Source organism: Schistocerca americana, chromosome 4, assembly GCF_021461395.2.
Source record: "Schistocerca americana isolate TAMUIC-IGC-003095 chromosome 4, iqSchAmer2.1, whole genome shotgun sequence".
In the NCBI taxonomy this organism is placed as follows: Eukaryota; Metazoa; Arthropoda; class Insecta; order Orthoptera; family Acrididae; genus Schistocerca; species Schistocerca americana.
The window spans coordinates 733,193,271-733,481,628 of NC_060122.1; the positions used below are offsets into that span (position 1 = coordinate 733,193,271).

General features: G+C 40.3%; 1 protein-coding gene across 1 annotated transcript; it reads left to right on the top strand.

Moving 5' to 3' along the window:
* The first annotated feature begins 21,233 nt into the window (after positions 1–21,233).
* On the top strand, positions 21,234–212,258 carry LOC124613752 (centrosomal protein of 78 kDa-like). The gene is made up of 7 exons (XM_047142467.1): positions 21,234–21,485; positions 46,720–46,966; positions 64,587–64,774; positions 134,039–134,215; positions 134,516–134,569; positions 187,369–187,543; positions 212,032–212,258. The coding sequence occupies exons 1-7, from the start codon at positions 21,234–21,236 to the stop codon at positions 212,256–212,258; spliced, it is 1,320 nt and encodes a 439-aa protein (XP_046998423.1).
* The last annotated feature ends 76,100 nt before the right edge of the window (positions 212,259–288,358 follow it).

The following is a 288,358-nucleotide window of genomic DNA, read 5'->3' on the forward strand; positions in this document are numbered from 1 at the left end:
ATCTCCATCCTTAAAAACATGTTCCGCTACTGCCGATTTGTCGATATGTCCCGAGCGACAGTTTCTTTTGTGCTCCGTCAACCGTGTATTGATGCTTCTTTTTGTAGTTCCTATGTAAACCCTGCCGCAACTACACGGAATTTTATATACCCCTGGGGTGGCTAGGGGGTGACGAGCATCTTTTGTTGATCTTAGGCATTCACTAATTTTCTTAGTAGGTCTAAAAATGGTCTCTACCTGAAACTTGGCTAGTACTTTTCCAATGCGATCTGTGATATTATGGATAAACGGAAGAAATACTTTTCCAGCTGATGGTTGTTGCTGTTTCCTATTTTTAGGCATTTTTCTATTTGGGTGAAGTGCTCGATTAATCTCGTTTTTCGTATAACCATTTTTTGCAAAGGCCATTCGTAAATGATTTAGTTCTTCTTGTAAGTAGCCTGGTTCACAAATATTATTGGCCCTATCCACTAGTGTTTTTATGACCCCCCTCTTTTGCCTAGGGTGGTGGTTTGAGTTCTTATGGAGGTAGCGATCGATATGTGTACCTTTCCTGTAGACCTTATGGCCTAAGGTCCCATCCGCCCGTTTGATAACTGATACATCCAAGAAGTTAAGTTGTCCATTCTTCTCCTTCTCCATAGTAAATTTAATCTTTGGGTTGATGCTATTTAAGTGTACCAGAAAATCATTCAAGTCTTCTTCCTCATGATTCCATATTACAAAGGTATCATCCACATACCGATACCACTTCGAGGGGCTTTTTTTGGCCGACTGCAATGCTTGATGTTCAAAATATTCCATGAATAAATTCGCAATTGCGGGACTTAGGGGGCTTCCCATGGCTACCTCATCGATCTGTTCATAAAATTCACCATTGTACTGAAAATAGGTTGAGGATAGACAGTGTTGGAACAAACACCGTTTGACTTTGACATTTTGCCTTGTGATATCTCAACATCGTGACTATTTTTACTTTTTTTTTTTTTTGCTGCTACATTTTGATATTCCGTGTACATTTTTGCATCTGAACACTGTCTATGTTTTTTGACATATTACGTTTTCTGTCATGCTACGCTGTACGCTCAATTATATCACTAGAAACCAGATTTTATTTAATGGGTATATGATTTAAATGCAAGACATTAATTATTGTTCATTATTTTCAGAAAGAAATAACGTGTAAAAGAAATACATTAAACAGAAATGAGAATTTCACCTTCGGAATGACCGAAAGAAGATGCAATACCTCATCACGAAAAGTAAATGGATCAGAATTAACAAGCATTAACAAGAATGTACTATACACATCGTATGATAGCAGTCTTAACTAATTTTTTCTTTCAGAATACGAGGCGATTGATGCAGACTGTCAGACAGAACTACACATCTTAGTTTTAGTGATGAAATATGCTAGAAATAAGGAATTCTATACTATGAATAGTTGTATAATGAATAATGAAGTGACTTTTTTGTAGATGATAATGAATGGTGATGAATAATGAGGCAGAGTATGCTAATATGGATAATGAAGTTTTTCTTTATAGGTGATGATAATAATGGAGCTATGATGATATGGATAATGAAGTTTTCTTTGCAGGTGATGATAGTAATGATAATGAAGTTTTTCTTTGCAGATGAAAATAATGATGAAGTTTTTATATTTACTGTTAGTTAAGAAATGCTATGTAGTTATTTAGGTATTTGTTGCAGTTCGTTTTGACAGTATGTCTTATTTCACATGGTATGATGACTGAAGGTTTTGGAAAGGACAGCTAGAGAACATATATATATATATATATATATATATATATATATATATATATATATATATATATATATATATTGTACATTTCATTATCTGTTAATTCGAAGTTCACTACTTTTCAGCATAACATGCATTTTTTCTTTCAGCTCAATAATCCACTTTGTATTTTTTCCAGGAGAAGCTTTTTATGATACTTACTAAACCTGTTACTTATTAAACCTGTTCTAGTACTTGCATTTTTTTTACCCAGTTGCGTCTATCATTTATAAATGTGATCACATATACTGCCTTTGTTTCATAACCTTGCTACAGCTGACTCATGACGAATGACGTTATTAATCCTTGTTTCCATCAATAAGTCAAAAGGAAAAATATTTTCATGCCCCAGCAATTAATTATCGATCCCAACACAATGCATTGCTAGCAAAAAAAAAATTATTACCAGTCCCAACTATTACCAGCATACAACCAAATAATACTACCAGTTTAAGATATATTTCTAGTTCTAAACATAATACAAATTACTCTGTTGTATTGAATCCATTATGTCTATGTATTAGTCGACTACAGACCTTGAGTAATAGTTAAAGTGTGTTACATTTTAAATATGTCCTATGTCACTTGAATGATGAGTTATGAGTAATACTGAATGATGACTTACGCATTAATGCTATTCCAATAATTAACTCTTGTTTTGAATGATGACTTCTGAATAATACTGAATAATGTTTTGTAAAACTATATGAATACTTTGTATCTGGCCAATGAGTGCCAATAATTACTGCAATCAGATGACTTATGAATAATGTTTTGTAATATTCAATACTTGCTACATGTTTAGTAACTGACCAATTAGTGCCAATAATAATTTTTAAATATGTCATATGTCACTTGAATGATGAAAAATGTTTTGTAATATTCAATACTTGCTGACCAACGAATGCCACTGTTTCTTATACTTTAAATTTATATTATGTCACTTTCGTGCTATATATATGAATTAGCTCCTGTTTTGAATGATGACTTGTGATGATTTGTATCTGGCCAATGAGTGCCAATGTTCTCTGTAAACAGATAACTTATGAACATTATTCTGTAATACTTCATACATGGTACAGAAATGTTCAGTAACTGGGCGATGAGTGCCACAAATTACTTAAAAATCAGTTAATAGACTAGTGTAATTATCAATGACGCCTGGCATAAGATTTAATGTCCTTCACCTTCTGACCTAATTACCAGAAATTACTGCAATATCCGTTTGTCCTGTCTATGCTCATGCTCATGTACCACTATATTTGGTTTTTGCACTAATTCTATGTTGGTGTACCTTACAAGAACTGGTGTTGACACGACATGCTGTCCACCACCCTGAGCGATGGAGATATTATTATGGTCCCACTGTTTGGTGTACCTAATGTACTACCAAAATGATAACATGGAATATTAATACGACATTTCAGTGTCTTGGCTACACTGATTAATACTTCAGGGAAAAGAACTTCAGATGGTCTCACTTGGTGTTGTGCTTCTGTAGAAAGATATGGACTTTCAGTGCAGCTATGTGCAACCTAATGTGCTACAACCATGACGCAATCCTTCCCATTCCTTTCCTAGTTCTTGTAAAATGGTAAACACTTATACAGTGCGTTTAAATTCTTGTAAAATGAGAAAGACATATACAGTGCGTGTGCACTTCATTTCATTTGGTAACAAGATCATTTGTCCTAAATATGGTAAAGACTTTTACAGTGCATGTGCACTTTATTTCACTCCATGATATATTATGTAAAAATGCTAAAGACTTATAAAGTGCATGTGCACTTTATTTCACTCCATGATATGTTATGTAAAATTGCTAAAGACTTATACAGTGCGTGTGCACTTTATTTCACTCCTTGATATGTTTATTTGTTGTAAAAATGCTAAAGAGTTTTACAGTGCGTGTGCACTTTATGTCATTTGTTAATACGATTTGTATTTATTGCTTATACATATTGTGATTTGCTGATATGTTCTGTACTACAGTGCGTGTGCACTTTTTGTCATTTGTTAATATGTTTTCTACTCATTGCGTATACATTTTGTCATTGCTTGATATGTTCCATACTATAGTGTGTGTGCACTTTTGCCATTTGTTAATATGTTTTGTACTCATTGTGTACACATTTCGTCTTTGCTTGATATGTTCTGTACTCAGTGCATGTGCACTATATTTTATTTCATGTTCTGCACTTATATATATGTATATATTCTGTGATTGTAAACTTTGTTAATTAGGAAAAATTTGTTGCTCATGGCAAGTCCAATTGACTCACCATCGCTGCCAAATTTTTGCCCCCCCAGTGGAGGGTTATGTAAGAGGTGAGGTATGCACTGCCTGCAATAGGCAAGACTTAGGAGAGTCTCTGACCAGAGAGCAGTACGTCGTTAGTTGTTGCTTGTCGCTAGTCTGCACTTGTCTGCGCGTGTCGACAGTAGTCTTGAGTTGTCTGCGTGAGTCGGCCGTAGTCGGGGCGTGTCGGCAGTCTGCTCGGGACTCTGGTCAGGACTCTGGAGGATGAGTATTGTTGTAGAAGGTAAAGAAGCAGCTTTGCACATATCTAGTAATGTATATTAATTGTCATTTAATTTCTTTAAAAAAATGCCCCAATAATAATTTTTATAATATAAAGTAATTTTTTTAAAAAAAGCATTCATTTCAATTTAAAGATTTTATCCAATGAATAATTAATTTCTTTCACGAATCACAAAGCATGGGCCAGCATTGCACGGAGCTGTGCCGAAAATTTTTATTTAGGAGCAGATAAATTTGCAGTTTTTATTGAGGTAAGAATTTTTGTTTTGTATTCAGAATACAGGGCCGAGGCGCAGCGTGGCTGTCGTCATAAAATTTACTAGGTTACTGATTTTTTTTTTATTATTTTGGTGTTTAGGAATTTTTCTGTTTCGAACTTAACATTAAATGAGAAAAGAATTTTGTGGGAACATTAAATGTGAATGCATTTCTGCACACAGATTGTAAATGGGAGCCAATTTTGTTCAGAGGTTACAATAGTAAAAATTCATTTAATTATTATTTTTGTGGGGAGTTTACGCTTGGCTCATATTTTTAAATACTAAATAATTTTGTTGGGAGGTTACACATGGTTCAATTACTAAAATAAATTTCTGTGGGGAGGTTACAAACTCTTTAAATAAATGTCATGAGATTAAATTTGTCAATGGACCAATGTGCAGTACAAAGTGCATATCTAAATCAGCTGTCCTGGCATTTATTAAGGCCTGTACAGTTTCCCTTCCGTTCTTGTCCAAATTGTCCACATTTCCTGACACAGGTCCTCCTTGCTGTCTCTTCTTTATCATACCTCAGAAAATAATTAGAAATTAAGCGTATGCCCCTATCCCCTTCCCTGGTCTGCAATTGGGGCCTATCGCGACCTGTTTTGATTTTCCAGATTAGACAGAGCAAGTGTGGAGGGCGGGATTATCTCTTCATTCTCGCTAACCTCCGCTATATGTACAGTGTGTTCTTGACTCCCCCAAACAGTGTCTTGCGATGTCCATGAATTAAATTCTCTTTGATCTTGACCACCACCCGGTATGTAATTGTTCCACTAGTTGTAGCTAACATGAGGAGGACTGCCTCGCAGTCTACAACCGGTCGACCCTTGCCAATCATTATACTGGCTACTACCATCTGATGTGGTTATATTTTGAATCGGTTGTCCAAAACCCCTCTGTTTGGTATACTCTGGTCCATTGTAATTAGGGTTGCAATTTGCTTTAAAACCTCGTTTGTGTCCTTGATTACCCCCGTTTACCATAGTTACCTTTTGTGTGATTACTATTATGTGGGTGGTAGAGGTGCTCTCTGTGTTGATTGCTTCCGCCATTACTACTTTATGGATCACTATTTCGTAGAGGTTCATTTTGCACATTATTGTTCTGGGGTTCAGACTGCACCTCTTCATAAATCAGGTCAATCAAGTCTAGAATGTATAAAAAGTATTCTACATCTTTCTTGGGTATTGTGATCAATTTTTCGATGCTATGTACTGATAAGCAACTTTTGGTAGTTTTAGTACATCCATGTGACAGACTGGATTTGCCCAATGCCTTGTTTTGTTCTGGTATTTTTCAAAAGACTTCTGTAGTCCTCCATGTTTACTATTGAATGGACCTGGGTTAAATACCCTTCGCCGTAGCTTCTCTCGGACTTTTATGGACCAGAATTTGTCAAAGAATGTATGCTCAAACTATTTGTAAGTATGGCACCACTCGACCATATCGGTTGCCTATAGTAAAGCATCGCTTTGGGTGTACTCACAACGAACCTAATCTTCGGTGCCACACTCCATTGCATGATAACACATTACAGAAAGCTATGAGGATTACCACGGAGTTCGTTCTTTTACCCTATGTAGTAAAAATCGGAAACTGTTTAGGGCAGAGTAATAATTCGTCAGCTAGAAGAGTAGACAGCCAGGAGGTACCATCTGATACTGCCACTGTGTTGTTTGGCTGCATACGTGTATACTTTGTGTATGCCAGTGCAAATGGTATAGCCCATGCAGGATACGGTGGCTGGTATGCAGTGACCAGTTTTTATCCAGAGCGCTGGTTGAGTTCATTCGTTTGCTCGGAAGGGGAGGCAGACAAATGTGTTCCACCATTCGGCCAGTCAGCAATGTCAGAATCAGGGCGCATGCCCTGCAATCTTTCTCAAATGATTTTACGGAAAATATTACATTAAAAAATCGTTTTTGCTTTACTTGTAACTTTATATGTCAGGATCATGATGAAGTACCCATCATTTCGTTACAGGTCATAGTTATTACGATATTTACGTGGAACCATTGACCTCGCCATTGGTGGGGAGGCTTGCGTGCCTCAGCGATACAGACAGCGGTACCGTAGGTGCAACCACAACGGAGGGGTATCTGTTGAGAGGCCAGACAAACGTGTGCTTCCTGAAGAGGGCCAGCAGCCTTTTACTGTGCAAGGGCAACAGTCTGGATGATTGACTCATCTCGCCTTGTAATGTAAACCAAAACGACGTTGCTGGGCTGGTACTGTGAACGGCTGCAAGCAAGGGAAACTACAGCCATAATATTTCCTAAGGGTATGCAGTTTTACTGTATGGTTAAATGATGATGGCGTCCTGTTGGATAAAATATTCTGGAGGTACAATAGTCCCCCATTTGGATCTCCGGGTGGGGACTACCCAGGAGGACGTCGTTATCAGGAGAAACAAAACTGGCGTTCTACGAATCGGAGCATGGAATGTCAGATCCCATAATCAGGTAGATGGGTTAGAAAATTTAAAAAGGGAAATGGATTCGTTAAAGTTAGATATGGTGTGAATTAGTGAAGTTCGGTGGCAGGAAGAACAAGACTTCTGGTTAGATGAATACAGGGTTATAAATACAAAATCAAATAGAACTAATGCAGTAGTAGTTTTAATATGAATAAACAAGTAGGAGAACAGGTAAGCTACTACAAATAGCACTGTTAACGCACTATTGTAGCCAAGATAGACATGAAGCTCACGCCTACCACAGTAGTCAAGTTTATATGCCAACTAGCTCCGCAGATGGTGAAGAAATTGAAGAAATGTATGATGAGATAAAAGAAATTATTCAGATGGTGAAGGAAGACGAAAATTTAGTCATGGGAGACTGGAATTCGATAATAGAAAAGGAAAGAGAAGGAAAAGTAATAGGCGAATATGGAATTGGGGTAAGTAATGAAAGAGGAAGCCGCCTGGTAGAATTTTGCACAAAGTATAATTTAATCATAGCTAACACTTGGTTTAAGAATCATGAAAGAAGGTCGTATTCGTGGAAGAGGCTTGGATCACTGGAAAGTTTCATACAGATTATATAATGGTAAGACAGAGATTTAGGAACCGTGTTTTCTATTTTAATACATTTCCAGTGGCAGATGTAGACTGACCACAACCTGTTGGTTATAAACTGAAGAAACTGCAAAAATGTGGGAATTTAAGGAGATAGGACCTGGATAAACTGAAAGAACCAGAGGTTGTAGAGGGTTTCAGAGAGAGCATTAGCAAACAATTGTTAAGAATGGGGGGAAAGAAGTACAGTAGAAGAAGAATGGGTAGCTTTGAGAAATGAAATAGTTAAGGCAGTAGAGGATCAAGTAGGCAAAAAGACGACAGCTAGTAGAAATCCTTGGGTAACAGAAGAGATATTGAATTTAATTGATGAAAGGAGAAAATTTAAAAACGCTTAGGTGAAGCAGGCGAAAAGGAATACAAACATCTGAGAAACGAGATGGACAGGAAGTGCAAAATGGCTAAGCAGGGATGGCTAGAGGAAAAATGTAATAATATAGAGGCATATATCAGTAGGGGTAAGATAGATACTGCCTACAGGAAAATTAAAGAGACGTTTGGACAAAAGAGAACGTCTCGTATGAATATCAAGAGCTCAGATGGAAAACCAGTTCTAAGCAAAGAAGGGAAAGCAGGAGGTGGAGGGAGTATATAGAGGGTCTATACACGGGCAGTGTATGTGAGGACAATATTATGGAAATGGAAAAGGATGTAGATGAAGATGAAATTGGAGATATGATACTGTGTGAAGAATTTGACAAATCAATTAAAAACGTAGGTCGAAACAAGGCCCCGGGAGTAGACAACATTCCATTAGAACTACTGATAGCCTTACGGGAGCCAGCCCTGACAAACCTCTACCATCTGGTGAGCAAGATGTATGGGACAGGCAAAATAGCATCAGACTTCAAGAAGATTATAATAATTCCAATCCCAAAGAAAGCAGGTGTTGACAGGTGTGAAAATTACCGAATTATCAGTTTAATAAGTCACGGCTGCATAATACTAACACGAATTCTTTACAGAAGAATGGAAGAACTGGTAAAAGCCGACCTCGGGGAAGATCAGTTTGGATTCCATTGAAATGTGGGAACACGGGAGGCAATACTGGCCCTATGACTTATCTTAGAAGATAGATTAAGGCAAACGTTTCTTGCAGTTGTAGACTTAGAGAAAGTTTTTGACAATGTTGACTGGAACACTCTCTTTCAAATTCTGAAGATGGCAGGGAGCGAAAGGCTATTTACAATTTGTACAGAAACCAGATGGCAGTTATAAGAGTCGAGGGGCATGAAGGGGATGCAGTGGTTGTGAAGGGAATGAGACAGTATTGTAGCCTATCCCTGATGTTATTCAATCTGTATATTGAGCAAGCAATAAAAGAAACAAAAGAAAAGTTTGGAGTATGGATTAAATTGCATAGAGAAGCAATAAAAACTTTGAGGTTTGCCGATGACATTATAATTATGTCAGAGATAGCAAAGGACCTGGAACAGCAGTTGATCGGAATGGACAGTGTCTTTAAAGTTGGATATAAGATGCACATCAACAAAAGCAAAATCTAGATAATGGAATGTAGTCGAATTAAATCAGGTGATGTTGAGCGAATCAGATTATGAAACGAGACACTTAAAGTAGTGGATAAGATTTGCTATTTGCGGAGCAAAATTTCAAGATGCTACTCCAAGCGGGAGTAAAACGAAAGTGCGCGATGGAAAATACTGAATGCAAAAATGAAGATTTGGCCCTGTCTGACTACTCCTTGAAGCAGATATTAGGATCTCTTACTGGTGATATTTCCTCCTTCTTGCTTTTTAACATATATATTACAAAATAAACATAAATGAATGATTAAGGGAACTAGTATCTACAAAATGATAAATGCTGTTTCTGCTTATATATTTATTGTAGATTAAAACCCCTTTACATATTACAAATGTTTATATATCAATGTCCAATGGACATAAAGAGACACAAATGAATTTCCTAACTAATATTAGTGATCAACTGCCCAAATCTATCCCTTTTTGTGGCTACGCGATCTTATATAAATAATGCGAAATGACTGACATTATCTACGTACCAAACACTAGACGACACTATTTTACAAAGAAGATCTACAGTGGTGTTCGACCTCAGTGGAAATACAAGTTACGTGATCAGAGGTGTTTAGCTTTATACTCCTAAGAAGCCGAAGCAATTAGCAATATCACTATATGTACTATGTCTGGTGCGTCGGAGTGATGGTTCTCGTACACGTCTCCAACTACGGAAGAACTCCAGCCAAAAAATATAAAAAACAACTCAGCCAAACTCTAGGACGGCAGAAGACGGTCCTCTGACTAGTATAATCAAATACTGCCTTCTCCTCTCTGTGTTCTGCAGATGAGAAACGTGAACTCCCAGCCACAAGGACGGAGTTAAGACAACGTCTCAATGTGAGTATAGGCAGAAGAAGTGCTCTCAATCACTGAACGCTGCGTACTCAACGACAACTCCCTACCAGGAGGCGAAGTCCACAATCGTATAAGTTCGCAACAGTACAGCGCCTAAACGTCCTAACTATATAATCTCCTGAGAGCAAAAACAGCAAGTCTGTCTGCAGCAACAAAGCTATCACTGAGCGACTGTCAGAAACGGGTGGTCAAAACGGTAGACTTCATTCTCTCTACTGATGGCTTCCCAGCAAAGCTCGGCACCCCTCCCTCGTAACTGCAGAAGGCGAATCATATTCCCGAAACCACGGAATATTCTCCCTCTCTAGAGATACTTCCGAACGCCGACCAACCGTATTTTAGTCTTTTGTCGTCCAGCGCGGAAAGTATGCGAGGAAATCCTATCCCCATAAATTAGGAATTCATACAGTGGTATGGTTCTCAGAGTAAAAATCTTCGAAAATAAGCCAGACTGCGTGGTTTCCGAGGTAAAGCTTCCTCATTCCTCTGTGCTGCGTCCAAGATCTTCAGAGTTTCTGAAGTATTATCTGGTTATCCTTCTGGCCTAGCTACAACACTGGCTGGCCGCCATTGTATTGTGCTTCAGCGCTCAGGTGCCCCGACCATCCGTCTTGGCTACTTACTGTGTCAAGCAGGACCAACACACCTGTGCAGGATTTTCCACCTGTGGGCTTTCAAATAATAAATGATGTAATGGTGTGTGGCCCTCAACCATGGACCCTCAGTCTCAAAGTTGAAATATTAAATGGTTTGGCTGGTTTCGTTGTCTAGGGGCTGGGATACGTAATTGCTGCATTACAAGCCAAATACTGCTGAGTCTAAAGTATACAATATTAATATACACATGAATCGAATCGTTGAAGGTTCCTGTCACTTGGAAATTGCGAATTTTGATTGTTGTATAGAAATTTATAAATAGAAGATTGCAATTAAGTAAATTCTGCAGGTACTATTTTAACGACTTCAATGATGGGTACGATAGCAGAAGTACCTTTAAGATTGCCCTTTATTACTGTAAAACACTTATTGGTGTCTATGGTCCAGCAATTAAATAAAATATAAGTTGAGTGACAGGATAACTACAGATTCCTACTTCAAGTAGTTAGTTACGAACAACAACATAGCTCGCGATATATTCACTTCTAAACACGTACTACGTCTTCACTGCGGAAGCCATGGAAATCTCACAAGTGCACAAGTCGGCACTACGAAATATTTCTATCTTTCGCGACCATGCGCAACCTGCTCCACTTTCCAAGACTTTCCACAACTGTGCGTCCATCGCGCCGTACTGTCCAGGACTCTGTGTTCTCTACGACTGTCCCTCAAGCTGCCCTGTCCAGGAGTGCCCTGTGTCCTCTCGTGAAATGATGGTCCTCTCTCAACCTCGATACATCTCTCCACGTGTCCTTTTTGGAACGATCACTGTGATTGGCTAGAGCGCTCCTGCCCTGTCTCCAAGCCAACGCTCACTCACAAACATAACGAAACACATTAGAAATACTGGATTTACATTTAAATAACTTGAAATTAAATAAATATTCCTACGGCTGGACCATAAACACGCTCTAACACACATTATTAAATACATAAACAAATGAAATAAACGTATATCAAAGGAATAGCAAGCAAAAGTAGGCCAGCAGCCTAATGTCTCTGCGATTTCTAACACACAGTAAAATTTGACCAATTTCTTCATGAATAGTATATATCGGATATAAACAAAGACATAGACGAAAAAATATATTTATAAGCATGCTGCTACCGTTTTTTCGTGTAACTGTGGAGTACTTATGGTCTGACGCAAGTGATAGCAATCGGCCACTTTGACCACCAATAACTCATGTACTATTCAAGTTACATGCCTGTAATTTATACCAATTTAGGTTTACACTAATAGCTTTCTGAAGACACATCGATCGACAAAATCGGATGAACCGTTTAGATTTTAGAAATTCGTTGTTGGGTGTTACTTGTATAATTTATCGTCAGATACTAAACTTTAAACTAATAAAGATATTGAAAATCTGATTACACCATCAGAATCGTCATGCAAATAATAGTAATGAACATGTATCTTTCTGAGGTATCATGATTCATCTGGCTACTATTAATTTCTATTCGAACTGTGAAATGTCTGCCATTAATGTTTCACAAAGTCTGCCATCTTTGGCACTCCTGGGATGTCTCCTTCATCGACACAGCGTCACCAAGGAATTCCCAGCCATGTGGTCGGCCTGCGAGCGTATTCTGTATCTTTCCGTCATTGTGCCGATCGTTTCGGTACTAAAGAGCACCGAATGGTCTAGAACTCGAATTAGAGCCCCTGCATTATTCAGTATGCATTTTGGAAGCGATACCGTTCGGGTCTAGAGAAACCAAGTGCTGTTGTCGGTTCGCGTCGCGCAAGCCAATCCAAAGCAAGCGGCCGCAGATCCGCGCATGCACACTGCAGCGCGCACAGCGCCACGAACACAAAGCGGCTAGCAGACGGTACAGGCGCGCTATTCTTCCAAGTACCGTAAAGTGCTTTTACGTTGCCGTAGCGCATGACGCCGCATTCCATCGAGCTCACGTGCCCACTTTTTTTGTGGCGGCGTTCGTAGCGACAAGCAATTCGCTGTAGAAACGGCTTACGAAGTCACCGCCACACTTTTAATAGCGGGCCGACCGGTCCGCTGGAACAGTGAACAGAAAGATGAAAACCCAAACACTCTGATTAAATAAAAGTCGGTACTTATCTTTATTAACGAAGATACAGAAACACAGTAGTGAACTCCGTGTCTACAGAAATCTGTCTAGTTCGAGTCGGAGCGGCTAGGTCAGCGTCGGCTGACGACAAACAACAACTCTGCTGCGATGAACACACAACTGACTAGCAAGTACACAATTCGGTGGCGAGTATACAACTGAGCGGCGAATACAGAACTGTCCTAGCGCTCGCGACTCCAGCGCTTAAGAAGCCAGAAGCCAGCGGTGGCGCGCGCAGACTTGCGGCGATTTCCTGTATCGCTGGCGCTGCTTATGCGGACGGCGTCCGGACTTTGATGCTGCCAACCTTTTGGCAGCGGGCTCGGTTGGCATTACTGGCTAGGATATAACAACTTTCATCGTTTTTGCCTCCTCCTTAACAGTATCAGGCACAGTATATCCATTTCCATGATTATCAGCTGAAATGCGTTGAAATTTTTACAGTTTCCCTGACCACATGTTTCCATATATGCACAATAACGATAGCGTATTTGACTGTAATCTACACATTGTCGTAAATGCCGCATTATGTCATCTTATTATCATTCACACTGACATCGTGTTTTGGATTTTAAGTGTCGGAAAATGAGTTAGGAATTGTGTGTACTACCATATTGTACAAACACATCTATAAAAACACTCGAAAAATTGAATCTGAGAGTTTCAAAGAATAAGAAGATACACAGAATGTGGTTATAGCTCGCTACTAGAGATCCAAATGATTAAGTAGCCCACTTCCCTATATGATACGTCACTGATTTGGGTCTTAAAAACAAAATTGAAAAAACGCAATTTCTAGAGCTCCTGCAGTTCGTCGAAGTTTATAACATGCATCTCATGAATGAAAATGTTTCGTATACCATGCTACTGTCTAACAATATTACGGTGGAGATCTTTCACCTCTGTCTACTGTTGCTGAGGATTCGATCGCAGATAAATACTTGTGACAAGCAAGATTATGAAGATGACTGATGCCAGTTACATTCCCAGTAATTTAAGTTATGCTCTTAAATTCCTGTCTAACCGCATACTCGGAAATCTCTACGTATTCGGAAAAAATGGTGAATTATTTCTGACAAGAAAAAATATAAAGGTCACTGTCGGCTGTTTCACTCACAGCAATTTCATATTTCGTATTTTAAACACACAGAAATCACGAAATCATTACTGAGGAAGTGCGCTCTTACATGTAAGTAATAACGAATATTGCAGAAAAATCTTAACTTACACGAATAACAATGTCTCAGGACGTGTTGCATATACGAAGAGGAAATTTTTTTTTTCATCCATCCCTGTGCGAACCCATGTCCTTTCATATCGCATTCCCGCATGCTAACCACTTATTTTTTATTCCACAAAAATAGTAACAAAAAAGTGACTAACTTACAATGAAATGACATAAATAAGGTGACAGATAATTGCAGTCATAAATTACAGCATTAGAGAATGAGGAATGATATGCAGTCTTTAGCAGTAGCACACATTTGGTACCTCAACTGTCACCTTCAACTGGTGGCAGTTCATCAAGCACATTTTCTTCTTCTTCAGCCTGAGGTTCCTTATCATCATTTCCCAGACCCAAATTAATCAGTCAGTAAATCCTTGATGTGTGTTCCTTCCAGGGTAGGTTACGTGGACAGAAGAGCAGTCCCGAACAGTGACATCGCAATGTCCTTCACTGCCTTGTTATTTATGTCAGTTCCAGCCTTCTAAATGCATCCTTAGGAAGTTCAAGATCTTCCTTTATAACAGACACCAGATGTTTGCCGTCATATTCTTGTATTCTGCTGTACTGCTGATTTATTTTTCATGTGTGACTTGCAGGTGAGGTTAGGGTCGGGAACGTAACACAACCCATCCCCTCTCCACGAGGAATCCAGTTCCTAACCTGTATCCATTCTGTTGAAGACAATTCGGAGCGTGTTACAATATTTCTTATTGTGATTCTGACACTTAAGTGTTTTATCGAATTCATTTTCCATATACATCTTATATTGAATATGTTCATTGCTCCCAATATTATTAAAAATGTAACTTGTATATTTGCCCATTAACCAAATCACTGCATTATTTTTTGCCTGAGGGTAGTAACTTTCTTCTGGTCTGAAGAAAATGTTTGTCGGTACATTGTTTGCTGAAGTTCTTGTTACTTGAGCAATTTTCTCCCTGGTCCACCTCCAGTTGATAATCCGATCTTCACATGTGCAACGATGAGGCACACTATCAACGAGGTTGCATTTTCTGCAGAGGTTAGTGTCACTTAAACCGATGGCAAAGAGACGCTCATTTGTGCTGATGATGTTATTGACTACCTTGTACCACGCTGTTCCCACGTCAGACGAAAGAGCATCACTACTGATGTTTTTCCAGACCACATTCCATGCTATTCCAGTATATTTAGTTTCTATGTTATTTTTCCTTCATGTTTCCATCTTTCAGCTAAAATCGCCTTCGCTGTAACGTTTTTGGAGTTTAATAACTGAGATAGCTTAGTTCAAGATAATACGCTCTAAAATGTTTTAGTTTAAAACTTATTTTTTGTATATTTATCGGTGGCTCTACACTTTCTGGCCTGACAATGTATAGTTTTGCTGTAATGCACCCTGGATCGTTACGCATTACGTTCCATGTTAGTTTGACATACAATGCCATCGCTTTAGACTTGATGTCGGTTAGTCCCATTCCTCCATTGCTTGGATCCAAAACTGCTGACTTCACCGGCTCTCGAAACAATTCCCCTTTCCACAAAATACAGGCTAAGGTGGACATGATCGTCTTCGCCACCATTGATGGAATGGGGAGAACCTATGCTATGTAGTAGGCCTTGGATAAAATACACGTGTTGATAAACAGTATTCTCTGGAACTGGTCTATGCTACGTTGACAGTTTTCAATCAAAGCTCCCTTGATTTTTCTTGCCACCTCCCGCCAATTTATTGCTATCATTTTTAAAACGGAAGTTGTCAGTGCTATTCCAAGAGCTTTGTGTTCATTAACATGGTTCGCCCTCTCAATGCGCAAGTTAGCAAGCCGCTTTATATTTAGAAATTTTCTTTTTGTGTTCATTTACCCATGCACCTGATGCGGATCAGTATTTTGCAAGTACCATCTCTAGTTGTGTCACATCTGCTTGGTCTCTGATGATTACGCCTACATTGTCCGGTCTTTCTTCCTTGAATGGTAATGCCTGTCAGCCTGTGCTGTAGCTGTCTCAGGAAAGGTTCCAGCGATCGAACAGGAGCATGGATAAGGGGCATCCTTGGGTAACACCCCTTTTTATTTCTTTTTTATTTTTATTTTTTTTTATCACTTGACTGTCCGCAGCTCGTGGTCGTGCGGTAGCGTTGTCGCTTCCCACGCCCGGGTTCCCAGGTTCGATTCCCGGCGGGGTCAGGGATTTTCTCTGCCTCGTGATGACTGGGTGTTGTGTGCTGTTTAAGTAGTAGGTTTAAGTAGTTCTAAGTTCTAGGGGACTGATGACCATAGATGTTAAGTCCCATAGTGCTCAGAGCCATTTTTTTGTCACTTGACAGTTAACGGAGATTTGTGCAGTAACACCCATTGCCATGTTCTTGATGATCTCGATGGTTTTTGGCAGGAAGTCAATTCGGCGCATTGTCGCTATCAGGTATTTGTGATTAATTTGATCAAATGCCTTATGGACGTCTATGAAACGCACTCCATATTTTATGTTACTTGCCTGCGTTAGCGCAAAGACATCGCGATACAAAGCCGCAGTTTGTAAAATCGTCCTTCTAAAAGCACAAGTCTGCTGCTGGCTTATGATGTCAGCGGTGCACGGTGTAAAGCGCTTGTTAATTAGTCGAGCTATAGTTTTATAATCCGAATTTAAAAGCTATATCTGCCGTATGTTGTTTATTTTTTTGTAACGTCTGTTCTTCAGGATCAACACGATTTTGCATTGTTTGAACTCTGCAGACACCGGCTTTCCCTGTAAGATTTCATTGACAATTTCGGTGAACTTTTCTCCTATTAGGGGACCAAAATCGTTCGTCGAATTCAATGGGCAGTCCGTCAGGTCCTGTAGATTTCCTAGCGGGGGAGCTGCACACGATTTCTAACACATCTTCCTTGGTGATGTCCGAAGGAATGTTCTCATCATCATCTCGCGATATTCGTGGAAGGGATGTACCAAAGAGCCCATCGTATTCTTCTTCGTTTGTTTCCCCTGACGCATACATACGTTCAAAGCACGCTGAGATCTCTTTGATTATTTCCTTCTGGGTGGTGATTATGGTAATCATCGATTTGAAGTTCATTCATGAAACTTGTTCTTCTATTCTTGGCGTGTCTGACAAGGTGGTACAATGCAGCAGTCTCATCTTCAGTGACAGACTTTGCTTTGGATTTTATTTTAAGTCTCTCCAGTTCCTTACGTTTCAGACTTATTAATTTTGCTTTAATTTGCTTGATGTCTTTTAATCTTGTAGGAATTACATCTGTCTGATCGTAGAGGTCTCTTAGCACACTGTAGTAGAATTCTACAGTCTGTTTCCTTTCTCTGGCCATATCTATACTAAAAGATACTAAAACTTTCCTTAGCTTCTTCGGTTTCACTCGTTGGGTCCACCATTCTATCACACTTGGAAAGTTGTTCAGTGAACGGAGACACATTTCCCAAGCTCTGGTTAGGGCATCTTAAGTCTTCTTCTGATAATAACGACATATTTAGATTTCACTGGGTTCTTACTCTTCGGGTAGGTTCTGGTGTTAATTTTACGCAGGTCAACAACGCATTGTGATCGGAAAAACTAACGGGAACAGTTTCTGTTTTCAGTACTTAATCTGCTAAATTTTCCGATACATAAATTCTGTCAATCCTACTACCGGAATTCTCAACAATATGAGTGGCTCAAATGGTTCAAATGGCTCTGAGCACTATGGGACTTAACATCTATGGTCATCAGTCCCCTAGAACTTAGAACTAGTTAAACCTAACTAACCTAAGGACATCACACAACACCCAGCCATCACGAGGCAGAGAAAATCCCTGACCCCGCCGGGAATCGAACCCGGGAACCCGGGCGTGGCAAGCGAGAACGCTACCGCACGACCACGAGATGCGGGCAATATGACTGAAGTTCACTATTGTTAGGTATTTTATTTCCCACTCATCTTTTAATTTTAAATCAACAACAAGACGTCTCAAGTCAGTTGAGTAATTGAAGTTGGGGATTTGATTCTTCCGACTCAATACACGATTAAAATCTCCCCCGATTATAAGTTGGAGGGGTTTTTTACTCAGTAAATAAATTTACTCTTTCGTTAAAAAAATGTGGCTCTTGCAGCTCTATTAATGCTGCCAGAAGGCACATATAAATTGACAATAGGAACTCCTGCTACATTTATTCCAATACCTCGTCCCGATTCTAATTTATCAACGTTACGTACGGGGATGCCCTCTATAACTAAAATGGCCGTGCCAACTCTCGTTTCAGTGGAAATATTGCAAAAATCAAGGTAATTGGAAAAATTTAATTGTGGGAATACCATTTCCTGCAGGAGAGCAATGTCCGTCGCTGACTCATACAGAAACTGTTTCAGAGCAGATATTTTAACATCCGACTGTATCCTATTAATGTTTAACGTAGTAATCGTATATGACTGTAACGTAGGGGAGTGACCTTTTTACCGCTAGTCTATCATTTCATGCCATTCCGTGCCGGATACTTCCTGAGAATCTGACGGGAGACCACCGTCCCGGTTTGCATTTGAACCTTTCTTTTTACTTTTCTTGCGGTTTGCATTGACACCGGCCTTCACCGAATGTCTGCTCCGCCCACCCCCTGAGTAGTTTTCCACCGAGGGCGGTGTCGGTGAATCTGAGGGGCAGTCGTATGCCTCCATCTCGTCTGCCAAAGGCGGCGCGCGGCCGCAAACATTCTTCCAATGCACGGTCACTTCTATTATCACTTTCGTTTGCTGTTTGTTATTGCTGTAAAACTCCGATTCTTCGACTTGGGATTTCGGCTGCTGTGACGTCGCCTATTATTGACAGTCACTGGCTACCTCGTCATGTTTGTTTTCAGTTTCATCCGCGAGTGAATCTGTCTGCATTGATTGACGTACCGGTACTGCAGCGCGGGGTTGTGGCGTCACCAAGACCAGCGCATTGCCATCTACTGACGAATCCAGCGCTACAGAACGGGACTGTGATGTCACTTCGACCTGCTCAGATGATGGTGGCGTACTCAATTTGTCTACTGATATACTTGACTCAGAGTTTGAATCTATGCTGACAATATTGTCTGAAACAGTAGTTTCCAGTACTGTTTTCTGAATGTCACCTACAGCTTTCAGCGACAGGTTGATATCTTCTCCATCTATGCTACTGCCGTTGTTAGTGGCTATACTACTTTTTCCAGCCGGATTGTCTACAGTGTCTTTCCTGAGTAAAGGTGGAAACGCTTCAAGAGTATTTTGTGGCCTGTCGTCCACATTTCCTGTAATGCTGGAAACTTCACCACTCGTCACCTGATTTTCGGTCACAAGATCAGCCAGTGTGTTAACCTTTTATGCTGTTGTAAATTATTCTGCAATACAAACGCCTTTTTTGGACAGTTTTGCCGGATATACCCACCTTCGTTACATATTACAAGTCAAAGTCTGTCCGTTGTAAATAACGTGTGCTTTGTAGCCAAAAACCAAAATATTAGATGGAATGTTTTGTTTGACATGCATATCGGCAGAACGAACACCACTAAAGCATTGCAATCTATGTTGACTTGACCATAGTTCAGTACGAATTTGTTTGATGTCTCCATATTTAGATAATACGTCTTTTAAGTAGCAGTTTTCTAACTCAGGGGGCAAATTAAATACTCTGACATGTTTGTAATCAACATCAGCATTTGAAATGGTAATGGTGGCTCAAATGGCTCTGAGCACTATTGGACTTAACTTCTATGGTCATCAGTCCCCTAGAACTTAGAACTACTTAAACCTAACTAACCTAAGGACAGCACACAACACCCAGTCATCACGAGGCAGAGAAAATCCCTAACCCCGCCGGGAGGTAATGGTACTCACCGAATTATCGCGATGGCGGAATTCAGCTTTTCCTTCAAATTTCTGCAAAATCCGTTCCAGCACAAACGGCGAAAGCACCTTCACAAAAAAGCAGTAGTGCTCCAAGTCATAATAAGCAGTGTGCGTCTGATCCGAAGAAATGCCAATAACGTCAACGATCCAGTCATGAATTTCCAGTGAACTTGGCTGAATATTACAGGTTGCTTTGTCAAATCCAAATCTTAGGGTAAGCTTTCTAGGAAAAATGGTTACCATGTCAGCAGTTAACAGCTCGCGAAAACAAGGTGTGGCAGTGATATTTTTCATGCCTGGTGCAAAGTGATATCAAAAGTGGGCGAGAGTTTTTTTTTCTGGTCATTTGTTGCTTTTTATTTTTTCCGTAAGACTATAGAGTCTCCTAGCTTTTGTTACTTCTCTGTTGTTTTTTTTTAGTTTCTTCTCATTGTGAGTTTTTGCGAATAAATATTTTTTCGTTAACACATTATATCGGACGGCTATGCAATTATTTGTTGTAGGCCAGTCGCCTACATAATTGGTGACCTCCGATTAGGGAACTTTAAACCTTTCGTTAGCTACGTCGAACATTAACTGCAAAAGCAATGAACGACGACGGCAAAAGATACGGTTCGATAACGGAAGAAATTCATAGGCTTCAGAATGAGATTGAAACTTTACAGTTGCATTTTTCGAAAGACATGAACTTCAAGCATATACCGGACCAAAGGAATGACGTTGGTTCAACAACCATGGCACACACCAGCAAGGCAACATCATCGGAAACTGGGACTACTGCAGCACAACCACAGCAAGTAACAGCAATGGAACTACCCGCTGGTTTCAACGCTTCACCAACTCAACGGTTGCAATTACGAGCGCCCCCATTCATGCCTTCTCAGCCACACACATGGTTCACGGTAATAGAAAATGTATTTCTACAACAAAGAATAGTCATTGATCACGAGAAGTTCACCTTGGTGATAAGTAATATGGACCATCAGACCTCGGCTTTGATATCTGACATTATAGTGAACCCGCCTACAGAAGGAGCATACTGTAGACTGAAAGAAGAATTAATTTCTCGGTGTGTGAAGTCAGTCAACATCAGAGTCAAACAAGTACTGTACCAAGAGAAAGGGGAGATAGGACCCCGTCAGAATACTGGCGTCATTTACGCAGCCTGGTAGATAGTTCGACAGTCTCGGATAGACTGTTACTCCACGTATGGCAACAGCAGCTACCAACGCAAGTAAGAACTACACTAGCTATATACGACGAAAGATCAGTTGACAAGCTGCTGCTCGCTGCAGACAGAATCTACGAGATGCACGAGCCTTCTGCAACAGTCGCAATGACGTCGACAGATGCCACGTACGATAACTACCATTACCAGCAAGACCAAACTGACGATATAACAGTAAACTGTGCCGCGGTCGCAACCCGACAAACAACAAAAAGTTCAAACGAAATTAGAGATTTAAAAACTGCAATAGGGGATTTGCGAACGCAGCTACGCACGCTGCAGCGACCAGAAGTTATCTTTAAGCTCAAGAGAGACCGGGCTGGGCGTGAAACACGAAGTCAACAAGAGGACGAGCGTAAGGTGTGTTGGTGCCATAAACGTTTTGGGAGAGATGCTACAAGATGTACATCACCGTGCGCCTACTCAGACAACCAAGGTTCAAATGGCTCTGAGCACTATGGGACTTAACATCTATGGTCATCAGTCCCCTAGAACTTAGAACTACTTAAACCTAACTAACCTAAGGACATCACACAGCACCCAGTCATCACGAGGCAGAGAAAATCCCTGACCCCGCCGGGAATCGAACCCGGGAACCCGGGCGCGGGAAGCGAGAACGCTACCCCACGATCACGAGCTGCGGACAGACAACCAAGGTATGTACAGAAACAGTGTTTTCATGTCAGCGACAGCAATCGTCAATACATATGCCTCCTGCTTCGAAAAGGTTGTATGTATCAGACGTACTTACGGGTACAAGGTTTTTGATGGATACCGGGTCAGACATTAGTTCGCTTCCTGTCAGCCTTGCGCCACACAACGAAAAAGGCATACAGCCACGTTTGAAGGCAGTGAATAACTCGGTAATCTTAAAGTGTGCAAGATTGATGTGGGTTTTTCCAAACAGTTTACCTGGTCTTTTGTGATAGCTGGTATATCAGAACCTATTTTGGGCGCTGATTTTCTGGCGCATTCCGAATTGGCGGTCGACTTACAAGGAAAACGTTTGTTAAATCTGACAGACAACAGTGCAATATCAAGCACTAAAGGGCATACAACTTGTGAGAAGCTACAGGCGACTGGCAACTCTGTAGCCGAAGAGCTACACGACGAAGAGAAGAATCGGAGATGTTCTGACAGACAGACAAAAGAAGTTAAACATAGTACGGTTCACTATATTCGTACCACGCCAGGACAACCAGTTTCACGACGAGCACGTAGAATAGCACCAGAGAGATTGACATAAAAAAGGCGATATTCGAGGAAATCTTACAGTCGGGAATCATTCGCCGGTCAGACAGTCCGTGGTCTTCACCCCTGCACTCAGTACGTAAGAAAGATGGATCATGGAGACCGTGTGGGGATTACCGAGCTTTAAACTCAAGAACCATTCCAGATAGATACCCAGTACCTAATATACAGGACTTCACATGAGCTTTGGCCGGCGCGAACATTTTTAGCGTCCTCGATTGCAAGAAAGCATGCAATCAGATACTGGTGGCTCCAAGAGATGTTCAGAAGACAGCAGTGATTACACCATTTGGATTATTCGAGTTTTTATTTATGCCTTTTGGCCTTAAGAACGCAGCACAGACTTGGCAGCGTTTTATCGACGAAGTTTTGCTTTGCTTATCTTGATGACATCTTGGTTTTCTCTCCGGATAGTCAAACACATGAACAGCATCTGTGTCAACTTAGCAAGCGGCTATCTGACTACGGAGTCGTTTTAAACGAAAATAAGTGAGCCATGCACAAGAACCAAGTCACTTTCCTCGGCCATACTGTGTCATCAGAAGGTATATTGCCTCTGCAAGAGAAGATCGCGGCGATACAGGGCCTTCCGAAACCGACAAACAACCAAGAGTTACGACGATACATGGGAGTAATAAATTTTTATAGACGTCATCTGCCAGCAACGGCTACGGTGCAAGCACCACTCACTGATGCACTGAAGGGACGCGACGCCAAAGGTCGACGAATAATTAAGTGGACACAAGTAATGGACAAAGCATTTAATGATCTACAAGCAAGCCTCAGCAAAGCAGTGTTGCTCGCTCACCCAGTTCACTACGCACAGCTAGCTATTGTTGTAGACGGGAGCCAGTCAGCAATAGGGGCGGCGCTGCACCAGCGTGTAGAAAGGCAATGGCAACCACTACGGTTTTTCTCTAAAAAGTTACAGACTGCACAACAGAAGTGGAGCGCGTATGACAGAGAATTGTTCGCGATCTACGAAGCAATTCGATACTTCCGCCCACAAATAGAGGCTAGACCATTGACTGTGTTTACAGACCACAAACCCATAACATCGGCTTTTAAAAACACCAGTGATAAGTGCTCACCAAGACAGTTCCTTTATATTAAGTTCATAAGTCAGTTCACGACAGATATACGCCATTTAAGAGGCGCAGAAAATTTAGTGTCTGACTATTTTTCACGTATTTGCGGGATTTCAGAAATTATAGACTATGATAAACTTGCAGGGGAACAGACCAAGGATGCAGAGCTACGACAGCCGTTAAACGACCCGACTACAGGTCTGAAGTTCGAGCAAATTCTGGTGCCTAGCTCCAAGCGGAAGCTGTGGTGCGACTTTTCTCAAGGCAGACCAAGACCATTCATTTCAGAAATATTGCGCAAGAAGGCATTCGACAGTATCCACACACTATCGCACCCAGGAGCCAACGCTACAATCAAGCTGCTGACGGACCGCTATGTGTGGCCTTCTATGAAAAGAGACGCGCGCCTTGGGGTATGTTCCTGCATTCCTTGTCAACAGAGTAAAGTAGGACGACATGTGCGTGCTGATATTGGAGATTTTCAAGGTACCTCTGCTAGATTCGCACACGTTCACGTGGACCTGGTTGGACATCTCCCATAGTCAGAGGGTTACAGATATTTGTTTACGGCCATAGATAGGTGCACAAGATGGGCAGAAGCAACTCCAATAGTCGATATTTCAGCCGAAACTACTGCGAAGACGTTTCTGTGTACGTGGGTTGCCCGTTTTGGATGCCCCCCCTTCATGTCACAACTGACCAGGGACGTCAGTTCGAATCTACGTTGTTCCTCGAGCTATCCAATATGTGCGGTTTCCAACGCCACCACACGACTACCTATCACCCTGCCAGTAATGGTATGGTCGAACGATGGTACAGAACACTCAAAGCAGCATTGATGTGTCATCAAGAGAGATGGACGGAAGCATTACCATTAGTGTTGTTAGGCCTGCGGACAGCTCACCCGATATTGGTGCATTAGTTGCCGAGATGGTTTACGGCGAGCCGCTACGGATTCCTGCAGATTATTTAGTACCAACCTCACTACCTGGATCAGAGGGCCTCACACACTGGGTGCAGCAGCTAAAACGTCACTGCACAAATATACGTTGACCGCCACCTTCTCGCCATGGCAACCGTAAGGTGTTTGTACACAAAGACTTATACGATTGCTCTCACGTAATGTTGCGAACAGACTCAGTAAAATCGCCTTTACAACCACCATACACGGGCCCATTTCAGGTGCTGAGAAGAAATAAGCGTACAATGGTGTTCCGACGAAGGTATCGATTGAACATGCCAAGCCAGCATGGGTTTTACCCTCTCCGACCTCTGATACCACGCCTGTGCATCAACACATGATGGACGCAGAGCATACCGAAACACCGCTCAGTACATTGTCTGAGACAGGTGAATCACCGTCACAAACAACAACGTCACCGCCCCCGAGACACCCGACGCACACCAGAGCTGGACGTCGAATAAAATTCAAGTATCAAGATATCCCTGGGGCTCCGCACTTTAAGGGGGGCTGTGTGGCAGTGATATTTTTCATGTCTGGTGCAAAGTGATATCAAAAGGGCGCGAGAATTTTTTTTCTGGTCATGTGTTGTTTTTTATCTTTTCCGTAAGACTATAGAGTCTCCTAGCTTTTGTCACTTCTGTGTTGTTTTTTTTAGTTTCTTCTCATTGTGAGTTTTTGCGGATAAATATTTTTTTCGTTAACATATTATACCGGACGGCTATGCAATTATTTGTTGTAGGCAAGTCGCCTACAAAGGAAACTAAAATGCTGCATCACCACAATCACAATTTTACCCAACACTGTTACCCAGAGACTGTACCGGTATATGAAGTCGTAAAATCCAAACAGAAGCGCCACAGCGCGTCCGCTCAGGACGGCCGCAAAAGCCACTATTCTGGTCCCAGTCAAACGAAACTTTTGTTTAATTACTTGTCGAAATGCTATGAACGATAATGGACACCGCTCAAAGTACAACTGTCTGTAATACAACTATATTTTCAAAATTATTTCGCAATGCGAACCAAACTGCGATCTCTGTTTACGTTGCTAAGCAGAGATACTCAAGCCAAATAACAGAAACATAGGGCTCAATTCTCGTACTATTAGAGTAGAGGAACGTAGGCTGACTTCGTTGCCAAACGGTGTTGCGTAAGTCATAAATGCGTGATAGTTTGGAAGGTTTCCAATATGAGGCTTCACATAAATGCTTTCCATTGTTTCTTGAAAGTTGTAGACACGTTTCGATAATTACTAACTAAACCATTTGTGGGAAAAGTACACAAAGTCACTAGTAACGTCAGTTCACACTCATGTACTATTCGTAAGCAGAGCCGATGTCTTAATATTTAATGATCTTCAAACTCTTATTTGCATAAAAATAACACGTATTTTGAGAGAATATTGACCGACGTTTTTTGGATGTATTCATTCACAGTAACAACATAATCTAACTATGTTTCTAACAAAGGAAAATAGTCTATTATGATGTCACTTTCCAAGTGTATGCGTCCTCTGGTGATTCTTTAGTAACACAAGCACTACATCCAAAGCTAAAACCGCTAAATACGTTTAAAATAACAAATTATAGGTGTATACAAACCATAGCTCACCGATCGTCTGGGCCACACCGAAATCCAAAACCTCTCGGTACAATTGTCGTAAAATCGGTGGGTGGATCGTTCGGTAACAGGTCTCAGAAGCTTACTGAATAGGTTATTTGGATAAAGGACCGAAAATGATGTCACTACCGAGACTAACCTACTACACTGATCGGTATGAACGATACAGTATAAGGCCCCTGGGACCCGGCTAACGTTTAGCACCACGCGGCCGCCGACGAGCCGCGGCGCGCCGAGAGGCTCCAACACGGTCACGCCAACTCCGAACTTCTTTTTCAGGGCGCCACAACTCGCCCGCTACCTCACACACCTCCACTTATTAACATTCTGGCTTGCCAGAATGTTCAGAAGTAGCACCCTTCAGTTCATACAAGTACATTTAAAACAAATTACAAAGAACAGAATTGAACGATTAAAATGCGAGGCCAATAGTGTTTACAATTTTTTTTGTAGTGGTATGGGAACAGCATGAATTTCGAAATATCTTAAACTAACACAAATTATGAACAAAACAGCATATTAAATAAATGCCTGCATTTCAATTATGGATAAACAAGCATGAATTTCGAAATAAACTTAAACTAACAGAAATTATGAACGATACAGCATATTAAGCAAATGCCTGCATTTCAGTTGTGCATAAATAATTTTTTGGACAAGAAATAAAATTTTTAAATGCACTTTTACTTATGTGCGATTTTGTAAGCACTTCTTGTGCCATTCACTCAGCGCTAAGGCTCCTTCATGCACTAATTTTTTCCGTCGCACTACACATGCTCACACGGATTTTTGGCATGAAGTACTGATCAACTCACATCAGTCTTTTGACCAAGTGCCCCGCAAAAATCGAGTCTGCCTCTGAATACCGAGCTCCTCCGTTTATCGTGACAAATCTGTCTACAATGAAACCCAAAAGTAGAAACCCCTCAACAAACCATTTCCCAAAACCTACCAGGACCCTCGGTAAAGAGTCCCTCTAGTGGAAAACGATAGTTTAGGAGCAAAGTCACAAGGAAAACGACTGAATCACGGTAAGTTCATATCCCCATAAGTTCTATTTAATTGATTTTAATCAATCCTTCCTACCTCCACGCACAAAAAATTGCGTGCACATACAATTACAATTTTAATACGCTTCAAATTGACCACTAAATTTTTTGCCCCACTCTTACATAAAGCATAAATCAATACATATTTTACTTAAATCCACAAGGTCACTGACCTCCACTCACCCTCAGTGCCCAAACGTCCCCCTTTTGCACACGTACAGTGGCACAATAAACTAACAAATTAGTAACGAATCCCCAAATAAAAATAAAATCATCCCTCCAAAACTAATACCACTAATTACAAATTAGAACAGCTTTTCATTTCTCCCCTTTCTCTGTATACAGCCTCAACTCGGTCACGTTTCTTAAACCCAAAGGTTTTCCTGAGACAGGGTATATTAAATGGTATGCATTTGGGTGAGGTCACTCTGCCACAACAAATGGTTCATAGTATAACACAAATAATTTCTTAATCTCCCCCTCCGCTTCGCTGGAATGCTCTTTGGTGTGTACAAGCACTTTGTCCCTCACTCTGTACTTCATCGGTTTGTATCGCCTTTTCCTTTCAGCGGCTAACTTCCTCATGCGGGCCGTTACTGCCTTCTCTCTTTCAGCAGCCAATTCACCTTTTTTCGGCGGGAATTTTACCGTTTCTGTGAGTAGGAACTTTGGTTTCACCCCGGTCATGACTTCCAAAGGTGAGTACCCCGCAGCCTTGCTTTTTATGCTGTTGAGTACATCCTCAAACGCTCTCACATACTCCACCCACTTGGAATGACGATTGCTGGCATACTTCCTACATAAACGTCCTACTTCCCACATATACCGTTCACACGGGTTGCTCACTGGATGGTAGACGGATATAGAGATATGTTGCACACCCTGATCGTTCATGAATGTGTTCCAATTGTTCGAAGTATACTGTGATCTATTGTCAGGCAACAGCCTTACTGGTTATACAATATTCTTGAAGAAATCCTTCTCCAGTTTGGCGATCAGAGTTTTAGTATTCGCCGACCGTGATGGCCGAGCGGTTCTAGGCGCTACAGTCTGGAACCGCGCGACCCCTACGGTCGCAGGTTCGAATCCTGCCTCGGGCATGGATGTGTGTGATGTCCTTAGGTCAGTTAGGTTTAAGTAGTTCTAAGTTCTAGGGGACTGATGACCTTAGAAGTTAAGTCCCATAGTGCTCAGAGCCATTTGAACCATCTTTTTAGTATTCACTTTCCGTATTGGAAACAGTTTAATGAACTTAGAGGACACGTCCACCACAGCAAAGATGTACTTCATGTCGCCAAGTCCTGTCGGTAGTGGGCCAAAATTGTCCGCAGCCACTAACGTGACCACTTTAGTAGCTATAATGCTTTGCATTTCTCCCTGTTGTGTGGTCATGCAGTATTTGACCTGTTGGCAACGGTCGCACACCACCAGTTGCGAGCAGACCTGTATCGCCAGTTTATTTACGTAGGCGTATTCATTGATGATTTCGGTGCAATTTTCGGCCACGTAATGTCCGTGACTTAAATGAACATAGTCTATTAAAACCCCAGATGAGAAACCTCCAACTGCAGACATTCAAATAGCAAAAATGAAATGTGGTGTTGTGGCCCTCAACTACGTACCCTCAGATTCAAAGTTGAAATATTAAAAGATTTGAGTGGGTTTCGTTGTCTAGGGTCTGGATACTTAGTAGTATCGCGCAAAGTTCGTTCTGAGCCACTCTGCATTGTTGCCAGATGTATCTAAGATGGTGGCGGGGACTTCATCCAAGATTGCGGCGTGTAGATTTGACAATAGCGCATGACGTCATTAAAGATGGCGGATTTTGGTGGGAAGTTTGAATTTTGGAAGGAAGTTTGAATTTTGGCGGGAAGAAGGTCAATTGGGCTACCTCCACTAACCTAACCTCCCCTCCCCCAGAAAATGGCGGGAAGTTCAAATTGCAACAGGACAATGCAACACACCTAACAAAATGGTGGGAGAAAAGGACACTTGGTCTACCTCCACTAATCTAAGTCATCCAACCACCACCTCTTCCTAGGAACTGGCGTCAAGTTTGAATTTTGGTGGTAAAGAAAGGTCAATTGGGCTATCTCTAATAACATAAGAAAATGCTGGGAAAGAAAGGGCATTTGGACTAACCTAAGCCACCCGACCGCCACCTCTTCCTAGGGATTGGTGGGAAAAGGTCTCAGTTTGCACTGGGCTGCTGGAGACAGGAAGGAGTGTACTTTATTTATTTTTGAACAATTTATTTAGGGATGGAGTATATTTATCACAGTGATACAGAACCCACGCTCTGACATGTCACACAGCATACACACCTGCAAACTACTCCTAAATAACTCATGTATAATGCTCTACAAACACATTTGCTAATTATAAGCTGTCAAAATAACGCATTGCACAGCCTACAGACTTGCAAACCACTCGTAAATAATGCAATACATTTACGTCCAGAGAGCCAAACAACTCGTAAATTGTCAAAATAATAATAAATCTAAAAGACTCTGCAAACATGCTTGCTAATTGTCAACTGTCGAAATCATGCACCAGTCTTTATTTAAATAATCAGAGACAGCACCACCATCCAGTGTTTTCGCCACGAGGTCCGCACTCCAACTGACCTTGTACACAGTTCTGCCCCCAGAGGGCGCTCTCGTATGTTCCAAGCACAAAAGAATGTATTGTGAATGAATCAAGCATTATGATTGGCTCTTATCGAATCTACCCTCCAAATTACTGATGCAACCAGTGTGGAAGCATGGCTCTTGTCGAATTTACGCTCCCAATGACTGATGGGACCGGTGTGGAAGCACCATCTGCCATTTCTTTCTTTCTGCAGACGAGACTTTCAGCAGGAAAAAAACAATTTTACACAATTTAATGTCCAGTGTTTATCTGACCTCAGGATTTGGCAGATCCTGTTGGCAGAGGAAAGCAGAAGGTACACGTCTTTCCTTTTTGAAGGGTGAAGGTACTGGTTTAGGGTAGTACCATTCGGACTTACAATTTCTATGGCAGTTTTTGTAAGAGCATTGAGTAATGTCCTGGGGGAGGGTCTAATGAGTAAACTCGTGATATACATAGATGGTATATTGATCGCTACAGAAACGTGGAATGAGCATTGTCGAGTTTTGGAGGAGGTACGCATGCCTCTGAGACGAGGTGGAATGACTTTAAAGCTCGCAAAATGTGTGTTTGTTTGGGCAAAAATTCAATTCCTGTGGAATATCCTTACTTCGGAAGGAATTTTACCTAGTTCCGAAAAATTAAAGGCCATTGGTGGCTGTAACAGACCCAAAAGTAGGAAACAACTGAAGTCACACTTGGGCTTGTGCGGTTTGTACAGAAAATTCTTGGGGCAGGGAGGAATGAATATTCCGAATTTATGCAAATTGTTGAAGAAAAATGCAGCTTGGAGGTTGACCGAGGAATGTGAAACGGAATTCCAGGGTATACAAGATAAATTGTGCAATAGTAAGATGTTGTACTACCCAGATATGAATCTCCCTTTCTGTTTAGCATCGTAGAGTTCGGACAAAGGAATAGGTTGTGAGGTATTTCAGGAAAAGGTAGTTGATGGAAAAATTGAACACCATAGTGTGGCATTCTCCAGCTGCATGCTAAATAAGCACGAACGGGGATACAGCATTCCGGAGAAGGAGATGCTTGTGATCGTGCACGGATTTAAGAAATTCCACATACATTTAGAGGGCAGAAAAGTGACAGTGTTGTTGGACCACAAGGCGCTGAGTTATCTGCAGGACTGCAGGATGCTGAATGATCGCTTAATGCGTTGGGCAATGTTCATGCGGCAATTCGAATGCGAAATCCGCTACATCAAGGGTACAGAAAATTGTGTTGCCGATTTTCTGTCCAGATTACCAGTGGGGGCGGAAGATGATAGAAACGAATTTAAGCTACTGTATATGAAGGGGGTAACGGGGTAGAAAGAAATTAATGCGGTGTGCAAAGATATGCGGCGAGCACAAAACGACGATCGTGAGCTGAAAAACATTAGAGAAAATTAGGGAAAATTTAAGTGTACATCAAAAGGATAGGCAAATGGGAAATGGAGATGATCTATTTATCGCAGTAGACAAGAAATGCAAATCCATCAATATAGAAACTGAAGCTGCATGTGAGATTGTTTGGGCAAGACTCAGTATGGGGATGAAATGATAATTAGATCCTTCTATCGCCCACCAGACTATAGCGTACCCAATACCAATATGTAATAGCAATATTTTTGCAAGTGAAGTGAGACATACAAAAACTACGAAAAAAAAGATCGTGTGATTATTAAATGCGAGCAATTACGAAAATAAATAGTTTAAAAGACAAAGAGAATAATGATCTATCTAAAAAATAAACGTTATCGTTATACTGATAAGTGTTCATCTGTGGTCTTCAACCTGTACATGTAAAAGTTCTCTCTCTCTCTCACGCGCGTGCGTGCTCTACTTGTCTCCTCGTGAGATATTACGTACAGTGCTTATTCAGGTCTGTAACGTAATGTAATGTGATTTATTGGGCTGGTGTCAAATAGATACTAAATGAGTTGGATTTTATTTATAGAAGTGTTAACCTATGTCAAACAATCCCAGTTTACAGAATTACAGCATTGTCTGCAGCGGAGAAAAAAAAAACAGCATTGCTGGAACCCTGCAATCCGCCGCCATTACGTGGTTTATTCAAAATTTACATTATTGTTCCACACGCGCGTTACCACCAGCGCAGACTATTTAATAATTTTTCTTCTAGCAAAGCTGGAGACTGTATCAGGCAGTTTAATGACGAATTTGCCAGTCATTTTAAGATATTGTGTGGAATTAGGCCCTGGCTTGTACTACAACTAGAGGAGAACGCCTCTCATTACAAAGAGTGAACACTATATTTGACCTAGTATGGCGAAAAGCAAAGTGACAGCTAAAAGCTTATTTAATTTTCACGTCGACCGAGAACATCCCAGACGTGTTCGGTGGGGCTTAGGTCTGGAGAACAGGCAGGCCACTCCATTCGCCTGATATCTTCTGTTTCAAGGTACTCCTCCACTATGGCGAGTGTTATCATCCATCAGGAGGAAGGTGGGACCCCGCCCCTGAGAAGGCGGACATACTGGTGCAAATGACGTCCCGATTCACCTGACCTGTTACAGTTCCTCTGTCAACGACATGCAGGGGTGTACGTGCACCAATCATAATCCCAACCCACAACATCAAACCACGACCTCCATACATGTCTCTTTCAAGGACATTAAGGGGTTGGTATCTAGTTACTGCTTCACGCCAGATGAAAACCCGGCGAGAATCACTGTTCAGACAATACCTGGACTCATCCGTGAACATAATCTACGACCACTGTTCCAATGACCATATACTGTGTTCTTGACACCAGGCTTTACGGGCTCTCCTGAGAGTAGGGGTCAGTGGAATGCACCTTGCAGGTATCCAGGTGAATAAAACATGTCTGTTCAGTCGTCTGTAGACTGTGTGTCTGGAGACAACTGTTCCAGTGGCTGCGGTAAGGTCCCGAGCGAGGCTACCTGCAATACTCCGTGGCCATCTGCGGGCACTGATGGTGAGATATCGGTCTTCTTGTGGTGTTGTACACTGTGGATGTCCCATACTGTAGCGCCTGGCCGGCCGTAGTCCGAGCGGTTCTAGGCGCTACAGTCTGGAACCGCGCGACCGCTACGGTCGCAGGTTCGAATCCTGCCTCGGGCATGGATGTGTGTGATGTCCTTAGGTTAGTTAGATTTAAGTAGTTCTAAGTTCTAGGGGACTGATGACATGAGAAGTTCAGTCCCATAGTGCTCAGAGCCATTTGAACCATTTGTAGCGCCTGGACACGTTTCCTGTCTGCTGGAATCGTTGCCATAATCGTGTGATCACACTTCGTGGCACATGGAGGGCCCGTGCGCCGGACGGAGTGGGCGAGCGGTTCTAGGCGCTACAGTCTGGAACCGCGCGACTGCTACGGTCTCAGGTTCGAATCCTGCCTCGGACATGGATGTGTGTGATGTTCTTAGGTTAATTAGGTTTAAGTAGTTCTAAGTCTAGGAGACTGATGACCTCAGATGTTACGTCCCATAGTGCTCAGAGCCATTTGAACCATATTTTGAGGGCCCGTGCTACAACCTGCTGTGTTTGACCAGCCTCCAGTCGCCCTAGTATTTTACCCCTCATGACGTCATCAATATGTGTTCTTTGAGCCATTTTCAACACACAGTCACCATTAGCACGTCTGAAATCGTCTGCACACTTACTCGCTTCACTGTACTCTGACATGCACCAACACACGTCTGCGTATGTGGACTGCTGCCAGCACCACCGTGTGATGACTGCAGGTCAAATACACTGCATGGCCATACCCTGAGGTGATTTAAACCAGCAAACCGCCCACCAGACCGTTGTTTCACCATGTATCAGCATTACCCTTAATTTATGAGCATGAGTGTATATACGAAAGAAGCTACATAAATATTGAATCAGACCTTGATAAGATTTCAAAGTGGTGCTAAGATTGGCAATTTGTTTTAAATGTTCAGAAATGAGTCACTGTTGGAATCGGCCAATTCATATAAATACCTAGGCGCAACACTTTGGAGGGATATGAAATGGAATAATCACATAGGTTCAGTCATGGGTAAAGTGAGTGGGACCCATATGAAGTAGGACTAATGGGGCATATGGAACTTATACAGAGAAGGGCAGCACAAATAATCATAGGTTTGTTTGATCTGTGGGAGAGTGTCACTGACATACTGAAGGAACTGGACTGGAAGACTGTTGACGATAGATATAATCTATCTGGAGAAAGCCTATTAACAAAGTTTCAAGAACCAGTTTTAAACGATGACTAGGAATATACTACAATCCTCCACGTATCACACTAATAGGGATCGTGAGACTAAGATTAGAATAACTACTGCATGCACAGAGACATTCAAACACTCATTCTTTCTGCGCTCCATTCGTGCATAGGATAGGAAGGAATCCTATAAACCCATAAAAAGGGACGTAACCTCTGCCTTGCGCCTCCAGTGGTTTGCATAGTATAGATGTAGATGCAGATTAATTATCACAAGCCACGTTTCGTGAGTGATTCTTCCAAACTGTAATATCGGACAGAAGGTATGAATAACGACAATTCTGAATGACGAACCGATTGCAAGGTACACGTACTGCGACGTAAGTACCAGACAGCACAACGGTATAATAATTTTGTCGCAGCTGCTGAACTGACGAAAAGAAGGCGAAGGCTGAAGTATTGTTCCTGGAGAGAAAGGGAAAAATCTAACGACAATACAACTGACAAAGATACTCTACATCTGAACAGTGGCCTTTCTTTACTGAGATGTTCTTCCTGGTGGACACCTTCAATACAGACTACCCTCCAAGCAGCATTAACGATAAAACGCAAAGCTCTGCTTCTGATGACGAAGATAAGGAACAATGAGGTTGACTCGAATGAAATCTATCGTAGTGAAGAGCAGTTTATCAATAACGGAGATCATTTAGATTTTAGATGGTACAGATGATATTCAGAGACAATGTTCACGATCTGAAATCCAGGCAATGCCTGCATCACAAGAGCAGAGTTTCAGGTGCCCATGTAGAAGTAAGATTCAGAAGATAAATTACGATAAGAAACAACTTGAAACTGAAAATAAGAAACTGTCCTTTTTACACAAGACAGAGAGAGAGAGAGATCGGCCTCTCAGAGTGAACGTTGTTATAATTAATTTTTGTTATCCTGCTACATATGCTGTGTCCAGTGAGTCTATAAAAAGTAAATCGGAAAAATACATGACAACCTCACTCACCAAAAAGCCGACTGGTCGGACGACATCGTGAGCAAAGGACGCGGTGTTCTACATCTACATCTACATCTATACTCCGCGAGCCACCTTACGGTGTGTGGCGGAGGGTACTCATTGTACCACTATCTGATCCCCCCTTCCCTGTTCCATTCACGAATTGTGCGTGGGAAGAACGACTGCTTGTAAGTCTCCGTATTTGCTCTAATTTCTCGGATCTTTTCGTTGTGATCATTACGCGAGATATATGTGGGCGGTAGTAATATGTTGCCCATCTCTTCCCGGAATGTGCTCTCTCGTAATTTCGATAATAAACCTCTCCGTATTGCGTAACGCCTTTCTTGAAGTGTCCGCCACTGGAGCTTGTTCAGCATCTCCGTAACGCTCTCGCGCTGACTAAATGTCCCCATGACGAATCGCGCTGCTTTTCGCTGGATCATGTCTATCTCTTCTATTAATCCAACCTGGTAAGGGTCCCATACTGATGAGCAATACTCAAGAATCGGACGAACAAGCGTTTTGTAAGCTACTTCTTTCGTCGATGAGTCACATTTTCTTAGAATTCTCCCTATGAATCTCAACCTGGCGCCTGCTTTTCCCACTATTTGTTTTATGTGATCATTCCACTTCAGATCGCTCCGGATAGTAACTCCTAAGTATTTTACGGTCGTTACCGCTTCCAATGATTTACCACCTATGGCATAATCGTACGCGATAACGTGAGACACGGCAACGTACGACTGTCTTTTGCATATTTACGCATACATTGGACACCTAGTCTTCATGGTAATTATAGAAACCGCGCAGGATATTGCGGTCGAGGCACAGTGATCAGTTTTCGTCCAAAGCTCTGGATGAATTCACTCGTTTGTTCGAAAGGAGTGGCCGACATTGTCCGCATTCGGCTGGTCGGCTACGCGCTGCGATAATAGACTCGAGGCGCATACCCTGCAGTCTTCCTCAAACGATTTTACAAAAACTATTCGGTACAAAAATTCACTGTTGGGTTACTTATAGCTTTATTGTCAGTTTCATGATAAATGTGCCCATCAATTCGTTAATAGTCATAGTTATTGTGATATTTGTTTTTAAACCGACTCTGCCAAAAATTCAAAAAAGTTTGCAATGAAAAACAGGGATCGCTATGATTTTGGGCTTGATGCATACTACATAATATGTCGCTGCGTGTAAAATTTAGCTGAAATGTGAAATCTTTCTTTAGACTTGGGTGGAGGTTTCTGTCACCAGTCTGGAGAAAATTTATCTAATGTAGCATACTCATTTACGATCGCGCATGCCAGCAATAAAGCCAGAAACTAAAAGTAAACAGGCCTTTGAAGGCCCAACGGGACCGACCGGCCGCCGTTTCATCCTCAACCCACAGGCGTCACTGGAGGTGGATACGGAGAGGCATGTGGTCGCACACCGCTCTCCCAATAAAGCCAGAATGAAATATTCATAAATCTCTCGTATCTTGTAAACAGTTTGAAATATCGAAATGAGATTTTGGCAAATGATGGCGCGCAAAGAGGAGAATCTTGCCATATGGTTATTACATTAAAACTTCATTATCTACCATGTAATTCCACTAACTACACACTTTTTCTATGAAAGAATATAATTTTTAAGGGTCATTAATAGCTGGTTAAACGAGAAATGCTGTGGGTTTTGGAACAGCGTAAGTGAAGCCATTACACGTTTATTTTTGTACCGAGCGTGTGCGTTTTCATAAGTTATTGGCCCTACTTTCTCCTCAGTTCCTCACTTAATAAACTGAATAAACTGTGGTTTCAGAATTCTCTCGTAATTGCGTCCGCATAACATGTTAATGTGGTGAAACTGTGTAAACTCAGCTGCGTTTTGGCGAAAGAAGCAAATTTTAATATGGTAACAGGAGAAATGTAGGTTTGACTCAAAATTCGCCGTTCATGACGCATCCCTGAAAGCTACGAATGGTAATAAGCCAGACGAAAATAAATCACCGCTTTTTGCATTTTCAGCACAATTCTTTCTAGATACTACGCAAAGCAGAGGTGACAGTAGATCTTTCTGAATGGTCACCAAGCAAATGTGAGCATAGAGGGGCTTCACTTAATTTGCACAAAAAAACGTGAGCTTACGTTTGAGTTTAAAACGGCACTTGCCCTCCAGCACTCGGAATTTCCCCTACAGCGCCTGCCCGAAAGCCCACCACAGCCACTCCCCTCACGCATGCCTTACAGATTGCACGTACATCGGCCATGTTATTCTGCGTCACTGTAGTAGTGGTAGTGGTTGTTAGTAATGCTAGATATACGTTCATTAAAAGGGAATTTTCTAGTACATGCCCCCTAGCCTCCCCAAAATTTAAGCATAATGATCCGCCACTGGAGTGTAGTCAGTGCAGTGTTGTTGATCAGGTCTGGAAAAATTTCACTTGTTTTGCTTCGAATAAAACGTAGCCTATACACTTCTTACAGTTCCCATGTCCTATATAATATACTGTAGCTGCTTACTACTGCGATCGCTGCATTAATGCTGCAATCGAAAGCTGCAGAAGTTTGTCGCTTTCACAAAGCAATATTCTGCATTTCACAAAAACAAAATCATCTACCGTGTCTATCAGGAGAACAATTAACATAGGACGTTATTCATAGCATGTCTTTATAGTTCGTACATAATAAATTGGGTAATTGTATGAAACAGCACTTAAGAAAATACAGAATGACTAAAACATATAATTCACAGTACCAAAATCTATCGTGAAACATGTTAATTTTTTACAGATTCAACTGCTGTTTGTCAGCGGGGTGCTAAACTGTACCGGTATCTTGTGCCGTCGAAAGTCGGATGTGTCAGCGAGTAAAAATTTTGTTCCGTTGCTTCCAGGAATGAGATAACTGCAACAAATATGAGACGTAAATCTTCATATTAATTGCAGCCTTTAGGGAAATAGAACTTCTTGGTGGTTTTTGTACGAAATAGCAGTATAAAAATCAAAGTGCTATTTCTAGTTGTCTTCTCTTTGAAACTCTACATAGTTATCCATATCCGGTAGAATTCAGCCACAGGGGAATAACAGAAATTAGTACATGGCGCGTTTAAGCCCATTTTAATTTGTGGGGGTGGGATATTTTAACTGTATTAGGATCATTTATTTAGTACCTCGTTGTACGAAGAAAACAATAAATGTTTCATGCCGTCCATATTTTTGGTGGCGAGAAAGGGCCAGTCGTCAATTGATCCATTCACTAACTTCCCAACAACAGTGCAATTGAGTGTTATTTCCAGGTAAGTGTGCACACAATTGGTATAAAGTACAAGATTCTAATGCAATTTCTTAGCACAGGCCCCTCTCTTCCATACAAACCTTCGATGAGTTAAGCTTTGTACTTAAAGCTTTGTACTTACATATGCACTGTCTTGAAGAACTGCAGGGTATATCTCCTTTTCCATTATGAGAAGAAGCTGCACGTGTCAGTTTTTAAATTCCTTAAGCATTTTCCACTGCATACTAAAAAAGGAGAGGACTGAACTCTACGTAAATATTCTGCGAACTGTTCCATTACAGTACTAACAGTGTCATGTGTTGTCACTCTATGGGTACTTATTCAACGAGTCGCTCCCTGAGAAAGAGGGGAAAAAATGAAATTCATTCTTAGCTGTATTATAATATGATGGACATAAAAAAGGGGAAGTTTCTTACGACCGAGAGTCGTGCCACACCAATGTCATCAGACATTGACGTGTTAAAATCGAATGCTTGGCGCTAAATGGTCAAGAATTTGACGTACGCACCACTCGATTACTGCTTAACTCCTTTTCTTGTGATTTGCTAACATTCCACTCATCAAAACTCATTCGCGTTGTAAAGGGCCAACGGCTTCTCTTTTTATATTTGACGCCATACACGTACTACGTTCGAAGATTATTCGAAAGTACCGATATTGTTGAAAGGGAAGTCGATTTGCTAGTGCTATTTTATGATTTTCCTATCGACACACAGGTTTTAGGTTACGTGATATCAGTTACCAAAAGTTTCTCCTGATCTCTGCATTTTCACTCCCACGAATTTATACCGCAATGAAAATATAGTTACTTGAGTACTGTGAGAATAAACTGGACCATGGCTTCTAACAACTGAAAACTAGGTCTGAACACAGATTCTGAGACTTGTGTCCTCGCCGTTGTGAATTGTCAAAGGACTTGCAGCTGTTGGCAAGTAAATGCAAAGAAAGAAAGAAAGAGGTTCCGTAGCGATGATACAAGAAAGAGAGTACGATTGACGCAATAAAATCTAACAAGAGTGAAGCAAAAATAAATAAATAAATAAAAATAAAGTAGTAATAATAATTTTTAATTTAGCTAACTATGATTCCAAAACCTATGTGAAGACACATCTGAAGTTGCTGTCTATTGATTCATCTTATTTAGATGCGTGTAGTTGGGTAGTGTAGGCTATAGTTTGAGTCTCGCTCTTTATGACGACCATTTGTTGTTGTTGTTGTCTTCAGTCCTGAGACTGGTTTGATGCAGCTCTCCATGCTACTCTATCCTGTGCAAGCTTCTTCATCTCCCAGTACTTACTGCAACCTACGTCCTTCCGAATCTGCTTGGTGTATTCATCTCTTGGTCTCCTTCTACGATTTTTACCCTCCATGCTGCCCTCCAATGCTAAATTTGTGATACCTTGATGCCTCAGAACATGTCCTACCAATCGGTCCCTTCTTCTTGTCAAGTTGTGCCACAAACTCCTCTTCTCCCCAATTCTATTCAATACGTCCTCATTAGTTATGTGATCTACCCATCTAATCTTCAGCATTCTTCTGTAGCACCACATTCCGAAAGCTTCTATTCTCTTTTTGTCCAAACTATTTATTGTCCATGTTTCACTTTAAAAAGCAAAGTGCAACAGCTAGAAGTTGAGTTACAATCCTTAGACAGTCCAGTTATCTGCATCACAGAGCACTGGTGCAAAGTCAATGAAATTCAATACATAAATTTGCCCTCATATGTACTAGCTTGTTCTTATTGCAGAAACTCAATGAAAGGTGGAGGATCATGTATTTTTGTTAAGAGTGGTATTTCATTTAAAGTCAGGAATGATATTATCCTACTAAGTGTAGACAAGCATTTTGAAGTGTCAGCAGTAGAGATACCAGCTGTAGATATGCCCAAAAAACTAATTGTACTATGTGTATACCGTTCTCCCAGTGGTGATTTAGAAACATTCTTTTCAAAACTTATGCAAAGCCTAGAACAAGTGTCATCCCTGAAAAGTAATATACTCTTGTGTGGTGACTTAAACATTAACACAGCTAAGGCAGATGAAACCAGTAACACTTTTCTGAATATTCTGAATAGTTTTGGCATGTCCTCTTTAGTTAATTGTGCAACAAGAATAACCAAACACTCAACATCTACCATTGACCATGTAGCTACAGATATAGGTGGGGAAAACTGTGTCATAACTGTCAAAAATCTTGGACTGTCAGATCATTTATGCCAAATCATAAAAGTAAAAGCTTCTGTAGAAAAACCAGTAAACCTCCACATGTTTAAAAGAGTCTACTCAGACGCAGCAATACAAAAATTTTGCTTACAATTAAGACATGAAAGATGGGAAGAAGTATATTCAGAAAATAATGTGAATCAGAAATTCTCCAAATTCATGTCGGAGTTTAAGATAATATTCGAAGAAGCCTTCCCCAAAGCACTAAGTTCTACTGGAACATCCACCAAAAATAAGTGGATTACCACAGGAATTAGAAAATCTGCCCAAACTTTTAAATACCTAAACTCTATAAAAAACGACAACAGTGATCCAGATTTTCTTCATTACTACAGAAACTACAAAAAAATCTATAGGAAGGTGCTCAATGTTGCAAAAAAAAAAAAAAGGCCAATGATAGACTAATAAATCTAGCTAAAAATAAAAGTAAAGCTACATGGACTATAGTGAAACAAGAGACAGGAACAGCAACACAAAGGCAAATAAACACCCAAATCAGGAACAAAAAAACCTAACAAGTACCCCAAAAGAACTAGCAAACTTTGTTAATTCTTACTTTAGTAGTATAGCTACAAAGTTACAGGAAAATTTTTCAAAATCTCATAATCCACGAACACGGGAATATACATCAAATTCAATGGTATTGCTACCCACTACTGAGGAAGAAGTATGTAATGTGGTAAGGAAATTAAAGAGCAAAAATTCAGCAGGTTTAGATGAAATTCCAATGTCTGTGCTGAAAAAATGCATAAATAGTATCAAAGCCCCCCTAACCAATATCATAAATGAATCTTTCAAAGCCGGTTGTTTCCCTGATTATCTGAAACATGCAAAAATTTTACCTCTACACAAAAAAGATGATGTAGAAAACATTGAGAACTACAGGCCAATTGCCCTACTGTCATCATTTTCCAAAATAATAGAGTCCATAATGAAGAACAGACTTATGAGCTATCTAAACAAATACAACCTTCTTTCAAATGACCAATTTGGTTTCAGACCAGGCAGAGATACAGAAATGGCAATAGCACATTTCACTAAAGTGGTTCTAGAAGCACTGGATGAAGGCAACTATGTATCTGGCATATTCCTTGACCTGTCAAAGGCCTTTGATACAGTTGACCACCAGAATCTATTACTTAAGTTAGAAGCACTAGGAGTAAGAGGGGTAATCAACAAATGGTTCCATTCATACCTTAAAAATAGAGTACAGTGGGTAGAGATCTCGCATGTCTCCAGTAGATCAAAGTTCATAGAAAAACACCTGTCAGATCCACAGCATATTAATATTGGGGTCCCTCAGGGAAGTGTGCTGGGTCCGGTGTTGTTCTTGATTTATATAAATGACTTTCCACAATATATCCGACATGGAGAGAAGATATTGTTTGCCGATGACAGCAATATTATAATCACCAGTGAGACATCAGCACAAATGTTGGAAAATTGTAATGAATCACTGAAAGATGTCTACAAATGGTCTACAGAGAATAAAGTGACCTTAAATATTAAGAAAACAAATAGCATACGCTTTAGAATAAACAGAAAAAACAGTCCCCTAAAGTTAAAGCTACATAACACCTCTGTAGACGAAGTGCCCACCACAAAATTCCTAGGGTTGCATATTGACAGCCAGCTTAGGTGGAGTGAACATGTTAAAAAACTCACAAAAAAGATATCTACAACGTGTTACGCACTTAGAGTTCTCTCCTCAGTATGCAGCGATGAATGTCTAAGAACTGTATATTTTAGCTATGTACATTCAGTCATAAGCTATGGGATAATTTTCTGGGGAAATAATGTACTCAACTTACAAACAGTTTTTAAAGTGCAGAAGAGAGCAGTGAGAATTATAACTAAAAGCAGTAAGTGGGCTCACTGCAGAGAACTATTCAAAATACTTGGTATTCTAACTGTTCCCTGTTTATTTATGTTCCACACTATAGTATATATAAAGAAAAATATAGTGAATTATAGTACAAACAGCATTTTACACAGCTATAGCACAAGAACAAGCCACTGCCTTCATCTAGATAGGAGAAACAAGCATAAGACCCAAAAAAGTTTCTTGTATCAGGGTGTAAAATTGTATAACAAGCTGCCACAGGAAATCAAAGAAATTAACAGCATGTACTGTTTCAGAAAAACTCTTAAACTGTATTTTCAGGAACACTGTTTTTACACAGTAAGTGAATATTTAAATGTTTGAATGTAATTTAAGTGACATAAAGACATTGTATTGTATATTCTGTAAATGTATAACAAGCTGCACAGGACATCAAAGAAATTAACAACATGTACTGTTACAGAAAACCCTTAAACTATATTTTCAGGAACACTGTTTCTAAACAATAAGTGAATATTTAATTGTTTGAATGTAATTTAAGTGATAAATGTCATTGTATTTGTATACTCTGTAAATACATATAAAAGTGTCAATGTATCTGCAAAAATCACTGTATCCAAACTGACAACATCCATACATTGCAAAATGTCTACGGATGGCTAATCAAATAAATAAATAAATAAACTTCCATACATGGCTACACTCCATACAAATACTTTCAGAAACGACTTCCTGACACTTAAATCTATACTCGATGTTAACAAATTCCTCTTCTTCAGAAACGCTTTCCTTGCCATTGTCAGTCTACATTTTATATCTTCTCTACTTTGACTATCGTCAGTTATTTTGTTCCCCACATAGCAAAACTCCTTTACTACTTTAAGTGTCTCATTTCCTAATCTAATTCCCTCAGCATCACCCGACTTAATTCGACTACATTCCATTATCCTCGTTTTGCTTTTGTTGATGTTCATCTTATATCCTCCTTTCAAGACACTGTCCATTCCGTTCAACTGCTCTTCCAAATCCTTTGCTGTGTCTGTCAGAATTACAATGTCATCGGCGAACCTCAACGTTTTTATTTCTTCTCCATGGATTTTAATACCTACTCCGAATTTTTCTTTTGTTTCCTTCACTGCTTGCTCAACATACAGATTGAATAACATCGGGGACAGGCTACAACCCTGTCTCTCTCCCTTCCCAACCACTGCTTCCCTTTCATGCCCCTCGACTCTTATAACTGCCATCTGATTTCTGTACAAATTGTAAATAGCCTCTTGCTCCCCGTATTTTACCCCTGCCGCCTTTAGAATTTGAAAGAGAGTATTCCAGTTAACGTAGTCAAAAGCTTTATCGAAGTCTACAAATGCTAGAAACGTAGGTTTGCCTTTTCTTAATCTTTCTTCTAAGATAAGTCGTAAGGTTAGTATTGCCTCACGTGTTCCAACATTTCTACGGAATCCAAACTGATCTTCCCCGAGGTCTGCTTCTACCAGTTTTTCCATTCGTCTGTAAAGAATTCGCGTTAGTATTTTGCAGCTGTGACTTATTAAACTGATATTTCGGTAATTTTCACATCTGTCAACACCTGCTTTCATTGGGATTGGAATTATTATATTCTTCTTGAAGTCTGTGGGTATTTCGCCTGTCTCATACATCTTGCTCACCAGATGGTAGAGTTTTGTCATGACTGGCTCTTCAAGGCCATCAGTAGTTCTAATGGAATGTTGTCTACTCCCGGGGCCTTGTTTCAACTCAGGTCTTTCAGTGCTCTGTCAAAATCTTCACGCAGTATATTATCTCCCATTTCATCTTCATCTACATCCTCTTCCATTTCCATAATATTGTCCTCAAGTACATCGCCCTTGTATAAACCTTCTATATACTCCTTCCACCTTTCTGCCTTCACTTCTTTGCTTAGAACTGGGTTTCCATCTGAGCTCTTGATATTCATACAAGTGGCTCGCTTTTCTCCAAAGGTCTCTTTAATTTTCCCTTAGGCAGTATCTATCTTACCCCTAGTGAGATAAGCCTCTGCATCCTTACATTTGTCCTCTAGCCATGCCTTCTTAGCCATTTTGCACTTCCTGTCGATCTCATTTTTGAGACTTTTGTATTCCTTTTTGCTTGCTTCATTTACTGCGTTTTTATATTTTCTCCTTTCATCAGTTAAATTCAATATTTCTTCTGTTACTCAAGGATTTCTACTAGCCCTCATCTTTTTACCTACTTGATCCTCTGCTGCCTTCACTACTTCATCCCTCAGAGCTACCCATTCTTCTTCTACTGTATTTCTTTCCCCCATTCCTGTCAATTGTTCCCTTATGCTTTTCCTGAAATTCTGTACAACCCCTGGTTTAGTCAGTTTATCCAGTCCTATCTCCTTAAATTCCCACCTTTTTGCAGTTTCTTCAGTTTTAATGTACAGTTCATAACCAATAGATTGTGGTCAGAGTCCACATCTGCCCCTGGAAATGTCTTACAATTTAAAACCTGGTTCCTAAATCTCTGTCTTACCATTATATAATCTATCTGATGCCTTCTAGTATCTCCAGGATTCCTCCATGTATACAACCTTCTTTTATAATTCTTGAACCAAGTGTTAGCTATGATTAAGTTATGCTCTGTGCAAAATTCTACCAGGCGGCTTCCTCTTTCATTTCTCTCCCCCAATCCATATTCGCCCACTATGTTTCCTTCTCTCCCTTTTCCTACTCTCGAATTCCAGTCACCCATGACTATTAAATTTTCATCTCCCTTCACTACCTGAATAATTTCTTTTATCTCATCATACATTTCATCAATTTCTTCATCATCTGCAGAGCTATTTGGCATATAAACTTGTACTACTGTAGTAGGCATGGGCTTTGTGTCTATCTTGGCCACAATAATGCATTCACTATGCTGTTTGTAGTAGCTTACCCGCACCCCTATTTTTTTATTCATTATTAAACCTACTCCTGCATTACCCCTATTTGATTTTGTATTTATAACCCTGTATTCACCTGAACAAAAGTCTTGTTCCTCCAGCCACCGAACTTCACTAATTCCCACTATATCTAACTTCAACCTATCCATGTCCCTTTTTAAATTTTCTAACCTACCTGCCTGATTAAGCGATCTGACATTCCACGCTCCGATCCGTAGAACGCCAGTTTTCTTTCTCCGGATAACGGCGTCCCCTTGAGTAGTCCCCGCCTGGAGATCCGAATGGGGGACTATTTTACCTCCAGAATATTTTACCCAAGAGGACGCTACCATCATTTAACCATACAGTAAAGCTGCATGCCCTCGGGAAAAATTACTGCTGTAGTTTCCCCTTCCTTTCAGCCGTTCGCAGTACCAGCACAGCAAGGCCGTTTTGGTTAGTGTTACAAGGCCAGATCAGTCAGTCCATCCAGACTGTTGCCCTTGCAACTACTGAAAAGGGTGCTGCCCCTCTTCAGGAACCACATGTTTGTCTGGCCTCTCAACAGAAACCCCTCCGTTGTGGTTGCACATACGGTACGGCCATCTGTATCGCTGAGGCACGCAAGCCTCCCCACCAACGGCAAGGTCCATGGTTCATGGGGGTAGGACCATTAGTTACAACAAAATACCTCTTAGGACAGGGCAAAATATTTCCTCTAGAACAGTAGTCGATGGTCGGACGGAAATTTTAATTTGAATAATAAATATATTTTTGGATCATTAATGAGATGATTCTCAAGGATGTGGAATATGTAAAAACAAAACTACGGTTCGTTTACATTTTCAATGATGGAGCAACAACAAAGACAGTTAGTACCGTAGTTGTTAAAAGATGCTCCTTGTAACAGACCAGTATATTAAACTGTAGTGATTTTGATATTTCATCTGTGTAGTGGTCAGTTGAGTATAAAAAGTGGAAACCTTCAATAATTGCATATGGTGTCTGTTTGGCATTCGTTCTAAATTGTGTAATAATATGCACAGATCCCCCAGCTGTATATGCCCAGATCTGAGAGCAGCCATTTGCCATTCCTTGACTCTGTGCGCTACGATACCATACTGATGTATCTGTAAACAGTTTCATTTTTTCTCAGAATTTGTCTTCCTCTTGCCATTTTAAAAAATCGTTATATTTTCTGAAACCAGCATTTTTACCATATTTTGTTTATGTGTACCAGTATGTCCACTGTTATACGGATTTATTTTGGAAGTATTTTACTTTAACATTTCTTTGTACCCAACCACACTGATATCTTTCCACTTAGATCATCAATGAAATGCATGAAATCAGTTCTTCAGTGTATTTCACTGAAAAAATACAATGAGCATAGAAATAAATAGCCTACTGTATTGCATGTACCCACTTCAGTAATGTTAGCTTACTGGTTTCAACATTTCCTACCCAGACTTCCGTCTTCAAGTTACATGTTTTAAAAATAAATTAATCATAGTTCTTCAACAATCATATTTTTTGTTTTTTTCTTTTCTATGCAGAAAATGGTTGGCCCTGCCCCAGATAAAAAAATTTCTACTTCAAACTTCTTCTCTGTTTATGATGAGCTCTGTAGAAAGAGAAAGATGATGCCACTTCGTAATGTTAAGGAACATGCCTGGAGAAAGAGCATTGATTTTTATACTGATCGAATAAAGTGTGATGAATGGATTCCTATTATAGAGGCAATTGCCACTGACCGGTCATTGCATTATGTTGCTATAAGAAGTCGTTATGAGAAAAAGGGAGGTATGTATCTGTTGGATTAAATATTCACTTTAATTTTACATGACTTAAAAAGCTTTATCTTTCAGAAATTTAGTGTTCACAATTGTGGTTTCCTCATACCACATTTTCAATTGCTGCAGTTATTTAATAATGGAATAAAATATATGGAGTTGTGTTAACTTATACAACCCTTGTATTTATTTTTCCTGAATCCTACCCTTTCACTTCATTTCTTTTTTAATGTTTTCTTCCTTTTTTCATTTTGTCTGGTTGAAAATTATATCACAAGTTCTTTCTAAAATTTCCACAGACACAATAAAGATGTAATTCTTCACTGATTGACCGATATGATAACCTCTGGGATGAAATGTTTTGTGAATGATACTTCGTCCTTCTGTTGATCACATCATAGTTATCTAGAGTGTAGGCATTAGTTGCCACAATCTCAGTTATGCAACTAATCAAGTGAGGTACACTGCTGACTAGAAGTCTCACACTGGTATGAAGATTGTATCAATTTCTGATTAGTGCAAACATTCAGGAGATACATGGATGTGACTGATACATTGTCCCTCACTTGGTTGCAACTCACACAGCATGTTCTGTATCTGAATGCTTGTACTTAGAGGCAACTTATATCGCTGATTGTCATTATTATTTAATCGAGTCATAACAGTATCCATCTTACACTAGTGATATTGAAAGTTTCAAAAATAATTGGTGCACTAAAAAATAAAATATAGAGGGACTGGATGGCATATCAGAAAAAAATGGTAAAACACTATGCTAGATATCTTTCAAAGCCTCTGACATTCCTGATAAATTTTTGTAACAAAGGAAGGAGCACTCCCAAAATGTTTAAAAATGAATGAGGTAATGCCACTATTTGAAGGGGGAGGGAGGGGGGAGGGGCTCAAGGAAACTAAATACCTGTAAGAATCACAACTGTTCTGTCTAATATAGTAGAAGCAGTGGTTAAAGATAGAATTATAAACTTCATAGAGAAATAAAACATCATGAATGGAACAGACAGATTTAGAAAAGGAAGATCCATTAAGACTACGATATCATTGAGGCCCTGGGTCATCAAATGGAAGTATCTAGCGTGTACTTAAACCTTAAAGGCTGTTTATTATGTGTGTCTTACAATTCTTGTAGAAAAACTGGATTGCTATGGCTAAAGAGGAAAAGCTGCACATATCACAAAAACATTTCTTGAAAACGGACACTAGTGTGATGAAAAAAAGTCTACTATGACGTTCTGCAGGCAAAATGTGGAGTAGCTCAGGGTTCAGCTCTAGAACCTCTGTTCTTTTTCTTTTTTATAAGTTATATACTGACTGCAGTAAATGGAAATATGATTATGTACACTGATGATACAACTTTACTAATTTGTAGTGACTCAATAAAATATGTGGAAAGGAGAGGTAGTGATTACATGCACATGGCAGAGTGGTATTTTAGAGAAAATAATTTATTTATCAGCAGGAAGAAAACAGCGTGTGCAAAATTTGAAATGAACAGCCCAGATGACTTTATTCTGAGCATTGGGGATGTAGACTTACAAGAAGTGAACTGTAGTAGGTTTCTGGAAATAAAGATGGACAAATTTCTGACATGGTAAAACCACAGTGATAAGATCAGTTCAAACGCAAGTGCAAATATGTTCTTAATTTTTAAAAAAAAAAAAAAAAAAAAAAAAAAAAAAAAAAAAAAAAAAAAAAACGAAAATTACTATATGGCAGACATAGAAACCTTGCTGAAGTATACTATGGACTTATCTTCCCACACATTTTGTACTGTGTACCAATATGGGGAGGAGCAGCAGATTACACATTCAGAGAATTTTAAAACTTCAAAAGGAAGCTCAGATGCATAGCAAAACTTAACGCGAATCCTGCACAAACAAATTCAAAGAATATAAAATATTAATTGTGCCAAGTTTGTATATATGTGAGACAATACTTCTTTTGCTAGTAAGTTGCGAAATATCTTTTAACAGAGATGTTCATGACCACAACAAAAGAATTGGAGAAAATTACCAAATGTAGAGCAAAAGATTGAAAATGACAGATAGGCACTCTACGGATGCAGGAAGCTTATTTTATAACAGTGTCCCTTAGCATAAAGGAAAACAGGAAGGAACATATCATGTGGATGTCGGTATAAGGTGAAGCAGTACTTGTAAGCAAATCCATAGAACAGATGTAAATGTAAAGTTATAAATTGCGTAAAACCATTGCTTTTTCATGTGGAAGCAAATTTACTGAACAAAGGGAAAGTAAAACAAAGTGTAGTGCTGAAAATGCAGAAGAGAAGATATAGACTTAGTGTATTTGGTGCATATCGATTTAAATTAGTTTTCCGTGTGTATATATGTCTGAATATATTCTGTAGTATGGGTAAACCTACATGTTATTAAAAAAAAGTAGTTTTTGCAGTTTCAGGACTTTGTACAGGTTATTCTTCAGAATATGTCAGTTTACAAATTAAAAACTTGTGCCAACCACCAGCATTGAACATGTGTTCATCGACTTTGAGAAGGGCTACCTTTAATTCAGACCTGCAATCTTTGACTTAGTCTGGTATGAACGTCCATTGTATGTGCTCACTTGTAATGGTGTATGTCATTTATAGTAAAAAGTGTTATGTTCAGTTGTGTGTTGGTGATCTCTTCTGCCCAGAGATTCCATGTGGGAATAGGATTTGCCACACTGATAACCCCAGATGCCTTCCATTCAATCATGTTTTTATGATAAGCATTTATGGCTATGTGCCTAAACTTAAACAATGGACTGGCAACAGTTTTGTAACCCAAAGCCTACCATGGACACACAGAGAGTGTTTTTTGATAGTGATATTCCTTCTGTTCATCCTATACTGATCCTGCACTTGTGTATGCCTACCAGCTCGTCCATCTGTGAATGTAAACTCTAACCTCTCTGGCTCACAGACACCTTGGTGGGAACCACAAGCAGGACAATGTGTCCACTTCCACAGTGTGCCACAAAACCCGATTTCATCCCACACCAAATCAAGCAAGAGATGCCTTCAGCTTTCCTATGATCCTGCACTCATGTGTACCTAGCAGCTTGCATTCATCTGTGAATGTGAACTCTAACCTCTCTGGGTCACAGGAACCTTGGCAGGAACCACATGCAGGATAATGTGTCTGCTTCCACAGTGTGCCCAATACCCCAATATCATCCCATGCCAAATCAGGCAAGAGATGTCTTCAGCTTTCGCAGTGCTGCAGCAGCAGATATATGTACTGACCATGGATGCATCAACTGCATGCTCATCTGTGACAACCGTGTCTTGTACCATGTGCGGACAGAGCATCACTACCACAACCCCCACCCAGACTTCAGATGAGGTGCCACTTCCTGGGTCCATGCCACCTTCGCGGTCGAAAAACTGCTGCTCACCTCTTCGTGCGCTACTGCAGCAGGTGATTGTTGGATGTCTCCTGAAACTACCTTGCCTGCAGAACTCCAAAACATGGTTCCCCTTGGTCAATAACTTGTTGGATACTCACAAATTCTGAGTGACGATGTGTGATTCATGTGCCTGGTTAGCCACTTACATGAAGAACCAGACATCATCAGTGACCTGCTGCTAGATCCACCATGTCAATATGCTACACCATGGTCCTGTATTATTGAACGTCTATATGCCCTCTTGCCAAAGCTATTCACTACACCATTAATGACTTACATCTGCAGGAGCAGACCCTGTCTCAATTGTGGCACCATCTGTGCTCCCAAGCCACATCTGAAAAACTGCTAGACATTTGTGCTTTGAGTCCTTGGCTTGTTAAATTGCTGTCCAATCTTCAACTACGTCCCCTGTCTCACAAGTCTGCTGTTTCAGAAGAGAAACTCCATCTTGCAGACAGTATTAGCCAGCATCAAAAGCTTGTTCCCTCCGGCAGCTCACCCATGGATTCAGAGGTTGTAGTCCTCCTACCTCAGTCCAGATGCTTCTTTACCCTGCAATGGCTATGCGTGCGGCACACACTCTCAGCAGCTATGTCCAGTGCCAGCTGACGGTCAACTTCTGGCACCATATGTGCCTCCTGTGCCTGCTTCCCACTCTTCTCCTTAGGCTGAATGAGTACAAAGTGCATCAAACAGCTCGGGTGATACACAGCAGAGCCACATCTGCATACCCATTATGTTGGTACCATGTGACTTTCAGTGATACTGCATGGTCTTGTCATCCACTATGTGCATACCCAAACTCTGGTTGCGAGTCCATTTAGGGGCCACGACTCACGGCGTGTTGCCCGTCTGCTTAGTCATCCAATACAGTGAATGACCCTGCCTGCACTCTCCACTTTGTCATCGACACCAGGGCTGATACCAGCATCATTCCACCATCATGCACTCCTGCAAGTCTTCTTCCTGCATTGCTGTTCCTCCATGCAGCCACCAACTCCAACATACTTGTCCATGGCTCAGCAGATATTCGCCTGCAATGCATCCTGGATCTGGTATTCTGTTGGACCTTGCAGATCACTAATGGCGACTGCCCCATTCTCAGGATCAACTTCCTCAAACATTTCAGCCTCTTGCCGGACCTCCAATCAGCTACTCTGCTTCTCCATGCACCTCTTGCATTCCAGGTACCTTTGTCATCTTGCCCTTTACACCACCTCTCAGAACTTTGCACTTGTCTGTGCTACCTCGAAGTACTCATGTTTGACAGCAGATCTTTTCAGTTTGCTGACCCAGCTTTCGACTTACCGCCCACAGTTTTCTGACCTCCATGCCAACAACAACAACAACAACAACAACAACCTCATTCTGGGAACAACAACAACACCAACAACCTGCATCATCTGATTTCCAATGCGTCAGCCAACTTTGCGCATGCTATCCACATGGTCACCGACCTCACCACATTACAGCCACACACGTCACTAAGGCTCCTGCCCTGCCTGTGCCTCCACCTTAACCACAGTCTCAACAAGTCAGTGGCAATCAAACTTACAGCATTTTGTGTATCTTACCTTTGTCGACGAGTGTTGTTACGTTTGTACACATTCCATTATAGGTAATGTTACTAATGGTACCCGCCATAGGCTAGTTAGTACTGAGGCCCCTTTCCTCTCCCTGTCCAGTATAAGGCTCGCCCCCTCTGCGCCACCAAACTGCGCACACTAAGGCTGCAACACAGGACCTGTTTGATTCTGGGATTGTGTAATAGTCGTCTCTTATACATCTTATGCCTAAAAAAGATGGTTCTTTCTGCTTGTGTGGGGCCTACCGCAAACTCAATGCTTGGATGATCCTTGACAATTATCTGATTTCACACATCTAGGATTTTGCCCAACATCTGCAAAGTGCACAGATTTTCAGTGTTATTGACTGCTGAAAGGGTTATCATCAACCCCCTATGCACAATATATCTGGAACCACTATTATTACATCGTTTGGATTATTTGAATACGGCTACATGCCTTAAGGTCTTAAAAATGGCACACAGATGTAGCAACGATTTATTGACTCAGTCTTGTTCCCTTTCCCTTTCTACTATGCTCACCCTGAAGATATTCTCATCCACCTCTTCTGCTGAAGAACATGATTTCGATTTATCTCGAGTTCTCAAAACATTCGTCAACAATGGCTTTAAGATAAACCATGATAAATGTCAGTTATGTGCTACCAGTGTCACTTTCCTGGGCCATACCATCTCCACTGATGATATTCACCCTGAGTCCAATCACATCACATTCCTCTAGATTTGCAGTTACCCAAAATATTTCATGACCTCCATCATTTGCTAGGAATGGTCAGTTTTTTTCCAATGGCACATCCCTCACGCTGTGTCCCTCAAGCCCCTCTGACATGTGCCTTGGCAGGAAAATACACTTCCAGTGTCGGTAAAGCACTATGGTCTGATGAGACGCAGCGCACTTAAAAGAGCACTGGCCAATACTGCCACACTCATACACTCCATTAGTGACATGCACATTTCTATTAATACAGATGTGAGCGAGTCTTCGATTAGTGCCATCCTGCAACAGCACATGAATGACTCGACACACCCTCTTCATTTCTTTCCCAAAAACTTACCACCTCACAACATAAGTGGTGAGCCCTTGATAGGGAACTTTTGGCAATATACGAGGCGGTCCACCCCTTCTGCAAGAACATAGAAGGCTGGTATGTAACTATACATACAGATCACAAACCACTCACTGATACCATCCATAATTCTGCTAATGATTTGATTGCTGCCCCACTGCTTTCATCACATATACCTCATTTGCCAGTAAACCACTGATTTTTGTTATACAAAAGGAACTGAGAATGTTGTCGCTGACTACATGTCTCGTGTACACACTATCTCTTCAACACTATATCTTCACTGTTGGACTTGGACTAACTTGCATGGGTCCAATAGGATGACCCCAGTATAGATCATTTACTATGAGATAATGATATCTCATTGGTTATTGAGCTACGATGTCCATCTGGCTCTTCAAACATGGTACTATGTGACACTTCCACAGGTAGTCTCCACCCCCTCATCCCCATCCCCCTACACCAGAAAGTCTTCTCGGTGATCCACGACATTGCGCATCCAGGTATTAAGGCTGTTGCATGCATTGTTACCAAATGTTTAGTTTAGATAGGCATTAAGTCAAAGTGTCTCATCTGGACATGCACATGCCTCCTATTCCAACGCAGTAAAGTCGGACGCCATTCCCACCCTTCTCTGGGTCAGTTAAATATCCATAAAGGGCAGTTTTGACACAGTATCTCAACCTCATTGGTCCTCTCCCTCCTCAGTGGGTTGCTGATACTTTCTGTCCATTATTGACTGTGTCACCAGGTGGGCCAAAGCTGTTTCAAGCCTGCTCATTATTGGAGATATTGTTGCTCAGGCATTTGTCACCTTTTGGATTCCTTACTTCAGTTTCCCCTCTTCTATTACTACTTATCAGGGATGACAGTTTGGATCTATCCTTTTCACCAGGCTGTGCAACTTGTGCAGTGCCAATAAATTCACACTACTGTCAAAGAAAATGTTTGCACATGAGTTTTCAGTAGCATCACATGCTCTCTCTTTCCATATGAGAGCAGTCATTGTTGCAAAATATGTCAGCAAAAGCAATCACTTCACTAGCAGCTGGGAGCCTGGGCCCTGCAGTCTAATGGGCTGGTTGAGTTCTGGCAACCGATCCTTCAGGCAGCGCTCATGTCATTCTATTTCCTGGTCCTATGCTCTCTTCTGGATCCTGCTTGGAATGGCATTTAGGGTGGACTTATGGACATCCCTGGCTCACATACGTTATAGCGAACCCTTGAGCTTGCCTGCTGAATTTGTCGAAGACTCTGAGCCTCCACTCTGTTCTGAGCTCTCAACTTTGGTCGAGCGTGACCGCATTCACTCACATTGCTCACATCTGCACCCCATCTCTGTGTGCCCACACTGCCTCGTGTCTTTATTCATAAAACTTTAGAGCACTGTGACTATGTAATACTCCTTGATGACACCATGCAGTCAGCTCTCCAACTGCCTTATTCGGGACCTCACAAAGTGCCCTGTTGCTCCACCTGAAACTTTGACATCCTCGTTCATGATAAGCTGCAAACCATTTCCATCAACATATTCAAGCCAGTTTGGATGCTTCATGATGATCTTCCCACTACCAATACCTGACTGATGAGTTTGCTCCTGTTCCCTCCTTGCTGTCTACCTCTCACATTTGATCCATGTGATTCATGTGTTCTGAGTGCTTTGGGTACTGCATTTGACAGTTTTTCCCCCAACACGGTCTCCACAAGCACTTTTCTTTAGCTTTCCACATTTCCCACTCTCTCCTACATTCCACACTTCTATGTTGACATCTGTTCTCTGTTGGTCGATGACATCTTCTTGCAGTTATGTGACAGTACTCTCTTTGTGCTTCACTCACCTCCTTGTACGCGCGATGACTCCACGCATCATGTCACACTCCTGCACACTTTCAACATTCCTCCTAATGCGGAAGAAAATAATATCATCGCCTTGATCGATGACCTCAACAGCCTTACCATCTGCATGTCTTTTGCCGCTCACGCAGCTGCCACAGTGTGGAACCAATCGATTCCCATCTCCTGCACTGGTCCCCCACTCCGCTCTCTGACATATCATGAAAACTACACTCAGGCTGGTGAAACATGTCACTTGATACCTCATGTGTAGTTGGCCACAATACGATTACGAGGTTGCAATAGCTGCCACTGCACACACCCACAGCTCCGAAGTGTTTTGTAAATGTAAGCTACAGTCAACATATATTTAAACTGTAGCATGATAATGTGTACATAAGTACAACAAAGTATTTTTTTCTAACAGTGGACGCAACAACATTGGAGAAAAAGCATTTTGATAGTACATGAAGCCAGGAAATAAACGACACGTGAAGTTAATGGCAATGTCTATGAGAGGTCATTCCAAATTGTTACTGTAAATATGTGCATATAAAATGTCATATAATAATGTAAACCTAAACATAGCAAAGAACATGCTGTCCACATTCTTAGAACAAAATAAAGCAAAAGATGCATAGCCTACTTGGTTGCAGAGAGAAAGAATTAATTCTGTATGCATTTTCACTCACCAACTTACAATGTCAGTGGCGCAATTCCAATCAGTTCTCTTTCACTATCACCAGAATCAGCACCAAAATTGTCATCAGCTGTTCTCCAGGCTGTCCAATACATCCGTCGCCATCAGCGTATACAGTATATTATATGCTCAGATTCGCTCAGCTCTCTCCTCAGTCTCGTAGCTCTTTACCCTGTCTACCCTCTGGTCCACCGGATTCAGGACTGCCTCCACTTGGGGGGTGTCTCTGTGGCATTCCTCTGGATCCCAGGACATGTTGTTATCCGTGGGAACGAGGTGGCCGATATAGCGGCCAAGGCTGCTGTCTCTCTTCCTCAGCCTGCTGTTCGCAGATGTACAGAGTGTTTTACGTCGTCGTGTTGCTCGTCGTTTATGGCACACACATTGGTCTACACTTCCCAATAATAAATTGCGGGACATGAAAGCTCTTCCCTGTGCTTGGGCCTCTTTCTCTTGAACTCATCGTCGGGAGAAGGTAATTTTAACTAGACTCTGGATAGGCCACTGTCTTTTTAGCCATCGACATCTTTTAAGTGGTGATCCTCCCCCTCTTTGTCCCCACTGCTCTCAACTGTGGACAGCGAGACACCTTTTACTTCAGTGCCCCTATTTTCCGCTACGCACCTGTTTACAGCTGTCGCCGGATATATCTTCCATTTTAGCAGATGACACATGCTCAGCCGATCGCGTCCTCGGGTTTATCAGTGTCAGTGAGATGACATCGGTCATTTGAAGCTCTTTTTGGGGAAAACAACCCCCCCCCCCCCTTCTATAGTGGTTTTCTAATCTTTCCTTCTTTTTGAGTTTCGCTCCCATTGCTGCTGATTTCCAAATTGTTTCCTCTTTTTTTTTTTTTTTTTTTTTTTTTTTTTTTTTTTTTTTAAAAAGCCCCAGAGTGGGCGCTAATGACTGTAGCAGTTTTTTGCCCTAAAACCATTAAAAAAGTCAAGAGAAATTATTAATTGTTTGTTCTCATTTATAATTCTGTCTTTAGTGTGTGCTTCTTTTATGAATGTACCAAATGGTCTACTTTCTTCCTCAATGAGGTGGCGTCTACAGTAGCAAGACCTTCATGTAGCAGCCTTTCCACTTCTGTTATTGTAAAATCCTTGTTGATATTTCAAATATAGGCCTTGATATCACTCCAAACCAATTCATATGGGTTAAAATTGCAGTGATAAGGTGGTAGTCTAATTACCGTACGATCTTGTTCCCTTGGCATCACAGCTTATTTTGTTTTACAAAAGAATATAACAGGAGCTTTGTTGTGCTCATGTTCGCAGCAATGTCTCTCGTTTGCAACCACTGCATAGTTTCTTTGTGGTCACTGATTGTTGGAGTTTTGTCTAAAATCACAGAACGGTAAGATGCATTATCTGTTACAGACACTGTCGGAACACTAAACTGGAGCAACAAATCTTTAAACCATTGCAGAAACTGTGGGTGATCCATATTTTCATGATAGGCACAGGTTTTTCTCGGTTAAAAAACTACAAGTCCTTCATGCACAAAACATTTTGAAGAACCTGCATGAGCCACACTTAATTGGGATGCTTTTCCTGTTGGCTGATGACCACTGCTATTCAGATTATTGTCTGTCCAACATATATTAACTGATTCTCCAATGTTGACCCAGGTTTCGTCTAACCCTATAATTGGACATATATCCTTTCCTACAATTTTATGTAAAAAAACACCACGAGCTGCAACGACATGAGCTTTTTCAACTAACAGTTTTCGTCCATGTAACTTTTTATAGCAGACACCTATATTTTTTACCATTATTTTTAAGTGATTTTTTCTCCACAGGGCTTCTCTTGCACCTTTACCTTTTCGAAAGCCGAACCTGGTCATCCTCTTAACAGATCCTCAGTTTCCTTTTCCATCTTCCGCATATTACTCATGTCAGGAACTTGGATGCATGAGCTGCTAAGCTGATTATGTGATAGTTCTCGCATTTGTCTGATTTTGCTATCTTTGGGGTGGGTGGATTATATTTTTCCAGAAGTCTGATGGTATGTCTCCAGTCTTACAGATTCTACACACCAACTTGAATGATCATTTGGCTGCCATTTACTCCATTGATTTTAGAATTTCCAAAGGAATGTTGTCTATGACTTTCACCTTATTTGATTTCCAGAGTTTATCAACTCTGGATCTCCTATGTCTTCCATATTGACTCTTATTCCTTCAGGATAGTCTTTTCACTTATCCACTTTCTCCTTTGCAGTTAAGTGTGGAATTCCTCTTGAACTCAAAATGTTGATGCAATGTACTCTTCATTTCACTGAAGGTTGTTTTCAACATTGTACTGAATCAGTCCTCCAACAATCATTTCTTTTTCTGTTTCTTTGCATTTTTCCTGCAGCCATTTTTGCCATGGCTTTCCTGCTCTTCTTATTTATTTAATTCCTAAGTGACTTTACATTCCTGTATTCCTGGCTTTTCCTGAACATTTTTGTACTTCCATTATTCATGAATCATTTGAAGCATTTCTTCTGCTACCCAAGGTTTCTTCACAGCTACCTTTCTTGTACCTATATCTGACTGTCCAGCTTCTGAGAGGGACCCTGTTAGAGATGTCAAGTGAACTGTGTATCACAACAGTCATGTCATGTCATAGCAGTCATTGTAGTCTCTGATTGCTTGAGCTATTACTTTGTTTCATACTGTTACATAATTGTATAAAGTGAAAGACAGAGAGAGACTGTGCTTGTTGAGTATGAATGCAGGCAGAATGGGCTGCAATCTGCAAACAGCTAAAGCACTGTTTGCAACGATGCTCAGGCTTCAGGCTGCTACCTTGGGCTGTTCCAATGTTGGGGCACCTTGGGTAAAGGCTGTGCATCTGTAGGTTCATCTGCAATCCCTGATGCCATTGTAGCTCTCAGTGCACATAACATGACTAATTTGTCCTCAAGTAAGGATATATTGTGAACAGTTATAGGCACTGAACCTCTGTGCAGTAGGCGTGCTAGTTACTGGGTGGAGACCAAAATGAAATTTTCACTTTGCAGCAAAGTGTGCACTGATATAAATCTTCTGGCAGGTTAAAACTGTGTTCTGTACCAAGACTCAAACTTGGGACATTTGCCTTTTGTGGACAAGTGCACTACCGACAGAGCTACTGGAGCACAACTCACGATCCATCGTCATAGCTAAATTTCCACCAGTGCCTCATATCCTGAGGAGAAAGGATCATTGCCATAAAAGTATGTCCACACAATGCTGCTTTTGTTGTGCACAATTGCAGGCAAACAGGAATAAAAGAGCCTGCACAAAAATTTGCGGAAAGAGCATGTGTACGAAGGGGGTTCTTGTGTCTGCATGGTGCCTCACAGTGCAAGCAATCTTCTGTGGATCCCCTTCCTTGCTTGGGTGTTTGTCCTGCTTTTCTTCTGATGAAAACATGACAGAAAAAAAACACAAAGAGGATAGCTAAAGGAGTATCTAAATAACAAAGATAGAGAGAAGAAATAGAAAAGAAGAAGGCTGAAGAATGCCAGAGTAAAATTACACTTATGAATTTGAGGAAAAATAAAAGTCGTTTTGTCTTCTGTGAGTTAAGTAAACTAGGCTGTCATCTGTTATGTACACTATTGTAAATTGGAAAAAGAACACCAAGAATTCAAAGGGAAATTTTACTGTCACACTCGTGAGGACTTATGCAGAAAACAATCACTCCAACAGAACCACATGTATCTGAATAGTTGACAGAGCATGTGAAATGTCAGTGCTAGTACCCAGTATAATCTCCTTTTGCAGCAATGCAGACTTCAATTGCCCAATGGAGACAATCTTAGAGGCAATGACTGTAGTCTTGTGGAATGGCCTGCCATGCAATTTCCACCTGGTGCCTCAGCTGAGCCGATCTGCTGTTGGTCTTGCAGACCATGCAAGATCAGTTCCAAACATGCTGAATGGTGGACAGATCTGGGGATCATGATGGCCAGAGTAGTTGGCATACACCTTGGAGAGCACATTGGATGGCACTGGATGTGTATGGTCATGCAATGTCTTGTTAGAAAAGCACATCGCCTTGTTGATGCACAAATGGTATCACGCCAGGTTGAGTGATGTTTTATGTGTACGTTTCCTGTACGATCACCAGAGAAGAACAGCAATTGTAAGTAATGGCTCCCAACACCATGATGCCAGGTGTTGGCCCTGTGTGCCTCTGTCATAAACACTCCAGATGTTAATGTTCACCTGCATGACACCGCATACGTATATAACTACCATTAACACTGAGGCAGAAGCGACTCACCCTTCACTCACCCTTCACAACCTTTCCAGCAAACCTCAACCTCCTCTCATTGCACACAAACCCAGTCTCTCCCATCTACTCAATCTCCCACTTCCAGCTCCACTCCCTCCAAAACCTCAAAATTCCGATCAACACAATCTGGAACCACAACACCCTAATTCAGTAGTTAACCTTTCCTCCAAACCTCTCTCCCAATCCGAAACCTCTGTCCTATCCAAAGGCCTCACCTTCAGCCCCACTCCCAGATTCAACCAAACAGCCCTCGTCAAAGATTTACTGTCCTACACTCATACTCTCTGCTGGAAATATCACTTTGCCACGAAGAAAAATGATCCTAATCCTACTCCTAATGATCCAACTCCCCAAGACACCATCCAAATTGAACCCTGCCTGGAACAGTTCCATCCTCCGTCACAGCGGGACCCACCTCCTCTTCCTCAAAATCACCCTCTCCAAACTTTCCAGGAATTTCTGACTTCCAGCCTTGCATCTCAATCCTTCTTAAAAAACCTTAATCCTACACCCAACATCACCACTGCTGAAGCCCAGGCTATCCATGATCTGAAAGCTGACCGATCCATCGTCATTCTTCCGGCGGACAAGGGCTCCACGACCGTGGTACTTGATCGTCGGGAGTACGTGGCTGAGGGACTGCGTCAGCTTTCAGACAACACCACATACAAAGTTTGCCAAGGTAACCCCATTCCCGATGTCCAGGCGGAGCTTCAAGGAATCCTCAGAACCTTAGGCCCCCTGCAAAACCTTTCACCTGACTCCATCAACCTCCTGACCCCACCGACACCCCGCACCCCTACCTTCTACCTTCTTCCTAAAATCCACAAACCCAATCATCCCGGCCGCCCCATTGTAGCTGGTTACCAAGCCCCCACAGAACGTATCTCTGCCTACGTAGATCAACACCTTCAACCCATTACATGTAGTCTCCCATCCTTCATCAAAGACACCAACCACTTCCTTGAACGCCTGGAATCCTTACCCAATCTGTTACCCCCGGAAACCATCCTTGTAACCATTGATGCCACTTCCTTATACACAAATATTCCGCACGTCCAGGGCCTCGCTGCGATGGAGCATTTCCTTTCACGCCGATCACCTGCCACCCTACCTATAACCTTTTTCCTCATTACCTTAGCAAGCTTCATCCTGACCCACAACTTCTTCACTTTTGAAGGCCAGACATACCAACAATTAAAGGGAACAGCCATGGGTACCAGGATGGACCTCTCGTACGCCAACCTATTCATGGGTCGCTTAGACTAAGCCTTCTTGGTTACCCAGGTCTGCCAACCCAAAGTTTGGTACAGATTTATTGATGACATCTTCATGATCTGGACTCACAGTGAAGAAGAACTCCAGAATTTCCTCTCCAACCTCAACTCCTTTGGTTCCATCAGATTCACCTGGTCCTACTCCAAATCCCATGCCACTTTCCTTGATGTTGACCTCCACCTGTCCAATGGCCAGCTTCACACGACTGTCCACATCAAACCCACCAACAAGCAACAGTACCTCCATTACGACAGCTGCCACCCATTCCACATCAAACGGTCCCTTCCCTACAGCCTAGATCTTCATGGCAAACGAATCTGCTCCAGTCCGGAATCCCTGAAGCATTACACCAACAACCTGACAACAGCTTTCGCATCCCACAACTACCCTCCCGACCTGGTACAGAAGCAAATAACCAGAGCCACTTCCTCATCCTCTCAAACCCAAAACCTCCCACAGAAGAACCACAAAAGTGCCCCACTTGTGACAGGATACTTTCCGGGACTGGATCAGATTCTGAATGTGGCTCTCCAGCAGGGATACGACTTCCTCAAATCCTGCCCTGAAATGAGATCCATCCTTCATGAAATCCTCCCCACTCCACCAAGAGTGTCTTTCCGCCGTCCACCTAACCTTCGTAACCTCTTAGTTCATCCCTATGAAATCCCCAAACCACCTTCCCTACCCTCTGGCTCCTACCCTTGTAACCGCCCCCGGTGTAAAACCTGTCCCATGCACCCTCCCACCACCACCTACTCCAGTCCTGTAACCCAGATGGTGTACACGATCAAAGGCAGAGCCACATGTGAAAGCACCCACGTGATCTACCAAGTGACCTGCCTACACTGTGACGCATTCTACGTGGGAATGACCAGCAACAAACTGTCCATTCGCATGAATGGACACAGGCAGACAGTGTTTGTTGGTAATGAGGATCACCCTGTGGCTAAACATGCCTTGGTGCACGGCCAGCACATCTTTGCACAGTGTTACACCGTCCGGGTTATCTGGATACTTCCCACTAACACCAACCTATCCGAACTCTGGAGATGGGAACTTGCTCTTCGATATATCCTCTCTTCCCGTTATCCACCAGGCCTCAATTTCTGCTAATTTCAAGTTGCCGCAACTCATACCTCACCTGTCATTCAACAACATCTTTGCCCCTGCACTTCTGCCTCGACTGACATCTCTGCCCAAACTCTTTGTCTTTAAATATGTCTGCTTGTGTCTGTATATGTGTGGATGGACGTGTGTGTGTGTGTGTGTGTGTGCGAGTGTATACCCATCCTTTTTTCCCCCTAAGGTAGGTCTTTCCGCTCCCGGGATTGGAGTGACTCCTTACCCTCTCCCTTGGGACCCACATCCTTTCGTCTTTCCCTCTCCTTCCCTCTTTCCTGGTGGGGCGGCGGTTTGTTGCGAGAGCTTGAATTTTGTGTGTGTGTTTGTGTTTGTTTGTGTGTGTGTCGGCCTGCCAGCGCTTTAATTTGGTGGGTCGCATCATCTTTGTTTTTAGATATATTTTTCCTACGTGGAATGTTTCCCTCTGTTATAGCCATATCATATATATATATATATAGTTATGATGGAGGGAAACATTCCATGTAGGAGGGATATATCTGGGAGCAGGGATGGGGGGTGCTGGCGGGTCGACAGACGCACGGGCGGGCACAGGCATGCGCACAAGGTTCAGGCTTTCGCGGCGGACTGTTGCCTCGCTGGGCGCCGGGGGGGGGAAGGACGAAGGGATGTGGGTTTTTGGGGGAGAGGGTAAGGAGTCATTCCGGTCCCGGGAGCGGGGGGACTTGCCTTGGGGGGAGGGAAGGACGGGTATACACTCGCGCACACGTCCATCCGCACATGTGCAGACACAAGCAGACATCAGACCGATGTCTGCTTGTGCCTGTGTATGTGTGGATGGATGTGTGTGTGTGTGCGAGTGTATAAAAAGTCTTTAAATCTGTCTGCTTGTGTCTGTATATGTGTGGATGGATATGTGTGTGTGTGTGCGAGTGTATACCCGTCCTTTTTTCCCCCTAAGGTAAGTCTTTCCGCTCCCGGGATTGGAATGCCTCCTTACCCTCTCCCTTAAAACCCACATCCTTTTGTCTTTCCCTCTCCTTCCCTCTTTCCTGATGAGGCAACAGTTTGTTGCGAAAGCTTGAATTTTGTGTGTATGTTTGTGTTTGTTTGTGTGTCTGTCGACCTGCCAGCACTTTCATTTGGTAAGTCACATCATCTTTGTTTTTAGATATATTTTTCCTACGTGGAATGTTTCCCTCTATATATATATATATATATATATATATATATATATATATATATGAATTAATAGAGGGAAACATTCCCTCTATTAATTCATATCATTAATTTGAACCCAACAATTACGTTTGTTATTGTCACTGTTGCATTTCGAAATCTTTTCTGTCGTCTTATTTTCTCTTTTTGTTTTTGCCAGTAGTTTCACTTTGTATTCACCTTCTCCTTTTTGCCCAAACTCTTTATCTTTAAATATGTCTGCTTGTGTCTGTATATGTGTGGATGGATATGTGTGTGTGTGTGTGTGTGTGTGTGTGTGTGCGCGAGCGTATACCCGTCCTTTTTTTACCCCTAAGGTAAGTCTTTCCGCTCCCGGGATTGGATTGACTCCTTACCCTCTCCCTTAAAACCCACATCCTTTCGTCTTTCCCTCTCCTTCCCTCTTTCCTGATGAGGCAACAGTTTGTTGCGAAAGCTTGAATTTTGTGTGTATGTTTGTGTTTGTTTGGGTGTCTATCGACGTGCCAGCGCTTTCGTTTGGTAAGTCACATCATCTTTGTTTTTTATATATATATATATATATATATATATATATATATATATATATATATATATATATATATATATGAATTGTGCGGACTATATTCTTCCATCTAAACTACAGCACTTCACTGTCCACCACCCCCACCATACTATCCCTCCCCCTCCCCATCCCCGCCTCCTCCTTACCCCACCCAGTCGCCACTCCCATCATGCAATGGTGCTGATGCTCGCAGTGTGGTTTCAGTTGTCTGAGACTGCAAATGTGTGTGCAAGTTGTGTTTGCGTGAGTGTGTGTACATGTATGTATGTGTGTGTATTGCTGACAAAAGCCTTAATAGCCGAAAGCTATAATTGTGCGAATCTTTTAGTTGTGCCTACCGCGACTGAGCATCTCCACTATATGGTGAGTAGCACCTTTCCTTCTATAATGTTGTTACATGGCATCCTGGATTTTACATTGTTTGATGGAGCCATATATTTTTTGCTTGCAAAGATCAAATCATGGCTAACATTTCATCCATGGTGGAACAGTCATGTCAATTTCATTGTCCTGACTTGTTGGGCCCACCACATCGGAATAATAACAATAGGAAAAATTCTAAACTTAAAGATTATTCAAGGCATCAAGATACAGTTGTTGCTTTTCTGTTTCAACAGATATAGAAGAGTTTAATACACGAGAGAGAGCCAGTAAAGCAACTGGGAGGCCAGCTATACAAACAAAGTTTGTGATGGATCTTCTTCTCAGAGCTCTTCATAACTGTATTTCCAGATCTACACATCTGACATGTCTAGTACTGGAAGGTCTTGCTCTGACAGAAGAATACTTATCTTTGTTGTGTGCTGTAAGTATTATCTAAGAGATGTTTGATGATATTTAAACAGTAATGCTCATGATCACTGTATAAATGAAAATGAGTATGGGAGACTCTGCAAATAAGGAATGTTTGATTCATTTAATTCCATAATCAAGAATGTCATAAGAAAATACCCTCATGAACATTTGAACTGGAGATAGATGCTGTGTTGGAGAGGGACAGCACTCTTTTCAGCATGGTGAATGGTTCAGTGTGGTTTAGTTTTGAAAGGAATGGAACTGGAAAAAATGTATTATCCTTGAAACATTTAAAGCAGACAATATGATGAAAGCAGATAATTTAACAGAATGATAAATGAAAGCAGTATTTTTTCATGTGTTAAGTCAAGTGACATATTTTTGTCCCTATTAAGACCAATTGAACATTTACTGCCTCATTGTAATTGCATCACATTTCATTGATAAGCCTATTTTGTTCCTGTTTACAGTTTATATGTTGGCTTTACCTTCTATCAAGTTCAATGTCTCACTAATGCATGACCAGAGAAAGCGACCACTCACTTTCTCTGAATGAAAAGCGAGTTTACCTTTTAATCATTAAAATCATAGAAAGCTTATTTATCATTGACTCACTTTTCTCAGAAACATTGTCAGTTTGTGTCATTGTGAAACCACAAGTTATCAATCATGTATAACTACCTTGAAATTTGCTCCACACTCTGTTGAATGTTGTATCACTTTCCTTGGTGGTACTAGTGTCCATGGAGAGTGAGTAAACTTACAGATGGTGCACCATTCAAGTGGGTGCAACAACAACAACACAAAATCCCCATGTTCAGTGTATTTTTACTCTACAATTTCTTGTCTGACCTACAAAAGAACTATATCTCTGAATTTTTCTCATACAGATCTTCTATTCTGAAGCAACAAATGCCACCATTCAGAAAAAAATGCCTCTATCACTGTAATTAATGATGTCGCAGAAGCAGATTGATATTTGCTTTATGAGCCCTTGGTCACTACCTGTCAACATAAAAAGAGATTATAAATATTTTTAGTGTGCAGAATGTTATTAGATGTGGAATAGTGAGGCACCTCACCCTGCAGATTGTGATCATATTGCCCAGAATATATTCATCACAAATGCTGAATGCTACAGCGGCAATTCTAACAGCTGGTTAACTTTATTCTTTAATTAATCCACATTCCTGGAGGTTTTCCATCATAATGGGATTAACTGGGTATCTTGAAAGATGAATCAACTGATTCCATTTGTGGCAACTGCATTGTCCCGATGAAAATGAGTATTTTCTGTTTCGCAATCCAAGTCCCCTTTATGTATTTTTCATTCAGTTGATTGAAAAGTATTCAAAAGTTTTTGTTTTTCCCTTTCCAGGGAAATTAATATTGGGAGGAGGAATCCTATTGAAAGATGAAATTGACTTTGCATTTTTGATGCTGGTACACTGGGACTGATTAATAGAACATATCCTCAAGATTCAAGGAATTCTCAGTGTGGTAATGGAGGGTAATGTGGAAGGTCAAAATTGTAGTTGAAGACCAAGGCTTGAATATAATAAGAAGGTTTAAATAGATGTCCGTTGCAGTAGTATTCAGAGATGCAGTGGCCTGCACAGGGTAGACTAGCGTGGAAAGCTGCATCAAACCAGTCTTCAGTCTTGTAACCTGACGTGGGTTGTGACATACATAGTTTAGAAGCTCACTCTCAGATCAGAGGTGATGTGGGATGTTTAGGTCATCCTTTTCTTGGTACACGAGTGGCTTTGTACAAGAGTGAAACAGTGATGGGGTCAAGCTGAGATTTTGCAGTTACAGACAGTACAGATAGACTTGGATATCAGGCTAAAGGAGGAAGATATGGTAAATGATAGTGAAATGAGAATCTGGGTTGGCTACTGGTCTGCTTTTTATTGCTTCTTCATGTGTCAGGTATGAAGGGTGCAGAGACTGTTTTATACTAGATTCTCCAACCAGTTACCAGAATAAATGCCCACCCTGGCCTATAACTTTGTTAAGATTTCCATATGCACAGTATAATATGGTACTACATATGACAAACCATGAAAGTGGTGGGTTCTATTGCTTTAATGGAACTCTTAGGTTCAAGTGTTCACCGCAGTGTAAATGACATACAGACATAGGTTCTTGTAGACAAATATGTAGCCCAGGGGATATAATGGACTAACAGCAAGCTTTGCATGTCCTTAGTGCACAGAGTTAATTGAGTCTGACTGCTCACTTACATATTATCTGCTGTAGGCTTGTTCATCCAAAGCTGCTGTCATTAGCTGGAACACTTGAATTTAGCTGAACTCTGCCAAACTCTCTTGATGTTTGAGAGCCTCTACATATGACGTTTTAGGCATTATGCTTGTACAAGATATGTGACTGCATCCCTTTTTACTGCCAATTAGCAATCAGTAAGCATGAAATCAGCAGTTTCCCAATGCTTGTCAACCTAAGTTATCAGGCTTACAGGTAATATTCACCTTTAGATGATTTTTCTCTTTTTTGTGGCAGCCCTTCATGTTTCAGTCATTACACCTTCCTTACTGGGGAAAGATTCACCCTCAAATCTTAGACATTAATTTTACACTTCTTTCTTACATGAGTTACATTCTATATACATAAATACACAGATTTCTCTTTTCTTTTTCCATATAAGTGTACATATGTAGATTAGATTTTTCCCTTGATAATACATCCCCATAACACAAGTGTGATCAGTAACTAATCCCATCTTCCACATTCTTCATCTGTGCTCTTGTGTATCTGGTGATGTAGCACTCTGGTTGGGAATAACTTCACTTGGGGGGGGGGGGATGCAAGTGAGATTTTACCATGAGCTGGTCCCCAGTTAACACACACATGGTCCTAACACTTCTCTTCTGGCCACTTTCAGCACTGAATGCTGCATCTGAGAAGTTTAAGCATAACTCCTGTAGTTATGAGGGTGTTGGTGATCACTAACATATAAAAGAAAATCTATGTTTTCCAGTTGGATCACTGTTTATGCTACCTTTTATGTAACCCTAACCTATTTTCTAAATCATGCATCCACCACCCTATACCTTTCAGGTCCAGCAAGTGATGTATGAGGGTGAGTCAAATGAAAACCTTAAATTTTTCTTAAATGTTATTTATTGTGCAGAAGTGGTACAAAGCTGTATCGCTTTTCAAGATAATCTCCCCCACACTCAATGCAAGTCCTCCAGCGCTTACAAAATGCATAAATTCCTTTAGAAAAAAATTCTTTTGGTAGCCCGTGCAACGACTCATGCACCGCGTGGCGTACCTCTTCATCAGAACGGAACTTCTTTCCTCCCATTGCATCTTTGAGTGCTTCAAACATAAGGAAGTCACTTGGGGCAAGGTCAGGTGAGTATGATGGATGAGGAAGGCACTCAAAATGCAGGTCTGTGATTGTTGCAGCTGTTGTAAGGGCAGTGTGGGGCCTTGCATTGTCATGTTGCAGAAGGACACCTGCTGACACCGATCCATGTCGCTTTGATTTGATTGCAGGCTGCAGATGATTTTTAGGAGATCTGTGTATGATGCACTGGTGACAGTGGTCCCTCTAGGCATGTAATGCTCCAAAATGACGCCTTTTTCGTCTCAGAAGAGAGTCAGCATTACCTTCCTTGCTGATGGTTCTGTTCGAAACTTCTTTGGTTTTGGTGATGTGGAATGGTGCCATTCCTTGCTTGCTCTCTTCATTTCCGGTTGGTGGAAGTGAACCCAGGTTTCGTCCCAGTAACGATTGTCGCAAGGAAGCCATCACCTTCTCATTCAAAGCGTCGAAGAAGTTCTTCACAAGCATCAACACGTCGTTCTCTCATTTCAGGAGTCAGCTGCCATGGCACCCATATTGCAGACACTTTGGGAAACTGGAGCACATCATGCACAAAGTGGTGTGCTGACCCATGACTAATCTGTAAACATGCTGCAATGTCATTCAGTGTCACTCGGCGGCCTCCCTTCACTATGGCTTCAACTGCTGTGATGTTCTGTGGAGTCACAACTCGTTGTGCCTGACCTGGACGAGGAGCGTCTTCCACTGAAGTCACACCATTTGTGAACTTCCTACTCCATTCGTAGACTTGCTGCTGTGACAAACAAGCATCACAGTACTGAACCTTCATTCGTCGATGAATTTCAATAGGTTTCACCTCTTCACTACACAAAAACCGAATAACAGAATGCTGTTCTTCCCTGGTGCAAGTCGCAAGTGGGGCAGCCATCTTTATACTGATACTGTGACGGTATGTTTGCATCTGCACTATGTTGCCACCTACAGGCCATTCTGCACGCTGTTTGTAGCACGCTTACCAGCTTACAGGATAATGGCGTGAAATTTCGATTTGTTATTACAAATTTAAGGTTTTCGTTTGACTCACCCTCGTATGTCTGCAGGTGTGGGGAAGCCTATTTCTCTATCTTCATCACTATCTGCCTTTATTTTATTTCAAATGGGACCTCTTTCATGGATAAGTTAACATTGGATAGTATGTCCAGAAGGTTCGCTCAGTTTGTATTGTCTGCTGGGTGAGTAGTAGTCTGCTCACCATATACTGTACATTTTCCCAAGAATGTTAGTTTACCATTTCCTTTCACTATTATATCTATTGATTCATGACCATCATGTAACACCGTTAATCTTCCGCTTTGTGGGCCATGTAGGTCCATTCATTTGGTTCTGGGGTTATCCAAATGCTATTTGTGATTGATACTATTTTCTTGATATAGTTACTTCGAAACTCTTGCATGGTTGTTTCAACAGACCTATCTTACAGAGGTTGTGCTCTTATTGTTTTTAATTGCAGATGTGGGCTTGTGCATCTTTTGGGCTTGTGCTAATGCTTTGCAATATACAGTATGTGATCAGAAGCATTCGGACATATGGCTGAAAATGACTTACAAGTTCATTGCGCTCTCCACCGGTAATGCTGGAATTCGATACGATGTTGGCCCACCCTTAGCCCTGATGACAGCTTCCACTCTCGCAGGCATACATTCAATCAGGTGCTGGAAGGTTTTCTTGGGGAATGGCAGCCCATTCTTCACAGAGTGCTGCACTAAGGAGAGGTATCGATGTCGGTTGGTGAGGCCTGGAACGAAGTCAGCGTTCCAAAACATCCCAAAGATGTTCTGTAGGATTCGGGTTGTGAGGGTACTTGTGTGTAGTATCTGTAAGTGGTTGTTCTCTGTAGGGCAACAATGCCCACTGGCCCAGAGAGTCGCAAGCAGAGGCAGTTGTTGAGAGGCTGTGGAAGGTATAGGCTGCGTGAGCCAAAGGCGGTTGCGTAGCGAAGGATTTATCTCTATGTTTAATAGTAGTAGCACACAGTTTGAATAATAGTGTGTTTACGTTTGTGCAGTGTGATAAAGGAAATAAATTAAATTTTATCAGTTTTTAATGCGTCTCCATCAGTTAGTACCATACCATTGCATTTAACAATGAACGAAGTCTTGATATACACGGTCAACTACAACGAGAGGATTGTAACATAATAGTCATTAATTAATCCATATAGTCTCCAAGGAGAGGGGAGCTTATAAGGTCAGGACTATGTGCAGGCCGGTCCGTTACAGGGATGTTATTGTCGTGTAACCACTACACTACAGTCCGTGCATTATGAACATATGCTCGATCATGTTGAAAGATGAAACCACCATCCCCGAATTGCTCTACAACAGTGGGAAGCAAGAAGGTGCTTAAAACACCAATTTAGGCCTGTTCTGTGATAGTGCCATGCAGAACAACGAGGGATGCACATCCCCTCCATGAAAAACACTACCACACCATAACACCACTGCCTCCGAATTTTGGTGTTGGCACTTCACATGCCAGCACATAACGATCACCGGGCATTCACCATACCCACACCCCACCATTGGATCGCCACATTGTGTACCATGATTCATCACTCCACAAAACATTTTTCCACTGTTCAATTGACCAATGTTTATGCTCCTAACACCAAGCGTGGCATCGTTTGGCATTTAGTGGCGTGTTGTGTGGCTTATGAACAGCCACTAGACCAGGAAATCCAAGTTTTCCCACCTCATGCCTAACTGTCATAGTACTTGCAGTGGATCCTGATGCAGTTTGGAATTCCTATGTGATGGTCTGGATAGATGTCTGCCTATTACACATTACGACCCTCTTCAACTGTCGGCAGTCTCTCTCTGTCAGTCAACACATGAGGTCGGCCTTTATGCTTTCGTAGTGTATGTGTCCCTTCACATTTCCATTTAACTATCACATCAGAGACAGTGGACCTAGGGATGTAAGGAGTGTAGAAATCTCACGTACAGACATATGATACAAGTGACACCCAATCACTAGGCCACGTTCGAAGTCCGTGAGTCCCGTGGAGCACCCCATTCTGTTCTCTCACGATGTTTAATGTCTACTGAGGTTGCTGATATGGAGTACCTGGCAGTAGGTGGCAGCACAATGCACCTAATATGAAAATCATATGTTTTTGGGGGTGTCCGTATACTTTTGATCATATAGTGTAGCTGATGCAGGTATATGGCAGTTGTTGTTTAGCATCGCCTATTAAAAGATAGTCCATTTCTGGAGCCAAATATACCTACTAATCCTCCTTTCTCCTTACAGATAGTGGCAGTATCCTGTATCAAATTGAAAGTTTGCTTCTATGCTAGGGGTACTTTCAATACATGTGGTAACCTTGTGTCTGTTAGGAACATATAGGTTTCTGTTATTTGGAGGAACCTATAGCCATTCTCTTCTTCAAGGTTAATGGAAACTTCTCGTTGCCGATGTCATCCCTCATTAACTGGAGGTATTCTATCACTTGTGTGTGGTTGATGATAAGGAATGCTAATATCTCTTTCTGTACATTCACAATGGCTGCCGGTAGCCATTTGTATTCTCCTCTGAATTTTTTGGAATATTACTATCAGTTGCATCATCTGCTCATTAAATTCTGTCTCTAAGGTTAGCCACTGCAATCTCTGGTCTGTTTCATTCTGAAATTTAGAAGCTTGTTTCTTAATTTTGTTCATATTGGTCTGCAGGATATCAGAGAACCTTTGCCGACTTCCTTTTGTATTCTTGAAGTTGGTTGTTGCGGGTTTCACTATCACCATTTCCTCCTGGCTTAAGTGCAATAGTTGCTTCTGTTCCTTTTCCACTTGCTTTTTTCTTGTCTCAAAGTACTCGGTGTCCTGTTTGTTTAACGTACCGAATAAAAGCATACTGGCTGATCCTACGATGTGCAAAAAGTCCTTACTGAAGCCATTGTTCACGACATGCCAGCTGCGTAATCAATGCCTGTGATTCTCTTCTGTTGTCTTTCAGCCCTTCCACCATTTCCCCTGTGGTGTGTTGTATTATAGTATCTATGCCAATGAGCTATGGCAGCTTGTACCTTGCGTATCGTCTCGTCAGCATTTTCTTTTAACTTCCATAAACTGATGTATGTCACAATTTCCCACACGATGCTAGTGATCTTGATTTTTCCCTTCTGCATTGTAATATACCTCTCTGGTGGTGTTGAACTCCTGCATCCAGTAGGCAACTGGCTTATACTGAATTGAAGTCACTGTTGTTCACCCACTCATCAAAAGCCACCCAGCAGCATCATCTTATGGCCATCAGTAATGTTAGAGAGGTTTCCCTTACACTCTGGATGTCTAATCTTTCAACTTAATACTTCTCACTAATGTATTCCATCTCTGTCCTTTCTTCCTGTTTACTGGTGCTGCCAGGGTTAACAGGAGGATAGTAACTGGTGGTCAGCATGTCTCCGAAGACCCATCACAGTGTCTCCATTAACTCTACCTTTTGACTTTCCTCTTTAATCAGTTTTAAGGTAGAATTGAGCCTATCCTTTCTCATTTATGTTTCAGAACACATCAGTGAACTTGATCACAATCTCACTGTTGTGACAGTGCCACGAGATTTAAAAGTGCCGCTACGTCAGTACGCGAACACGGCGATAGAGGCGTTCGGCTGAGCGCGGGAGCGCCACCTAGCTATGAACGGCACCGGCCGCATGTCACGGCACAGCAGTTGAGTGACAGATACGGAGTTGGTAGCATGAAACTCACTATTGTTTCTACGTTTGTATATCCATGCAAATTATCAGTGAATTAAAGGTTATAACACTTCTTGGCGACGAGGTCGGATATTTTTTTTCCTGCATTGGGGAATTGTGCATTCGTGTCTGGGCAGACATGGAACAGCTTCTGCAAGTGCTCATTGAACAACAAACACAGCTGACGGCTGCTATTCAGGCGTTGTCGACGTCGCTTACTCATCGTCTGTCTTCCTCTTCTCCGCCTCCGTTCCCTCCTTACGGCGAGGCCGCTGAAGACTGGGAGGATTATGAGAAACGTTTGCGGCAACACTTCTTGGCTTTCGACATTGTCGACGCTCCTATGTGTAAGTCGTTATTTCTATCTTGGATTTCCCCACGGATCTATCAGTTGCTATCTCAGTTAGCCCCTCTGCGGGAACCTGCCTCTCTGTCCTTCCAAGAAATGTGTGACTTATTGTCTAACTATTACTGAAAAAACACCCACGTCGTTGCCGCCTGCGTGGCGTTCTACCGGTGTCGTAAACAGCCCCATCAATCTTACCGGGCTTGGGCAGCGGAACTACATGGTCTGAGTAGGAAATGTCAGTTTGTCACGGACACTCATCATGAGTCTTATGCTGATTCAATGGTTAGGGATGCTATTCTACGGCTTGCTCCTGATAAAGAAGTTCGGCAACGTGCCTTACAACTGCCAAACCCGTCGTTGTCGGAAGTTCTAAGCATCGCTCAATCTTTTGAAGTGTCTCACGCTGCTGGTGCGCAAATAGACATGTGGTGTGATGTAGGCGCTATACAGACCACTTTCGACACGGACAATTTGCCTGTTTCCCAGGGGACCGACGATGTGGCGGCGGTTCACTCACGTCAACAACGTCGCGTTGGGCCGCCACGCTCGCAGCGAAAACAGCAGCCACAGAAGCAGGTTCGTTCCGCACTTCCTTCTTGTCCACGTTGTTTTGTACAGCATGACAGGGCCGCGTGTCCAGAACGTTGGGCCACGTGTAATTCATGTAGGAAAAAAGGCCACATTGCTTCTGTGTGTCAATCCCCTAAAGTTCCTGTCGACGAGGATGAGGCATCGAACATGGATGTTAACTGTGTGCTTTCTCAAACAAATAAGTTGTTTGTTACTGTTCGTGTTCTGGATAAAGACATTCGCATGCAAGTGGACACTGGCTCTGCAGTAACTCTCTTTAATTCTCGCTCGTATTTGGAGTTGGGCTCCCCTCCCTTGTCTCTAGTTACGCAAAATCTGAGAACTTATAATAAACAGAAAATTCCTATAGTTGGCCAGTTTGATGCTTCCATGGCCTACAAGTCTGTTGTTCGGCCCCTCACATTTTATGTGGTGGATCATGCGGGCAATGAAAATCTGTTCGGTTATGATGCTTTCCAGTTGTTTGGGTTCTCCATTGATGATGATTTGCACCTCATATCTGAGGATATTCCGTATCAACAGCTGGATGGATTGTGTTCTGAATTCTCGTCCGTGTTCTCTGCTGGTCTGGGTCGTGCCAAGGATTTTGAAGCCCACATTACTCTTAAACCTACAGCTCGCCCTAAGTTTTTCCGGGCACGCCCTATTCCGATGGCGTTGCGTGCACGTGTCAAGGCTGAGATAGACAGGTTAACAGCTTCAGGGATTCTCCTTCCTGTTACCTCCAGCGAATGGGCATCGCCAATCGTGGTGGTTTCTAAACCAAACGGGAGTCTGCGATTGTGTGGCGATTTTAAAGCCACTGTCAACGCTCAGAGCCTCATTGACACTTATCCTCTTCCCCGTCCTGAGGAGTTATTTACCAAGCTCGCTGGGGGCCAGTTCTTTTCCAAACTTGACTTATCGGAGGCGTACCATCAGTTGCCGTTGGATGCGTCTTCCAAGGAGTTTCTCGTCATCAGCACTCCTTGTGGGTTGTATCAGTACCAGCGGTTACCATTTGGTGTCGCTAGCGCGCCGGCCATTTTCCAGCGGTTTTTGGAACAGCTCACGGCTTCCGTTCCTGGCTGCATCAACTACCTGGATGACATTGTTGTCACGGGGGGCTCCACTGAGGAGCACCTTCGCAATCTGCCTTTATTATTTCGGGTTCTGCATTCGGCTGGGTTGAAGTGCAATCTGGACAAGTCACAGTTCTTCCAACCCTCCATTGTGTATCTTGGTTTCCACTTGTCCCGTGAGGGTATACGTCCTCTACGTCAGCACGTTGCGGCCATTACCGCTCTACCCCGGCCGTCTACGGTCAATGAACTTCAAGCGTTTCTAGGCAAGATTGCTTATTATCACAAATTCATTCCATCCGCGGCGGCGGTGGCTCATCCTCTGCATCAGCTGTTACGCAAAAACGTTCCTTTCTGTTGGTCCGACGAGTGTGAGCAGGCTTTTGTCCGCCTGAAGGCTCATTTGCAATCGGCGCCTTGTCTTGTCACATTCCGTCCGAGTCAGCACTTGGTTCTGGCGACTGACGCGTCACAGTATGGCCTAGGGGCTATTCTCACCCATCGGTATGAGGATGGGTTGGAACGACCCATCGCCTATGCTTCCAAGACCCTCAATGATGCCCAACGGCGTTACTCTCAAATCGAAAAGGAGGCGCTCGCTATCATTTATGCTCTAAAAAAGTTCAGCGTTTTTTTGTATGGTTCTAAGTTTCACCTCATCACCGACCACAAGCCGCTGGTCTCTCTGTTCAGCCCCTCGGCGCCGCTTCCGGATAAGGCAGCTCACCGCCTGCAACGTTGGGCCTTATACTTGTCTCGTTTTCACTATGAGATTCACTATTGCCCCATGGCCCAGCACGCCAACACTGACGCGTTGTCGCGTTTGCCGATGGGCCCCGACCCGGTTTTCGATCGAGATGAACTACTCTGTTTCCACATTGATGAGGAAGAACGTCGTGCGGTCGAGGGTTTTCCGCTTACAGGTTCGCAGGTCGCGTTGGCTACTGCGCGGGACCCGGTCCTGCGTCAGGTGATCGGTTTTGTTCAACGGGGTTGGTCGGACAGGACCAAGGGCCGGGCCGGGCATCGGATCCCCTTCGCAACTACCGTGCCTTGTGCCTTCGTCTGTCTGTTTGTGAGGGTGTTGTTCTTCTGGCCACGGATGGCGCATCTCCATGGGTCGTGGTGCCAGCTTCTCTTCGCAAAGATGTTCTCAAACTATTGCATGAAGGCCATTGGGGGATTTCTTGGACTAAGTCCCTGGCCCGCAGGCATGTTTATTGGCCCAGTATCGATTCGGACATCACCCACATGGTCGCTGCGTGTAGTCAGTGTGCTCAACAACTGGTTGCACCCCGTACAATGCCCTCTCTGTGGCCTGATCCGGCGCAGCCATGGGAACGTGTGCACGCTGACTTTACCGGCCCCTTCGTCCGCACTTATTGGCTACTGTTGATTGACGCCTTCTCGAAGTTCCCGTTTGTTGTTAGATGTCCGTCACCCACCTCTGCGGCGACGACGCTAGCTTTGTCCAAAATCTTTGCGCTAGAAGGTCTTCCATCCACGATTGTCACGGACAACAGCCCTCAGTTCTCTTTGCAGGCCTTCCGTGATTTTTGTACTGGACACGGGATTCATCATGTTACAGCACCGCCCTTCCATCCCCAATTGAATGGGGAGGTCGAGTGCCTTGTCCACATTTTCAAAAGCCAGATGAAAAAATTCCTTACTGATTTTTCTACCGATGACGCTCTGTTGCATTTTCTGAGTTCTTATCGCTTCACACCTCTGGGTGATCGCAGCCCTGCTGAACTCTTGCATGGCCGCCAACCGCGCACTCTACTGCACCTGCTTCACCCTGTCAGGCCTAGTACTGTGTCCCCTAGTGCGGGAAAATACTCGGTGGGCGCCGACGTGTGGGCATGAGGGTATGGATCTCGCCCTAAATGGATTCCAGGGGTGGTCAAGGGTCTTCGCGGCCGCCGGCTTTGTGAAATATGTACAGACGACGGCATGGTTGTTCGCCATTACGACCAGATGCGCCCACGAGTGGTGGCCATGCTGGTGCCACCGCCCCTTCTTTCGCCTCCACCAGCCCGAGAAGCCAGTCCTGCCGCTGCTGCCGATCTCCCGTGCGTGTTGCTGCAGCCAACGTCGCTGCCGCTTCCGAGTATGCCGGAACTGGCCCCAGTCGCGACGCCGCCTTCTCCGGGACCCATCTCGCTGGAGCACATCCCCAGGTCCACAACACCTATGGATGCTGCTCCGGAGTTTTCACCCATCATCTCGTCCAGGAGGCACGTTCCACGCACAAGCTTCCGTCCTGGACATTTTCGACCATACTCTCGTGTTTCTCCGCAGGATCTTCCCGGGGTCTCCCAAGAGGCCATGGATGTCTCTGCACTGTCCATGTCTCCAAGGAAGTGAGTGTCTTTTATTTTTTCAAGGGGGGAAAAGTGTTGTGACAGTGCCACGAGATTTAAAAGTGCCGCTACGTCAGTACGCGAACACGGCGATAGAGGTGCTCCGCAGCTCGACTGAGCGCGGGAGTGCCACCTAGCTATGAACGGCGCTGGCCGCATGTCACGGCACAGAAGTTGAGTGACAGATACGGAGTTGGTAGCATGAAACTCACTATTGTTTCTACATTTGTATATCCACGCAAATTATTAGTGAATTAAAGGTTATAACACTCACCTGTCTAAAGTTAAAAGAATTGCTATAATCTGTTCATGTGTACTGTCATGAATTTCTTATTCGTTAATTGGAGTATTACATAAGAGCTTTGAGTCCTTACAACACAAGAAGGTCCTCTCCACAGGCTTGTTAACTTCTTTCACCATCCTCATGTCAACATTTGTCATATAATAATATCTTTTCTCCTGCCTTAAATTTCTTGGGGTTTTGAGTGCAATCACAGTACTCCTTTCTCTCCTCTTTGCATTCATATTTAAAACTTCTTGCTACCTGATGCATCTGGCACATTCCTTCCTTTAGGTCCATTATGTAATCATCATAACTGCATTGTACTTTGGCCAGAGCCTATGATAAGATGTTTAGTATGTTGCATATACTCCTGAAAAGTTATTTTGTAGTGAACCCAGTTGATGGGTGCACTATAGTGTTATATACAAAAGGGGAAAAAGGCATCCATTCACCACAGTTTTCCTGCTTTGTTCCCATATAATGGCACAGGTATTATGTTAGTATACAATGCATCGTTTTGAATGTTCATTTGTTTCCAGATGGTATGCACAACACTGAATATTCTAGATCTTCAGCAAATAACAAATCCTCTATAATATGTCACTTAGGAAGTTTATTCCTTGTTCACTCAGTAATACTAATGGTATATCATAAGTGCAAATTATACTCTGCACTAAGGCTGAAGCTACTGTGTCAGCATCCTGTTGTGCTATTGCCTCTGCTACAGTGAATTTCATGAAGGCATCCTGAAATGTAATGCTGTATCTATTCCCACACTCTATTATCTGAAGTGGTGCACCTATGTTGATATCACAGTGAGTGAATACCTGGTTAGTTATTTCAGTCAGCAGTAAGGACACCTTCATTTATTCTGTGTAATCTTGTTCTTCTCACAAAAATCGCAATTCTGAATGTAGTCTTCTACATCTTGCTTCATACCTCTCCATGATCTATACATTTTAATATGGTAATATGTATGACTGATTTAGTGGTGTCCACCTATTGGCGAATGGTAAAATTGCTTCAGAATTGCTTGCCTTTCCTCTTCAATAAGCACTGGTTGTCTTGTTCTGTCTTGTTGATGTCCACCACATTCCCAGGCCGCCCCCGGTAGCTGAGTGGTCAGCATGACGGACTGTCAATCCTAAGGGCCTGGGTTCGATTCCCGGCTGGGTCGGAGATTTTCTCTCCTCAGGGACTGGGTGTTGTGTTGTCCTAATCATCACCATTTCATCCCCATCGATGTGCAAGTCGCCGAAGTGGCGTCAAATCGAAAGACTTGCACCTGGCGAGCGGTTTACCCGACAGGAGGCCCTCGTCACATGCCATTATTATACCACATTCCCAGTGAATGCAGCTGGGTCGTCTGGTGTCCATGACAATCCATCTGCTACTGTGTTTTGCAATCTCTTTTTATATGTTATTTCGAATTTGTATTCTGCCAGTTTAATCTGGATTTCATTACTCTTGATGACAGATCACTTATATGCACCAAGCATTTTAAAGGTTTGCAATCAGTACATACGATGAATTTTTTTCCATACACATAAAGTTGGTAGTGCTGTCGCTCGATCATCGTATACCATCTCTCAGCATGGTTCAGCATTCTGGACACAGTGGCAAGTGGAAAATCATGTCCTAATTCTCCTTGACTCAAGAGGGTGCCAATCAATTGCTTGCTAGTGTCTATTGTAATTATGAATTGCTTTGCAAAATCAGGACACTGTAAGATCAAGGGGCTAACTATTTTCTCTTTCAGTTCCTGGAAGGCTGCTTTCTGCTGAGTTGACCACTTGCAGTTTTCTCCTTTCTTCAGTAATTCAAGTAATGGTTTTGCTGTATAATGATAAAGGACACTACCCATAGAAAGCTCTTCAATTACTTTGTGGTTCTGGGTTTGGATATATTGTATCATGCTTACCTTATGTGGTTTCAACTCTTCTGTTGTAATTACATGCCCCAAGTAAGTTACGTCTTCCATAGGAACTCATACTTGTCAACCTCCAGTTTTAAATTGTGGAATCAGAACCCCTCAAACACTTCTCCAAGTCTGGCATTATGCTCTTCTAATGTAACTCTGAAGATGACCACTTTATCTAAATATACAAACATCTTTTGTCCCTGAAGTCCAATTAGTACCATGTTCATCAGTCTCTGAAAAGTGTCCCCACTATGTATTATTCCCATCAGCAATCTTTTGTATTCGTAATGCCCTTCTGAAGTGGAGAAGGTTATCTTTTATCATCCTCATCCAACAGTATCTGGTGGTAATCCTTTGCACAGTCTAAGCTATATAAAATCTGATCAGTATGAGAAGAGAAAATACAGCACTAATGGAGATGTTATTTAATCTCTGGTAGAGTCCATAACTGTTCTCCACTTTCACTTTTCTGAGCCTTCCTTCCTCTTCGAAATCATCAATAATGGAAAATTTCACCCACTTGTGCTCAGCATGATGATATCCTCCCTTCATCACTGTACCTTGCACCTCTGGTTTCAACTTAATCTCATGCTTCACCGCCCCAGTAGACATTCATCTATCTTGAGGATGGTGAAATACTTCGTGATACACAATACATAATTCAATAATTGAAGTCTTTTCTCTTTGTTTAAGTGATTCACTTGTACCATTTCCTTTAATAATACACGACCATGTCTTTTGGTCCACTGAAACTGTACTATGTATATGGCATTCCTCACTTTCCCATGTCAGGTACTGCTTCTGTTTTCAGTTTGGAACATTCCAATACGCAGAATGAGATTTTCACTCTGCAGCAGAGTGTGTGCTGATATGAAAACTTCCTGGCAGATTAAAACTGTGTGCTGGCACAGAGTTCGAGTCTCGGTCCGGCACACAGTTTTAATCTGCCAGGAAGTTTTCATTCCAATATGACCTTTTGTGGTGTTCAAAATGTGTCTCTCTTGACAATCACCAAGGCTGCTTCTCCACTATTCCTTCTGTCAGATATGTGTCCTACACATTAATCCTTAAAGTCTTGTCTTCTTGTGGGCCTGTTCATGTACCATCTCACAGGATGTCTTTCCTGTCTTCTCTGGTTCTGCCTTGGTGCCAGTAATGGCCATGTGTTGGTTACAGGGAGGCCAGTTGAGGCTCTGCAACCAACCTGTCTGTGCACTGGACCAACTGATAGAGTTATGGTCTGGGGTGTGATTTATTTTTTTATTTTGTGACAACAGGAGCACACTCTTGGTTACCCATGCATCCTGACTGCAAATTTGTACATCAGTCTGGTGATTCAACCTGTTGTGCTGCCATTCATGAACAGCATCCCAGGGGTTTTTCCAATGGGATGACACCCACCCACACACCACTGTTGTAACCCAACATGCTCTACAGAGTGTTGCCTTGTTGCTTTGGCCTGCTTGATTACCAGGCCTGCCTCCAATCGAGGACATATGGCACATCATTGGACAATAACTCCAGCATCATCCACAAACAGCATTAAACATCCCTTTAGTGACTGACCAAGTGCAACATGCACGGAACTCCATCCTACAAACTGCCATCTGGCACCTGTGCAACATAATGCATACACATTTGCATGCTTATATCGCATTTGCAGTGACTTATCTCACACTTACATTAACCTGTGATCTTGCATTGTAAATCACTTAAATATGTTACCTAGACAAATGTATCAAACATATTCCTCAAGTTTCTTTACATTAATCATTTTTTTGGTATTGCAATTTTTTTTATCAGTGTATTTTCAAAATCATTTCTGCCCTTGCAGTTTACAGAGTGCAAGTTTGTGGAATGAGTTGACTGCATACTGATGCCTTTCTTTTGTTTCCCAGTTTCTAAGTCTTTTTATTCACTAACTTAGCATCAGCATTACACTTTCAGGCCAAGTGTTCTATTTCCTTACAAACACAATGTATCATGAGTCTGGCCTGATCATATGGCCCTGGCTGTCCTTGAAGATCTCATTGACAACTTATTTTCAGCCGCTTGCTCCCTATTTCCCTGTGATGACCTGTGCATAGTGTTTCCTCTGTGCTTCTTGGTTGTAGTGCAGGGTAATGTTCCATTTTTTTTCTCTACTCTGCTACAATTTGGCTGCATGGCAGCTATTTTCATGACGTGTTTCTACATATTTCAATTCCTTACAAGATGTCTCCCTCTCTTACAGCTAAAATAGCAATCTCTCGGGTGAGTTGATTCACTGAACTTTTCTTTGCAAGAGACTTCTTCTTTCCACTGGTTGTACTAATGTTAAATCATCTCCTCTTGCTGCCACTACTGTTTTAATCCTCTCATGTCTGATTCCCTGTATGAACACTGCTTGTGTCAGCTTCCCAATTGGAGCATGGCTACCAGGAACATCTGATGACCTCACCAGTCCATGGACAGCTTCTTGACATTGGTGTTGCAGTGTGCCAAGGCAGCTCATCCATTTGGCCATAATTTGAGGCATTTTCTGCCTACTGGATAATAATAAACACATATGGTAATGCAAAGCCCTTTTTGACTCATAGTTCTTCAATAAAAGGCCTTTGACATCTGCCCCAGTTGCTGTCATATCGCATATGAGTAGTTTACTTTGAGCTGCACCCACAATTCTAGTTTTAACAAATTTTAATAGCACACTATGACTATGGCTTGGCGTTAGTTCAAATGCTTGTTCATCTCTCCATCAAAAGCTCTTGCGATTAACGTAAATGTCAGGCAAATGCTGAACAGGGGCCTCACTACCTTCCAGATTCAAATTAGATGTTTTGTTGTCCTATCTTGCAGCTGCAGACCTTGTTTCCATACTATGTTGTGATTTACTCACTGCATTTCTCGGTGAGATGGCGATACTGTGTTGATGTCTTGCGCAGGCATAAGGTTGGAATTCAGCACATGTACAGATGTGTCGCACATTTTTTCTCGCCTATGTGGGTCCGGAAGCTTATCATCTTCTGCAATAGTTGCATCCCGATGCAGAACCTCGTGCTCTCTCCTATGAGGCGTTGACTTCTAGCCTATTGGATTATTTTGACTCTCAGATCCACGTGGTGGTGGCACGTCACAAGCTTCCCACACAGTCATACAAAGAAATGGATTGCTACGCTGCAAGGTCTCTCCTGTGACTGTCATTTTTTCTGTGGCAACCCCCATTGCAAGCAGTCTTATGGTTCGGTACTCATTCGTGATATGATTCTTGTCCATGCTCCAGTTGATACCTTATGGACTGATCTTCTGAAGCTGAAAGATCCCTCTTTATACACCTGTTTATCCAAGATCCCTCTTTAGACACCTGTTTCTCCATTATTCATGCTCATGAGCAGTCCTTTCGCTCTACTTCCACGCTGCAGTCCCCAGTGCAGGTCTTCGCTGCCTGCCCCCATGACACCGGTTCACACAACTGCAGTTGCCGCAGCAGTGCCGGAGCCCCCTCCTGAGGCTGCGCCCGCCCTCCAGGACCAGGGCACTGGTCCCCACCTGCACCAATGGTGGCCATAGCAGCAGCAGCGACAGCGGTTGCCCTCCTGTGGTCAATGCTTTGTCATACATCAGAGGCAAGATTGCCACTTCCAGTGGGTGGCTTGTTCAGCCTGCAGAAAGCAGCGTCACAAACGGTGGTCTGTCAGTCGTCATCGTTGATGGCCATGGACCACATTGTTTTGGACGCCTCCAACTCTGTGGGGGAAGAGCCGGACCCACTGCCGCCAATTTCCATTGTGAAGTCAGTTTTTCCACACATGATAGCTGTGATCACTCTGACTGTGCGGTTGGATGGCACTCCTCTCCCGTTTCAAGTGGATACAGGATCCTCCACCACCATCATCGATGGGGATTCCCACTGTCAGTTGGGTTAATGGCCACTTCGTCCATTCCATACTATTCTGAAGAGCTACAGCAATGACATCATTCGACTACAGTGGTGGTTCTTGGCTCAGGTACAGTACCTCACTCACAATGTCACGGCCCGGGTTTTGGTAATTGCCACCCCCCAAGCCCACCAACTTATTGGGAATGGATTTTTTTCCCTTACTGGGCCTCGAGATACATGACTCAGGCCTGGCCATGCAGTTGTCGGCAGACAATCGCTTGCAGCAGCTTCTGGATGACATCCTAGATGTGTTCTCTGCCACAACTCTGGGGGTCTCTGGGTTCGAAGCCTGTATCAAACTCCTCCCCTCAGCAGTCCTGAAGTGCCAGTAGGCTTGCTCAGTACCGTTCGCCCTCCGTAACAAACTACAGCAGGAGCTTCATCACCTAGAGGCTGAGGACATCCTGACCCCCCGCCCACCACAGTCGTTGGGCTACACCCATCATTGTCCTTGAGAAGCCGAATGGATCTCTTGATGTTTGTGGGGATTTTAAGGCTAATGTCAGTTCTCAGTCTGTTATTGACTCCTATCCCATACCCAAGTTTGATGACATCCTGTCCAGGTTGGCTAGCGGCAAGGTGTTTGCCAAAATTGAGCTGCAGGATGCCTACCTCCAGTTGCCTTTGGATGAGTCATTGAAAATGATCTTGGTCATCAATACCCCTTTTGTGCTCTTCTGTTACAACCGCCTCCCGCTCGGGGTCATCAGTGCTCCAGCCATCTTCCAGTGCTATTTGGAAACACTGAGAAGAGACATTCCGGGGTTGGCTAACTACCTTGATGACATCTTAGCCGCTGGCGTCTCCACCCTGGACTTGGCCTGGAACCTCTGGCGCCTCTTCCTTGTTCTTCGGGTGCTGGCTTACATTGCAACAGGGAGAAACGTCTTTTTTTTGTTCCTCAGGTTACCTACCTTGGCCATGTTTCGAGCACTAATGGCATTCGACTGACACCCCAGTATGTCAAGGCTATTCAGCAGCTGCCACCCCTGAAGAACATCTTCCAGCTCATGTCAGTCCTGGGTCAACTCAGTTACTACCGCCATTTTATACGACATGCTGCAGCCCTGGCGGAACCCTTTCACTGCCTCCTCTGTAAGAGTGTTACATTGGACGGGTCACCAGCTTGTCATAGGGTGTTCCACCATCTGAAGTCATCTCTCCTGACACTGTCTTGTCTTGTTCCTTATGACCCCACCAAGCCTCTCACCTTGGCTGCCAATGCGTGAGACTATGGTGTGGGGGCCGTCTTGTCTCATGTCATCGACAGAGTCAAGTGCCCAGTGGTCTTCATCTCCAAAATGGTATCCCTGGCTCAGCGTGACTACAGCCAAATTGAGGAGGAGGCCTTGGCCATCATCTTTGGGTTTAAGAAATTCCCTGATTTCATCTACGGCCATCACTTCACCTTATACACCATCACAAGCCTCTGGTCTCATTGTTCAGTGCTACATCCACTAGCCCCTTGAGGACTGCTCGCCGCCTCCAGTGCTGGGCATTGTTCCTCGTGGAATATTCCTATGACATCTGTTTTTGGGCCACAGCTCTCTGTGCGAATGCAGATCTTCTCTCTCATATCCTGGTGGGCGCCAACCCTGAGTTCGATGCTGACCTGGTTGCCTGTTTCCACCTGGATGACGCTGCCGCTGAGGCAGTAGCTGATTTGCCACTGGATGCCAAGCTAATTGCACATCACAGGGCAGACAACCCGACCCTCCAGGCACTGATGCACCACGTTCAGCATGGGTGGCCGTCAGACCATCAGCTGCTGCAGCCAGAGGTCTGGGACTACTGGCAGTGCTGCCAGGACCTGTCTGTCAGAGATGGGACCCTTCTCATCTTGGGTGATGATGATCATTGGTGGGTTGTGCTTCCACCTTCCCTCCACCACCAGGCCTTGGAGCTCCTGCACATTGGTCATTAGGGGATTGTTCTGATGAAACGGCTTGCCCACCAGCATGTCTACTGGAGGGGTTGGACGCCACCATCACCCGCATGGTGGCCTCATGTCCCTCTAGTCAACGGCACCAGTTGGCGCCCCCTCAACACTTGTTCCTGTGGCCTCCTGCTCCTTCTCCTTGGGCCAGTTTGCACTTGGAGTTTGCGGGCCTGTTCCTCGGCTCCTCCTGGCTTATCCTTGTGGACACAGGCAGTGGGTTTCCTTATGTCTCCCACAGGTCCTCCACGACATCCACCCATACCATCCAAACTCTTTGCTGCATCTTTGCCATTGAGGGCCTTCTGCAGACATTGGTGACCAACAACGTCCCTCAATCTACATCTGCTGAATTTACCTCCTTCTGCACCATCCTGGGCATCCAGTTGATTCATACCGCTCCCTTTCGTCCTTAATCTAATGGATTAGCCGAACGGTCTGTCTGTACATTCAAAGTCCAGATGTCAAAATTGCACCCCCAACACTCCCTGGACGACACCCGTACCATCTTTCTTTCCTCCTACTGGTCCACTGTTCAGGATGGATCATCCCCATTTGAAAACTTCATGGCTGCCCTCATCGGTACCCTTGTCTCTCCTGTTTCCGTCTTCTCCCCGCCCAGCTCCTCCGCATTCGGCACAGCCCCATTTTTCTCTGCAGGATCTGGTCTGGGCAATGTTTTCACCTGGAATCATCCCCAGTGGTTCCCCGTCAGAATCTCGTTGCACATTGGCTGTGCTATGGCGACAGTCACCCCCGTCGACAGCATGGTGTACTGGAAGCACACCAACCAGCTTCGCCCCTGTTGTGGTCTGCACTTGGCTCCTCTGCCGTCTTTATGGCTGTCGGCCTTCGGGGATGGTGGTGCTCCTCTCCCCACCCGACCGCCGCCTCCACCATTGTTGCCGGTCACACCCCAGGTAGACCCTCCGGCAGAGGTCCCTATTCCCATGGAGGTGGATCCTGCACATGCGATCACCTCTGGTCTCCTGTCGCCTATGGACCCGGGCCTGATGTTGAGATGAGCCTACCACTCACCCCAGGGGGGCAGGGAGCAGGGAGGGGGGGGAGGGGGTAGGAGCAGGTGACTGCTGTGGCCGCCCACTTCATACATTGTAGCACCTACTGCATCGGTATCTCACTTCACGTCCAACCAACACAGGATGCCTGCATCATAGGCTGTATATTTACCAGGAAAGCCTACGTCATGTGTTGTCAAGACAAATATTTACTGGCGACCACAACACGACACCAGGTCTCCACCAACGGCCACCAGGGACCACTACCTGTTCGTGGAGTCTGCAGAACAGCTTCACCAGAGGTCGCAGCTAGCCCAGGAACTGCTTTGATACACTAGGCATATGATCACAAATGGTTCCGGCAGATACATCTGCCAAACGGCTTTATAGGGCAGTGCACTGCCAGCAAAGTCAGTTTGATGCACCGCTTTGAAGTATACAGAGCTGCCACCCTGGCAGCCATGGCCAGACACCTCTTCTAGCTGGCCAATCCCTTGCAGATGGACTTGGTGTAGTTGACAAACATCTTGACGTTGTAGAATTGTTTTATTGTGATCTCCCCTCATGAAGGGGCAGGTATTTTCTATTATTATTTGTTTTTTGATACTGGTGATGGTCCACAGTTGGGATCAAGTCTGTTGTTGTTTTGGGGATTATAATACTGTTTTGTTTTGGTGAGTTCAGTAAATTGTTTTTGTACCTGTGTTTTCTGCATTTCTCTTTTGCTAACACAGATACTCCATTAACCTTTCAAGATTCAGTAATTACAGTCTGTTGCAGCTTATGCACACATAAAATGCTTTCTCGAAAGCAAAGCTCCTGTCCTCACCTCATTATTTGATCTTGCAAGTGTCTCATACACAAAAGAGTAAATTGAATTTTTTCTTGTAGTACTATTTATTCATTGCATTACCAAAGATATTTGAAAACACTGGTAACAGGGAATTTGTCATGCATTTGTTTATATAAACTTTTTATTTCTTTTTATTAAGTAATTTTAGTAACAAGTATTGTAATCTGTCTCAAAACACCGGAAAACTCGTTACGGGAATGATTTTAGTAGGGAACTATGATATGGGGCATTGATATGGAACTTCCTGGCAGATGAAAACTGTGTGCTGGGCTGAGATTCGAACTCAAGTTTGAGTCTCAGTCTTCATCAGCACACACTCTGCTGCAGAGTGAAAATTTCATTCTGGATGCTGCACGATCTTTGAAAAGTCTACTTGACACTTCAGCATACGTAGTTGAGTATTTACTCTTCAGTGATTCAGTAATTGACTCAGTTTCCTCATAATTTATTTTCTGTAGCTGCATGTGACATAATTTGCTTAGAATATCAGCTTATAAAAGTGCCACATGCTTGTGGTCTTTTACAGTTTCTCAGTGAAACTGATGATTTCCAGGTTTGTGGGTTTCCAACCATGTTGATATTGTCTTTTTCTGTGCTGGGTTTTTCAACAACTTCCTTACTTGTATTCATTATGTGCTATTTGCAGCAGTGAGCAACAAAACCTGCTCTCAACACCTGACAAAAACAGCTAGGAAAGTATGTACAATATCATCTAAAGAAAATGACAATGTTAATTCAGCTGAAAAATCCATATATTTGGAAATCTTGTACACATTTGCTTGGTCAATAAAACTGACTTAATTTGCCAACTATTGACAGGAAATGGTTATTAAATATTTTGCACAACTCTGTAAGTCACTAATAGGATCATTCTTCCACACAAGAGATGTGGTACGTTCATCATCCACATTGTGCACTGATACTTCTGTAACAACTGACCACATTGTATGATTTTTGTTCTGAGAGATTTCAATTCTCATGGTGTACACTGTTTTAGCCTAACTGATGACATTCATCAGGCCTTTGCAGTATTGTCTGTAGAGAAATTCTGTAACTGGGCTGTAACTGCCCTCATTACAGTACTGGTCCCATTTCCTCCAGCATGATGTTCTGATGGCTTTAGTAATCCCAACTGATTGCTTATTGATACTGTGCTTCTACCTGAAATTTCTTGATGGACAACAAGTGTCAAAGAAAAAATGAAGCTTTGTAGAAATATGTTGTATTTGTCATTCATCTGGTTTGTATTGTGTGGTGACATAAACATGTGGGTTTTTCTCCCAAGAGTAAAGTGCTTTATATGAATTGAGAAGATAAATTGACACTCCTGTAAAGAGGACAAGTTGAATTGCAGAAAGGCACAATGAAAAGATGCTTACACATTAGCTTTCAGCCAAAGCCTTCATCAGGAAATGAAAAACACATATACTCATTCAAACAAGCAAGCACACCCTCACACACACTTGACCACCATCTCTCAGATCGGACTTGTATGCTTTGGCCGAAAGCTATTGTATAAGTGTCTTTATGTTGCACCTGTCTGCAACTCACTGTATTGTCTTTACAGTGAGTAACAATGTATCTTTTTCTTGTATTGTTGAAATTCCAACCAGGAGTTTCAGTTGTTTGATTTTACATGAATTGAGTTCATTTGTTTGTGTAAATATTGACAGATATTTTTAGCAGCGGCTTCATGCATTACTCTCCACCCATACTCTATCAATTCTGCCTTGTTAGTTGCGGTTCAATGAGATATTTTCACTGTCTGATCACTTTAGTGTGTGTGCTGATATACCATTGCCTGAAACATTGGATTTCTGTCCAAGTCCTCATTATCGTGAAACTGTTCTACTAAGAGCACTATGTCATCTGGCAATTTGCTTATGATGATCCACCTTGTACTTTGTGGAATCGTGTCAGGGTTACTTTTTCTAAGTGACCATATTAGTGATGTAGCTGAATTTCTTTGCATCTTGGCTACACCTCATGAAAATTTTGTTTTCTCAGCTGTGATGCCAAGGCAATCTTGTTGTTTGTACAGCTCCATGTTATTTCAGATTTAGCATTCCCCAAGTGTGCTACACAAAAGGCCATCCATAGGATGGAATCATATTTATTGCTTGCATGACAATCCACTCCTCTCTCAGAAATGTGTCCCATATATTTAAAATAATACTTGTGCAGAGAGTAGAGCAGTGATTTCATTGCTACTAACCCCTGATCTCTCCAGGAATAATGGACCTTACTGAGATGGAGTGGCTTGCATGCCTCAGTGATACAGATAGCTGTACTGTAGGTGCGACCACAATCGAGGGATATCTGACTAAACCTGAAGGACAGAGGCTTTGCTAGTAGTAGCAGGGCCAGCAGTCTGGACAATTGATATGCCTTTATAACTTCAACCAACATGGCCTCGTCATGCTGGTAGGAAGCTGTGTGGGTTAATGATGATAAGGACCTCATGGGTAAAATATTCCAGAGATAAAATAGTTCCTCATTTGGTTCTCTAGCTGGGGACTACTCAGGAGGACGTGATCTTCAAGAGAAACAAAACTGACATTCTATGGCACATAATGTGGAATGTTAGATCCCTTAGCTGGGTAGGCAGGTTAGAGAATTCAAAATTGAAAATGGATAGGCCGGAGTTAGATGTGGTGGGAATTAGTGAAGTGTGGAAGGAAAAAAAGGACTTCTGGTCAGGTGAGCATAGGGTTATAAATACAGGATGTTCCAAAATAATCTTCACAACTTTGATCACCTATATTTCAGAAACGGGGATAGTCAGAAACATGTGGTTTGTGGTGTAAATGTTCATGCACGCCTAAAGTTTTTGGTTTTTGCAGGTTAGTTACTGATGAACATGCCTCCACATCCCCCCTCACCCCCACCCCTCCCCCAGCAGATGCAGCAGTATGTAGAATGATTGATAGCAACCATATCTGACACCCATATCCAGTGGAACTTCTTGGCAGGTCAGAGGAGCAAACCCCCATTATGTCCGACCATCAGACAAGGGAACACGAGGTTCAAGGAATCTGAAAGTATCATGAAAGGGGTAAGTTGTGGGCATCTGAACATGAGTGATGCAGATATGGAATGGGTGAAACAGAGTTTTATCCGGAGCCCAACCAAATCAATTCATCAAGCATCTTGACAAGTTGCAGCTACACGAACTATAGTGCCAAGGCTGGTACACAAGAAACTGAAGCTTCATGCCTACTGGGTGCAGCTGCTGCATACACTTGAGCCTGATAACAGTCCAAAGTGCAAAGTACTTGTTTTTGCAAGAGAGATTCTGAGTCACATCAACAAGGACGCAGACTATATTGAAAAGGTGATGTTCATGGACAAAGCTTTCACATGTAAGGTAAACTGACACAATGTGAAGTTCAGGTGCTCTGAGAACCCCTGCTTTAGCATGGAAATTGTGCATGGCAGTTCAGAGGTAAATGTGTGGTTTTGTCTGTTTGAAGATCATGTAGTGGAATTGTTTTTCTTTGCAAGGGCATCAGTAAGCTCAACTATTTATCTGGACATGTTGGAAGAGATTGCATTTCCACAGATTGAAAAACTGCAACCTGACATCACACTGAAGCAGGATGGTGACCCTCCTCACTGGACCTCACTCATTAGGAGGGCTTTGGACAACACATTTACGGCTCACTAGATAAACAGTGAAGGACTGATTTTCTGGCCCTTAAGGTCTCCAGACAAAACTCCATTAGACTTTTTTCTTTGGGGTTTTGTTTAGGATGCTGTCTACTTGACCGCAGTGCAGGACCAGTAGGAACTGGGAACCCACATCAGAGCAGCAAATGCACAAGTTAGGTTGGACAGGGAAGGAACTAGAATATTGTTTAGGTATCCAGCACGATACAGATTGTGCACACATTGAACTCTTTTAAATGAGTACTAAATCCAGCCTGCCCTGGAGCAGATATAGACTCAGATCACAGTGAAGTAGTGATGAAGAGTAGGCTGAAGTTTTAAGAGATTAGTCAGGAAGAATCAGTACGCAAAAAAGTGGGATACGGAAGTACTAAGGAATGATGAGATACTCTTGAAGTTCTCTAAAGCTGTAGATAGAGCAATAAAGAATGGCCCAGTAGGCAGTTCAGTTGAAGAGGAATGTTCATCTCCAAAAAGGGAAATCACAGGAGTTGGAACAAAAAACTTAGGTTCAAAGAAGGTAACAGCAAAGAAGCCATGGGTAACAGAAGAAATACTCCAGTTGATCAATGAAAGAAAAAAAGTACAAACAAGTTCAGGGAAATTTAGGAATATAGAAATAAAACTTGCTGAGGAAGGAAATAAATAGGAAGTGCAAGGAAGCTAAGATGAAGTGGCTGCATGAAAAATGTGAAGAAACTGAAAAAGAAATGATTGTTGGAAGGACTGACTCATATAAGAAAGTCAAAACAATCTTCGGTGACATTAAAAGCAAGGGTAGTAACATTTAGAGTGCAATAGGAGTTCTACTGTTAAATGCAGAGGAGAGAGCGGATAGCTGGAAAGAGTACATTTGAAGGCCTCTGTGGAGGGGAAGATTTGTCTGATGTGATAGAGGAAGAAACAGGAGTCGATATAGAAGAGATACGGGATCCAGTATTAGAATAGAATTTAAGAGAGCTTTGGAGGACTCTAGATCAAATAAGGCAGAAGCGAGAGATAACATTCCTTCAGAATTTCTAAAATCATTGGGGGCAGTGGTTCAAATTGGTGTGTAGAATGTTTGTCTGGCGATGTATCATCTGACTTTTGGAAAAATATCATCCACACAATTCCAAAGACTGCAAGAGCCAACAAGTGCAAGAATTATCGCACAATCAACTTAACAGCTCATGCATCCAAGTTGCTTACAAGAATAACACAGAAAAATGGAAAAGAAAATTGAGGATGTGTTAGATGAAAGGTGAAGGCACCAGAGAGACAATTCTGACGTTGCAGTTGATAATGGAAGCAAGACTACAGAGAAATCAAGAAATATTCATTGTATTTGTTGACCTGAAAAAGTGTTCGATGATGTAAAATGGTGCAAGATGTTTAAATTTTGAAAAAAAAACAGGGGTAAGCTATAGGGGGAGACAGGTAATATACAATGTGTACAAGAGCCAAGAGGGAATAATAAAAGTGGACAACCAACAATGGGATTAAAAAGGATGTGAGACGAGGATGTAGTCTTCCACCTCAACTGTTCAATCTGTACATCAAAGAAGCAATGGTGGAAATAAAAGAAATGTACAGGAGTGGATTTAAAGTTCAAGGTGAAAGGATATCAATGAAAAGATTCGCTGTTGACATTGCTATCCTTAATGAAAGAAAAGAAGAATTACACAATCTGCGAATGGAATGAACAGTTTAATGACTACAGAATTTGAATTGAGATTAAATCAAAGATGAACATAATGAGAAGTAGCAGAAATGAGAACAGCAGAAACTTAGCATCAGGATTGATGTTCACAAAGTAGATGAATTTAAGGAATTCTACTACCTAGGCAGCAAAATAACCAGTGATGGACGGAGCAAGGAGGACATCAAAAGCAGACTAGCACTGGCAAAATCATTCCTGGCCAAGGGAAGTCTACTAGTATCAAATATAGGCTATAATGTGAGGAAGAAATTTCTGAGAATGTACAATTGAAGCACAGTATTGTATGGCAGAGAAACATGGACTGTGGGAAAACTGCAACAGAACAGAATCAGAGCATCTGAGATGTGCTGCTGCAGATGAATGTTGAAAATTAGGCGGACTGATAAAGTAAGGAGTGAGGAGATTCTGTGCAGAATGGGAGAGGAAAGGGATATGTTGAAGACACTGACAAGGAGAATGGACAGGATGGTAGGGCATCATTTAAACCATCAATGAGTGACTCTCATGTTATAGGAGGAGCTGTAGAAGGCAAAAACTGAAGAGGAAGGCAGAGATTGGAATACGTCCAGCAAATAGTTGAGGACATCATTATGGAGCTCCCTGTACAGTATCAAATAGAGATACAGCAGTAGATAGGCCTAATAACAAATAAGAAAATAGGAATGGAGATAAGTGTTACATTTTAACTTTCCTACATTTTGTAGCAGTCCTGGGGTGTAGCACTACTACTGTGTTGGGATGGGTAATAGCAGTGTGGCAAAGTCATAGGCTGTTGGTAGCTGAGACAGTCAGTATCAAAAGTGAAAACATTTTATTAGCATCTTGGTGGAGGCGGTGGCCAAGCTACCATGCAGCATGTAGTGAGGAAGGCATGTGGTTGTGACATACGGATGGCCACTGTGCTGTGACGTTGACACCCAGGAATTCTGACTCCAGAACATCCAGCAGCATGTAGCCCTATTAGTTTGACAAGGCTGTTCACACTTGGAACAAGCCCTGCTGAAGATTTGCAAGTTACTTGCAAGTTGCAAGTTGCTTGCCAGCCTCTGGTGATGGAAGTTGCTCCAGCAAGTGACAGCATGTGGTGCCTAGGTGCCTGGGTGGGCAGCTGTACTGCCTAGGTCCATTCTGCTACCCTCCAGGTTAGGAGTCTGGTTGCTGCTGGAGTAGGCCAGGAAGCTGCCCACCAGTGGAGAAGTACAACTCCAAGGAGGACTTGGATCCAACAGGAGGTGCAGTAATGGAAGCCCAAACTTGTAGCAGCTACATACTGTCCCACATCACCTGGTTGTTTGGCATAGCCTTACCGTCTCCGTAGGTGCTGCTGAATTGCTGATGCCTGTGCTCAAAGTAATAGTTATTTATAATCATTCGTGGTTCAGTAGTTGTGACAACGTGCTGTTTCCAGTCATGTCCAGTACAACAAATCCGTGGATGAGAGTGTGGAAACAGCTTGCCTTGACCTGCAAGAGCTCTGTTGTACTGCTGAGGTTACAATATTTCAGTACTTAGCCTAGTCCAGCTTGTGCTGTCTAAAAAGCCCTGATGCTGCTACTGGTGTGGAGGCATATTGGTGTCCACTGGCTGCCTTCCACTGCTGGGGCTGAACTGTGAGAGTCTGCAGTAATGACCAAAAAATAGTATTGGCATTAAATTACCTCAACTCTTTGGAAGACCTGGTCCTGAGTTTCTATCCAAGACTGGTCTGCAACAGAACTCAATATACAAGGGCAACAATCTACAATAATTACAAGTTTTTCTCTTATGTGCTAGGTGGCTTGAACTAGAAGTTTCAGAGGCTATGAGTTTATTCTGTAGGTTTAACACTCAGCTACTCATTTATATATACTGCACAATCATCTCAAGTCTTCCTTTATAATTATTAGACTTCCATTCTCACTCTCAACAGATAGACTGTTAATCATGAAAATTTTTACAGCAGAACTTATAACTCCTTTTGTCACCTTACTCTTAAGTCATACAAACATGACACCTCTCCTCTACTGTTGCTACATGATAGTACAGGCCTGCAGCTCTGCAGCAAATTCCAGCTTATATGTCAACTTCTGCACTTTCTGCAACTGAACCAGTTACTAATCTGCTGCTAACAAGGCTGAACTAAGATGTCATTGATGAATGGCTTCCTTCTCTCTTTCCAATGCCATTTTGCACATCCCTGATACCATTAGCCAAACATTTTAGCAGTCTCATGATTGTTACCCCCATGGCCAACACGTCCAGTCTAGTCTGCATAATTCTTATAACCTGATTCACTGTGTCAACTGAAGACTTCACGTATCCTATCACCTCAGTTGCCAGTTTCTGTAATGCACTTTTATTGTTCCGCACCTCCTGCTGCATACTTGTCAACTGTGCGGTTATGCCTTTCCACCTCTGCCTTGGTCCCATTTCCTTTACTCTTTCCATGGTGCCATTTATCTCTCTGGAGTCATTTTCATTTGCAGTTTTGAACAGCCTTTTCAATGTCCCTTCTCCAGCATCCAACCAACCTCTCATGTGTCGCTGCAAGGTGTGTGCAGCATCTGTTCCCATAGTTGCTTGTACGATTTGTACTACATTTCATACTCTCCCCCATAATTCTTTGAAAACACCTTTCTTCTCTGCTTTGCACCACAATCCTACAAACACATCCTTCAATTGCCTTGCCTCATTTCTTATCTCCTGTGCATTGAAAACTAGCCTCAACATCCATTGGTGGCTGGCGAGAAGCACATCGTCTTGCCTGTTAAATAGCACTCTGCTGTTCAGATGCTGACTTAGCAGTGCTGCTACTCCACCCTTGGTGAAGAGTTGAAGCACTGCCAGACTAGGATCCACTTCGCCCGCATCCCTGGTGTATAGCAACCTGAGAACAGGGAGCCATAATTACTCCCCCTCCCACCTTTTTGAAGGTCTGCTGTACCTCAACACACTCCTCACACCAACATTAACGATACATTGTAGACAAAATTATAACAAACACAGCACGCCAAAATATATTCCACACACCCTCTCCATTACACCTTCCTGTTTTCGAAAATCACACCATTCACAAGGTAATGTTGTCCTAATCTGTAATTACACAACAACACAATACAAAATATCTTCAAAATCACATCCCATTTTCTTGGTGTTCAACTTGTATGGCACTTCCTGCACAGGCAGTCCTTGGTCTGATCACCTGAAACAGTGAGGGAATCTTTTTCCTATATGCCACCCCATAAGCGGACAGCCTAGTTTCAGAGTGAACCTGAGAGTTGTTCACTGTCACTACAAATGATAGGAATGTATCCCAGTCATTGTGGTGAAAGTTTACACAGTAGCTCAGTGTCTTACCTGTCATACAATGCCGTGCTTTATTTTACCATTAGTTTGCAGGAGCAGTGGACCAGTTCTTAATTTCTAAATCTGTAACAAGTGACAGAGTTGTTTCATCAAGCCCAACATGAAATTTACCCATTGATCTGTGATTACCAGCTTAGGTGCAGCAAACTTTAGCAACCAATTGTTAACAATGGGCTGGGTCACCATAGCTGCTTATTGATTTGGGATGGTGACCATTTACACGTACTGTGAAAAGTGCTCAGTAATTGTTGATATGAAACAGTTTCGTGCTGGAGTTTGGTTAAATGGCCTAGGACATCCATTCCTATGATTTCAAATGGTTTTATTGCTTTCCATATAACCACCGTAATGGTATTTCCTTACAACTCATCTTCACTAACCTGGCACATTGCACACAGTTCTGTAAATATTGGTTTTCGTCTTTCTTCCTTCCCTTCCATCAGTACCATTCTGGCACTCTGCAGTTCATTGCCATTTAATCTTCATGCCCAGTTAGCATATTGTCTTGTGTTTGCATTAATGCTTCATCCCTGAGCTTAGCTGGCACCACCAAGTGTGGCCCTGTCATAAAGACCATCACACATGCTAAACTGTGGCTTCATCATGTACAGCTTATTGCATTTGACAGCAGCGGTATGCTCTGCATACCATCCAGAAAGGCTCTGTCCCACTGCCTGCATGATTGCTGCTTTCCTGCGCCCAACCCATCCACTTTTCCCTGCATTTTACCCAGCTTATCCACAACTTCATAATCAAATTCATTCAGTCTTTACAATCACATTGTGAACCTGATACAGCGGTCCTTCAACCCCAGGAACCACCTTATGAGCCTGCTAGAAGGGTCCTTCAACCACAAAAACCACTTTATAGCTGCATGGTCCTACTACTTTGAATTTATTCCTTTACAAGTAACAGAGAAAATATGTGACTAGTTGTTAAGCTGAGCATTTTATTCTCTCATTAAATAGTTCTTTTCCACTTTACTTAGTTGTTGAAAAGCTAAGCCACAGGATGTTGCTCACCATATACCACCTGACTCAAAACAAGCCTTAATGCCTGACTGGAGACATCACATGGTAGCACAAACTCCTTCTCATAGTCTGGGAAAATCAACTCTGAGCTTGTTGTCAGTCCCTCAGAGGCTGTTGGCACTCCTTCAACTCGAATTTTACACCTTTTCTCAACAGTTGCATGAGTGACCATGCAATATCTGTGAAGCCCTATACAAATTTGCTATAATAATTGGACACCCCTAAAAACGATTCTAGCTCTGTACCCGTCCTAGTATTATGATTTTCCCCTCTATTATCATGAAAAACCATATTCTTATGCACTTTTTTAGGTCTACTAACTCTAGTATAGTGCAACTACTTTAAATGAGAAGGAAGATCAAATAATAAATAAAATACAAAGTTCATGTCGAAAATGAGGCTCATTGAAAACGTGGCTTCATACCACAACTCTTCATACCATATGATTTCATAACAAAATTTACTATCTTACATGACACTGAGTTCCTAACCAACTGTTTCCTCCATCAACATCACATCTCCGTATACATCAGCATAATGACTGACATCATCATCATAAAGCCCTAACACATTGCTATTAATCCTCTCCTCTCACAATATATTCTCCTGGCCTTACAAGGTACTTCAAAATGTTATTAAAAGTAATAAACTCATGTCACAGAAACATCAAAGAGAGTAGTACAACAACATTCACTTCTTCATTACCTCACTACAGATAACAATTCCAGCAGCATCATTATTATACTCTCAACATCACCTACTTCACAAGGATCAGGACATGTGCTTTTTTCTTACTACATTTATATTCAGTTAATTACTGTAATTTTTCGTAAAGCTGTGTTGTTGCAATGAGTGACAAGTATTTCATATTATATGTGGAATGATTGAAAATAGTTGTTATTCATGACAAGCATTTCTCTGCCTCCAGTACTAACTTTAATAATTTCTGTATTCTTCCATTAATCATTAACTTTGTTACTATAGCATGCCAGTAGAAACACAACTAATTATCCTGCTTTTCCATAATCTTTTCAGTAATGAACATATTTTATGCAGGATACCTCAAATAATTACAACTTTTGCCTGCAGGTCACTACATGTGTTATTTGAAAATCACACTGTATAGCCAAAGAAAGAAAAATATTAAGTATTTCTAGACTACAAAATCTCTTATTGACTCAAACAAACATGGCAACAGATCATTTTTCCAGTTATAAATACTTCATCATGACTTCACACCATATGATTTCATGAACATTATTTACTACCATACATGACACTAAGTTCCTAACCACCTGCTTCCTCCTCCTCCTCATCATCATATTTCTCCCTATAAATCAATGTAATTATGGACATCATCATCATCATCATCATCAAGCCCTAACACATTGCAATTAATCCTCACCTCTGACAAAATATTCTTCTTACTTTACAAGTCATTTCAAAACCTTATTAAAAGCAGTAAACTTACCTTACAGAAACACCAAGACGGTAGTGCACAAGCTAACATACATTCTGATGTTATCCACATCACAATCAAAAATCAAAGTTCATATTACAAGTAAAATAAGACAAGAAAATAATTTTTTCTCTCATGAACATAATTTGCATGCATTACTATGCTGCAATGCTGTATTTGTCTGGAGGTTTCTTTGGTCTCTTGACCATCACAAACTGTGATACTTATGTATTCTGCTGTTAATCTTCTCTTTAAATTTGTGGAACCATTAAAAGTAGATTACTTGATTATAATTTGACATACACTATGTGATAAAAACTGTCCAGACACCCTGAAAAACATATATTTTTCATATTAGGTGCATTGTGCTGCCACCTATTGCCAGGTACTCCATATCAGCAACCTCAATAGACATTAGACCTCGTGAGAGAGCAGACTGGGGCACTGCGGAACTCAGGGACTTCGAATGTGGTCACACGATTGGATGTCACTTGTGTCATACGTCTGTAAGTGAGATTTTCACACTCCAAAACATCCCTACGTCCACTGTTCCGGATGTGGTAGTGAAGTGGAAATGTGAAAGGACATGTACAGCACAAAAGCGTACAGGCCGACCTCGTCTGTTGACTGACAGAGACCACTGACAGTTGAAGAGCGTCATACTGTGTAATCGGCAGACATTTATCCAGACCATCACACAGGAATTCCAGACTGCATCAGGACCCATTGCAAGTACTATGACAGTTAGGCGGGAGGTGAGAAAACTTGGATTTCATGTTCGAGCAGCTGCTCATAAGCCACATATCACACTGGTAAATGCCAAACAATACCTCACTGGGTGTAAGAAGCATAATAATTGGATGACTGAACAGTGGAAAAATGTTTTGTGGAGTGACAAATCATGGTACACGATGTGGTGATCCGATGGCAGAGTGTGGGTATGGCGAAAACCCGGCGTACGTCGTCTACCAGCGTGTGTAGTAGCAACAGTAAAATTCGGAGACGGTGGTGTTACGATATGGTTGTGTTTTTTCATGGATGGGCTTCCACCCCTTGTTGTTTTGCATGGCAATATCACAGCACAGGCTTACATTGATGTTTTAAGCAGCTTCTTGCTTCCCGTTGTTGAAGAACAATCCGGGGATGGCGACTGCATCTTTCAACGCGACCGAGCACCTGTTCATAACACACGGCCTTTGGCAGAGTGGGTACACGACAATAACATTCCTGTAATGGACTGGCATGCATGTAGTCCTGACCTGATTCCTATAGAACACCTTAGGGATGTTTTGGAACACCGACTTCGTGCCAGGCCTCACTGACTGACATCGATACCTATCCTCAGTGCAGCACTCCATGAAGAATGGGCTGCCATTCCTCAAGAAACCTTCGAGTACCTGACTGAACATATGACTGTGAGAGTGGAAGCTATCACCAAGGCTAAGGGTGGGCCTTACCATATTGAATTCCAGCATTACTGATGGAGGGTGCCACGGACTTGTAAGTCATTTTCAGATATGTGTCTGAATACTTTTGATCACGTAGTGTAACTTTACTTTTATAAATTACAATTTTTTCCTCTGAACAAGTGTCAGCTCAAAAATACAGTAATTTTTTACTGAATTAAACACTGCATGCAAATATGTTATATCATTAGCATTGTTACTGTGTTGTTTCAAAACATTTTTGCATGATTTCTGACCAGTCATTGCAATTTTCAAGTTAAAATAACAAAATCTTGTATCAAGCACTGGAAAATCCAGGATGGAATGTAACAATATTATGAAAAGGAAAGTTGCTACTCACCATATAGTGGGGATGCCGAGTCATACATAGCACAACAAAAAGACTGTTGCAAATAAAGATTTCAGCCAGTAAGGGTTTCATCAAAAATAGATGACAGACATATACACACCCACACTCATGCAAACGCAACTCACACACATGACTGCAGTCTCAGCCAAATGAAGCCACACTGCGAACAGCAGCACCAATGCATTAAAGGAGTGGCGACTGCGTGGGGGTAAGGAGGAAGCTGTGGCAGGGGCAGGGAGGGGGAGGGATAGTAGGGTAGGGGTAGCAGTCAGTGAAGTGCTGTTGGGGAGCACACAGGGACGAGGTGGAGAGAGGGTAGGGCAGCTATGTGCAGTCGAGAGGTTATACGGAAAGCAGGGGAGTGGTGGGGAGGGGGAAGGGATAGCAGAAAAGGAGAGAAGTAAAAAGACTGGGTGCAATGGTGGAATGAGGGCTGTGTATTGCTGGAATGAGAACAGGGAGGAGGCTGAATGGGTGACGACAATGACTCACAAAGGTTGAGGCCAGGATGATTACAGAAATGTAGGATATATTCAGGGAAAGTTCCCACCTGCGCAATTCAGAAAAGCTGGTGTTGGCAGGAAGGACCCATGTGGCATGGGCTGTGAAGCAATCATTGAAATGAAGGATGTATGTTGGGCAGCGTGCTCAGCAACAGGGTGGTCCAGGTGTTTCTTGGCCACAGTTTTTCGGTGGCCATTTATGCGGACAGACAGCTTGTTGGTTGTTGTGCCCACATAAAATGCAACACAGTGGTTGCAGTCTAGCTTGTAGTTCACATGGCAGGTTTCACAGTCCTTTGATGGGATAGGTGATGTTTGTGACCGGACTGGAGTAGGTGGTGGTGGGAGGATGTACGGAAAGGTCTTGCATCTAGGTCTGTTACAGGGGTATGAGCCATGAAGTAAGTGGTTGGGAGCAGGGGTTATATAGAGTTGGATGAGTATATTGTGTAGGTTTGGTGGACAGCAGAATACCACTGTGGGAGGGGTGGGAAGGATAGTGGGCAGGACATTTCTAATTTCAGGGCAAAATGAGAGGTAATCGAAACCCTCGCGGAGAATGTAATTCAGTTGCTCCAGTCCTGGACGGTATTGAGTTACAAGGGGAATGCTCCTCTGAGGCTGGACTGTGGGACTTTGGGAGGTGGTGGGAGACTGGAAAGATAAGGCATGGGAGATTTGTTTTTGTACAAGGTTGGGTGGATAATTAACATGTGAAGGCTTTAGTGAGACCCTCAGTATATTTCAAGAGGGATCGCTCGTGTCTGTAGATGCGACAACCACGGGTGGCTAAGCTGTGTGGAGGGGACTTTTTGGTATGGAACAGGTGGCAGCTGTCGAAGTGGAGGTATTGATGGTGGTTATGTTTGATATGGACAGAGTTTCTGATCTAATCTTTGAGGTGGAGGTTAACATCTAGGTATCTAAGAAATTCTGGAAAGTTAACAGGAGGTGATTTAGCCAATTTCAGTGAGTTTTCGCCTTTCACTATTGTTGACTCCCTCAGATTTCGTCTTGTTTCCAGCTATTCCTTCCATTTAATCCTTCTCGTGATTTTTCACATGTATTTGGGTGCTTTTTTGCCAATTTTTTCAGATGTAATTCTACGTTATTTATGTAATTCTTCGCATTTTTTCCATGACCACGGATTCTTGCTCCTTCCATCTGAGTCAATACAGAAAAGTTTCCTTATACTTAGCCAGATCCCAGCCCCACATACTCTTTCTGCATTGTTGCTTGGCTCATGGAATCCCCCAAAAGGTCTTACCATCAAATTACCCATTTCCGGCTGCCACCTCACCTTCCACAATGACCTCGATCTGTTCAGATTCTCCCAATCCTTAGCCCTCACCAACACAGTCCTGCACAACCATGTCAACCAAGTCTGAACCTCGTTGTAGTACCTTCTCTCCATCCACAAAATTCTCCTGCTGTGCAATCCCAAATTCCTGGTACCCATAGCACACATTGTAACTCTTGCCATCCAGGAACTAGAGCAATGTGCACAACACTGCCTCCAAAAGCTCTCCACCCTACTCACTTCCCGCTCCTGCCTTGGAGTACCACTGTCTACCACCTCTACAACCACCTCCAAACCTCTCCCATGTCTACTCAGAGCTGACAAACCCTGTCTCGCAGACCTACTACATTTACCCCACCCTCCAAAACTCCCTCCCATCACCACGCAGAACCCAGAGCCTCAACAGATCCAAAACACAGTCATGAACCTATCCTCCAAAAGCCTTGGCCCCACAGAAATACCAGTCCTTTCCAAAGGCCTCACTTTTTGCCCCACTCCCAAATTCAGTCATGCAGGACGTGTTGAAGACCTTCTCTCCTTCTTCTGGTCCCTACAGTGGAATACCTTCAACCTACTACCCGGAACCTATTCTCCTATATAAAAGATATCAACCATTTCCTCCACCGACTCTCCACAGTTCCTGTCCCTATACAACAAGGTACCATGCTCGTCACTATTGATGCCACCTCCCTGTACACTAACATTTCTAATGCCCCTGGCCTTACTACTATTGAACACTATCATTCCCAATGCCCAATGGATTCCAAACCTACAACCTCCTACCTAGTCGCCATGACCAACTATATCCTCACCCACAATTACTTCTCCTTTGAAGGCATTACCTAGAAACAAATCTAGAGTATAGCTATGGGCACCCACATGGCACCATCCTGTGCCGACCTATACATGGGCCATCTAGAGTAATCCTTCCTAGACACTCAGATTCCTAAACGCATCACCTGGTTCAGATTCATTGATGACATTGTTGCGATCTGGATTGAGGATGAGGACACCCTATCCACATTCCTCCAGAACCTGAACAACTTCTCCCCCATTTGCTTCACCTGATACTACACAACCCAATAAGCCACCTGCCTAGCTGTTGACCTCCACCTCAAAGATGGCTACACCAGTATCTCCATCCATATCAAACCCACTAACCACCAGTAATACCTCCACTTCGACATACTGCCACCCGTTCCATACCAAGAAGTCCCTTCCATACAGCACAGACAACCATGGTCGTTGCGCCTACAGAGATGAGGGGGGGACCCTCCCAAAATATACTGATGGTCTCACTAAAACCTTCACAGATTATAATTATCCTCCCAACCTTGTACAAAAACAAATCTCCCAAGTCTTATCTTTCCAGTCTCCCACCACCTCCCAGAGTCCCACCATCTGTCCACAGTGGAGCATTCCCCTTGTAACTCAGTACCACCTATGATGGGAGCAACTGAATTACATTCTCTGCCAGGGTTTCGTTAACCTCTCATCATGCCCTAAATGAGAAATGTCCTGCCCACTATCCCTCCCACCTCTCCTACAGTGGTATTCTCCTGTCTACCGAACCTAGACAATATACTCGTCTAACCCTACAAAAGCCTTCTCGCAAACCCTTACCCCATGGCTCATACCCCTGTAATAGAATTAGATGCAAAACCTGTCCATACATCCTCCCACCACCACCTACTCCAGTCCGGTCACAAACATCACCTATCCCATCAAAGGCAGGGCTACCTGTGAGACCAGTCATGTGATCTACAAATTAAGCTGCAACCATTGTGCTGCACTCTGTGTGGGCATGACAACCAACAAGCTGTCTGTCTGCATGAATGGCCACTGACAAACTGTGGCCAAGAAACAAATGGATGACCCTGTTGCTGAGCACGCTGCCACACATGACACCCTTCATTTCAATGACTGAATCACAGCTTGTGCCATATGGATCCTTCCCACCAACACCAGCTTTTCTGAATTGGGAGATTGAAACTTTCCCTGCAATATATTGTATGTTTCCATAACACTCCTGGCCTCAACCTTTGTTGGTCATTGTCCTCACCCATCCAGCCTTTTCCCTATTCCCATTCCAGCACTACACAGCCCTCATTCCACCATTGCACACAATCTTTTTATTTCTCTCCTTTTCTGCTACCCCCTCCCCCCTTCCCCACATCTCTGCCCCCTCTTCCCCCAGTTTCCACCTTCCGTCTAACCTGCCGACAGCACGTAGCTGCGCTACCCTCTCTCCACCTTGTCCCTATGTGCTCCCTAGTAGCACTTCACTGTCCGCCACCCCTACCGTACTATCCCTCCCATTCCCCGCCCCAGCCTCCTCCTTAACCCCATTCAGTCACCATTCCCATCATGCACTGGTGCTGCTGTTCGCAGTGTGGCTTCAATTGCCTGAGACTGCAGTCATGGGTGTGCGAGTTGTGTTTACGTGTATGTGTGTGTGTGTGTGTGTGTGTGTGTGTGTGTGTGTGTGTGTGTGTGTATGTGTCTGTCGCCTACTTTTGACGAAGGCCTTTCTGGCTTAAAGCTTTATTTGTGTATTTGTGACAGTCTTTTTGTTGTGCCTATCTGCGACTCAGCATCTCTGCTATATAATGAGTAACAACTTTCTTTTTCAGAATCTTGTATAAGAGTTAGATGTTGTAAACATTACAAACATGCTTACTACTATTTCTAAACTGACTTCAAAATTTGTTTTGATACATCATTCACCAATTAACCTGTAGTTTACTACACAATCATAATAATTTTTGAAAACTGATAAACCTTTAAAAAATTCAGGAACTTCTTTTCATACAACTCATTTGTAAATGAGAGGTTCAAAATTATTTTTGGTAACTAATGTAAAAAGTTCATTTCCTTAGCCAGTTCAAGTAATGATTCATCATTTACAGCAGGTAAGCAGTATGTTTCTATACCAAAATCATTTACTGTATTTGCAACACTTTCATTTAAATTGTCCTCTTCACTCGCGTACACAGTTTCTAAATCATTAAATAAATTATTTATGTTTTACTCTTTGTTGACTGTTTTAGACAGATTACAGTTTTCAGTACAAGCTATATGGTTGGTTCAGCTAACAAAATAGATTCTTGTTCAGGTATGTTTTTGACTATATTCTCAATGTGAACTCTTGCTTCATTATTGTCTATTGTTGATGTCCCTTTTGTCAAAATCTCCCAACCCTCAGTTACTGACAGTTAAAAAAGTTTCTACTCTCAGCAGAAATAAAGTTGTTTTTCAGAGCAATACCCTCTATTTCTTGACTGATTTCTTGAAGCCTTCAGCTGCCATTTTCTTTATTTCCTGTACAATTGTACAATTTCGGCCTTAGGCCATTTTCAAGTATTTTATGGATGATTTTTTGGTAACAGATTATGTCGTATATGTCGTTGCTCCTATGACATCATGTTATACTCATAAACACCTCCAACTAATTTGTGAGCATGACATGATGTGATAGGAGCAACGATGTATATGACATAATCTGTTACCAAAAAATCATCCATAAAATACTTGAAAATGGCCTAAGGCCGAAATTGTCCAATCATACGGGAAATAAAGAAAATGGCAGCTGATGGCTTCAAGATATCATTAAAAAAAATCATCACATCTGTGGATCCTATCACATTGCAAACCCACTATTTCTTTTCGGGGGGTTTGAAACAGGCGATTGTTCTGAAGTTTCATTTTCTAAACATGATTGTTCAAATGATAGATGATAGGTAAGATGAACCACAATCAACATGTGACTTGCTCAACAATGGCAGTACATATGGACACATCAAGATAAGTAGAAAGTGTACAAATTTTCTACTTATCGTGATGTATCCATTTGACTGCCATTGTTGACCAAGTGCAAGGTTTATTATTGTTCATTGTAATTATCGTCAACCGCTAATGGTTGTTTTATTTGTACCTCAATTTATACATAATAATTTCATTGACAGTGATTTTTAAATAAATCCACATGTAGTTCTCTTTCTTGATCTACAAATACATAAATCCATTACAAAAATGTAAATCCATATTTGTCTTTCAAATTATCCCAGACAGGAGCACCCACATTGTTATGAACTTCCCCTGTATTACTGTGAAAAAACATATTCATGTGCACCTTTTTAGGTATACAAACTTTAGTATTGGCCACAATCTTCAGCAAGAAGGAAGATCAAATAATAAATAAAACACATAGTTTACTCCTCTGTTTCTTGTAGCTCTTAATAAAAAATGAGGCTCATTAGAAACAAGGCTTGGTGAAAAAAATAATTTTTACAGCTAGGTGGTGTGAACAGGTATGTTACTTCAAATCTGAACCATGCTGTTTTCTGTTTCTTCCATACATTATTTTTATTTTATTCATTTTGTATATGCACATCACATCGAAAATCAGTCTCTATGCTGCTACAGACAGTAAACAACTCTCATCCTGAAGAGACAACAACTTAATCATGCCATGACAACAAGTTTACTCCAAGAAGATCAAACGTAATACAGGCAGCCTCAGCTCAGGGATCTTACAAAATATCTATCTTTTACATTCAAAGACAATTGTAGGCAGTTAACTAGTTTTTTTACAAATATATCAAATTATTACTCAGAATAAATTATAGCATGACATTCAGAATTTCAAATGTGATTACAATTTTGAATTAAATTGGAAGTATAAAAACAATTATGTTTCCTGAGAAATAAATCTTGTGTTAATTCCTTCTTTTATTTCTGTTTATTAAAATATAAGACCATTTTAGTTATATTGCCAAAATTCACTAAACACATAATTGTGATTTGTATATTCTTGGATCATCTTATAAATTTATCTGTATCGTATTCTATAATATGTGCTGAAGAAAGATGCCCTGACCAGCCCCATTACACTAGGAACCAAAAAATTCTGAACTGCTTGTACCAACCTCATGTCTGTTCCCGCCCCTTCTCTGCTGTTCATGTGCCCTAAGTACTCTATCTTCTCTAAGGCAAAATGATATTTTTCTGTATTTAATGTAGGTTGCATGGCATGTAACCTATTCAGGACCTCTTTCAACCATTGTATGTGCTCTTTCATATTCCTTTAGAATGCAGTTATATCATCAAGGTATATTAAGCATTGCTGAGGTGCTGAGGTTTCAGCCCTCTCAGTACTCCATCCAGCAATTGCTGAAATGTTGCTGGCACATTCTTTAGTCTGAATGGCATCCTCCAATATTGATAATGACCCCAGGTAACTGAAAATTCTGTGTTCTGCTGATTCTCTGGCATTACTTATAACTAATGATACCCACTCCTTAAATCCACAGTAGAGAAGTATTGGCGTTCTCTCAAATTATCAGTGATCGTAGTGATATCGTGTGGGGTAAGCATCGCTTATCATCTTAACAATTAAGATGCTGATAGTCATAGCACTATATTTTTTAGAAGTATTTGCTGAAATTTTGGGCATTAAACTGACAGCTGCTTCCCCCTGCCCCCTAAGGACTAGTACCCTCCTCTATTATTTCATCAGCTAACTGCTGGTAAAAGAAATCCTCCATAACTGGTTGTAAATGTTAAAGTATACGATATGATATAACTGGATAGATAAAAAATTCTACCTGCCAAGTAGCAGCAGGAGGAAATGCATATGAAAGCTAAAGGTAGTGAGTAGAGGGATTTGTTGTCAACCTTGTAGGAAATATTTTCACTAAGGGGGATGCAGTGGTGGCAATGTTGGCTCTCTCCTGGAACTGCAGAATATACAGTAGGAACATTTTGATTGGGGAACAGGGAAGGAAAATCTGTGCCTTCAGGCACATTTGGAGGAATCAAGGAAGGAACTGATAAGGATCAAGGGAGATAGGGGGCAGGAAGATGGTTGGGAACTGGCAGCTGGTAGGAGGATAGGAAGAAAGAGAACACAATCTGACAGTTTTATCATCAGCACCAAAAACAGGTATCTACCACTGCCAGACTTAAGTGGAGAAGAGCCTCAGGTAGAACGAGGAGCAGGAAATGTGCGCACACTTCAACCAAGACCACAAAGTGTAGGTATGTACAAAGTGTTAGGAAGAAGAAAGTGCTGCTGCTAGGTAGTAGCCATGGACGAGGTGTATTCTCTCAGTTACAGGAAAGTTTAGGGACAGCATACCAGGCCACCAGTATCTTCAAGACAAATGCAGGGCTAAGTAATGTGGCAGAGGACTTACGGTCTTTATGTGAGGGCTTTATTAAAGAGGACCATGTGGTGACAGTGGGTGGTGCAGAAAACAGTTTGGACAGGGATGGGGCTTATGACATAGTTGGTGACCTGGACAAGATAGCTTCCCTGACTCATGGCACCAATGAACACTTTATTGAGCTGTTCTGGTGTCATGAGTGGCCACACATTGATGGAGCTGTGAGGCCAATCAGTGTGGGGTTAGGGATGGCTCTGAGGGTAGCCAACTTTGCTTATGTTCCTCTCGTGCCTGGTGGGACTATCAACAGATGGGGTTTCACTAGGCATGGCCTACTCCCAAACAGGACTGGGAAGGGAAGATTGCTACAGCTGATTCATGAATGTATAGGGGGTGGATCTTGGGCCACACATGAAATTCTCTAAATTCTCCACATTATTTAAATTGAACTTTGAAAAGGCATTCCCAAAAGTATGCATGTTTGCATCAACATCTCACAAAAAACAGATGGATAACAGCAGGTATTAAGAAGTCCTCCCAAACATTTAAATAGGTACCTCAGTTCCATGAGAATGAGTTGTAGTGATGCAGAATTCTTAAATTTCTATCATAGATACAAAAAGATCTATAAGAAAGTGCTTATTGCTGCAAAAAAGTCGTTTAATGACAAAATAATACGTAATTCAGAGAATAAAAACAAATCAGTCTGGGATGTTATAAAGAAGGAAATGGGAGAGGCAGACAAATGCAGAATAACATACTGCTAAGGGATGGGGATAAGGTAATAAATGATACTCAACACTTAGCAAACTATGTAAATGAGCATTTTTCAAGTATTGCAGAGAAGTTACAGCAAAAATTGCCCAAAACAAATATAACACCTGTAAATAATGTTGCACTAAATACAATGATGTTACTTCCAACCACAGAGTTTGAAGTCAATAAAACTGTTCAAAAACTAAAAAATAAAAAGTCAGTAGGTTTAGATGAAGTACCAATGTGTGTACTGAGACAATGCATAGAGATTATACAAGGCACCTTAACAAATATAATAATGAATCAGGGTGTATACGACCCAGGACAACTGGGAGATCCGGGAAAAACCGGGAAAAACCCAGGAATTTTTTAGAATTCCGGGAATGTTTCATTGTTTTAGTTTCCAGTTCAATTTTTGTGATTTTGATTGGTAAGAACCAATACTCCAACAAAGGATATTACTGTATCCTGCGTATGCAGGATAATACTGCAGCAACAAAACATTAACAAGATGAAGAAAAAACGAAAATAAAACTTAAGTCGCAAATGAAATCCACCATATACAACAACAAAACATATTGGTCATACAAGCGTCTGCCAACAGCAAAGTGTGTCAAAGGCTTTAGAAAGACTATGCAATGATTCATAACAACAAATTGCCTCAGATGAGCGTGATGTGACGGCTGCTGACATTAGATTCATTTGAGCAGTTGCGGGCGGGCTCTTGTGCATGCGCAGTTGAGTCGTGTATGGGTAGTACCTTCTCCCACTTCTGGTAACGGATGTGTGGCTGGGCGCCTCTATCTAGTATTGCCCCGGTTCGGAAATATCGTAGATCAGGGGCTGATGCACAGAGCAGTCTGAGTTGTGGTGTGGAGGTGGGTAGTCTTCACGTGACCTGTGTTTACGTTTAGTGATTTTGCAGTTTCCTCTTCATTTATTACTCTCACATCAAATGAAAACAACACACCAAATGAAAACAAACCGGATTTCTGTGCCCGGGAGCAATCAAATGAATTAAAATACGTTCACATAATTGCGGAAGGCTAAAATATGTTATTATTCAGGTTTTATTTCCACCTTTCTGACAGTCAAGCATTAATCGACTTGCAGAACAGTGAAGTTATTTTTGTCACTTTGCCAAAGAGATTTGGCTTTTATTAATCTTTTGGGCTGAGGCAGTCAATTTATTTGAAACGAAGTGTTTAATTTCCCACTGTTGGCTAGTTTAACTGTTCGCTGCACGTTTTCCATCTTCTAGCTCGCGTGGCATTATGCCATAATAGAGAACCAAACATGAGATAATACAGTACTGGTACTCAAGAAAATTTACATCCGAATCTGGACATACGAATGTGCACTATAAGCCCAATTATGCATTTTAGTATGGTTCATGAAATTCCTATGAACTTGAAGTGTCCTCTGATGTCTTGTTTCTTTTATGACATACGGCCTTCCTGTGTCATCGTAGCTGCGCAAGAGCGGTGGCGCCTGTTATCTGGCGCTCTCTGGCAACTGCTGAAACGAATCAGTTTCTAACAGGTCACGGGAAAACATTGCCTATGGTTGTTTGAATAGCGTTACTTTCTAAGTAAATTTCCTTTTACACAAGATGAACTATATGCAAGAATGTACGATGAATTTCTTAAATCACAGAGCATTTGACTCTCAGTTAAAAATCAACTCTTTGAGGACGACCATTTAGAAGAATTTCGAGCCCATAAGATCAGACATTTACGTCATTATTAAAACTTTTACTGGCACATTTGTGTGATATATCTTAAAGTGTAACATGCGCAAAAAAGATCAACATTATATGTGGAAGCTTAGCTTCTCTTGCAGCTTATTAATCTTTGAGACTACAATTATATGTGAAACCTCTGTTTTTCTTGTAGCAACACTATGTATATTAATTTAAACCATCAACTTTTCTTAGTTGTGTGTTCGCGCTACTTAAGAGTGATCTTGCTATTGGCTGACTACATCACGTGTCCTATGCTGTCATCAGCTGGCGAGATCACATGACATGAGCTATGACTGGCTTACAAAAGCGCGCCGCAATCTCGATTTCAATGCTTTGGAAAATAACATGCGTTGTTTGGTGGAATTCAAATTTATATCTTCGTAACACGAAAATATGCAGCGTACATCTTGCTGCTGCACATCAAAGATCTTTCCAAAACGTGTCGTCGCCCCCGTCCCCCGTTTCGTTTTCTGAAGTGCCAGGAAATTCTACGTTGGTGTATAAAACCATAAACATTCAAAAGACTGATAAGTTTTACAGTGCCGAGGAAAAGTATACTCTCACATAACACGGGGAAAAATGTATTTTCACCCGGGAGAAAGTGTGTATTCAACCAGGAAATCCGAGAAAAATCCGGGGATTTTTTTTCATTGTCCATGTATACACCCTGTGAATCCTTCACATTAGGGACATTTCCAGAGCAGTTAAAACAGGCAAGAGTTGTACCTTTGCTTAAGAAACGTAATGCAAAAGACATAGACCTTTGCTTAAGAAACATAATGCAAAAGACATAGAAAATTACTGGCCCATTTCCCTGCTCTCACCATTCTCAAAAATAATAGAAGCAATTATGAAAGACAGATTAATGAATTACCTGAATAAATACAATCTTTTAAGCAAATGACAGTTTGGTTTCTGAAGTGTCAAAAATACGGAGTCAGCCATAGTAGAATTCACAAAAGTTATGCTTGATGCTCTTGACAAAGATAAGTGTGTCGCAGTCATATTTTTGGATATTTCTAAGGCGTTTGATACAGTTGACCACAAGATTCTAGTAAATAAATTAGAAGCATTACGAATAAGAGGGGTAGCTAATGACTGGTTTCGATTATACCTAGCAGATAGGGTACCAAGAGTAGAGATAACACATACTTCAAATAAATGTAAACATTTAGTAAAACACTTATTAGAAGAACCAAAATACATTAATATAGGGGTTCCACAAGGTAGCATATTAGGACCAATACTATTCCTGATATACATCAATGACCTTCCCAGTATTATTATTCATGGTGAAAAAATTCTCTTCACTGATGACAGCAATATTATAGTCACAGAGAAAACAAGAGAACTCCTTGCAGAGAAAGCAAATGAAGCTCTCAAGGAGGTTTATGATTGGTCAGTAAGCAATAAAGTGACACTGAACGTAAAGAAAACTAATGACATGAATTTCAGTTTAAAGAGGGAAAATGGCAATGTTAAATTAAATGTAGATAGCACATCTATAGATTGTGTAAGAAATGCAAAATTTCTAGGAATGAATATTGATTCTCTGTTGAAGTGGTGTGAACACACAAAGGTACTTGCAAACAGAATGTCATCAGCATGTTATGCCCTTAGAATCCTGTCACCAGTGTGTTTTAGTTACATACTATTCATGTGTCCACTCATTTCTTAGCTATGGCATTCTTTTTTGGGAACAAATGCACAAAATATGAACACAATTTTCAAACTCCAGAAAAGAGCCATAAGAATCATAACCAAAAATGGTAGTTGAGCTCATTTTAAAGATCTGTCCAAAACACTGGGGATTTTAACTGTTCCGTGTGAATACGCTTACCAGTCAGTTGTAAACATAAAAAATAACATTGGTAATTACTGCACAAACAATTCTGTCCTTGACCTTGAAAGAAGAGCTAGATTCAACTTACATTTGCCAAGAAAAAATAAACGTAAAACTCAAACCAGCATTTTCTACCAAGGAATAAAACTGTACAATAAATTACCAAAAGAGATTAAAAAAATTGCAAAAATACACTTATTTAAAAAGGCAGCTAAAAAGTACCTGTTATGCAATACCATTTTATACATTGAAGGATTACTTGGATAAAACAGAGTAGGGGTTTGGTAAAAAAAAATGTTGTACAAATAAGTAATAATGATGATTACAAAACATCCAACATTCCGCGTAACACCTACACACTGTGATTTTTTCCTTCTTTTTTCCTTTTCTAGAAAAACTTAACCACAAGCTATGCATAGCTCCTCCTCTTTCTGAGCTCAACATCTCACACATTATAGAGGGATGCTGACTCAGTTTTTCAGGATAGCAAATGGGAAGTTGTGGTACAGAAAATGGCCCAGAGATCAGTGTGTGTGTGTTTGTGTGTTTAGTGAGTGAAGTGTTTTGGAACAATGTGTGTATAATGTGTGCAGTGACTGATAGTGAGATATGAGTGAACAGTGTGGCATTACATTATTTAATAAGTCATTTGTAAAAAAAGTATTGCATACTAGGAGTAAATCTAAGAGGGGGATTGTCTCTAACTAGTAGTCTGTAAATGTATGTGTATACGAATTAGCTTATTTTAAATTGGTCTAAACTTGTAAATACTTTGACATGTCTTATATCCTTGTAAAAAGAGATCTACGGATGAATAAAGCTACTACTACTATTACTACTACTACTTCTAGGTGTGCAAGCTTTCAGTGCCCATGGCTCGTTCTTCTGGCAGAAGGATTGAGAGGTGAGGAAGAGGGAGGTTTAGGAAAAGGGGAGAGTTATGTAAAAGTTGCACAGAACTTGGGTCAGTAGAGACTTACTGGATGGGATGAGTATGTTGCACCAGCGCAATGGCCAGATTTGTGGGGCAGTTGGATGTGACAGTGGCCTGATGTTGGACATCAGGATATGGGAATGTGAGGGCAGCATACTTATTTTCAGGGTTCCAGTCAATCACATTAGAGCACTACAAGCAAGGATTGGTGTGCTGTGTGCCGCTTCACATCTGTGCCTGCTCTCCAAAACCCTGGAATGGGCTCCTAGCAACATTCTGCATCATCCCACACTGTTAGTCAGGGACTAGCAACAGCCAGACTAGGAAATTGTTGTCCCATGCATAGGTCGCCATTAGCACCACAATGCAAATGGTTGTGTTTGGTCAGATGTCATGGCAGGGAAGCACAGACTGCTGATTAATGGAGTCACATTGTGTGCAGCGCTGAATTGACCAACATTACAGTAACTACACAATTGAACTGATTGTTTTATGTTGCAGTCAGGGAGATGTAACATAGCACCCACAGCTATGGCATAAATCAATTACTTAAAAATTTATTTACTGCTAAAGCTCACTTTCATGTGACATCATTATAAGGTTATGCATTTCTCAAGTTTGTTGATTTGTAACCAGAAGATACACAATCTGCTGCAAATTTTATAATTTTTGTTATGGACTGAAGACTCAGATGTGAAGTCAAGATCAGACATGAAATTTGCTGTATTTAGGTGGATTACTAGTTTTGTCTAGCAGTCTATCCATCTTCAGATCATAAAACATTCTTGATTATTGTTGGTACTATTACAGTACACACATCATTGAAATCTTTCTTAAAATGACAACATCCACACATGACATAATTAAAAATAGTGTTCCATCATTTGTGGCCAGTGTAATTGAATGATAGTCATAAAACAAAGGCATTATGTTGTTACAATGTAGTAACTGACACAGTCAGTATTTACATCATTTTGTAACAGCTGTGTGAAGCCATAACGGCACCAACACTGATCAAGAATGTTTTATGATCTGAAGATGACTAGATCATTAGCCAAAACTAATGAACTATCCAACTAAAGAAGATTTCACGTGTGATCTGAACTTCATTGGTTTTCAGTCCGGAATATAAATTTAAAAAGGAGATATTTATGTCACATTTTCATTGTTAAACATGTGAGCTACCTCTTTTTTGATAAGCAATACAGAAATGCTCAGTTCACGGTACCTGAGCTCCTCAGCCAACAAAAGGGACTGATTATGTGCTTACGAGGTTTGACAAATGTACAACCTGACTAATGCGTACTTGTTATCTTAGTCGTGGATCACACACTGTCACTTCTATGTCCTGCAGCTGTGCTGGCTGAAATTCAGTAGGTTACCACAAGTTATTTTGCAGTTGAATGTGGCAAGTTTGTTAATTAAATACAAATAACACTGATTAATGATAAATAACTGCAACAAATCCCTTAGGATTGTAATGGTAATGGTATGCAACACTAATGATTTAAATTTTGATGAATTAATTATTTATTCATTGATGAAAAACACAATGGTGACTGAATGGTGACATTACAGGAATGACTACCTTAATAAAAGTATGGAGTTATAGCTTTAAATAAACTGATAGTAATAGCATATGCACAGCAAAGTTTGTGTGTATGTGATTCTGGTGCAGCAGATTCCCTTAGCATCAGTAAAGTTTTTCAGTCTAATCAGTAACATTATCTAAAGCAATGAAATAATTTTAGACTCCGCACTGCTCACTGTCTTAGTCATGAAAAAGAGCTCCAAATTGCTGCCAGATCATAATATCAAAACCTTAGTAATTATACTAAGTCCGTACAAAAACTAAAACATTGAGTGGCCAAGTTGCCGTCCAGTTTCTGTCACTTGACTAGCACAAATCAACTCAAACAGAGCTACTTGCAAAAGTTACTGTCTCACAGTCTCAGAACAGAATGTGTTCAGCACATCTGCACCCCACCTTTTATGCTCCTAAGGGCACATCAAACAACAACAAATTTAACAAAATGATCCAGCATTTTAGTTAGAAGTAACTTATAAGTAACAAACATATACTGTGAGGTGCACTTCTCTTTAGCAGTCCTTTTCCAACCTTTTGGGATAACCTAAGCCTACTGGTTTATTTATAAACGAAGTAATTATGTACCATGCACACATGTGCTAACACTTATTACAATGGAACTGTATTTTTCTGTACAAATTTCAGATTAACATCGCCTGCTTGTAAGGAGCATCTTTTGTGCTCTTTCCAATGGTGGTTTCAGATAATGGATAAACTGTACGAATTCTGAATGACTTGTGTCTTTATTAACTGAATATTTAATTAACTAATAAGTGAAGCTGAGAACTATACATATGACCAATTTCCATATATGAGAAGGATATATGTAAAACATGCTGCATTCATTATGAGTGTATGTGCAGGGGAATTGTTATCCTTACTCATTTGCATAACTATTTATAATAAAATTTCTATAATTTAGGCTGTATAATAATGAGCAATGTGACACAACCACTGACTAAATCTGATTCCCTCACCTGTTGTCTGATAGCTGGGCAATAATTACTCTCAGTCCATTTCCAAGCTGTTAATTCTTCTGATGCAACTTCTGTAATTTTTAAGTATAATTATCATTCAAGTTGCTGTATCCCTCCATAGATTTTCGATGTAGGAAGACAGGTGGCCAGGAATAGCAGAGCAACCAACTGTCATCATCAGAGATCTGCACAAGGGCAAGTGATTAATCTGCACCTGTATCTGTAAACGTATTTTTGCTTAACTTCAATCAGTCCTGAAGTACAATCCAACATCATAGTCCAATCTTCACAGCAATATACTTCAATACTTAACACGTAATAGGAGAGGCAGGACACGATGTAGTCTGTTCTTTGGTCAACAACTAAGTGATCAGAACCCTTAGCTGCAATGGGGCTGTCCTTTCTGCAGTCTGCAGAGGTTGCTCATTTTACAGCTGGTGGAGGCAAGATCCTGTGGGCACACATCATTAATTGCAGTGTTGTCCTGCATGATTGCTATTGGCATCTACCAGAAACATGTGATGTGTCACCAACTATCGCCAGGCTCTAACTCCAGTGATATCAACTGCAGCAACACCACACAAGCAGCTAGAAATCACCATGTCTAGTTTAAAATTACATTAGCAGTGGTCCATTTCTATTCCTATTTTCATTGTTATGATCCCGTTGTTGCTGGTTATCATTGCCACAGTTTCATGGTCATAACCTCTGTCCATTCTTGGTTATCACTGCCACATTTCCATGGTCATATCCTCTGTCTATTCTTCTCCCCCCCCCCCCCCCCCCTCCGTCCATACAGCGACCAGTGATGCCTTCGCTAAGATTTTGCTATCTATCTTGAGTGATCTGCTGTAATAATGTGACTGCCAATGCCTCCTATTGTTGTTTTGATTACAAGCATATCCATTTTTCTCTCATTTGTTTCTCTCTACATTCTCTCAATGTGTATCTCTGCTGTATGACCTTGCATGCCTAGTTTTCATCGTATGTGACATAGTTTCAGTTCACTCACAAGTTCCATCTAGAACAACCAAAAATTCTTTGAAATTGTTGTCTGGTACTGTTAATAATTTTTCTCTAATTTCAAAGACCATTTGGCTGTCAGGATCCTACAAAATATCGACTTGTGGCATGTCTTGTTCCCAGTAGTTTGCTAAATTCAGATACTTCCAAATTCACTGTGAAGCATGTCTTGCTTGACGTTATGTTGTTCCAGATCAAAAACCTCTTCAATGAGCTTTTCTTGCATTCCTCATGAGCAACTTTCTGTTACTTGTAATGCAATGTGTCTTTCCATACAATCTCTAACAAATCTGATTTTTTTGGTTTTTGTTCCAGTTTTGTGGCACTACATTGAGTTAAGATTTTTATGAAACTCAGTGTATTAAAGAGTAACAAAAGTGGCAGCTGAGAGGGGTAGGTCAGTTCTTCCATTCCTCGTCTTCGCTGCATTTCTGAGTGACAATGATAAGCCTTTGGTTAGTCCAGCTTGCTCTGACTCAGCTCTCACTGTTACCACAGGGTCGTTTCCACCATGGGTGCTGTCCGGGTATCATCATAAGAAGCACAGCTACCAAATAAACACCTAACATTAAGAGGGTTTATTAAGGCAGTACTGCACTTCATTCATGCTGCTTCTGGTACATCATGTTGCTACCCACTATCGAGCGTTCATTTGTTTTTGCATTACATGAAAGAGTATGTTTCCAAAGACAGCAGTAATTTTCCCTGGGTGGTATTGCTATTTTGGTTTTTAAGTTAAGATGACTGAGTTTCAAGACACACAGAGCCAAACCAAGTGTGTTATATACAAGGTATACAACTTTCATTGTTATCTTAAATACAGTGCCAGAAGAGACAATTTTTTATTGGCACCACAGACTACAACAGCAAAAGCATGTGGTGTTTCATTATGAACCATACAGAGAATATTTGCTCAAGCACAGGCAACAGAAGCCTGTGGTCAAGAAATGAAGTTTCAGTGTCCGAGAAAAAATATTAGTGAAGTAAGAAATGATGTAAACGATTCCTAGAAAGATGTTGGTGGTGGCACAGTATAGAAAGGTCATGACCATGGCCATTTCCTACAAGACAATAGATAGCAGATGTTTTAAACAACAAGATAGTTTTCACAGGAGGCCGGCATTCAAGTGGAAGACTTCCGAAATCCTTTGGATTTAGGTACAGAAAATGCAACGATGGAAAATGCCTTCTGATAGAGAGATCTGATACTGTAGCAGCTACGGCTACTTTTCTGAGAAAAATACACATCAGAAAAGAAAATCATAATTGCCCTGTTATTTATCTCAATGAGACATGGCTCAATCAAAATCATTTCAGAAAGCACATGTGGCAGAATTTGAAAAGCAATGGAAGACTGAAAGTAGAACTGACGAAGGAAACTTATTGTCTGTAATACAGGATCATCTGAATATGGCTTTATCAAAGGTGCAGGAGTCACACTTACATCCTGTAAAGCCAGTGATTGTCATGAAGACATGAATAGTGATGTATTTAAAAACTGGTTTTTAGATTTATCGCATAGTTCAGTAGAAGGTTGTGAGATTGTCATGGATCATGCCAGTTATCATTTAAGAAGAAATAAGAAAAATCTTAATTTACAGAGGAGGAGGAAACTGTGCAGTTGCTAGAAAAGAAAAAAATTCAGGCCACAATACAAAAGCAGAGAAGTTGGAGGAAGTCAGACACCACAAACACCTTTCTAATCAATGGGAATTTCACAGCTTAGCAGCAGAAATGGGACAGGGGGTTGTGAGGTTGCCTCCTTACCACTGCCAATATATCCCAATGGAAAATTTGTGCCCCTAGTGAAAGGAAAAGGCACAAGCAAAAATTCCACATTCAGATTGAAAGATGTAGAGAATTTACTTGAAAAAGCAGTTGATGTGTCACAGTGGAAAACTGGATGAGATGCATCTGCACAAGAACAACTTTCTGAAGGAAAGGATCCGAAAAAATGTCATTGACAGCATTGTCATTGTTTCAAATGATTCCTTGGATTGTGAGTCTTCAGAACAGGACAGGCGAATAAACATGTCTGTTCAGTCGTCTGTAGACTGTGTGTCTGGAGACAACTGTTCCAGTGGCTGCGGTAAGGTCCCGAGCGAGGCTACCTGCAATACTCCGTGGCCATCTGCGGGCACTGATGGTGAGGTATTGGTCTTCTTGTGGTGTTGTACACTGTGGATGTCCCATGCTGTAGCGCCTGGACACATTTCCTATCTGCTGGAATCGTTGCCATAATCTTGAGATCACACTTTGTGGCACACGGTGAGCCCATGCTACGACCTGCTGTGTTTGACCAGCCTCCAGTCGCCCTAGTATTCTACCCCTCATAATGTCATCAATATGTGTTCTTAGAGCCATTTTTAACACACAGTCACCATTAGCACGTTTGAAAATGTCTGCACACTAACTTGCTGCAGCATACTCGGACATGCACCAACGCACCTCTGCGTATGTGGACTACTGCCAGCGCCACCGTGCGACGACCACAGGTCAGATGAACAGCATGGTCATAAACCAAGGTGATTTAAACCCGCAAACTGCCCGCCAGAGCATTGTTTCACCATGTATCAGCATTATCCTTAATTTATGAGCATGAGTGTATGTGATCATTCCAATTTAGGGTATTTGTAGTTGTAATCCCTAAGTATTTAGTTGAATTTACAGCCTTCATATTTGTGTGACTTATCACGTAATCGAAGTTTATCGGATTTCTCTTAGTACTCATGTGAGCAACTTCACACTTTTCTTTATTCAGGGTCTAGGGTGTATACGGCCCGGGACAACCGGGAGATCAGGAAAAACCCGGGAATTTTTTCATGCGGGAGAAAACCGGGAAAAATACGGGAATTTTTTAGAACTCTGGGAATTTTTCAGAGTTTTAGTTCTCAATTAATTTTTTTAATTTTGATTGCTAGCAACTGATAGTGTAACAGTGAATATTACTCTTCCTCGCTGCTGCAGAATTATATTGCAGCTATAAAACATAAACAAGAGAAAAAAAATTAGGTAAAACTTAAGTTGCAAAGAAAATGCACCATTTACAACAAAACAATCTGTACACACAAACGTCTGCCAACAACAAAACGTATTAAAGGCTTTAGGACGAAAGACTATGCAGTACTTCATAACAGCAAACTGCTTGTGATGAGCGTGACGTCACAATTGTTTACGTTAACTTCGTTAGAGAAGATGCCACTCGCGCAAGAACTGTACATTCTCACGCTTCTGGCTATTTGGAAGTGTGGCTGTAGCAAGCACCCAGATGCTACCCGGAAAACTTTTTTCTGGCACACAGTGTTTACATTTAGTTATTTTGCTGTTTCCTCTTCGTTTACGGATCTCACGTCATGAAAACAAAACGGACTTCTGCGGCCAGGAGCCATCAATTCATAGATTTCATAGATAAAATAGATTCACATGATTATGGAAGACTAAAATACGTTTCAGTTTTATTTTCAGGTCTTTAACAGTCGAGCATTAATTGCCTTGCAGAACGGTGAAGTTATGTTTGCTAAAGAAATTTGACTGTTCTTCATCTTTTCCGCTGAGCCAGTCAGTTTATTTGAAACAAAGTGTTTCGTTCCATACTATTGGCTAGTTTCAACTGTTTGCTGGATTTCAAGTGTACGTTTTCATCTTCTGGCACGTATGGAATTATCGATAAAATGAAATGAGAGTATGGCATCGTTGGCCAGGAGGCCCCTATTCGGGGAAGTTCAGCCGCCAAGTGCAAGTCTTTATTTTATTCAATGCCTCAATAATAAAGAACCAAACACGAGATAATGCAGTATTGGTACTCCAAGAAAATTTACGTCCAGAAAACCACACTGAAAAGCTTAATATCAGGGTGGGACCTACTTCATTGTGAATCTGGACATACGAATGTACACTTTAAGCGGAATTGGTTATTCTAGTATGGTTTACGAAATTCCAATGCTCTTGGATTATCGTGTGATGTTCTGTTTCTTTTACTATGTTATGTAAGTTCTCTTAATGCTTTAAATGCACGAACATACAGGCTGCTCACAGGCAGTAACAACTGTTTTCTGGTGGCCAGTGGCAGCTGAAGAAACAAACCTGTTTCTAATATCTTGCGGGAAAATATTACAAATGGTGGTTTGAAAAGCATCAATGTAAATATCCTTTTACGCAAGATGAATTATGTTACGTATGAGAATGTGCGATGAATTTCTTAAATCATAGACCGCTTGACTGTCTTTTGAAAGCTAAAATTTTACTGGCGGATTTGTGTTATGTATCTTAAAGTGTAACACACGTAAAAAAGACCAGTTGAAACCTTAGCTTTTCTGGTGGCTAATTGATCTTTGAGACTGGTATTATATGTGAAAGCGTATCTTCCCTTGCAGCCACACTTGTATTTTAATTTAAACCATTAACTTTTTCTTGTCGTGTGTTCGTACTATTTAACAGCGGTGTTGCTGTTGACTGACTACATCGTGTGTTCTATGCTCTGAATACCTGCTTTCATTGGCTGGCGAGATCACGTGGCATGAGCTATGATTGACTTACAAAAGCGCATCGCAATCTTGATTTCAATGCTTCGGAAACTAACTTGCCGAGTTTGGTCGAAATTCAAATTTATGAAAATATGCAGCATAGGCCTACTTGTTGCTGCATATAATTTTTTTTCCCCGCTTGCGGTCGTTTACTAATATGCCGGAAATTTCAGGCCAGTGTATGAAACCTTAACCCGTTAAAGGATTGATAAGTTTTACAGCTCTGAGGGAACGTATCCTGTCATTTAACACGGAAAAAGTGTATTTTCATCCGGGAGAAAGTGTATTTTATACCGGCAAATCCGGGAAAAATCCGGGAATTTTTTTTCCTTGTCCATGTATACACTTTTTGCACCACACAGATATCTTATCTAATTCATTTTGGTCATCTGATGACCTTACAAGACGGTAAATGACAGCATCATCTGCAGACAATCTAAGACAGCTTCTCAGATTGTCTACCATGTCGTTAATATAAATCAAGAACAATAGAGGGTCTATAACACTTCCATGGTGAACGCCAGATATTATTTCTGTTTTACTCGATGACTTTTTGTCTATTACTACAACCAGCTACCTTTCTGACTGGAACTCACGAATCCAGTCGCACAACTGAGGCGATATTCCAAACGCACACAGTTTGGTTAGGAGACACTTGTGAGGCATTTCCAGCAAAATACTAAAAGCTTGTTCTCAACAGATAAGTAAGATTCTCAGCCACCTGTGTAATAGCTCTCTGGAACAGGGCATTTTCCCTGATAGACTGAAATATGCTATTGTTATACCTTTGCATAAAAAGGGGGATAGATCTGATGTCAACAATTACCGTCCAATCTCCCTTCTAACAGCTTTATCCAAAATTTTTGAGAAAGTAATGTATTCAAGAGTAGCTTCACATATCTGTAAAAATGAAGTACTAACAAAATGTCAGTTTGGTTTCCAGAAAGGTTTTTCAACAGAAAATGCCATATATGCTTTCACCAGTCAAATTTTGAATGATCTGAATAACCGAACACCTCCCATTGGGATTTTTTGTGATCTCTCAAAGGCTTTTGATTGTGTAAATCATGAAATTCTGCTAGACAAGCTCAAGTATTGTGGCATGAGTGGGACAGTGCACAAATGGTTTAATTCGTACCTAACTGGAAGAGTGCAGAAAGTTGAAATAAGTAGTTCTCGTAACATGCAAAGATCAGCACATTCCTCAAACTGGGGAACTATCAAGAATGGGACTTCCTGGCAGATTAAAACTGTGCCCGACCGAGACTCGAACTCGGGACCTTTGCCTTTCGCGGGCAAGCGCTCTACCATCTGAGCTACCGAAGCACGACTCACGCCCGGTACTCACAGCTTTACTTCTGCCAGTATCTCGTCTCCTACCTTCCAAACTTTATCTGGTATCAAGAATGGGGTTCCACAAGGGTCAGTCTTGGGTCCTTTGTTGTTCTTATTATATATTAATGACTTGCCATTCTATATTCATGAAGAGGCAAAGTTAGTTCTCTTTGCTGATGATACAAGTATAGTAATCACACCTGAGAAACAAGAATTAACTGATGAAATTGTCAATACTGTCTTTCAGAAAATTACTAAGTGGTTCCTTGTAAACGGACTCTCACTGAATTTTGATAAGACACAGTACATACAGTTCCGTACAGTGAATGGTATGACGCCATTAATAAATATAGACCTTAATCAGAAGCAAATAGCTAAGGTAGAATATTCCAAATTTTTAGGCATGTCCATTGATGAGAGATTAAATTGGAAGAAACACATTGATGATCTGCTGAAACGTTTGAGTTCAGCTACTTATGCAATAAGGGTCATTGCAAATTTTGGTGATAAACATCTTAGTAAATTAGCTTACTACGCCTATTTTCACTCATTGCTTTCATATGGCATCATATTTTGGGGTAATTCATCACTGAGGAATAAAGTATTTATTGCACAGAAGCGTGTAATCAGAATAATAGCTGGAGTCCACCCAAGATCATCCTGCAGACATTTATTTAAGGATCTAGGGATATGCACAGTAGCTTCTCAGTATATATACTCTCTTATGAAATTTGTTATTAACAACCAAACCCAATTCAAAAGTAATAGCAGTGTGCATAACTACAATACTAGGAGAAAGGACGATCTTCACTATTCAAGATTAAATCTAACTTTGGCACAGAAAGGGGTGAATTATACTGGCACTAAAGTCTTTGGTCACTTACCAAATAGTATCAAAAGTCTGACAGATAACCAACAAGTATTTAAGAAGAAATTAAAAGAATTTCTGAATGACAACTCCTTCTACTCCATAGAGGAATTTTTAGATATAAATTAAGAAAAAAAAAATATTAAAAAAATAAAAAAAATAAAAATAAAAAAACACAAAAAAATAGAGTAGTTATATTAACTTAAGTATGTTGTTAAATTAACCTAATTATGTCATGTATTGGAAAATTCGACTCGTTCCACATCATTACGAAATATCGTATTCATGATCCATGGAACTAGTATTAATCTAATCTAATCTAATCTAATCTAATCGAATGGTGTCGAAAGCCTTCTGGAAATCTAAATATATGGAATCAATTTGACATACCCTGTCGATTGCACTCATTAACTTAGGAGTATAAAGAGCTAGTTGTGTTTTGCAAGAACGATATTTTCTGAATTCGTGCTGACTACGTGTCAATAAATTGTTTTCGTCAAGGTACTGCATAATGTTTGAATACAGTATATGTTCCAAAACCCTACTTCAAATGGACGTTAGTGATATGGACCTGTAATTCAGTGGATTACTCCTACTTTCCGTTTTGGGTGTTGGCGTGACTTGAGCAATTTTCCAGTCTTTAGATACGGATCTTTCTGTGAGCGAGGGGTTGTATATAATTGCTAAATATGTAGCTATTGTATCAGCGTGCTCTGAGAGGAGCCTGACTGGTATACAATCTGGACCAGAAGCCTTGATTTTATTTAGTGATTCACATTGCTTTGCAACACCGTGGATGTCTGTTACTATGTTTCTCATCATGGCAGTTGCTCTTGATTGGAATTCAGCAATATTTACTTTGTCTTCTTTGGTGAAGGAGTTTCAGAAAATCATGTTTAATAACTCTGCATTAGTGGCACTGTTATCAATGACTTCACCGTTGTTATCGCGCAGTAAAGGTATTGATTGCGCCTTGCCACTAGTGTGCTTTATGTATGACCAGTATCTCTTTGGGTTTTCTGCCAGATTTCGAGGTAGAGTTTCATTGTGGAAGTTACTGAAAACATCTCGCATTGAAGTACGTGCTATATTTCGAAATTCTGCAAAACTTTGCCATTTGGCATGCTTTTTTCTCTGCTTCTGCTACAGCGATCTGATCTGTTTTATGTACCATGGGGGATCAGTACCGGGACTTACTAATTTATGTGGTATATATCTCTCAATTGCTGTCGATACTATTTCTTTGAAATCATTCGACAATTTTTCTACGCTACATGATCAGATCGGAAGGAGTGCAGACTGTCTCTTAAAAAGGCGTTAAGAGCATATTCATCAGCTTTTTTAAATAGATATACTTTGCATTTCTTTTTGATGGTTGTAGGAGTTACAGTTTTCAGCTGAGCAGTTACTGCCTTGTGCTCGCTAATCCCTGTATTCGTCACAATACTCACTATTTGTCCAGGATTATTTGTTGCTAAGAGGTCAAGTATGCTTTCGCAACCATTTATGCTTCGGTGGGCTAATTGTTCAAAATAATTGTCTGAGAAAGCATTCAGTACAATTTCGGATGATGTTTTATGCCTGCCGCCGGCTTTAAACGTATAATTTTTCCAGCATATCAAGGTTAGATTAAAGTCACTACTGACTGTAATTGTATGAATGGGGTACCTATTTGAAATGAGAGTCAAGTTTTCTTTGAACTGTTCAGCAACTATATCTTCTGAGTCGGGGGGTCCATAAAATGACCCAATTAATAGTTCAGTCTGATTGTCAAGTATAGCCTCTACCCATACTATTTCGCAGAAACTATCTACGTCAATTTCACTACAAGGCAAACTACTTCTGACAGCAATAAATATTGTATTTAATCTCTCCTTTCTGAACACTGTTAGATCATTAGAAAAAATTTCTGCTGTACTTATTTCTGGCTTTAGCCAGCTTTCTCTACCTCTAACTAATTGAGCTTTAGTGCTTTCTATTAAGGCTTGGACCTCTGGTTCTATCCCAACACAGCTATGACAATTTACAACTACAATACCGATCGTTTCCACAACTAACTTGCTGTGTTTTACATGCCCCCTTTTACCCCTTCTGGGTACAGATGTGTGAAGCTAATGATGCCATAAAAATACCGTCTTCTGGCATGTACAATGTTACAAGTGTTTCTACTCCTATGTGATTAGTGTTTCTTGTAATTTTTCTTCCTATTCCCTACCTGCAACGTCAACTGATTCCATTCAAACTGGATATCTCAGATTGTTAAATCTTGACTTTTGGTGTTCTGACACCTGTTTCTTTAACTTAGTCATTAATTTCATAGACATCCAATTTTACATTATGCGTGTCATCTGTGATTGCATTTTTGACAATTGTCAATTCCTTGCCAGTGGTTCCCAGAAACTTCTGTGCTTCTCCTATATTTCATGTATGTATTCCTTTCTCGCATTTTCATGTGTATCTACACTATGTGATCAAAAGTATCTGGAAACATGGCTGAAAATGACTCACAAGTTTGTGGTGCCCTTCAATGGCAATGCTAGATTCAATATGGTGTTGGCCCACCCTTATCCTTGATAACAGCTTCCACTCTTGCAGGCATATATTCAGTCAGATGCTGGAAAGTTTCTTGGGGAATGGCAGCCCATTCTTCAGGGAGTGGTGCGCTGAGGAGAGGTATCGATGTTAGTTGGTGAAGCCTGGTGTTCCACAACATCCCAAAGGTGTTCTATAGGATTCAAGTCATTATAAACAGGTGCTCGATTGTGTTGAAAGATGCAATCGCTATCCCCAAATTGCTCTTCAACAGTGGGAAGCAATAAGGTGCTTAAAACATCAGTGTAGGCCTGTGCTGTGATAGTGCCACACAAAACAAAAAGGGGTGCAAATCCCCTCCATGAAAAATGCAACCACACCATAACACCACCGCCTCTGAATTTTACTGTTGGCAGTACACATACCGGCAGATGACATTCACCGGGCATTCACCATTCCCACACCCTGCCATCAGATCACCACATTGTGTACCGTGATTTGTCACTCCACTCAACATTTTTCCACTCTTTAATCGTCCAATGTTTACGCTCCTTACACAAAGCGAGGTGTCGTTTTGCATTTACCGGCGTGGTGTGTGGCTTATGAGCAGCCACTTGACCATGAAATCCAAGTTTTCTCACCTCCTGCCTAATTGTCATAGTACTTGCAGTGGATCCTGATGCAGTTTGGAATTCCTGTGTCATGGTCTGGATAGATGTCTGCCTGTTACACATTATGACCCTGTTCAACTGTCGGTGGTTTTTGTCAGTCAACAGACGAAGTCGGCCCGTACGCTTTTGTGCTGTGCATTTCCCCTCATGTTTCCACTTTACTATCACATCAGAAACAGTGGATGTAAGGATGTTTACGAGTGTGGAAATCTCGCGTACAGACTTATGATACAAGCGATATCCAGTCACCTGACCATGTTCGAAGCCCGTGAGTTCCGCAGAGTGCCCCATTCTGCTCTCTCACAATGTCTGATGACTACTGATGTCACTGATATGGAGTACCTGGTGGCAGTAGGCTGCAGCACAGTGCACCTAATATGAAAATTGTATGTTTTTGGGGGTGTCCAGATACTTTTGATCACATAGTGTATTTGTATTCCAATAACTTCTACAATGTGCACATGTGTTCTTGCATTGTATTCTTCATACTCTTCCTGAAAATCATTGTGCAGTTTATTGGCTTTTGCATTTCTCCACTTTCAGAATTTCTTATCCTGCATTTCATGCCATTTCCTGAATTCGCCATCAGACATTTTTATGAACTGTTCACCTTTTTGCTCTACCCATGTGTCAAATTGTGGCTCTATCAAAATTTTCATTTATGGAAAATTCTCAACAAAATATGATTATTTCATTCATACCCGAGATCTTACCAGCACTGCATCACGTCCAGCACCATAAAGTCACAATTGAGGCAGGTGGTATTGAGCATCCCCCAGCGTTCAGTATTAGGTTCTACACTCTTTTCAATGTACGTAAATGATATGCCATCAGTTTTGTCCTACTGCAAATGTCCTATGTATGCTGATGGCTTCTACTTTTATCTAAGTGCAAAACCCATAAACCTGAAGACAGCTATTAAAAAATCTCAATACCAACCTGTGTGCATTACCAAAATGGGTATGGCATATAGGATCAAATATCAACCCATCCAAAACCCAAGTGGTACTGTTTGATCATTCTAGGCTCATTATCCCTAAATATCAGGGATTCCTAACATGTTTAACCCTAAATGGGACAAATATCAACTTCTCCCTTTCAGCAGAAAGTTAACAAGTAATAAGAGGTCAAAATCTAAAATGGATAGAGCACATAATTGTAATGTGCAAGAAGGCAGCAGCATCTCTCCGTACCCTGCAAAAATATAAAAAGTTCTTCCATTTGGACCTGAAAATGAAATTTGTGCAAATGCTTATATTTCAGATTATTGATTACAGCGATGTTATCCTGCCGGCCGCAGTGGCCAAGTGGTTCTAGGCGCTACAGTCTGGAACCGTGCGACCGCTACTGTCACAGGTTCGAATCGTGCCTCGGGCATGGATGGGTGTGATTTCCTCAGGCTAGTTAGGTTTAAGTAGTTCTAAGTTCTCGGGGACTGATGACCTCAGATGTTAAGTCCCATAGTGCTCAGAGCCATTTGAACCATTTTGATGTTATCCTACGAGACCTTTCTCAGGAAAGTTCATGTCACCTGGAAATGGCTATGAATGTCTGTGTTCATTATATCCGTGATGTTTGACTCTTTGATTACATTTCACCATCACTTGCACAGATGTCCCTGCTGCGTGCAGACAAGCACAAAGATTTCCAAGCCCTCTGTCTTGTCTCCTGTCTTATCAATGAGCACTGGACCTCGTATCTCTCCTCAACCTTACCACCCTTGCCTGAACAACATGGCACAAGTACCCATTCCTATCAGAGCAAAATCCTTTCCATCACACTCCATCACTCAGTCACCTTCTTGAAGTCCTTCTCAGTAGCAGGAACTCGACAGTGGAACAACCTCCCGCATTGTATTAGAGAAGTAAATAACATCTCCAGCATTGGAAGATAGCTAATGACATATCTACTAAAGCAACAATAAGATTACCATTGTTCCTGTACACACTCATTACCTTTAAAATTTCCTTTTCCAAGAACTTACTATATCAGAAAACATCTGTTTTGTAGACCAATAAATTTTTCTTTTATCTGCCACTATCATTATTGTTATTAATGTCACAATTGTCATCATTACTATTATTATTATGTATTTATTATTATTATTGTTACTGTTATCACTGTTAGTGGCTCCAGTTGCAGTAGAACAAGTAACGTCAGTATTAACTTTGTTAGTTCATAGTTAGTATAATTTGCTGCACCATCATTTCAGACCCTCAAATCATTGTAATACTAGTTGTCACATTAAAATGATTATTTTCTTAGGTAACTCCCCTTATGGTGAAATATGTACTGTGTTTGTGAAGCCCAGGTCTGATATAAGAGAGGGTCTGATGGCCAGATCAGATCAAGTTAAAGAAATAAAAATAATTCATGTTCCTTAAAGTTTGGCGTAAGTGCTTTCTCAGTTCTTCTGTCTTTGTATTCTGTTGTGAAATAGCTTCCACTTTTCTCTGTAGTGTCTTGTTGCAGCTTTTCTAATGTAATAGACCAACAACCTGAGACATAACACCCATTTTAAATTAAAATTGTACTTGCAGTGTTTTTATGATAATTCCAAAGTAATAAGTATAATCAATAGGTCATGTGAAACATTGAATCTGAGAAAAATAAATAAATAAATAAATAAATATATATATATATATATATATATATATATTGTTAATTTACTATGAAGGAGGCTATTTCAAGTTTAAATTGATCTGCTATGTGGCGGCACTATATTTTGCAATTGATACTGTCAAACTCAAATGTATTTCGTTAATTTATTGAGGAGAAAAATGAATGATGTTATTGCAAAATGTGTATATAGATTCTGCGAAGTCACTGACTTATGCCAGTTTGTCGAGAGATTTCTAAGTGACCACCGCACAAATGAATTTAGTAAAAATAACAAGATGCTCTCTCTTTGATGGAGATCTTTGGAGGTGGCAGTGGAAGACTTTCTGCTTTGTTTGATGTGGAGGTATAAAGGCTGCACAGTGGTGTGATGGCTTTTCTTTGTTCTATTGTAACAATCTCAAGATATGAATAAGACATTTTGGAAACTATAAAAACATGCATAGTACAAATAAATGGCATGTAATTAACTGCTTGACCAGTGGTCATATCACCAAGAGATCAATTATCCTTTGCATAACAGTGGAAGCAGGTCAACTCACAGCACCAGTGATAGCAGAAAGAGAAGAGGAACTTTTTAAACCACATTTTTTAAGCATTAACATGTGACATTCATGTTGCATATTCTTGGCCCTTAGGGTCTGAGTTCCTTGAAGAAAAACGGAGCAATCATGAAGTGTGCTATGAAGCCACATCACACATGATGTGTTCACTTTAGAGGGGAACTTCATGAAAGTTTAGTGACAATCCCCAAATGCAACAATTGTGAGTGTTCACTGACCCAGTGAGCATAAAATTTGCTTGACCACTCCACAAAGTGTTCCAAGGCCACATGGCCTTCAACCCTTGCAAGAAATGTAAGAGCAAAGTCTACTCAAATGTCTACATCATACATCAAAAATTGGTGAGTAGTATGAAGTTAGTATGGATACCATTTCACAATTGTTGGCAGCACTTTTCCAACAGTGGGCCATGGAATCTTCAGCCATAATGACATAACCCGTGCACTGATTGAAGATTGCATGTTGCATCCAGCATTCTCAGCCATGGAAAAAGTAATTTCTTCAACAATTTGTGGTGCAATTGGTTGGCGGCCTGTCACAGGAGCAACGGACTTTCTTATCATGTTCTTCAGTCCTGGCGCAGAAAGACAACCTCTCTGTAGTCCTTTAATGGATTGATACACATGAAGAGCAGTAGCATTATTGCTGTTGTTTTGGTACAACAGCCTTATGATTAAAGCCCTGCTCACTTTGTTCAGACCCATGTTGATTGTCTGCAACTGTAATGCACACTGAAGTTTGTGTTTCAATCCACGTTACTGTGCCAGTACTGCTGTCTGATGACACTAACACTGCTAACAACACAAACCTGCAACTCACAGCTGAACATCACTCCTATAAAGTTGGGTATCCATGTGGTAAATAGTTTTCCATCTAGAGTGGCTCAAATAGGAAAGGTTTAATTCTAACCATCCTTTAGAAACATTAGTGAATGTAACAGCTGCTGTTATGAAAGGCTGATTCAGTTTGTGAGTGTGGTTATGCAATTTTGTGCATGTACATATTAGGTTTCACAGTTTGCTGTAATTCTGTTATAAATATGTCACATTTGTTTAGTGAGCAAGAACTTTTGGAAGCTCAAGAAGAAGAATTGCTGAGTAATTCACCTCACACCTTTTTTTGGTATGATAATTGAGGTGTCCAAAAGCAAACTGCATCAAATCCACATTTTCTTTAAAATGAGTTGGTGCCACCATTTTGTTTCTACCCAAAACGTTCCTGCAAAAAATCCTATAATTACAAAAGTCAGTTTATCCACTTCTGGTTGTAAAGCAAAATTGAGTGAATCCATTGTGTGATGAAGTGGCAGAACTTGGTGAATCCTTAGCAAATGCCATTGTCTAAGAAGGTATGAAGATGCAAAACTCACTTTGTACACATTATGTATTTTGTCTGAATAATGCTGCTTTTCTGGTTTATTGCTTCAAGAACTTTAGTTTTGAGCCTATGTGTGGCAGTTTCATTAAGTTGTCCCAACTGAGTGCTACCACGAAACAAAAAGCATTAAGATATCTCCAGTTAGCTAGCCATATTGGTGCATTATTCTTGGCTTGGTTTGTTTGTGAGTGCATGGAGAATGTTTATATATTATCATTGGATAAAATAGCAAGTAAAATATCAAGAGTGCTTTATCAATTCCTCCATAATCATGGATGTTAATTACGGAATGCGTGTATAACCAGGTACAAAAGGTAAAGCCCATAAAAGATCAGCAAATCCTTCTGACTGCAAGAGGAACAAAACAAAGTGCATGAGGTAAGATTCAAACATCAATCCACATATTTTGTGCTATTTCTCTACAAGGAAATAATAAGAACTTCATTATCAGCATATCTGTAAACATTTATTTATGCTGCAATTTGTTACTTTCATCAGGAGTTGCTCAACCTGGCAAGCATCTGGGCATGGACATTGGACGGGCTGGTTGGCCTTCTTCTTGAGTGGGACTCTGCACTGGAGACCTGCCTCAGCCTTAAACACTTCATGACTGTGATAGCTCATGATGTGTGGGTCACCACAGTTCTTGCACTTGGGAGGGTGCATCTTTGGTAGCAGGCATTTCACACATGCCTCAGGGAAGTTACAATGGTGTGCCACATGTTACGGCTCTTGGCACTGGAAGCAGTGGGGCAAGCCACTCTTGATCCATAGGTGTTTGATGGTGGCCTGAGTGTCGGCCACCCTCTTCACCGAAGAGATCGTCTTGTTCTCCTCATTCTTGTTAGCGATCACCTGGAGTGATGGTGACTGTCTCTGTGAATAGATGGATTTGATGCACATCATTGAACATACACCAAATCCAATGTCATCCAATGCTTCTTCTGAGAGGTCTAGATCTACATTCTTTGAGAAACCCTTGAAGGCTGCCTTGATAAGATTGTCTGGGGAACAGCATAAGTGTAGAAATGAAGTGACAGCTCTGCTGCCTCACCTGTGACCTTCTTGAAATCTTCAATATTTGAGAGGTGGACTCGCACATTGTCATTTCCTGCTTCCCTCACAGTGAAAACAGCTGCAGTCCACTGTTTGAGGCACTCCAGGAATCCTTTGTAATCCTTAACCTGCATGATGCTGGGAGGAAGTCAAAGCTCAGACTGCCTGGTAGGGATTGTCGGATTGGAGCTTGCCATGTCTTCTGTGCATTTGCTTCCACCACTTGCATGGCCAGTCTCTGCTGCCGGTGGTTGATCCCAGTTGGTGACTGGGGTGATGGTGGTCACTTTGGTGGCCAGAAGTTTTGGTCGAATGGAAAAGGTTATCAGGTCTAAAGTCACAGTTACCGTACCAACTGAGTGCATTTAAATGTTCAACAATCACAGAATAGTTTTCCAGCTAGGAATAGGTCTCACAATCAGTGTTGGTAAGATCCAGTTGCTGATGCCATAAAACGACCTAGTGGCACTTCAGATTTGCCCCTATGGAAAGTATTGTGATAGCCAGAAGTACACTTGGAAACATATTATTAAGAGGTGAAGCGACCTACAGAATGGACACTGGTGAAGGAAGAGGGACATGCAGATGAGGCAAATGTTATCCAAATTTGAAGGGCTTTCGAGGAAGCAAAAGTGAGGGACATTGATTTCCTGCTAAAAAATCATTTTGGACAGACCTGGGAAGTAAACAAAAATCTTTGTTTCTACAGAAATATAATCTGTGCTGTGAACAATGTAGAGGAGGACGTTTTAACTACTTCCAAACTTTTGTTAAATGTCACATACTTTTTAATCACAGTCAGATGAAATCATTTAATCATTTTCTTCTTTTCTTTGTACCAGCATTAAGGTGTCATTTTGCAGTTATATTATGTTAATATATGCACTATTAAATCATTTTCTCCTCTCCTTTGTATCATTATTAAGGTATCTTCTTACTATTTTGTTATGATAGTATGTGCACACTCATCTCTGTGTTAGTGAAACTCTGCAGATCCTTAGGAATGGGTACAATACTTGGTGAATCCAAATTATTTTAGGTTGTAAGTAGTAAAAGGAAAGCCAAAAATTTCGGGGATTGTCAGAAATATACTCCTTAGGTAAACATAAACCTACAATGCAAAGGAATTTCAAATATCTGTCCTACAAAGGAAGTAAGACGTTTTTCATGTTTCCTGAAAAAAAAAATGTTCTGATGTGTTCACTGCATTTTGCTTTTGGATGCCTCATTTATACTTTCTGTCATCATTATTTTAAAATTTGTAATCTATCAAAGAACTAAAGTAAATATGAAAAGTAAATCTTTTAGCATGGTAGTGTGTGGTACGCTTCAAGACAGATCAATTACATATGTGCCATAATGCTTTAAACAATGATGTAAATGGCTGGTTTTCTAGGCCTGACATTCTTCTAAGTGGCTGGTCTTCAAAATATTGGTTGGAAAAGTAGTAGTTACATTGATTTTGGTCTCAATGGCAATTTGCTTCCAATGTTTTGTGCTTTTTCAGGGCATTTCGAAGTGCTGCTCCCTGCAAAACATTTCATTTCATCGATGTTGCTTAGGTGATGCTGGCTGTGAAATGATATGCAACACTATTAAGAACTCACCTAACATACGGACAATAGGAATGTCTGGATGCAATATAAGTGAAAAAGGAGCATATCACCTGTACCTCTTACTAAAGGTAAACTGCTTATATGGGATTTGTTTAGAGACTTGTAATTTTAGCAGTGTTTGTTCAGAATTATTGTCCAGTACTGGGAAATTCTAGTACTGATCGAAATTATAATGAAATTAATTTTTTTAGTAGAGTAGATTTCCATGATACGTTAGTTTCAGAATCAGGTGGAAAATAAAGCACACTGTTTTTTCTTTATACAAAATGCCATAAATGCCCAGAGCCAAAGATGAATAGTTGTGTAAGTGAAAAATTTGGAAAAAAGGAATAGGAAAACAAATTTCTAATTGTATATACATGTTGCAGGAAAATCATATATTTGAACATTGGATGCTTGAGTACAATGAAAATTATAATGAGGTGAGGTGTTCAAATCTGAGGTTTCAATGAGTAGGGAACTCTTCATCTTTCACAGTGTAAAATGTTGCTCTGAGACTGATAAGTTTTTTTGAAACCAGATTAAAGAACACATCACTCAAGAGACCGAGATAAAAACTAGAAAATAAACCAACTGGTTTGCAGCTTGTTCAATAATTCATAGTGTTGCAATAGGGAGAGCATTTGTTCAGTCAAAAATTATTATTGCATTACAAGTTGGCCAGCCTAATGTGAAATGAAACTTTTTTAAATGGTGGTGGCGAAATCACGTGTAAAGAGGAAAGAGAAATTAGGAAAAAGGTTAGAAATAGAGGACATAAAAAGTGCAAAAGGGGAAAAGTGAAGAACAAATAAGAATGAATAAAAAAGGAGAAAAACAAAATGAGAAAAAGGAAAGAGGATAGAGAATGAAAAAGAAATCGGAAAAAGAGGAGCATGGGGTGGGGAAAGTAGAAGGTAAACAAAAACAGAACAGAAATGTGGAAGTGATACTATTTATGTCAAATCGGGATTCAGTCATTGGAGGATAAAATCTTCCCTACTTTTTCCAAAGTTCTGGTAGTGGAAAAAAGAGTACGAACATCATATTTAGTGTAACAAATATCCAACTTCTTACAATCATGTTCGAAGAAATGATATGCTACAAACACTTGTTGTACTATTCTGATATGAACATATTTAAACCAATCTGTCAACTGTGGTAAACCCACAGTTACCACTACCTTTCACTCTGTATGTTGTGCCAGCTGCACATGTAGTTGACTGCACCGTCACACCACAGATGCACTTCAATGCACTGAGCTAGGGTTCGCTAGCTGCTCATGCGGGGATTGACACCAGAACCTCCACTGTAGGCCTCCAGTGTGAGTCTACAACCCCGGCTGCACACACCATCTCAAATCTAGCACCATCAACATCAGTGATGTCTACACTTGTCTATATGCAGGCTAACATGAGCCTCTATGCCTTGCTGTCAGATGTTACATATCATGCAGCTCTCAAGATTTGGATGTTGTTACACTACTGACATTGTATTGCCTAGGTGCAGTTTCATGTTATTCTACATTATGCCATCATGTGCTCCAGCCTACCCATAAACAAGTTGTAAAAAAACAATGTTCATTTGTGTTGTGCGAGAGCTGGTTTCTCAGGATGGGACAGGATAAGGTTACGATTGAGGATGGGGCCATAATCAGTTACTCTCGGTTGCACAACAAATACATAAACTTTATTTAAAGAAATTAAAATTTTAAAACAATCTCTTAAAAAAACACAATTGACTGTATGATGGCTGAAGGCCTTATCACAGAAAAAAAATTCCACTATTTTAGGGCCAAAGGCCACCAACAATAACCTCAAACAACAAATGACTTAAGGCCTGAATTAGAAGTCAGAAGAACAATTCCAAATAGCACATATTAAGATAAATACTTCGTTTTAAAACAAACTGTAACATGGCTGAAGGCCTTATTATAAAAGAAGTGATAAGGTGAAATTATTGCTCGGCTGAAGGCCACACACAACTTCAAATCACCAATGGCTGAAGGCCTGAATTAGAAGACAGAAGAACAATTCCAAATAGCACATATTAAGGTAAATACTTCGTTTTAAATCAAACTGTAACACGGCTGAAGGCCTTATTATAAAAGAAGTGAAATTATTGCTCGACTGAAGGCCACAAACAATTTCGAGTAACAAATGGCTGAATGCCAGAATTAGAAGTCAGGAAAACAATTCGAAATAGCACTTTTAAAATAAATACCTTGCTTTTAAAACAAGTTTGCTTAAAAAAACTTACTGTAACACGGCTTAAGGCCTTACCATGAAAGAAGTGAAAAAATTGCTTGACTGAAGGCCACACCAACAATAATTAGAAAATTACAAATATCCTTAAAACAAACATCACAATCAAAGGAATCAGGACAAGCAGTTCTCAGCAAGTGATCCAAGTGTTGGCCTGGGAAGGTAACTCAAACATAAGGTAAGGTGAGACAGGCAGCCAAGAGTTGTACTCACGTAACAGAATGGCTACTCAAATTAGGGCAAGAGCGAAGAAGCAGACAGCACTATGTCTCCAGAAAACACCCAAGGCTGAAGGAAACACTAGAAACAAGCTAGACCTCCCAAAAAATTATGCAAAGTACAATACAAGAGGCTGTTGAATTACAAGCCGTGTCAGACAGTATCAACATGATGAGGAAAGGTACACTGCTGGAAAACTACGCTAACCTCCAGGGCAGGTAACTGGGGTGTTAGCGGCCACAAGGCAGAAAATACCGCTGGTTGCACTTCACTAATAAGAATAATACTAAATTCAGTGATGAATATTAAATAGAGAAAGACAGCTGCAAAATTTCAGCACCTTGAAACACTTCACTTGTTGTCGCCAGGCTCAGCGGCCCTGGAAGCAACAACCCACTGACCAAAGTCGAGCTTTCAGAATAGTCGAGGTTGGATTAGCAGTTAACTCTTCACTCAACTTAAACTTCCAGGGCTCGGTGTGCAACGAAGTCATCACTCTCGCAGCTACCCCTCCTCGATCTGGCAGTAGCAGCATGCCGCCTGCGATGCCAGCTTACCCTTGCGCTGCACGTACCTGCTGGCTGCTGCACCCTCAACCAACCTGTCTGTTTGCAACTCCTCCACAGATCCAGTACGCAGAGAGCATTAAAATAATTGCTCATTCAAAACCACAAGTTACACAGAGATCTGAGAAAACAGTTCCACCAACTCACAATACTAAAACCAGCCACTGTGAAACAACACGGACAAATTATAAGTCTGCACAAACACAGAGAAGCCGGAAGCGGTCAGAAGACCAAATGCACATCATCTGCTGTGACGACCGACCAAACGACCAACCATTGGTCATCCCACTCAAGTCATGCACGGAAAAGATCCCAGTATAAATTGTCGACTGACATCTTATTGCCATGAGGTCACGTCGATGGATGGACGCACACACACAAGCGAAAGTTCCACTACTCAAATATCACGGTCCATTCAACTAAAACTCGCTGAATCTGGTCCTTGACATGGTCATGCACTCTTGCGACCACATCCTTCCGTCGGACAGAGCATGTGTGTTCCCAGCGGTCGGTAAAGTACTGGCTGTCCGGACCTCACTGCTGTTCCATCCCGACTCACTTTCTCGACACACAACGACCTGGAAATACTAGAGGCCGCTCCAAAGATGGTACCACAGTATGTGCTATCGATAAGTGCTGCTGCTGCCACTCACAGTCAGACAAGGTGAGCAAATGTAGTGGCGCCAGTGAACACACTAAGAAAACGAGACGCCACTATCGATATTACAAGATGCCAAGCTATGAAAGGCATCAACGCGAGCCACACATGGCTCATTGTTTTCCATGACACCAGCAATCTTCAAACAACAACAAATCTCAATCTGTTGATATTGCTGCACAGCTTTAGTGTGTTTGAAGAATGGCATCATGAAATAATTAATATTTATTTGTAGACCTATCTGGAAATAAATAAATATTCATTACAGACGGTTTTCTTGGTTTCACAGTTTTGACTTTAAACAACAATAAATTATAATTCCTTTTATTTGAAGTTTTGTTTTGAAGCAAATAAAGTATTGTGAAAACTGTTTGTGATGTTCCACAGCAGAAGAAATCTGAATCCAACTGTGGCACCGATAGTTCACGTCGACCACGAAACTTAATATCTGTGAACTCTGTGCTCTGTCGGGCCTCCATCTAAACTTTACTTTAGTCAGGTGTTTGTTATACTTCATTCTGTACAGGTGCCGTGTCAAGTGTAAATATATACAAGCTACGACATATATGGGAATTAAGTTTTCTATATCCCGATTACCGATCCTGTTCCCATAGTGGTGACCCCGCAGTTCATTCATGTTTCGCGTCTTCATTGCCGGTGTTTATGCAACAGGTTATATGCACTATGCAATGACCATGCCAAACAATGCCTTGTCCGAAAATGTGGAAGCACAACTCCACTCACCGAGCTTCGTTGTTTCTTCGCCAATGATGTATTCATCATTTACGCACAGTGATTTGCGTTCTCAACCAACGCCGTGTGCTAACCTCATTAGTTTTCAACGGTCGACAACTACGCTGTCAGAATGATTAATGGACTCAGGCTTTGCATCACTGGATTATGCCCATCCAACAGTGAAATGTGAACAGAACAATATTTCAAATTGTCTCTTTTCAAATCGAATGTTTCAAGAACAAAGTGATCTCCATTTGAATACATCTTTAGCCATGCACCGGCATGCTATATCAGTTACTGTCGGGCCGTGTGCAATGCCGCCATTACTACAAACCACGCCAGATCCGTTCCGCACATGTAGTGGTCCAGTTGTGTCCAATTTACATGCACAATTGAAGTGTTTCGCGTAACATGGACCCCTTACCTCGCCTCAGTGGTCCACCACATGCACTACAGGCATCTTATGCATCAGATAGTTTCCATGTCAGTGGCATTCTTAACCCCTCCTGCCTCCCCCCCCCACCCCCACCCCACCCCCTTCCCCACTTGTGTGGGTCCCCGTTTTTGGTCGCTCAACTCCCTACCGCTCCCACAGCACCGCCTGTGTCTGCCGCGCTGGTCTCTCACCCCGTTCTGGAAGCGGGTTGTTTCCATCCAGCACTCATCACTCACGGTCCAGTTTCCAGGCCTCCCTCCCCCCCCTCCCCCACCCCCTCCTATGTGCCACCCATCCGCCCGTTTCCAGGGTACGGTCCGTGCCTGCCGCGCCTTGTTTTCGTGACACACAATCAACTATGCCAGCTACTGCTACTACGGATTCGCTCGCCTGGTTTAAATCTGGGCCTACCGTGCTGGCCTCTGACTTCACCTCAGTTCAGCCGCTACCCCAGGAGACACTGAAGATGCCGTTGTCACCCCCTCCTGGCTGCCTGCTGAAGCTACTGCCCTTATACGAGGACAACCCGGCGTCGTGGTTCTCGCTCATTGAGCATCTGTTCGAGTTACATCATGTGTCCGATGACAACTCAAAGCTTTTCTGCCTCATCACACACCTCCACAACCACTTGGATTTGATTTGTGACCTGCTCCTTCCACTGCCGCCTGCACCAAAATACAAGTTTGCAAAGAAGACTATAATGGAATGACTTGCCTGCTCACCGCAAGAGTTAATAATCAAGATTCTGTATGAGGAGCACCTGGGGGAATGCACCCCCTCACAACTCTGGCACCGCCTTCGATTGCTTGTGAATGAACATACCATCCCTGATGCCATGCTAAGGGCTGTGTGGTCTGCCAAACTACCTACCGATCTACAGATCCATGTTACCACACTCGTTCGAGTCCATTGGCTCCTGCCTACGCATCACTGACCAGTTGTATTCGCTGCTGTGGCAACATCAGCCAGTTCATTCTAGAACATTCGTTGGCACAGCCACCCCCGCATACCGACCTTCGGCTGGCAGAGGCAGGGCTCACTCCGCCGTCACCTCATCTGCTTCTCCTGGCAGCGTCGGCTCACTCTCTCCGCTGTCTGAGCACTCTAGGATTGCCCACACACTTTACGTACCGGTCTATTTACCAGAACAAATCAACGAAGACAAGCCGCCCCTGCTGTCACAGTCTCCACCTCCTCCTCACCGTGCTCACCCTTTCTGCTGGTACCACAAAGTGTTCGGCGATGGCGCCAAGAAGTGCAGATTGCCATTCCAACACCCAGACGCCGACCGCAGGAACTAAGAGACGCCAAGTCCTGCAGGGAACCTAACAGTCGTCGTCTTACATTACACTCCATACACTCGTCTGCCTGGCCGATTGGTCGTCTCTATGTGACTGACATTGCATCAGGTCTAGCTTTTCTGGTCGACACTGGTGCTGACGTGTCGATCATACCTACTTCGATGGCTCCACCCGCTTCTTCACAGACAAAAGTCACTTCTACGAGCTTTCAATGCAAAGACGTTACCTACCTCGGGCTCAGTAAAGGTTAGGGTGACCCCATCTCCTTCTCTACATTTTCCGTGGACATTCTACATTGCCAACATCGATGAACCAATCCTTGTTATGGATTTTTTGTCTCATTACGAACTATCTCGGAATGTCGTACGGGGTTCAGTGCTCCACCATCCTATGAACACTCACATACTGTGCACCCGCACCTATGTCCAATGCTCTGTTTCCACCGCAACATACGATATCATACACGAGTGCTCTGCCCTCGCGGGAAACATGGTGACCCGCATTACCGACCTACTGTCACAATACGACTCAGCTATACAACTTCGCCAGGACAATGAGAAGCTGAAGCAACGCATCACATCCACTTACAGCGAGCTCGTTGTGGCTCGTACCTCATTCTGCAACTGCAGTCCATAGCGCTGCCACCTGAAAATGATTGCTTGGTCGAGCCTAGTTCGAACTCTCACCAAGTGAGTCCACAAACTTTACTTACATGTGACATTCCAACCCCCCCCACCACCACCCTCACCTCATCCAGTGCTGTGTGTTTCAAACAGTGCTGCTAATGACAGTCATGTGCGCATTGCGACCACGCCAACCTCTTGGATCGCTACTGCCCATCACCGGCCACATGACCCAGCAGCCATTGTGGCCCCACGTGTGACACCAGCGCTGCTCTAGCTCATGCCGGTTGTCCCGTGCAAGGTTAACAGTGGACAGTCGTCGCCCATTCGCCTTCGCTCGGCACTGCACATGCACCCACCCCCTTCACACAAGCACATGCCGCGCTCCCGTAAGAGACATGTGACTTTCGTGCTACCTTTCCCCACTCGCACTAACGGCTGCGCCTCATCGCACCCTACTCGTCCAAAGACTTGTCTCCAGGACGTTAACCAAACTTATATGCAGTTCTCAGTTTCTTTCATCACCGATGGAATGGCACACAAGATAGTTACCACTCGCTGCCCTCATATTAGGCATAAGGTCTGACGTCTCAACCCCATCAAGTTGCGTGCGGCCCTGCAGCAGATTAATGAACTTTTGACGGCAAGTGTTCTGCAACCTTCAGACAGCAACTGGTCTTCGCCAATCCACCTCATCCCCAAACACGATGGATCTTTTTGAATGTTCGGCGATTACAGACGCTTAAACGCTCGTACCGTCATGGACAATTACCCAGTGCTGAACATCAGTGACTTCACTCATATGTTATTGGACACCATAATTTTCGGTGTTATTGACTGTAAAAGCGCCTACCACCAGATTCCTGTGGCGCTGGAAGACATTCCTAAGACAGCCGTTATCATGCCGCTCATTTTATTCCAATACCACTTCATGCCGTTCAGCCTAAAGAACGCAGCACAACATGGCAACGTTTCATTGACTCTATCTTGTGACAGTTTAAGTTTTGCTTTGCTTATCTGGACGACATTCTTGTTTTCAGCAGCTCAGCGGAGGAACATGAAAATCATCTGTCTACAGTCCTCCAGACCTTGAACTCCAATGGAGTCGAGGTACACAAAGACAAGTTTCAGGTGCGCCAGGCGTCAGTCTCCTTCCTAGGTTACACCATCTCCGCTGACGGAATACAGCCTCCAAAATCTCGTGTGCAGGCTATCACGTCTCTGCCACCCCTGGCTACTTACAAAGAGCTATGCCATTTCTTCGGCACCATCAATTACTATCGTTGCCATCTGCCTTCCGCCACCACTGTTCAGGCACCTCTGACTGACACGCTATCAGGCAAACAAATTTCCAGTATCAAACCGGTCTCTTGGACTGCTCCAACGCTAAAGGCCTTCAAGGCTCTGAAGACTTCTTCAGCTCACACTGTGACTCTCACCCACCCTGACCCCTCGGCTGAGTTATTCATCACTAAGGACGCCAGCGACATCGCAGTGGGGGCAGTGTTGCAACAACGCAAGGGCAACAAGGTTTCTCCCCTTCATTTCTTCTCCAAGAAAATATCTACTGCTCAGAGAAAATATTCTGCATTCGATAGAGAGCTCCTTGCTGTTTAGGAGGCAATCAAACATTTCCTCCCCGACGTCGAGGGACGCTAATTTTTGTCCTCACCATCCACAAACCACTGGCAGAAGTGTTCTGCAACCCACCTTAGGACCCATCCTCTCGGCGTTACCGCCACTGTGACCTGGTTTCTCAATTCACAATGGACGTCTGTTACATCAAGGGTGCAGATAACGTTGCTGCAGATTTCTTCTCGCGGATCAGTACTGTTTTCTGCATCGTTGACCTTTCTGATCTGATTTCCCTCCAAGCTTCTGATGAAGATTCTCAGGCTCTCCTATGAGACCCACAAACGTTACTTGTTTTCACAAAGGCTAAATTTCCTGGCGTTTCTGATGAGGTGTGGTGTGATTCTTCGATCAGCACCCTATGCCCTTTGCTCCCACCTGGGCTGTGCCGACAGGTTTTCGATGCCCTAGCCCACCCGAGCGTCTGAGCCACCACACATCTCGTGTCAGAATGTTTTGTTTGGAAGAATATCAAACAGGACTGTTGAACCTGGGCACGCAGCTGTGTCGCTTGCCAGTGCAACAAGATCAGCCGCCACATCTCCCCGCCTCTGGGCAAGTTCGACATTCCCGCAGGACGATTCCGTCATGTACATATTGATCTGATTGGGCCTCTTCCTCCTTCAGAGGGCCATAGATATATCTTATCAACTATCAACCGTTTGTCTCACTGGGTCAATGCTATCCATCTCCCTAACATTACTGTCAAGATGGTAGCCAAGGCTTTCATTGGCTCATGGATCACTCATTTCGGGTGCCTGATCACTATCCCCACCGATCCGGGTCAACAGTTCGAATCCTCCCTTTTCACCATCCTCTGTAATATCTGTGGTATTAAAAAAATACACACTGCCACCTATCACCCACAAAGCAATGGGTTGGTGGAGAGATGGCACCACACCCTCAAGACCGCCCTTCGATGCCATGATTGTCTCTGTTCGGAAGCTCTCCCGTGGATGCTACTTGGTCTGCACTCGACATATAAACCTCACCTACAGGGGACTATATCCGAATTTGTTTTTGGTGATAATCTGGTCCTACAGGGGGAACTTATGCTTCCCCAGGTTAGCGAGGATCTTCCCCCCTCGCCAGATTTCATTAGCCAGATGCGCACGCATTTTCAAGAAACGCATTTGCACCCACCCATTAGTCACTCACCGCCCGAGGCTTATATTCCCACCGCACTTTCTGACTGCTCTCATGTCATGCTACGTGATGATGCGGTTAGGCAGACTCTTCATCCTCCTTGTCTTGGCCCCTACTAGGTCCTGTGGCGAGGGAACACGGCTTTTGATATCATGATTAAAGACCGCACACAGACAGTTTCTCTGCATTGCCTGAAACCGGCTTTTGTTGATCCTCATGGTCTCACACCACCGCAGTCAGACTCTGCAGATGACCCATCCTTGATCGAGAACGAAGACGTGCTCCCATCAACCTCACTGGACACCTCTTCCGCCGAAGACTGTTTGCCACTGTTCGCTGGTTTCCCGACGTTGCCCCCTGTTTCACCCTGCGCAGGTTTCATGCCCTCACCTCCAATGTCAGACACACACACACACACACCTACTATCAGTTTGTCCTGCAGCGTGCCACTGCACTGAGTGAACGACGTTTCTATAGTGGCGTTCAATGACCGAGTGCTCATTCTTTTGACAGATACCAAGGTCCCGCCATCAGACGGTCCCTTACATGTCAACACTGCACACAACCTCACACTCCTGCACGAGTGTGACCAAGAATCTCTACATGCTTTTATTTCTACAGACGGCTCGATCCACTTAAGGGCCACACACGCCTCCACTACGCCATCGACCGCCCTGCCCGCTTACTCCCAGGCTGGACGCCGTCTCATCTGGCCATGGTGGCTGACTGACTACGAAGTGGACCTGCCTCTCACTGCTCCGCCTGCACAACCCAACTCATTTGAGATGGAAGTACCTGTGATGCGCCTGCCTACGCGCACAAGTGACAAGTGTAAATATATACGAGCTACGACATATATGGGAATTATGTTTTCTATATCCCGATTACTGATCCTGTTCCCATACAACTAATCCAAACGTGTGTTTTATGAGTAGTATTAGGGAAGTATGAAAATACCTTTGCCAGAAAGCAAATGATATTATAATGCTCTGGCTTTCCAAACAAATCTATGATGTTCAAGTTTCTTCATCTTGGTATGACTGCTGAGCCCTATTTCCATTTTAATCAGCTTACTGTTATCGAGACTTGTCCTCTGTTTACAATTTTTTACCTCTTAAACTTTTGCCCGTTATTGAATTAACTTCTTTGATGCCTCAGAATGTGTCATATCAACCTATCCCTTCTTTTAGTCAAGTTGTTCCATAAATCTCTTTTCACTCCCAATTCATTTCAGTGCCTATTTGTTAGTCATTTGATCTAAATATATCTTTTCCAGAACTCTTCGTTAACTCAGCATTTCTAAAGCTCCAGTTCTCCTCTTGTCCGTGTTGCTTATGGTCCAGATTTACTTACTGGTAATGCTACCACTCTTGATGTTGCGATAACATAGCAGTGCATGTGAAATTTTTTATCAGTGATAGAAATGATGAATTCAGAATCTGAGGTGTGTGTGAAAAGTAATGGGTGTGTGCTTATTATATTTAAATGTTGGCAGTCAGAACAAAGTTGTACGAATGCGACACAAGCTGTTGATTGTTTACAAAGTGACAGAAGTCAGTGTTTTGATCCAGCAGTTGTGGGTGAAAGCAAACAACAATGGCTTTGAAAATTGATGCTCCTACCAGTTGTAAAGTGTATGCTGAAATTTGATTTGCTGCAGAAATATCTATGGATGCTCAGATTTATGAGTTGTGTATAGTTCGTGAGTCTACAGTAATGAGTGATGAAAGAGACTTCAAAAGTGGTCTTACAAGTGTATGTGATGAAGAACAGAACAGCAAGTTCAGTATCCAGATGAATGAAATAGTGCAACAAGTAGGCAGGAAACTTATTGACAGTTGCCAAATGAGGTTCTGGCCAATGAATTTGCTTATGGTGGACGCACCACTGTTTACATAATTGTCATGGAAAACACTGAATGTCTCAAATGGTGTGCAGTGTGGGTGCCAAACATATTTACTGGCCAGTGCACACGCGCGCTTGCCCACACACACACACACACACACACACACACACACACACACACACACTAGAGAGAGACTGTCAAATAAGTGAAATTTTTTGGATTGAACTTTAAATGGTGACATTGTGGACAACAGTTTGAAGATGATGGAGGTAATCACTGTTGCCATTGTTGTCTGGTTTAGTTCACAGGTGGAGAACTTTTTGCAGAGAGGTTGAATGAACGAGTGCAACATAAAGTGCCTAGAAATGAGCGGAAATTATGTGGAAAAGTGAAGTAAGTTCGTTTGAAATTGAAAGAAAGCTTGTACTTAGCTAAAAGCTGATGCTTCCTCAGTAATACTAAATTGCTGCTGTTAAACTCCTGGATTACTTTGCTATTTTTCAAAGTAAATAGTTACATACATCTCTAAACACTGATTCCTATGTATAGTATGTTATGGCTTGTATGCAGTTTTGTAAGGAACACTGCTACTTGCCACAAGAAATTTCCAATTCACAAATCTAGATGATACTCATAATTTGTAGAAAGTGTAGCTGATGAGTAAGTTTATAATTTTTGAATGAACTGGTTGGGATGTCTTAATTTTTTACATTATATTAGATATGTGATGCCCAAAACCATGGGAATGGGAAGTGGCTGTGGTTTGTGTGGACATAAACTCTTAATCAAATGTAATTTAATTTAGTGATATGTATAAACAACCCAGAGCACATAGAGACACTGAAACAATGAAGGAGCTCAGAGCTCAAATGAACAGAATAACACTAAAGGCCTAATTCAAGATAGTACACTATAAATAACTTGCTGGACTGGAATCAATCAACCTTACAGTAAATCAGGCACAGATTATTATGCCAAAATAACAATACACTAATAACTAATGTGGTAGAATGGAGTATCAATAAATGAGGCCATCTGAATTCATTCAGACTTACAGTAAAAGGGGCATGAATTTGTATACACAAATAACAACACACAATATTAGAATATGAGAATATCCAATAAAAGATGTCACAACAAAATCAGATCCTAAAATGTACCTAATCAAAGCTGGCATCTTACTTAATACTAGACAGGCAATACAAGAGAGACAAAATCCACAGTAAACCTGACTGTACGTACACTCTGCTACACACAGAAAATAAGAACAGTAAAACAACAAAATCCAATACACTTTGACCAAATAGGACTTTTTCAGCTGAATACACTAGGCCCAACAGTAGCCTCACTGTGTTTCACAAATAAATCAGTTGGCGACTTAAGTTGGCCAACCCTGACTCCGTCATATGTAACACATCATATGGAATACAAGATAGCACCGGTCACACCAAACACACTCTCCTCTAACTGTCGTATTGCAAAACACAAGACAACAGCCAACTCTTCACTCCCAGCTATGCTGTGTTTCTCGGATCTGCAAAGCCAAGCACCATCTGGTGCTCTAGCCAGAACAGTGTCCTGTGTTGACAGCAAACCAGTGTCAACATCTGATGCCTGAGTACCAGGCTGCCTTGCTGTTCTGCCCCACACTACACCCATTATCTCTTCTATGTGTCCGTTGTCGTGTTCTTTTTCACTGACTGTTCCTAACTGGTGACAGCGGCTGTTCTGTCCTGCATCTGCATGGAGCCCTGCTGACACCGCTAACTCCCTAGGAAAGCGGTGCTGATACACAGACTTGCTTGACCAGTTCACTATGGATGGCCCTGGTGCCACACTAACTACTTGTTCGCAGTTGTCCATGGTCCCCAAGTACTGGCTCCAAGATCTTGTTGTTGCTAAGAGTTCTAGTCACCAGACTGACCACTGATGTTCCTCTTGACCACATCTCACCTTAGTGTGGAGCTGCATCCACAAACTAACAGAGACACAAGCCCACACCCCAGGTGGTGTCAGGAACACAAGAGCTGTGCTGTGGTGCATGCTAGACAGGGAGGGAATTCAATTCACAGCACAGAAGGGAGCTTGTTGAACACCTTTTCACCAGAGTATGAAACTGCAGCCTCAGTCCTGTCTCAATGGAGACAAAGCCTACATGAAAATTAGTATAGTGTGATATAACAGGGATTAATAGGACAGAGTTGAGCTTTGAGTGATCTGCAAGCCTTAAAGCTTCAATTTAATAACATATCAAACATAATTTTACAATCAGCTTCAAGAACTCAAAATGGCACTGTGTTCAATTCCAATACTTAGTGATAATATAAAAGAAATATTTTGTACCAGAGTGTAAGGCTAGCCAAAATGACAAAGCCTTACAGTAAATATTTAAAAATTCAAAAACAGGCAAGAGACCCCCAAGGATACCAAACATCATGTTAAAACAATGAAGTAGGAAAATTTCACTGAGGCTGCCCACCAAAATAAGTACAATTAGAAAAATTCTGGAATGCATAGCAGACTCAAACTTACTGTACCTAGGCTAGACCACCACATACAAGCTTGCTATAACTGTGAAAACTCTTACATGAAACCTTGCTCTCAGTAATGGGGCACTCAGTCTGGCAGAGAACACAGCTACAATTGACCATCAAGATTACCAAGCATAAAAAAATTGAGACAGTTTGAAATTACCACAAACTGATCAAATACTTTCAAGAACTTCTCAAAATAGTTTAAACCCTGTATTCAAAGCAGATGTATGGCAGGAACATTGGCAAGAAAGCAATATTTCCACATAGTCGTACAAAATGGAATCAGAGCAGTAATACAAAAACTCTAGAAAAAATATGGCCATGATTTGTTTCAGTTATAAGTGCTCATGTCACCTGGCAGCAGGTACAACACAACTTGGTTCAATCAGTACTACGGCACAGCTAAGTTGCAATAACTACACCACACTCAGAACCGTAGTGATTTTATACTGAAACTTGGCATGCCTGCAATAATCAGCAGGTGCTCTAGCACTGACTAAAAGTGTGTGGATGCATAAATAAATCTTCTCTCCTCTGTAAGCACACTACCGATTGTATTATGAGATAGTTAACAACCACTTGCACCAGGATTTTGGGGGAGCATTGTCTGACAACAAACTCATGCAGATCAAGATGCTGCCCCAAATTGTGCCTTCCAGGACAGACAGCCCTATAGCAAACAGCATCAGACATGCTGTACTGTGACAGTTCACTCTTCTTACCGGCTGCCACCTCGACCATGGCCACCCAGACATGCAGTAAAATCCATCATGCTTCGTTGTTTGGTGGTGCTTCTGGGCTCCTTCTGATGTTGGTAACTTTGTGAACCACCCCCATTCCCCTCTTTTCTGTACAGCCAGTCTAGTGTGCCAATTCATGCCAGCATTCGTGTTACACTGCACTTGCAGACAGCTTTCCAGATGTCACACTGCTGTGGCTGCAACTGTGGTGCCACAGTTTTTCAAGTTACTATGGCTGAGTGATGTCTTATGATGGCACAAATAGAATGAATAATCAAATCATAATAGGAGTCAAGTGTTGACTCAAACAGTGCGAGCAGTGCATGCTGAAAAAGACCAACAGACAAGCATTTTCCTAACCAGTTACCAAAGACAATGAATGTTTTGGAGCATGGACAATGCTCCAGGACATAACAGTGGAATAGTAGGCCCTCATCTAGAAAAGGTAGTAGCATTCATTTGGACAATATATACTTTTGAGTGGTTACTCAAAGAAGAGGGAACGAAACTAGGGAAAGAAAAAGTAAAACCATTGTAGCTGATGATATTCTTCAGACAAAATTTGTTGTTCATTTAGCTTGTGGTAGCTAAGTATTGTTGTTAATATCACAGGAGTTGTTGTCGTTAATGAGCAAAAAAAATTTGTGTCCTGTACTACCAATACCTGATATATATGTGTTCTGGTAATAAAGAAAAACAAATAAAGGAAAAACAATTAAAATGTTGATTTTCTACCAAGCACTGCTAATAGAATCATTTAAACTGGACATACTATTAGGGTTAGATTGGCCAAGGAGTTATTAGATTTCAACATAAAAAACTTAAAAAAAAAACTAGAATTCAAAGATGTATGACAGTTAGTGAAGCACATCCACTTAGCAGCTTCTACTGACATCATTGTTGTAGAGGAACAAGAACAAATTAAAGAAAAACTATTAGAAAAAATTAAATTAAAATCACAAGAATTGGATATATTTACAGATGAACAGAGGAGTGAATTAGAAGATATTTTACCTAAAATATAAGAACACATTTTCTGATGAATGGGTTTAATTAAGTTTATAGTAAAGGAAGATAAATCTTTCTTTTGTATATCCTATCTTATACCTATGAACCTTCAAACTGATGCGAGAGAAAAAATAAAATAGATAGTTGAAAATGACATTGTAGGATGTTGGATTGGTGTTTATAATAATCCACTGATACAAACAATCCTGTTGGAAGAACATCTGCAACTGAGCATTATAGCAGAGGTTGAAAATACCGCTTCAGTTGTGAATTACTTTATTTTCAAATGACCGGTTTCGAACTGTTATAAGCCCATCCTCAGGTGTCGTACTGGAAATAGCAAAAGACGGAAGATAATTTCCATATGCCACAACGCACATAAAAAACTAAAAACAATTTTGCTTATAAAAAGTTTTAAAAACTTTTAAAAAACATTTCAAAACTGCCAGTCAGGCTAGGTGCTGTGAAACCTATGTCAGTGTGCAAGTAGCACCAGACAATACTATGGATGACTGCCTGGGTAGGGAATATACACAAATGATAGCACGACACTTATGCTGTCCTGTGGTCCCCGAGCACCGCGTGTACCAGGCACAGTGTTCTGCTTTTGAGCGCAGAACAGGGAGTAGCGGATGCGAACAAGGAGGCAAATTGGTAAATCAGAGTGGCAAAAGTGCTGCCATCCATTGACGGAGAGAAGAACGTAGGCCCACTAACCTGGCCATTCACAATTTGAATTTAGTGGTTTACATTTAAAATAAAGAAAACAGCAACAACAAAAAAACTACATAAAAAATACACGATATAAGTTAAAAGTGCATTATGTGTAGTAAAGGAGCGTATTGAGCAGGTCGGTCTAGAACTGTGATAAAACTGAGTGGAAGGTGCAATATAAGATTATTATATAAACCATAGAGTGCAATGAAACTTTCCTTTTACATGAGTGGCAAACAGTTTTAAATTTAGTGGGGATATGTAAGTGGCAGCGTGGAACAATGTGCAACAGTCATCTGTTAAAAGAAAATGCACATGCGCCACTCATATTTACAAGCTCTTGTTACTGATCAACAAGGAAAGTAATGAAACCTTACAGTTTATACTGTCAGAAAGTAGTATGCCAATTAATAGCTAGCAGTAATAGCATTAAAAGGACACATTAAAAGTGGGGTCAATTTAAAAATGCTAATCAACAGTCGACAACTAATCGAGGCTTACATTAGATAAGATATGAGACACACTTTACATCATGAAAGATGGGTAAATTTTGATTAGTGAGGGCACAGATAGCTCCACAGTACTGTAATGCACCATAGTCATGAGATAAAATGAAAACATGCAACTCTTAGTAAGAGAGGACAATTTTACAATTACATAAAATGAACTGGGTGGACCTTGTGGACCCCACTATAGGAAACAGGCTTATGCTGTACATTCGTTAAGCATATTGAAGGCCACAAAAAACACTTACCCAATAAAAAATAGTATACTTGTATGGCATACAGTAATCAGGGATCAGAAAGAGAAGGAAATGAGGCAACAGAATCAAATCATAACTTAGTATTTATTCTAATGCTGATATATAACTTAGTCATATATTTTTATAAACAGAGATGAAAGCCAAAACTGACATGATTTATTCTTCAGAGAACATAATTATTTTTGTACTTCCAATTTAATTTGAAATTGTAATCACATTTGAAATTAATACCGTGCTATAATTATGTTGTGTAAGGATGGACGAGTATATTGTGTATTTCCATCCTTACACAACCCCCACAACCTCTGCTCCCAATCTCTTACCTCATGGCTCATACCCCTGTAATAGACCTAGATGCAAGACCTGTCCCTTACATCCTCCTACCACCACCTACTCCAGTCCGGTCACTAACATCACCCATCCCATCAAAGGCAGGGCTATCTGTGAAACCAGTCTTGTGATTTACAAGCTAAGCTGCAACCACTGCGCTGCATTCTATGTAGGCATAACAACCAACAAACTGTCTGTCCACATGAATGGCCACTGACAAACTGTGCCCAAACAACAAATGGACCACCCTGTTGCTGAACACGCTGCCAAACACGATATCCCTCATCTCAATGACTACTTCACAGCCTGTGCCATATGGATCCTTCCCACCAACACCAGCTTTTCTGAATTGTGGTGGGAACTTTCCCTGCAATACATCCTACGTTCCCGTAACCCTCCTGGCCTCAACCTTCGTTAGTCACTGTCCTCACCAATCCAGCCCCCTCCCTGTTCCCATTCCAGCACTACACAGCCATCATTTCACCACCACACCCAGTCTTTTAATTTCTTTTTATTTCTCTCCTTTCCGCTACTTACCCCCTGCCTCCTCCGCACCTTCTCTCCTGCCCTCTGTCTAAACTGCAACACTTCACTGTCCGCCACTCCCACCATACTATCCCTCCCCCTCCCCGCCCTAGCCTCCTCCTTATCCCCACCCAGTCCCCACTCCCATCATGCACTGGTGCTGCTGCTCGCAGTTTGGTTTCAGTTCTCTGAGACTGCAGATGTGTGTACAAGTTGCGTTTGTGTGAGTGTGTGTGTGCATGTATGTATGTGTGTCTACTGCTGACAAAGGCCTTAATGGCCGAAAGCTATAATTGTGTGACTCTTTTTGTTGTGCCTATTGTGACTCAGCATCTCCACTATACGGTGAGTAGCAACTTTCCTTCTCTGGTTTTGTTACATTCCATCCTGGATTTTCCATTGTTTGAAATTTGAAGACTTGGTTGTACATATTGTTGTGGTTGACATACTGCCTTGGCTCAGATGATACCTATGTTTCAATTTATTTTAAATGAATTACCTCAATTTATCTCCTAGATTTTCTCCAGAGGTGTTAAACAGTGCATTTATATTGGAGGCACATTATTGAAATGGCCAGAAGGTATAACTCAACAGAAGGATGATGTTCGTGAATGTGTGAAAGAAGAATTAAATAAAAGGTGCAAAAATAAAAGAAAAGAGCATGATCATAAGGCTAGAATGCATCATTTTAGGGTACATGATACAGTGTTGGTCAAGACATATCATCCATGTTCAAATATAATGGAAGAGACTAATACATATTTTTCACAAATATGAAGGCCCTTAAAAATAGTTGACATTCCACATCGAAAAGCAGTATATCTGGGTAATCTGTTTAGTGGTAAGGATAAAGGTTTCTGTGAAATAGATGTGATTAGGCAGTCTGCCCTCAACAATAGAGGCAGTGGTCACATGTGTGTGAGATGTGCTTGTGTGAATGTGCATGTGTTTTCTACCTTAGAAGAAGGGCTTTTGGCTGAAAGTTCAAATATATCTATGTCTTTTTGTTGTGCCTGTCTGTTACTCATTTTATGCTCAATATGGTGAGTACCAATCTATCCTTTTTGTAATATTAAACAACAGAAAATCCAGGTTGGAATATCAACTGTTATGGAAAGAATAGATCGCTACTCGCTGTAAAGAGTACATGTTGAGTTGCAGACAGCCACAATGAAAAGACTGGCACAAATTTAGTATTTGGCCAAAGCCGTCATCAGAAAAGAGAAACACACACACACACATTCATACAAGCAAGCACGCCCAACGCCCTCACATGGCCATTATTTCTGGCTGCTCAGGCCAGACTGAAACTGAAACACATAAAATGGGAGCAACAATTGTAGTAGAGAGGGGAAGGGGGAGGGATAACAGAGTATGGATGGGGGAAGAGGAAACAATGCTTCCTGGTGGAGCATGCAGGGACTAGTGGTGGTAGACAAAACTACCTGGTGTAGTGTTGTGAGGCTGTAAGAGAGGAAGGGAAGGAAAGAAAAGGGAGCAGAAAGGGGAGGAGCAGAGAAGGGAACAAGATTTGCGATTGCATTGACAGAGGGCAGAGCACAATGATGGTGAGGGAACATGAATTGGAAGTAGGTGATAGGACAGAGGTGGTGGAATATATTGGGTAGGTGGTATGTGGATAAAATTTCAGCAGAAAGGACAACCATGCACAATTTCAAAACAGATCCTGACCTAATGATCCTACCTGCAGATGAAGATTCCTCCACTGTCATTATGAATCACAGTGAGTATGTGGTGGAAGGCCTCCTCCAATTGACTCCTCCACCTATTAACTCTGCCAGACCAATCCCATCTCAGAAGTCCAACATGACCTCTAGTCCCTGCTTAAAGCCATAGGACTTTCCCAAAACCTCTTCCCTGAATATGTATCGCCATCCTCACCCCTATCCCCCCCCCCCCCCCCCCCCCCCCCACTCGCACCATCTACATGCTCCCCAGAATACACAAACCAAAAATCCTGGACACCTCACTGTAGCTGGTTATTATGCTCTCAGTGAAATAATTTTGGTCCTCATTGGCCAGCACATCCAAACTATTGTCCAAAATCTAGCCTCTCGTGTCAGACATACCAACCATTTTCTTTACCAACTCTCCACCATCCCCACCCCAACACTTGTCACTGTTAATGCCACTTCCCTGCACACCAACATCCCTCCTGTCCATGGTCGTGGCACTGTTGAACACTACCTCTCCCAACACCCTTCAAACTCCAAACCCACTACCTCATTCTTCATATACCTCGCTAACTATATCCTAACACAACTATTTCTTTGAAAGGAAGTATACAAACAAATCTACAGCACAGCCATGGACACCCACATGGCACCCTCCTATGCCAAGATCTTCATTAGCCATTTAGGGGAAACCTTCCTAGCCTCCCACAACCCCAAACTGCTGATCTAGTTTATGTTTGTCGATGATATCTTCAAGATCTGGACACAGAGCCAGGACACACTAAACTCATTCCTTCACAACCTCAGCACCTTCTCTCCCTTTCACTTCACTTGGTCTTTCTGAATCCAGCATGCCACCTTCCTGGACACTGAAGTCCTCCTCTGTCCATATTAAACTCACCCACCACTAACAGTATCTGAATTTCAACAGTTGCCATATGCCCCCCCCCCCCCCCCCAAAAGAAAAAAAAATCCCCTCCCATACAGACTAGTCATCCAGGGACAGCATATCTACAGACAGAAACTCCCTTGCCCAATATGCTGAAGGTCTCACAGAGGCCTTCACAGACAGACCTAGTCTGCAAACAGATCTTCCATGCCAAATTCCCACATACACCAAATCCTCCCACCACCTGGAGCCAGCTATAAAGGAGCAACCCCCCCCCCCCCCCCCCCCCCCATCTCCTAATACCACCCCGGACTGGAACAACAGAACCACATCCTTTGTCAGGGCTTTGATTAGCTATCATCATGCCCTGACATTAGGGACATCCTACCCAAGATCCTTCCTCTCCCTCCTAAAGTGGTGTTCAGTCATCCACTGAACCTCCACAACATCCTAGTCCATTAGTCCATCCCGTTGCCACTCCAAACCCCAACTCTTGCTGCAGGTACCATATCCCTGGGGAAGACCCAGGTGCAAGACCTGCCCAGTCCACCCACTCAGCAGTCTGTATTCCAGCCTAGGTTTATCCTGTCCCATCAGAGGCCAGGTCACCTGTTAAGATAGCTATGTTATATACCAACTCTGCTGCAACCATTGCTCAGTAATTGATATTGTTATGACTAGCAACCAGGTGTACACCAAGATGAATAGCCACTGCCAAACTGTGGCCAAGAGCAGAGTAGATGACCCTGTGGCATAACATACAACTGAGCATAACATGCTTGATTTCTATCACTGCTTGACAATCTTTACTATCCGGATCCTCCCCTCCACGACCAGGTTTTCTGAACTGTGCAGATGGGTTCTACGCTTAAACACATTCTCCACTCCCCAAATCATCCTGGACTCCACCTGCAGTAACTTACTGTCTACACACACCCCACCTAACTGGTTCTGCTGCCTTTCCTCATGTCACCTCCTGCCAGTCCTCAATGTGTGCTGCTCTCTGCCAATGCACTCACTGGTCTCTTCGCCTTTCCCTGCCCTTCTTCTTTCCAACCCCCTCGCCCCCCCCCCCCTTCTTCCCCCACAGCCACCAAACTCTGCACCTGGCAGTCTCCTCCAGCTACCTCTACTTCCTGCATGCTCCGCCAGGCTGCACGGATTCTTCTTCCCCAACTGTTACCCTGCTATCTCTCCCCCTTCCCTGCCCCAATCCAGATTGTTGCTTTCATATGATGCATTTCAGTTGCATTCTGTTTGGAGTGGCAGGACATAGTCGTCATGTGTGTGTGTGTGTGTGTGTGTGTGTGTGTGTGTGTGTGTGTGAATGTATGCACGATTTCTTTTCTAAAGAAGGGTTTGGCCAAAAGCTCATATGTAACAGTTTTTTCATTGTACCTGTCTGCAACTCAATGTGTCATCTTTACAGTGAGTAACAATCTATCCTTTGATATTCCAAGCCTGTCTTTAGCTTTATTATCTGACAATAATGATCTAAAGGCCAAGATCTCTTATAAATACTTAACAATATTCCCCATCAAGATCTGTAAGTATGTGGTCTAAAACTGAAGTTGAACTTTGTGATACCCTCATTGGATTGTTCATCATTTGTACCATGCTGAAAGCATTCAAAATGTTTAGGAAGTTATTACTAGTTTCTCACTCACAACTCATGCTAATATTCATCCCTCCACATATAATTATGTTAATTTTGTGGGCTGAAGCTCTTTTCAGAACTTAAGTTAATTTGTTGAAGAAAGTGTCCACATCACCACTAGGCGAGTGGTACACACAGGACAGTTAACTTCTTATAACTATCTAGCTTTGCTAGCTCAGTGGCTGCCAATTCAATGGCTCCTCTGTATGGTGAGCAGCAATCTGTCCTTTTCATGTTATTGTTATTCTATTCCAAGTTTCCATGATTTTATTTATGACCAAGAGAAATATTTTAACATTAAATATAAATTTGAGTGTTAGAAAGTCTTCTCTGAGTGTATTTATCTGCAGTATAGTGTTGTGGGGTGTGCACTGTTCTCTGCAAGTGCACTCACACATCTTTTCCACTTCTCTGCTCCTCTCCTTTCCATTCCATTTTTTGGCTTCCCTCTCTTCCCCACAGCCTCCTGATGCTGCACCAGGTAGCCTAGTCAGCCACCTCTAGTCCCTGCATGATCTGCCTCCTCCTGTACACCCTGCTATCCCCCCCCCCCCCCCCACCCTTCCCCACTCCACTACAAATTGTTACTCATGCTTGGCACATTTCAGTTTCAGTTTGGCTGAGCAGCCAGAAATAGTGGCCATGTGTGTGTTTTTCTTTTCTGATGAAGATTTTGGCTGAAAACTTAATGTCTTTTCTTTGTGCCTGTCTCCAACTTAATGTGTCATCTTTACAGTGGTTAGCAATCTATCCTTTGGGTAACTTTTCATACTATTGTCATTGATGTGATTAAAAGATTTGTAACTTAAAAGAATGTCCTGAGGGGATTCACACTTTGTGAATTTCTGGATGGACAACTATAAGGTCCCAAGTAAATTGTATTTCTTCACATTTCATTTTCTGTACAACTTTCCCCATCTTGTATTATTATACATGCTTTAATTAAATTTCTTATGAATATTGAATAAAAGTTAATAATCAAGTTTGGTGCAAAAAAAGGGTTACTTTTCATAAAAGTTATCTAGAAGATCATTCAAAAAACATGTAAGTAGTGGATAGCTAATGACATTAAAATATCATATAAGAGGGAGAGGGAAGTTTATATTAAGGCCAGAATAAGTCAATAACTGACTTGACTTGCATACTACAAAAAATACTGTAATACTTTCGAGGAAGTCTGTAAAATGCCAAGAAGTATGTATGTCCTGACAGAAATTAATAATGTGGATAATCAGATTAAAACCATAAAGAATATTGTCAAGCAGTTGTCAGGACAGCCAGTCAGTGCACAGGATACCACAACAACTAAACTGAATGACGATGTTGTGACTGGTAATTCACAGGTTTCTAAATGTAGCAGCAGAAATAAGTTTAAATGGTATCACTGAAGAAACAAGAGAATATATTAAAAATCTTGTTCCACAAAACTTTAAGCAGCTGGAAGTAGCACAAAAATACTTCACTGAAATGAATAGAAGTACAAAAAATTCTAAAAAATGAAGGCTCATATGGTGTTGATGGAATTTCAGTCTGAATTGTGAAACGTTGCCCCAACTTAATATGTTATGTCCTTAGTGGTATTAACTTCCTGACATATTACCAGTAAATAATGTCTTAGGGAATAATTTTCTGGAGTAACTCACCACTAAAAAGAAAGTACTGAATGTGCAAAAGTGAGCAGAAAGAATAATATGTGGTGTCCACCCACGGACATCATGTAGCTGGGCATTTTAACTGCATCATCAAAATGAAATTCATCATTCTTAATCCACAACAATTTCAGAACACTGATGTCCATATCTACAACACTAGAGGGAAAAATGGTCTGTATTACCCATTATTATAACTGTAAGTATCTCAGAAGTGAGTTCAGTATACAGCAACATAAATCTTTCTCATTTACCCAATAACATAAAATGTCTCACAGGTAGCAAAGCAAATTTTAAATCTAATCTAAAACCATATCTGTTGGACAAATTCTTCTACTCAATTAGTTGCATGACTAGGACTAAAAAGTAATGTGCTCGTTAATGTTAACACTATACATATATACATATCCTGTAAACTGACTTGTTCCACATCATTTCAATAAAACAACTGTTCAGATTATGAATGAAACATGTAACTCACTTAAGTCATTCTAACTCCACAATGTATGTAACCAGATGTTGAAATATCCTGAATACTGCATCACTTTAATGTATGCAGACACTTTCTTGACAAAAAAGTCTGAAGTTCCCAGATGGAAAAGAAGAAACCAACTGATACTTCACAGGTGGAAAGGGCATGTCATGTTATTTCAGTCACTACAATACCGAGTCAAATTTGCCAAGAATGTGGCAGTGCGATCCCACTTATCAGTATGAAGTAGAACTGCCTCTGACTTGGATGCATGCCGTGATTTGGTGGGGAAGGGTTTAATAAAATCATTGTATTCTCTTCTGAGCCAGACTGGCCCACAACTGTTGTAATTGGTGCTCAGTATCCTGGGTACTAGCACTGGGACAGAGATGACATCAGTTTTGGTCACACATATCTTCATTTGGAAACAGATCTGGGGATCTTGTTGGCCATAGGAGTATGTCAACATTATGTAGACAGTTTATAGAAATGTGTCATGTGTCAACAAGCATTGTCTTGTTGAAAAGTGACACCATGATATTGTTGCATAAGAGGTAGCACATGAGGCCATAGGATGTCTGTGATGTATTGTTGTGCTGTCAGAATACTGTCAACCACTACCAGTCATGACCTGAAGTCATACCATATGGCTTCCCAGTCCGTGATGTCAGGAGTAGCGCCCACTGAGCCTCTCTAAAATATAGAATGGGACTTCTGCCACAGACACTGCCATACTTGTCCATGACGCTCATCCAGGGAGGTGCAGAACCACAATTCATCACACAATACAAAGCTATGCATCATCAGCCCATGCTTCCCAATCATGGCACCACTCCCAGTATGGCCGTTTGTGTAGTGGTGGTTATTCTTCAATGGTGGGTGCAGATATGAAGGGGTTACAATGAGCTTGGTGCACAATACGATAGTCCTTCCTCGCAGGGCCAGACTTTGTCGACCAGAACCTAGGCAATGAGTATGTGTGCTGTCACATTCCCATACAATCCAATGGATCACTGTCACATCTGAATGCCCCACAAATCTAGAGATTGCATGATTTGACCAGCCAGCCAAATGGAGACACACAATTAGGCTCCTTTCTAACTCTGACAGGTGATGAGATATTTGTATCACACAACAATGCATCTCCATGTCTTTCACTCACTGTCTGATTCTGTGCTTCAAATGTACATTCTCAGAAATTTATTCCTCGTGGTAGCCACGCTGTCTAAGGTATCTTGTCTTGTCATGGTCCGTGCGGCTCCCCCCGTCAGAGGTTCGAGTCCTCCCTTGGGTATGGATGTGTGTGTTGTCCATAGTGTAAGTTAGTTTAAGTTAGATTAAGTAGTGTGTAGGCTTAGGGACTGATGACCTCTGCAGTTTGGTCCCATAAGACCTTACCACACATTTCCAAATTTTTCCAATATATTACCTGTCTTTCCCTATAGGGTACTCTATTTTTCCAAGAATGTTGAACAACTGACACTGTTTCATATTGTTGAATGCTCGTTCTAGGCTTATGTGTGCTGTAACTGTGTTGTGATTTTTCTTTGGTGTTGCTTCCATTAACAAGTGCAACATCAGAACTACCTCTCTGGCACTTTTACGTTCACTAAAGCCAAACTGATCGTCATCTAACAGATCCTCAATTTCCTTTTCCATTCTTCTGTATATTATTCTTATGAGTAACTTGGACTCATGAGCTGTTAAGCTGATTGTGCCTTAGTTCTCACATTTATCTGCCCTTGCTTTCCTGAAAGTCTGATGGTACATTGCCAGTCACATAGATTCTACACACCAATCTGAGTAGTTGTGTGATTGCCACTCCCCTGTTGATTTTAGAAATTCTTCCAGAGCTCTTTTAAATTCTGACTCCAATACTGCATCCCCTGTGTCTGCCATATTGACTCCAATTTCTTCTTCTCTCATAATCAGACAAGTCCTCCCCCTCAGAGATGCCTTCAGTGTACTCTTTCCCAATATCTACTCTCTCCTCTGTGTTTATCAGTGGAATTCCTGCTGCACTCATAATTTTACAACCCTTGCTTTTAATTTCACTGAAGGCTGTTTTGACTTTTCTATATGCTTAGCCAGTACTTCCAATTTCTTTTTCAGTTCCTTAAAATTTTTACCACATTCATTTCACCCTGGCTGCTCTGAACTTCCTATTTATTTCATTTATAAAAGATTTATATTGCTGCAATCCTGTCCTGTTCTGAATATTTTTGTACACCCTCCTGTCATTGATAAGGTTTTTACCAGTTACTTTCCTTTTACTTATGCTTGTCTGTCCAACATGTGTGACTGTCCTTTTTAGAGATGTCCCCTCCTCTTCAGCTGAACTGGATAGGTCAGGAGTCCACTACACGCAACAAGCGGCTACATGGGTAGCAGGGGTTGTGTGGCGTGGGCTGGGCAGTTTTTTAGGTTAGATGGCCTTGGGCAAGTACAGAAAGGGCAACAGCCTCAACGGGTGCGAGGCAAAGTCAGGACATGCGGGGACCAAGCAGCAATCGGTATTGTAATTGTCAACTGTCGAAGCTGCGTTGGTAAAGTACCAGAACTTCAAGCGCTGATAGAAAGCACCGAAGCTGAAATCGTTATAGGTACAGAAAGCTGGCTTAAGCCAGAGATAAATTCTGCCGAAATTTTTACAAGGGTACAGACGGTGTTTAGAAAGGATAGATTGCATGCAACCGGTGGTGGAGTGTTCGTCGCTGTTAGTAGTAGTTTATCCTGTAGTGAAGTAGAAGTGGATAGTTCCTGTGAATTATTATGGGTGGAGGTTACACTAAACAACCGAACTAGGTTAATAATTGGCTCCTTTTACCGACCTCCCGACTCAGCAGCATTAGTGGCAGAACAACTGAGAGAAAATTTGGAATACATTTCACATAAATTTTCTCAGCATGTTATAGTCTTAGGTGGAGATTTCAATTTACCAGGTATAGACTGGGACACTCAGATGTTTAGGACGGGTGGTAGGGACAGAGCATCGAGTGACATTATACTGAGTGCACTATCCGAAAATTACCTCGAGCAATTAAACAGAGAACCGACTCGTGGAGATAACATCTTAGACCTACTGATAACAAACAGACCCGAACTTTTCGACTCTGTATGTACAGAACAGGGAATCAGTGATCATAAGGCCGTTGCAGCATCCCTGAATATGGAAGTTAATAGGAATATAAAAAAAGGGAGGAAGGTTTATCTGTTTAGCAAGAGTAATAGAAGGCAGATTTCAGACGGAGATGTTTAATAAACTCAAGTGGCAGACTCTGCAAGAGAGGCGCTCTGCATCGCGGTGTAGCTTGCTCGCCAGGTTTCGAGAGGGTGCGTTTCTGGATGAGGTATCAAATATATTGCTTCCCCCTACTTATACCTCCCGAGGAGATCACGAATGTAAAATTAGAGAGATTAGAGCTCGTACGGAGGCTTTCAGACAGTTGTTCTTCCCGCGAACCATACGCGGCTGGAACAGGAAAGGGAGGTAATGACAGTGGCACGTAAAGTGCCCTCCACCACACACCGTTGGGTGGCTTGCAGAGTATAAATGTAGATGTAGATGTAGAACTGCCTATTCTGGTATTCCCATCACAGTATCCACATCTGCAGCAAACTTCAAATGAGTCTCATCATTCCTCAGTATTTAAGTACCCCACTTCGTTCCCCACTGATTCATTATTTAGTTTCTTAATAATAGTGATATCTTCATGCTTGATGTGTCTTGTTCCAATCACACCATTCCCATTGTTATTCACATGATTTTAAGAAATTTTTCTATTATTCTTCACATGCCTTGAGGAACCTTTCCTGTTACTGTTAGCAAGTCTTCAGAAAGCTTTCCTGTTGTTATTCACATATCTCTAGGAAGTTTCCCTGTTTTTCTTCACATGCCTTCAAGAAGCTTTCCTGTTATTCTTCATACCTTGTCAGGAAGTTCCCCCATTATTCTTCATGTGCAGTTTTGCTACTACGGCCAGTTTGAAGGCTACAATAAATTCTTTTTAATAAAATTACATTGATCTTTATTATCGTTTTAACATATTTTTAAAAATGTATCAACTATTCCTCTCATCAGTCAGCTTTAAGCTTTGTGCTACTAATGCCAGACTGAAGATTGCAATGATGCCCTTTTAATACAATTACATTTATCTTCATTACTTGTGTGATATAATATTTTTAAATACATCCTTATTCCTTTCCATGAAATTGACTTTATGCTGTTCTTTACAAATGTCTCCACCAGACATGAAGTTTAAGTCTCTCTATTACTAAAATTTTGCACTCCAAAAACAGCAACACACTTACATATCACAATTTGGGCTAACTAACAATTTGAGGCAACTACCCATATCTGTAGGTTTATCAGTACACAGTGAAGCCTCAAGTAAATGAGCACAAGAAAGACATCCATTATAGGCTTCATACTTTTTTAACTTTATTAGGAGCAGTCTCTCTGAGACACTGGCCTGAAAGAGCAGGGTGTTGAGATCACTTTTCTGGACCTTTCAGGGTGAAGCAGGTAGTGTCCATTTTGTACAATTAACAATCATCTCTGTCCTGTGCCCTACCAGTGAAGTACCAACCCCCCTGTCCCCACCACTGCCCCCTCCCCTTAGAGAGGGTTCTTGAGCTTTTTGGTGGGAAGGATGTTTGTGTTTTGGGGCTGTATTTTTTTCTTCTTCGATCTCAACAATTTTTGTCTTTTTCTTTCTTTATTACTTCACTCTTTTGGCCAATGGTTTTATGATCCTCTCTTTCCAAATTCAGTGTTCCTCATTGCGATAATCTTCTGCCCCCCCCTCCCCCCCCCCCCCTCCCCCCGCGATTGTGAGTTCGCTGAGAGAAATGTTTCCTTAACCACACTGTAATACGTCATACCATGTAAATAATTTTTTTTTACAAAAATAACTAATGTTATTTTATTGTGAACTGCAGCAGAATTTCAGTTTGAGGATGTTAACAATGACTAGATAAGATGCTTGACTGAGAAGATGATTAGTGATGCTATGCTAAAATATAATTATGTGCCTACCTAAAAGCAAAATTAACAAGATTCTGGTAACTTAATATAAGTTTTACAATAAATGGCTTTGTGTTAACTAAATTTGTTTGCAAGATCTTAGCATGTGAAAAGAGATTGGTGTTATTTCTTTGCCTGAACTCTATGTAACCGCAGAGATAGATAGTCTTAATGTTAGTGATTATAAGTTGGCTGCATATTCACATAGAACCAGTATGGATAAAGGAGAAGTTTTGAATAAAATGCTTGAAGCAGTTGCAATTTACGTTTTTTTGTTATTATGTAGGTCAATCTTTTGGATATTGATGTTGTTCTGTGTCTTATTTCACTTTTAAAGTATTTCATAGGGCTTCATTTCATCACTTGGCTATCTCTGATTACTTCCCTGCAGTCTACATGTTCTGCCTGTTATTTGCTCATTCCCCCTTTAAGTGCTACTTCCTTTCCCGTCTCACCAGTCGTTCTGGGTGTTCTCAAGATATCTGTCGTGTAAGTTCATGTTATAAATATCAGCTTCTTAGTTGTTTAAATGAGTTTATACAGTATTTATTATGCTGTTTTTGTGAAGTATACTGACAAATTATTCTTCAACATTATTTAGTCTGTGGAACATATACCTATTTTTAATAGTAAGCTAATTTACTCAATATTATTTTTCATTCTGTTCCTTTTATGAAGTTCATTATGAGTTGCTTTGCAACTTCTATCATTATACTTTCTGTGTATGATGTTATACTTTCTGTGTATGACACCTGTTGCTACATTATTCTCTATTTCCCTAATACCATTGCACTTTGTTTCTTTATACTAAGTAGATGCAACAGAATAACTGCCTTGGACACTCAAACCAGTCATGGTTTGTAAAATAAAAGTGAAGTGCAACTGATGCTGGTATTGTATTCAGAATCAGTACCACAGTTTGTGTACCTGTGTCAAATGCACCATAATCTGGGCTAGAAATTAAATGAGTTGTACATTCATAAAAAAGGGATATAATTGCAAAAATGTAGAAATAAGTAAATTTTATATTGATCAGGACATAAAAGCGTATGCCTTTGAGCTACAAATGAGAAATTTAATATATGTGATTATTACAGTATACTGTGTAATTTTTCATGAAAAATTTGATTAGTTATTGCACTCTTTGTCAGACAGAAGTAAGGAATTATTAATTTATGCTAATTTTAATGTGAATTTCATGAAGGAATCTGACAGGAAAAGTGATCTAGATGTGCTTTTAGCCACTTATAATTTGGTATCAGCAATAATTTTTCGTACCCGTGATGCCCACATAATAGCGTATTCATTCAGCAATCAGAAGTTAAAGAGAGACATGTCTATCTGGTGGAAAACGAATTATCAGGTCATGATGCTTAGTTAATCACAGTAGGCACCTTAGCTCCGTGTATACATCAGAAACGCTCTAAGAAAACAACAAGTCTGACTAATAACAAAACTACTGAAAATTTCAAAGAAAGCTTTAAAAATGTTGACTGGACTTAAATTGATAATAAGTTTAATGCTACCTCTAAATTCAACATTTTTGTTAAAGAGCTTATATCCTTTTTTGTAAATAGTTTTCCTAAAAAGACGGTTAAATGTAACAATGAGAAGTCATTAAAGAAATCTGGGATCACTACAGATACCACAGTCTCTTTGTATCGAAAAAAAGACTTATTAAACAGCCAGAGTGAGCAATGATGCAGAAATAGTTCCATGCTGTAAATACTACTACAACATATTCAAAATTTTAAAAAAATTGTGGAGTATGCACATCTTGTCTGAAGCTGGCAGATCAGACACGAAAATAAAATCAGCGTGGATTTTGTTAAAAAGGAACAGAGGAATAAGCCACAGAAAATGACACCATTTCTGTCACAGAGAACTGGAGCATTGTAAAAGAATGTTCATGTGTAGCAGATATTTTTAATAATACTTTTTGAAAGTGGGGAAGAAAATAGTTTCAGGTGCAAAAATAAAACAGCTCAATGAAGAAGCAATATAGAGGGCATCTAGTGAATTAAAAATTAATCTCATATGCCCATCTGAAATAAGGGAAATTGACATGAATCTAAAAAGTAAAAGTTCATGTTGTTGTTGTGGTCTCCAGTCCAGTGTCTGGTTTGATGCAGCTCTCCATGCTACTCTATCCTGTGCAAGCTTTTCCATCTCTGAGTAACTACTGCAACCTACATCCTTCTGAATCTGTTTAGTGTATTCATGCCTTGGTATCTGTGCAAGCTTTTCCATCTCTGAGTAACTACTGCAACCTACATCCTTCTGAATCTGTTTAGTGTATTCATGCCTTGGTATCCCTCTATGATTTTTACCCACCCCTCTTCCCTGAAATACTAAATTGATGATCCCTTGATGCCTCAGAACGTGTCCTACCAACCGATCCCTTCTTCTAGTCAAGTTGTGCCACAAATTCCTCTTCTCCCCAATTCTGTTCACTACCTCCTGAGTAGTTATGTGATCTGCCCCTTAATCTTCAGCATTCTTCTGTACCATTTTGAAAGCTTCTGTTTTATTCTTGTCTAAACTATCTGTCATCCATGTTTCACTTCCATACATGGCTACGCTCCAGACAAATACTTTCACTAAAGACTACCTGACAATTAAGTCTATACTTGATGTTAATGAATTCCTCTTCTTCAGAAATGCTTTCCATGCCATAATTTTGCTACATTTTATATCCTCCCTATATTTATCCTCATTAGCTATTTTGCTCCCAAAATAGCAAAACTCGTCTACTTTAAGTGCCCTCAACATCACCTGATTTAATTCGATTACATTCAATTATCCTCGTTTTGCTTTTGTTGACATTCATCTTAAATCCTCCTTTCAAGACAATGTCCATGTCGTTCAACTGCTCTTCCAGGTTCTTTGCTGTCTCGGACAGAATTAAAATGTTGTCGGCAAACCTCAAAGTTTTTATTTCTTCTCCATGGATTTTAATTCCTACTCCAAATGTTTCTTTTGTCTCCTTTACTGCCTGCTCAATACACAGATTGAATAACATCAGAGGTAGGCTACAACCCTGTCTCACTCCCTTCTCAATCCCTGCTTCCCTTTCATGCCCCTCTACTCTTATAACTACCATCTGGTTTCTATACAAATTGTAAATATCCTTTCGTTCCTTGTATTTGATCCCTGCCACCTTCAGAATTTGAAACAGAGTATTCCACTCAACATTATCAAAAACTTTCTCTAAGTTTACAAATGCTAGATATGTAGGTTTGCCTTTTGTTAATCTATCTTCTAAGATAAGTTGTAGGGTCAGTATTGCCCTGCATGTTCCAACATTTCTATGGAATCCAAACTGATCTTCCCTGAGATCGGCTTCCAGTTTTTCCATTCGTCTGAAAAGGATTTGTGTTAGTATTTTGCAACCGTGGCTTATTAAACTGATGGTTTGTTAATTTTCACACCTGTCAACACCTGCTTTCTTTGGGATTTGAATTATTATAATCTTCTTGAAGTCTGAGGGCATTTCCCCCTGTCTCATACATCTTACTCACCAGATGGTAGATTTTTGTCAGGACTGGCTCTCCCAAGGCCGTCAGTAGTTCTAATGGAATGTTGTCTACTCCCCAGGCCTTGTTTCGACTCAGGTCTTTCAGTGCTCTGTCAAACTCTTCATGCAGTATTGTATCTCCCATTTCATCTCATCTACAGCCTCTTCCATCTCCATAATATAGCCCTCAAGTACATCGCCCTTGTATAGACCATCTATATACTCCTTCCGCCTTTCTGCCTTCCCTTCTTTGCTTAGAACTGGTTTGCTATCCGAGCTCTGGATATTCATACAAGTGGTTTCTTTTCTCCAAAGGTCTCTTTAATTTGCCTGTAGGCAGTGTCTATCTTACCCCTGGTAATACGTAACTCTACATCCTTACACTTGTCCTGTAGGCATCCCTGCTTAGCCAATTGCACTTCCTGTCGATCTCTTTTGTTAGATGTTTGTATTCCTTTTTGTTTGCTTCATTTACTGAACTTTTAAATTTTCCTCCTTCATCAATTTAATTCAGTACCTCTTCTGTTATCCCGGATTGCTACTAGCCCTCGTCTTTTTCCTTCTGTAGCGAACAAGCACTGTATCTTTTTAGAGATACAGATGCGAGCGAGTGGCCGAGATTTACCCCAGTTCACTGTAGTAGCGCCATGTCACCACAACCCGTCTGTGCGTAGTACACAAGTATTGCACCATTATTTAAGAATGGAATTAAAAGTTAAAGTTGCTTTTCCAAACTTTGTTAGGATGTGCTTTAGTATATTAAATCCCAAAATGATCAGGTCTGTATTTTTCCCTAAATATATTGTTTTAAGAAAAAAATAAATTGCACTAAATAATAAAGCTAGAAACCTAAAAATTGGTCATAAGGTGCAGATGTATGTAAAATTAGGTGATACCAAGTGTCAGCGTGGTTAAACAAATATTTTGGTCAGAATCTGCATTTTGAGAAAAATTGAAGACACTAAATATTAGACTTAGAAATATGAAAATTTGTATGAAGCTTCAGTTCAGCATTAAAAACATCAATTATGTAACCCCATTGAGCTACCTCTAATAGTTTTTGAGTATTTGCAGAAAACTAAATTTGGAACTAAAACGTCTTTTTTTGTAGTGATTAAGTATCTGTTACAATAATGCTAGAAAGTTTTGGTTACAGCACATGATGAAACCTAGTAATAATAGAGCTACAACAACTTTCAAGGCCTGGATGAAATTAATACATATACAAGGTCTCTCGGAAAGTTGTAGTGCAGAGGTAAGTTTCTACTGTCAGTTCTGTTCTGAAAATTTTAGACGGCAAAGTTTAAATGCAGATGAGCTAAAATTTTTTCTGTAATTTTAACCAACTTAACTACATGCTACAAAATATTAGAAGATTCTAAATTAATATGCAACAGTGTTAGAAATATTATGTGTCCCAGAAAGCGGCCATTTAGAAGCTGTTACCATGGGCATAAGGCAGATGACAGCAGGTGTTCCCTTGGCCATCCACTGCACCACATATATAAATACAGCCCTAGATGCAAGACTAGGTTTTACTTCGCACCCAGCCAGTGTACGATCCTTGTCAGTCAAACGCCGGAGTGCTCGCTGCATCAGAGACGTCGAGACAGCCTGTAACAATACGCTTATTTCAGTAATAATAGAAAGTGACTTGCAAGGACTGTACACCCTTCCTGGATTGCTTAGATTTCACAGAAGTAACTGTAGTGGGCCACCCATAATGTTAACAAATCCATGTGGCAAGTGGTGACAGTTATTTCCACTTTTGTGGCGAGCAATATTCTGATTATCAGAAGTCAGGGCGAAAGGCAATTTAGTAGGAACTTACCAGAGAGGTCACCTCTGACTGCTCTCAGTACTGTTTAGGATAGAGAGATTTATTGTCAGTATTAACGTAGTGAATAGTACAATGTAGAGTGTGTGAAACTTTAATATCTATCAATTAGAACTCGAATGCTTCGTTTATATCATAGTCCTGAGCCCCACTGAGCAAATAGAGAATAGAAACATTCTTTCAGTGGGCTGGACAGATGATGGGACTTGCAGACTGGGAACTATGGTCTGTTATTCTCCATCGCTTCCTGGCTGACCGCAGATATAGTTTCCAGGCTCTCATAAAAGATGGTGAACAATATTTCAATATTGTACAGTAATTCAAAAATATTCTAATATTTCAATTATTTTCCCCTATTGCTTATGACTGATAATATGATTATACTTATTATTATTATTTCTTTCCTATCTCGACGTTATGTCTTCTTTCCTATCTCAGTCGTTATGTCTGGGTTACAAATGAAAGTGATGTGGACCTTGATCAAACGTGACTTCCTTTTAACTGTACGGTATATGTTACATTGCATTTAGGAACTTTCGGGTAATTGAACATGTTATCAATATTACAGATTTCTGTAGTTGTATATATACGTTTGGATGTAGCTGTATTGCGTTGATGTACTGGTGGATATTGTGTGGTATGACTCCTGCAGTTGATAGTATAATTGGTATAGTGTCAACTTTATCCTGATGCCACATGTCCTTGGACTTCCTCAGCCAGTTGGATGTATTTTTCAATTTTTTCTCCTGTTTTCTTCTGTATATTTGTTGGCTTGGGTATGGATATTTCGATTAGTTGTGTTAATTTCTTCTTTTTATTGATGAGTGCGATGTCAGGCTTGTTATGTGGTGTTGTTTTATCTGTTATAATGGTTCTGTTCCAGTATAATTTGTATTTATCATTCTCCAATACATTTTGTGGGTGCATACTTGTATGTGGGAACATGTTGTTTTATTAGTTTTATGTTGTATGGTAAGTTGTTGATGTATTATTTTTGCTACATTTTGGTCTACATTAATGATTTCCATCACACGTTACGGATTCTGAACCAGTACTGTTTGCAGATGACACCAGTCTATTGATTGAAGGGAATAATGAAGAAATCTTACTGCATCTGCAAAAGATATTACAAAAGGAGTGTCTGAATGATTTACCAGAAACAGGCTAATAGTTAATCCCCAAAAATCGTTACTCATGAATTTCCACACTGATCAAAATTAAAATCCGGCACAACCTGTAATATGTATAGATAACCAAAAATTAGTTCTGTCAATGAAACTAAATTTCTTGGGATTCATATCCAGGAACACTCATATCACAGCCCTAAATTCAAAACTAGCAAAAATGAGCTATGTGGTAAGAATTCTCTGCAACAGTACTAGTGCAGAAACAGTTAGGGCTGTATACTTTGCTCGTGTACATTCAATACTGAAGTACAATGTCATTTTCTGGGGAAATGTGCATCAGGCCATAACAGTTTTCAGGAAACAAAAGGCAATTATAAGAATAATGAAACAAGTGAGCAGCAGAAAATCATGTGAACCTTTCTTTAAAGATCTAAAGATCCTACCCCTTCCCTGCATTTATATACTGGGAGTAGTCACGCATGTCAAAAAAAGCATACTGAGAAAAGCAAACCTTTTTCCTCAAAACAAAAGTGTCCATGATTACAGTACCAGGTCAGACAGTGACATACATGTCAATCATTGTAACACCACATTATGCCAAAAAGGTGTATATCATGCAGGAACAAAACTTTACAACAGATTACCAAGACATATAAAATCTCTTACTGAACTACAAAGCTTTAAAAAGTCTGTGACAGCATACCTTCTGAAAAACTGCTACTATTCAATCTCACAGTATCTTATGCAAGAAAAAATGTAATTTGTATCTTTAATTGTAGAAATAAGTTATAAATATACAGTATTTCAAAAATTTGTAATTATTAACTGTATAGATCCAATTTTTCATAAAAATTTATAAAATTTATTTTTGACATTTGAAAATCCAATAGCAAAAAAAGGTTTTCTGTCCAATATCCTGTGTACAATATATGTACTTAAAAAGAGATTTATATGGACAAATAAATAAATAAAAATATAAATAAGTGTCTTCTGGTGTATTCTGTATTTGCTGGTATTGTACATCCGCTTGTGATATGATCTACTGTTTTTATTTGTTGTTTGCAAAGTCTACATGTATCTGTTGTGGTATTGGGATCTTTAATAATATGCTTGCTGTAATATCTGGTGTTTATTGTTTGATCCTGTATTGCAATCATGAATCCTTCCATCTCACTGTATATATTACCTTTTCTTAACCATGTGTTGGATGCGTCTTGATCGATGTGTGGCTGTGTTAGATGATACGGGTGCTTACCATGTAGTGTTTTCTTTTTCCAATTTACTTTCCTCATATCTGTTGATGGTATGTGATCTAAAGGGTTGTAGCAGTGGTTATGAAATCACAATGGTGTAGCTGATGTATTTATATGAGTGATTGCTTTGTGTATTTTGCTAGTTTCTGCTCGTTCTAGAAAGAATTTTCTTAAATTGTCTACCTGTCCATAATGTAGGTTTTTTATGTGGATAAATCCCCTTCCTCCTTCTTTCTGCTTAATGTGAATCTTTCTGTTGCTGAATGTATGTGATGTATTCTATATTTGTGGCGTTGTGATTGTGTAAGTGTATTGAGTGCTTTTAGGTCTGTGTTACTCCATTTCACTACTCCAAATGAGTAGGTCAATATTGGTATAGCGTAAGTATTTATAGCTTTTGTCTTGTTTCTTGTTGTCAATTCTGTTTTCAGTATTTTTGTTAGTCTTTGTCTATATTTTTCTTTTAGTTCTTCTTTAATATTTGTATTATCTATTCCTATTTTTTGTCTGTATCCTAGATATTTATAGGCATCTGTGTTTTCATCGCTTCTATGCAGTCGCTGGGGTTATCCAATATGTAATCTTCTTGTTTAGTGTGTTTTCCCTTGACTATGCTATTTTTCTTACATTTGTCTGTTCCAAAAGCTATATTTATATCATTGCTGAATACTTCTGTTATCCTTAGTAATTGGGTGAGTTGTTGATTTGCTGCTGCCAGTAGTTTTAGATCATCCATGTGTAGCAAATGTGTGATTTTGTGTTGGTATGTTCCAGTAATATTGTATCCATAATTTGTATTATTTAGCATGTTGGATAGTGGGTTCAGAGCAAGGCAGAACCAGAAAGGACTTAATGAGTCACCTTGGTATATTCCATGCTTATTCTGTATTGGCTGTGATGTGATATTATTTGAATTTGTTTGGGTATTAAGTGTGGTTTTCCAATTTTTCATTACTAGGAACTGTATCAATTTAGGATCTGCTTTTTTATATTTCCAATATTTGTAGTAACCATGAGTGGGGTACACTATCAAAAGCTTTTTGGTAATCAATGTATGCATAGTGTAGCGACCTTTGTTTAGTTTTAGCTTGATATGTCACCTCTGCATCTATTATCAGTTGCTCTTTACATCCTCGTGCTCCTTTGCAGCAGCTTTTTTGTTCGTCATTTATAATTTTGTTCTGTGTTGTGTGTGTCATTATTTTCTGTGTAATGACTGAAGTTAATATTTTGTATATTGTTGGTAGGCATGTTATGGGGCGATATTTAGCTGGGTTTGCTGTGTCTGCTTGATCTTTAGGTTTCAGATAAGTTATTCCATGTGTAAGTGTATCAGGGAATGGGTATGGGTTTGCAATATAACTGTTAAATAATTTAGTTAGATGTGAATGTGTTGAGGTGAACTTCTTTAGCCAGAAATTTGCTATTTTATCTTTTCCAGGGGCTTTCCAATTGTGAGTAGAATTAATTGCTCAGGTGATCTCATGTTGCAAAATTATCAATTCAGGCATTTGTGGTATCATCTTGTATGTGTTTGTTTCTGCTTGTATCCACCAAGCATGCCTGTTATGTTGTACCAGGTTTGACCATATGTTACCCCAGAAGTGTTCCATGTCTGTTATGTTTGGTGGATTGTCTATTTTAATGTGTGTGTTATCTATTGTCTGGTAAAATTTCTTTTGGTTTGTGTTGAATGTTTGGTTTTGTTTCCTTCTACTTTCACTTTTTTTGTATCTTCTAAGTGGTTTGGCCAATGCTTGTAATTTCTGCTTCTTTTCATCTAATTGCTCTATTGCTTCTTGTTGTGAGATTTTACCTAACCTTTTTCGTTTTTATCTGATATTTCATTTCTTATAAATTGTGTTAGCTGTCCGATGTCTCTTCTCAGTTTTTCTATTTTGATCTGTAGCCTGTGTTGCCGTGCTGGTTTTGTGGGTTTCTTCTGTGTGTTGGTTGGTTCTGATCTCTGCCTAGTGTGTGTATTTAGTGTAGTGAGTGCTCCTATATAAACCAGTAGTTGTAACTCTTCCATAGTTGTATTTTCATTTATTTTGTTGTGTATGATTGTGTTGATAGTTGTTATTGTTGTTTCAACTTGTGGGTTATTTGGTGGTCTATGCAAGAATGGTCTAATGTCTGTATTTGTGTCTTTGTATTCTATATATGTCAGCTGAAATTTTTCTTCTATATCTAACATGTGTGTCACTTCGTGTTCTATTTGTGCTTGTTCTGGTGGCTGTCTTAAGATTTCGTTTTCCTCTGATTGTTTCATTGATGCGTGTTGTTCTTTGTTTGTTTGCTCTGGGTGTTTGAGTCCATTACTGTATTTTCTTCTTCTTCTGATTGCACATTGTTTTGTTCCAGTATTTGTTGTACTTGTTTGATGTTTTCTAATTCTGACTGGGGTATCCAGCTACTTGTTGTTCTGTTAAAAATTTTAATTCTGGGTATCTGGTAATAAATGTTGTGTATACTTGTGATCTGTATCCAATTGTGTTGGCTCCTAAGTTTGTCACTTGGTAATAACAGAACATGAGGTGTCAGTTAACTTCATCTGACCATCTCATCCTCTGTCTTTGTTTTCCTTCTAGAGTGGTTGCAGGAAGCATATCCTGCAAAACACCTCTTTTTGGATTTAAACGATTTTCCGTGTGGCTAGCAGTGTCGTTACCATTGTGGACGGGCATAGGGTTCAAGCGTCGTCCCTGACCATGACAGTGCTTGTCTGAGGCTTCATTAGTTCTGTCCTGAACCAACTAATCACAATAAAAGGGGGGTTAGCCCTATTAGTGGTTTGTTCTTTCCGTTGTCTTTTACGACCGGCAGAACATACCGGAGGCCTATTCTTTTCCCGGGCTTCCAATATTATTATTATTATTATTATTATTACCTTCTTTCCTTTCTCAGACCTTAGGTCTGTTTAAAAATGGAAAGTGATGCGGGCCTTGATCAAGCATGACTTCCTTTTAACTGTATGGTATATGTTACATTGCATTTAGGAACTTTCGGGTAATTGAACATGTATCAATAATTACAGATTTCTGTAGTTGTATATATACGTTTGGATGTAGCTGTATTGCGTTGATGTACTGGTGGATATTGTGTGGTATGACTCCTGTAGTTGATCGTATAATTGGTATGATGTCAACTTTATCCTGATGCCACATGTCTTTGACTTCCTCAGCCAGATGGATGTATTTTTCAATTTTTTCTCCTGTTTTCTTCTGTATATTTGTTGTATTGGGTATGGACATTTCAATTAGTTGTGTTAATTTCTTCTTTTTATTGGTGAGTATGATGTCAGGTTTGTTATGTGGTGTTGTTTTATCTGTTATAATGGTTCTGTTCCAGTATAATTTGTATTCATCATTCTCCAGTACATTTTGTGGTGCATACTTATATGTGGGAACATGTTGTTTTATTAGTTTATGTTGTATGGCGAGTTGTTGATGTATTATTTTTGCTACATTGTCATGTTTTCTGGGGTATTCTGTATTTGCTAGTACTGTACATCCGCTTGTGATGTGATCTACTGTTTGTTGTTTGCAAAGTCTGCATTTATCTGTTGTGGTATTGGGATCTTTAATAATATGCTTGCTGTAATATCTGGTGTTTATTGTTTGATCCTGTATTGCAATCATGAATCCTTCCGTCTCACTGTATATATTGCCTTTTCTTAGCCATGTGTTGGATGTGTCTTGATCGATGTGTGGCTGTGTTAGATGATACGGGTGCTTGCCATGTAGTGTTTTCTTTTTCTAATTTGCTTTCTTCGTATCTGTTGATGTTATGTGATCTAAAGGGTTGTAGAAGTGGTTATGAAATTGCAATGGTGTAGCTGATGAATTTGTATGAGTGATTGCTTTGTGTATTTTGCTAGTTTCTGCTCGTTCTAGAAAGAATTTTCTTAAATTGTCTACCTGTCCATAATGTAGGTTTTTTATGTTGATAAATCCCCTTCCTCCTTCTTTCTGCTTAATGTGAATCTTTCTGTTGCTGAATGTATGTGATGTATTCTATATTTGTGGCATTGTGATCGTGTAAGTGTATTGAGTGCTTCTAGGTCTGTGTTACTCCATTTCACTACTCCAAATGAGTAGGTCAATATTGGTATGGCATAAGTATTTATAGCTTTTGTCTTGTTTCTTGCTGTCAATTCTGTTTTCAGTATTTTTGTTAGCCTTTGTCTATATTTTTCTTTTAGTTCTTCTTTAATATCTGTATTATCTGTTCCTACTTTTTGTCTGTATCCTAGATATTTATAGGCATCTGTTTTTTCCATCGCTTCTATGGAGTCACTGTGGTTATTCAATATGTAATCTTCTTGTTTAGTGTGTTTTCCCTTGACTATGCCATTTTTCTTACATTTGTCTGTTCCAAAAGCTATATTTATATCATTGCTGAATACTTCTGTTATCTTTAGTAATTGGTTGAGTTGTTGATTGGTTGCTGCCAGTAGTTTTAGATCATCCATGTATAGCAAATGTGTGATTTTGTGTGGGTATGTTCCAGTAATATTATATCCATAATTTGTATTATTCAGCATGTTGGATAGTGGGTTCAGAGCAAGACAGAACCAGAAAGGACTTAATGAGTCTCCTTGGTATATTCCACGCTTAATCTGTATTGGCTGTGATGTGATGTTATCTGAATTTGTTTGGATATTAAGTATGGTTTTCTAGTTTTTCATTACTATGTTTAGAAACTGTATCAATTTAGGATCTACTTTGTATATTTCCAATATCTGTAGTAACCATGAGTGGGGTACACTATCAAAGGCTTTTTGGTAATCAATGTATGCGTAGTGTAGCGACCTTTGTTTAGTTTTAGCTTGATATGTCACCTCTGTATCTATTATCAGTTGCTCTTTACATCCTCGTGCTCCTTTGCAGCAGCCTTTTTGTTCTTCATTTATAATTTTGCTCTGTGTTGTATGTGTCATTAATTTCTGTGTAATGACTGAAGTTAATATTTTGTAGATTGTTGGTAGGCATGTTATGGGGCGATATTTAGCTGGGTTTGCTGTGTCTGCTTGATCTTTAGGTTTCAGATAGGTTATTCCATGTGCAAGTGTATCAGGGAATGTGTATGGGTCTGCAATGTAACTGTTAAATAATTTAGTTAGATGTGAATGTGTTGAGGTGAACTTCTTTAGCCAGAAATTTGCTATTTTATCATTTCCAGGGGCTTTCCAATTGTGTGTAGAATTAATTGCTTGGGTGACTTCATGTTGCAAAATTATCAATTCAGGCATTTATGGTATCATCTTGTATGTGTCTGTTTCTGCTTGTATCCACCGTGCATGCCTGTTATGTTGTACCGGGTTTGACCATATGTTGCTACAGAAGTGTCCCATGTCTGTTATGTTTGGTGGATTGTTTATTTTAATGTGTGTGTTATCTATTGTCTGGTAAAATTTCTTTTGGTTTGTGTTGAATGTTTGGTTTTGTTTCCTTCTACTTTCACTTTTTTTGTATCTTCTAAGTGGTTTGGCCAATGCTTGTAATTTCTGCTTCTTTTCATCTAATTGCTCTATTGCTTCTTGTTGTGAGATTTTACCTAACCTTTTTCGCTTTTATCTGATATTTCATTTCTTATAAATTGTGTTAGCTGTCCGATGTCTCTTCTCAGTTTTTCTATTTTGATCTGTAGCCTGTGTTGCCGTGCTGGTTTTGTGGGTTTCTTCTGTGTGTTGGTTGGTTCTGATCTCTGCCTAGTGTGTGTATTTAGTGTAGTGAGTGCTCCTATATAAACCAGTAGTTGTAACTCTTCCATAGTTGTATTTTCATTTATTTTGTTGTGTATGATTGTGTTGATAGTTGTTATTGTTGTTTCAACTTGTGGGTTATTTGGTGGTCTATGCAAGAATGGTCTAATGTCTGTATTTGTGTCTTTGTATTCTATATATGTCAGCTGAAATTTTTCTTCTATATCTAACATGTGTGTCACTTCGTGTTCTATTTGTGCTTGTTCTGGTGGCTGTCTTAAGATTTCGTTTTCCTCTGATTGTTTAATTGGTGCGTGTTGTTCTTTGTTTGTTTGCTCTGGGATGTTTGAGTCCATTACTGTATTTTCTTCTTCTTCTGATTGCACATTGTTTTGTTCCAGTATTTGTTGTACTTGTTGTTTGATGTTTTCTAATTCTGACTGGGGTATCCTGTTATTTTTTATTATTACACGGATCTGATCAGCTAGTCGTTGTTCTGTTAAAAATTTTAATTCTGGGTATCTGGTAATAAATGTTGTGTATACTTGTGATCTGTATCCAGTTGTGTTGGTTCCTAGGTTTGTTGCTTGGTAATAACAGAACATGAGGTGTCGATTAACTTCATCTGACCATCTCATCCTCTGTCTTTGTTTTCCTTCTAGGGTGGTTGCAGGAAGCATATCCTGCAAAACACCTCTATTTGGATTTAAATCATTTTCCAGTTGGCTGGCAGTGTCGTTACCATTGTGGGCGGGCATAGGGTTCAAGCGTCGTCCCCGACCATGACGGCGCTTGTCCAAGGCTTCTTTAGTTCTGTCCTGAACCAACTAATCACACTAAAAGGGGGGTTAGCCCTATTAGTGATTTGTTCTTTTCGTCGCCTTTTACGACTGGCAGAACATACCAGAGGCCGATTCTTTTCCCGGGCCTCCACGGGGATTACTATTATTATTATTATTATTATTATTATTAACCCGCTACCTCACACTACTAGATCCTCTGCTGCCTTCACTCTTTCATCTCTCAAAGTTACCTATTCTTCTTCTACTGTATTTCTTTCCCCAGTTCTTGTCAATCATTCCCTAATGCTCTCTCTGAAACTCTCTACAACCTCTGCTTCTTTCAGTTTATCGAGGTCCCATCTCCTTAAATTCCCACCATTTTGAATTTTCTTCAGTTTTAATCTACAGTTAATAACCAATAGATTGTGGTAAGAGTCCACATCTGCCCCTGGAAATACCTTACAATTTAAAACTTGGTTCCTAAATATCTGTTTCACCATTACATAATCAATCGGAAACCTTCCAGTGTCTCCAGGCCTCTTCCACATACACAATCTTCTTTCATGATTCTTAAACCAAGTGTTAGCTACGATTAAGTTATGTTCTGTGCAAAATTCTACCGGGAAGCTTCCTCTTTCATATTTACCCCCATACTATATTCGCCTACTACTTTTCCTTCTCTTCCTTTTCCTACTCTTGAATTCCAGTCCCCCATGACTATTAAATTTTCGGCTTCCTTCACTATCTGAATAATTTCTTTTATTTCATCATACATTTCTTCCATTTCTTCATCATCTGCGGAGCTAGTTGGCATATAAACTTGAACTACTGTGGTAAGCATGGGCTTTGTTATCTTCACTACAATAATGCATTCACTATGCTGTTCGCAGTAGCTTATCCAGCTCCTATTTGTTTTTATTAATTACTAAATCTACTCCTGCACTACCCCTATTTGATTCTGTATTTATAACCCTGTATTCACCTGACCAGAAGTCTTGTTCCTCCTGCCACCAAACTTCACTAATTTCCGCTATTTCTAGCTTTAACCTATCCATTTCCCTTTTTAAATTTTCTAACCTATCTGCCCGATTAAGGGATCTGACATTTGACACTCCGATCTGTAGAGTGCCAGTTTTCTTTCTCCTGATACGAAGCAGATAATATCTCCAATAAGACATTACTTAGTTGTGGCCTATAGTATGTAATACTATTAGTCACTTATTTAATGCATCTGTAACTCACTGTGTTTTTTCAAAAAGATTGAAAAAATACCATTGTTAGGAGTCTGTAAAAAGTGTGGCTCCATAGATTTCAATAACTATCACCCATCATCATTCCTTACATCATTTTCAAACTTTTTAGAAGGTAATGTACTTCAGGTTTGTCTCCCAGCCATTTAGTAAAAGGATATTTAGCCAATCACTGTTTGAATTTCAAAAGGAACAGTCAACTGAATTGTCTATTTATACACTTATGAGCAAATAATAAAATCTTTTAACGTTAAAATACTACTGGTTGGAATCTTCTGTCTCTTATTGAAGGCTTTTGACTGTGGTAGTCACAATATTCTATTAGAGAAGTTAAGTTTTTGTGTAATACATAGCTCAGCAAATGCTTGGTTTGGTTCTTATTTCGGGAATAGAGTGCAGAAAGTTACACTAGGCTGTTCAGGTAATACAAAGAGGGACACCACATCATCTGTGTGAGAAGAAATTACAATTATAGAACCACTACTGTTCTTGCTTTATGTTAATGATGTGCCATGTTATTGGAATCAGGAGACAGAATTACTCAATTTACAGATGATACAAGTGTTGTTGTGAAACTGGGAAAAGGAGCATCAACAGAGAAAATAGTAAATGATGTTTTTATGGAAGCTAGTGAATGGTTTTGCACAAATGTACTAACTTTATACTTCAGAAAAAATGCAAGTCATCCATTTTTGTATTGTCAAAAATATGCCATCTCCTATTAACCCAGTATAACAACAAGAAATAATAAACAGTGTAGAAAATTGTAAATTCGTAGGTATGCAAGTTGGTGAAAACTTAAACTGGAAAAAACCATATAGTACATCTGCTAAAACATCTAGTTTCAGTTACTTTTACTGTAAGAATTATTGTCAACTTTTGGGATACAAAAGTCAATAAGTTAAGATATTTTGGATATTTTCATTCATTAATGTTTTACGGGATAAAGTTTTGAGGTAACTCCTCACTTAGGTAAAAGGTATTCATTGACAAAAGAAAGTAATTAGAGTTATGTGTGTAATTCATAAATGTACATCTTCTCTTTAAGTAGCTGGGAATGTTAAACACAGCCTCACAGTACATTTATTCACTTATGAAATTTGCTATCAACAATCCTTCTAAGTTTGAGCGAAACAAAGACATTCACAACACCTGAAGGAAAAATGATCTGCATTATCCTTTACTAAATATAACTTTGGCTCAGAAAGAGCTGAAATATTCAGATTTAAAACTCTCTGAGAATCTACAGATGGAAATAAAAATGCCTGACAGGTAGCAGAAGTGTTTTCAACTTTAGTTTAAAGAGGTATCGCCTTAAGAACTTGTTCTGTACCATAGAAGATCAGCATTCTATGTTTGACATAGGGAACAAGTAACTAACTGTAATTAAGGTTTGACATTAGTCTTATTAAGAAAAATTGTGTGCAGAGACAGAAAGACATTACTGGTGTATAGTTGTGTAAAGGAACATAGCAAGACATCCAGCAAAGAAAAGTAAGAATTCCAGTACTGTATCCATGAAAGGAAAATATTAACTTTATAATCTATTTTTATGTGAGATATTTACATAAGGGATTGATTGCAATTGTGAAAGTCATTACTTATTTACATAATTTGACGTATGAGTTAAGTATAGTAGCTGAACACATCGCAAGATCATTTGTCTAAGCGAGAAGTATGCTGTGTGACATGTCAGTCTGTAAGTGTGAAGTGTATCCTTTTGTATTCATTACCAATGAATGATACAAATGAAAAAATGATAAAAAAATGTGATTTAGAAGAGCACAGCTCCTGTGTGAATTAATTATTTATTTTCATATGAAAAACTAGCACAAGGGACCATGAAAGAAGGGACAATGTTGCAGTAACTTCATAAGAGAAACTACGCAACTGCAATACACACATTCCATGAATCACTGGCCTACAGTGCTACAGTTGAGTAGCATTTTGTACAAGAATAAGTGGAAGGGGGGGGGGGGGGCACTATAACTGTATTCTGTATGAAACAAATTAGTTAATTGTTCTTTCTTATATGCCACTTGGAACTGTCAATTTGGTTTCTTAATTCTGAAATTAAGTGGTGTTCTCAATTTGATGTGAAGATTGAAGTACTTCTCATATGTTTATTTATTTAGCCATCTGTGGACATTTTAAAGTGTATGGATGTTGTCAGTTGTGTACATTCATATATTTATACAGTTTGTTGTTACATGTAGTTAAACATTGTGACACATAAATTATTTACAATCATTTTTGCTCCTTATCAAAATATTGTGAAACATAAGCTATTTACAATCATTTTGTACTAAGGAATTCACTTATAGTGTAAAAGCAGTGTTCCTGCAAAAACAATTTAAGATTTTTTCTAAAGTGGTACATGTTATCTGCTTCTTTTATTTTCTGCGGCAGTCTATTATACAGTTTTACACCTTCAGACAAGAAGCTATTTTGAGTCTTATGTTTATTCTTCCTGTCTAGGTGAAGACAGTGACTTGTTCTTGTACTATAGTTATGGAAACTGCTATTTGTGCTATAATTTTCTATATTTTTCTTGATGTACACTATGGTTTGGAATATAAATTCACAAGGAACAGTTAGAATTTCTAACATTTTGAAAAGTTCTCTGCAATGGGCCTGCTTACTGCTTTTTGTTATAATTCTTACTGCTCTCTTGTGCATTTTAAATACCATTTGTAAATTTGAGCACTGTTTCCCCAGAAAATAATACCATAACTGATTACTGAATGAACATATCTAAAGTATACAGTTCTCAAACATTCACTACTGCATGCGGATACAAGGACTCTATGTGCATAACATGTTGTGGATATCTTTTTTGAGAGTTTCATAGCATGTTCATTCCACTTCATTTGGCTGTCAATGCGCAACCCTAAGAATTTTGTTGTAGGTACATCATCTATGGAGATGTTATCCAGTTTTAAATTTAAGGGACTCTGTTTTCTGTTCATTCTAAAGCATATTATATTTGTTTTCTTTATGTTGAGAGTTATTTTGTTTTCCTGAGACCATCTGTGAACATCCCTCAACACTTCAGTAGAATTTTCCAACATTTGTGCTGGTGTCTTACTGGTGATTACTATGTTGCTGTCATCCGCAAACAGTATCTTCTCTCCATGGCTGATATGTTGCGGGAAATCATTTATATACACCAGAAATAATACAGGGCCTAGTACACTTCCTTGAGGGACCCCAATATTGATATATTGTGAATCAGATATACGTTTCTCAATGTACTTTGATCCACTGGAGACATGTGTGATCTCTACTAACTGTACTCTGTTTTCTAGATATGAACGAAACCATTTGAGAACCACTCCCCTTATCCTAGTGCCTCTAATTTATGCAACAGCTTCTGGTGGTCAACTGTATCAAACGCCTTAGACAGGTCTAGGAAAAGGCCAGTTACATAGCTGTTCTCATCTAGTGCTTCTAAAACTGTTTTTGTTAATTGTGCTATTGCAGATTCTGTACCTTTACCAGGCCTGAAACCGTGCTGGTCATTGCAGAGGAGGTTGAATTTACTTAGATAGCTCAAAAGCGTGTTTTTTCATTATTGTTTCTATCACTTTGGAAAAGCATGACAATAGGGCTATTGGTTTGTAGTTCTCAACGTTTTCTACATCACCTTTATTGTGAACTGGTAAAATTTTGGCATGCTTCAGATAGTCAGGGAAGCAACCAGTTTTGAAGGATTCATTTATGATTACTGTAATGGTTTGAAGAAAACACAGAAAATGTGTATGATAACTGACAGTATATTTATTGGAGAAAAGTAAAAACTGTTGTAAGCCATTGCCTTTCAGCAGTTATTTCATCAGAAGGAGAAGAGGTTGCTGCATTTTACATTATGCTAAACTGAGAAACTGAAGACATACAGAATAATATTTAGTCTTTACTGCTTGAAGTGAATCTTAACAATACAGAGGCCACCAAGACTAGAATAAACACTTGTATTTGTTAATGTGCTCCTCTTGAATTTCCTTGCAGTCTGATAAAAGCAGCAATAGTTGTTTAGTTTGGTACTCTCATGACAACATAAAAATGTAGTAGAAATATAAGTGCAGAAAGTTACTGTCATTTACAAAACCACCTACATCCCAAAAAGGGAGAAGCAGAAAACAAAGAAAATCAAAAACTTATTTTGTCTGATGGCTCAAATAACAATCCACTTTTGGAACAGATGGAATATGAAGTTAGCTCAGAGGGGCCCCCTCAGTCTACAAGCACATCCCCCTATCTATGTTGGCTTACCATCCCATAAAGAGAAAGAGAAAAATCCCTTAACATGTTTTCCTATTTCAGTGAAACGAAGATAGGATCAAGATTCATGTGGAAGAACTGAAACTCATCACACTGATGAAGCCAGTGTATTTGTCTCTAGGAGACAAATTCCAAAGACATATGCGTCCCTTGTATAGAGTGTTTGGTGCCTCCATAGAAAGGTCTCAGTAAGGAGAGGGTTAAATACAGTGTACTCTGCCTTGTTTCTACCTCTTTACACCAATTTAACTTTGAAAGCAGTTGTTGCAATAGTGCAAGTATCACACACAGTAGCAATATGATCTCTGTACCTACCTGCTAATGATCATTTAGACAGCAAGGCATTTATAGACCTTATTGCACCATTTCACTGCCCATTCTGCTTTTGCAAGGAACATATTCTGTGAATCAACCACCTACACATTTTGGGAATCATGTCTCAGCTCCAACCACCTACACATTTTGGGAATCATGTCTCAGCTTCATATGTTCAGAAACAGTCTGCTTAACATGAGGCACCACATGTACTTCAACATTACTAGGGTATCATTTTCTGTCATTGAACTCTTGATATGGTCATCACCTTTGCTGATGTGTTATGTGGAAAGGGGTTGACAATTTGCACTCCAGTGGCTAATTTCTGTTGAGCATTCACCTAACCGATTGAACAGTAAACAAAAGGCAATATCTGATATCAATGCTCAGCAAGACTAGTTGCAGAGTGTACAGGCAACAGATTGTCTTTGAATATTTTCAGAGCATCCTGGAATATGTGGACTACATTACAATTTTGATTCATCAAGTCAGTGCTTGCACCCAATCAATTTTAATGACATCTGTGAAGATCAGTGATCCTCTGGTGGGTTGAGGAGTGCCACTTCAATCAGGTTGAGGTTTGTGATGCTGCAATGGTTGCTGATCAAGTGTAGAGAACATTGCACTTTTTGGGTAACAAAATAAAATGCTATTGCATTGTAAATGAGAGCAAGAGGAGTTCATGGCATGAACTCATGAACACATGAATTATTCCAGTAAGACAGCTTCAGTATGGGGGATCTTCAACAGGATTTTTGGGTGAGGTGTGTGATGTCCTGTTACAGGGGTAATGTGCTGTGGAACTTGTCAGACCAGACCAAGATAAACACCCCAACTAGTGGTGAACCATTTCACAGAAATGCCTGCTATTACCAGTAGAGTTCAGCTTTGTGTCATCACAAAGCTGTCACTGGAGGGACAGTTGAGACTTTGAACTCAGCTAACCAGTTACCTTAGTGGAAGCTGTGTTTGCAAGTACTATGGCCCATGAGACAGCACTTGGCCATATAATTTCCTGCAGCTACTAACTATAGCACCTGACTGATAGTGCAAAAGGAATCCCATCAGCCTTCCCAAAATCCTTGATGTGTGGAGAAGGTCATCCTTATTCTTAATTCAAAACCAAGGAAGGGTCATATTTGCCCAGTGAATATGCCAGTCTTGTGCTCAAAGATTGTGAGTAAAAGATCTTGGAGCCTGACAGCAAACCATGGATATTCAGAATCAGAATTTTAATACCTCATAACATTCATACATAAATCATTGATTTAATGTACAGGAGACTTTCCAATATAAGTTATATAATTAGGGCACATACAGTGTCTCAAAAAGACCTAAAATTAATCTTACTTTGCAACCATCTGTACAAGTTTTATTACACTTCTCAACAAATAAAGCTTTGTCATCATTTAAAAGTATTGTTGTTGAGTAATAACATTTTTGTACAAGGATAACATTTTCACCAAACCTGTACTGTGAAAGTTTTTCACTTTTAGTTTATTATAAGTATTTGTTATCCATGTATTGAGGAGTCTGGAAGTGGACTTTTAATCTGTGAGATGATAATAAGAAATCATCTTCGTTTCTCATATCACAAATGTGTTGGAAATGATTTTCTATGAATGTTTCTGGATTGTTACATATAAAGATAAACAGTTCATAAATATAAATACATGAAGTAGGTACAATAATTAGGTACCTAAATAGTGTTTGACATGAATCCCTAGACTTAATATTAAAATCCTTACAGCTCATTTGTCACTTACGTTGTGGATCCAGGAGATACGATTCCACAAATCATAACTTGACTTTTCTGGAGGCAGTGCTACAACAGGCTTTCCTGAGAAAGCAACACTTCATAGGTGTTTATTTCAATCCTAAGAAGGCCTCAGATAACTCAGTCAGTTGGACTTCCATTGACATTCAGCCATCTTTATACAGTTCTTCATAGGCAGTATTTTAGATACCAAGTCAGGTTCGACCAGATTATTTTGAACAGATTAGTGTCCTACAAGGAAGAATATCACTGTCTTTGCCATCGCCATTTGTAACATAATTTTCAGAAGAAGCCATCACAGTGGTTCTTATCTGTGGATGATTATGCCATTTTTTGCTGCTTCTCCAACCTTTGAACAGCAACATGTCCGCTGCAACTTAAGTGAAAGAGGTTGGAGGGATGGGTACTGTATAGAGATTTCAAGTTATAGGCATGAAAAGTAGTGTACATTGATTTTAATTCATCACAGTAGTGATGAGTGACTTTGTTCAAATGTAAAATATATTGTGAGATGTCTGGAAATTATACTTGATTGTAAACTCATGTGGTTACCACACATAAGGATCTTAAATACATGATCCTTTAAGGCACTAAGATTTATAAAATGTCTTAGGCACATGCCTTAGGGAACAGAGAGAAAATATCTGCTCCAGTTGGATAAGATTTTCTTGCACTTCTAGTTACATTGTGTGTGTGTCAGGTAGAAGATTCAGCAAGACCTTTGCATAGGAGTCATAGATGGTATCCACCATGAAGGAGTAACACTGATCACAGTTGTCTTTAGGACCATCCCAGTAACAAGTCTCTGTACTATGGCTAATGAGGCTCCATTCTCTATCTGGTGGTACCTGCTGAAAAGGCAACAAGGATATGGATTGTTGCCTAATCCCCAACCAACAACATTCTACAAGGCTGACTGCCCATTGATGGAAATGACAATTACTTATGAACAGCAAAGTGATTTGGGACCTTGATGGCAGCAAATGCAGTAGCACTTGCTATATCTCAGATTCCATTCCCTACTCTGTACTCCAAGGATCCAATACTAGTTAAAAGTTGCTGGAGAGTACCACAGATTTATTTTCTTAAAACAAGTTTTGGCACCACATAATTTCTGCAGTATAATTAGATACTAGTTAACAATGATTGACCTAAGCAGAGGGACAATATTGGCTGCTCTGTTTACTCTGGTCATGCCTTCACAATCTGATTACTGAAGAACTTAGTGTTTGTGATGTGGAAGCACATAATATCTTGAGGACTCTAGAAAAGACAGACACATCTGTGCTAAGAAACGCTTTGTTTACCTCATCAGTGCACCAGTGAAATCAGTCCAGTCCATTCAGGAAAATCTCCTTGATCTGCAAGTATAATATAAATATGTTTGCATAGGCTGCTTTTGAAAAGTTTTAAACTTGTTTCATAGTTCATTTTATGTGTTTGAATAGCTTTTGTCAACTTCTAATTTTAATTATTTTGATATTTTGTTACTCCCATATTATTTCATTAGTTTATTTTTATTTAATTTGTTTCTATGTAATTATACGTATCACTGTACGAGAACTTCACTATTATACAACCCTGGCTCAAACTCAAAAGAAAACTGAGTTTTTCATTTTGGATCTTTAAGTATTTATTTGTGCAATAAAGCCTCATTTTAGTTCTTTTTCATTTTTGGAGTTTGTTTTTTAATGATGATGTGAAACCAAACTGTGAAGGGTTTTAATGAGATTGTTTTGTAATGTGTGTAACAAGTTATGCTTACAGCTGAACAGTGGGCCCTAATTGGATTCACTGTGTGCTTAAGTAATGTGAAGTCTAGAGGATCTGAACTATACATGGATAATTTGAAGGCTCAGTGTCCATTCCCCTTATAAAAGAAAATTACATTTTCAAATATTGTTTCAGGTAATACTTGCATTCTGATTTATTTTTTTGTAAATTAAAGATTGGCATTCTTCCCCTCTAGCATCAGCAGATGGAAAGGTATAATGAATCTTGGGTACAGTCACTACGCTATCGAGCAATTGATGGTGCCATGCTGGGAGGTGTGAGGCGCATAACATTGAATGACAACAAAGAATTGGGAGATGCAGGAATTGCTCATTTTATTGAGATCCTGAAGGATGATTTTTGGCTGAAAGGTAAAAATTAATGATATAAAATGAATATCTCCTCTTGTAGGTGGACTTCAGTGTAACAACATATATGTTTCATTATCTAGAATCTGGCACATGGACTTTTCCTGTTGCAAGCCAATTGCGTGCCAATATTACAAGGTGTACAACTTTGCTTCTGCCATTTTTCCCCCAACATTTGAGGCTTTAATGAAATAAATTGGTTACACATGTATCATTTAAAGTATTTTCCATCACTGGTCACTACTTTCTCCCACCTTTCAGGCAGTGTACGAATCCCGTGCCAAAAAAATTGTTCATCTTTTGAAGCGATCCACAGATCGATCCAATTTGTGACTTCTTCATGAGATCGGAAGTGTTGGTCGGCCAAGCTATGCGCCATTGATCTAAACAGGTGATAGTCAGAGGGAGCGATGTCTGGAGAATATGGCGGGTGGGGTAGGACTTCCCATTTTAACGTTTCCAAGTACATTTGGCCTCTTTTGCAATGTGGGGTCGAGCATTGTCGTGCTGCAAAATCACTTTATCATGCCTCTCACTGTATTACAGCCATTTGTCTTTTAATGTTCTGCTCAAACGCATTAATTGCATTTGATAATGAGCACCTGTGATTGTTTCACTTGGTTTTAAAATCTCATAGTACATGATGCCAAGCTGGTCCCAACAAATGCAGAGCATGATCTTGGAACCATGAATATTCGGTTTGGAAGCATGGCGGGGTATTTCCAAGATTTTTTGTGTTTAGGGTTATCATAATGAACCCATTTTTTGTCCCCAGTCACAATGTGATGCAGAAATCCCTTTCGTTTTTGCCTCTGAAGCAACTGTTCAAAAACACACAAATGCTGTTCAACGTCTCTTGGTTTCATCTCACACGAGACACAAGTTCCTTCTTTCTGAATCATGCCCATAGCCTTGAGACATTTAGAAATGGCTTGCTGTGTCACTCTCACTAATCGTGCCAATTTGTCTTGAGTCTGACATGAGTCTTCACTCATTAATGTCTCCAATTCAGTATCTTTGAAAACATTCTCTCTTCCACCACTACGCTGGTGTACGGCATTAAAATCACTATTCTTGAAGCGGTGAAACCACTCACAACGCGTTCTTTCACTAATAGCATTTTTACCATACACACTTGAGAGCATTTGATGAGACTCAGCCACTGTTTTCTTCATATTGAAACAAAACAGTAACACCTCCCACAAATGACAAGAATTAGGCTCGTAAACTGACATTTTCAATCAAGAACCACTTTATGATGCAGGCACAAGTTGACTAGTGTTTGAAGCAGATTATGTTGACTGAGGTCCAAGCTAACTGCCTGATGTCTGTGATCTGTTTCTTTCGACCACTACTTACTGTTGTTGCGACCTATCGGCAAATGGCGGAAGGAAAGTTGTATGCCTTTTAAAATTTTTTCTCAGTTCTCTGAGTAGTGATACAATCTGTTAACTTTGAATAAAACAGTGCATAACATTTGGATACATAAAATGTCTAATCATAAAGTTGCAGCAGGAGAAACCACAAAAGGAAAAGTAGCTCCTTCTTCTAGCAGAAGACTTGAAGGGAAAGAAAGACAGATCAAGGAGGAGAACTGGTGGGATTTATGAGCTGGGAAGAGTTATGGATAGTTCACCCAAAACCCCAGGTGAGGGGTGAATGAGAGGGGTAGGCTTATTGTTGGTGCCTCTAACGGACAAGATGTGAAAACCTTATATCAACAACATTATCCATGTACATGGTGTGTCAGAAGTTGAACATTACCTCAGTCAGTTCTCGCCTGAGTCCAAACCCAGGACATCCTACCCACCAATGTTAACCAACTTACACTTACTGACAACTACTTAATTACTTTACCTTTGAGGTGCAGACATACAAATAAATCAAAAGTACAGCCTTAGGAACCAGGATGGCTTCTTCCTCTGTGGACCCTTTCACGGGGAAATCTCTATGAAATATGACTTTGAACTCATGCTGGAGTCACTGATATACCAAATGCTCCTCATAGAGCTAAGCTACAGGCATAATAAACTAAAAAATGTGAAACTTAGTTCATGCCAGAGGGAATACACATGGGGAGAACATGAAACATGGTTGAAAATATCATGAAACTGTAGTAAAATTTGGGTAACAAGATGCACATGAGAAAAAGTAACTGAAAAAGAGAAGAGATAATCCATACAGTTAAGATGTGGTAAAGTAGAGATTATGGGAGGAAAACAGAGGATGAGCTTGAGGAAAAAATATTCAAAATAAGGCTAATAAAATCATTAAAAAAAGAATGAAGTGTAGGGAAGTGGGGAAGAGAGAAATGTATAGATTTAGTTAGTAAAGATAAACAGATGTTGGAACCAGGAATTTGTTAGCACAGGAAAATCAGCGTCATTTCTGGAATATTATCCAAAACCAAAGTTCAAGAGAGACAACAGGACATATAAAACTGCATATACAATGGAGTAGAATCATCTGTCAACACCTGCTTTCTTTGGGATTGGAATTATTGTATTCTTCTTGAAGTCTGAGGGTATTTCGCCTGTTTCATACATCTTGCTCACCAGATGGTAGAGTTTTGTCAGGACTGGCTCTCCCAAGGCCGTCAGTAGTTCCAATGGAATGTTGTGTACTCCGGGGGCCTTGTTTCGACTCAGGTCTTACAGTGCTCTGACAAACTCTTCACGCAGTATCATATCTCCCATTTCATCTTCATCTACATCCTCTTCCATCTCCATAATATAGCCCTCAAGTACATCGCCCTTGTATAGACCATCTATATACTCCTTCCGCCTTTCTGCCTTCCCTTCTTTGCTTAGAACTGGTTTTCTATCTGAGCTCTTGATATTCACACAAGTGGTTATCTTTTCTCCAAAGGTCTCTTTAATTTGCCTGTAGGCAGTGTCTATCTTACCCCTGGTAATATATGCCTCTACATCCTTACACTTGTCCTGTAGCCATCCCTGCTTAGCCAATTGCACTTCCTGTCGATCTCATTTTTTAGATGTTTGTATTCCTTTTTGTTTGCTTCATTTACTGAACTTTTAAATTTTCTCCTTTCATCAATTAAATTCAATACTTCTTCTGTTACCCAAGGATTTCTACTAGCCATCGTCTTTTTACCTACTTGATCCTCTGCTGCCTTCACTACTTCATCCCTCAGAGCTACCCATTCTTCTTCTACTGTATTTCTTTCCCCCATTCCTGTCAATTGTTCACTTATGCTCTCTCTGAAACTCTGTACAACTTCTGGTTTAGTCAGTTTATCCAGGACCCATCTCCTGAAATTCCCACCTTTTTGCAGTTTCTTCCGTTTTAATCTACAGTTAATAACCAATAGATTGTGTCAGAGTCCACATCTGCCCCTGGAAATGTCTTACAATTTAAAACCTGGTTCCTAAATCTCTGTCTTACCATTATATAATCTATCTGATACCTTCTAGTATCTCCAGGATTCTTCTATGTATACAGCCTTCTTTTACACACATCATGTTAATCACATACTATATGACAGTATCATATTTAATTATGTTTAAACTTTTTAATCTTAAGTAACATGTAGGGAAAAGTATAAATGAATATAATAGAGGGAAACATTCCACATGGGAAAAATATATCTAAAAACAAAGATGCTGTAACTTACCAAATGAAAGTGTTGGTATGTTGATAAAGACACTAACAAACACAAACACACACACAAAATTCAAGCTTTCGCAACCCACAGTTGCTTCATCAGGAAAGAGGGAAGAAGAGGGAAAGACGAAAGGATATGGGTTTTAAGGGAGAGGGTAAGGAGTCATTCCAATCCCGGGAGCGGAAAGACTGACCTTAGGGGGAAAAAGGACAGGTATACACTCGCACACACACACACACACACATATCCATCCGCACATATACAGACACAAGCAGACATATGTAAAGGCAAAGAGTTGCTTGTATATTACTGTCACACACATATAGTCATACTTCAGTATGTAGTTATCAGCTACTTACAGTATACATTTGAACAACACTTCTATGGTATGCATAAGGCTATTCATTGGTAGATTGTTCAGTGGCTTTGGGAGTTTGCTATAGAATTTCAAACATAGGCACTTGTGGCTCTTAAGTGTTAGTTTCAGTCTTAAATATGTAAGTTCTAGGTTCCTGTTATTTTGAGTGTTATGCGCAGGGACTTGGGATCTAAAGCTAAAATTCCTTATGTTTTCTTTAGCATATATTAAACAGTTATAGACATACATGGTAGGCAGTGTCTTTATCTTGAGTTCTTTAAAGTGTTTTTTGCAGCTTTGTCTTATTGATAGACCTAATATACACCTAATTGCTTTCTTCTGCCACTTGAAGACAGGGCTTGAACTCACTAAATTACCCCAAAGTAGTACTCCATACTGCAGTTGTGGTTGAAAGAAAGCTAAGTATGCTGGAATTAATAAATCTTTACTAATAATGTGTCTCAGCTTGCGCAGAAGGAAGAAAGTACAAGAAAGTTTGCCACTTAGATAAGCTGTATGCTTGTCCCATGTTAGTTTTTGATTGAAATGCAACCCCAGTAATTTAATGCTGTATGTATCGTCTCTAAATATCTTTAGGGTGAAGTAAATTTCTTCAGTTTTCATTTTATTTGTAGATAAAAGATTGGCCCTGCACTAGTCACCATTCATTTCAGTTACTACTTCATTGTATTCTAAGACATCTTTCAGATTTTCTCCATCTGTCAGTAGTGTCATGTGACCAGCATACAGTACACTGTCATGTCATGTAATAATATGTACACAAAGAACAGGATGTTCATGTCTGCGGAGTTTGGTGGCCAGTGGAATTATTTAAACTCAGAAGAGTGTTCTTGGAGCAACTCTGTAGCAGTTCTCAACATGTGGGGTGTTGCATTGTCCTGCTGGAATTGCTCAATTCTGTTGGTATGCACAGTGGACATGAATGGATGCAGATGAACAGACAGTATGCTTGAACATTGTGAATCATCTCAAACAAATTGATTTATTGGCAAATAGCCAACATGGATTCAGAAAATATAGTTCTTCTGAAACACAACTAGCTCTTTATTCTCACAAAGTAATGAGTGCTGTCACATGGGATGTCACATTGATTCCATGTTGTTAGATTTCCACAAGGCTTTTTACTCCATTCCTCACAAGCAACTTCTAATTAAATTGCCTGCCTATGGGATATTGTATCAGTTGTGTGACTGGATTTGTGATTTTGTGTCAGAAAGGTCAAGGTTTGTAATAATTGATGGGAAGTCATCGAGTAAAACAGAAGTAATTTGTGGTGCTCCCCAAAGAATTATTATAGGTCCTCTGCTGTACCTGATCCACATAAACAATTGAAGAGACAATCTGAGCAGTCCTCTTAGAATGTTTACTGATGATGCTGTCTTCTACCATGATGTAATGTCATCAGATGATCAAAATGAATTGCAAATTGATTTAGTCAAGATATTGGTATGGTAACTTGACAAGAAGAAGGGATTGGTTGGTAGGGCATGTTCTGAGGCATCAAGGGATCACCAATTTAGTATTGGAGGGCAGCATGGAGGGTAAAAATCGTAGAGGGAGACCAAGAGATGAATACACTAAGCAGATTCAGAAGGATGTAGGTTGCAGTAGGTACTGGGAGATGAAGAAGCTTGCACAGGATAGAGTAGCATGGAGAGCTGCATCAAACCAGTCTCAGGACTGAAGACAACAACAACAACACTGGTATGGTGCAGAAGGTGGCAATTGGCCCTAAATAATGAAAAGTATGTAGTCATCCACATGAGCACTGAAAAGAATGTGTTAAATTTCAGTTACATGGTAAATCACCCAAATCTAAATGCTGTAAACTCAACTAAATACTTTGAGATTACAGTTATGAGTAACATAAAGTGGAATGATCACATAGATAATGTTATGGGGAATGCAAACCAAAGACTGCAATTTATTGGCTGAACACTTAGAATACTAAAGAGACTGCTTACACTATGCTTGTCTGCCCTCTTCTGAAGTATTGCAGTGTGGTGTGGGATCCACATCAGATAGGATTAATGGAGGACATCAGAAAAGTTCAAAGAAGGGCAGTTTGTTTTGTATAACTGTGAAATAGGGGAGGGAGTGCCACAGGTGTGACACATGAATTGAGTGGCAGTCATTAAAACAAAGGTGTTTTTCGGTGTGGCAAGACCTTCTCATAAAATTTCAGTCATCAGTTTTACCCTCAGAGTGTGAAAATATTTTAATGGTTACCACCTACATAGAGAGAAATGATGATCATAATGAAATAAGGCAAATCAGAGCTCATGTGGAAAGATTTAGATGTTCTTTTTTTGGTGGTGTTTGAGAATGGAGTGATAGAGAAGTAGCTTAAAGGTGGTTCGATAAACACTCTGCAAGGTACTTAATTGTGACTTGCAGACTAATCATATAGGTGTAGATGTGTGCCAGATTCAAAGGCTTCACTTAAATCTAACAATGTTGCACAAATGTGTTTCTTGTTCTCAAATCCTTCATATACATTAATGAGGCAACACTGTACTGCTTTTCTTGTTGATAGCTGAGATCAAAAGCCAAACTATCTGTTACTCAGCAATTTATTACTTTCAAAATATTTGTAAATTTACATATGTATACTGTTTTCTGTGGGAACTATTGCTATGGGTCTATAATTATTTGGAAATTATCTTTTACTTTTCTTACAGAGTTTAAGTGTAAATTTCATTTCCAGACATTTAGGGAACACACCTTCATCGAGAATATGATTTGCCGGATATGTTGGTGGTATCATGACTGAAAAGGATATTGTGTAATAGTACTGTTACTAACCCTATAGTAATCCTCTATTTTTGAGTTTTAATGTTTATTTATAGATTTTAGGACATTACTTGAGGTGATTTTTGACCAAGATAATTTTTTGCAGTAGAATGCCATTCCTCTCTAGTGTCTGCCATCCTCTTCATTTCCATGTATGTGTTGTATCCTACATCACTCATGATCTATTGCATGTATGATATCCTTGGTCACCCCTGCTGATTATTGTCTCTTGCATTTATAATTATAGATAAAAAACAGAGAAGCATTCATCAAGATTTTTTACATTATGCAGTATATGTTAAGGGAACACACCTTCATCGAGAATATGATTTGCCAGATATGTTGGTGGTATCATGACTGAAAAGGATATTGTGTAATAGTACTGTTACTAACCCTATAGTAATCCTCTATTTTTGAGTTTTAAAGTTTATTTATAGATTTTAGGACATTACTTGAGGTGATTTTTGACCAAGATAATTTTTTGCAGTAGAATGCCATTCCTCTCTAGTGTCTGCCATCCTCTTCATTTCCATGTATGTGTTGTATTCTACATCATTCATGATCTATTGCATGTGTGATATCCTTGGTCACCCCTGCTGATTATTGTCTCTTGCATTTATAATTATAGATAAAAAACAGAGAAGCATTCATCAAGATTTTTTACATTATGCAGTATATGTAGCCAGTCAATTACCTCAAGTTCACATTTCAGTTGTTCAATATTGCTCTCACTTAATATTCTATATATGACTAACTGATTAGTACTCTCGTGTTTTGTACTGCCTATTCTGACCCATATCCCATCATGATCAGATGATTCCAGCTTAATCACACCATACTCTAGTTGACCCCTATTTACATTACTAATTACATTATCAAGGTATGCATCTAATCTAGTAGGTTTGTAATTTATACAGTAGTGATTTAGTGCTTTTATACAGGTAATCACGTTATTTACATTTTTTTCTACTTTCTAACAATACAAGAGGGGGAAAGTTGCTACTGATCGTATAGTGGAGATGCTGAGTCACGATAGGCACAATAAAAAGATTCACACAATCATAGACACACACACACACACACACACACACACACACACACACACACACACACACAGAAACGGTAGTTTCAGCTCTCTGAGACTGCAGACATGTGTACAAGTTGCACTTGCGTGTGTGTGTGTGTGTGTGTGTGTGTGTGTGTGTGTGTGTGTGTATGTCTACTGCTGACAAAGGCCTTAATGGACGAAAGCTATGATTGTGTGAATCTTTTTATTGTGCCTATCGCGACTCAGCATCTCTGCTACATGGTGAGTAGCAACTTTCCTTTTCTCTTCTTGTTACATTCCATCCTGGATTTTCCATTGTTTGATTTTTCTACTTTCTGTTATGTCTATGTTAAAGTCTCCTGCAGTAAAAATTTGTGGTTTTTGTGTTTAGTGAAGTTTTTGACTAATGCATACAGTTTATTTGTAAGAACTTTCTCGTCAGAAGTTGGTGTATGGTACATGGAATCAATGGTAATTTTTTTTTGTGTTTGCAATATTACAACTGCTGCTTCAAATGCATCTTCAATGAAGTGCTTGTTTAGGTCTGTTACTGAATGCTGCACACTTGGATTTTCTTTTGTGTAAAATATCACTCCATCATATGCAATAGTAGTTCTGCAATAATTTGTGCCTAGTATGTAGCCATTTGGTACATGTAAATCTATTTCTAAGTTTTACAGTCAGTGTTCGTTAATGTATAATATGCTGCAGTTAATTTTATCTGATCTGTACTGTAATTCATTAAGCTTACGTCTTAGGGATTGTACATTAACATGTAACAATATTAAATCATTTTTGGTACTGAAGGAATACTTATTGCTTCTTCTACTAAATTTTCTTTTCTAATCCCTTCAAATTGTTGTTACCAAATCCAACATGTATCGTTACATTTTTGAAATGTTTACGTATTGAATAATAGAGCTTGTTTGCTCTTTCTATTTCATTATTCACACATGACTGTTGTATTAGATCATACTGGTGAGTTATTTTAGCCACTATTACATTAGTATGTGTTAGCTTACCCAACAGCTCTTTCAGTGCTTGTGTTGCTCCAACTGTTTCATTATGATATACGTCACTGGCACCTCATTCGGAAGGACGACGGTTCAATCCCGCGTCCGGCCATCCTGATTTAGGTTTTCCGTTATTTCCCTAAATCACTCCAGGCAAATACCGGGATGGTTCCTCTGAAAGGGCACGGCCGACTTCCTTCCCCATCCTTCCCTAATCTGATGAGACCGATGACCACGCTGTCTGGTCTCCTTCCCCAAACCAACCAACTGGCACCTCCTATAACAACTGCGTAGTCTTTTGATGATAAGTTGACAACTTGGTTGAGTCTTTCATCACTTCACATGTTTCATGATTTGGATAATGTAAAATATATCTTGTTGAATAATGAATTCAAACAATCATTCTTCCCATGCTACACACATGAATGGAACAGAAACAAACCCTAATAACTGGTACAATGGGATGTACCCTCTGCCATGCACCTCATGTTGGTTTGCAGAGTATACATATTGATGTAATGACCTGCATGACACATTCTTCCTCACACTTACTGCATTCCTTCCATTCTTCCAATTTCATCCATACATCTAGGCCAGTGGTTCTCAAACTTTTTGAGCTTTGGGCGCATTTAAAAGGCCACAAATTATTGTGGGCACACTAGATACAGTGCATCACAAAAGTATTCAATCACCCTCATTGTTCTAGGAAAGTGAAGTTCTCCTTGAACATTTAAGGCCCACGAGAAGCAATTGCCGGTCCAATGTGTAGTGTGAATATTGTCTGACAATGTACCACAGGCAGGTCGCTGTATAATATAATGTGCAATGTATATTTCCATTATAAAACACCACAGCATGCAGTCACTTTATTATTTGGGCACATGTCGTATAGGCGGTGGTGGTGCTAGCTGTAGACCGAGCAGGCTCATTCTGTGCTGCGTTTCCATGTTGTTAACACGCGTGTGCACAGTACGATGGGGCGGAAAGGAAACAATTCGTCATTTGAAAAGAGGCAACTCATTATTTTCCATCACACTAAAGGACGTTCCAAAAGACAGATTGCCGCGTTGTTACAACTGAGTGAGAGTACTGTAGGTGAGATTATAAGAAGATACAACAGAGAAGATAGAATTGAAGATAAACCAAAAACAGGGCTACCAAAGAAGCTGAGTAGAAGGGAGGAAATCGGAGTAATAAGAAAAATGAAAACAAATCTGAGGTTGTCGGCAACGAAAATTGCTGCCACAGTGCAGCAGGAATATGGGATGGACATGCACACTGAAACAGTCCGACAAATTATTTATTTATTTATTTATTTATTGTTCTGTGGGACCAAATTAAGGAGAAGTCTCCATGGTCATGGAACGAGTCAATACATGAAATTATAACACGATATTAGAAACAGATAAAATGAAATATGAAAAACATATTCAGGTGACAAGTCGTAAGTTTAAATGAAGAAAATCAACAATGTAACACTGGAATTTGCTTAATTTTTTAGCTCTTCCAGGTGCTCCTCTACAGAATAGAAGGAGTGAGCCATGAGGAAACTCTTCAGTTTAGACTTAAAAGTGTTTGGGCTACTGCTAAGATTTTTGAGTTCTTGTGGTAGCTTATTGAAAATGGATGCAGCAGAATACTGCACTCCTTTCTACACAAGAGTCAAGGAAGTGCATTCTACATGCAGATTTGATTTCTGCCTAGTATTAACTGAGTGAAAGCTGCTAACTCTTGGGAATATGCTAATATTGCTAACAACAAACGACATTAAAGGAAATATATACTGTGAGGGCAATGTCAGAATTCCCAGATTTTTGAATAGGGGTGGACAAGAGGTTCTCGAACTTACACCACATATAGCTCGAACAGTCCGTTTTTGAGCCAAAAATATCCTTTTTGAATCAGAAGAATTACCCCAAAAAATAATACCATACGACATAAGCGTATGAAAATATGCGAAGTAGACTACTTTTCGTGTTGAAGTGTCACTTATTTCAGATACTGTTCTAATGGTAAATAAAGCAGCGTTTAGCTTCTGAACAAGATCCTGGACATGGGCTTTCCACAACAGCTTACTATCTATCCGAATGCCTAGGAACTTGAACTGTTCCGTCTCGCTTATAATATGCCTATTCTGTCTGATCAAAATATCGGTTCTTGTTGAATTGTGAGTTAGAAACTGTAAAAACTGAGTCTTACTGTGATTTAGCATCAAATTATTTCCCACAAGCCACGAACTTATTTCATGAACTACATTATTTGTTACTGTTTCAATATTACACACAAGATCCTTCACTATCAAGCTGGTGTCATCAGCAAACAGAAATATTTTTGAATCACCTGTAATACTAAAAGGCATATCATTTGTATAAATAAGAAACAGCAGTGGCCCCAGCACCGACCCTTGGGGAACGCCCCACTTAACAGTGCCCCATTGGGACTGAACATCACTACCACTCTCAATATTGTGGAGAATTACCCTCTGCTTTCTGTTCTTAAAGTAAGAGGCGAACCAATTGTAAGCTACTCCCCTTACTCCATAATGGTCCAACTTCTGCAGTAATATTTTGTGGTCAACACAGTCAAAAGCCTTCGTTAAATCAAAGAAAACACCTAGCGTTCCCAACCTTTTATTTAATCCGTCCAAAACCTCACAGAGAAAAGAGAATATAGCATTTTCAGTTGTTAAACCATTTCTAAAACCAAACTGAACATTTGACAGCAAATTATGTGAATTTAAATGCTCCAGTAATGTTGTATATACAACCTTCTCGATAACTTTAGCAAACACCGATGACATAGAAATAGGTCTAAAATTGTCAACATTATCAATGTCTCCCTTTTTATAAAGTGGCTTCACTACCGAGTACTTTAATCGGTCAGGAAACCGACCACTCCTAAAGGAAAAGTTACAGATATGGCTGAGAACTGGGCTAACATACATAGAACAATACTTCAGTATTCTGCTAGATACCCCGTCATATCCATGAGAGTTCTTTGTCTTTAGTGATTTAATTATTAACTCAATCTCCCTCTTGTCAGTATCATGGAGGAGCATTTCAGGTAACAGTCTCGGAACACTTTTTTCTAAGAGCGCTATATGATTCCCTGTTGGGACTAGGTTTTTATTTAGTTCACCTGCTATATTCAGTCAGTGATTATTAAATACTGTACATATATGCGAGTTATCAGTAACACGGACATTCCCACTACGCACTGATTCTATATCCTCGACCTGTCTCTGCAGACCAGCAACTTCCTTTACGACTGACCATATGATTTAATTTCATCCTGAGACTTAGCTATTCTATCTGCATACCACATACTTTTTGCCTTCCTAATAACATTTTTAAGCACCTTACAATACTGTTTGTAATGGGCTGCTGCATTTAGATTTTGACTGTTTCTAACGTTTTGATATAATTGCCACTTTGTTCTACAAGATATTCTTATCCATCTAGTCAGCCACCCAGGCTGCCTGTTTGTGCTAGTACCCTGTTTTAAACGTTCTAACAGAAATCAACTTTGAAAGAGCATGAGAAAAGTCTTGAGAAAAGCATTATATTTATCGTCTACTGTATCAGCACTATAAACATCTTGCCACTCTTGTTCCTTTATAAGGTTTACAAAGGTCTCTACGGCAACTGGATCAGCTTTCCTGAAGAGCTGATGACTATATTTAACACGTGTTGCAGCACAAAAATCTTTTAAAGTTAAAATTTGTGCATCATGATCTGAAAGGCCATTCACCTTTTTGCTAACAGAATGCCCTTCTAGTAATGAGGAATGAACAAAAATGTTGTCTATGGTTGTTCTACTATTCCCTTGCACTCTCGTTGGAAAGAACACAGTTTGCATAAGATTATATGAATTAAAGAGGTCTACCAGCAACCTCTTCCTTGCACAATCATTTATACAATTAATATTGAAGTCACCACATATAACTAAGTTTTTGTATTTCCTATAAAGTGAACCAAGAACCTCCTCTAGCTTTAGCAAAAATGTTGTGAAATCGGAGTCTGGGGATCTATAAATAACAACAGATAGAAGTTTGGCTCCGTTAAATTTAACCACACCTGCACAACATTCAAACACCTTTTCAGTGAAGTACTTTGAAACATCAATTGACTCAAATGGGATGCCGTTTTTCACATACATGGCTACTCCCCCACACCGCAAAGAGCTCCTCGAAAAGCTGCCAGCCAACCTGTATCCTGGTAAAGGAAGCCTCTGAATTATCTCCTTATTTAGGAAGTGTTCAGATATACCAATAATTTCAGAGTCAACATCTATAAGCAGTTCACTAACTTTATCTCTAATACCTTGTATATTTTGATGAAATATACTAATTCCCTCATTACTCGGATACCTAAGCTTTGTCAAAAGTGATTCCCTTGTTAGAGAGACTTCCCTTAAGCAGGAATACCTATCAGCTGACTTCAATCTAAAAAGGTGCAGCTCTAACACCCACTACTGCAGGAATTTTCCCATGAGTGATCCCACCAACCCCACCTATGCTGTCGCCTATAAGCTTTGCCAACCTCCTCTTCCCATACCTGTTGAGGTGCAGGCCATGTCTAGTGAAACCCGTCCCGCTGATAGACTCCACCAACACCACTGAAATGTGACGCATGCTTTCTGTCATCAGCGCACCCCAAAGTCTCATGTTATTACACATGACAGCTGTATTAAGACGAGGCCGATCGTGACGCTGAAACAGTTCCACGAAATGCACATTCATGTTGCCAGTCTGAGTGGCTGTCTTTTCCAGGTCACCATCTATGTTATACTCCCCATCCCTATCAATACTATTACCAGCCCAACCCACAATCACTACCTGATCCTCTTTAGTAAAATCCCTACATAACCCCCCTATGTTAACAGTCACCTGAGCCAACACTGCATTAGGCTTCACAATGCTGGTGACCTGGTACTCACTCCCCAGCACTTCCTGCAACTGCTGGCCTACACCTCTGCCATGAGAACTACCTAACAGCAGAACCTTCTTCTTCCTCTTCGATTTTGCAACTGTTCTAGGCACAGTAACTACTGAGGTCTGCTGCATACTTCCTACATCTACAGCTACTAGAGATTTCTCTCCACTAGACTCTGACAGTTTGTCATATCTATTGTAAACACCAATAGTAAAACTATCTGAAAATCTTCGTCTCCTAGCAGATCTCTTGCCAACAGCCAGCTCCCATTCCCCAACCCCCTTCTCCCTCCTCATCCTATCTAGCTCCTCCTGTGCATTTTTCAACTGCACCTGAAGGGCACAGATCTTACGCTCCTGCTCCTCTATCAACTTACTCTTGCTACATAACCTGCAGTTCCAGGAGAGGATCTCACCAGAATGCCCACTGGCTTCCCCACTGCATTCCCCCCAGTGAAAATACTTCGAACAAGTCTCACTCTGCAATCCACTACTCACGAACCTACGGCAAAGCCCACACTTCTCACTCATGATAAAATTTTACTTTTTCTAAGTTCCGCTACTACAATAAGATGATGTTAAAAACCTGACTAAAATAATCACAAACTTACTCTACAAGGGAAGTAACTACTATTATTAACAGTATTAATAAACAACAAATGTGATTATAACAAAAGACTAATACAGAAAGAGAATCAAACGTCTAATGACACAGTAACGAAGCTGAAAACAGTTCCCAAAAGGTTCTTCTGAAATTATTTCACCAGAAAACACCAAGAACACCGGTTGAAGACTACTAAAGTTCCTAAATAAACCACTATACACAAACAATTAATTAGTACTTAGCTTTCGATGCGCCGCTACAGCTGCAACTGGTCAGCGTGGAATGTAAACACAGGCAAGAGGTTAAGTTGCTCGATACGAAACACCCACAAATATCAGGTCACAACACAAGAAAGGCAGAGGTGAATGAAGAAACCACTAATACATCACTTATATAGTAAATATTATCACAAAAACCGTTAATATATGTGTCTGAAACCTAAAAATATATGAAAACTTAGAGAGCGATTTCACACGCAGTCACTCGCTTCAGAGTAATGGTCGAGTAAGCAGGAAGCAGCGTATGATAAATGGGAGGAATAGAAAGAAATGACTGGACTTCGCAAAGCAGCATGTAAACAAAAGTGTCAGTTGGTGGGATGAAGTAATTTTTGTCAATGAATGTCATCTGAAGATGTTCTCCTCAAATGGAAGACGTATGACTTGGAGAAAACCACGTGAAGAATTTCAATCGAAGCACCTGCAACCCACAGTTAAACATGGTGGTGGAGGTGTCATGATTTGGGGTTCCATGTCAGCATCTGGTATAGGCAAATTAGCATTCATTGAAGGTACAATGGACGAGCATAAGTATCTGAACCTCCTAAAGGAGAACGTTGAGGACGTTCATATTGTATCAAGACAATGATCTGAAGCATAAAGTGGATATTGTAAGACGATGGACACTGTATAATTGCTATAAGATTCTGGATACCCCTCCTCAGAGTCCAGACTTGAACCCAATAGAAAATCTTTGGAGTGAAATGAAGTGAAAAATATGACACACGCCAGTGACATCAAACCAAGCTTTAAAGGAACAAATACTGGAATAATGGCGACAAATAAGTCCAGATTATAGACAAAAGCTCATTCACAGCATGCCTAAATGCTTGGAACAAGTGATTAAGCAAAAAGGACTACATACAAGGTATTAAAATGTACAAGGTTGTGATTGTTATAATTGTCGCCTGAAAACTTCTGTAGCTGTGGTAGTGGGCATGCTTCTTTATTTATTATTGGGGGCATGTTTCTTTATTTATTATTGTTTATGTTGTTTGAGTTAAGTTTGCAAATAAGAAAATGCTGTTCTGTTATATATTACATACTCCTATACCATTTTGTGCCGAGACTACTCCTGTAATATGTGATGCCTGTATACAGGGTGTTACAAAAAGGTACGGCCAAACTTTCAGGAAACATTCCTCACACAGAAATAAAGAAAAGATGTTATGTGGACATGTGTCCAGAAACGCTTAATTTCCATGTTAGAGCTCATTTTAGTTTCTTCCACCTACGCTCAATGGAGCGCGTTATCACGATTTCATATGGGATACTCTAGCTGTGCTGCTAGAACATGTGCCTTTACAAGTATGACACAACCTGTGGTTCATGCACAATGGAGCTCCTGCACATTTCAGTTGAAGTGTTCTTACGCTTCTCAACAACAGATTCGGTGACCGATGGATTGGTAGAGGCGGACCAATTCCATGGCCTCCACGCTCTCCTAACCTCAACCCTCTTGACTTTCATTTATGGGGGCATTTGAAAGCTCTTGTCTACACAACCCCGGTACCAAATGTAGAGACTCTTCGTGCTCGTGTTGTGGACGGCTGTGATACAATACGCCATTTTCCAGGGCTGCATCAGCACATCAGGGATTCTATGTGACGGAGGGTGGATGCATGTATCCTCACTAACAGAGGACATTTTGAACATTTCCTGTAACAAAGTATTTGAAGTCATGCTGGTACGTTCTGTTGCTGTGTGTTTCCATTCCATGATTAATGTGATTAGAAGAGAAGTAATAAAATGAGCTCTAACATGAAAAGTAAGCATTTCCGGACACATGTCCACGTAACATATTTTCTTTCTTTGTGTGTGAGGAATGTTTCCTGAAAGTTTGGCCGTACCTTTTTGTAACACCCTGTATAATGAAGTAAAAATAAAACATAACACTGGTGGCCGAATACTGTACACGTTTCTGAGGAATATTTTACAACAGTCAATACAGGAAATAAATAACAATTAAGTCATTTCATTTTGAATTTTGTGTCCAGACTACAGAAAATATAACTTATATTAATAAAAAACATACATTATCACAATATGAGCAAATAATGTTTGTATAAAAAATGTGAGAGTTTCACGAAGCACGATTGCCACCCAAATGCGACAGCTGAGTACCGTGTTGGCTCCTATCCTGCCAAGACCAAAGACAAGAGAAACTATTAAGCGAAACGTATTGAAATGAAATAATACAATAAAACTAATGATTAATTCAAATTATAGAGTAAAGTAGTAATGCAATACAGATTAAACGTACGTTACGTTTACTCTTTCTAGTGTTTATGAGAAACATGAGCCTGATGTGTCCTCACGATTTCTTCAATATTTGGGCATGTATTTGAAAGCAAACTCTCATTTCCTTGTCAATACATTGAATGAAGAGTTCCTCTCTTTGTACATTTAATTGTGGTAAGGGCAGAAAATCCTAATTCACATAAATATGACATCAGAAATTGAAGTAAAATATTCAAAGCCTTTTTAGGTATCAACAAATTTCTTGTTTTATAGAAATACAAAAGGCTTCAAGAGACAATTCCTTATGCTTAATCAGCAGGCCATGATCAGTAGATATAGCTGCCAGTTCTTCTTCTGTTAATGTTAAGTCAAAATCACCTGAAGTTTCCATGAATGGTTTTCAAATCCAGTCATACTGTTCAGTGTTGAGGTATGCAAAATATGTACTCAGTTTCTCTTAAAAACTTATTAAATGATCTACTACTATTGGAAGTATTTCATATATGCACGTGCTCCTTACCGATGGAACATTTCCAAGTTACCTTGAACAGCTTTTCTTTTCTATATTTGTAGTTTTCTGTGAAACACTTCTTTCCCTTGCATGCTAGTGTTAAAATATTGAACTGCTGAAATATATTGGCCAAATACTGCAATGTGGCAATCCAAAATCACTCTGAAGAAGATTGCAAAAATGTAAATGTTTCATTTCTTTGAAAAACACGAGAAGTTCTTGTTGTAGCTTATGCACACAGATAAGTACTTTCCCCCTCGACAACTGCCTGACTTCTTTGTGTAAAAGCAACCATCTGTGTTTTCCTCCATATCAATACAAATTTTTTCAAATAAATGGATTTTGACAGGTCTTGTTTCAATAAAATTTACCATCTGGACGACTTGCTCTAAAACTCCTCTCAATTTTTCTCCCAATGTTTTTGCCGACTGAAATAAGGCCCTTAACACAGCTTACCATTGAAGGGGTGTCATCTGTACAAATGCCTACACACAAATTTCATGTTAACTAGCACTTATTATTAAAATAATCATTTACAATGTTGAAAACGTCCTCACCTTTAGTAGACACACTTAATTCTTTGCACAAAAAAAAAAAAAAAAAAAAAAAAAAAAAAAAAAAAGCTGATTTACTATTTGATCTTGATTAATGAAATGGACAAATGCTAAGAGCTGCGATTGGTTGGTAATGTCCGTTGATTCAGCAAATTTCAATCTGCAGCCAAAAGCAATATACCTGGACAAAACTGGCTGAAACTGAAACTGAAATTTTGGACAGATCTTAATGATGATTATTGGAGAGAGAGGAAGACTTCTATCCATAAATCAGCTTGGGTTTAGAAAGCATTGCTCATATGAAACAAGTTTTTGGATGAGGGCCAACAAGGATAATTTATATTCTGAGACATCAGGATTGTATCCAATACAGTACCTTGCTGTAGGTCATTAACAGAAGCCTGACCGTATGGATAAACTCTGAAATATTGGATTGTCTAAAAGACTTTCCAAGCAGAAACATTCATGTAATGTTTTAATGTAGTATTAATGACATGCTGCTTGACTCAGTCATGCCAACCAATTAAGTGCAACATTATGAAAAAACATGAAATCTAACAACTGTGTAAGGTTAGGTGTCTGGAAGTTGAATGGCTGACCACAGTTTACTGAGAGATTGATGGGCAAGTGTAGTGCAGCTATAAAGAAAGCCACACATAGGAAGGCTGTGTGCAGATTCTGGAGAACTACTCAAGTTCTTTGGATCCCCAACAGGTTGGATTAAAGAAAGACATTGAAGCAATTCAAAAGCATTTTGTTAGATTTGTTAATAATAACAACAATAATAATAAAATTTCTTCACGATCAAATAATCAGTATGGTCCCTAGAGTAACACAATCTCAGGACATAGTACAGATTATTCTTTTGAATGCATCAAGCAAGAATGTTTAACTTTACACTTTATATAATACATTTTTAAGCTTAACAATATTTTCTACATCTGTTAATATGCAAGAAGCTGTTACAGTTTGTGTTTTTTCTACCAACATAATACAGGGTGACACACAAAAATGGGAGCTTTTGAAATTTCCAATAAAAATAGGGAAAAGTCCAACAAACAAATTAATTGTCTGCAATTGAACCACTACAACTTAACATTATAAAGAGACAGTAATTCGAATTATCAGTGTTTGAAAATTATGTCCTGTAGATGGCATACTCCTGTAGACACATATGCATTCTTCCAATCTGCTCTTGAAGTTCCTCATTGAGTGCTGCAACATCTCAGCTGGGATACCACAAATTTCATATTAAATTCCTTGTTTCAATTCATCCTGTGCTTTTAAGGTTTCCTCAAGAGAAAAAATCACAAATGGACAAAACTGGGGATCTTGGAAGCCAGGGAATGTCACTGAATCTTGATATGACACGGTTACCGAACAATTCTCACATACCTGCCATTGATTGCCTTCTAGTGTGTGATGTTGCACTATCTTGTTAAGACCAGATTTTCTGAAGTTATGGAAGTTTGTTCAGTGTGCATAGAACAAAATATTGCAATGTCTCAATGTACCAGTCCAAAGTGACAGTTACTCGATCCACTGTTCGTTTTTGTGATAAAACTGCACAGCATACTTTCACCTTGTTGGCATGTAAAGCATGTTCATTAACTTCATTAGGGGTGCTGTTTTCACAGTAATGGCAGTTCTGCTTATTCATGTAACCTTCAAGATGAAAATGGGCATCATTTGGCATCCACAGGTTGTCCAGAAATCCTGTGTCCCCATTTATGTTTGTCATAATTTGCAGACAGAGTTTTAGATTTTGAGAACTGGATCTGATAAAAGAATAGCTTTGAGCACCTTGAATGCTTGTCTGTGCTCTTCTTTAAACTTACTCAATTATTGCTCAGCAAATTGCCCAAAGGTTTGGCAATTGCAGAGTAATATGTGGTAAACCCCCTAGAGTATCTTCTTAGACCTAGGAAATTTCATACTGTTGCAATAAATTTCAGTTCTGGAAAGTTTTGAACACCTGTTGTCTTCTCAGAAGAAGGTCAGATTTGTCTACACTGTATAATATACCCAAGAAGCTCAACAGTTCTTTTCGAGAACTGGCATTTTGTAAAATTAATTTGCAAGCCATATTCTGCTGCAGCCTTTAACACTAAAGCAAGAGGTTGAAGTGCCTCATCATCAATTTTCATTTGTATTACTATTGTCCATGGAAATAAATACTATGTTCTCTCAAGCCAATGCTCAAAAACAGTATTTGTAAAATGATGCAAACATACAGCTGAAGTTGATAACCCAAATGGAACTCTCCTGAACGGAAAGTGCTGTGATTCTGTCACTAATGAGGTATACCTTCAGCATTCCTCTTTGAGATCAATATGGAACCCACTCTTGAGGTCTGGTGTGGAAAACACATGGGCATCTTGTATTTTGTCTAAAAAATCTTCTATCGGGGGCAGTGGATAACATCTCTCACTGTGATCCTGTTTAGTTTTCTGTAGTCTATACAGATGTGATATTCTGTATTTTTCTTTATCTCAACTGCAACCTGGCCTGCATATTCAGATGAACTTAGTTCTATAATTTCTTGATCAAGGCACATCTGGACATGGTTGTCAACAATTTTGTTCTCTCCTGGTGACAATCTTTTGGCTCTACTGTATATTGGTTCCTCTTTTCTGACAATAATCTTCATTCTAACATCAGTGGACTTATTTCTTTGTTGGTGTGTAATTAGTCACTAAACATTTGATGTGTTCATTTGTTTCATCACTAAGAATGCTTTCAGTATCTAATTCTGGTTTGTCTGCTGTATGGATACACATAAGACAAGCTTCCCCTTCAGGCTTCTTATAGTAACTCTGCCCTTGTTTATTAAATCTTCAGTTCGTTCTAGAAGATTGTTCTCAAGTGCCATTTCTAAATTCATAGTGCCTCTGGAAACCACATAAATACCAATATCTGTTTCAGTTTTCACATTATCAACCTCAGTAATTCCTATAAAATACATTTGTGGAGAGAGAAATTTTTTCCCACTCCTGTCAATACTATATCTGTTTCTTGCTAGCTTGGAGCATTCATAATTTCATTAACATATTGTCATAATAAATTAAATTGATTGCCATAGTCAATTAACACCTTCACCTCTTGGTTACTTATTCATACCTTTTTGATTTTAGAGCTGTTAATACTCTTCATATAGTGTTTCCCTTCCTGGTTGCCTTTTAATTATTCTTCCTCTTCATACATTCAGATGAGATGTGGCTAAACTTGTTGCAATTGAAGCATCTCTCTCCTTGTTCTTGTGGTTGCAGTCACTTGACCTGTGATCACTAGCACTGCAACTGAAACACTTTTTGTTTGGTTCCCGAGCTGTACTCTTAGTATTTCTGTTACTTGAGTCTTTAGCATCTTTCTTACTAGAGTATAGAGTACAGAGTTGCTACAGTTGCCTGAGACTGCAGTCATGTGTGTGTGAGTTGTGTGTTTGTGTTTGTGTGTGTGATCTATTCTTGAGAAAGGCCTTTCTGGCCAGAGCTTTATTTGTGACAAATTTTTTTGTTGTGCCTATCTGCCACTCGGCATCTCCACTATGTGGCGAGTAGCAACTTTCTTTTTCATAATATTGTTACTAGAGTTTAAATTTTCATTGTTATATAGCTTCTGTCATTTCTCTTTGGCAGTGTCTTCACAGCTGTTTTGTAATGCCTATTTTTTTTCTTAAGCCCTTTCACACTTCCAGCATCATGAAATAGAAGTTTTGTGTCTGAGTCATCTTCTGTGCCATCATTCACCTACTGAAATAGTGATTCATAATAAATACAAGCATGGCTGACAATTTCCCTCATTATGAGAAAATATTCTTGAAGAGACTCCTGTTTCTTCTCTCTTCGAGACAGCAGGTGGTGGATCTTTGCAGCACATATTTCATGTTGAATTCTTCCTCCAAAGCTTTCTTCAGTGTAGTTTATGATGTAAGACCTTCTCACCATGAATAAAAATCTTAACCAGACCTTCAAGTGATTTTTTTTTTTTTTTTGAAAACAAGCATTTGCAGTTGATTCCAGTCCATTAAAAATGCCGGTCCCATGAAGTGCATGATCCACTTTTTAACTGGAGATCCATCACTGCTGCTAAATTGGTTAAGAGCACCCTCAACGTCATGAAATGACAGAGAAAATTTATGTTGATCTTTTGAATGTCATGAGAATGGTATTTCAATTTCATGGGTTCTTTCTGAATCTTAATGTTTTTATGTCTTCTTTTCAAGTAAATTCGATATTTTATTGCTACCCATTTGGATTGCATCCTCTTCTTCATCGTCAGCATCATCACCGTCCTCGTCACATTCTGTCTCATCATTAATTTTCACTGCAACTTTGTCAATATTGGATAAATAATAATGAATTTTGGAAGTCATTTCATTTTCTGGCTCAATGAATAACTTCTGAGTTACAAGTTCGCTAGCTACTGCTTGAAAAGTGAAACCAGAAAATTCTCACAAACGTTTTCAATTTCTTCTGTCATCCAGAATTTACTTATGCAGAGGTTTGATGGTTTTAACCGGCACAGGTCATATTTTTATTTATTTTTATGATTTCACCGTAAGTTGCCATTTCTAGACGTTTTTTATTGTGTTGGGTATTTCTCCTTTCGTCACTTTTAAAATGTTTTGTTGCATTACTCTGCTACTGCTGATCACCGTTAAAATGTGAATCCTCATTGTAGATTCAGAATCAACACAATTACATATTGCTATGTTTTTGCAGGCAAAATGATGCTCAGAAAGTTTTGTTGTAAACTTTGTAGGTTAGGTGGCACAACTGCATTGCCAGTTATTCAGTTGATCCTGGACAGGCCTCCAGAACTTGTAGGAAAAATGGTTCTTATTAGTCTCCCAGTTACAAGCTTTAATACTAATCTGGTCTGCAAGAAACAAAAGAATCTAACCAACAAGCTCATGTTTTTTCCACAAACAGTGTTCCTCCATGAACACACAAAACTAGTGTCTAATATTCAGCTTCCCTATTGTGTCATCAGGCTTGTCAGTAGAGAAATCTTTAAATCCTACATCAGAATCCCACATTATAGTTCAAGTTATGATTTAGGAAACCTATCCTATTGTATATGTAGAAGTTACCTTGCTATGTAATGTTGAACACAGGTTTCATATACACTGAAGAGTCAAAGAAACTGATACACCTGCGTAATATTGTATAAGGCCCCAGTGAGCACGCAGAAATGCTGCAACATGATGTGGCATGGACTTGAATAATGTCTGACATAGTGCTGGAGGGAATTGACGCCATGAATCCTGCACGGCTGTCCATAAATCTGTAAGAGTACGAGGGGATGGAGATCTCTTCTGAACAGCATGTTGCAAGGCATCCCAGATACACTCAATAATGTTCATGTTTGGGGAGTTCGATGGCCAGCAGAAATGTTTAAACTCAGAAGAATGTTCCTGGAGCCACTATATAGCTGTTCTGCACGTGTAGGGTGTCGCATTGTCCTGCTGGAATTGCCCATGTCCATCGGACTGCACAATGGACTTGAATGGATGCAAGTGATCAGACAGGATGATTATGTATGTGTCACCTATCAGAGTTTTATCTAGACATATCAGGGGTCCAATATCACTCCAACTGTACACACCCCACACCATTACAGAGCCTCCACCGGCTTGAACAATCCCCTGATGACATGCAGGGTCCATGGATTCATACTCGTACACATCTATCCACTTGATACAATTTGAAATGAGACTCATCCGACCAGGCAACATGTTTTCAGTCATCAACAGCCCAATATTGGTGTTGACAGGTCCAGGCAAGGTGTAAAGCTTTGTCTCGTGCAGTCATCGAGTGTGTGTGAGTTGTCCTTCGGCTCCAAGAGCCTATATCGATGATGTTTCATTAAATGGTTCACACGCTGACACTTGTTGATCGCCCATCATTGGAATCTGCAGCAATTTGTAGAAGGGTTACATTTCTGTCATGTTGAACAATTCTCCAGTTATTGTTGGTTCCATTCTTGCGGGATCTTTCTCCAGCTGCAGAGACGCTGGAGATTTGATGTTTTATTGAATCCCTGATATTCACACTACACTCGTGAAATGGTCATATGGGAAAATCCCCACTTCATTGCTATCTTGGAGATGCTGTGTCCAATTGCTTGTGCACCAACTATAACGTGACATTCAAGCTCACTAAAATCTTGATAATCTGTCATTGTTGAAGTAGTAACCAACCTAACAACTGTGCCACATCCTATATAGGTGTTGTTGCCCGCAATGCTGTATTCTGCCTATTTACACATCTCTGTATTTGAACATGAATGCCTATAACAGTTTCTGTGGCGCTTCAGTGTATTTGATATCTATTTAATATATGCTTGTAACAGACTTTTTGCTGTGACATATATTCTGAAGTCATTTACAGTGACTTGTGTTTCCTGAAATGCTGCCAATTAAACAAAACTACAGTATAGAATGTTTCAGTTATGATAATGTATACGTTATTTCACTTTTCATAACTTCTCATCTATTCCTCTTGCAGCCATAGATCTTCAGAATTGTGGAATAACTGACCACGGTGCATTTAGCATACTTCAGATGTTGGAAATCAATAATGTATTACTTGTGGTGGACATAAGAAACAATCGTTACATCAGCAGTTACATTGAAAATGAGATAATGAAAACACTGGCGAGAAACAACATGCAGAATTTAGATGAATCAAAGGAGGTAGGAAAAAGAAATTGTATAACAATTGCAATTCTGTAGAAATGTTACCTTCTTTTGCTTCAGCATTTGTCCTGATGTGTGAGGGTCCATTAACAGTGGAAAAGTGCCCATCTGTAATAAGGAAATTATATTAATGTTGTGGAAGAATGTCCTTCCATTCACCACAACTATCAGTCATCCTAAGGAATATGAATGACCTTAACTTAGTTCTGGTTGTACCCATATGTCAACTGTTTGTCTCCAATTTCTGACTTGTAGATGGGGACCCAATGCTACATTTGCATAGACCAGTGAGCAAAATGGCTAAAACCCACCCTCAGATTGGCTGGTTTACCAGACCATAGGTTATTAGTCTGTCATTAATCCTTCACACTTTATATGACTCTGACTCATCTCTGTGCCTTGTAAGCTAGTGTGCTGGAAATGCAATTACATGAGCATGTTTAGTCACAAATTTAATGTGTATAATGTTGTCCACTGTAGTCACTGTCCGTTCACTGAGTTTATTGTATAAGATCTGGCCTGAGTAACTGTGCTAAATATAAATAAGTAAACCTAAACGGCCTACAATTTATAGCACATTCCTAAATTAAACTTGAGGATCATTGATGTAATACTAAAATTGTCACAAACATGTAAATGTACAAATACTTACATTTATTGATGGTATTTTTATTTTGTCTTTGCAACTACAAGAAAACGTGTATTTTTGTCTCTAAAAGCACTTAATGTTATTGAAATAAAACATCAGTGAAAGATATTTGCAATTTGGCTTGCCTTATAAATAAAAAAACAGTTCATTACAGAAGATACTGATTTTTACTTATCAACAATGTATGAAAAGACAGATTGCTATTTGCCATACAGGAGACACATTAAGTTGCACACAAGCACAATTAAAAGACACTTACATAGAGCTTTTGGCCACAGCCTTCATCGGTAAAGAGAGACACACATACTATACACTAACTCAAGCAAGCACATCTCACGCACACATGACCATCTCGGGCCAGAATGCTGGCATTTTGGCCTGAGATGCTGGAGCTGCCAATCATGTGTGCGTGAGGTGTGGTTGCTTGTGTATGTGAATAGTATGTGTGTCTCTCTTTGCTGATGAAGGCTGCGGCTGAAAGCTCTGTTAAGTGTCTTTTAATTTTGCGTCTGCAACTTAACATGTCTTCTTTACAGTAAGTAGCAACCTGTCTTTTCATACATTGTTGATATTCCTGCCTGGGGTTTCCATTGTTTGATTTTGACTTATGATATTTTATGCCTTTTTTCTCTTTGCATCATGAAATGCTATCTGCATGCACATTTTTGAAGTATTGTGCTATTTGGCACTGTTGATTCTGGCCTAATCCCACATTGCTTACCAGAACTTTGCATTTCTTGGTGCAAAACACAACTCAATTAGGCCAGAATGAACAGTGCGACATGAAGGAATATTTAAAAACATGCCAGCAGATGGTGTTTCCTTATGTGAATGAAAACCAAGTGTAAAATACACGGTGTTTCAAAATGAATATACATGTTGTATGGCTTTTTACCATTTATTACATTCAGCTTACAATTATAAATAGTCCACCAAATGGAAGAGGAACTCAAGCAGTTATTGTTACTAGTGTTAAATGCGAGCAGCATTTGTCACAAATCGAATTGATAGGCAAGTTCTTCTCAGACCTGGTTTAATGTCTCTGGAGTAATTGTTCCAAAAATGCTGTTTATACAGTTGAGTAGATCAGCTGGTAGTGGAGACACAAACAAATGACCTTTTATGAGCCCCCAAAGATAAATAGAATATGCTATCAGACTGTGTGTTTGAATGTGGTGGTCACGCAAAACAACCTGTCACCTGGCCCTTTGCAACTAATCATGCTGCTGGGTACATCGTCTTTTAACCAGTCACGTACTGAATTATGTAGGTCATGTCGCACACCATCTTACTGCCAAATAAAGCGCTGTGATTCAGCTTCTTCCAATACAGAAAAGAGCCATAGATCTATAAATGAGGAACACCAGTTTCAATTGGTTCACTGTAAAGGAAAGGCCCGTAAACATTGTATCGAAGCAAGCTGGGATATTTTAATTCCCCTTTTGTTTTGCCATTTGCCTCCTTAAATTCATTTTGTTACTTAAATTATTTTTTTTAAACTAATTACCATTAAAATACGTGAGCATAATCAGCATGTATTCAGTAAACTATTGTAGCAGTATGTGCAGGTTCGCCTGCTAACTATTAATGAGGTTTATGGAAAGTTAAGTAATTAATAGTGCACTGGCCAAATAACTGCTTATTGTTTGGGGGTTATGAACAGTGAAATTAAACTACTGTGAAATGTAACTGTGCATCTGTCAGCTACATTATTTACTGTAGTAGGTGTCCAAATTATGAACCCCATTTTTCAGTTAGTGTAGCAACGCAGTACGTCGACACCGAGGGCAATCAACAAACTAGGAAATAAAGCAGGTGGAACTGCTACAACATTCCGCCAGGATATCCACAAAAAACATTCAATTTAGGGGAGTCTCATGGCAGCTGTACCATCTTGTGAGGATTTGCTGACCATCAGATTGCACATTACTTGTGTCCACATTTTCACATAAGTGAAATGCCAATTCATCACTGAAGACAACACAATCCTTAAAATCTTTATCGTCATGCAGCAACATTTCATTTTCAAATTTGTCACGTAAACCCTAGTCTGTGGGCTTTAGAGCTTGTAACAACTGCGAACAATAAGGATGTAGTTGTAAGTGGCTCCTTAAAAGTCTCCAAACAGATGTCACTAGAATTGCTAATTCATGACTAGCCTTCTGAACTGATTTCTTGGGACTACACATGTAAGGCCTTCACTCGTACAACACATTCTGCAGTCACTCTTAGTCATTCCTTACTCTTCTGTTTGTGCACAGGTATACGAACAAAACTGTCTGAGTTGTTCTTTTATTTGATGTATTATTTATGATTGTAAGTTGAATGTAAGTTGTAGTAGAGAGGATATGAAATGTAGACTGGCAATGGCAAGGAAATCGTTTCTGAAGAAGAGAAATTTGTTAACATCGAGTATAGATTTAAGTGTCAGGAAGTCGTTTCTGAAAGTATTTGTATGGAGTGTAGCCATGTATGGAAGTGAAACATGGACGATAACTAGTTTGAACAAGAAGAGAATAGAAGCTTCGAAATGTGGTGCTACAGAAGAATGCTGAAGATAAGGTGGGTAGATCATGTAACTAATGAGGAGGTATTGAATAGGATTGGGGAGAAGAGAAGTTTGTGGCACAACTTGACTAGAAGAAGGGATCGGTTGGTAGGACATGTTTTGAGGCACCAAGGGATCACCAATTTAGTATTGGAGGGCAGCGTGGAGGGTAAAAATCGTAGAGGGAGACCAAGAGATGAATACACTAAGCAGATTCAGAAGGATGTAGGTTGCAGTAGGTACTGGGAGATGAAGAAGCTTGCACAGGATAGAGCAGCATGGAGAGCTGCATCAAACCAATCTCAGGACTGAAGACCACAACAACAACAAGTTGAATGTAATAAATGCTACAAAGCTTACAACCCATGTATTCAATTTGAAACATCGTGTACTATAAGTAAAATGTATATCTTTTGTAACAAACTGTGTTTCAATCTTGAAAGCAAGCCAAATTTTAAATATCTTTCATTGCAGACCACTGATGATGTTTTATTTCAATAAAATGAAGCACATTTGATTACAAAAACATGCATTTTCTTGTAGTTGCAAAGATAGAATTAAAATACCTTCAGTAATTGCAAAGCAGCTGAGTATGATATAGTCACACAAGTGAAAAACTTACATTTATACATTCTAAACTCTATAAGGCAATTCATAGGCTGTTGTATCCACACAAGACAGCTTTCCAACAGTCGCCTTTACATTTATACATATTAAATTGTATAAGGCAATTCATAGGCTGTTGTACCCACACAAGACAGCTTTCCAACAGTTGCCCTAAAAATGTACAGTCAACTGCCTCCAGAAGTGAAATCCCTACCACCTGAATTATTTCGGAAAGAAATTGCTCAGGACTTGAAACAACATCCACTATATTCCTTGGAAGAGTTTTTCAACAGTGGTTCTAGTGAATGGACAAAATAATAAATATTGTTATGTTTTATATAAACTTTTGCCTAAATTTAAACTTCTTTTTATGTTCTCAGTTAACTGCACATTTAATTTTATATTTTACTGAAAGTACATATTTTGCCAAAACGAAACTTTATGTATGTGATCTACATGGTTTTGTAAACATTTTGCTTTATGGTATTTTCATTTGCTGCTATGAAGTTTTACTTTCCTGTTTAGTTATATTTCATTTTCTCTATGTTCTATGTGTTTTTGTGCACTGCATAAATATTTTCTTTTATTTGTAATATAAATTTTGTATATGGTGGTGTATAAAAGTTAGTTGCTAAACATTGTATTTGTGACGCAGTCTGTCCAGCCATGGCTGGTAAACGATGAAGATATAGTAATAAAGTAATAAAGCACTGTCAGAAGAAAGTGATTGTATGGAGAGTAAAATACTATTTGTGAAACTAAAATATTCTGGAGTTAACAGCATACCTGTTGGCACTTATTCAGCAAAACCAAGTAAGAAAGTATTGTGTAGAAATGATAACTACAGTTCTTGCTGATGCATTTACAAAGATCTTGAAATCTGTACAATCACTACTCACTACATTTACTCTTCAGTGGTATTCGCCTCTATTAATGGAATCCAGTTTCCGATGAACTGTGACTTAAAACAACCACAATATGTGACAGAAAAATAAGACTTCTCCCTATCAGTTTTCCATTTAGCTGATGAACTGGTCAAAGGTAGCATAACTTGTTTTAAACTTGATTACTTTTTCAGCCACTAATAAGTAGCCATAGTTTTAAAATGATAATTTCATCTGAAGATCTGTATACAGCTGCTCATAGATATATGCACTGTTATACATATCTGGCCCCTTGTGTAACTTTTAATTGTATGATTTTGCTGGGTGCATACATTTCCATGGATTAGAAAGACCTATTTATGAAAAGACAAAAAGGTATAATGTAGATAGTTACAACTTCTTTGCTACCAATATTTTAAAATGTTTCTGAGGAGGCAGTGCAGAAGGGAGCTGTAAACCATCTCAATAAATGTAATTTGTTGTCATACTTGCAGTTTGGGTTCAGAGTGGACATTCAACACAAAATCCTATTTATTGTTTTATTTGTGAGGAACTTACAGGGCTAAATAAATTGAGTAATTATGTTCTTCCCATTAACAAAAGCCTTTGATTGTACTGATCTTTAAACACTTTTGCATATGTCTGAGCGATATGGAATGAGTAGGACAGCTCATCAAAGGTTCATTTTATATGTAGCAGGTAGGGATAAAAATCACAGGAAATCATTTCTGAAAGTATTCATCTGAAGTGTAGCACTATATTCAAGTGAAATGCAGACAATAAACAGTAAAGAAAATAAGAGAAGCAAAGCTTTTGAAATGTGATTTTGCAAAAGAATGCTGAACATTGGGCTAGTATATCAGATAATCAATGATTGGGTACCTTTCTTTATTAACAATTAACAGTAGCTTCCAATCTGATATGTAAGCATAGATCAAATGTGGCTTAGATTCAAAGAAATAGTATTGATGGCAATTGAGAGGTATATACCAAATAAATAAAAAGAGGGATGATATTGATCCTCAATGATATACAAAACAGGCCAGATCACTGTTGCAGAAACAACAAAAAAGGCTTGTCAAATTTAAAAGAATGCAAAATCCACAAGATTTGCGAAGTTTTACACAGGGTCAAAGTTTAGCACAAAACCTCAATACTAAATACTTTTACTAGTTTCCACAGCAAAATTATGACTAAAAATCCAGCATAAAACCCAAAGAGATTGTGGTCAATATAAAGGACACCAGCAGCAAGACTCAATCAATACCTTCACTGCACAATAACAGTGGTGATTTTATTGATGTCAGTGCATTAAAGCAGAATTACTAAACACTGTTTTCCAAAATTCCTTCACCAATGAAGATGAAGTAAATTTTTCAAAATTCAGATGAAGAACATGAGTAACTTAGAAGTAGCAGCAAAAAGAGCTTAAATCTCTCAGTAAAGGCAAGGCCTCCAGTCCAGATTGTGTACCAACAAGGTTCCTTTCAGAGTATGCTGATACAGTAGCTCCATACTTAGCAATCATACAACCACTTCCTCATCATAAGATCCATACCTAAAGACTTAAAAGTTGCACAAGTCACACCAATACCAAAAAAAGAAAATAGGAATAATCTGCTAAATTAACTAATGCCAATTTGCAGTAGGATTTTGGAACACATACTGTGTTTGAACATTATAAGTTACCTTGAAGAAAATGATTTATTGACAAAGAGCCAACATGGGTTTCGAAAATATTGTTCTTGTGAACACAACTAGCTCTTTATTCTCGCTAGGTAATGACTGCTATCAACAGGGGATGTCACATTGATTCCATATTGTTAGATTTGCAGAAGGCTTTTGGCACCATTCCTCACAAGCAACTTCTAATCAAAGTGCATGCATATGGAGTATCATCTCAGTTGTGTGAGTGGACTCATGATTTCCTGTCAGAAAGGTCACAGTTCATAGGAATTGATGGAAAGTCATTGAGTAAAACATAAGTAATATCTAGCCTTCCCCAAGGAAGCATTATAGGCTCTCTGCTGTTCCTTGTCTACACAAATGATTTGGGAGACAATTTGAACAGTCCTGTTAGTTTGCAGATGATACTTTCATTTACCATCTTGTAAAGTCATCAGATGATCAAAACGACTTGCAAAATGATTTAGATAAGATATCTGTATGATGCAAAAAGTGGCAATTGACTCAAAAGAATGGAATGAGCATTGAAAGTGCTAAATTTCAGTTACATGATAAATCTCACAAATCTAAATGGTGTAAATTCAACTAAATATTTAGGGATTGCAGTTACAAATAAGTCAAAGTGGGATGTTTACATGGATAATGTTGTGGGGAATGCAAACCAAAGACTGTGATTTAGAAAATGCAGCAAGTCTGATAAAGAGACTGCTTACACTATGCTTGTCTGCCCTCATCTAGAGTACTGCCATGTGCTGTGGAATCCACATCAGATAAGATTGGCAGAGGACATCAGAATAGTTCAAAGAAGGGCAGCTCATTTTGTGTTATCACAAAATAGGGGAGAGAGTGCCACAGATGTAATACACAAATTGGGTTGGAAATCATTAAAACACAGGCGATTTTCATTGTGGCAGCATCTTCTCATGAAATGTCAACCACTAACTTCCTCCTCAGAGCGTGAAAGTATTTTGTTGGAGCCCAACCACATGTAGAGAAATAATCATCATGATAAAATGGGAGGAATCCGTGCTTGCACAGAAAGATTTAAGCATTCATTTCTCCCACATGCTGTTCGAGAGTGGAACACCAGAGAAATAGCTTGAAGGTGGTTCGATGAATCCTCTGTCAGGCACTTAATTGTGAATTGCAGAGAGTCATGTAGATGTAGGTGAAAAATCTTACAAAAGAAAATATAGGCTGATTGAACACATTTTAAGTCATAAAAGAATAATTAATTTTTTGTGAATGGAAGTGTTGGGGGTAAAACTTTGGTAGCAAGTGGAACTGTCAGGGTAAAAATTGTATAGGGAGATCAAGACTCAAATTTAGTAAACATGCTCTAATTGAGGTGGGTTTCAGTTGTTACGCAAAGATGAAAAGAGCTACACAGGAAAGAGTAGTGTGGAGAGCTATATCAAACAAGTCTTCAGACAGAAGAGTACAATAGCCATATACAAGATGTATCATAATTAGTAGTAAAAACTGATACTGGTGAAAGTATGTGATAGCAGCAGCAAAAACAGTCAAAGTAAACATGGGTCCACAAAGAAGTCATTTGGGAGATGATTGCAAATATATGGTTCCACTGACTTCAGTATGAAAGATTGTCCTAGTTAGTACAAATGTAATTCAAATGTTAACTTCTTTATGAAGTCTCCATCTAATTAGTTTCAAATATCACCCATGGCCTACTTTAACAAGAAATTCCATTCTACTCCAGCATGCTACTTGTTACAACTTACTCCACTGTTGTACATGTTAAAGCAGGTGTTCCATGTGCCCACTTTACATTTGGGTGCAATGCTACCCTCTTTTCAAAACATCTCCCAGATCATCTCATAAATACTGACAAGACTACAGTTTGCTGCTCCAGTTGTTCAAACGTATTAGTTGGAGTGCTACGTACAGTACTTTTAAGATGACCTCAGAGAGAAAAATCTGAGGACTGAAGTCAGCTTATCTTGGAGCACTCGAACTATGTATCTTGGGCTGTATTGTCATATAAGGTGTCACCTTACATTAGCAGCATAATATGTCAGTGTCCCATCATGTATGTACCGTATTCTCTAACCAAGGGTAAAGTTGGAGCATAGTTGAATGGAGACTTAATCAAAAAGTGTACATTTCAACTACATTTATATTACCTAGGATGATACTTCATAATGAAGTCAGTGGTGGCTTGTAATGCATGCTTAATTTTCTCACAAACAATTCATTTGTTGATGCATGTTTACAGAACATTTTTTGCTTCTGTTATTATACACTTTTGCCCTTGTCGTTTTTCATGATATACATTGATTATCTGACACGAAACATGATAAAGGATTCTAAAATATTCATTCTTGCATATGATAGATGTGTTATGTCATATACATTATTTAATAAATAGGGTAGTGGCTAATGTTGGATCATGATTCACAAAATACAGATTGCCACTTAACTGCAAAAAAAGATAATGCATACAGTTATTGACATGGGACTCCTCTAAAAGTAAAATTGTTATTATCTCAGGGTGCTCAAATAATTAGTGAAGTTAAATAGGTTAAATTCTAAGGGGTGAAGGTTGATGAATGGGCTTTCTTTGGTGTTTCGCATTTAGGACCTTATGCAGAAACTAAATGGTGCTACCATCACTACAAGAATAATCTCCAGTGACAGTGTCACTGAATTTTGTAGGTTGTTTATTTTGGATACTTTCATTCTATTATCTCCAGCGGTATTATATTTTGTGGCAATTCTGTACATTGACAAAGAATATTCCTAACCAATGAAAGGGTGGTTAGAATCATCCTGCAGGCAGTCATTCAAATATCCATGAATTTCAACTCACTCAGAGATGCTGGTGGTTGTAGTCATGCATGCATGAGGTATGCTTGCTTGTGTGAATGTGTGTGACTCACATGTGCATAAATTCACTCTTGCATTCATTATGACATGTATACAAACAACCTCTGAATGTTATGTTGAGGCATTTCTTGCTGTGCCTGAAACATGTAATTGGTCATTTTATGAAGATGGCTAAGTGGAGGCTGATATGAAAGTATAAATCTTCCTGTTACATCTCAGACATGCTCGACAAATGACAGAACAAGTGACTGGGCAGAGCATACAAAGATCAATACATTCCTGAAGGCATTTGTGGTGTAACTGCAGTGTTGGGGGATTTTGATTTATCCTCCTGTAATATACCTTTTGGTACTCTACTCATAAAGGGTATGACAGCAGGGCATACAATTCTCTTGACATACTGCTGGTTATTCAGCCTCCTTTCAACAATTAGTGAATCAGTCCTGTTGTCATATCCAATAACTCCTCACACAATGATTCCAGGAGTTGGTTAGGTATGAGTCCCAAGAACTGCTTACTGTGACCTCTCACCAGTTTGTGTACAGAAATGTTGACATTGATTTCACTGCCACAAATAGACATGTGAATCACTGTCAAATTCCACAGAATGTCACTCATGTCCCAGTTGCCTCAAGCACTACACCTTGCAAGCTCCTGTTGTCTGTGGTATCGTGTCAATAGTAAACAATGCATGGTAACTTGGAATCTCAACCGAGCTTCCAGTAATCTGTTCCCAACGGTTTGCTGTGACACTGGCTGTGGCCTCTACCTGGATTGCTGCTGTTGCCATCCATCTATTCATCTGAGCCAGTTGAGAAATCCAGTGATCTTCTCATGCTGTAGTTCTTCTGGTAGGAAACATACCACTCTTCTTGCCACACTGTTATCCTGAGTCCACCTTGTCACCATTCATTCTGCAGTCATTACTCTCGAGGCAGCTAGCTGTCTTATGTGATCTGTCTATGTTTACTTTGCCATTTTCCTGGTGCCAATGATTTCACCTGTCTTGAAGTCTGAAAGGTAATTTTCCAATAATAATGGACACAATGAATAGTAACAAGTATGCACACTATTATTAGTTCATCTGCAATTTTTCAAATCTTAAGTTGAAAAGCTTCATTGTGTCTCACTCAGTTTGTCTTGTGCAGTTGTTCCATACAGTAGTTCAGAGCCTTTCATTATGAACTCATCTTATGCGTGAATATTGAACAGTATCGCAAACAATGCTGGTTAATTTATAATACTATTAAACATTTTTGTTTAAGTTTTAAATATGAATTGGGTTACTGTGGATTATATTATGGTGACTTGTTCCATGATTTAGTTTGACCCAAACTAAATCACACAGCTTGAGAAGAATCAGATAAGGGCTCCACCACTGTGTTCATAGACTGCATGTCTGCATTGCTGGATTCATCTGACAGCTTTCTGATACCTTTACTAACAAAACTTACCACTGTGATCCCATTCCAGAAGTCCAATATGGTTTCCAGTAGTTTCTGAAAATGTAATATCCATTTAAAACCCTTTTACCTGAGTAATCTCATGAGCTGCACCCATGATCAAGGGCAATCTCTATTGTTTTTCCTGCGAAATGGGATCTTTTTCCGAGTCTGCTACGCTTGTCTTTCTCAGCTCCGTAAGCTATCTTCCTGCATGTTAATCATCTTTCCCATGGCACCAAAAAACCTATGTTCTAGTCAAATATGCCACCACTGTTCATCTATGTTGTTGTTATCTGTACCAAATGTAAAAGTTTCTTCCCTATAACTAAGATGCCCTCCCCTTTCTCAATACCAGCTCTGCTGTAATGGAGAGGTGAGAACTATCCTTCTGCTCCTTCCTGAATTTTTGTTGCACTCTCCTTGGCCTAAAAAAGTACTAGAACAATTCTCTGCCCTGTTAATTATATAATTAGTTAATTATGAATGGTTAATTATGACCCAGTAGTCAGTTACAGATGACTGGTTGTTTTTCATCATTTTTATATATTTAATAATGAATGTTCTAGAGAACATTGATTCATTAACCTTATTGACAGTTCATATATGAGTCAGAATCTATTTTGTAATCCTTATATTGACAAATAGCTTTCAAAATACGAAGAGACCATTGTTGTTCTCATGTTGGCACCAGTGTGACACAAACTCATGTTACGCTATCAAGTATAATATTTCCCATCATTTTCTTTTGCTCATAAACTTAGATATGCTTTTATATTTTCAGTATTGTTGGATATCACTTGCAAAGTCCATTGAGAATTCTGCATCTTCCCAGAGACTAAAATCTAGTCCTTCGGGGTCTTCTATAGGATCAAAGAGCTCGAAAAAAAATGAAATTTCATCCCAAAGAGGTGCAGTAAAATGCTCTGTTCCAGCAATAAAAAGGTAAAGTGTTCAGTGTAAGCACCTTGTTAACAAAATCTTAAAATTCCCAGAACTTATAGTTATGTCTTTTTCAGGAGTTGTTCAGATTATAATCAACAGAAGATGGACAAAGAGCAATATGAAATGAAGAGTCATAAGTGAGTGTTCTAAGTAATATAATATATATGCTTGATAATTGTTTGTTACATTAAAATGTGCACTTTTGAAGAACACTTCATAAGTGTACATTTTCAAGGCTCTGTATGCCTGTTGATTAATCATAAGTGACCTTAACATGAACAGTTCTTGTTGTATCTACCTGTAGATCTGTTACTGGATATTCACTTGATTTTACTAGTAAACATGTAGCAGAATGTTACTGTTACCACAGCTGATTAGTTTAGGTGAAATATTTGTACATATTTTTTTATACCTAAGCAAGTATATGTAAACACTTTCAGATTTCCAGAATGAACCTTTCACTCAATAGGTGCATATGGAGTGTTTTTAAATTTCCTGGCTGATTAAATCTGTGTGCTGGACTGGGTCTTAAACTCAGTACTTTCTCATTTATAAGCAGTGCTCTTACTGACTGAGCTATCCCTGTATGGCTCATGACCCACTCTCATACCTTTAGTTCTGTTTGTATCTCCCTGCAGCTTTTCAATCTTCACAGGAGCTCTCCTGCAAATATCTTGCTAGACTAGCACTCCTGGAAGCAATGGTGTAGCTGCAGCCTGACAGTTGTTTTCAGAATGAGTATTTTACTCTGCAATGAAGTGTGCACTGTTTAGAAACTTGTAGTTTCTTTAAACCTGTTACAGGACATCGTTTAACAAGGAACTTGTTACTTAATCCTTTACTTGACTCTTGGATATCAGAACCAAATGCATAGAAGACATACATTTTCCTAGCATGGGCTTTGTTTTAGCCAACTCTGCCCTTGCTACAGCTTTAGCTTACAGTACATTCATTATCTTCCTCTGTATGGTGTTTTGTTCACCCTGGAATGTGAGAAGGTTTCACAGCGTGGCACATAGATGGCACCGCTGTCAATGATATTTTTTTAATGTTGCTTCATGTTGGGCAGTATACACGGAATAGCTGTGTGTTTCTTATTAATAGATTAATTGCATTGCCTTCTCATTGTAAAATTCCTAATTTTAGGGGTCTGTTGTCAACAGATATCCAGCCAAAGTTGGTGAAGGTGTACCTACATCAATGTCTGTACACTGTAAACTACTAAGAAACACATGTCAGAGGCTACTTCCAATAGCATCACTTACTAGGGCATTTTTCAGTATCATTCGTACATGGACCATGTGAAAAATGGATTCCTTAACTGCTCTGTGCTAGCCACAATTAGTTGAATCTTGTCTTTGTCATCCCTATGGGGACTGTGGTGTATTCCTAGATCCCTCACTTAAACCTGGTTCATAAAACTTTATAAGGACACTGTCCTGGGATAGTTTCCATCTGTCAGCAAGTGTCTGCCAGTCCAGGTTTCTCAGAAACTCAGTAATGCTCCTCTGTATGTCAAACAAACCTATGACAACTCGTGGTGCTGTAGGAGTTTTATTGGTATAGCCATGCAATCAAAACATTAATTGAGTAGGCACACTTGTTTGTGGATATACACTTTTAATTCACTTTATTTTTACACCTTGTGATAGCTAGGGCTCAGCATGAATGCACACTTCTTAACTGAACAAACATAACAATACAAAAATATGTCACATACTCTCAGTCACTTGGGTGTTCACAACTGATCAGGTATCAGTCAGGTCACTACACCAGTCTCCATCCCCCCCCCCCTCCCTCCCCCATCCTTTTGAACACTGAAGCTCCAGGGATATTGGGGAACCTGTGTTTGACTGATCTCCCTGCTTGTGTTATTGTCACTGGATGCTGTAGTGTATTTGTGAGGGAGGAGGAGCCTAAAGGTGTAGCCGGAGAGCCCAGAGAGTCCTCCTCCATTGAATTCTCTTCAAGGTGTGCCTGCTTCAGATGCTTAATAGATACTGTTTTCTCTCAGTTGTAGCACAAGATCTTGAAGGTGTTTGTTCCCCTGTGGACAACTTTGAATGGTCCTATGTATGTCGGCTTTAATGATAGGCAGACAGTATCATACCTCAACCAAACATGCAAAGTTTGTTCAAGTTCTTGTGGATGAAAACAAGTTTAGGTGTATAAGGGCAGAACAGGGCATATTATTTCGTAGATATTTCCCAAAATCTGTAAGTTATTCTTTCTGTGGTAACAACTGAGGCTTTTCTGAAAGTAATTCAGGTGACAGCCTTAAATTTTCACTGTAGACCAGCTGGACTGCAGTGTGTAATGAGTGTAATTCAGTGAAGTCCATAAACAAAGAAGCACCAGAGGTAAAGCCTCAGACCAATGCTTACCTCTGCACTGGAGTGCCATCTTCAATGTCCAGTGCTAGCTGCACCACCATCCTATTGCTTATGGGCTGGTAACTGGTAGTCCCAATGTGCAAGCAGCCACAGAATCACACTAGTTTATGACATAGTAATGACTCAAACTGCTTCTAGTCTGCAGAAATTGTTTGGGGAACACTGAATCAGGAAATTCACCTTTAATCAATGCATGGGCATCTGTTATTCCTGCAATATCCGTAATTGGAAAATCCTCTGACCCTCATGTAAAATGCTCCACTGTGATTAGCAAATAAAAATAACTATTGGAGTAAGACAGCTGGCCCACCAGTACCACATGCACATGTGAGAGACATAGGTGTAACTATTTTGCTGAGAGGTGTAGACACATGCCTGCCATTCTTGCATAGTTGGCAGTCTTTCTTCATTCGTGGCCAGATCATCTGTTTTGTTAACAACCTGACTGTGGCCAGTACACCAGGGTGAGATAAATTATGAAAAGCTTAAAAAACTGGCTGCCAAAATTTTTGTGTTAAGGAAACTTGCTCCATGTTGTGAGATGTTTCACACCATAATGAAGCATTCAGCTCTGGTGCATGTATTTGTGACAGCACAGGGCTGTACTGCACCTGCTCCAGCATTGAACATAGTTCTGAGTCCTTAACACAGATATTCAGTGATGCTCTCCCATGGGACCGCTTTTACACAGCAAAGCATCGAGAGAGGAAGTTGGCCACTGCATTACTTTTTCTGCTGATGTGAAGTACATCTGTCATGAAATGTGAAATGTATTCAGTGTGCCTGCACTGTCTCAATGATGCATGAGTGGTATCCTTGGAGAAGATGGATGTGAGAGGTGCATGATCTGTGTAAACAATGAAGTGTTTACCTTCCATTTTGTCTCTGAAATATTTTCTTGACTCATATATAGCATACAATTCTCTGTCAATGGCACTCTCTTTTTGCTGTCATCATTAGTGAGTGAGAAAAAAATGTCAAAGGCTGCCATTGCCTGTTGACTAATTGTTGCACAATGGCTCCTACAGCAGCTTGGCTTGTGTTCGCCATTAGGGCCGTAGGAATGCTAAGACTTGGATGAGTGAGTAGCACTGCCCGTGCTGTGTAGTCTTTGGCAGAGTTGAAGACTGTCAGCTGCTCTGGACTCCATCTCACTTTCCTGTTTCCTGCAATATACTTTCCTTTTATTAATTCCATGAGAGGCATCAGTAGTACTGCAGCTTTTGGTGGTGGCATTCCTGAGCATCCAAGGAAACACTGCAAGTCTTAGTAAGTTTTTGGTAGTGGACCATTACAATGTTATCTACCCTTTCTGACAAAGAGACAATGCCATTAGAGGACAACTCAAATGCTAGAAATTTGACACAGCTTTTACCCAGTAAAGATTTCTCCCTGTTTATGGCCACTGTGTGTAGGCAAGGATGTTTGAATAGTTGAACCCGTCATGTGAGGTATAGGGGACCCATCCAGTACTGTTCTGGCATTCAGTACTTGGTGGTCTTCACATAGGTGCCAAGTGTTGTTGCACTTCCATACCATGAATAAAGGCGATGCCCACAGGCTCTTTGAAGGTGCCATTACTCCACCTTGAATATGGCTGTTGATACCCTCTCTAACCACAGAGAACTTTTCTGGCATTAGGAATCATGGTTTAGCCACCACCATAGGTCTAGGCAATGTGCAAATGAAGTGCATCATTTTCTGACTCTCCTTGTCCTTTGCTTGTTTCACAGACATAACATCAGGAAATCTATTGAGAATGATGTCCATGTTACCATAGTACTGCATTGACAGTCAATTTTGCTACGGGCAGAAATGTGCCACTATGCATGTCAACCACCAATAGGAAGTGGTGCAAGAAATCTGGCCCCAAAATGGGGTCAATAATATTCACGACAATGAATCTCTACAGAAACTGTCTATTCAAACTGGTATCCAATAGCATTTCCTTTTTTCCATATGTCTTGATAACTGAGTTATTGGCAGCCATTAACATTTGCAATCTCACAGCATCAATTGCTTCAAAACAGTGTCCTGGTAGTACACTAAGGTTAGAACCAGTGTCAACCAAAATGATGGACTTCTGATACCTTGTCCACCATAAAAAAAGCCTTTTTGAATTTTTTGAATGATTTCATAAAACCTATTCTCTGCAGTTACTGAGTGAGGTGGTGCAGTGGTTAGCACAGTGGACTCGCATTCCAGAGGATGTTGATTCAAACCCATGTCCAGCCATGTAGATTTAGGTTTTCCATGATTTCCCTAAATTGCTCAAGGCAAATGTCAGGATGGTTCCTCTGAAAGGGCATGACCAGTTTCCTTCCTCATATTTGACACAATTCAAGTTCGTGCTCTGTCTCTAATGACCTAAATGGTAACAGGATGTTAAACCCAATCTTTGTTCTTCCTTTTCTCTGCAGTCGTTGGTAACACATGTGTGGGGAGCCTGAATTCATCTGGAATTCCAGGCGAATCCTCTTGAAGCTCAGATCATCACAACCTGGCATGAAGTTTATGCTGTGGCATCTCTTTTTTATCATATCAGGACTTGCCATGGGTGGGAACTTTGTCAAGCATCTGTGGGCTGTATCTTACTTGAGAAGAAACCTGATACTCTTGCTTGTGCTGCAGTTAAGTTTGAGATTTCATCAATGATTGTTGAAGTTAGACATGCCTGTGACTCAAGTTGGTTTGTTGCAGATGTTCTGCAGAAGGGAACTTGAGTGATGAGCCATTTGTGGTAACCTTCCAGCATTATGTGTCTAAGTGCATGCTGCAGGCATTTAAAGTTTCAATTATCACTGTACAAGGGTAGAGACAGCAGGGAAATGTGAGGACAGGCAACATTTATGAGTGGGACAACAGTCACTGACGCCACACACTTTTGTGCCCTAACTCTGAAGTGTTGGTGTACCAGCACCAATAGGATTTTGTTGCCTGCCACTGCGCACTTACTGAGTTTGGACAAGGAAGGAGTGGGTGAGTGGGAATTGAATGTCATTCGTTATAGGAACATGTGCTTCCAAATATAAATTTACTTAAAACCCAAAACATGTAAGATTCAATATGATAATTTCCTTTTTGGCTAAAAAAAGAACAAGTGTTTTGATTAAGACAATAAGATTACAGGAGCAGCCAGTTAAATTTCAACTAAAAAGTAAATCTCAGAAGCAGCAAAGGCTGATTAATAAATTAGGTAATCTCAGGGAGATGTGAAACAGATTACACAGTGATTAATAACAAATAACTTGAATTTAGACTTCAGAATTAGTAAATTACATACAATTGGGCATTAAATTCCCAGAGCAAGTCATCATACTTCAACAACATCACAATTCGACTCTGATGTCACCATGTTGTGGGATGCCTCTCGATAGCCCACCCCAGCAATTCTAATTAGCTGCCTCTAAAACACACATAAAATACAATTTCAAAAACAAGAGAAAAAGCACACATAATTATGTAATGCCTCTAAAAACACATAAAATACAGTTTTAAAAACAAGAGAAGAAGTGCACGTAATCATGTAACAGCAGTGTTCCAACTCCAGTTCCCCAAAGGTTAAGTAAAGGAATCTACAGTATCTGTCCCATGATATTTCAAGCAATGGGAACAGTGTGTATACTAAGTAACAGTCACAAACAGAGCACTTCCCATATGAGGGCAGGTAACTGCTACTGGCAATTACTCAGTAAACACTGAGTGTATGGGCAGACACAAGCAAATAGTGAAACACAAAAACTAGGTGCAAGACCATCAGTGCCACTCACTAAAATTTTAAACCACCAAATACAGTAACAAATACATATATCAAGATGAAGGCATTAAACAAACATAAGTAAATATATCAGAAGGACATTCCTCATGGGAGACTGAAATTAGCCAAAACTGGACAATGGGTTATAGTAGAAATAATGACAATTTGGCACCAGGAAGTTCACTCAGCAACTAATGGCTACTGCCAATTACTCAATAAACACTTCCTGCACAAGCAAGCAAAGCTAGGCACAAGGGCTGTCAATAAAGCTATGTTTTCCTAGCTGCAGGAGTTTACCACAAAGTGCTGCATAAAACACATGTGAGACTGTGCTTCCCACTCACACAGTGCCAACATACCAGACCATTTTCCTAGGGTATGGGCAATGCAGTACCGCTGCAGGCTCTACCTGTGGGAAATGCCTGCATGCTTTGGGAGGAGTCTGTCCTACGCATCACAGTGATTTACTTGGATGGAGGATTGGGTAAGTCAAACTGAGCAGCAGCAAACTTCTAGGCAACAGCCGCAGAATTTGTTTTGTGTGCACGGGCAGTGTCAGAGAAGTTAATTCTTCTAATATAGTTATTGAAACATTCACCAGTAATGTCACCTGACTGCTTCTCTGCCTCAGAGGATGAGCAGCTTACCTGTCTAGTATCCAAACAGCATATTTTTTGGAGCATGGATGAGTTGGAAAACTAAATGCAAAAGGAGAGAAATTGGAAGAAAAATGAATGAATCATATAAGATGAAATGTCCTTGCTTATGTTCAGTGTAATATATTTGTAAATATACACACATCAAAAAAAGTTTTGCATCACCCAGTTCCGAGAGTTCAGGAACCTGTATAGAAAATTGGAATAGAGCTCAACGTAAGAATCATTTTTGCCCTTTTTATCACTCATGATAACTACACATTGCATGTTGTACCACCATACAGTGAGACCTTCAGAGGTGGTGGTCAACATTGCTGTACACACTGGTACCTCTAATACCCAGAAGCATGTCCTCTTGCATTGATGCAAATCTGTATTCATCATGGCATACTATTCACAAGTTCATCAAGGCACTGTTGGTCCATATTGTCCCACTCGTCAATGGTGATTCGGCATAGATCCCTCAGAGTGGTTGGTGGGTCACATTGTCCATAAACAACCCTTTTCAATCCATCCTGGCATGTTCGATCAGGTTCATGTCTGGAGAACATGCTGGCCACTCTAGTCGAGCGATGTCGTTATCCTGAAGGAAGTCATTCACAAGATGTCCATGATGGGGGTGCGAATTGTCATCCATGAAGTCGAATGCCTCACCAGTATGCTGCCAATATGGTTCCACTATTGGTCGGAGAAGGCATTCACGTATTGTACAGCTGTTATGGCGCCTTCTATGACAACCAGCGGTGTGTATCGACCCCATATAATGCCACCCCAAAACAGCAGGGAATCTCCACCTCGCTGCACTCGCCAGACTGTGTGTCTAAGGCGTTCAGCCTGACCGGGTTGCCTCCAAACATGTCTCCGACGATTGTCTGGTTGAAGGCATATGCGACACTCATCAGTGAAGAGAATGTGATGCCAATCCTGAGCAGTCCATTCGGCATGTTGTTGTGCCCATCTGTACCACACTGCATGGTGTCATGGTTGCAAAGATGGACCTCTCCGTGGAAAATGGGAGTGAAGTTGTGCATCGAGCCGCCTACCGCGCACAGTTTGAGTCATAATACAACATTCTGTGTCTGCACAAAGTAACAATGCGGATGCAATCAAACCGTGGTATTGACCATTTAGGCATGGTTGAAGTACAGACAACACGAGCTGTGTACCTCTTTCCTGGTGGAATGACTGGAACTGATTGGGTGTCAGCCCCCTCCGTTTAATAGGTGCTGCTCATGCATGGTTGTGTACATCTTTGGTCAGGTTTAGTGACATCTCTGAACAGTTGAAGGGACTGTGTCTGTGATACAATATCCACAGTCAATGTCTATCTTCAGGAGTTCTGGGAACCGGGGTGTTGCAAAACTTTTTTTGGTGTGTGTATTTGTACTAAGCATTTAACCACGGTTATAATGAGTTATATGTTGTGTTATCATGATCAGTACTGTAATGATCAAAATTTGGCCTGGTGAAGTAATCAGTGAATCTGCTCCTCACAGTTAATCTCTCAGCTTTGGCATAAGTGCGGACACTTACCATGGGCATCATGTTGTTTTTAGGCAGTTCATTGTTATTGTGATCAGTTCTGCAAACAACGATTAAAATTTGGCCTGTTGAACTACCCAGTGAATCTGCTCCTCACACTGAATCCCTCAGCTTTATAGCGTAGCCATCAACACCTACCAAGGGTATCATGTTGGCCTTCGGCAGTTCATTAAATTCTCATACATCTGCATTATAAGGCAGTGGGAACCAGTATTCCTCCACAGAGTCGAGCAACTGTTTTGTTTCTAAAATTTTACACACTCATTCTTCATCACGATGAAAGAACATTTGTGCCACTGCTTTGCAGTTCCTGAGTGCTCTTCCCAATAATGTACAGTCTTTCTCCTCTTCCATAACTTCCATGTTCTATCAGAGTGTCAAGTTAAGAGGTGTTTAGGTTAGTCACTGTGGTGCCAGTGGTCACATGTGTGAGAGTTGCATTTGCATAAATGTGTGTGTGTGTGTGTGTGTGTGTGTGTGTGTGTGTGTGTGTTGTATAATTCAAAAGGAGGCTTTTTGGCTGAAAGCTTACTTGTTTAGCACTCTTTTTGTTGTGCCTGTCTGCAACTCAACATTTCCACTATAAGGTGAGTAGCAATCTATTCTTTTTTAATACTGTTATTATTTCATCCTGAATTTTTCATTGTGTAGTAGCAAAACATTTCTTTTAGTGCTCTGGAACTTGCGTTGCACCAATGAACCCCAAAATACTGCTCTCGTCTAGGGGAAAACTACAGCACCCACTGACTTCCAACAAACTAAAAATAAATTCAAACCTTTCTGAAATCTTTTTGCACTTTGAGTCCTCACAAAATGCGTGAAGGGAAAAAGTTTGTTGCTTACTACATTTCGGATATTGGTTTCCTGAAAATTTCATATCACTCATGATATTTTAATTTATTACTTCACCATTGCTGACTCTATTGGCCAGAAAGTTTGTGCACATTATTGTTGTTTACTACCAAAGCCAGCCATAAGATTAAATTGTTGTACAAGACGTAGTTCAGGAGATATGATGTGATAAATATTGAAGAGCACAAAAAACCCAACTTTTCTTAAAGCTTAAATATTTCTCTATATCAATAGCACAAAATCTCCATTGAATTAAAAAAAGTGTCTGAAGGTAGTTCTCATATCAGTCTATCATGTACAGTTCTCAGATTATAAAAAACACCGTTTCGTTTTTTACATTCTGATGTGCACCACCCTGCGCCTAGGAAAATGTTTCACACAGTGTCCTGCGGCCCACATCAAACAGTGAAAGGTGCGGGTGTATTCCACTCATGCTGCAATAAATAGCGTAATGCTCATTAACTTTATAAAGCACCCAATACTTAAATAAGTACATATATCAAGGTGAAGGCAATAAACAAACAACAATAAACACATAGGGGACTTTTCTCATGGGAGATTGAGCTTAGCCAAAACAAGATGAAAGGTTACAGTCACATGATAAGCAAACAAGCCTGCTTGAGGCAAGCACACTGCCAGAATCACACAGACGGAATTGCAAACAGCACTGGGAAAGACACCGTAGGACAGCAGGATTCTAGTGAAGCATTCCAAAAGTTGCTCACTCAGTGTCTTTAATGGAGACTTCTCAGGAGACTGTGTCCAACCCCAAGATGTCAAGTCTGTAGCCCCTGGCAGTAGAGACCCACTGCAGAATATGACCCTCAGGCCACAACAGTCATCTCCCTGCTCCAAGTGGTCATGCCAAACTGATCCTTTAACTTGCTTTCCTCCAAATTCAGCCAAAACACACCATGTGTGTCCAACAGACCAACGCAGTGATGAACTTCTCGAAGGGCCAACATGACCCTGCAACACATATTAGCCACAGGCACACAAAACTGCTGGCTTCCTGTTACCACCACCTCTTTCTTGCCGATTCAGCTTTGAGAGAGTGAGTTCACACGAGCCTCAGTTCACTATGTGTGTGCATCATCTGAGTAAAGATATGTCCGCTCTCGAGATGGACATGACCTGTTGACTCATGACACAGCTCAGATTCATTGGTATTTGTTGTCCTGTTGACTGTTAAACGTATGATGCGTTCTGCTTTACTTTTTGTCATTGGAGTGTTCTGTGGCGGTGCAATTTGTGTGCTGAGCCCTTTGACACTCTCTGTCAGCTGATCTGTAGCTGTCGCTGATGTGCTTCTCAGAATGCTTGACCCAGGGCCTTTGTTTGACTCTGCCCTTTGTGTGTGTGGTTTGAAGCCATCTGCCAAGACCACTCCAGCTGTAGTGTTGCCAACATTAAACTCCATGCAACTTACAGAGGCTTCCACCTTACCCTGTCATTGCTGTGGACACAACTCTGTATCTGCAGCCAGAACAATCTGTCTATTTGTTGGAAGCCTTTTAACAACAGTTAACAACAGTGTCTGTAATGAATTTTATGGCAACAGATTGAAATTTGCTGGTGACTGAAGCTCTTTTTATAGTTGCTCGGGGGGAAGGAATCTGTTCCCCAATTGATCATCTGTTAGAAACCATTATAGCCTTGCTTCAGATGTTGGTATCAAATTATTAGATAAGGCATGTTTTTAAAGTGGCATAACTGTGTGCACAAGACTTTCTCTGCCTGAACAACCTGAGTGTAATTCAGATGAACAATAACATAGCAGAACTGATCTGTATCATTGTTAATGTCATGTTGGCTGAAAATCTTTCACCTTGAGGATACTGCAGCTCAGGTCTTGTAGTCTGGTAGTTGAACATGATGCGCTGTCCCATTTTGTGTTGGAGGTGCTGGTTGTGTGGGAAGCTGTACTGTCAAAGTACCTGTTGCTGCAAGTGGTAATGGCTTCTGTTCTGATTTGCATCATTTTGTTTGACGCTGTTGCTCTTATTTAGGTTCTTCATACTTCATGTTCTTGCTTGAGGTTACCAATGTAGGATTTTTGTCAGTATAGCCATGCAGACAAAACACTAACTGAATAGGCACACACAGTTGTGGATATGCACTTGTAATTAACTTTTTTTATACTTTGTGATAGCTAGGTACAAAATAGAAATGCATGCTTCCCAGCTGCACAAAGATAACAATACAAAAATATTTCACACACTTATAGTCAATTGTTTGTTCGTAACTTATTGGTTGATCCTCATGTCACTAAAGTGCCATTTTTTGTGTATTCCCTGTTAGCACTTTTTGGTATGGTTCTCATATACTTGAGAGAAATTTCCTTTGTAGATTGATGGCATTTTTCCATAGTATCCTATAAATGAAATAAAGTCTGCCACTTGCTTTACTCACAGAGCATATGTAATAATTCCATTTCATATCCTTACAACTTATTACATCCAGGTATTTGAATGACTGAACTAGTTCCAGTTCTAACTCATTGACATTATGGTAATAATAAACTAAGTTTTAATTTTTGTAGAATGTACAATTTCGCATTTCTGAACACTTAAAACAAATTCCAATCTTTGCACAACTGTGAAACCTTATCAAAATCTAATTGAGTGTATGTGTAGCTTTTTTCAGACTACTTCATTGTAGGTAACCGTATTATTTGGAAAAGTTAGGTTACTGTTAATATTGTCTGTCAGATCATTAATATACAGCATGAATAACAATGTTCCAACACATTTCCCTTTGGCATGTTTAAAGGTACTTCTGTATCTCTCCATGACTCTCCATCGAATATAAGAAGTAAACACTTCTCTACCAGTCATAAATTGTATTTGATATCCCATAGGATTGTACTTTTACTAATACACCTTTATGTGGAACTGATTCGGATACTTTTTAGAAGTCAAGAAATACCAAATCTTCCTGTTTACATTGATCCATGGTTTTCAGGATGTCAAGTGAGAAAAGGAGAGTTGTGTTTTGTATGACCAATGTCTTCCAGGTGCTTGCTGAAAGTCAATCTTTTTGAGATACCTTATTATGTGTGATATCAGAGATTAAACTGCCAATTAAAACTTGCGTACATCACTTGCAAATTTAGTGATAAATCTTTATCTGGTTGGGAAGCTGTATGCTTCATTGTTTTAGACTGTTCTGTATGCTTATTTTAAAAAAGGGCAGAAACAACATGTTACCACTTATTTTATTTGTTTTCCATTTAAACTAAAAAGTGTGTAATTTTTTCTTACATTCCATGTCAGACTGTCACTTTTCAATAGGTTGAGTGAGGTAACAATAGCAGTTGGCAGAAGAGTCAGGGTGCTTTGTGACTAGTTGTGATTGGAAAATGAGTTGCATCATTCATATTGGTTCTGAACAGAGATGAAAAATGATTGTTTATGTGGATAGATTGATGAGTTAAATATTGTTAAACTACATGATTGCTGACATAGATAATTATTTCTGTGGTGCTTTTGTCGAAAATTTCAAGTGGGTACAATGTGAAATTGTTAGCTGATAGCCAACGGAAGTTGACCATGTGATGTGTAGTGTAGAATGTCGCTATTATTGAATAATCTCATTTGCAGAGTTTGATGTCAGCACAAATCGAAACAAAATAATCTGTAAGATCAAGTTCATGTGGACTCTGCATTGATATTTAAAATTGTCCATTTAAGGATTCAGGTTTTTAAACACGCACACATACACACCTAAGTTGAAACACACTCCAGCTGGTTGATTAAGTTGTGGCATCGATAGGTCATATCGACCTCAGACAACATTAATCTTTGGGACTCAGGTCACTTATCCAAGCCGCCATGTTAACTCAGTCTGCTCTTATACTTTGTACTGTGTGCATGCGTATGATAATTGCCAAAATATATATGTGCAGGTATTAATGGGGACAGTTTATTCGTATACTGCTATTCGTATCCTGATCCCATACTGGTGACTCCGAAGTTTCTACGTTTTCCGCGATTTCTGCACCGGGTGTTGTAGAACAACAAGTTATGCGCACACCGCCATGACCACCTCACCCAACACTTTGTTCGAAGATTTGGAAGCCGCTTTTGTCCCCTCCCCCAGGTCGTCTGCTGAAGCTGCCACTTTTATACGAAGACAACCCTGTAACATGGTTTGCACTTTTGGGCATCTTTTTGAGTTGCATCATGTGTCTGAAGACAACTCTTAAATTCCTGTGTTTCGTCAGGCACTTCCATGATCACTTGGACTTAATTTGCGATCTACTGCTCTCACCACTGCCTCCACTGAAGTACGAGTTCACGAAGAAGACGATCAAGGAACGACTCCGCTGCTCACCACAAGAATTAATCATCAAGATCTTGGGGGACCGAACTCCACCTAGGGGACCGAACTCCATCACGACTCTGGTGCCACCTTCGGTTACTTGTGAGTGAGCATACCATGCTGGGCATCACTCTGTGGGTGGTGTGGTCTACCAAATTGCCTGCTGACCTACAGATGCACCTGCTACCACACTCCTTCGAGTCAATCGGCTCTTGTCTCTGCATCACAGACCAACTGTATTCATTGCTACAACAACACCGACCAGCTCACCACTCACTGCTAGTTGGCACAACTGCTCCTGTTTACCGGCCATCTGCTGGTAGAGGCAGGGCTCACTCCGCCTCCGCACCTTCTACATCACCTGGCAGTATCCGCTCACTCTCTCCACCATCCAAGCACTCCAGGATCGCCCACGCACCATACGTGCCGGTATACGTGCCAGAACAAATCAACGAGGACAAGCCTCCTCTGCTGCCGCAGTCACCACCACCACCACATCTGCCTCATCTCCGCATCCCCAACGCGCTCGCCATGTTCACTTCCATACTTGTCAGACAGTGCTTCTAATAACAGTCATGCCCACTGTGTGGGCAGCTGCCCCATGTGTTGGTAAACATTCCCCCTCTCTTGCGTGCCAGCTACGTGACTCGGTGGCCATCGCTGTTCCACGCGCGATGCCAACGCCGCTCTTTCCTGTGCTGGGTACCAAGTGCAAGGTTGACAGCAGACAGTCGTCACGCATTCCAACATGCTCTGCATTGCGTGCGCAGCCGGCCTCTCCAAACAAGTGCACGTCGTGCTCATGTACTAGACATGTGACTTTTGTGCTCCCATTTTCCCACTCACACTAATGGCTAAGCCTCGTTGTGCCCTACCCATCCAAAAACTTGGCATCAGGACATTGATCAGTCTCGTGTGCAGTTCTCAGTTCCTTCTGTCACTGACAGAATGACACACAAGATAGTTACCACTGCTGGCCCTCCTATTAGGCACAAGGTTAGACGCCTCAACCCTATTAAGTTGTGCACAGCCTGGCAGCAAATTAACGAACTTTCGGAGGCAAGTATCCTGCAACCATCAGACAGCAACTGATCTTCACCAATCCACATCGTCCTCAAACATGATGATTCTTTCTGAAAGTTTGGTGACTAGAAACATTTAAATGCTCGTACGGTCATGGACAATTACCCCGTGCCAAACATAAATGATTTCACTCATATGTTATTGGGCACTACAATCTTCAGTGTTTTTGACTGTATACGTGCCCCCCACCAGATTCGTGTAGCGCCGGATGACATCCCTAAAACAGCTATTATCACACTACTTGGTTTGTTCCAATACAACTTCATGCCATTCGGCCTAAAAAAATGCATTACAAATGTGGGAGCGTTTCATTGACTCTATCCTACGACTATTTGAGTTTTGCTTGACCTAGTAGATAGTGTCGGAAGTTCCATGCGGCTTTTCGCGGATGATGCTGTAGTATACAGAGAAAATGCAACATTAGAAAATTGTAGCGAAATGCAGGAAGATCTGCAGCGGATAGGCACTTAGTGCAGGGAGTGGCAACTGACCCTTAACATAGACAAATGTAATGTATTGCGAATACATAGAAAGAAGGATCCTTTATTGTATGATTATATGATAGCGGAACAAACACTGGTAGCAGTTACTTCTGTAAAATATCTCGGAGTATGCGTGCGGAATGATTTGAAGTGGAATGATCATATAAAATTAATTGTTGGTAAGGCGGGTACCAGGTTGAGATTCATTGGGAGAGTGCTTAGAAAATGTAGTCCATCAACAAAGGAAGTGGCTTAGAAAACACTCGTTCGACCTATACTTGAGTATTGCTCATCAGTGTGGGATCCGTACCAGATCGGTTTGACGGAGGAGATAGAGAAGATCCAAAGAAGAGCGGCGCGTTTCGTCACAGGGTTATTTGGTAACCGTGATAGCGTTACGGAGATGTTTAATAAACTCAAGTGGCAGACTCTGCAAGAGAGGCGCTCTGCATCGCGGTGTAGCTTGCTCGCCAGGTTTCGAGAGGGTGCGTTTCTGGATGAGGTATCGAATATATTGCTTCCCCCTACTTATACCTCCCGAGGAGATCACGAATGTAAAATTAGAGAGATAGAGCGCGCACGGAGGCTTTCAGACAGTCGTTCTTCCCGCGAACCATACGCGACTGGAACAGGAAAGGGAGGTAATGACAGTGGCACGTAAAGTGCCCTCCGCCACACACCGTTGGGTGGCTTGCGGAGTATAAATGTAGATGTAGATGTAGATATCTGGATGACATACTCATTTTCAGCGAGTCAGCTGAGGAACATGAACATTATTTATCCATGGTCGTCCAGACCTTGAACTTCAATGGCATCGAGGTCAACAAAGAAAAATTCCAGGTAAGCCAGCTTTGCATTACTTTCTTGGGTTACACCATCTCTGCCTCCCAAATCCTACGTGCACACCATCACTTCACTGCCATCCCTGGCTACTTACAAAGAACTGCGACATTTCCTGGGCACAATAAATTACTACCATCGTCACTTGCCTTCTGCCGCTGCTGTGCATGCCCCGCTGACAGACTCACTGTCGGGTAAACAGACTTCAGGACTCAAACCCTTTTGCTGTAGGCTTTCCATGCATTAAAGATTTCTTTAGCTCATGCCGTGACACTCGACCACTATCAACAGCTCAGAAGAAATACTCTGCTTTTGATAGAGAACTCCTTTCGGTCTACGAGGCCATCAAACACTTCTGCCCCGATGCAGACGGTCACTCGTTCTTCATCCTCATGGATCACAAACCACTCGCAGACACTTTCTGCAACCCCACCCCCTGAGGATCCACCCCCTTGGCGTTTCCGTCACTTTGATCTAGTCTCCCAATGCACAACCAACGTTCGCTACATCAAAGGCACAGACAACATCACCACAGAATTTTTTTTGCGGATCAGTACTATTTCACACATCATTGACTGGCTGCCCTATAAGCCTCTGATGAGAAATTTTGAGCTCTCCTCACGCACCCTCAGACATCCCTTGTGTTTAGTAAAGCTAAATTCCCCGGCATTGTGGATGAGGTGTGGTGCAACTCTTCTACCGGCACCTTACGCCCGTTATCCCATCCCCCTGCGCTGGCAGACCTCACCACTGGGCAAGTTCGACATCCCTCCAGGACGATTTTGTCATGTACATATCGATCTTATCAGTCCTCTTCCACTGTTGGAGGGCCACGGATACATTCTATCCGCAATTGACCACATGTCCCACTGGGTAGAGGCAGTCCCCTTACCTAACATCATTGCTGAGACCATGGCCAAGGGTTTTATCTCCTCATGGATTGCTAGGTTTGGTTGTCCGACCAACATCATCATCGACCAGGGTCGGCAGTTTGAGTCTTTCCTGATCACCATTTTATGTCTGCAGCATAAAGAAAATTCATACCACAGCCTACCACCCACAAAGCAATGGGTTAGTGGAAAGTGGCACCGTACTCTAAAAACGGTGCTCAGGTGCCATGACTGCCTCTGGTCTGAAGCACTTCCATGGGTACTGCTCGGCCTCTGTTCAACTTCCAAACCTGACTTACAGGAAACTATCTCAGAATTCGTTTTTGAGGAGAACCCTGTCCTATCAGGGGAACTCATTCAAGCTCAATTCCTGAAGACTTCAGCCCCCTCCCCGGATTTCATGTTGCATGTGCACCCACTTCAAACATGCATGCCTTCACCCACCTATCAGCCACTCCCCACTAGACACTTAATGTGCCAACTGCTCTAAGCACTTGTTCCCATGTAATACTGAGGATGATTCAGTCCGACAACCTCTGCAACCACTGTATCTCGGTCCATTTAAAGCCCTCCGGTGGGGTGATACAACTTTCGTCATCATCGTCAAAGACAATCTGCAAACTGTTTGATTACACCGACTCAAACCAGCATTCGTGGACCCCGACGTCCCTCTGCTGGCTCAGTCTGATTCTCCTAACGACTCTCCCACCAGTCTCCCTCCTGCCGTGGAGTCTGACAATGTTTCTCTTTGGGCCACCACACCGTTTTGTTCACCCGACGCCTCCCCATCGCCTTTCACAGGTTTCTCAGTCACATCATGTGTGGGTTTCGCTGCTATCTCATCGAGTATGGAGACACCCTCTCCCATAGTCACCCTGCTCTGCAACATACCCCCACACCATGTAGACGACATTTCAATCATCACTCTCAATGACCGAGTTCTCATTCTACTCCCAGACACCGCGGCCCCGCCATCCAATGACCAGTTAAGCGTCAGTGTTGCGCATAGTCTCACCCTCCCTTATGAGTGTGACCCGACGACAATTCACGCCTTCATCTCACCGGGCGCCTCAATTAGCATGCGGGCTTGCCACACCTACACCCCGCCATCCGCTATTCAGCCTGCCTGCTCTTGGGCTGGCCACCGCATCGTCCGTCCTCGCTGGCTCAATGACTTCGAGGTGGACCTGCCTCCCGTCGCTCCACCTCCGCACCCCGCCCCAGTCAGGGTGGAGGTCCAAGTCGTGCATCTACCAGCTCATACGACCACCAACAGTGTCGGTGCCCACATGGTTTTCCCTCAAGACTCACATGCGGGACTCTGTACTGCTCTCACTCAGTTGCAGAGTGAAAGCTTAGTCTGGAAATAATCTGTTAGGCTGTGGATAAGCCATATCTCTTTGATATCCTTTCTTCCAGGAATGATAGTCAGACAATGTATACAGGAAAACTTCTGTGAAGTTTGGGAGGTAGGGGAGAGGTGTTATTTGTAGTTAAGTGGATCATGAGTTTTGCCTGTATAGTTGCGTCCATAAGAGCGTTACCCGCAAAAGGCAAGTTTTCAGGTTTGAATCCTGGTCCACCATATGCTATATAGTGACATGTAGAAAATTTTTGGCAGACCATTTTCAGATCAATAGGTTTGATGCCTAAGAGACATGTCAAGTTTCATAGTAAGAACATTTTTAGGAAAAATACAAAAGTTTCCATATTTTAGGTACGTTTCTGAGATACATTGACACATGTTGTCGTAGCAAAAGAATCAGCCTCCTATGCGTCAATGTGTGTAGGTAAGTCTGAGTACTTGATAAGAGAAATGGATAGGATGAAATTAGATATACTGGGAATTAGTGAAGTGTGCTGGCACGAAGAACAGGACTTCGTGTGAGATGAGTGCAGAATTACAAATACAAAATTGAATAGGGGTACTGCAGGAGTGGGTTTAAAAATGAATAAGAAAATATGGGTAAGGGTCAGATACTATGAGCGGCATATTGTACACAGAATTGTAAACATGACAGAAAAAAGCCAAGACCCACATCAGTAGTGCAAGAATATATCCCTTCCAGCTCTGGAGATAAAGAAATCGAAAGAATGTGTGGTAAGATCAAAGAAATTATTCAGTGTGTTAAGGGAGATAGAATTTAATTGTGATGAAGACTGGAATTCAATGGTGGGAAAAAGAAAGAAGGAAAAATACTAGGAGTAATGGAATGCATAGAAGGATTTAAAGAGGAAGTTACTTGCTAAAATTTTGCACAATGTTATCACTGCTAACATTTTGTTTAAGGATCATGGAGGAAGGTTGTACACTTGGAAGAGACATGTAATCCCTGGAAGGTTTCATGTGGTTATATAAAAGTAAGACAGTGATTTAAAAACCATATTTTAAAGTGCAAAACATTTCCAGGGGCATATGTGGAAAATGACATTATTTTTTAGTATGAACTGCTGACTGAAACCACAGAAAGTTTGTAAATTAAGGAGATGAAACTTGGAGACAAGGAAACTACTAGGGGTTGTCCAGAGATTTAAAGGTAGCTTTAAGCAATGACTGACTGAAATAGATGAAAGAATGTGATAGAAGATGACTGGCTAGCTGCAAGAGATGAAATACTGAAAGCATCAGAGGAGTACTCTGGTAAAATATCAAAGCCCAATAGGAATCTGTAGATAAAATATGTTGTTGTTGTTATGGTCTTCAGTCCAAAGAATGGTTTGATGCAGCTCTCCATACTACTATATCCTGTGCAAGCCTCTTCATCTCCAAGTATCTACTGCAACTACATCCTTCTGGATATGCTTAGTGAATTCATCTCTTGGTCTCCCCCTGTGACTTTTACCCCCTGCTTTCCTACAGTATTAAATTGGTGATCCCTTGATGCCTCAGAATCTGTCCTACCAACTTATCCCTTCTTCTCATGACACCACAAATTCCTCTTCTTCCCTCTGTTCAGTACTTCATCATTAGTTACATTTTCTATCCATCTAATCTTCAGCATTCTTCTGTAGTGCCACATTTCAAACGATTCTGTTCTCTTCTTTTCTAAACTATTTATTGTCCATGTTTCACTTCCATACATGGCTACACTCCATAGAAATATTTTCAGAAAGTACTTTCTGACACTTAAAAATATACTCTATATTAACAACTTTCTCTTCTTTAGAAATGGTTTTCTTGCTGTTGCCAGTCTACATTCTATATCCTCCAAACTTCAACCTTCATTAGTTATTTTGCTTCCCAAATAGCAAAACTCATCTACTGCTTTAAGTATCTCATTGCCTAATCTAATTTCCTTGGCATCACCTGGTTTAGTAGGCTACATTCCATTATCTTCATTTTACTTTTGTTTATGTTCATCTTATAACCTCCTTTCAAGACCCTGTCCATTCTGTTCAGCTGCTCTTCCAAGTCCTTTACTGTCTCTGACAGAATTACAATGGCATCGGCAAACCTCAAAGCTTTTATTTCTTCTCAATGGACTTTAATTCCTACTCCAAATTTTTCTTTAATTTCCTGTACTGCTTGCTTAGTACACAGATTGAATAACATCAGGGATATGCTGCATCCCTGCCTCATTCTCTTCTCAACCACTGCTTCCCTTTTGTGCCCCTCGACTCTTATAACTGCCAACTGGTTTCTGTACAAATTGTAAATAACCTTTTGCTCCCTGTATTTTACCCCTGCCACCTTTAGAATTTGAAAGAGAGTATTTCACTCAACATTGTCAAAAGCTTTCTCTAGGTCTACAAATGTATAATGTAGGTTTTCCTTTCCTTAACCTATCTTCTATGAGAAGTCATAGAGTCAGTATTGCCTTGTGTGTTCCTACATTCCTCCGAAATCCAAATTGATCTTCCCTGAGGTCAGCTTCTACCTTGCAACCATGACTGATAGTTCAATAATTTTCAAACATGTCAGCAACTACTTTCTTTGGACCTGGAATTATTACACCCTTCTTGAAGTCTCAGGGTATTTTACCTATTTCATACATCTTGCTCACCAGATGGAAGAGTCCTGTCATAGCTGGCTCTCCCAAGGCTATCAGTAGATCTAACAGAATATTGTTTACTCCCCGGAGTCTTGTTGTGACTTAGGTCTTTCAGTGCTTTGTCAAATTTTTCACGCAGTATTATATCTCCCTTCTCATCTTCATCTATGTCCTCTTCCATTTCAATAATAATGCCCTGAAGTATGTCTCCCTTGTATAGACTCTCTATGTACTCCTTTCACATTTCTCCTTTCCTTTCTTTGCTTAGGACTGGTTTTCCATCTCAGCTCTTGATATTCATTCAGGTAGTTCCCTATTATCCAAAGGTCTCTTTAAGTTTCCTGTAGGCAGCATCTATATTACCCCTAGTGATATATGCTCCTACATCCTTGCATTAGTCCTCTAGCCATTCTTGCTTAGTCATTTTGCGCTTCCTGTTGATCTAATTTTTTAGACTTTTGTATTCCCTTTTGCTTGCTTATTTATTGCATTTTAAATTAAATTCAATATCTCTTGTGTTATCCAAGGATGTCTGCTAGCCCTCATCTTTTTATCTACGTGATCCTCCGCTGCCTTCACAATTTCATCTCTCAAAGCTACTCATTCTTCTTCTAGTGTATTCCTTTCCCCTGTTACTGTCAATTGATTCCTAATGCTCTCTCTGGAACTCTCTTTCTATCCTCTGATTCTTTCAGTTTATCCAGGTCCCATCTCCTTAAATTCTTTCCTTTTTGCAGTTTCTTCAGAGTTAATCTGCAGTTCATAACCAATAAATTGTGGTCAGAGTCCACATCTGCCCCCAGAAATGTCTTACAATTTAAAACCTGGTTCTGAAAAATCTGTCTTACCATAATATAATCTATCTGAAACCTTTTGATGTCTCCAGGTCTCTTCCATGTATACAACCTTCTTTCACTATTCTTAAACCAAGTGTAAGCTGTGATTATAATATGCTATGTGCAAAATTCTACCAGGTGGCTTCCTCTTTCATTCCTTTCTCCCAATCCATATCCACTCACTACTTTTCCTTTTCTTCCTTTTCCTGATATTGAATTCCAGTGTCTCATGACTATTAAATTTTCATCTCCCTTAACCATCTCAATAATTTCTTTTATGTCATAATACATTTCTTCCATCTCCTAATCTGCGGAGCTAGTTGGCATTTATACTTGTACTACTGTGGTGGTTGTGGGCCTTGTGTCTGTCTTGGCTACACTAATGCGTTCAATATGCTGTTCATAGTAGCTTATCTGTGTTCCTATTTTTTTATTCATTATTAAAACTACTCCTGTATTACCAATATTTTACTCCTATTCCTTCTGCCACCAAACTTCACTAATTCCCATTATATTTAACTTTACGTATCCATTTCCCTTCTTAAATTTTCTAACTTACCTGCCTGATTAAGGGATCTGACATCCCAAGCACTTACCCGTAGAATGCCAGTTTTGTTTCTCTTTATATGACACCCTCCTTAGTAGTCCCCACCCAGAGATCCAAATGGGGGACTATTTTACTTCCAGAATATTTTACCCAAGAGGATGTCATCATCATTTAGCCATATAGTAGAGCTGCATGCCCTTGGGAAAAAATATGGCTGTAGTTTCCCCTTGTTTTCAGCCTTTTTCAGTACCAGCACAGCAAGGCTGTTTTGATTGATTTTACAAGGTCAGATCGATCAATCATCCAGACTGTTGCCAAAGGCTGCTGCTCCTCTTAAGGAACCACACGTTGGTCTGGCCTCTCAACAGATACTCCTCCATTGTGGTTACACCTATGATACAGCTATCTGTATCACTGAGGCATGCAAGCCTCCCCACCAACAGCAAGGTCCATGGTTCATGGGGCGGGAGGGGGAGGGCAGGGGGGTGGGGTAGGGTGGAGGGGGGAGATAACATACGAGGTATCAAATTTAACAAAAGGATTAAAAGTGAAAATGCAGCAAATGAAACAGGAAAAAGAGATTGCAAACACAAAAAAAATGAAACTGAGAGAAAGTGCAAAATGAGGAAGCCGGTATGTGTAGAGAACAAATGCAAGACTTTTAGAAGGATTCGTGACTGGGGGATAGGTAGATGCTGCTTATAGAAAAATTAAAGAGACCTTTGGTGAAAGGAGAAGCACCTGCATAAATATCAAGATCTCAGATGGGAATCTGATTCTAAGCAAAGAAGAAAAAGTTGAAAGGTGGGAGGAATGTATAGAAGGGCTATACTGGAGTGATGAACTTCAAGATAATATTTTAGAAATGTATACATGAGCTATACAAGGGAAATAAACTTGAAGACAATATTATAGAAAGAGAAGAGGATGTGAATGAAAATGAGATGGGAGCTATGACACTCCTAGCACTTTCAGGTGTGAATATTATCAAATCGTCAGTTTTAATATGTCATAGTTACAAAACACTAACATGAATTGTTTCAGGATGAATTAAAAGACTGGTGGAAGTTTTAACCCACCTCCCCACTTGCAAGGCTCTGTTGGCTTCAATAATCAAAGAACCAACAACATTAGCAATACTAGGCATTTATAAACGATGTGTCCATTTGCTTGATAATTGTGAGATTACTATGAGCAAGTGGAATTCATGCACTATTAGTTACTTAACTTTGTTCTCATTGATGTAGAGGTTCTTGATTTGCTGTTTGTGTAGATCAATGATTCTAATTGCTGCAAAAGGATTAGGCTGTTGCTTGGATATAAGTACTGCAAAATGATATTATCAACCAGGATGTTGTCATCATATCACCTTTTTAATTGATGTTAAATTTTTCACCGCACATTAATTAAAATACTTGTTCATGTTTCAATAAAATCATTTACAAAAATGAATTTTCAGTCCAGCATCTCGTGATTGCACTTTATTTCATAACTGTACAATGGTCAACACCTCTAACTGTTTGTTCACAATTGCAATGACGTTGCAAAACTTCACATACAAAGATATCCATACAATATTAATATAATCAAAGTTTCTTCTAATGAGATAAAGGCACATTTAACATTCCTTTAAGAAAAACATCTTTTTATCAATTTTATCTTTTTGAATTTTACAGGAAACAGTAAGTATTATATTAATAATGTATCAGGAAAATGATTACTTTAGTTTATCATATTTCATGAAAAACGACTTGTGCTGAGCAGTTCCATTACAGTAGCCCACCAAGAAGTTTGTAAGCATGCACAGGTGAACAGGATTCTGATACCAAAATAACAGAACTGTTGAATGTTGTGTTTTGACAAATACAGTAATTAATTTTTTGTGAAACAAATATATGTACTGTTTGTATTGTGTGAAAATGATATTTTTGTAGTAATGCATAACTAACATGATCAGCATAAATTTGAATTGGTATAATGAATAAAATTTGCTTTAGTTAGCTCATTACAAATGTATATATCATATCAGAACATCATGTACAAGCATTTCCATTGAACCATGTAATGATCAACATAAACAAAATTTAAATTGATAAAGCAACTTTCATGAACCTTCAAAAGTAACAGAGTATTATATTCAACAACTGTATCAATTAGATCAGAAATCATATCCGACAAATTTATGTACAAAAATGTCAAAAGGATACATTAACATGAAAATTACATAAAAATACAAAATAATGTTACTAATTAGCTGTGCATTTACTGCAGCAGGTAACTGGATCAAAAATAACTGACTCTAATTATTATACAGAAAAGTATGTCATAGTGGAATAATGCAAAACTGGCATAAAATTGTTCATTTGCAAACACAAAAGCAAAATTTAAACAGCATATAAAACATCATAATTTTTCATTTCCATTTCAGTGTATGTTTTAGCCAAAGTCTCATAGTAAAAAAAGTATTTATAAAGGGAGAATGTTCACAGATTTTTTATTCGTTTTGCAAAATTTAGGAGTTAGTTTCATATATCTTTCTTCAGTTTTGTTTACACCTCACTCTTTTTAAATAGACTACTACACTCTGGTGGAATAAATTAGTAGTCTGTAACATCTCAACATTACAAGTGTTTCCAGAACTAACATTTTCTATTTTCATTATTGCTTTCACCATATGATACGTATTTCACTACAGAAATTCTTAGAAATTCTTGATTTACTTTCCTCTCATCCATCAGAATGCCAGTAGATTTATCATGAACCTTCAGAATATTTCCAAACAGAAACATCCACTTGTTGACATAAATGAACTTGCGACACTTCAGAATACATTTCCCTAACCATGACTGTCTTCATCCTCTATCTCATCAACATCAACAATATCATTTCAACATTGTGAAACATAATTATTTCATCAATAATAGCTGCCTCATCAGCATATATTCTCTACCATCAACATGTTCTCAATATCTCATAAAGATCCTACTTTAACATAATTCTCAACAGAACAGCTTTATATTAAAGCAAAAATCTTTACCAGTGTATCATTATTCAATCCATTATCAATCACAGTACACGTTAATAGTTTCTCAAATTGTAAATTGCTTCAGGCAAATGCTGGTCTGGTTCCTTTGAAAGGGCATGACTGATTTCCTTCTCCATCCTTCCCTAATCTGATGAGACTGATGGTCTTGCTCTTTGGTCCCCTGCCCGAATCAACCCACCAACAGATTCAAATCTCCACAAATATATTATGGCAGTTGTAATATTTGAAAAGTCATATACAGACATTCCCATTATACAGAAAAGCCCAGAAATGCAAAAATAACATAATTTCTTCAAAATATTTTCAATTTAGTAACTATACAGGCATTCTGACCCAAACCGCCAGAGGTGGCGGTCATATGTGCATGAGGTATGCTTGCTTGTGTGTATGAATAGTGTGGGTTTCTCTTTTGTTAATGAAGGCTGTGGCCAAAAGCTTTGTGTAATTGTCTTTTAATTGTGCCTGTCTGCAACTTAACATGTCTTCTTTATGGTATGTAGCAGTCTATCTTTTCCTGTATTGTTGATATTCCTACCTGGAGATTCCATTGTTAGTAATTTCACTCTGTAGTTCTGTTTGTGGTTGCAGATGCAGACTATTTGTTCATCTATGTGGAAGTTGGATTGTGTTATAGAGAATCTGGTAGCGCTGTCTTCAAAAACTTGAAACTACATAAAATGTTAGGAGGTGGTGAACCAAACCTAATGAAAGGACTCCCTCTAATGGGAGCTACTGAACCTCCTGTGTCCTTTACTTTATTGGGTGATGAAGCATTTTGTCTGTGTAATTTTGTAATGAGACCATACACAAGAACTTTCCTCTTCTACAAACAATGGATATTTAACTACCATTTAAGCTGTGCCTGGAAATATGTGGTGTGCACATTTGTAATTCTGATGACTAAATGGAGAATTTCCCAGTCATATCATTGTTAAGTTAAACTTAGTGTTAGCATTAACAAATATTGCTGTGTCCTTCACAACTACTGCTGTCACTGAGATGGCTTTAACACTGAAGACACTTGTAGTATACAGGGGCTATGTGATCTGGATGATGAAATCACATCTATCCAATGAGGGAGTTCACTTAAAGGCAGAAGAAATCTCTTTGCTGATTATTTTGTAGGTAATGCTGGAAAAGTACCACAATAAGACAAATGTATCTAAGTCTGGTTGATACCAATATTAGTGAACACTGAATCAATTTATTGTCAAACATGAAACACTATTTGATTTATACCACTACTGAAATGTGGATAGTTCTGTATTTTGTGGCTAGAAATACAATAAAATGTTGACTACATTGGATCAGATGATGTACCGGATTTTATTTTAAACTGTTATTGTTAACTGAAAATTTGTTCATTCAGATGAAAGGGTTCTCACCAAGGACCAGAGTGTTTGCTGCTTGGTGCTATTTGAATCATCACATTCAAGTGAAATACCACCAATAGATTATAAACACGAAATAGTTTAACCGTGATATTTAGCTCTTAATTTTTTTTCTGATCCAGTTTCTCAGCGAAACCCTTACAGAACTTTTCACACACTTGAAATGAAGTGACTCTCTTCTCAATTTAATCATCATACTTCTTATAATAAGTGTTCCATATTTCTGGGTATTTTTTCTCCTCTTTAATGAACAGTTCCATATAAAAACTGGCTACGTCTATGGCAGGGTGACAGCAGCTTTTGCTAGGGTTGCAATCGTGTACACTGCCCCATTCACCTACAATGACTGCTGCTTCATGGCAACTGGTGAGACTGCTGCTATGGAGCAGTAGCTGGTGAGCACAATTCTCTCACTGCATTCTTTCGGTGAGTTCACAGTGTCACTACTGTGTTGCATGTGGCTGCATAGTTTCACATGCAGTGCTGAAATGCATGGGGAAATGATGCTGTGAGCTCTCAATAATAAATTACTCATATGCATCAAGCCTTAGTGAAATAGTAATGTTTTCTATGATAAGGGTCACTTAATTGCTGGACTAATGATATCCAGCTTTTTAAAGAGCTCTTTACCATGAACTCAACTACTACACTAGGGTATGTAGGCATAGCACATGACCACAAGATACTGGTTATTAGAAACTGATGCTAAAATCCTAGGAGCATAACATGCTGATGGTATTCTTTTTTCAGCACCTTCGTGTGCTCAGCCTGTGTTAGCTGACAATCAGTGTTCATCCCTAAAAACTTTGTGTTTGTTACAGAATATATAATGGAAAATCTAGGATGGAATAATGACAGTATTATGAAAAGGACATGTTGCTACCCACCAAATAGCAGAGATGCTGAGTCGCAGATATGTTCAGCAAAAAAACTGTCAAACAAATAAGCTTTGGCCAAAAAGGTCTTCATCAGAACTAGACAACAATCATATATACACACACATGCAAATGAAACTCACACACACATGACCACAGTCTGCCAAGGCAGCACTTAATAAATTTCCACTAATAATGTCTTGTAAAATGTAAAGCAACTCTGAGATAACAGTAGCACAGAGATCATAAAAGAATTTCATTTATTGAATGCACCAGTGACAAGAATAAAAAGTGTGCAGAAAGAATAAAGAAGAATAAGTGCCATAAAAACATAAATTCACAAAAACAAAAAATAGGAAGTTCATTAGAATACAGGCTTACCAAACAGCACTGTTGAGAAACTGAAACTTTTGCACGTGAACATCATAATACTAGTGTGTAGAATCCAGGCCCCATGTCAGTTTTCTGTCAGAGCATTACACTGTTCATGAATGTTTATGTTAGTGTTCAATATCCTATTCATTCAATGGATCTCAGTCTAGGTCCTACAAACTCAAGATCATGTTTTCTAATGTGTGGCTAGCTATTAAACCAGTAAGCTTAGTCCACAGCTTCCTCTGTACCAGGAAATATCATAAACTGACTGTTGGATCTTGAAATGTTTCATGATTTATTCAGACAACTTCACTTCACATGTTTCTGCACTTCTCATTCAAGGCAGAGATGTTAATTAGCTTATCCTCCTTAAGGTAAGGCAGACGTCTTGATGTCAGGTGACAGTGAGATAGTTCCTACACATCTGAGTGGAGCAGAAAGTCTGCCTTATGTGTAAATGTAGACTTTGCCAGAAGTTACTGCTGATCTCAAACTCTCAGATTTCCATATGGGCAGGTGTGATGTAATTTGGTGACTGTTAGATGACTGGCTGGAACAAGGGATGCCAATGTTTTTAGCATGTTAATATTCAGCACAGAGTAGCTATGAATTGTTTTGAATTTATGGTAACTGATCAGTTCTGTTTTCAAACTGTGGCTGTTTTTTTAAAAAAAATGCTTATTGGTTGGATGTTGAATGCAAGATGATTTTGTCTTCAGCATAAATTACCATTTTCTAACTATTGGTCAAATTTAATGGAACTTGATTAGTTTCTCTTCAGATATTTCAAGGCTGCAGTTTTTGAAAGAATTGACAAAAATCATCAATATTTTGAAAACTTGGTATACACATGATGTGTAGTTATAGGTAATGAAGGAAGCAGCACCAAAAGCACCTTGAGGTAAGCCATTGAACAGTGTTACCAATGGCTTATGTTGTGCATTCTATGTAGACTACCTAGTCAATTGAAGAATAAAAGAAAAAAGGAGCGGAATGCCAAATATTTTTATTTTTTCTGGAAATTTCTTTTATTTTGAGTCACTAGTTACAGCACTTTTTTATTTGTTTATTATTATTGTTGTTATTATTACTATTATTTACATCAGCCTCTCCATGTCTAAATCCAGGCTGTTCTTTGATGACAATTATAATGATTTTGTCATGCATGTGAAGGGCTTGTAAGTGACACACTGGAAAGGTAGTAGTCTAAAATGGAACTGTTCTGTCCTTCAAATTCCTTAAAGGGCTTATCAAAAAGATTGAATTTCAAGTATTTATTGAAAACATCTGAAAATATTTTTTTTTAGCATCTGGTTTGATGTATATCAGGAATTCTGGATAGGTGTTGTAAGTCCCAGTAATGTTTCTACATGTGTTATACATCCATGTATTTTAAGCTCAGTCAATTTGAAGGGAATGGGCAAGTCACAGCCTGAATTCACACTCATCTTCTCTAACTAAGGGACCTTATAATCTTTCTTGTCATGTCACTCTGTGCTTTGAAAACTACATAAATTTGTGCTATGGAGTTACAAGAAACTGTAGGTTTGCCTAAATGTATCAGTGTCAGGTTTTGGATGAGGGTTCACACATTCCTATTGAAATGAATGAAATCCATCCTACACCTCATTCTGTTAGCATCCAATGAATCAAACATTTGCTTGACAGTGCTGCTCTCAGCCATACTTTTGGATTCTTTTGAATTCTTCAAGAAGTCTTTCACAATCTGTGCTCTATCCTGATGTTAATGTCAATGTCCAAATGACACGCCCAAAAGAACAGACACCATACATTCATATAAATGATAGGCTATGAATTTACTACCTTCAGTGTGGATACTCAGTTACGTTCGACCTCCTGTGGGAATCTCAAAGTAGTGAGCATGGAGGATATGGACAGGAACTGTGGATAGGTGATGGGAGTGTGGGTCAGTTGGGAGGCATGCCAAAATAGTCTGCGCAGTTGCAATAAACACTGCTTTTGGATGATGGAATGCATAGTAAGCAGGAGGTCCCAGGTTCGAACCCCAGTCTGGCACACATTTTCACTCATTCCCATTTATCCCGCTTGAAGTCCTGATGCAGCTGACATCAATAATTACTTCCCTTTCCTTTCCTTTCTGCCTCCTGTACCTTCAATTTACATAATATGCATCATGGCTCCAGATTCTGTGTGGTGTCTGTTCTTTTGAACATGTCCAAAAGAACAGACACCATGTGTTCTTTTAAAAGTGTTTGTCATGTGCAAGCACAGAATGATCCTAGTCTGCATAGACTAGGTTTGGGAATCTTTATGGGTGTTAATAGAGAAGTTGAAGTCTTTATCTGAACATATTGTGTTTATTCTTTACAGGATAAATCAGAAATGCCCAAAAAATCTAAGAGATCAAGAACAAGTCTTTCCTGGGTCAAGAGTTAGTTTACTTAGAAATGTAATTTCACACATATAGGATGTATGTAGGTCTCTATAGGAGTTGGGAAAGAAACTTGTCTGTTTGGTGCAAGAGAGATCTTCAAGAAGCACTGGCATTCCTCAGTGGTACGCAGCAGGTAGCACATTATTCATCCACCAATCTACCTACTATATGTTCTCATTGAATGTGTATGGCCAGGGGCGTATTTCAGTGTATGTGTGCAAAACAAAAAAAAAATAAAAAAAAAAAAAAAATAAAAAAAAAAAAAAAAAATCTGTGAATATTTTGGTATTTAAAACTGTCTGCAAGAAAACTGAAACATGTTGATTCTTGAAATGCCATCTGTTTGTCTCTCTTACCCACTGCTTGCAAGAAATGTGACAGGGAAGAAGTGGAAATGGAGGAGATGAATTTTGAGGAACTTGTTGCAGCAAAGCTGTCTCTATGCACTAGTAAACTTCTGCAAAATACTCACATAGTCTCCTGATTTATAAATTATGAGAAAATTGGCTGCAACTGACTTGTATGCCACACTGCAGGTCTTTCACCAAGTCTTGGAAGTGAGTGTCAGCACTGATCATCCTTATTTGTAGACTTATGTATACATGTTCTTCCACTTTCACATAAGTCAACTCTGGAAGATTATAACCCAGGTTCTAACAGCATCTGAGACCTTGTCTAACGCATTTTTGAAGTTCACGAACAACCAACTTTATTTGAAGTGGTGCAGTAGCAGCTTTGTCATGCTCAATCACTGGAACACTAAGGATGGTTTTACTTTGGCGCATACTTCATTATACTGATTGAAAAAGTTTGGTTGAAACTGTCAGTGTCAACTGAAAAATTTTGGACAACTGTAGATGAAACACTAAATCTTATATTCTTTCTGCTGATGAAGTTGTCCAGTACATCACTGTAGTTCATTTTAGAAGCAATTTCATGCTCAATTGATAAAAATGGTCAGTGATTAAAGTTTGTCTTGGACTAAATGATTTTTGATTGATGATGATTTACTAAATATTCTTTCACTTGAAACAATAGTCACTTGTAGGGTAATGAAAATCCCAAATACAATGCAAAGTTCAGGAAACACAAGTTGTAACTTCAACGTATAAATTTCATTTAGAAGAAGAAATGGAATCCCTTTGGTTTTCTGTGGTCTTTGTCAAATTCGTGAAAGTAGCTACACTCACTGACTTAAATGTTCATATTTCTCTGATAAGATTATCACTCGGATAAACAGGATAAGTTGTAATTAATTTATTAATTGTATCACTGTCATCTAAAGTTTTATTTATTCTGAGAGTGGCTTCAAAAGTTATAAAAATATTTTTCTCATTTATTCATACCAAAAATCCATATGAGCAACAATCTTGCCTATGATTACATCATAAACCTCTTTTTGAAATTATTGTTCTTCAGTTTCATCTGGGAGTGTGTCAGGTGCTCCACTACTACCCCAATCAGATTCATCAAAGAATCATCTCATTCTCCTTCCTCTCCTTTTTGAAAAAAATGGCCTCAGTCCCAATTTCAGTAGCCACTAGTAGAATTCAGGCCAGCGAGCTGTTAGATCCTTACCTAAGGGTAACTGTAAGGTATTTAATATTTTTCATTTCAGTATCGGGGAAATATCTTTTGACTGCAGAATCAAAGTTCTTACATTTATATGGTATAAAATGTCCCTCTAAACATTCAAGAGAATCCGTGTTTCAAAATTGGAGAAATAATTGATCAGCCCATTTACTTCTGCTATACCCTAATGAGACAAACTTATGGGCTTCTTGTGTATTTTAAAGCCTCTATTACTTCTGGTAATTTTTCTGGTATAGGCTTCACTGCCTCAATTCTCGTGCTCCATTTTATGTCAGACAGGCCATAAAGAGATCAATGGCCAGTGTATTTTAATAATCCTTGTCATCTCTGTGGGTTGCAGTGAAGAAAGTTTACAGCTGGTTCAGACAGCTGAAAGATGTGCCTACTACTTCATTACTTCTTGTATCATGCAATCTTACTAAACTCAGAGTATGAGCTGCACAATTAGAAGATGTTGCCAGCAGGTAAATGTCACTAATTTGTACTTGTACACCTTTTATTTGTCCAGCCATTTTTGACCCAAGGCCATACCTTAAAATCAGAATACTCTGGTTGGTCTTAGACACATGTGGAGTAGCATTGAGGAGGGAGTCAGGGGGATATATGTATTTTTCTTTCATCAGTTATTTAAATACCTCCTGTGGTAAGAAAGGATTGCTGATAGGCCCTGTGTTTTTAACTATTTGATCCTATTCTGTGTATGGAGATATGTTACTGTGAGAAGAATTTGACAGAGTGCTGAACAACCTAGTCGAAACGAGGTTCTGGGAATAGACATTCTTTCGGAACTACTGATAGCTTTGGGAGACCTAGCGATGACAAAACTCTTCCATGTGATGAGCAAGATGTATCAGACAGGCAAAATACCTTAAACTTCAGGAATAATATAATAATTCCAATTCCAAAGAAAGCAGGTGCTGACAGGTGTGAATACACTGAGCTATGATTCTAATAAGTCATTGCTACGAAATACTAACATGGATGCTTCAAAATATTAACATGAATTCTTTACAGTAGAATGGAAAAACTGGTAGAAGTCAACCTTGGAGAAGATCAGTTTGGATTCTAGAGAAATGTAGGAGTAGGTGAGACAATACTGTCCCTCCAACTGCTCTTAGAAGGTACATTAGGGAAAGGCAAACCTACTTTTATCACATTTGTAGATGTAGAGAGAGCTTTTGATAGTGGTGTTTGGAATACTCTCATTGAAGTACTGAAGGTAACAGGGGTAAAATACTGAAGTGGAAAGGCTATTTACAACTTGTACAGGAACCAGACAGCAGTTAAGAGTCGACAGTTATGAAAGTGAAAGTGAAGCTGTGGTTAAGAAGAGAGTGAGGCAATATTGTAGCCTATCCCTGTGATGAAAGCTGAAATAGGGAGTATATAAAATGTAGACTGGCAATGGCAAGGAAAGTGTTTCTGAAGAAGAGAAATTTATTAACATCAAAAATTGGTTTGAGTGTTAAGAAATCTTTTCTAAAAGTATTTGAATGAAGTGTAACCATGTATGGATGTGAAACACAGATGATAAACCGTTTAGACATGAAGAAATAGAAGATTTTGAAATATGGTGCTACAGGAGAATGCTGAAGATTGGTTGGGTGGATCATGTAACTAATGAGGAGGTACTGAATAGAACTTGGGAGAAAAGAAATTTGTGGCACAACCTGCTAGAAGAAAAGATCTGGTAATAGTACACAGTGAGACATCAAGGGATCACCAATTTATTACTGGAGGGAAGTGTGGGGGGTAAACATTGTAGAGGGAGACAAAGAGATGGGTACAGTAAGTAGATTCAGAAGTATGCTTTTCTTCTAAAATTTTCTCAAATATATAGTCCCTACACAAAGATAAAAGCTCATTCTGTGCTTGGCTAGATAAACAGTTTGCTGTCTTTTCAAGTTTCTTTTGACAGCTGTTGATGTAAATTGTATATTCCCTTAAAATGGACCATGTTTAGACAACTCATGTAACCCAAGAAGTTACCATTATATGGCTCTCCTCAGTGGTGACTGCTTCCCATAAAAGGTATATTTTGTAAGGCTAAAAAGGTAGTAACATCTATTTTTTTTAACAGCTCATGTATAAAGTCTCTTTCTATCAGCAATAATTTGTGGAATATTGAATACACAGTGCTATCTACCAGGCTATGTTTATAACATATCTATACTAAATAATTATTTTTATGCAAGAAACTATTCTCATCAAATCCTTCATTTGGTTTACATAGATCTAAAAGGCTGTTTTGGTCGTTCTGAAAAGTTGTATTACTGTGTCTTGTATGAACAAGTGTTATTCCTTGTTCATTTTTTTGTACATTTTTGTATGTATTATTCTTTGCACTACTTCATGTAAAATTTTGTATGTTCCTTTTGCACAGATTGTTTCCCATAAATTTACATGTACTTTTGGACAACATCCATACAATATTTATTGTCTACGGATGGATAAATAAATAAATAAAATAAATCATAAACATGGCCAACAGAAGATTTTTTTTCTTTTTTTGTGGGTGTCACTCCACACTAAACAGGATCTTTGTACTTCAGATTTGTTATTAAAGCATTTGGAATATAAGTTGTGAGTGGTAATTTTTCTGGTTTGCTTGTCTACAAATCGTTGAACTGGTTAAACGTCAATATTTGAAATGCCCTTTTTAAATTTCTGTCTCTATTACTGTTATTAAGTGGATATGGCCATTCCCTAGGATCGCTTTGGATTCAACTGAGATCCATCAGACTCAGACTTTTGTTTGCTCAAGTCTGCTTCATCAGTTGCATTAGTTTAGGTTTTTGCTCAGAACAGATTACTGCTTCTGCTCACACAGAAGTGTTATTACTCTACACTGGATTATCTTTTGACAAAATGTAGCTACTTATTGTTTTCTTTTTTTAATTTTCTGTAGCTCTTTCACAAACTTGTCATTCCATTTACATTAAACTTTAAATAACAGTGAAAATAGTAGTACTAAATTATCTTTAAAATTTTGTAACCCACCTCAGATGAAAAACAGTATAAAGAGAACTGCCTGATAGTTTCACATATACCTGTAGTAGAGCATACCTGCACAATAAGCCTAATTTTCATGAAAACAACAACTTGTGCACTGATGTCACTTCTGTTGTTCATTGAATGAATGAGAGTAAACACAGAACTTAAATCTGAAACACTCTGCATGTAAAACACCAGCACACTGACAATAGAGTCAAACAGGGAAACAACGGTAGTCAGTATTATTTCTAATGACATTTTCATGAAAATAGCGAAGTCACAATGCTACAGTGTATATTCCTGTATAACTATTATGAGTGGAATAACAATGCCAGATTTGGAGATTTAAATACTAACAAAGAAATAGAGGGGCTGGCCAGTATATATATATATATATATATATATATATATATATATATATATATATATATATATATATATATAGAGAGAGAGAGAGAGAGAGAGAGAGAGAGAGAGAGAGAGAAAATGAGTGTGTGTGTGTGTGTGTGTGTGTGTGTGTGTGTGTGTGTGTTTGCAAGGTGGGCTTCAAAACATTTGATATCGGAAATAAAAGGAAGATGCATGGATGTGTGTAGGAAGACCTGAAGTCTGTCTACTATCCCTCCAGCCCCGTCTCCCATCCACCATTCCCCATCCCATCACCAATTTTCCCAGATCTGGCACCTTCAGGTTATTCCATTTTTAACCCACTGGAAGGAGATCATAGTAGCTCACGGTTTACTAATTATGAGGAAGTCCAGGCAGCAGTGCATAACTGGTTATGCACATGCCTCCAAGAATTCTTTGCACTTCGAACTGAGAAGCATGTCCAATGCTGGCATAAGCACATAGAACTTGAGGGGGATTACACTGAAAAATAAGTACTGTATTCCACTCTCCTCATATATTCTTTTAAAAAATACCAGTTTTCTATTGAATGACCCTTGTACTTGTCACATAACGTGCTACCTACATATGTGCACCACTGTAGCTCCAATTTCATGGCAAATCAGAACCTACAAGTCAAAGTGTTTCCATACTGCAGTTACAGATATCCACTAAGCAGAAATTGTTAAAGCATATATCACTTAACCAGTCTAGCTACAATTTAAGATTTTTATAAAAAATATTATATGGTTCAATTGTAATTCACTGTGGCCAACATAATATGAAAGTACTGTCACCTCAGTGAAATTTTGTTTATTCCCCAAGCTGCTGACTAAAATCAGTGATAAACAAGCTGTAGATAATTTTATTTTTCATGCCAGGTTTATTTTCTGTGGAACACTATTTGTATGGAATTTCACATGACCCTCCACTTCTCCAGTACCAGCAGTACTTACAAAATATGCAGTCAATAAAGAAATGCAAGACAGTAGTCTTTGATCTCCTTCCACTAACACTCTGACTACCAGCCTGCTGAAGCTATTCATCCGATAAATTACACTAAACTTTGTGACCTCATGCCGGATCTGGCGCTAAAAAAATGTCAAGCAGAACTGCTCAACTCTTGTCTTAAACAGTTTTATCTGCTTGCATTGGTACAGCTACTACACATTTTTAGCATAGGACCATAGAATTTGTGCTGCTCTTTGAAAATAATGGTATATTTACTACTGCACAGATGTTCTAATACTTGGATCAAGCCTCACGGTGGGACAGTGTCGAAGCATGTTGACTTAATTGATTCATCTAGGTCAGTATTATTATACAGTGGAAGATATGGAATACTGCCCCCCCCCCCCCCGCTCCCCCCCCCCCCCCCCCCCAAAATAAAGGGGTTGCTACCTTGGAAAACATGCACTACCATGAGCACGTCTGTCATACCTGCAATGTTTTGAAACTAAATACTCTCAACGGACAGACAGGGCCACCAACAAGGGGAGCAAACCCAACAAATATGGGGGAGCCAGCTATATGTATTTCTGTTCTTTATTCAATTGTAATTTTCACTACGCTGTCTGTACTGGACGATCATACAAGCACATGCAGTCACTGTTGCTAGTGAGACTTGTGCTACTTTACAAATTCAAAACAACAGAAAATAAATTGATGCAACAAAAAGATTTTATAGTTTGTCCAGCTTCTCTTGGAGTAAGGTCCCCTAGTACTGCTTGGCACTTGTCAACAGAATTCGTAAGTATTTATGACTCTTGTCACTGCGCTTGTCGCTGCTGCCAATCTATGCATGCTGCCAATGAGTGGAGCTGCAGTAGCTATTACTCAACACTGCTTATTGTTTGACCTCGATCTGTGCCTTTAATTTAATTTCATGTCACTTTAATAGCTATATGTAAATACCACATGTACAAATGAACATCACTTTTAACAATCTTTCATGAAATCTGGTTACTTCCATGCATCATTTCCCTTACAGCAAGTTGTCAGAATGTAGTGCAAGCTGCAAATGTTGTCATCATTGCTGGATATGCTCCCAGCAAAACATTCCTTGGCCCACAGCCACCACAGTGATTACTCCTTCATTCCCCAAGCTAGCCTCTGACACAACTCAGGATAAGTTGGACAATCTATAGCCTTTTAATTATCAAAATCAATTTTACAAACATATTGATAATCGATTCTGGTGATGACTGAACACCATTATCTCTAAATTAAATGATAAATCTCCAAATCTAAATGATTAATGGAAAATCCATATAAAGATGTGAAACAAATACTAACAAAGAGATAGAGGGGCTGGCCAGTACTTACCTCAGCTCAGTAGAGCCGATAGATACACATAAAACAGAACCGAAAATTTACGTTCCTAGCTTTCGGAACAAATGTTCCTTCATCGGGGAGGAGAGAGGGGAAAGAAAGGGAAGAAGGGAAAGGAGATTCAGTTACTCACAACCCAGGTTATGAAGCAACAGGGAAAGGAAAATAGGGAGGGTAGCAAGGATGGAGGCATGGTTGTCAGAGGGAAGCCAAAGATATTCTACTGTAAGTACTGTGCCAGCTTCAAACCAAAGAGGATGCATACAGAAGTAAAGAGGTATATAGTATAAAGATAAACACAACTATGTAGGATGAAAAGATTCACACGTCTTTTCATCCTACATAGTTGTGTTTATCTTTATATTTGTGTTTATAGTTGTGTTTATCTTTATATTGTTGTGTTTATCTTTATTTGTTATGTTTATTGTTGTGTTTATATTCACGCATCTTTTCATCCTACATAGTTGTGTTTATCTTTATACTATATACTTCTTTACTTCTGTATGCATCCTCTTTGGTTTGAAGCTGGCACAGTACTTACAGTAGAATATCTACTTGCAAACACACACACACACACACACACACACACACACACACACACACACACACACACACACACACTCATTCTCTCTCTCTCTCTCTCTCTCTCTCTCTCTCTCTCTCTCTCTCTCTGTCTCTCTCTCTCTCTCTCTCTCTCTCTCTCTCTCTCTCTATATATATATATATATATATATATATATATATATATATATATAAAAACAAAGATGAGGTGACTTACCGAACAAAAGCGCTGGCAGGTCGATAGACACACAAACAAACACAAACATACACACAAAATTCAAGCTTTCGCAACAAACTGTTGCCTCATCAGGAAAGAGGGAAGGAGAGGGGAAGACGAAAGGAAGTGGGTTTTAAGGGAGAGGGTAAGGAGTCATTCCAATCCCGGGAGCGGAAAGACTTACCTTAGGGGGAAAAAAGGACAGGTATACACTCGCACACACGCACAACGCACATATCCATCCACACATACAGACACAAGCAGAGATATGTCTACTTGTGTCTGTATGTGTGGATGGATATGTGCGTGCGTGCGAGTGTATACCTGTCCTTTTTTCCCCCTAAGGTAAGTCTTTCCGCTCCCGGGATTGGAATGACTCCTTACCCTCTCCCTTAAAACCCACTTCCTTTCATCTTCCCCTCTCCTTCCCTCTTTCCTGATGAGGCAACAGTTTGTGCGAAAGCTTGAATTTTGTGTGTATGTTTGTGTTTGTTTGTGTGTCTATCGACCTGCCAGCGCTTTTGTTCGGTAAGTCACCCCATCTTTGTTTTTATATATAATTTTTTCCCACGTGGAATGTTTCCTTCCATTATATATATATATATATATATATATATATATATATATATATATATATATATATATATATCTTGAACATCAGTGTGTCATGATCAGTATGGTGGGCTGATTCAACACTACTGTTCATGTTGCTGCAATATCACTGACCATAATATGACTGTTTTCTCACATCATCTCATCAACTCTTGCAATGTTGTTCTCCATGACAGCACAGACAGAGTGTCCAAGGCATGGCAAATCTCTAACAATTTATACATTCCGTATGAACTTACCTGCCTATTCATACAGTTGCATTTCACTCATACAATTTTCAGCATGTTGCATTGCCATCTGACAGTGAATTTTGATTGGTTTCAACCCTTCAGCTAACAGGAATCTGATGACTCTCTGTTGCAGCAGGTGCAAAGCTGCAAGGGTACCGTCATGTTATTTCACTAATTCCCAGCATCCCTTTGATGAGGCAGAGCAGTGCCAGCCCAGCCTGATAACAGTTTTTAGTACACCACCCAAAAAACTAACAAAGATGCATGAACTTTGTCAAAGTTTTGTGTTTTTATCCCATTTTTCCTGTTATTTATTGATTGGATCGTGTAGACACAGTGTACAAATATTGGAGAAAGACAAGACACAGGTATGACTGTAGACTTTTTAAAGATATGATCACCATGTTCACCAGTACTGATTCATGGAAGTCAGTGTAAACTTTAACGTTTAAATTGCATCAGGAATTTGAATGGCACAGTTGCCAACTATGACCCCAGCATCTTAAACCAAGTAATGTGGTACAGTGGGTAACATATTCAAATTTCATCACCATCTAGGTGAAGGTTTTCTGTGCTGTCTGTAAATCATTTAAGGCAAGTGTCAAAATGGTTCCTTTGAGAAAGACATGGCCAGTTTTCTCCCCAACCTGAGTTTGTTCTCTGATTCCAGTGATCACGTTGTTACGGGATGTTAAATATTAACACTCCTTCCTTTTTCTTCCAGTTCTGAACCAGTGAACCCATATTTATTTGAAATTCTCCCCAGAGAAGAGAGTGTTATTTGGTCTTACCCAAGCTATGTACTGGTAGATTCATCAGAGATTTATGTGTATTTACTTCTTTGCTGAAGTGTATTTAGTTTTACCATTGCGGTGTTTATTCAAAGTAATTCTTATCAGTAGTAATGGATGCTGCCTGAAAAAGTCCTTACCCAATTAGAAATGCAATATATTTTTGCCATAACCTTGATGGAGACAAAGCTAGTGTCAGAATGTTGTGTACTTAGCTAAGTTTAATGGCCACCAGGAGAACACTGTAATAAACCTGACACAGTTCCCTAGCATTCAACACACAAAGTCAGAATTATGTTTCAATCTATATATTAGCGAACATAGTTTCATTAACCCACATTTTCTTGCTTCGAGAGTTTCAGGTCCTGGTACAAGAGCTCATAGTAACAAATATTGTGGAGTTTTCAGAATAAACTGAAGACCATGTAAAAAGCTAAATACAGACTGCCTTTTGGTGAAAATATCTAGGTAGACTCAAGCAACTGAGGAACAGCAAAAAATTGGAGAAGTGACAGATTCTCAGAGAAAAATAATAGTGTAACAGGATTGCCTCTGTAGCATTGTTATTATATCACAATGGGGCTCCAAACTTGAAATGTGTGCATTGTGACATTTACTTCATAACTGACAGAGAAGGTATTTCATCAGGAAAATCAATATGTTTCAGGTAGTGGATATCATCCTGAGCACATCATAACACCTAAACTTGAAAACTGTGCTGAAATGTGAATTTACTGGTCAACCAGATTTGAAAAACTTACACTATGTAGATTAAATTGCGAACTTTGTGTGAATATAATAATTTTTGGCCATTTGTGGCTTTTGTGAGTACATGGGAACTGGTGTGTAGAAACTCATGCAACAGGCTATTTCGTTGTTTACCTTATTTGTGTCAAATTTATGGTTGGCAAGTTCTCAGTAAGACAGTTACAAATACTGTGTTTTTGTACTAATCATACTGCACTTAATGGCCTTTGTATCAGACAGAATGTTTCCAAATTTGCCTGGAATTTCTTATGTTTTGTTATTGGTGAGCAGGTCTGTTGTAGGTACACTGCCTTTCCTTATTTGTGAATGCTTTGAGTTTCTTGGACAACTTTGGGAAGGCTTTGAGTTCCCTTGACAATACAAAAATGCATGTTGAAACCTGCAACCATTTTGGCAGTAGTTGTACATCTGTATCTGAAATGTGAGAGATAAGAGATTAAACAATATCTGTAATGAGAAAGAATAGCTTTGAATGTGCTGTGCGGTTTAGAGTTAACTGAGATACTTTTCAATGACTCTGGATTTCCATACTGCTGAGAAGAGCTTGATATGTGATCCTGATATACCTATATGCTGATGTCTTTATCAAGTTGAGTGTACATGCTGTATTTCTTCTTACTATTCAGTGATAATGTTTAATTTCTTTCAGGTTAGGATTAGTCTCTAAACAGCAACAAACTACTGAAGATATTCTGCAACAAATTGCAGCTCTTGACATTGCTCGTCGAGTGGGGAACCCACGCAAAGATTTGCATTCTCTATTGAAGAGATTTCAGATGGAAAAGGACGCATTTGCAGTAGAGCTACAGAAAATGAAACCTCGTCCCGTTGGAGGATACACGTATGTTGATGCCGGTACAACCCATCCACTGGGAAATTCTTTCAAGGCGTCTCGTAGTGCCTTAAGGGTGGGTGATGGAGTTCATAAACAAGTATGAAAAAGTTATTCACTAATTTATGGTTCATTAAAAGTTACAGTTTACTTAACCACAATCTTCTAAAGTTCTGATATGGTTATCAGTTTTGGTGACATGCATAAGTTATACATTGCCTTTATGATGTAAAAAATGGTGTCATGTAAACTTTTACTCAGTCAACTGTTGTGGTGTGGTTGTATCCCAGTAAACAAAGAAGCATATCTCCACAAGAAAAATTTAATAAAAATCATTTGTATAACAGTATCATGATCTTTCCTTTCTGGTGTTTGTAGTTCAGTCATTTAATTACATTTGTATCTGTATTGCTGTTGAAAGACAAAATATTTCACATAATAAAGGATATTCATTCAAAGAATAAATGAAATAGTTTTCATTTCAGTCACTTATTTATTTTGCCCCTGCACTTTTGATGTTTCACACCATGTATCACATAAAGCAAGCACATCTCTAACATGTATAACATCTTTGAAGTGACAGTGTAAAATGTAAATATAATGCACAATGGAGAGGACATAAACAGTAGCATTATGCATACTTTTCATGACATTACTTCCCCTGTGAGTACAATTTACTCTCACAAATTAATGTTTTTTAACTTTAAAAGTGCTTTTTCTAAGCTGTTTTTATCATCAGCATAAGATGCAACATAACCTACGTTGTTCATGGTATGCTGCTGTGGAAAGGCATCTGTGCTCTTCACTAACACCAGCTATGTGACTAAACTATTCTCCACCTGAAGATAGTGGTGTGAGGCATCAAAATACACCATGACAAAATAAATAAGTGACTAATACAGAAAATGCTTTTATTTGTATTTATCAATAGTCAAAGGCCCCATGTAGCTCTTTATGGCAAAATATGCATTTAAGAGTCCTACTGTATTGCATAGTTCTTGCACAAAAAGGCATTTTGGATAATTTGAGGACAGTTTAAAAAGAAACAGGAACCTATTGCAACCTTTTCTCTCCATATTGAACACACATTTCAAAAGTAAATCTCTGGAAGAAATAACAGTGTAAAGTTCTAGGAATGTTCTCAGTGTACAACACATAGTTAATGTTGAACAGTATTTGCAATGATCAGAATTAATTTTAGAGATGTTTTACATTAGTCAGTAAATAACATATGTATGCATTAGTTTCTCAGATTATTTACTTAGCAGATGATTTGCCATATTATACTACTGACTATTACAGTGACACTGATTTTGTACCTTATTTGTCTTAAAATGTCAGTAGGTTTTATCTTTTGATCTCACTAATGAACAGCATAATTTTAATGTTACTGACACATCTGATCATTATAAGGCTCTTGGATTTGACTTAGAAATGACTGGTGACAGCTGACAACACTTGGATGACCAGCTGCTCTTACTGGCCCAACACCATTCCCACAGGAGATAAATTTGGAAGAGACATCCAGTAAGTATTCTGTTACTATACGTGAGTTTCCGCCCTGATAACTGAGTGGTCAGTGCGGCAGCTTGTCACGCAAAGGGGCCCAGGTTCGATTCCCGGCTGGGTCGGAGACTTTCTCCACTCAGGGACTAGGTGTTGTGTTGTCCTCATTATCATTTCATTATCATCAGTGGAAGGCAATGGGAAACCACCACTGGAACCACTTCCCAAGACGTTCGTGTGATGGACCTCTCTGACGAGGATCCCCCATGACAAGACCTGCCGTAAGGCAGAACACAAAGTTTTCTTTTTCACGTAAAGATGGCCACAGTTATGAAGATTTAAGATGTATAATGTGTATTCTGGCTCCTAAACTCTAGATTTATTTTGCTAGGAATTGATGCCTCCATGGCCACCTAGTGCCATTGTGGCACTGCACCCTGATGCCCAGGTTGTGAAAATACTGATTCTGGGATGTTATACATTTCCTCTAGAAGACACCGGCTGCTCACCTCAACTGGTCCAGCTACCTGATGAAATTATGTCTGTGAAAAATCCTGTAGTAGCTCAAAAGTGAGTTTAAGGGCTCCATTCTTCATCCCCTATGGTCAGTTGTCAATGGAGACAGAGCTGTGGTTGTGCTTTCCCGAGACTTCTGCCATGTACTCCAAAACTGGATGTAGCAGTGCATCTTGTACAGAACAATTTGAAGATCATGTTGGAGTGGTGATGTATTTAGCAGTGAGTAGAGCAGGCCAGGCTTTCAATCACTTTGGCCCTCAATTCTTCGCCATGTTGAAACCAAGCTAGGTGTCTGTTGCGAGTAACACCTAGGTACTTACAAGGGAAACTCCCCATCGCAACCCCCACCCCCGTGCCCCCCCCCCCCCCTCGCCCCCCCCCCCTCCCTCAGATTTAGTGGTAAGATGGCCCAGTGGATAGCCCTTCAAAAACTGAACACAGATCAAGCATGAAAACAGGAAGAAGGTGTACTGAACTGTGAAAAAAGAAAGCAAAATAAGAACAGTGAACAGTCCAAGCTTAACAAGTGCAATACTGAGAAACATTAAACATTCATGGAGTTGTGGTTAAGTAGCCACGGTGTTGGACTGCAAACCAAAAGAGCTGTGTTCCAAACTCCCTAGTGCCAGTTCCCCCCCCCCCCCCCCCCCTCCACAATAATATGAACTGTCCATCCGGTCACTGAAATGTTTTTTCTCTCTCTGTAATGTGGTAAGAATATGTTACCGTTGCAAGTAAATGCGATGAATAATGAGAGCAGGCGAGATACCACATAGATGTCTTGCAGAAATGAAAACAACAAATAAACAGGTATGAACCATGTTACAGCAAAGGAACTCAGGAGTAAAAACTTCCCAAATAAAACACAACTTTAAAAAATTTAAAATCGTGTGTTTTGACAGAGCACAGAGAAACTGTGTGATTGTGAAACTGTTGCGTTCATTTGTTGCAGCTTATGTGACAAACTATTATGTTTTCATCATTTCCCTGGGAGTGATCACATTCACATTCATACCAACACCTAAATCGGACAAGGAGGCATATCTCACTCACTTAAGAGGTGTAAAAATTAGATGTGTCGATAAGAGATTCCTACCATACTGTCACTATAATGCCATATATGACACACCAGATGTGTTTTCCAGTGGAAGATTCAGTTGACGTGTTGCCTTGTCATCAAGTGTTTGTGGTTCCCATTCAAAAGCTACTTCCTTTTGACTGCCAATTGAGTATCTGCGCAAAATCAACTCTCATTGTAGGTTCCCTACCTTATGCCTCACTTTTGCAGTCGAACATTACAAATCTGAATGCAGTGAATAGGTGAAATAAATAAATAAAAAAAATTTGGGAGAACTGAACAAGGCTCAACCACTTGGAAGTCCAGCACCATGACTACTTAACTAAGATGATGATGTTATTTCTGGCTGCTGTATGTTGCACTTCTTGTTCTTGGACCATTCATTGGTTCTGTTCCCCCCCCCCCCCCCCCCCCCCCCGCCCCCACACACAGTTCAGTGCACGTTCTTCCTGTTTTCATGCTTGCTCTGCATTCAATTTTTGACGGGGCTGTCCACTAGGCCCTCTTAACACTAAACCTGAGGGGAGTGCGAGGGGAGTTTCCCTTGTTAGCCGTACTTCCCTGTTACACCCCTGCAACAAGATGACTTGTTGCAAGTCCACATGGAGTGACCATTTTGTCATGACGTATGTTGGCTCATTGCTGCAATGAAAGCCAACTTCCATTTTGCTGTTCTTGACACCAAGTTGTCACAGGCATCCAGCAGTATGTGCTGTATGAACTAGATGTCCATGCTGTGCATGTATAAATTCATGTCATATTTGGATGAGTACATGGACAGGTTGGCAGTTCAGTTGTGAACAAAGTGTATGACTGGGATCTAAGCATGGAACCACAGAAGGACTCTTATTAGGACCTGGTGTGTGAGGACAGGCCATCCTGAGAAAGGATCTGTCCTCCAAGTAAGGTATTACAAGGTGCACATGAGCATTAAAATCTGCTCTACAAAAAGAGATTGTACAAGAGAACACCATTCCACACAGAGTTGAATGCACTGGAGATGTCCAGGAACATTGTCTGAAAAGTTTCCAATGCTTAGTTGCCATCATTACTTTCCCTATGAGTCTCAGAAGCTGCTTGGTTGTGGTATTTCCTTTCTTGAAAACAAATTGCTTCTCTGGGATCAGGCATTTGGATTCCATGTGACTAAGCAGATACCTATGGTACGGCCTCTCGAAGACCTTTGACATCGCAAATGGGAGGCTAGTATGTCAGTAACTCCTCAGAGAGTGAAGAGATTTAGCAGCTGGCACTTCAGTGTACTGTCTGAATGATTCCAATATGGATGATGATGTAGGAAGAACCTACCAGCAGCAAAGTGTCAGGACGCAGGATGAAGGATCAAGTATGTTAGTATCTTAAGAGCCACTTTAATAATTATTAAAATACACAGTATGTCTTCCCCCTCTACATCCCCCCCCCCCCCCCCCCCTGGCTCTAAAATGCTTACCTTAAGGGCTATGAGTACTTGTTCATATTTGACACTGTGCGGTACATTATTCTACTTCAAGCTCTTTGCTTTCCATATTTTGGGAGTTGGTAGTAGGGACCATAACAAGCAAAATATGTTAATAGACATGTGCTCTAAAATACATACCTTAAGAGCTATGGTCATGTGTTCAGTAGAAGTGATGTGTTTCACACTAGTAAAGATGAACAGGTGTTGTTTGCTCTAAGATATGCATTTTAGAGTCCATGGTTATGATAGTTTTTTCTTGTTTTGGTGATAGGAAACTGTCTCTAATGCTTGTCAGTGTTTTTTTGGGCCACCCTGTATATATACTTCATTTAGTGTTGGAAATTGCACTTGTAATTTGTCAGCTCTGATGGCATCAGTGGCTTTCTCCCCCTTTCCCTGCATTGCAGAGAATCTTAAAGAGCTGCTGGGCCACATGGTAGCTGTGGCTTGTCTCCTATGCAATTCAGCACACTGGAAAAATTGATTTTTGTCTCAGGTGTGTGCAAGATGTTGTGTTTATCTCTATTTTCCATTTCATTATCTCTCATTGAGAGGGGGAGGGCTGCCAGTTACCATTAAGGCAGTTTCAGCCTACATGGAATTTTAAAACTTATTGGAATGTTCATAATATTTAGAGAAATTGGAGTAGAAGATTAATGAATTTTTTTAATGTACAAGGGGCAGTCGAAAAGTTTATAGCTCGAAACAGTTACCATAATGTCTCACACAAACACCACCACGTACTTTTATGGTGACTCTTTGTGAGTATGCAATCCAAATTTCACAGCTCCAGCTTAATTAGTTTTGCGACTAGAATGCATCGTGTACCATAGTGTAAGCAAAATTATAAATATCGAGAGAATCAAGAACCATGCTGTGCTTCATTTGAAGGGAATGACTCCCAAGGAAATTGTGGAGGACAGGCAGAATACACTGAAGGACAGTGCTCTGTCTTATATGACAGTGAAAAACTGGGTGTCTGACTTCAAACATGGAAGAATGAGTGTGGAAGTCGCGCGAAGGAGCGGAAGGTCTGTTACTGTTGTCGCTGATGAAATAGTGACTGCAATTCATGATATGATTTTGCAGAATCATCGACTAATGTTGCAGCACTTTGAAACCACATTTGGAATCTCCCATGGGTGTGCTCATGACATTGTTGTGGATATTTTGGGAATGTGGAAAGCATCATCTCGATGGCTCCCAAAAGACTTGAATGCAGATCAGAGACTGGAGTGTGTGCAGTGTTGTGAAGAAATCATCCGCAGATGAAGACAGCTTTCTTGCAAGGTATGTGACAATGGGCAAAATGTGACTTGACAACTTTGATCCTGAAACAAAACAACAGTCACAACAATGGAAACATCCTCAATCCTCTACCCCAAAAAAATTTCAAGTGCAAAAATCAGCCAGTAAGGTGATGGCATAGGTCTTATGGGATGCAGAAGGTGTAATTATGGTGGATTACTTGCAAAAGGATGTAACTATCAGTGCATCATACTATTGCACCACCCTGTGCGATTTGAGACAACAGAAAAAGAAAAAAAGGCACAGAAAATTGGTGCACGGAATTCTTTCGCATCTGGACAATGCACTGGTGCACAAAGCCCTCGCAACACTGGAAACTCTGCGTGACTACGGGTTCGAATTGTTATGTCATCTGCCATATTTTCCAGATTTGGCTCCATCAGATTTTTTCTTTCCTCAAACCCAAAAAAAAGACCTCAAAGGACAACATTTTGACAATGATGATGCAGTGACTGATGTTGTGAACGCTTGGTTGGTCTCGAAATCAATGACCTTATATTTGAATGGTTTGCAGAAGTTAACTGAGCATGCCTGCAAGTATATTAGTCTACATTGGTATTATATTGAAAAATAAATTAGTATTATGAAATTTCTGTCATTCTTTATTTGTTAGGTTAGAAACTTTTTGACCCCTCCCTCGTATATGGCAATGTTCACAATGAGATGAATGTACAATGCCGGTAATAGTAATACCAGTATCAAGAGCTTGATTTATGTTTTGTGAGAGAATGGTAAAGGGAATCATATTTTCCGTTACATAATTGTGTCTATTGGAGTATTATATGGAGGGATGGTAAACCGAGGCCTGATTTATGGAAAGTTAGGAAAGTAAGTGACTATAACTTGGAAGAGAATGGATTTCTGCACATATTTTTTAATGAAGACTCAGGGATTGGTGACGTCATTTTGGGACACAATGTCAAGTGTGAGGAAGTGAAGAAAAGGATGTATGTGTTGGCAGAGGTACACAGTGGTCCAGTTTCATTGAGGGGTGGAGAGATAGTGGGATTTTGCTGGTCATGTTTATGCAGTGTGTAAGATTCCAGAGGTGTTCTAGGAATGTAAGAGATGTAAGAAGTTGAAGAGGATTACCGGGTTGGTTGCACCAATAATCACACCCATTTAGCAATAGTTCATTTATTAACCTTAACACATACAAGGATCACAAAGAACTGAACTGAACATGGTGGAACAGCCAAAGATAATGCTTAGAGTCCAAAGATGAATACATATTGATTTCATCGGCGCCACTTAGCCCCCCCCCCCCCCCCCCCCCACTTTACGGAGTACTCTTGAGAGGCCAGGGGGGTGGGGGGGGGGGTGACTATGGCGTCGGCAGGGATGGTCTGTGGGATCCGGACCAGTGTCGTTGGGGAGCTGTGTGGGTAGATGTCGTGAAGGAAGTTTTGGCCACCGAACCTGGAAGTCGTTGAAGTGAGCCGGGCATCGTACTGGGCATGCTGGTCATGCGGCGACAGGTAGGCTGGTGGTTTGCGGGTGGAACGGAGCAATGACGACGATGTCTCCAGTGGGCATGGCGAACACACGAAGCACGTCCAGGTCGATGTCGGGCGGGAGGGGAACACATTTCACCAGGTGGCAGGGAATGGCGGAGGTGGTGTCATGAGCACTGGATGTAGAGAAACACACAATGAACACTGTATAATCACGCAGTAATATTGAGATGATGTGGATAATGTCCGGGGGGACAGGCACAAACACCTCAAGCGAAAGCACGTGCAAGACGGGGCAAAGCAGGCGACGGTGGAGAGGTCGAAGGGACCGGCGAAGTGCCCGGTGGCAAGGGCATATTCGTAGGTAAGCTTGATGTGGGGAGCATGTGGTCACTTGATGGAGTGCGTGAGACTGGAGTAGAGGGCAAGGACAGAGGAGAGCTCGATGATTGGAGCTGGAAGTCACTCGATCGATTGTGTAAGTCTGACATGGAGGGAGTGGTCAGAGCGTCGTGAGCCTCGACAGTGAGTGGCGTGGTCTTGGTCTGAAGGGGGGTAGAAGAAGGCTCGACATGAGCAGGCTGAAATCTGTTGAGAGAGATTGTAACAGCTGAATCTTTCATCTGGATGTCACAGGTGTTGGCTGAGTGCCGGAGAACTCGGTACTGGCCGGTATATGGAGGTTGGAGGGGAGCACGGACAGTGTCATCTCCGAGTATGACATACTCCCAATTGTCCAGAGATTTCGGGACATGAACCTTAGAGCGGGAATGGCTGGCGGGCGGAGTGATGTGGAGGTTGATGAAGTGGCGTATGACGTGGTCCACGAAGGAAGATAAGTCAGACTGAGGGAGAGAAGCGGAAGGACTCACAAGTTCGCCAGGGAGAACAATGTTCTGGCCGTATATGAACTTGGCTATTGTGCCTTTGAGGTATTCCTTATAAATCACACGAATGCCGAGTAGCACAAGGGGAAGGGCCTCCGTCCATAGAGAGTCGTGGCATCTAAGAGCCGCCTTGAAAGTGCGGTGCCAGCACTCGACTAGCCCATTACTTTGCAGGTGATATGCTGTGGTACGGATGCGCCAGATGCTGCAAATGTTACAAATCCCGTTGAACAGGGCCAACTCAAATTGTCTGCCCTGGTCAGTTGTGATGATAGCTGGACATCCGAAACGCAATACCCATGACTCAACGAAAGCTTGAGCAACAGTTTCTGCCATAATATTGGGGAGGGAGATAGCCTCGACCCAGCGAGTTGTTCGGTCCATAGACAAGAGAACATAACGAAAGCCATTAGAGGGGGAGAGAGGGCCGACGATGTCAATATGAATATGCTGGAAATGGCCAGGAGGGATCGAAAAGGCACCGAGGGGGGGTGAAGTGTGCTTGTCTACTTTGCAACGTTGGCACGCGACGCAGGAGTGTGCCCATTGTTGGCAGTCCTTGTTGACATTTCTCCACACAAAGCGGTCTGCTATGAGGAGGGCGGATGCATGAACACCGGGGTGGGCTAAATTATGCAATGCGTTGAAGACAGCTCGACGGAGCGTGGTCGGGATGAGGGGGTGTAATGTGCCCGTACTGTCATCGCACCAGATCTCACCAGAAATGCCGGGGAAGGTGGTGCGGACGAAGTGTAGTGAAGAAGTAGAGTCTGAAATCAGGTTTTGTGTTTCCTCGTCGGCGGGTTGGAGGTTAGGCAGTTCAGAGAGGTCTAACAGCGAATGGACGGCGTTGACTCGTGAAAGGAAATCAGCAGCTATATTGTCTGCACCCTTTATGTGTCTGACATCAGTAGTGAACTGCGATATGAAGTCCATGTATCTGAAGTGGCGAGGAGGCGGGTCAGCTGGCAGGTTTGTAATGGCCGCAGCCACTGGTTTGTGGTCTGTTAAAACATAGAAAGGGCATCCCTCAACGTCAGTCTTAAAATGCTTAATCACTTCGTAGACCGCGAGCAACTCCCTGTCAAACGCAGAATATTTCCGTTGTGCATTGGTGAGCTTGCGCGAGAAGAACTGCAGAGGCGAAGTTTGGCCGTCAATTGTCTGTCTAAGGACAGCACCGATGGCAGTATCGCTCACGTCTGTGGTGATGAAAAGCTGCGCATTGGGATGAGGACGCACGATGGTGCAGGCCTCGGCAAGAAGATTTTTGAGGGCAGTGAAAGATTAAGTCATAGCAGGGGTCCATGGAACGGGTCAAGATCCAGAAGTGTTAGTGCCTCCTAAGGCGTCCGTCAGTGAAGCCTGAATCTCCGCAGCCCAAGGTAGATGTCTGAGATGATAATTAACTATCCCCAGAAAGCGCCGAAGCTCTTTGAATGATGAAGGTCTGGGTAGGTTTAGTATTGTTTGTACATTCTCAGGGGGCAGTCTTGATAGCACAGATGTGAGGGGTAGTGGGAGGTAAACACAAGGAGGCTCAATTGCTGGGATTGCAAGCAGATCCAGTGCATTTACTGAACTTGCTTTGTCCTTGCTGTAGTGTCTGTAATTCCTTTGCTGTGTTGGAGAGGCTGTGTTTTGCGGAGCCAGAGGGAGAGCTCGAAGTTTTCCTTGCATAGTAAAGCGATGTGTTCAAGCTCGACAAGGCATTTTTACATGGTTTCTTGTAACGTCGTCGACAGAGACGAGCATGTACGGGTGAGGTGAGCCCGGATCGATGTGTCACGACGTAGCACAGGGGAAGAGAGTTTTGGACAGATGATGAAACACGGTGTTTTGTACTAGGTCTCTTTGAAAGTTTGTGGTCTCGCAAGAAGTCAATGCCTAGTATAGGTTCGTCAATTTCACCACTAAAAAAGTCCACTCGAGTTTGCAGTGTGCGGAGAGTGAGATGACGTGGGATGTTGAACCCGAGCATTGTAGTTTATTTGAATTCGCGGCTTGCAGTGAAGTATGATGAGAGCAGATGTTCGATGACGCTAAGAACATAGGCAGCAGCAAAACATCGGCGCCTGTGTCTACTAGGAAAAGGAATCCTGATGAAATGTCTTTAATGTAAAGTCGTCCGCAATTATCCAGTCATTCCCGGACAGAATGGAGCACTGGGGGGTGCCTGTCATGTTGGGTGCACCCGGACCTACTTGCGATTGGCGTTTGGGAAGTAGCAGAGTGGTCTGCAGTTCCATGCCGCCTCACCAAACCATGTGTGGAAGTAACAGTACGGGTAGTGCGGTTGCATTTCCTGTGGAAAGTTCGTTGTCAGTGGCAGTGGCCGAGGTTAGGTGGCCCCAGCAGGTTCGGTTGCAGGAGGGGGTGTGACTGTGTGCGGAGCTGGTGATGTCCCAGTTGCTTGTTTACTGCTTCCCGGAGTGAGCAGAACGGTCGGCACAGTACGGCCCCGGCCGTGTCTGGCCGCAGGGCGATGAGCCTGAACCTGAGACTTGTCAGGTAGGCAGTGGCTGGCAAAATAGAGCAGTGATGCATCGTGTAGCTTGTCAGCAGTTGTCATTCTTTGCTCGACATATTCAGTAGACCTTTGAGCCAGAGCAAAGCGGATGTGAGGAGATAGTTTATCTGACCAGATGGCGAGGAGAGCTGTGTCAGAAAATAGATCTGCGCTGACCAGGGCACATAGCTGTCTCCAGAGCTGGGAAGGTTTGTTGTCGCCTAGTTGCTTGACGTGGAGCACTTGCCGTATTGCTGCCTCAGTTGAGCATGCAAGCCGACGTAGAACTGTCTTTTTGGCTAGAGTGTACCGGGTAGATGAGTCCGGGGCATCGACCAGGTTAGCAATTAAGTCCTCCTGGTTGTGCAGGTGGGTGGTGAGGCACAGAAGCCTGGGTGACTTGTCGAGTTTGTAATGGTCGAACACTTCATCCACAATTTTGAACCAGGTTGTTGCTCTGTCGGGATTAAATGGTGGCAGCATCGGTAAGTGTGTAGAATGTTCAGAAGAACAGGTTGAGTTGAGTTCATTGGGCCACTGCCTGAATCGAGCTGTTGCTGCTGTAGTATTCCAGGGAAGTGTGCCTCCAGGGGTGTGGCAACGATGGCTGTTCGGGTGGCAGCGTGAAGGTGACACATTGTGGCTAAGCGCGATCCGTCGCAACGCGCAAGGCAAACGTGGGTGAGACACTATAATGTGTCGATTGCGGTTGCGGAAGCTCAACACGTTGCGGGTGTGTTCAGATTGACGCGTCGCAGAAGACCGACGTGGATGAAGCACCGAGATGTGCTGAGAACGGTAGCGGAAGCTCGACTGGAGCCGGTGCGGGGGCGACAGGTGAGAAAAAGTTCAAAGTTTGAGAACGCGTGTTAGTCTGCGGAAAGCTCGACGTATGATCAGAGCCGGGGCCACCAGTGTTGCAGGGAGGCTGTGAAGGTGCGGGCTGTCCAGAAGCACAGTGTGGAAAATGATGTCGAACGTGGGACGGAATGTGTGAATGTTCACTGTTCATAGTCACTCCGCTCAAAATGGTGTGCGGATAAGGTGAATGACGTGGCACAAAACACTGAGGTGTAGGTGGGATGGAGATGGAGGTCAGGCACAGATAACAAGTTATTGTTCCTGTTGCAGGCCGAGGTGTCGAAGTAGGAAGGCAAGTGCAGATGCTGAACCGAGGCAGGCGCGGGCGTGGTCGGATGCTGAGGAGGTAGACCTGTGAATGAAGCAGTTCCAGCCACATGGCAGGTATCTACGGTACTAGGGCGGTAGTAGGTTGTCCGACGAAGCATTTGCAGAAATCGGCATTGGTCTCGCACTGCACGGAGATCCATAAGAGGTAACTGCACAGTCAATGAGGGAGGGCACATGTGGTGGGAACAAAGGCATTTGATAGCCGGAGTCATGCGCACTCCTAACCTCATTTGTTGTTGCAGGCTCAAAAACGCCCGGCGAAATCAGTGGAATCATCGAGTGAGAGGCATCATGTTGCAGTCCTGGTGGGTGTACATTGCCCGCAACACAATGCATGTCAATCACAAAATCTGGCGTTAGGCGCTGGGCCGAAGTCATTATTCGAATGCTGTGTTGATGTAATACATGCAAAAATTACTGACGTGGAGGTAGCGGACACAGTAAAACGGCGAAAACGGAAGACGTTACAACTCAGGGTCATCAGTGAGGAGGATTAGCGAGTTGGTTGCACCAATAATCACATCCATTTATTAACCTTAACGCATACAAGGCTCACAAAGAACTGAACTGTACATGGCGGAACAGCCAAAGATAATGCTTAGAGTCCAAAGATGAATGCATATCGATGTTGGTGTCGATTTCATCGGCGCCACAAAGTTATTTAGTTGGTAAGCAATATGTAAGGGAGAAAATAAGCAGTTGTGGAATACAAGGCAAAGCATGTACAGAGACTGAAAAAATTTGGGAGGAAGGGAAATACTAGCTACCATGACAAAATTAAGGCCATTTCAGATAAAGGTTTTGTAGCTGAGGATGATATTTGACAGATGTTTTTTTGACAGGACATCCACTGCTGCTAATATTCATCACCAGTAATAAGATCTGCTACAGCCGCAAAATTTTTCATTTTGTAAAATGAAAGCACAGCCTCATTTCAGGACCTGTGTCACATCTGCAGGTGCATCTGCAAAATTACAAATAAAAAATGATGCATATGCAAATTTATACTAAAGCACGTGCTTTGGACATAGTGTTCAGTAGTGATTTTCTTTTGAAATTGATCATTAATGTCGATGAAATTTTGGTTACCAGTAAAACTAGGGAAAAACACATAGAAATTATGAGGGAGGTTGCAGGAAAGTTGTGACAGGTAGGCATGACCTTAAAATTAGAAAAGGGTAAATTTGGTGCGAAAGAGTTAAATTTTTTGAGTCACACATTAGTGAAGAGAGAATTTTGGCTGATAAAAGCGAACTTTTGGCCATTGCAGGATTTCCAAAACCAAAGACAAAGAAAGAACTTAGATCATACCTACAGTTGATGTAATTTCTACATGAAGTACGTCACAACACAAGCACTAAATGCACCATTTCTTCATGAGCTGTTAAAGAAAAATAGTATCTGGAAATTAACTAAGGAGTGTCAGGAAGAATTTGATGAAATTAAGAAACAGTTATGCTTGAGTAAAATACTGTGCAGACCCGATTTGTTATTGCCATTTTGTTTAATGACTGATGGAAGTGATTATGGCTTAGGTGCACACTTGTTTTGAGAGAGAGAGAAATTAATGGAAAGACAGAACACCATTTAATTAGTTTTGCTAGTAGGGGTTACTAAAACATGTTACTAAGATGATCTATAAGCCATTGTTTGAGGTTTTAAGAACTTCAAGAAGTACCTAATAGGACACAAAGTAATGGTTTACAATGACCACATAGTGTTGTGCTATATGCAAGAGTACAAATTGTACTACAGCAGAATTACTGGGTGAATGGTTTATTTGTAACAGTTTGGTTATACCAGCCAGTAAATAAAAGGTGAACAAAACACCATAGTGGATGCTTGATCTAGATTACCAGTAGAGGGTGAACATGAAAATGAGAACATTCAGGACAACAGAAATATGGGAATGTATATTGAGGGAATTGGGGGATAAAGGTAAATTATAAAAAATTGTGAACAGTTAAGATGAAATCAGAACCAAGGTGATGAGTGGATATTGGTAAAAACTTATTTAGGAAAGAAAGGTCGTGACAAAGTAAAAAAATATTACCAGATTTATAAAAGAATTTTATTTTGAAGACACAGTTTAGATACGGTATCTAGAAGATCCGTTGGCCTGAGCAACACACTTACACTTTGATTATATATGAGGGGCGTTCAAAAAGTCTGTGCAAAAATAAAAACTACTTACATGTTTGAAGTAAACCTTTTTTATTTTTTTGACATAATCTCCTTTTAGACTTATACACATTGTCCAATGCTGTTCTAATTTGTTGATCCCTTCTGAATAATAGTAATTGTCCAAGTCTGTAAAACAGATATTAGTTACTGCAATCACCTCCGTGTTTGAATAAAATCTTTGTCCTGTCAGCCATTTCTTCAAATTGGGGAACAAATTGTACTCTGAGGGAGTCAAGTCTGGAAAATAGGGCGGATGTGAAGTGAGTTGGAATCCTATTTCCATCAATTTTGCGACCACAACTGCTGGTGTGTGTGCTGGTGCATTTTTGTGATTGAAAAGGACTTTTTTGCTGTCCAATTGCCGGTTCGATTTTCTTGCAGCTCGGTTTTCAGATGGTTCAGTAACGATGAATAATATGCACCTGTAATAGTTTTAGCCTTTTCCAGATAGTCAGTGAGGATTAGCCCTTGCGAATCCCAAAAGACAGTCTCCATAACCTTTCCGGCCGAAGGACTGGTCTTCGCCATTTTTGGCGCAGATTCTCCATTGGTAACCCATTGTTTAGATTGTTGTTTGGTCTCAGGAGTGTAGTAATGTATCCATGTTCCACCACAGTGACAAAACGATGCTTAAAGTCCTGCAGATTCTTCCTGAACAGCTGCAAACCATCCTTGCAACACTTCACACGATTCCGTTTCTGGTCAAGCGTGAGCAATCGTGGAACCCATCTTGTGAATAGCTTTCTCATGTCCAAATGTTTCTGCAAAATATTATGTACCCAGTCATTCGAGATGCCCACAGCATTAGCAATCTCATGCACCTTAACTCTCCTGTCATCCATCACCGTATCATGGATTTTATCTATGATTTCTGGAGTCGTAACCGCCACAGGGTGTCCAGAACATTCAGCACCACTTGTGCCCATGTGGCCACTCTGAAAATTTTGAAACCACTTATAAACTCTTCTAATTGAAGGTGCAGAGTCGCCATAATGTTTATTAAGCTTCTTTTTAGTCTCCTGAGGTGTTTTGCCTTTCATAAAGTAATGTTTAATCACCACACAAAATTCTCCATTGTCCATTTTTTGACAATCACTCGACTTCCTTGATTCACACAAATGCCAAACAAAACAAAATAGACCAATATGGCTGAAACTTGGTGTGCGTTCTTTCCAAAGATGCTACTACCTAAACATGACCTCGATATGCGCCAGTGGTGCAATCTCTCAGACTTTGCACATACGTTTTAAACGCCCCTCATACATACACTAAAGTTTGGACATTGTGTTATTCAAAAGATTCAGGAGAATGTTTATTTCAACAACATTGTCAGGAGAGTTAGGAAATGTTTAGCAACGACATATGCCAGAGAGTGTAGGTTACTAACCAAAAACACAAAGGTTTTATGCCAAATATTATTACAAAAGGTAAGTCAGAATTAGTAGGCATAGATTTATTTGGATAGTTATACAACCGGAGAGTGGAAAACTTAGTGCCATCAACAAGTTTCCTCGGCCAAAGAAGAAGAAAGATTTGAGGGCTATGTGTGGACTGTTTAGGTTCTATCAGTGCTTTGTGTCATCACAGGCATTTACTAACCCAGCATTGAATCAGTTATTGAAAAAGAATGTGCTCTGGAAGTGGTCAGAGGAATGTGAGGTGGCTTTTCAGGAACTGAAGACGCAACTATTAAGTAGCAAAATTCTGTATCATCCAGATTTCAGTAGACCTGTATACATGTCTTCCGATGCTTGTGGCTATGGCATTGGAGTAGAAATATTCCAGGAGGGAGAACCCTGCCATCAAACCATTGCATTCGCTAGCAGAACACTTATGGCAGCTGAAAGGAACTACTGTGTCGCAGAACAGGAAGCCCTGGCTATATTGTATGGGTTTCAGAAGTTTGAGGGTTATTTGTTGGGTCATCCCACAACAGTACTTACTGACCATCGGTCATTAAGCTTTATGAAGAGATGTCGTTTGCATAATACTAGACTGGGATGTTGGGTGATGTATCTACAGCAGTTTGATATGGAAATTAGATATACTAAAGGACGGGATGACATTATTGCAGATGAATTGTCCAGAATGCTGGTAGGGGGAACAGAGCTTGAGAAAAAGGGAAACTTGGATGGTTTGCGGCTGTTGATGATGAGGGGATCGAAGCATGAGGCCATAATTAGGTGAGTATGTAAGGATATAAGAAGACAGCAGAATCAGAACGAACATTTAAGATATGTTAAACAAATTTTAGGATCAAAGCAACATCGCAGAGTGAAAATATTTTATAAAATTCATCGAAGGGTCTTGTTTAGGAGGAGGAGGAGGAGAGAGGATCGGGTGGAGTGGAAACTGTTTTCTGCAGCAATATGTAGATGAATTAATAGACCTAGTGCACGAAAATTATGGACATTATGGGGCACGAAAGTTCATTGCAAAGTTACAAGCAGTGGTAATATTTGAGAACATGTGGCAAAGGGTGCAGGGACGAGTTCAACCTTTTGTACAATGTCAAAAGGTGAGAGCAGTTATGGTTCCCATTCAAGATTTGCGACAGAATGTGCTAGTAGAAGGACCTAGAGAATTGATTGCAGTGGACTTGTTTGGACCTCTCCCAGTATCCAGGGGTGCTTGTACCTGTATTTTTGTAGTGTTAGATGTGTTCGTGAAACACATAAAGTTGTACCCCATCAGGAGGGTGAATGCAGGATATTGACTGAAAAATTGGAGAAAGACTGTTTTGTGCAGGTGTTAGACAATGATCCTCAGTTTACAGCCCACAAGTTTACAGAAATGTTGGAGCAACATGGACTGAGCCATGTCAGAATTTCGCCCATTTCTGTCAAGGGAATCCCAGTGAACAGATCATGAAGGAGTTGAACCAGTTATGTAGGACTTACTGTCACAGGAGAAGCACAACTTGTGCAAACTTTATTGTAAATTTTGAAGCGATAATCAATAATGTATGGCATGAAGCAACAGGTTTTGCACCATGTGAATTAATGTTTGGGCATAAACCAATGAATGTTATTGGGGGGTGAAGTAGTTTTTCTGGTGAGCGGAGTTCCAACTGAAGATGAAATAGAAAAGTTGGTCAGAGAAATAATACATCGATGGGCAGCTGAAAGAAAGAAAAAACATGATGCTAGGACTTGGGTAACTGTGTTTAAACCAGGGGATTTGGTACAAGTTAAGACCAAAGAGCTATCAAAAAAGGTGTCCCAAGAGATAAATAAATTTCTGTTAGTGTATATGGCCCATTTTTGGTGGAGTGTTCACCACATATTAATGCCTCCAAGAGATAAAGAAATTTCTGTTAGTGTATATGGCCCATTTTTGGTGGAGATTTCACCACATATTAATGCCTATTAACTCATCTGCTCTGGTTCCAAACGAGGTTTTGGACTAAGGAATGTAACAGAATTGAAGAGGTACATGAGTGGAGAGAGTGATAATTAAATGTAGAGAATCTCTCAGTCTTGGAGAGACTTCACAGTTTGGGACTGTGCGCACCTCAGCAGTCTGAAGCAACTCTTCCTTTCTGTGCTTCAGTCTCTTTTACTAAACATTTGTCTATCAAAAATTCTTCACAAGGGTGTAAAAAGAGGGAGGACAATAGTCCGAGTGGAGAGAAGTAGTTGTATAAATGCAATTACATGCAGTAAAGGGGTATTTAAAGTTAAAGAGAAAGTTTAATTTTTAGGATGAAGGAAGATGGAGTCTACTATTATATGCGAGGCACTGCTGGAATGTGTGATGAATTGAAAGTAGAGAGCAAAGATGAGGAATAAGGATCAGAGCCCATAGAAAGCACTAAATATTAAAGAAGCATTACGTTTAAGTTTTTCTGTAGTAGTAGTTAAGGGAACAAGACACTATGACATATTTGTTAGATGTGAAAGGAGAGTCCTGTAAGATGTGTGGGATGGACTGAGCAGCCATGCTCGCCAGATATACATTAGAATAGTCTTGTACATATATTAGGTATATTAAAGTAATTCAAAAATTTAAGAGCACAAGAGAGTAGCTGAAAGTGTGGTTCTGGTAGACATACAAAAGTAATATGTCAGTGTGAAGGTTGTGAATAAAGTGGTATTATATAAGATAAAGTAATAAATACAAGCAAACAGAAAAAGAAGAGTAAGAGGTGGCATGAATGATGCCGAGGCATCAAATCAGTACGTTTGTAAGTTCACAGTTAGTGTGATAGGTGACCAAAGACAGTGATTAGAAACTGGAATCGTGAAATGATAGTAGTCATAGTACAAAGTTACTGTCTATGTAGTATTATTGTCTGTGTAGTATCTAATAAGAAAGTTATTGGTGTCTAGTATTTAAGTGACAATAGTATTAAGTTGACTGGAAATTGGTGTATTGGGAGGAGAAATGAGAATCAGTAGTATTAAGTGTAATCATCCATCCTCTCCATAAAAATAGGTTATAAAACAGACACCAAAAACTACAGGGGTAGATCCTTGTTACCAGTAACATACAAAATACTGTCTGAAGCAGTTTTAAACAGAATAGAGGAACAAGCAGGACCTAATATAGGAGATTATCAAGCAGGATTTAGAAAAGGTAGATCATCTGCAGAACAGATACTTAATTTACAAACAATTTTGAGAGTGAGAGCTATAAAAAATAAAAATACAGTAGTTACTTTCGTAGACTTAAAGGAAGCCTACGACTCAGTTGACAGACAAATGCCGTTCCAGACACTTTATGAATCAGGGATAGACGAAAACACCAGAAGACTTGTTGAACAAATGCTCACAGATACAACACCAATGAGTAAGTTTCAAGCCACAATTTCTGAACCATTCAAAATCAAAACAGGAGTTTGACACAGAGATGGACTGTTCCCAATTCTCTTTAACTTGGTTTTAGATAAAGTAGTAAAAACATGGAAGCACATTAAAAAGTAGAAGCACAAATGTATAAGCATGGGCCAAGAAAAGAAAAAAATTGAAGTGAAATGGTTAGCCTTTGTGGATGATAAGGCATTGATAACTAAAAAGAACAGACGCAACAGTTATGCTTGATCTGTTACATGAGATTGCTGAAAAGACTGGGCTAAAAATATCCTATGAAAAAATCGAGTAGGCTATATAGAACACAAATATAATACAGAAAAGTTTATGAAAACAAAGTATGGAAAAATTGAGAGTTGATAAATTCAAATATCTGGGGGAGTGGATCCAAGCCAATGGACTGGGTAACACAACAAATAAAGAATAAAAAAGTTAGAATTAGCATATAAATCAACACAAAACAACCACAATAAGAAATCAGTATCCATACAAGCAAAGATTAGACATTATAATTCAGTTATTAGGAGACAAGCAATATATGGATCAGAGTGCCTACCATTGAATAAGAAAGGCAAATTAAGAGAACTAGAAAAAAGAGAGAGAAAAACACTAAGGAAAATTGTAGGTCCTCACAAACACAATGAAAATAGGTGGATTAAAAGGAGAAATAAAGATTTATGCAAAAATACAGGAAAGATCACAGATACAATGAGGAAGAGATGGCTAAAATTTTATGGACATTTAAAAAGAATGGAAGAAATACGGATTACAAAGAAAATTTTTAATTATGTTAGTAAGCTGAAAAAAACTGTAGATTGGATAGAAGCAGTAACGAAAGATACCAACAAAATAGGTGTTACAGAAGAAATAATATGCGACAGGAATCACTTCAGGCTACTGATAGAAAATGCAAACTGTGAAGAAGATGAGCCAAAACCATGACGCAAGAGAGTGTGGCAGATGAGCAGAGATGAGCAGTTGGAGAGAAAATGAAGAAGTACTGGGAAGAAAAGAAGAAAAAGAAACACCATAAGTCTTAAGTTGTATGTGGCCCATAGCTAGGCAAATTAAAAAAATAAACTAAAACAAAAATAAAAAGAAAAAAAAGCTTAATCATTGAAAAGGCATATTGAAGGTGTACCTAATGAGAAACAAAGGAGTGAAAAATTGGAATTGGTTAATCATAAAAGCATAATTTTAAAGCACTGCAGAGGTCAAGCCGGCTGTGGTGGCAGAGCGGTTCTAGGCGCTTCAGTCCGGAACCGTGCGAGTGCTACGGTCGCAGGTTCGAATTCTGCCTCGGGCATGGATGTGTGCGATGTCCTTAGGTTAGTTAGGTTTAAGTAGTTCTAAGTTCTAGGGGACTGATGACCTCAGATGTTAAGTCCCGTAGTGCTCAGAGCCATTTGAACCATTTTGCAGAAGTCACACAGGTTTAAGATGTTGGACACTACAAATCGCGAGTGTGTTAGTGCGCCAAATATAAACGTAAAGACTGAAAAATATGTGTAATATATCGTGGTTTTTACAGCGCTTCTAAGTGTATTGTGCATCATATTGTCACAAAAATGGTTCAAATGGCTCTGAGCACTATAGGACTCAACTGCTGAGGTCATTAGTCCCCTAGAACTTAGAGCTAGTTAAACCTAACTAACCTAAGGACATCACAAACATCCATGCCCGAGGCAGGATTCGAACCTGCGACCGTAGCGGTCTTGCGGTTCCAGACTGCAGCGCCTTTAACCGCACGGCCACTTCGGCCGGCTTTGTCACAAAAATAGAGGAAAGGAGTAAGTAGAAACAGTTTCAACATAGTGAACCGTAACCACGTAACAGGCTGTATCGCCTGTGGACAGTGAAGGCAACCAGTTTCAAGATACATGTGATTCATTTCATAGTATACATAATATTCATAATGTGACAGTTTCAGAAGTTAAATCTGTGAACACTAAATGTGATATGCAACAGTACATCAGAATATGGAAATGTATTGTTTTATTAGCGACTCATGCACAATGATCGCCCGCAGTAATGAAAAATCGAGTACTTTTCTCAAAGTATGTGAACAAACATGGAATAAACCCTGTTACTGCAACAAAATAGCAAGAAAAGGCGTAAGCTGTATAAAGTGTAAGCGGGAATTCCATTACTCGTGTACAAATACTACAAATAGAGTGATACATTGGAAATGCATATCACAAACATTCGAAATGCATATCACAATCTGTACCCTGTGAAAACCTGTGGCTGTGAATGCAAAAAATTAAAGAAGGTGCTCAAAACTGGACGAGAGGCACTTATTAAGGTGAAATCAGTGATTTGTACACTAACTAATGACTTACTTAGAATCGCGTAGTAAACATGTTTACAATAGTGTAGAAAAGCGATAAGTGAGGATAAACCACAAACTAGAAGTGTCCGTTCTAAAACGCGATCTCCTACACAGAGTGCACAACGCTGGATAACGGATACCGGTAACCACAATCACAAATGAAAGCGTCTACAAATGCCTTCTTGGAAAAGCAATACATAGTCGCAGAAAAACACTCACTAAGACGAAAATCGAAACTATGCATTGCCTCTGATAGCCATGGCAGAAGATGTGCTGAAAACATGGTAAATCAAGCTAGAAATTATTACGAAATTGAAGGAAAGGTAATACCTGGAGCCCCAATGAGTGAGATACTTAAAAAATGCAGTGACTTACATAAACTGAATAAAGAAGACTATGCTGTTATATGGGCTGGTAGCTGGTAGCAAAAAATGAAGCCAACATGGCACTTCATTCACTGCAAAAAGTACTGTCAGACCTATGAAATACAAATGTGGTAGTAGTGGGAATTCCTCACAGACAGGACCTGGCTGATTGGTCTTGTGTAAATCAAGAAATCAACAGCACAAATAGAAAATTAAAAAAAAGTAATACTAGGCTCTCAAAATGCAAAATTCATTAATACACATTATACTAAAGAGGTATACCTCACATGGGCTGCACTTGAATGCAACAGGCAAGGAACGTATGGCAAAAAGGATTCTAGAGTTAGTGAACATGAAGAATAAGGATAACAAACCAGTGATTGAACTCAAGTGGAAGGACACAACTGCAAATAATGAGCTAATGACTGTGGCTTTAGCAAATAAACCAGCAGCATGTGCAGCGGAAAAGAAGACGTCCCACAAGCAGCCAATCCAGATATCAACTAAAGAAAAAAATATCCCAAAGAACCCTTTGGAAATGGAAACACAAATATGGACACTAAATAAACCTGCAGTATGTAAGATGAAACGAAGACACCCTACAAGCAGTCAATCCAGATGCCCCAAAAAAAAATAAATAGGAATCAAGCATGCACAAAGAAAATTCCAACTTGGTGCGTACATGGATCACCACGCAGAAAGAAGCCACTGCAGGGAAGACAGGATTTTTGGTGGGATCAGACTTGCTGCAACACCACATAAAAGAGACAGTAAAGATCAATGCTCAGGCAAGTACTACATCATCTTCTTACATGTTAACAAGCAACAAAGGAGACGGTATCAGTGGATAAAAGAAAGTGACCAGGCCTAATACTCCAAGCAACTGTGTGAGGACAAAGAGTCCCCAAATAAATACAGATAAAGACAAAATATTGACTTTTTTTACAAATCATCATCTGTTGCATTAGAAATAAGATTTTAGAATTAGAACATCTTCGTAATGATTTGTTTGCGGATGTTATATGTATATCTGAACACTGGCTAACAATTGAGAAAGTAGATGTATTTGTCCCTCAGGGGTATGTTGTGGCTGATATCATGTGTAGAAAGCATAGAAAGAATGGTGGTGCAGGTATTTTTGTAAGAAAAGGAGTGAAATTTTCAAAAATTGATGTAACAACTTATAGCTCAGAACTACATGCAAGTTCAGTTGTGTTAAGCTGCTGAATGAAAACATAATAGTATTTAGCCTATATAGATCCCCAGATGGTGATGTTAACCTATTTATTGAGAAATTTGAATTATTATTTAAAA

Bases quoted from the DNA above. Each gene is read 5' to 3' on its own strand.
- LOC124613752 (XM_047142467.1), top strand. From the start codon at position 21,234: ATGACGTCGACAGATGCCACGTACGATAACTACCATTACCAGCAAGAC. The intron at 21,486-46,719 runs GTGTGTTGGTGC...TTTTCTATGCAG, and splicing joins AACAAGAGGACGAGCGTAAG to AAAATGGTTGGCCCTGCCCC. The intron at 134,570-187,368 runs GTGAGGTGTTCA...CTTCCCCTCTAG, and splicing joins ACAATGAAAATTATAATGAG to CATCAGCAGATGGAAAGGTA.